The sequence below is a fragment of the Carcharodon carcharias genome, chromosome 12 (assembly GCF_017639515.1).
Source record: "Carcharodon carcharias isolate sCarCar2 chromosome 12, sCarCar2.pri, whole genome shotgun sequence".
NCBI lineage: Eukaryota > Metazoa > Chordata > Chondrichthyes > Lamniformes > Lamnidae > Carcharodon > Carcharodon carcharias.
The window spans coordinates 144543979-144832336 of NC_054478.1; the positions used below are offsets into that span (position 1 = coordinate 144543979).

Here is a 288358-nt window from a genome sequence, read left to right on the forward strand (position 1 = left end):
ATACAGTGACAGACCTGTCCCCACCAGTACTGTACCCCAGTGTTATACAGTGACAGACCTGTCCCCACCAGTACTGTACCCCAGTGTTATACAGTGACAGACCTGTCCTCACCAGTACTGTACCCCAGTGTTATACAGTGACAGACCTGTCCCCACCAGTACTGTACCCCAGTGTTATACAGTGACAGACCTGTCCCCACCAGTACTGTACCCCAGTGTTATACAGTGACAGACCTGTCCCCACCAGTACTGTACCCCAGTGTTATACAGTGACAGACCTGTCCCCACCAGTACTGTACCCCAGTGTTATACAGTGACAGACCTGTCCCCACCAGTACTGTACCCCAGTGTTATACAGTGACAGACCTGTCCCCACCAGTACTGTACCCCAGTGTTATACAGTGACAGACCTGTCCCCACCAGTACTGTACCCCAGTGTTATACAGTGACAGACCTGTCCCCACCAGTACTGTACCCCAGTGTTATACAGTGACAGACCTGTCCCCACCAGTACTGTACCCCAGTGTTATACAGTGACAGACCTGTCCCCACCAGTACTGTACCCCAGTGTTATACAGTGACAGACCCTTCCCCACCAGTACTGTACCCCAGTGTTATACAGTGACAGACCTGTCCCCACCAGTACTGTACCCCAGTGTTATACAGTGACAGACCTGTCCCCACCAGTACTGTACCCCAGTGTTATACAGTGACAGACCTGTCCCCACCAGTACTGTACCCCAGTGTTAGACAGTGACAGACCTGTCCCCACCAGTACTGTACCCCAGTGTTATACAGTGACAGACCTGTCCCCACCAGTACTGTACCCCAGTGTTATACAGTGACAGACCTGTCCCCACCAGTACTGTACCCCAGTGTTAGACAGTGAGAGACCTGTCCCCACCAGTACTGTACCCCAGTGTTATACAGTGACAGACCTGTCCCCACCAGTACTGTACACCAGTGTTATACAGTGACAGACCTGTCCCCACCAGTACTGTACCCCAGTGTTAGACAGTGAGAGATGGGTTTCCCTCCCCGGGGCCGCTTTCCCCGCCCCGGCCTCACCTCCGTGTCCCCCATGCCCGGTGCTCTCCTTCCCCCGATGTCCCGCTCCAGAAGCCGCCAGAATCTCCACCGGGCGCCGCCACGGCCTAAACTGCAGCCGAGAGAGGCCAGAAACCACCGGGCAGAGCGGCAATCGCGTTTCGAAATCAGCTGCCAGGCTCAGAGATAGAGGTAGGGAGAGAGAGACAGAGAAAGACTTTCCCATTGTCTTCCTGTGTTATATTGTGTTCCTGTGTTATATTGTGTTCCTGAGTTATATTGTGTTCCTGTGTTATATTGTGTTCCTGTGTTATATTGTGTTCCTGAGTTATATTGTGTTCCTGGAGTTATATTGTGTTCCTGGAGTTATATTGTGTTCCTGAGTTATATTGTGTTCCTGAGTTATATTGTGTTCCTGTGTTATATTGTGTTCCTGTGTTATATTGTGTTCCTGGGTTTTATTGTGTTCCTGAGTTATATTGTGTTCCTGGAGTTATATTGTGTTCCTGAGTTATATTGTGTTCCTGTGTTATATTGTGTTCCTGTGTTATATTGTGTTCCTGAGTTATATTGTGTTCCTGGAGTTATATTGTGTTCCTGAGTTATATTGTGTTCCTGTGTTATATTGTGTTCCTGTGTTATATTGTGTTCCTGGAGTTATATTGTGTTCCTGAGTTATATTGTGTTCCTGTGTTATATTGTGTTCCTGTGTTATATTGTGTTCCTGTGTTATATTGTGTTCCTGAGTTATACTGTGTTCCTGTGTTATATTGTGTTCCTGAGTTATACTGTGTTCCTGTGTTATATTGTGTTCCGGGGTTTTATTGTGTTCCTGTGTTATATTGTGTTCCTGGGTTTTATTGTGTTCCTGAGTTATACTGTGTTCCTGTGTTATATTGTGTTCCTGAGTTATACTGTGTTTCTGTGTTATATTGTGTTCCGGGGTTTTATTGTGTTCCTGTGTTATATTGTGTTCCTGGGTTTTATTGTGTTCCTGAGTTATACTGTGTTCCTGTGTTATATTGTGTTCCTGAGTTATACTGTGTTCCTGTGTTATATTGTGTTCCTGGGTTTTATTGTGTTCCTGAGTTATACTGTGTTCCTGTGTTATATTGTGTTCCTGAGTTATATTGTGTTCCTGTGTTATATTGTGTTCCTGAGTTATACTGCGTTCCTGTGTTATATTGTGTTCCGGGGTTTTATTGTGTTCCTGTGTTATATTGTGTTCCTGGGTTTTATTGTGTTCCTGTGTTATATTGTGTTCCTGGATTTTATTGTGTTCCTGGGTTACATTGTGTTCCTGGGTTTTATTGTGTTCCTGGGTTTTATTGTGTTCCTGGATTATATTCTGTTCCTGGATTATGATTTCTGGATTATATTGTGTTCCTGTATTATATTGTGTTCCTGAATTATGATTTCCTGGATTATATTGTGTTCCTGGATTATATTGTGTTCCTGGTGTAGATTGAGTTCCTGGATTATATTGTGTTCCTGGGTTATATTGTGTTCCTGGTTTACATTGTGTTCCTGGGTTACATTGTGTTCCTGTATTACATTGTGTTCCTGTATTATATTGAGTTCCTGATTATATTGTGTTCCTGGGATTACATGGCGTTCCTTGGTTGCATTGTGTTCTGGGTTCCATTGTGTTCCTGTGATAACATTGTTTTCCTGCATTACACTATGTTCCTCAATTTCATTGTGTCCCTGGATTACATTGAGTTCCTGGGTTACATTGTGTCCCTGGGTTATATTGTGTTCTTGGATTACGCTGAGTTCCTGATTACATTGAGTTCCTGATTACACTGAGTTCCTGTATTACATTGAGTTCCTGTATTTCATTGAGTTCCTGGATTACATTGTGTTACTAAATTTTACATTGTATTCCTCAATTACACTGTGTTCCTGTATTACATTGTGTTCCTGTATCACATTGAGTTCCTGATTATATTGTGTTCCTGGGATTACATTGTGTTCCTTGGTTGCATTGTGTTCCTGTATTACATTATATTCCTATGATTACATTATGTTCCTGGGTTACATTGTATTCCCGAATTACACTGTATTCCTCAATTTCATTGTGTTCCTGGATTACATTATGTTCCTGGCTTACTTTGTGTTTCTGGGATTACATTGTGTTCCTGTGATTCCATTGAGTTTCTGTATTACATTGAGTTCCTGGGATTACATTGTGTTTCTGGCATACATTGTGTTCCTGGATTACTTTGTGTTTCTGGGATTACGTTGTGTTCCTGTATTACATTGAGTTCCTGTGATTCCATTAAGTTCCTGCATTACATTGAGTTCCTGGGATTACATTGAGTTTCTGGGTGCATTGTGTTCCTTGGTTACAATGAGTTCCTGATTATATTTTGTTCCTGGGATTACATGGCGTTCCTTAGTTGCATTGTGTTCTGGGTTACATTGTGTTCCTGTGATAACATTGTTTTCCTGGATTACATTGTTTTCCTGGGTTATGTTGTGTTCCTGGGTTACATTGTGTTCCCGGATTACACTGTATTCCCCAATTTCATTGTGTTCCTGAATTACATTATGTTCCTGGATCACGTTGTGTTTCTGACGCACATTGTGTTCCTGGGTTACATTGAGTTCCTGGGTTACATTGTGTCCCTGAAATACATTGTGTTCCTGGGTTTACATTGAGTTCCTGGATTATGTTGTGTTCCTGGGTTACATTGAGTTCCTGGGTTACATTGTGTCCCTGAATTACATTGTGTTCCTGGGTTTACATTGAGTTCCTGGATTATGTTGTGTTCCTGGGTTGCATTGTGTTCCTGGATTACATTGTGTTCCAGGATTACATGTGTTCCTGTGATTACATTGAATTCCTGTATTACACTGAGTTCCTGGATTACATTGTGTTACTAAATATTACATTGTATTCCTCAATTTCATTGTGTTCCTGGATTACATTGAGTTCCTAGTGCATTGTGTTCCTGGTTTACATTGTGTTCCTGGATTATATTGAGTTCCTGATTATATTGTGTTCCTGGGATTACATTGTGTTCTTTGGTTGCATTGTGTTCCTGTGTTACATTATATTCCTGTGATTACATTATGTTCCTGGGTTACATTGTATTCCCGGATTACACTGTATTCCTCAATTTCATTGTGTTCCTGGATTACATTATGTTCCTAGCTTACTTTGTGTTTCTGGGATTACATTGTGTTCCTGTATTACATTGAGTTCCTGTGATTCCATTGAGTTTCTGTATTACATTGATTCCTGGGATTACATTGAGTTTCTGGGTGCATTGTATTCCTTGGTTACAATGAGTTCCTGATTATATTTTGTTCCTGGGATTACACGGCATTCCTTAGTTGCATTGTGTTCTGGGTTACATTGTGTTCCTGTGATAACATTGTTTTCCTGGATTACATTGTTTTCCTGGGTTACATTGTGTTTCTGACGTACATTGTGTTCCTGGGTTACGTTGAGTTCCTGGGTTACATTGTGTCCCTGAATTACATTGTGTTCCTGGGTTTACATTGAGTTCCTGGATTATCTGCTGTTCCTGGGTTGCATTGTGTTCCTGGATTACATTGTGTTCCAGGGTTACATGTGTTCCTGTGATTACATTGAATTCCTGTATTACATTGAGTTCCTGGATTACATTGTGTTACTAAATATTACATTGTATTCCTCAATTTCATTGTGTTCCTGGATTACATTGAGTTCCTGGTGCACTGTGTTCCTGGTTTACATTGTGTTCCTGGATTATATTGTGTTCCTGGATTACGTTGTATTACTAAATTTTACATTGTATTCCTCAATTACATTGTGTTCCTGGGTTACACTGAGTTCCTAGATTACGTAGTTTTCCTGGATTACGTTGAGTTCCTGGGTTACATTGTGTCCCTGGATTACATTGAGTTCCGGGGTTCACATTGAGTTCCTGGATTACTTTGTGTTCCCCAATTACATTGTGTTCCTTGGTTGTATTGTGTTCCTGGGTTACATTGTGTTACTAAATTTTACATTGTATTCCTCATTTACATTGTGTTCTTGGGTTACATTGTGTTCCTGAGTTTAGACTGTCTTCCTGTATTACATTGTGTTCCTGTATTACATTGAGTCCCTGATTATATTGTGTTCCTGGGTTACATCATGTTCCTGGATTACACTAAATTCCTCAATTTCATTGTGTTCCTGGATTACATTCTGTTCCTGGGTTTACATTGTGTTCCTGGATGATGTTGTGTTCCTGGGTTTACATTGTGTTCATGTATTACATTGAGTACCTGTGATTACATTGAGTTCCTGTATTACATTGTGTTCCTGGGATTACATTGTGTTCCTGGATTACTTTGAGTTCCTGGGTTACATTGTGTTTCTGGGTTACACTGTGTTCCTGGGTTACATTGGGTACCTCATTACATTGTATTCCTGGATTACATTGTGTTCCTGGGTTACATTGTGTTCCTGGGATTACATTGTGTTACTAAATTCTACATTGTATTCCTCAATTACATTGTGTTCCTGGGTTACATTGACTTCCTGGATTCACATTGTGTTCCTGGATTACTTTGTGTTCCTCAATTACATTGTGTTCCTTGGTTGTATTGTGTACCTGGATTACATTGATTTCCTGATTTCTTGAGTTCCTGATTACAATGAGTTCCTATATTACATTGAGTTCATGGATTATATTGTGTTGCTAATTTTTACATTGTATTCCTCAATTACATTGTGTTCCTGTATTACATAGTGTTCCTGATTATATTGTGTTGCAGGGATTACATTGTGCTCCTTGGTTGCATTGTGTTCCTGGGTTACATTGTGTTCCTGGGTTACATTGTGTTCCTGGATTACACTGTATTCCTCAATTTCATTGTGTACCTGGATTACATTGTGATCCGGGGTTTACATTGTGTTCCTGGATTACATTGAGTTCCTGGGTTACATGGTGTCTCTGGATTACATTGAGATTCTGGGTTACATTGTGTTCCTGTATTACTTGTGTGCCTGGATTACACTGTGTTCCTGGTGTACGTTGTGTCCCTAGAATACATTGAGTTCCAGTTACATTATGTTCTGGATTACATTATGTTCCTGGATTGCATTGTATTCCCCGATTATAGTGTTCCTGGATTATATTGAGTTCCTGTATTACATTGAGTTCCTGGATTGCATTGTGTTACTAAATTTTACATTATTTTCTGCAATTACATTGAGTTCCTGGATTATGTTGAGTTCCTGGATTACATTAAATTCCTGGTTACATTGAGTCCTTGGATTACATTCTGTTCCTGGTTACATTGTGTTCCTGGATTACATTGTGTTCGTGGGTTTATATTGTGTTACTGGATTACTTTGTGTTCTTCTATTACATTGTGTTCCTTGGTTGCATTGTGTTCCTGGGTTACATTGTGTTCCTGGATTACATCGAGTTCCTGGGTTACACTGAGTTCCTGGAATACACTGTGTTACTAAATTTAGTAACACAATTACAATTGTGTTCAATTCAATTACATTGTGTTCGTGGGTTACATTGTGTTCCTGTATTACATTGAGTTGCTGATTATATTGTGTTCCTCGGATTACATGGTGTTTCTGGATTACTTTGTGTTCCTGGGTTATATTGTGTTCCTGGTTTACATTGTGTTCCTGTGATAACATTGTTTTCCCGGATTACACTGTATTCCTCAATTTCATTGTGTCCCTGGATTACATTGTGTTCCTGGTTTAACATTGTGTGCCTTGGTTGCATTGTGTTCCTGGGTTACATAGTGTTCCTGGATTACATTGAGTTCCTGAGTACATTGCGCTCCTGATTACATTGAGTTCTTGTATGACATTGAATTCCTGGATTACATTGTGTTACTAAAGTTTACATTGCATTGCTCAATTACATTGTATTCCCAGATTACATTGTGTTCCTGGGTTACATTGTGTTGCTGGAATTACATTGAGTTCATGTGTTACATTGTGTTCCTGAGTTACATTGTGTTCCTGGATTGCATTGTGTTCCTGGGTTACATTGTGTTGCTGGGATTACATTGAGTTCATGTGTTACATTGTGTTCCTGAGTTACATTGTGTTCCTGGATTGCATTGTGTTCCTGGGTTACATTGTTTTCCTGGGTTACACCGTGTCCCTTGATTAACTTGAGTTCCTGGATATAAATTGAGTTCCTGGGTTACATTGTGTTCCTGGGTTACATTGTGTCCCTTGATTACATTGAGTTCCTGGATATAAATTGAGTTCCTGGGTTACATTGTGTTCCTGGGTTACATTGTGTCCCTTGATTACATTGAGTTCCTGGATTACATGGAGTTCCTTGGTTGCATTGTGTTCCTGGGTTACACTGTGTCCTTGGATACATTGTGTTCCTATATTACATTGTATTCCTGGATTATATTGTGGTCCTGATTAAATTTTGTTCCTGTATTATATTGTGTTCCTGGATTACATTATATTCCTGGATTACTTTGTGTTCCTGGATTACATTGTGTTCCTGGATTACACTGAGTTCCTGATTACATTGTGTTCCTGGGTTTACATTTCATTCCTGTATTACATTGTGTTCCTGGATAACACTGTATTCCTCAATTTCATTGTGTCCCTGGATTACATTGCGTTCTTTTGTTACATTGTGTTCCTTGGTTGCATTGCGTTCCTGGGTTACATTGTGTTCCTTGGTTACATTGTGTTCCTGGGATTACATTGTGTTCCTGGATTACACTGTATTCCTCAATTTCATTGTGTTCCTGGATTACACTGTGCTCCTGGATTACATCGAGTTCCTGGGTTACATTGTGTTTCTGGATTACATTGAGTTCCTGGATTACATTGAGTTCCTGTGATTACATTGGGTTCCTGCTTAAATTTTGTTCCTTTTTATATTGTGTTCATGGGTTACATTGTGTTCCTGGATTACATTGTGTTCCTGGATTACATTATGTTCCTGAATTACATTGTGTTCCTGGATTACAGTGAGTTCCTGATTACATTGTGTTCCTACGTTACATTTTGTTCCTGTAATACATTGTGTTCCTGGGTTACATTGTGTTCCTGGGTTACATTGTGTTCCTGTGTTACATTGAGTTTCTGATGTTACATTGTGTTCCTGCATTACATTGTGTTCCTGTATCACATAAGACCATAAGACCAGAAGACATAGGAGCAGAAATTAGGACATTCGGCCCATCGAGTCTGCTCCGCCATTCAATCATGGCTGATAAGTTTCTCAACCCCATTCTCCCGCCTTCTCCCCATAACCTTTGATCTCCTTACCAATCAAGAACCTATCTATCTCGGTTTTAAATACACTCAATGACCTGGCCTCCACAGCCTTCTGTGGCAAAGAATTCCATAGATTCACCACTCTCTGGCTAAAGAAGTTTCTCCTCATCTCTGTTCTAAAAGGTCTTCCCTTTACTCTGAGGCTGTGCCCTCGGGTCCTAGTCTCTCCTACTAATGGAAACATCTTCCCCACGTCCACTCCATCCAGGCCTTTCAGTATTCTGCAAGTTTCAATCAGATCTCCCCTCATCCTTCTAAACTCCATCGAGTATAGACCCAGAGTCCTCAAACGTTCCTCATATGTTAAGCCTTTCATTCCTGGGATCATTCTCGTGAACCTCCTCTCCAGGGCCAGAACATCCTTCCTGAGATACGGGGCCCAAAATTGCTCACAATATTCTAAATATGGTCTGACCAGAGCCTTATAAAGCCTCAGCAGCACATCCCTGCTTTTATACTGTTTGTACATTGTGTTCCTGGGTTACATTGTGTTCCTGGGTTACATTGGGTTCCTGGATTACATTGAGTTTCTGATGTTACATTATGTTACTAATGTTGCATTGTGTTCCTGTATTGCATTGTATTCCTGGGTTTACATTGTGGTCCTGGGATTACATTGTTTTCCTAATGTTACATTGTGTTACTAAGGTTACATTGTATTCCTGAGTTTACATTGTCATCAGGGGTTACATTCTCAACTGCGGGTACATGCATTCTGGAATTTCATTGTGTGCTGGGTTTAGCTGTTTATTTGGGATTACATTTTGTGTTGCAGTTACATTATCCTCCAGAGTTACATTGCGCTCCAGGTTACATCATTATCCAATGTTACATTGTTATCTGGCATTACAGTGTTTCTTGGGTTACATTGTTTGCTGGGGACACCTCCACTTTTCAGAGGTATAATAGAGCAACCACAGCTGAAACATTCACTGGCCCCTATGCCATAACTTGTTAATGACCTTCACCCTGCCATTTGGGATAGGGTCAGTGTCTTTGTATGTGAACTGACAGGAGATATGTTCCACTGCAGTTGTGCCACTGGACTAAGGCCTGAAGAAGATATTTTTTCCATGAGATTCATTCACAGGATGTGGATTTTGCTCACTGAGCCAGCATTTATTGCCTATCCCTAGTTGCCCTTGAGAAGGTGGTGGTGAGCTGCCTTCTTGAACCACTGCAGGTACACCCACAGTGCTGTTAGGAAGTGAGTTCCAGGATTTTGATCCAGCAGCATTGAAGGATCAGGGATATATTTCCAAGTCAGGATGGTGAGTGACTTGAAGGGGAACTTCCAGGTGGTGGTGTTCCCATTCATCGGCTGCCATTGTCATTCTAGATGGTAGTGGTCGTGGGTTTGGAAGGTGCTGTCTAAGGAGCCTTGGTGAGTTGCTGCAGTACATCTTGTAGATGGTACACACTGCTGCTGCTGTGTGTCAGTGGTGGAGGGAGTGAATATTTGTGGATGGGGTGCCAATCAAGCGGGCTGCTTTGTCCTGGACGGTGTTAAGCTTCTTCCATGTTCTTGGAGCTGCACTCATCCAGGCAAGTGGGGAGTATACCATCACACTTCTGACTTGTGCCTTGTAGATGGTGGACAGGCTTTGGGGAGTCAGGAGGTGAGTTACTCATTGCTTGATTCCTAGCCTCTGACCTGCCCTTGTAGCCACAATAGTTAAATGGCTAGTCCAGTTCAGCTTCTGGTCAAGATTAACCTCGAGGATGTTGATTGTGGGGGATTTAGTGATGGTCATGCCATTGAACATCAAGGGTCAATGGTTAGATTCTCTCTTGTTGGAGATGGTCATTGCCTGGCACTTGTGTGGCACAAATGTTACTTGCCACTTGTTAGCCCAAATCTGGATTTTATCCAGGTTTTGTTGCATTTGGATATGGACTGCTTCAGTATCTGAGGAGTCGCGAATGGTGCTGAACATTGCGCAATCATCAGCGAACATCCCCACTTCTGACCTTATGGTGGACGGAAGGTTATTGATGAAGCAGCTGAAGATGGTTGGGCCTAGGACATTACCCTGAGGAACTCCTGCAGTGATGTCCTGGAGATGATTGACCTCCAACACCCACAACCATCTTCCTTTGTGCTAGGTTACACTCCAACCAGTGAAGAGGTTTCCCCCTGATTCCCATTGACTCAAGTTTTGCTAGGGCTCCTTGATGACACACTCAGTCAAATGCAGCCTTAATGTCAAGGGCAGTCACTCTCACCTCACTTCGGGAGTTTCGCTCTTTTATCAATGTTTGAACCAAGGCTGTAATGAGGTCAGGAGTTGAGTGGAAACCAAACTGGGTGTCAGTGAGCAGGTTATTGCTAAGCAAGTGCTGCTTGATAGCACTGTTGATGACCCTTTCCATTACTTTACTGATGATCGAAAGCAGATTGATGGGGCGGTAATTGGCCAGATTGGTTTTGTCCTGCTTTTTGTGTACAGGACATACCCGGACAATTTTCCACATAGTCGGGTAGATGCCAGTGTTGTAGCTATACTGGAACAGCTTGGCTAGGGATGTGGCACGTTCCAGAGCACACGTCTTCAGTATTATTGCCGGAATATTGTCAGGGCCCATAACCTTTACACTATCCAGTGCCTTCAGCCATTTCTTGATATTACATGGAGTGAATTGAATTGGCTGAAGACTGGCATCTATGATGCTGGGGACCTCCTGAGGAGGCCAAGGTGGATCATCCACTCGGCACTTCTGGCTGAAGATTGTAGCAAATGCTTCAGCCTTATCTTTTGCACTGATGTGCTGGGATCCCCCATCATTGAGGATGGGGATATTTGTGGAGCCTCCTCCTCCAGTGAATTGTTTAATTGTCCACCACCATTCATGGCCGATGTGGCAGGACTGCAGAGCTTAGATCTGATCTGTTGGTTATGGGATCACTTAGCTCTATCACTTGCTGCTTATGCTGTTTGGCACGCAAGTAGTCCTGTGTTATAGCTTCACCAAGTTGACACCTCATTTTAAGGTATGCCTGGTGTTGCTTCTGGCATGCCCCCCTGCACTCTTCATTGAACCAGGGCTGATTCCCTGGCTTGATGGTAATGGTAGAATGGGGGAAATGCTGGGCCATGAGGTTACAGGTTGTGTTCGAGTACAATTCTGCTGCTGCTGATGGCCCACAGCACCTCATGGTTGCCCAGTCTTGAGTTGCTAGATCTGTTTGAAATCTATCCCATTTAGCACGGTGGTAATGCCACACATCACGATGGAGGGTACCCTCATTGTGAAAGCGAGATTTTGTCTCCACAGTGATTGTGTAGTGGTCACTCCTACCGATACTGTTATGGATGCATCTGCGGCAGGCAGATTGGTGAGGATGAGGTCAAGTATGTTTTTCCCTCTTGTTAGTTCCCTCACCACCTGCTGCAGACCCAGTCTAGCAGCTATGTCATTTAGGACTCGGCCAGCTTGGTCAGTAGTGGTGCTACCGAGCCACTCTTGGTGATGGACATTGAAGTACCCCACCTGGAGTGCTTCCTCCAAATGGTGTTCAACATGGAGGAGCACTGATTGATCAGCTGAGGGAGGGCGGTATGTGGTAATTAACAGGAGGTTTCCTTGCCCATGTTTGACCTCATGTCATGAGACTTCATGGGGTCTGGAGTCGATGCTGAAGACTCCCAGAGCTACTCCCTCCTGATTGTATACCACTGTGCCGCCACCTCTGCTGGGTATGTCCTGCCAGTGGGACAGGACATACCCAGGGATGGTGATAGTGGTGTCTGGGACATTATCTGTAAGATATGACTCCCTGAAGGTGACTATGTCAGGCTGTTGCTTGACTGGTCTGTGAGACAGCTCTCCCAATTTCAGCACTAGCCCCCAGATGTTAGTAAGGAGGACTTTGCAAGGTCGACAGGGCTGAGATTGTCGTTGTCGCTTCCAGTGCCTAGGTCGATGCCGGGTGGTCCGTCTGGTTTCATTCCTTTTTTGAGACTTTGTAGCAGTACAACTGAGTGGCCTGCTAGGCCATTTCAGAGGGCATATAAGACTCAACCGCGTTGCTGTGGGTCTGGCGTCACATCGGCCAGACCAGGTAAGGACAGCAGATTTCCTTCCCTTAAGGGCATCAGTGAACCAGACAGCGTGAACTATCGGCAATGGTTTCGTTGTCATCAATAGACTTTTTTTATTGAGTTCAAATTCCATCATCTGCCATAGCGGGATTGGAACCCTGGTCCCCAAAGCATTACCCTGGGTCTTTGGATTATCTCCAGCAACAATACCACTACGCTATCACCCACCCCCCCGCCACTCAGTTTAATAATGACAGATGCCCATTCTTCCCTTGGGGGCTAAGGATGGAATTTTGGATGGATCCTGGGCCTGCTGTGTTTTCACTCCATTTCCTCAGCGTCTAAATTCTGATTGTGGATTGGTCAGGTGTATTGGTACATTTCTCAGCTATAGCCCTCGTACATATCCTGGCAGGAGTTAGGGGGTCATGTGTCCTGACTGTCTTGGGTCAACTTGGAAATTTCACGGATTGCACTGGTTTTAGGTGCCTTGCATCCCGAGCATGTTAAAAGCCAAGGTAATAAATCCCAAAGCAGAATGATCACCTCTGAATGCAGATGCTGGCTTCCCTATAAGGATTAGTAAAGCTTCCTGTAACCTTTGTTACCTGTTAAAGTCCTCAGATTTTTTTTTGGAAAAATATACTTTATTTATAAAATATCTGGAAGAACATTACAAACCATTTCAAAATCACCATCACAAAAGTATAAACAGATTCAACTTTCACACGTGGATCACGAAGTGCTTCAATACAATCAATGAATATTACAATCATTTCAATATGGTCAATGCAGACAGTCAGACAGTGCAATGGTATTGGAGTTATCAAAATACATCATGTTGTACTCTGGGGTGCTTCAATACAATTATAATACAATTAGTAGTCAATACATACATTCATTGTGAGCTGTACGTACCCGAGGGGTCTACACAATTCCCAGCCCCTCGGTGCACTGTGGCAGAAAGATCTTGGACAGCGACCCTTCCCCATTGGGCCTTTGCGGCAGCTGCCCCAAGCTTTAGTGCGTCCCTCAGCACGTAGTCCTGGACCTTGGAATGTGCCAGTCTGCAGCACTCGGTCGGGGACAACTCTTTGCACTGGAAGACCAACAAGTTTCGGGCAGACCAAAGAATGTCTTTCACTGAATTGATGATCCTCCAGCTGCAGTTGATGTTTGTCTCGGTGTGTGTCCCTGGGAACAGCCCGTAGAGCACAGAGTCCTGTGTCACAGAGCTGCTCAGGATGAACCTCGACAGAAACCACTGCATCTCTCTCCAGACCTTCTTTGCAAAGGCACAATCCACAAGGAAGTCAACAACGGTCTCTTCCCCACCACAGCCACCTCGAGGGCAACGTGTAGAGGGGGTGAGACTCCTGGCATGTAGGAAGGATCTGATGGGGAGGGCCTTTCTCATCACCAGCCAAGCTACGTCTTGGTGCTTGTTGGAAAATTCTGGAGATGAGGCATTCTGCCAAATGACTTTGACAGTCTGCTCGGGGAACCATCCCACAGGATCCACCCTCTCCTTTTCCCTCAGGACCTCTAAGATGTTACGTGCCGACCACTGCCTGATGGACTTGTGGTCAAAGGTGTTTCTCTGCATAAATTTTTCCACGAGAGACAGGTGGTACAGCACGGTCCAAATACTTGGAGCGTTCCACGGCAGCGTGGCCAGACTCATCCTTCCCAACACCGGGGACAGGTAGAACCTCAGCACGTAGTGACACTTGGTGTTTGCGTGCCGAGGATCTAAGGTCCTCCGATAACCTGCAGCACTGTGGCTGCTTGAATGAAAGACTTGAATTTTTCTAGTGCTTTTCTTGACCACTGGACGTCTCCAAGCACTTTACAATCAGTGTAGCCACTGTTGTAACGTTGGGAATCTGGCAGCCAATTTCCATACAGCAAACTCCCTGAAACAGCACTGACCAGATCATCTGGTTTTGTGATGTTGAACGAGGGACAAATATTGGCCAAGACACCAGGGATAACCCCCCCCCCCCCCCCCCCCCCCCCCCCCCCCCACCACCCCCCCACACCCCACGCCCCCGCTCTTCTTTGAAATAGTGCTACCACAATATTACAAGCAACGACTTGGGGAAGACACTTGTGTTGTATTTCTATATATTATTGGGGTCATGGCGGGGTTGCAATGGCAGGCGTGAATTAGTGCATGACAGCAAATCCACCGCAGAGATTGTGGCTCTGAGTCACTTCCTTTTGTCTGTATCTGATTCGACCCCTGGTGCTGCTCGGAGGGCTGATTGACTTGGGTTGAGTATAGCAAACAATCGGAGCAGTTCACTATCTGGCTCTGCGAGAGAATGTTTTTTTTTCATTAAAAATCTCGTATTTATCATATGCTTGCTCCTGGACAATTTTCGTAGGCATTGCAGTTCATAAGAGTCACACTTTGGGATCTTCTACCTTAAATGAGGCACCCACAAAATAATCACGCATGGCTTAAATATCCACTCATCTGTTAAACTATCAACCGAATATCCAATTGTCTGAATGTAAATGAATTCACAAGTTGCAAAGGGGACCATGAAGGAATGAATAACCAGCAGAGAACTGAGCAATAAACGCCCCTCAACTTGTTCTCAAACAACCTTTCACTAACCAGCAAATTATTGGGGGGAGATCGTAATGTCACTGGACTAGTAACCCAGAGGCCCATCCTAGTGCTCTGGGGATACAGGATGAAATCCCACCAAGGTGGCTGGGGGAATCTAAATTCAATTAATAAAGAATCTGGGATTGAAAGCTATTCTTTGTGTTGGCAACTGCAAAACTATCATTACTCATCTTAAAGAAGAGTCATATGGACTCGAAGCATTAACTCTGTTTCTCTCCACTGGTGCTGCCTGACCTGCTGAATTTTTACACTATTTTGTTTTCATTTTATATATTATATATGAACCTATCATTGATTGTTATAAAAATCCTGTTTCCAAGTTTGTCTATAACTATCTTCAGCTGCTTGTATAGGAAGAAAGATTTGTATTTGTTTAGCACGTTTCACAGCGTCAGGACATCCAACAGTAAGGATACACAAGCTGCAGTGAGATAAAGGGTCAGGTAATCTGGTAGTGCGGTTGGTTGAAGGATATATTTTGGCCAGAAAACTCAGGTAAGAACCTGCTCTTATTCAAGTTGTGCCATGTGATCCTTTATGACCCCCTGAGAGGTCAGGTGGGGCCTTGGTTTAACATCTCAACCAAAAGATGGCACCTCTGACAGTGCTGCACTCTGAGCTAGTGTCAATGAGGATTTACCTCTGGGAGAACTCAGGGTACAAGTGTGATTTGGCAATGGAGAATGGAGGGTCTATTGAAGCCAGTCCTGGTTCCAGAACTAATGGACTCAGATCTCAGAGGTGTTACAGACAGGAGGGTGTTTAATTTTAACAGTCCTGATTTCTCTTCTCAACGTTCATCTGTAAACAGAAAGGTGTTTTTGATTTTTCATTCCTCCTTTTTATATGTGGTAGCATATTTCCCAATTCTCTATTAATAATCGCACAGCAAACTCGAGATAGGGTGAACTAAAAGAGTTAGTTTATTTTTACACACACTCAAAACATGGGAGTGGGGGTTGGGGGAGGGGAGTGGAAATGTTGTTATGTAGCCCCCAGTACATTCATACAATAAAAGAGGGGTAAGGATAAGAAAGAGCTACAGGGCAAAGACCACAGACAAAACTAAGAATTATTGTCCAGAGTCCGAATCATAAGTGAATTCCTTCACAGAGGTTAGCAGGCTGAAGCTGATACTAGGTGATCCACTTTCTCTTTAGAGATGACTTCCATGATGGGAGAGGCACGTCGAGATGAATCAGTCTTGCAGGTGCTGGTACAGATGTTCCAAAGTTCCATAGAAACAGTGTAGCAGGGGAGCCAGATATTTAAACCAGGGCAGAGCCCTTTATCTGCTGCTGCTACCCCGCAAGACAGAAAATGGCAGCCTGCCTTTTTCTTTCAGCTCCACAAGGCAATATCACAGGTTCTAGCAGCTTGCGGAGGGTGTCATGGTCACATGACTCCACCTTGGTCTGGGGCAAAGGATGTATATTGTTGTTCTGGATTCTTGAAGTGGCAAATGTTTCAACCATTAATAAGTTCAACAGAGGTTCCCAGGTCCTTTTGTCCTCGCAGGCAGAACATCTCCATTGGTTGGTGGCCTGGTCTTAGAAATGTAAATGATCTTTGTACAATTCCTTGGGATTTGACGTCTGCAGTCACAGAGGCATTAGCGCTCTTTTAGAGATAATGGGGTTGGTGCTGTTCTGAAGGCCAGGGCTTCCTTTGGTGTGACTCATAGCCAGTCATGGCTTCAGTCAGTTTAAAGCCTTTGTCCAGTTTAAATTTTTTTTATTATAAATTAGCTAGGATGATATATATATATATAAAATATATATATAAAATATATATATATTATAAAAATATAGCGTGATAGTCACCTGACACCCTTCACCACCTCGGGGGGAAGAAATGAATTGTATTTTTTTACAAATATGTGGTCTTGAGAAAGAATAGGAAGTAAAGAAGTATATATTAAGAATACTCAAGAAGCTTGACACTGTCCAGGACAAAACAGCCCGCTTGATCCACAAACATTCACTCCCTCCACCACCGATGCACAGTAGCAGAAGTGTGTACCATCTACAAGATGCATTGCAGGAATTCACCAAGGCTCCTTCAGCAGCACCTTCCAAACCCATGACCACTACCATCTAGAAGGACAAGGGCAGCAGATAGATGGGAACACCACCACCTAGAAGTTCCCCTCCAAGTCACACACCAACCTGACTTGGAAATATATCGGCCGTTCCTTCACTGTCGCTGGGTCAAAATCCTGGAACTCCCTCCCTAACAGCACTGTGGGTGTACCTACACCACATGGACTGCAGCGATTCAAGAAGGTAGCTCACCACCACCTTCTCAAGGGGCAATTAAGGATGGGCAATAATTGCTGGCCCAGCCAGCAAAGCCCACATCCCAAGAACAAATAATAAAAAAAAATCCATTCTCTCATTCGCACTGGCACATCAGACACACAGCTAGCTAGGGGCAATTGCAGTTCCCTGCTACATTTTGGGGGTTTTTTTTTGGTTGGTTTAGGTGACTTGGGAAGATTCGAAATTCATCTGTGTGTGGGGGAGCCTATTTGGGGCTTGAGGTCCAAGTTCCCTCTGTGGGGGATCAGGCATTCCAACCTCCTGACTAAGCGTCCTCAAAAAGGTCTGGGGGGTTTTTGCGGGTGGTTAGCACTCAGGGGACGCGTGATGGTCAAGTTGCTCTGTGTGATCCACAGGGAAATGCTGGGCCTCTCACTCTGTGAGCGCCACGGCCCAGGATCATAGGGTTGAGCTGCTCTTGTCCAGTTTTGTTCCTGCCTGTCCGCCTTGGTAACCTGGGAGTTTCAGCTGTTCAGACCAAAGGGCCTGTGGTTAGGCTGAAGGTCAGGAGAGTGGTGCATTTTAAAGGGACTTTGGCCTCTTTAGGGGATCCTGGTTCAGGGCCTGGCTCAGGCGCTAGCACAGCTACAGAGTTCCAGCTTCCGCTGCTAGGTGCTTTGGGTTGGCACGGGAATGGGCGGGTAGTTGGCTCCTGAACTTGGGCCTGCCTTTCTGGGCCCGGGTGACAGGAAGATGGCCTTCTGGGAAGGGCCTCTCCCACATCCATACCAGATAAGGCTCGTTGTTAATAGGGTGGTTAACTCTGCCCAGTCACCTTGTAATTCTGAATTGTGATGGGTGAGCATAGGGTCCAATCTGGTTGAGGTTCCTCTGCTGGTCAGTTGTGCAGTAGGTTATGTGTCTTTTGGGACACTTCTGTCCTCTAGTGGATGGTCAGCTCTTGCTGTATCTCCTGGCGGCTTTTCAACTAAGTGAAGCATTACCGTCAATCTTCCTGGGCCAATTTGGGAACTTTTTTGGTCCACATTCAAATTTGCCATAAAGCTACTGGTCAGTCCAGTTAATGGCTTCCTGGCTGGAGCCTTTGGTTTTGGATGGGACGCTCTCCTAACTTGTTCCATGTCCCCCTGGAACACTTCTACCCTCAAGTGGAGGTGCAGTTCTAGCTACACTCCTTTGTGGCTTTTCGGCTGGGGGAGGCATCTCATTCCCTATCTGCTCATTTGTTTGGGAACTCCGTTTGTCCCTATTTAGTGTCAGAAAGAACGTTTCTGCTCAATATACTTCAAGCAAGTCCTTTCCCTTTTCCATTCCAGGCTTAATAACCTGCCTTCCCTCAGGCTCTTCGACTATGTGGGTCACCTCCCTCACTATTTCTTTCCTTGTTCTAGGACTTCCCTGGTCCCAATTTAACTAATGGGGTAAATCTATTTTGGATTCTAGGGGCCTTTCCTGGACCTCTTTTAATTTTACTGGCCCGGTTTCAGCCTTGCTACCTTCGATCTCTTGCCCAAAGTCTAAGAGTGCTATTTCATCTTTCTGGGCCTCCCCAGCTTTCTACCCTTCTGCAGATTTCTGCTGATTGGCATGGCCTCTTTTCTACTGCTGGCTAATACCGTCAAATCGTTCCCAAGGAGGGAATCAATTCCTGCTACTGGTAGTTTAGGGATAATTCCTACTGCAACAGGGCCTGAAACAAGGTCAACAAGGCACCACCCCCCACCAAGCTCGAGGTGGATCCTATGGAGGGGGGGCAAACACAGATCTTCCTCCAACTCCACTGATCAGTGCTTTGGCCTTCAGGAGGAACTTGGGGGCGGGGGTGGTGCGTAGTGTGGTAGGTTTTAGGTTTCCCTCTAACATTAAGGACAGAGTGGCCCCTGTCCAGGAGCAGTACCATGGACTTGCTTACATTTTCGGATGAGTAGGGGGACACTGTTCCTGAAAGGGTAAAACACCGGAAGCTCTCTGGGACTTTGCCCGACTCTGACACACATAGTGCCGCGCCTTCCAAAAGGTAAGTTTCTGTAGCAAGAGCCTCTGCCTGCTCTGCTGCACTACCCATTGGAGCATCCTTCAGGGGACTACTCATGTGAAGCCCTATTATGCCAATGGGCTTGCCGCGCAATCTCCAGCACTCAGGTCTGGAATGGCCTTTTTTGTTGCGTGGAGAACACACTGGTCTCCGGGAGTTCTTCTTTCATAGAAACATAGACAACAGGAACAGGAGTAGGTCATTTGACCTTTGAGCCTGCTCCACCATTCAATATGATCATGGCTGATCATCTATCTCAACACCATACTCCCACTCTCCCCATACCTCTTGACATCTTTGGAGTCCAGAAATCTATCTAATTCTTTCTTAAATATGTTCAGTGACTTTACAGCCTTCTGTGGTAGAGAATTCCACAGGTTCACCACCCTCTGAGTGAAGAAATTTCTCCTCATCTCAGTCCTTAATGGCCTACCCCATACCCTGAGACTGTGACCCCTTGTTCTAGAGCCCCCCCCACCCCAGCCAGAGGAAACATCATCCCTACATCCAGTCTGTCCAGCCCTGTCAGAATTTTATACATTTCAATGAGATCCCCTCTCACTCTTCTAAACTCCAGTGAATACAGGCCTCGTGGCCCAATCTCTCCTCATACGACAATCCTGCCATCCCAGGAATCAGTCTGGTGAATCTTCGCTGCACTCCCTCTATGGCAATTATATCCTTTCTTAGGTAAGGATACCAAAACTGCACACACTACGCCAGGTGTGGTCTCACCAAGGCTCTGTACAGCTGCAGTAAGACATCCTTGCTCCTGTACTCAAATCCTCAATGAAGGCCAATATAGCGGTGGCATTCTTAACTCCTTGCTGCCCCTGCATGCTTGCTTTCAGTGATTGGTGTACAAGGACACCCAGGTCCCTTCGTAGACCAATATTTCTCAATCCATCACCATTTAAATAGTACTCTGCCATTCTGTTTTTCCTACTGAAGTGGATAACTTCACACTTACCCACGTTATACTGCATCCCATTTCAGGCTGCAGGAGGGTTTCTCGCACCCTGCTTTGTGTTTTCTTTTCTGGGTGCGGGGCATCTCCTATCTAGGTCGACCTTCTTATCTTTCCAATGCTCCTGGGAGTGGTTTGGAAGTTTCCAGGTCTATAGGTGAGAGCAGAGCTGTCTGCTGTAACTGCTGCATTCCTTGGTGTCAGGATTCTCTGCTCCTCTAGGTGCGTTCGCAGGTAAACAATTTTTGAATTTCTTCCACAATACTAGCTCACGCAACCCCTCATAGGTGTGTGGGATTCTTAAATATCTTGTCGATCAGTCAAAACACGATTTGCTTCAGCCATTCAATCTTGATGTAGGTTTGTGTGGGCTTCTTACAAGTGTTCCAGAATTGCTGGCGATTTGCCTTCAGGACTAACACATAGGCACTTAGAGTGACAGACTTGGTCCACTCATAATTCAGGGACACAGCAGAAGGCAGCATGGAGTAGGCCCCTTGGGCTCTCCCTGACAGCTACCCTCGAATTATGAATGTCCAGATATCTGACAGCCATTTTAGCTATCCTGATATTTTCTCTAAAGTGGCAAACGGTGTCTCCACATCACTCTCGTCGAATTTGGGAATGAATCTCGCCTACTTGAGGGCTCAGAGGGTGATTCCAGGTTAGAGGGATAGCGGGTGCTCCTGGGTAGAGAGAGATTTGCCCTTGCCGCTTCCAATTGTTCTCTCTTCCCTTGAGCTGCTAGCTCCATTTCCAATTTTAGGAACTGGAATTCTCTTTCCCTTTCTCTCTCTCTCGCTCTCTCTTTCCCTTTACTGAAATTTTAGCTGTAACCTGAGCTTTTCCACCTTGAAATTGGCTAGGGGAAAGGATTCAAACTCATGATTGATCTTTAACATCTAACTGCTCCACTGACAATGTGAGATCCAAATGGTCCCACCAACGACTGGATCAATTCACTCCTTTTCATTTTTCTGGGTAAGTATCTCTCTAGGTACAGCTTCCACTTGTTCTGTGCTAAGGGTCGCCCAAGTGTCACCATTTAAATTCCCTTGCTGAACAAATGTCTGGGCATCAAGCGTTGCCATTTTACTTAGTGTTAGGGAAAAGGAACTTGCTGTGATAAGTTACCTTGTTTTAGGCTTTGTTCCAGCCACCGAGTTTTCCTCAGCTTCCAATTGACTCTTTTATATCAGATTTGGCTCGTCTCTTAGTTTGGACTCTGGTCAAAATCAAATTGGGTTTTCCTGGACTTGAGCTCCCAATTTCTGTTACGGACAGGAGGGGGTTTAATTTAAACAGTCCTGATTTCTCCCCTCACCATCGGTGCGTAAACAGAAAGGTGTTTTTAGTTTTTGAGTTCCTCCTTAGTAAGTGGTAGCATATTTCTCAACCCCTCAGTTTTGGTGTGATCCAGTTTCTATTAATAACCCCACAGCAAACTCAAGAATGGGTGAACTAAAAGGGTTAGGTTATTTTACACGCATTCAAAACGGGGGAGGGGGTGGCGCTACGCCACTCATAGTACGTTCGTGCAATAAAGAACCGATAAGGGAAAGGAAGAGGTACAGGGCAAAGACCACAGAGAAAATAAAAATGATTGTTTCACCAGAGTCCAGAACCAATAGTCCAATGGTGGATTCCTTCACAGAGATTAGCCGGCTGGAGCTGATGCTGGGTAATCCATTTTTCCAGTAGCGATGACTTCCACAATGGGAGAGGCATGCAGAGGTGAATTAGTCTTGTAGGCGCTAGTACAGAAGTTCCAGTAGAAAGTGTTAGTGGAGACCCAGGTATTCAAAGCCTTTTTCCTCCTGCTGCCTGCTAAACGGAAAATGGCAGTCTAGCTTTTTCATCTCCACAAGGCAATATTACAGGTTATAGCAGCTTTGTGGGTTGAGGGTGGGAGGGAGGTGGAGAGATTTAATGTCACATGACTTCCACTTCTGCACCTTGGTTTGGACAAAGGATATATATTCCTGGTCTGAATCCCTGAAAGGGTTCAACCATTAATACGTTCAACAGAGGTTTCGAGGTCTTTTTGTCCTCGCAGATGGATTGGCTCCATTTGCCTGGGGCCTGGCCTTAGAAATGGAAAGGGCTTCTGTACATTTCCTTCGGATTTGATCTCTGCAGCCACAGAGGGCTTTGGCGCTTCTTTAGAGATAACCAGGTTGCTGCTGGTCTGAAGGCCAGGAATTCCTTTGGTGTGAGTCATAGCCAGTCATGGCTTCAGTCAATTTTAAGCCTTTTTCCAGTTTTTAAAAAATTATAGATTAGCCAGGATGAGATATATACATATATATATATATATGTATATAGATAAATATATATATATATATAAAAGAGAGAGAGAGAGAGACAGTGAGGTCTTAGCCCCCTGACAGAGTACGTACCATGAAAAGAGAAATTCTGAGTGAAAAACACACTCTGAGAGCCATTTTGGAGGACAGAGAGAGGGTAGGTGTCATATGGAGGTGTATTCCACCCTGAATGTCAATAGCTGAGGCAGGACACACTCTTTGCAGCTCTACCTAAAGTGATTGATGTGGCCAGAAAGATCAAACTCCCACCTAACAGAGAGGCTCCAGGCCAATCAGCACATCCCAAATGGGTATTTTGACCATGTCCTTCAGGCATTTAGAGTTAGGATAAAACACCGTAATGGCAGTTAGCCTCTTGAAAGATTCAGTGCACTCTCTCTCATGGTCTACAGGATCTAACTGACACTATCAGGTGTGCCCTCCCACTGAGTGATGGGCTCTGAGATGCAGGCCCCAGCAAGAGTGGCTTTACTAGAGTTGGCCTTCATGCTCCCACTTGAGTGGTCATTGAGAACAGCCCTGATATTCTGAAGCAGAAGTGTCAATGCCCAGATCATCCTGGAGCCAATTTGTAATACAATTTGGGGATTGAGCTTATTAGGATGTTATTGAGGACTGTTCTGTCTTGCGACAGAGTCATTGACAAGGGCATCCATCCTGAATAGTTACAAGTGGAGAGGGCAGAGGAAACCAGGATGATTTGGTAGGTGAGGAAAATGGGCTTTCAGAAACGCCACTGGACAATTAAGCTCTTACCGGGCTATGCATCTGTATTGTAGCCAAATTTGCAGATGATACAAAGATATGCAGGAAAGCAGGCTGTGAGGAGCATATAAGGGTCTGCAAAGGGCATGTAGAAAGGTTAAGTGAGTGGATAAAAAATTGGCAGATGGACCACAATGTGGGAAAAAGTGAGGTTGTCCACTTTGGCAGGGAAAATAGAAAAGCAAAATATCATTTAAGTGAAGAGAGATTGCAGTATGTTGTGGTGCAGAGGGATCTGGGTGTCTTTGTACATGAATTACAAAAGGTTAGCATGCAGGTGAAACCAATAATTAGGAAAGCAAATGGAACATGGCCTTTTATTGCAAGGGGGACGGAATATAAAAGTAGGGAAGTGCTGTAGGCTCCCCTTCGATAGCTCAGCTGGTAGAGCGGAACACTGTAGGTGACTGTAAAATTATCATCCTTAGGTTGCTGGTTCAATTCTGGCTGGAAGGAAAAAACTCTTCTTGTTAGGTCCCCAGTTGGGGGGAGCCCTCTATGGGGGTGTCCTCCCACTTTCCATCAGGGACCTGGGGTGGAGGGTATTGCACGCAGCAGTCCCATACAACTGTAGGTTGTGTTGGTTCATGGACTCCCAAGACACTTGCGTCTTTTGTGGCCTTGTGGAGTCCATGGACCATGCCTATGTTAATTGTTGTGGGCTGCAGCCCCATTTTAGTTTCTTGAAAAACCTTTTACTGTTGTGTTGTTTTGCACTTTAGTCCTATGTTTCTGATGTATGAGCTCCCAGTGCGGAGGAGGGGGAGGGGGGTGTGCGGGGAAGGAGGAGGACCTGCTCGTGAACCTGCTCCTGGGCCTGGCCAAGTTGGCTATTTGCAGGTCCAGGCAGCGGGCGATGGAGGGAGTCGTCCAACCCAACTGTCTGCTTCTCTTCTGCAGCTATGTTCGCAGCCGGGTGTTCCTGGAGATGGAGCACGCAGTGTCCACTGGCACTGTCGAGGCCTTCCATGCCCGCTGGGCACTGCGGGGGCCAGGGTGTTTTATCCACCCCCTTTAATCACATTTTGATTTGATGTTGGTAAGTTTCCATTTACATTATGTCTTTTATTTTTGCAGTTTCCCTTTAAGGAGCTGCGTTTACTTTGTCCCTGGTTTTGTTAACTTAGTTTAGTTGTTTTGACTCAAAAGAGTTACAACTGTAAAGGCATTAGTGAGACCACACCTAAAGTACTGTGCGCAGTTTTGGCCTCCTTACTTATGGAGGGATGTAATTACATTGGAAGCAGCTCAGAGAAGGTTTACTAGGCCGATTCCTTGGATGAAGGGATTGTCTTGTGAGGAAGGGTTGAGCAGGTTGAGCCTGTACTCTTTGGAGTTTATAAGTATGAGAGGTGATCTTATTGAAACATATAAAATTCTGCAGGGACTTGACAGGGTAGATACTAAGAGGATGTTTCCCATCATAGGGAAATCTAGAACTAGGAGGCAAAATTTAAAAATAAGGAATCTCCCATTTAAGACTAGAGATGAGGAGGAATGTATTCTTTCAGAGCCTATTATTGAACACATGAAATCCCGCAGCCCCAGAGTGGGTGGCAGCTCCAGAACTACCCGCTTTGCAACCTGTCAGAAGTGAGTAATTCTCTTCCCCAGAGAGCAATGGAGGCTGGGTCATTGATTATACTCAAGACTGAGTTAGACAAACTTTTGATTTCCAAAGGAGTCAACAGATATGGCGCACAGGAAAGTGAAATTCAAGCAACAATCAGATCAGTCATGATCTTATTGAATGGCAGAGTAGGTTTGATGGGCCAAATGGCCTACTCGTGCTCCCATTCCTTATGACCTGAAGAAATTTCATCCTGAAACCTTTCCCCTGAACATATCATTCTCCTGACCACTCCTGCATTACATTCTTTTCTTTTGACCTACCCGTTATAAAGACATCCCTGAGAAACGTACACTGAATCCATCCACAGTCCTTGTCACTATTATTCAACCTGCTACAAAACCCTCCAATTTTGGTTGCATTGAAGGGTTTTCCCACAAAGCATAATCGCCAACCAATGCAAAAGACATACGACTGTGACTGTCCAATTTAATTCATTCCACCACCTTCCTCCTCCCCTCCTTTCTAACAACAGTGGTCTTTTATGTAAAGCCAAGGAGTTTGGAGTTTCATTTAAGTGATTTGCACAAGGCAGGAATGGGTGGAAGGATGGCCGCTGGGTATCTCCAGGTTTGAGCCACCTCCGCTGTAAGAAGATGTCCATTCAAGAAATGACATCTCCTGTCCATTGAGGAAGTAACAGTGCAGCTGAAGGTCTGCATTGCAGCTGTCTGAGCACACTTGAGAGAACCTAACCCAAGAACATAAAAGATAGGAGCAAGAGTAGGCCATATGGTCCCTTGAGCCTGTTCCGCCATTCAATAAGATCATGGTTGAAATTCTGCAGCAACTCTATTTCCTCTCCAATCCCCATATCCCTTAGAGCCTAAAACTCTACAAATTTCTGTCTTGAATATACTCAGCAACTGGGCATCCACAGCTCTCTGGGGTAAACAGTTCCAAAGATTCACAACCCTCTAAGTGAAGAATTTTCTCCTCACCTCAGTCCAAACTGGCTGACCCCTTATCCTGAGACGCTGATGCATAGGTCTAGACTCTCCAGCCAGGGGAAATAGCTTCTCAGGTTGCACCCTGTCAGGGCTGGCAATCAGTCCTCACTTCTGACAGGTTGCAAAGCAGGTGGTTCTGGAGCTGCCACCCACTCTGGGGATATGGGATTTCATGTGTTCAATAACATAGCTCAGAAGAAGCCTGCTTAAAAAAAAAATTCTGGTGGGTGGTGTAAGAGGAAATGTAGCAGCATGGATGGAATGTTGATTGACAGACAGGAAACAAAGAGTCATGGCAAAGAATTGTCACTTGGACCGGGGAAGAATTGGAAGTGATGTAACCTAGGAGTCAGTGCTGGATTCACTTTTATTATTAATATTGTATGTTATGATATGGCAGGTGGTAATTAACCGGCTGACCAAAATCCCAAAGGAAACTTGGCCAAGCTATCACAACAATTTGCAGTTTGTATTTGTATTAAGAGAAAGTATATGCACTAAAGTCAGAAGTAAAGAGTCCACTACCACTTTTAGAGATTTTAAGCATTAAGTTAAAACATTTATTAACAAAAGAAAAGAAAACTTAGGCACACGAAATTACAGTTACACAGTTAAATTTAGTCTTACCACATTTCTCAAATGATTTCTACTTAGCTAGACTCCCAAATAAATACCCTTTTCCAGACAACAATCCAAATAGATTCTTAATCTATAAAACATCCAGTAATATTACTGTAAGGCACTCACTGTTACTATAAGGGAGGTATTTCACAGCTTCCCTCCCCTTCTCGCTCAACACTGGAAATCCAAGGTTTTTAACAAAACCTTGCTTTCTGGAACAAGCACACATTTCTCTGGGGTGGCTAGAAGTTGCTACTTCACAGTACACACTTCGAGATCTCATATGGCCACTCCACTCATACAGCTTTTGATCTTTCCTGAAATATGTTTTCTCCCTTTTTGATCTGTAAATACTATTGTTTCAATCTTTCTTTGCAAGTTACTTTTCCCAGAATATAAACTTCTTTCATGTTTCCATCTTTGCTTTGCTTTTGGCTCAATAAAACATGATATCCCCACAGCTTGTTTACCCATGAACTCCTGCAAGATGCAAACATTTTCCTTGGCACCTTCTAATTCCCCTTTGAAATTCAAACAGCCTCTCAACTTGTCTACAAGTGCAAATGTTAGCTCATCCATTTCCATTTCAAAATGCCTGCTTACACCTAATCCTTTTGATGATATAAACCTTGCAGTCTGAGTGTCTTCAGTTTGCTTAAATTAGTCTCACACACACACACACACCCCACAAGCCTGCTTTACAATATCCCACAGTAATATTAGGAAAAAATAATATTTACTTTACTTATATATAAATATATGTGTCTCTCCCGTGCCTATAACTTGTTCTCCCTGACTATAAGTGCCAAGAAAATCTTGGTCATAGAACAAGGTGTTGCATTTCTGCCCCTGATCACACTAAATTACATCCCACTGGTAGTAGTTAGCAAACTCTGCTACCTCAGGTCCATGGTGATAGACAATCTGTCCCTTGATGCAGAACTTGATACACACATGGGGAAACAGCTACCGTCTTTGGCCAACTCGCAAAACGTGCATGGGATAAAACCAAGCTGACTCTCAGAACCAAGCTGGTGGTTTATAAAGCCTGTGTTCTCAGAACCTTGCTGTATGACTGTGAAACATGGGTGGCTTACAGCTGTCAAGAAAAGAAGCTCAACAATTTCCATCTATGCTGTTGGCAGTGCATTCTGTGTATATCCTGACAGGACAAGATCATGAATGCGGCAGCCCTCCCAAAGGCAGAGCTCCCAAATGTGTTGGCACTAATCAAACAGGAGCAGCTTTGATGGAATGGGCACATTCGCAGGATCGAAGATGGTCACATACCCAAAGACCTCCTGTATGGTGAGGTAGTTGGAGCCAGATGACCAGTGGGAGGCCCAAGGCTCTGCTTCAAGGATGCTTGCAAGCGTGACGTAAAAGCCCTAAACGTCGACTATCACATTTGGGAGTCACTAGCAGGCAAAAGAGGGAAATGGCGACACCTCCTTGGAGCTGCCGTTCACCACCATGATGACCAGTGGCTACAGCAGCTTGGCAACAGGCGCCAACACTGAAAACAACAACCCAGAGCAGCACCTGGTAGCTTCATGTGTGGCACTTATGGCAGAACCTGCCTCTCAAGGATTGGCCTTCATGGCCATCAGCAAAGTTGCACCAAATGAAGACACCCACCTCAATGGATTCTTTGCTGCGTGCCCATCTTTCGTAGATGGCAGGGTGCCAACAACATATAGAAATATATATATATGCCTACGATAATAAAGTAGGATATCTGGGAAACAGTGAGGGGACTGCAAACTACCTCAAGATGAGACAGACAGGTTAGCAGGATGAGCAGGCTGGTGGCATCTGCAGTTTAATGTGTGAGGTATTACATTTCGATAGAGAGGAAAAGAGCAATCAATGGTAGAATACACTTAATGGAAAAGACACTGAAGGGTATGGATGAGCATACACATGTTCAAGGGGGGGTTCAAATACATCTTTTACCCAAAGGATGTTGCGTAAGAAATCAATAGAATTTTGGCCCAGAACTTCCGAAGAGTGGCAGTCACCATCGGACTGCCACTCTGCTCCTTTTTACTTACTAAAGCTGCACATTTCTCACACAGACTTCCGACCTGGGCCTGGTGAGAAATGTGCAGCATGGCAGCTCCTGAAGTCCTTCCAGTGCATTAGCTGCCGTAAAGCAGGTACGTTTGTAGGTCCCAGCCACCTGAGAAGATATGGAGAAAGTAAGTGTGCAAGATAAGTGGTTTGGAGGGGAGGGGGTTGATGGGGGTGGGTGTCCAGTGGTCAGGGGGAGGGGAGGTTGGGTGGTTAGGTGGTTTGGGAGGGTAGTCAGGGGGTGGGAGAGTAGCTGGGGGGAATGGGGTAGTCAGGGGGTGGGAGTATAGTCAGGGGAATGGGGTAGTCAGGGGGTTGGAGTATAGTCGGGGAATTGGGGAGTAGTCGGGTGTTCGGGGGGGGGTGGGAGGGTAGTTGGGGCTGGAGGGTAGTTGGGAGGTGTGAGGTAGTTGGGTGATCGGGAGGGTAGTTGGGGGATCGGGGGATAGTCGGGGGATCAGGAGGCTAGTCGGGAGGTCTGGGGTTTTCGGGGTATCAGGGAATAGTCAGGGGTTGGGAGGGTAGTCGGGGGATTGGAGAGTAGTCAGAGGGCGGGAGGGTAGTCACGGGTGTGGAATAGTCGGGGAATTGGGAGGGTTGACAGGGGATCGGAGGGGATAGTCGGCGGGACGGGAGGGTAGTCAGGGACTGGAGTGTAGTTGAAGGGTGTGTGGTAGTTGGAGGGTGGGAGGTTAGTTGTTGGATCAGTGGGGAGAAGTGGGAGGGTAGTCGGGGAGGTGTGGGGTAGTCAGGGAATTAGGAGGGTAGATGGAGGATTGGGGAGTATTCAGGGGCGGGAAGGTAGTCAGAGAATCGGGAACATAGTCAGGGGGTGGAAGGGTAGTTGGGGGGGTCGGGAGGGCAGTTGGGGGAGGGGGGAGCTATTCAGGGGGTGGGAGGGTAGTTGGGAATCATGTGGGTAGTCGGGGAATCGAAAGTGTAGTTGGGGGGTGGGGGATCAGGAGTGTAGTCAGTGGTTGGGGGTGATCGGGGGGTCCAATGGGAGGTTGGGTGGAGTGGAATCAGTACCATAGTTACTCAAGAGTTGGAAGTGGTTTTAATTCTTCTAACATTTCCTGGGTAGCTATTCTGCTAAGTGAGTAAGTAACATCTGAATTCTCCAATTTAAATCAGAGTATAGGATGGTTCCCAGTGCAGGGTAATTGACCATTGGAAGTTTAAACTTGCTTGTATGAGGACTTCAGTGGTGTCCCCCAGCGCATCTCTGGGGTACATCTGGGCTACAATTCCCCCCGTGGAATGGAGGTTCTGGGTCTTTGGGTTTGACATCTGGTTCACTAATGTCCTTCAGGGGAGGAAATCTGCCATCCTTACCTGGTCTGGCCTACATGTGACCCCAGACCCACAGTATTGTGGTTGACTCTTAACCGCCTTTTAAAATGGCCTAGCAAGCCACTCAGTTCAAGGGGTAATTAGGGATGGGTAACAAATGCTGGCCTTGCCAGTGATGCCCACATCCTATGAAATAACAAATAGATTGGCACATAGACCACATGAGTCATGATCATTTGATATAAAATGGTGGCTAGGCCGCAGTTAAAGTAGTGTGTGCAGTCTCGGGTACCCTGTTATACAAACAGCATGAAAGTCATGGAAAGTGTAACGTGTAGATCCATTTGAACAATATCGGGTTGGAAAACTGTAGTTATGAGGAGACTTGAGCTCCTATTTTTAAAATTCGTTCACAGGATATGAACATCAATGGCAAAGATCAATTCATTGCCAATCCAAAGTTGGAGAAGGTGGTGGCAAGCTGCCTTCCTGAACTGCTGCAGTCCCCATGATGAAGACGATCCCATAATGCTATAGGTCAGATGTTCCAGGAATTTGACCCAGCAATGATGGAGTGGTGATATATGTCCAAATTAAGATGGAATTTGACCCGGCGATGATGAAGGAATGGTGATATATGTCCAATTCGAGATGGTGCGTGACTTGAAGGTGATGGCGTTCCCATGCCCCTTCTAAACTTGTTCTCATAGGTGGTGGGTCTCCTGGATTTGCAAGCTGCTGCTGCGTAAGCCATGGCAAGTTTCTGCAGTACATTCTGTAGATGGAACACATGGAAATCAGTGTTGGAAGGAGTGGCTATTTAATTTGGTGAATGGGGTGCTGATCAGGCCATTGTTTTGTCTTGCATATTGTTGAGCTTCTTGAGTGTTGTTGGTGCTGCACTCATCCAGGCAAGTGGAGATTATTCCATCACACTCCTGACTTGTGCCTTGTAGATGATGGACAGGATTTGGGGAGTCAAGTTGTGAACCAATCACTATGGAATTCCCAATCTCTGACCTGCTCTAGTAGCCTTTGCATTAATGTATGTGACCCAGGTGGGTTTTTGGTCAATGGTGACGTGCAGAATGTTGATTATGGGGGATTCAATGATGTTACTCCCATTGAATGTCAAGGGGATATGGTTAAATTCTCTCTTGTTGGAGATGATCATTGTGTGGTGTGAATCTTACTTGCCACTTACCAGCCCAAGCCTTAATGTTATCCAGCTCTTGCTGCATGTGGACATGGACTGCTTCATTATCTGGGGAATTTTGAAGATATAGCATTTCTACTGGAACAGAGGCACAACAATATTTTTAAAAGTTATATAAGATTTTGAAACACTGATTAGGGAAAGACTATTTCCTCAGGTTAGGGAAATCAGTGAGGAGGCTTCACCAATTTAAAATTGCCTACAGGGGAGAGGTCAGGAAAAATGTTTCATGCAGAGTGCTGTTTAAAACATCAGCTTTGGCTCAATTAGAGCACTCTCTCCCCAAAGCCAGGAGGTTATGCATTCGAGTTTCATTTGTTTTCATACATAAACATCTTGACTGTGCAGTACTGAGGGACAGCTACACTGTCAGAGGTATTGTTTTTTGATGTGATGTTAATCTGAGGCCTCATTTATCTCCCAGGTCAATGTGAAAGATCCCACATTATTTTGAAGAAGATTTGGTGTTCTGGCCCAAATTTATCCCTTAATCAACATCACAGAAACAGATTATTTGGTCACTATCACATTCCTGTTTGTGAGAGTTTGCTGTGTGCAAATTGTCTGCTGTGATTCCTATAACACTTCATGTTTTGGCTTTAAAATGCCTTAGGATGCCTGGTGGGTCTGGAAAAGTGAAGATACAATAACTAGTCAGGAAGATACAATAATTTTCATGTTATTGCAATTTATTATAGAGTAATAGCGGGGTCTGTGTCTATGGGTCTATTTCTGTGTGTGTGTGTTTGTGACTTAATTGAATTAAAGGCAGCTGGTCTGAAGGCTTTGATGTAACAGAAGATGAGCTAGGTTTGAAATGTTGAGTAGGTAAACATTGGTGTAAAGGGAACATTTGCATTTTTAAATAAACCACACTAGATTGATTTCAAAGGAGGGATGAAATCCTCACCTAGCCAGGAGAAGTTAAGAAATAGTGTGTTTATTTTTCCCAAAGATTACTGGTAAAATTGGTACTATGATAGATTTTGTATTGTCAAAGAAGTAAAGTCCAAAGACATAAGGAAACAATGGGAATTTTGCATTCAAAGGGTAAAATATGGATAAAGGAGAGAAGGCTGTATAAAAGCGAAGGAATTCTAAGATCTAACAAGTGTGAAAAAAGTCTCCAGCGTCTCAGCCTCAAGCTGCTGTCTACAAAGAACTGAAGTTAAGGAAACTCACTTTGAACTGGATTGTTTAGGGTATAGTGCGTTTCTTTGCCTGGGTCTTTTAAAATCTGTGTGTCTTACTGTTGCCTTAACAAAAGTGTAACTGGGGGTTAGATTAACTAGGGGATTTAGAAATTATCATAGTAGTAAGTTATAGATTTATGTATGTACTTAATATCATTTCTTCTATTAATAAAGGTTTAATCTAGTTTTGTAAGGAACCTATAAGACTTGGTGGTCTTATTACTACTGAATTCTAGGCACACATCTCAAAATTTATACAAATTGCAAAACAGTTGAGGCTGTTTCAAGTTTCCCTTTAAGATTTGAGCAGTTCAGCATTTACCATTGGCTGTGCCATAATATATAAATGTGTTATGGCACAGCCGTTGGTAAATGCTGAGTTGTTCAAATCCCAGAGGGAGCAACTTGTTTTGCAATTTGTATAAATTTTGAGATGTGTGCCTTGAATTCAGTAGTATCAAGCTTTATAGGTTCCTTACAAAACTAAATTAAACCTTTATTAATAGAAGAACATATTTTAAGTACATGCATTCATCTATAAATTACTGCTATAATAACTTCTAAATCCCCTAATTAATCTGTCTCCCAGTTACACTTCTGTTAAGGTAACAGTAAGACACACAGATTTTAAAAGACCCAGGCAAGGTGACACACACAATACTCTGAACCAGTCGAATTCAAAGTGAGTTTTCTTAACTTTAGTTCTTTGAAAACAGCAGCTTGAGGTGTAGATGCTGAAGGCTTTTCACACTTGTTAGATCTTAAAAATGCCTACCCTTACACACAGCCTTCGCTCCTTTATACATATTTTCCACTTTGAATGCAAAGTCCAATTGTTTCACTATGTCTTTGGACTTTACTTTTCTGATAATAAAAATCTCTCATAGTACTAAGTTTTACCAGCAATCCTTGGGAAAAATAAAGACTGTCTGAACTTCACCTGGCTAGGTGTAACATTTCACTCCCTCTCTTTGAATCCAAACTAATCCGGTTTATTTAAAATGCAAATGTTCCCTTTACCTCTTACATTTTAAACTTCCCCTTTTACCTACTTAACATTTCAAACCTAGCTCATCTTTTGTTACATCAAAGCCTCCAACCTAGCTGCCTTTAATCCAATTATCTCACTCACACACAGGCTCATATAGACACAGATACCACCATTTTACAATAAATAGCGTTATGACAATTATTATATCTTCCTGACAAATGTAAGACTTTCTTTTTATGTTGAAGCACTCTGCCTCAGGGAGTGGTGGGAGGTAGAGACCATTGTGCATCTTTAAAGGGAGAGTTGAATAAATACTTGAAGCAGGGAAAGAGCAGACACAATCTAATATTCAGGTAAATGCTACGCTGAGGACCTGGCGCCAGGAAGTGTGTGGCACACATCTCAAGTGGAGGTTTGGAACTCTCTTCTGCAAACAGCAATTGGATCACATAGTCTTTAGAGTGCAGGAGGAGGCCAGATTGGCCCAGATTGATTGCCCATTTTAAACCCGAGATTGATAGGTGTCCTGAAGAAGTCATACTGGACTCGAAACGTTAACTCTTGTTCTCTCTGCACAGATGACGCCGGACCTGCTGAGATTTTACAGCGCTTTCTGTTTTTGCTTCGGATCTCCAGCATCTGCAGCATTTTGCTTTCATTGATAGGCTTTTGTTCACCAAAAGGAATGTGGGGGCAGGGGCTGGAGACTAGCCACCACCATCTCACTGAAGGGCTAGTAGGGTCGAGTGGCCTCCTCCTGTCCCCCCTTCTGGCCACCCAGGTGGAGGAGTGAAAGCAAAAATAAAAAGGCTACACAGCTGGACTCTCCAATGGGAGGAATTATCTGCAGTGATGAATAAGGAGAGCTTTACTCATGCCTTTAATCCCTTGGGGTGCTACTGTAGTGAACAGCAGTAGCACATGCACACACCCAGCTTTGCTGCAACGCATTGTTCAATCACACTCCGCCCCCTGCCTCTGACGCACGCGGGACGCCGTATTTTGTTTTCACGTTTTCTTACGTCAACAGTCAGGTTAAGCAGGGCGACGTCAGGCGCCGGCGGGCGGAACCAAGGGGCTGAACCAGAGAGGGTTGACGGCCAGTGCGGAATAAAATAAAAAAAAGTGACTTTTCACAGTAACCGAGGGAGGAAACCACCCGTTGAAAAAAAATAAAATCAAATCAGTAGCGCGGCTCAGCACGGACTTAAACCCCGGTTCCCAGTGATGCATCACCTGAGCTTCCACCCACCCCGCCCACACTCCCCCGCGCGTGAATGGTCTGTAACCCGCTTGGACTGTACTATCAGCATCTGTACTCCCCCACCTCCCCTCCCCTGTACAGTCAGTGGAATAGTCCAGGCCCCGGGCTGGGTGGAGGGGGCGGAGGGTAAAAACACTGTGCATGCGCAGTCAGCTCAGATTCTTACTGCCGGACACCATTTGAACGTTAGACCCAAGTCTCTTTGCGTGTCACTGACTTTCACAGCAGTATTTATCTCGGTGAGTTTATATATATTTCAAACATATAGACACCGAATCTATACATATATAAATAAATATATAGGAGGAAAAAAAAACCCGACTTTTCTGGCTACGGTTTCAGAGATGCACGCAACTCTTGCCGTCCGTCCGTCGCCGGGTGTGGGTTTGAGTGGGGGGGATGTGAGGCGAGGGCAGCGCGAGCCTCCTCCTCCCCTCCCTCTTCCTCAGCCTGGGCCCTCGCGCCGGGTGGCAGTTGGAAGCCGCTCGCGCTTCGGCACGGGCGGCGGTTTGTTCCTGTTGGAACCGGCACATGGGATGGGGGAGGGGTGGGGGGGTTGTGCGCGCGGTGAGCGACGTGGCCTGGGAGTGGGGTGGGGGGGAGGGAATCCGGGTTGGCTGGCTGGCCTGCGGCAAGGCCTCGACCACCGGGGCCATCCCCTCTCCGCCCCGCCCCCTTTCCGCTCGGCGCGTGCGTGTGAGGCCCCCTCCCCCGGAATCTCCCAGTGTCTTCACTCTGACTTTAACAAAATGGCTGACGGGCCATTTTTTTTCCCCTCAGTGGACTTGAGTTTTAACTTGACTGTATTATATATCTATAGGTGTTTGTGTGTGTGTATGTATTATATCTATGCGCATGTGCACATAGACATGTACCGTGTGTATAGGGGGAAAAGATATAATTATTTATTTATTTTCATGGCCACGTGCTTCCCTGACCAGCCTACTAGTCTGGGCCCTTCCTGTCCCTGTCTCTCCCCCACTCACTGAGAGGTACCCCCACCAGTGTGGGTGGATTGGTGAGGGCAGGGCAGGAGGTGTTTGTTTTTCTAGATCTTAACGATGTGAAGGATTAAAAACAGGGGCTGGGGTCTGGGGTTGGAACTCACTTGTGGGGGGTGTGGAAACTCAGCAGGCCTGGCAGCCTCTGTAGGGAGAAAGAAAAGCAGGAGTTAACGTTTTGAATCCGATGTGACTTCCTTCAGGACAAGGGATTTGGTGGGGGTGGGGGGTGGGCTGGGTAGTGCAGGCAAATGCATTTTGATGGAGAAGATCAGTCGTGATCCTATGGAATGGTGGAGCAGGCTTGCGCGGTGGGCTGAATGACCTACTCCTGTTTTCAATGTTCCTGTGGTTGGTCTTTTGGCGCTGATTCGTGAGGTTGGGTGGGTCAGGATTCTGTTTATTGCCCTTGTCAGCTTTCTCTTCTCTGCCCCCAAATTGTTGATTCAAGTCGCTGGCTTTTATTTGCCAAGCTGGGAGACTGGGTACTGAACAGAAAAGGGAAATTGTGTTTCTCTGTTGGTTTTGAAGTTTTAGTTTGGTGGGGGGTGGCATGGCTGTCCCTAGGGAGTTTGTGATCAACACTGCGTCTACAATAATCCCCTCGCTTGTCCCAGTTCATTTCCTGTTGATGGGTTGGTTAGGGGTGGAGCAGCAAGTGGGTAAGAAGGGAGGGTGAATAGAACTGTCGTTCAGTCATAGAGGTCTACAGCACAGAAAAAGGCCCTTCGGCCCATCGAGTCTGTGCCGATCAAACAAGTACCTAACTATTCTAATCCCATTTTCCAGCACAAGGCCCATAAACTTGTATGCCGTGGCATCACAAATGCACATCCGAATACTTCTTGAATGTTATGAGGGTTTCTGCCTCTACCACCCTTTCAGTCAGTGAGTTCTAGATTCCCATCACCCTGTGGGTGAAAAAATATTCTTACTCACATCCCCTCTAAACCTCCTGCCCTTACCTTAAATCTATGCCCCCTAGTTATTGATCCCCCCACCAAGGGGAAAAGTTCCTTCCTGTCTGCCCTATCTATGCCTCTCATAATTTTATACACCTCAGTCAGGTCCCCCCTCGATCTCCTCTGCTGCAGGGAAAATAACCACAGTCTATCCAATCTTTCCTCATAACAAACTCCCCAGCCCAGGCAACATCCTGGTAAATCTCCTGTGCACTCTAGTGCAATCACATCCTATAATGCGGATTCCAGAACTGCACGCAATACTCTAACTGTGGCCTAATGAACATTTTATACTGTTCCCAGCATAACCTCCCTGCTCTTATATTCTATTCCTCGGCAAGTATCCCATATGCCTTCTTAACCACCTTATCTACCTGTCCCGCTACCTTAAGGGACCGACTCCTCAAAAAAAAACTGAAAAGAGAAAAGCTTGCATTTATTTTTGTAATCACCCTTTTTTTAAAGTTACTCAGACAATAGAAGAATCACCACAAGTTAGGAGATGGCACAAAGCTGGACCTTAACGAAGGAAAGGGATGGAAGCTATTGGAGAGAATCCTGGAAGTTGGGGCTCTAGGTGGTTAACGTTAGTGCTGGAGTAAAAGTGAGTGGGAGTTGTGAATAGCCCACTCACTTGGAGCATCTAAATCTCTTTTGCATCGGATTCATGTCTCTAATTTCATACCATTTAGATAAAACATCCTGCAAACTTATTGACCTGACCATTGATTAAAAGCTGAACAACAGGACTGGTGCAGGGGGGGGGGTCACCATTAGTAATCTATTTCTAGCCTAATCTGTGTTTATCGACTACAGCTTTTTAGCTGTAGGATTGGAGCTAATTCCCATTGATACCACAAGATCCTATATTTGTGAAGTCACCTCGTGTCTGGTACTTTTATGAAAAAAATTTCCTGGAACCTGGGTAGACACTGTCTACTGGATTTCCCTTATTCACTAAAAAAGTAATTTAATACAAAAAAGTTAATGCATAAACTCCTTTTCTACAAGCCATGTTGAGTATGTCGAATGGCTCCTTCACTTGTAAAGTGATGACGGGTATCTGTTAAGATCCCTTCAAACATCCTCCATAAATGTGTCATTATTGACCCATGGTTCCCTGCCTCTGATTGGTCCCTTTTATTTCGAAGAAAATATCAGCCAGTAAATTGTACATAGTACCTTGATAAATATATTAAGCCAATAAGTTTGCAAAATGATGTATCTAAGCGTTAAGAAAATAGAGTGCAATCTGATGCAAAAGAGATTTAGAAGCTCCAGGTGAGTGGGCCATTTGCAATTCCCACTTACTTTTGCTCTAGCACTGACTTTAACTATCTAGAGTCCCAACTTCTTGGATTCTCTCCATAAACGTCCACCATTCTCCTTTAAGGTCCAGCTTTGGACCACCACCTCACATGGGCCAATTTTTTTTTGTGCCTGAGTAACTTTTTAAAAAGGCGGTTACAAAAAATGCAAGCATTTTTCTTTAAAGTTCCAGTCTGAGGAATTCCTAAACCTATTGAAGATACAGATGAAGGGTCCTTGAGCATCTGTCCCATTTCTTTAATCAACTTTGAGTGGATATCATCTGGACTTGGAGCACCATTTTGATATTTCCTCCTCTTTCCAAGAATTGTAATTATCAAGGTATTTTGTACAATTTACCATTAGTCACAGGAATATAGAATTGTGTAAAATGTCATTTAGCAGCTTTACCATTACCTGAGAGTTGGTTTGAATCTTTCCCAAGCTCTTTACTGTAAAGACTGCCTACTTCACCTTTGTAACAAAATGCATTGTCTCTGCTCCTCCTTCAGCCTGTCTGATGTAAAATGCTCATCCATTACTTTGTCACCTCTAGACTGAACTGTCACTATGCTGTTCTGGTCTACTTTCCATTCTATACCCTTTGTGAACTTCTCACACAAAGTGTTTATCCTGTCCTGTGCCAAGTTCTGCGCACCCAAAACCCCCCTCCTCGCTGAAAAATATTTGGCTCCTGGGTCCTCAATGCCTCAGTATAAAATGGATCACTCTTGTTTTCAAATCTGTCCATGGCCTTTCCTCATGTTTTTCTAAGCTCTTTTGCCCCACCCTAAATTCTCCTTACTCCTGACTAGCCACCTGAGTATTTCCCCCTTCATGTCCCACCATTTGTCGTTATACCTTCAGCCATCTAAACTGTACACTCTGGGATTTCTTCCCTAAATCCATCCACCTCTCCACCACACTCCCAGTTTTACCTTTAACCCCTCCTTAAAATTCCCCCTCTTTAACAGACTTTTTATTTTCTTCTTTGGACTTGTTTGGGGTCCGTTTATTATTTCTGGAGTGCCTTGGAGCAGTTTTTTATTTTAAAGCTGCAAAGTAACTGCATGTGGATATTGCTGGCAAAGCCAGTAGCTACTGGGAATCCCCAATTTCCCTTGAGATGGTGATGCTGAGTTTGCTTTTGAACTGCTACAGCTTATATGGAGTTACACCCACGTGCTGTTGAGGGAGTTCCACGATTTTGACCCAGTGACAGTGAAGGGAAGTGGATATTTTTCCAAGTCAGGATAGTGAGTGACTTGAAGGTGGCGGGATTTCCATGTACCTGTTGTTCTTCTTAAGTGGAGGACGTGCTGTTAAGAAGCCTTCGTGAGTTCCTGCAGTGCACCTTGCAGATGATGAGTACTTCAGCACGATGTGCCAATGATGAAGAGCATGAATGCTTAAAATAGTGGATAGGGTGCCAGTTAAATGGGTTACTTTGTCCTGGACAGTATTGAGCTTCTTGAGTGTTGATGGTCCCACTCATCCAGGCAAGTGGGGAGTGTTCCATCACACTCCTGACTTGTGACTTGTAGATGGTGGACAGGCTTTGGGGAGTTGGAAGGTGAGTTACTCTGTGGAACTTCAACCTTTGACCTGCTCACGTAGCCACAGTGTTTACGTTGCTGCTCGGATAATGTTTCTGGTCTTCGGTAACCTCCAGGGTGTTGACGGTGGATGTTGATGCCAATGAATATGTCAGTGGGAGGTCTCTTTCTTGTTGGAGACTGTCATTACCTGTAGTTGTGCATAAAGCATATAATAGTATATACTAACATCAGCTACCTGTCAGGTCTTCATACGTGGGGGAGGCAATTGAAGAAACTACTGTGAAGGTGTCTTGGGATGGCCCCCTTGTTGCCTCTGAAGTGGTATAGCAGCAAGGAGATCAGATGTTATGCACATTTGTGAGATCTGACTTAAGTCAGGAGTTGATCAGTTTTTAAATGATTTAAGTCTCCCCTTAACTTCAGCTTTGAGATGAATAAATGATTGACCCATACAAGGTTCGGAATTTTCAGGGTTATTGTGCATCTCCTGCAGCTTGAGGTTAGGCAGGAAAATAACTGGGGAAAAAAGGATATTTTTAAATAAAAGTAGGCTAGTAGATCCAACAATCAGGTTATTTTTTGGATCACCACCTCACATAGTGCATTATATTTTCTCCAGAAAGATGTCTGTCTAGTGCTATTTCAGAACATAATTGTGAAATGCTTTGACAACATTTTGATAGGTGCTATATACATGCTTAAGAGCATCCTCTTCAAGAGCAACCATCCTGTTTTCTGCAGTATCCTTGCCTGGTAATTTAGTCCCAGTACTGCCTTTCTATCTGAATTTTCTTCATTTATTCAAGCTAAAGACTACAAAATTATCCTACTGTTTGAAACCGCTGCCAAATGGCAATCAACCTTTCTGTTTTCTTCATATTGACCTTCAATTAAATACATTTATTTCCTGGAAACAATGAACCCAACTTCCTTAACCTTCCCTCATGTTTTGCTGTTCCCTCCCCTACATCCCTGTGTCTATATTTTGGATAATCAGGACTACATAAAACATGTCAGGATTTGGAGTGCTCTAATGTTTGTCCATAAAAGTCCCTGCAGTTCAGGTCCATTGTTTGAAGTATTTTGAGATGTGATCAAGTGCTATTTATAAGCTTCTGGTATATATCGATGTGGTTTGTTCATACTTTGTACAACAGAAATACAACAGCCCTGATTTTATATAATCCAGTACCTCATTTTATTTTTTTATCGAAAAAATGTAGATGGGAGAATTTCCAGCTGGCATTCGATAAAGTTTCCATGTAAGAGATGTAGTTAAATTTAAAAGCTCATGAAATTGATTCATTAGGTAGTAGATAACATAGAGCTAGGGTAATGGTTATGTACACATGTACTTAAGACAATGAACCTGAACTGCAGTGACTTTTGTAGACAAACAACGCATTCCAAATCCTGGCATGTTTTATGGAACCCAGACAGGTGAGGAGACATGAGGGAAGGTTAAGGGAATTCAGCTCATTCTTAGGAAATAAAAAAACTTAACTAATTGAAGGTCAAGATGAAGGAATGGAAAATTGATTACTATTTGGCAAATAAAATAGGGTTATTAATTATTATTACAGAATATTAATTGTTTAGCCATAACCAAAGGTGCCCTACAAGGATCTGTTCCGCAGCCTATATTTACTATTTTTAAAAAACGCTATGGATAACGAAGACTCATCCAACTTTGCTGACGCAGTGCTTGGTGGCATAATAATTAGTGTGACTGGTGACATAAAATTGCAAAGACACATTGATAGATTAAGTGGGCAAAACACACAGATCTCAACTCGGCTAAGTGTGAAGTTATCTATTTTGGAGCTGTAAACTGTAGACCTGAGCTTTTAAATGGTGAAAAGCTAAAACATTGGAGGTCCAATGAGATTTAGAGGTCAATGTACATAGATCACTAAATTACAGGGGTCAGAAATAAAAAAAAATCAAAGGCTAGTGGAATGTTAGCCTTTATAAGTAGAGTGTTGGAATACAATAGTTTTGCTACAGCTGTGCATAGCCCAGATTAGAGTACTGCGTACAGTTCTTTGCATCACATTTTGGAATATATGGTCCTTGCAAGAATTGCAGCATAGATTCACCAAAAGGTTGCTGGGGCTACAAGAGTAAATTATGAGCAGAATTTGCATAAACTAAACATTGAATTATAGAAAATTGGGTGATTTGATTGAGGTTTTTTGGATTTTGAAAGAAATTGATGGGTAGGTAGAGAATTTTTTTTCCTCCCCATTGGTGAGGGTATAGGACAAGGGATATAACTAGAAAAGAGCCAGAGTATTCAGGAGAGAAGTTAAATACTTCTTTGCACAAAGGGCACTTTCCCACAAAAAGAAATAGTGTTACCATCCCCGTAGAGGTCTATAACTTTTAAAGCGATTTGAACTTCCATTTGACAACTGAAAGAATAACAGAACAGCAAGATTTACATTTTAAACTTCTCGTTTAATAAATTACTGAAACGCTATTGACTAAACACTCTACCTTTTGTGGCAAGTTAAACTACAGAGAGAAACATTCTCCTTTTATATTTATTACATATTTTACCTTCCATGGAATTACAGCCCTTATATCAAACAGTCCACAGTTGTTCCCAGCTTCCGATGGGTTCCCGTATCCCTGCTCCGTCAAGTAACAACTTAAGGATGGCCATCTCCAGGTGCTTTCAGAGAGCTTCTTGAATCCACCATCAGCAGTAAAGCCTATTCCGATGATGATTCTTTCCTCCTGGCTGTGCCAGGACAAATTTCCTGGAATCCGTAGAAAAATGCGAGGTGCATCTCTTCAGCTAGAAACTGCCTGCCTCCCGCAGTGGTAACTCGCAAAATCAAACATCTTTTTCTCTCTGTTGACCACCCATAACCTCTGCTATCTGTGACATTCATTGATTTGTAGGGAAATTTGCAACCTGATCTAAAAAAAATTCTTTCTCTGCACTCTTTCCAATGACAACATATGTTGTCTTTGTATCTTGATAGAATTACTGATTAGCTATCTTTGATCCTAACTCTTTCATCTTAGAAGCAAATAGTTGACAGCGCAACTGTTTACAACCTGATTCCTGGAACATCTTCCTGGGACTTAGAGAGACTCAGTGCCCACTCATTGCAAACTCAGAGATGATGGCAGCAGTCTCTAAGTGTAAATACCTTGCACCTTCTCAGTAAAACAATCTAAACCTTCCTTTCATCTCCAACAATCAAACCACCCAGAAATACTGTCAGGCACACTGCAGAGCAGGTCACATGACCCCCTTCATTTACCCTAAGGTACAGTCCTAAAATATACTTTTATAAACCTTCTAATTGTAAGAATAGGCACCTGAAACAATTAGTTTTAAAACTGAGGTTGTAGACTTTAGTTAGCCAAAATTATTAAGGGCTAAGGAACCAATAGAAGAATAAAATTTATTTAAATGGAGAGAAACTTCAGAATGCTTCAGTGCAGAGGGATCTGGGTGTCCTCGTGCATGAATCGCTGAAAGCTGGTATGCAGGTACAGCAGGTAATAAGGAACGCAAATGGAATTTTGGAATTTATTGCTAAAGGAATAGAGCATAAAAATAGGCAAGTGTTGTTGCAACTGTACAAGGCATTGGTGAGACAGCACCTGGAGTACTGTGCACAGTTTTGGCCCCCTTATTTGAGGAAGGATATAGTTGCATTGGAGGCGGTTCAGCGGAGGCTCACTAGATTGATTCCAGAGATGTGGGGCTTGTCTTATGAGGAGAGATTGAACAGTTTAGGCCTATACTCGCTAGAGTTTAGAAGGATGAGAGGAGATCTAATTGAGGTATATAAGATGCTAAAGGGGTTAGACAAAGTAGACGTGGAGCGGATGTTTCCCCTTGTGGGGCATTCTAGAACGAGAGGCCATATCTTTAGGCTAAGGGGTGGTAGATTTAAATCAGATGATGAGGAGGAATTACTTTTCTCAAAGGGTTACGTATCTGTGGAATTCACTTGGAGTGCAATGGATGGCGGGACGCTGAATAAATTTGAGGAGATGGACCGATTTTTAATTAGTAATGGGTTGAAAGGTTATGGGGAGAGGGCGGGAAATTGGGGTTGAGGTTGAAATGAGATCGGCCGTGATTGTACTGAATGGTGGGGCAGACTCGAAGGGTGGAATTGCCTACTTCTGCTTCTAGTTGTTATGTTCTTAATAGTGGTGAATTGAGTTCAGATTGGGCATGATCTCCCTGAATGATGAACAGCCTTGAGGGTTGAATGGCCTGCTCCTGTTACCATTTTCTGTTTGATTTTAGCTTGGTTGGTTTTGTAGATTTATCCACCATTATTTATAGATCTTTGCTGATCAGTCAAATGTTTATATTCATCTAATGCAATCTCTCTAGATTTCAACCATATCAGAACCCCTGGAAGCAGCATCGTAAGGCCAATTTCTCCTTCAGGTACCATGTCCTAAGTGGGTGTGGTGGCCATGGACTTCCATTGGATTGGTCCATGATTATACTTGGCAAAGTATTTAAGGTGTCTGAAGTATCCGAAGAAGGGCCATATTCACTCGACACGTTAACTATGTTTTTCTCTCTCCACAGATATTGTCAGATCTGCTGAGTTTATCCAGCATTTTCTGTTTTTGTTTCGGATTTCCAGCATCCACAGTATTTTGCTTTTGTCAAAGTATTTAAGGGGTTTGCCGTTGCCTTCTGCAGTACGGCTGACCAGGCAACTCTCCCGCTCTTACCACCTGCCATCAAGCATATTGGAAGGATTTACAGGCTGATAATCAACTTGTTTGGCCATGTTATGAACATGCCTTCAGTGGCCATCAAGTCCTGAAGTGGGACTTGAACTGCCTGTATCAAATGTTCCAAAAATAGGTGCTGTAACTGGTGCATCTGATGCATATAAGAATAAGTTTATAACTCTTAGTAATGTAAGTATAATCAAAATTTTTAGAGAAAAATAATCAACTATAATTACAATCAAAAATTAGCTGAAACATTGCAGTCAAATATTTTTAAGAACGTTATTAGTAAATTAATTTTAAAATTGATTGCTTAAAGTAGAAAATTTTCAAACACATTCCCTTGCATCAGAAAACAAATTTGTGTTAAAATAAATGCTTTTTAAATTTGGTTTAATTGAGTAAACAGTTAAAATACTAATGAAGTCACTTGGTTGCAAAAATTAAATGGAAAAAGTCCTAACCTGTTACAAAGAAGCACTGACAAAGTGTTGTTTCAGGCTGTTGATAACTGTCGCTGAAATTCTCAAAGTGGAGCTATTGATGATTACAGCTGTTCTGGGATTGTATTATTTGTTAAAAATTTTACCTTTTCACCTGATCTGGTTAGTTTCAATTCTCCACAAGAAAGGGAAGCAGTTCTCTCTAGCATGTTTGCTAACAATAAATTCACAAGTTGGGAACATTGGTGGTGGAGGGGAGAACGAGAGTTGTGTGATTCTGCAGCCACAGAATTGTTGAAAGATAGGGTCCTTTTTATATGATGTTGAGCTGTATTTGCTACCAATGACCCAACAATTTGAAATGGCTATACATTCTAAATTGGGTTGTATTTTATTTCTGTCACCTGCCTCTACCTACAAATTCAGATTTTTTTGTACAGCAGAATGTGACAATTTTAAATAGCAACAGGTGTATAGCCAAGGTGTCCTGGAGGCTAGCTTAGACTCCCTTTACTATTCATGTGATCTGACTGTCACAAGCAAGGCTAACGTTTATTGCCCTCTCTATGTTACCATTGAAAAGGTGATGGTAAGCCACTAAATGTAAGTAGGAAATTCATGGATTTTGATCCAGTGATGACAAAATTGTTCTTTACAAGATCAATGGGAACATCTTGTTTCAGACAGTCACTTGGCCTATTTTAACCCTTTGGAAACTACTTGGTGTTAAACTGCTCCTCTGAGTTTTGCACTCAAAATAGATTTTCACTTATACTGGAATTGCTGTCCCATCAGTTTACTATTTTTTGATAGAATCGAGGAAATGTTTTAAAAGTGCTCGCTGACCTGCATCCAGGACAAATAATCCTTGTTTTTAAACTTGCATCCTTGTTTTGAAATTCCTTCCTGACTTGCTTTCTCTCCTGCACCCACTCCCCTAGATATGTACTTCACAAATTCTGGCCTGCAGAACATTCCTGATTTGAATCACTTCTTCGTAGGCAGTTGTGCATTCAGCCTCTCTCCCTAAACCTCTCTTCCTTGTCTTCCTCTTTAACAGCCTGTCTCCTTTGACCAAGCCTCCTTACATGGCTTGGTGCCTAATGTTATGCCAGAATGCTCCAGGGAAATGCATTATCAGAAAGTTTACAAAAGTTTAATCTGTAAGAGTTAAGAGTAGGATAAAGCAAGAAAAGGGGGTGTATGGCAAAGCTCAGCTTGATAATACAAGAGTAAATCAGAGGACAAGACAAGTGGAAAATGTGAAGGGCAAAGAACCACAGATATACTCCGGTATTAACTTTGAAGTAAATACAGAACTCTCCTATAGGCATATTAAAGGTAAAAATGTTGTCGGAGGACCGGTGACACCAGAATGTAGATCTGTAGGTGCAGGCAGAAGACATGGCTGAGGTCCCAAAAGAACACTTTGAATCTGTGTTCATCAAGGAAGCAGACAGCCAAAGTGTGATAAATGAGGAGGCTGTCAGGATACTGGGTGTGTTTAAAAATGGATAAAGAGGAAGTACTAGGAAAACTTGCAGTACTTAGTATAGCTAAGTCACCTGGTTCAGATGGGATGAATCTTAGGCTGCAGAGGAGTAAGGGTAGAAAATCGCAGAATCACAGAATTTTAACAGCACAGAAGGAGGCCATTCGTGTCTGCACCAGCTTTTTTTTCCTTTGCAAACCACTTCAAATCTGTGCCTTCTCGTTCTTGATCCTTTTGTGAGCAGGAACAGCTTCTCCCCATCTACTCTGTCCAGCCCCCTCATGATTTTCAACATCTCTATCAACTCTCCTTTTAGCCGCCTTCTCTCCAAGGAGAACAGTCCCAACCTCTCCAACCTATCTTCGTAACTGAAATTTCTCATCTGGAACCATTCTTGTAAACCACTTCTGCACTGGCCATAATCTTTCAGTCTATCCTAGACTCAGGTGGTGCTAGAGGACTGGAGAATTGTAAACATTACATCCTTGTTCAAAAAAGGTTGTGTGGATAAGCCAAACAATTACAGACTAGCCATTTTAACTTCAGTGGTAGGCAAGATTCTAGAAACAATTATTCGGGATAGAATTAGTCATCACATGGAACCATTCTTGTAAACATGTGTTCATGTCCTTCCTATAATGTGACGCCCAGAACTATATACACTGCTCCAGCTGAGGTCTAACCAGTGTCTTATATAAATTCAGCATAACCTCCCTGCTGTTGTACTCTATGCCCCTATTAATAAAGCCCAGGATACTATAAGCTTTATTAACTGCTCTCTCCAACTGTCCTGCCTTCAATTATCTATGCACATATACACCCAGGTCTTTCTGCTCCTGCACCTCCTTCAAAATTTCACTCCTTATTTTATCTTGTCTGTCCATGTTCTTCCTACCAAAATGCATCACCTCACTCTTCTCCGCATTGAACTTAATCTGCCACCTATTGCCCATTCCACAATTTGTCTATATCCTCTAGTGTTTCCACATCGTTCTCCTCACAGTTCACAACGCTCCCAAGCTTCGTATCATCCGCAAATTTTGAAATTGTCCCCTGCACGCCAAGATCTAGATCATTAATGTATATTAGAAAAAGCAAGGGTCCCAATACCGAGCCCTGGGGAACTCTGCTACAATCCTTCCTCCAGCCCGAAAATAGCTGTTGACCATTGCTCTCTGCTTATTTTTCAGCCAATTTTGTATCCACGTTGCTACTGTCATTTTTATTCCATGAGCAATAATTTTTCTCAAGTCATGTGGCACTTTACCAAATGCCTTTTGAAAGTCTATGTACACCACATCAACAGCATTACCCTCATCAATCTTTTCTGCTACCTCTTCAAAAAACTCAAGCAAGTTAGTTAAACACGATTCCCCCTTTAGAAATCCATGCTGGCTCTTCCTTATCAACCCATATTTTTCCATGTGACAACTGATTCTATCCCAAATAAATGTTTCTAGAATCACCACTGAAGTTAAACTGACTAGTCTGTAATTGCTTAGCTTAGCCGCACAATATTTTTTGAACAAGGGTGTAATGTTTGCAATTCTCCAGTCCTCTGGCACCACCCCTGAGTCTAGGGAAGACTGAAAAGATTATGACCAGTGCCCCTGCAATTTCTACACTTCCTTCAATATCCTTGGATGCATCTCATTCAGTCCTGGTGCCTGTCAACTTTAAGTACTGACAGTCTATTCAACACTCCCTCCTTATCAATTTTGAACTCTTCTAGTGATAGTTTTCTGCTCTGTCACCATGGCCTGGGAGGAGCTGACCACAATCTTCCATAGTTATAAAATTTTGCCAGAGGACTGGAGGATTACAAATGTTATACCCTTGTTAAATCTGATAAATCTTGACAATTACAAGCCAGTTGTTTAATGCCCATGGTGGGAAACAATCTGGGAGAAAATGAACAGTCACTTGGATAAGCATGAGCTAATGAAGGAGAGCCAGCATAAATTTAAGGGAAAATACGGTTTAATTAACTGGATTGGGTTTTTTGAAGAGGCAATAGGATGAAGGGGTGAGCTTAGTGCAGTCATGTGTATATGGACTTTTAAATGGTATTTGAAATATTAGGCTTGTTAGCAGAATTGAAGCCCATGGAGTAAGTGAGGCAGTAGCAGCATTGATACAAAGTTGGCTAAAGGATAGAAAAATATTGGGGTGACTAGCTGATTTTTCAGGCTCAGTGGAGTTCCTGAAGGTTCTGTACTAGGATCTCTGTTCTTTTTGATATTCATTAGTGGTTTGAGGGTACAGGTCACAATTTTGAAATTTCAGGTGACACGAAATTTGGCAGTGTAGTAAAACATTCAGGAGAATAGTAATAGACTGTAAGAAGACATAGACCTGCTGCTGGACAGGGCAGAAGGGGCAGATTCAATGCAAAGAAGTGTGAGGTGATGCATTTTTGTAGAGAGCGAGACAATACATGCTAAATGGCAGAATTTTAAAAGGTGTGCACAAAAGACAGACATGGCTCTTGGCAGACCAGGCTAAGAAAACAGTTAATATGCATGGGATCCTGGGGATTATAAATAATTGCATAGGATACAAAAGGCAGGAAACTATACCAAGCTTGAGTTTTTTGTCCAATTCTGGGCACCACATTTTAGGAAGGATATGAAGACTTTGAAGAGGGTACAGAAAAGATTTCCTAGAATGATGTGAGGGATTGCAGTCACACAGACTGGAAAAACTGGGTGCTCTCAGAGCAGAGAAAATCCGATACAGGTGTTTAAAATCGTGAAGGGTTGGATAGAATAAATAAAGGGAAACTGTTTTCAGAGGCTCAAAGATCATTGAGAGGGTGCAGATTTATGCTGATTGGCAAAAGAACCAGAGGACAACATGAGAAACCTTTTTACACAGAGTGGTCTCCTGTCCTCAACTATTCAATGCACTGTGTTTGTGTTCTTTTATTGCAGCACTGATCTAGAAAATTCTCTTGATAGGCTAGAAATTGTTGGGAAGTCAGGTCATTATAATAAAGATCCATTAATGATGCTTGCCGTTATAAATAAAACAATAGGCAATTGCAGAAAAGGAGATGTATGTGAATGATACACCATAAGTTGTTAAAGAAAACACTTGTATTTAATGTTAAGTGTAGCATGAAAAGTTGACTTGGACCTGTAGTTCGCAAAACTGCACCACTGGGGATTTTCCTCATGATTGGGTCTGTTGTAGACAAATTGATAGAAATTGATTGCTATGATTAGCCAACAAACCCATTATTATACCTTGCAACTGCAGGGTAGTAGACGACAAACTAGCTGGACATTTATCATCTAGCAGTCCTGCTTGTTTTTATATTTGTTCTCTTCCTTTCTGTATCGCCTAATCTGGTCTTTCTTTCCATCTCCTCTTTCTGTCTTTTTTTGCTTGACTCTAATTTGCCCTGTTTCATTTTTGTTTTCTCACTTTATTTTAAATCCTTTTTCATTTTTTGGTTCAGGAGAGAAATCATTGGACATGATGCTCACAAGATCTCACATGTAGCATTGACGTCGCTACACCATCAGATTGTATTCATAGTAATTTACGGCGTAAACCTGTCATTACAGAAGTTTCTGGCCCAGCAAGTTTTGGAATTACAAGTTAGCTGTTCAGTTTACGTTAAGTGAAAAAATGTCAATTATGATTGAAATTTTACACAAATATAAACTGAACAGAGTGGTACAGCACACGAAGAGGCTATTTGTCCTATCGAGTCTGCATCAGCTCTTTTGAAGAGTTAGTTCCACTCACCACCTCCTTTTTATGCCCACCCCCACCATCAATCCTTGCAATTTTTCCACCTTTTAAGTATTGATCCAATTCCCTTTTGAAGGCAGTACATTCCCAATTCTAACTACTAATTATGCTTAACCCTTTTCTTCACTTTGCCCCTGGTCTTTTGCCAATCACCTTAAATCTGTGCCTTCTGGTTAAGGGCTTCTATATTTTTAATTGTATTGCCATTTTTATTTCATTTTTCTCATGCCATGGAATACAGGATTTTAAAGTGACTCCTCTGGCTCAAGGGTGCATGAATTACTTGGTATGGCGGTGATCCATTTCAATCATGGAGGCTATGGTCACCACTAAGTCAACTGATCTAGGGCCCAGGCAACTGAAAGCATGGTCTGCAATGGTTGAGTGATGAAAATTAAAGATATGCAAGAGAATAGAATTAGAGAAGTGCTGAAATTTCAGTGGATTTTATGGCTAAAGTAGGCCACTGAAGTGTGGAGATGTGAGGCCATTGAGCAATTTGAGCACATTTAAACTTGAAGTGCTAGGCTGGGAGCCAGTGTAGGTGTGAGTTGGGATATGGGTGGTAGAGTTTTGGATCAGCTGAAGTTTTCAGAATATGAAAGGGTGATTAGCAGAGCTTAGAAACAATAAGAGTTTGGAGATAACAGCATGGTTGAGGGTTCAGCAGCAGATGGGTTGAGGTGGGCAGAGATTGGTGCTATTATGGAGGTGAACATATTTTAGGGAACCTTGGTGTGACAACTTGGAACAAAGCAGTGAACTCATTTGGTGAATTGTTTGAAGTATGTTATATTGATTTGAACTTTAAAATGATTTTGATATGATATTGACATTTTAGTTGAGCCATTTGATGCCTCAGTATTCACAAATTCTGAAGTATTTCTTGTATGTTGTTTTAGTTTGTTAAATTCTCATTGCATCTGACCAAATTTGACTTGGGTTATTTTAAATTGATACACGTTCTCTGCTGAACTGATTTAGGTTTGTATACAGAGATTTTAACCTTTTTATTCTTATTTCTTGGCAGGGTGTCTTTTATGAATAATCCAAAGCAGCAGAAGCCAACGCTAACTGGCCAGCGTTTTAAAACTAGGAAAAGAGGTATGTTACTGAGGTAAAATGTATCAAAATACTAATGTGAAAATTATAATTCTACAGCTTAACCATATGTAATTACAAAGCATGTAAAAGAATGTGGACGTGTTGTCTACGGTGTTTGGTGTTAATTGCTTGTTCATGTAAGTGAAGGCCATTGGACGTAATCCTACTTTAGATTGAAAGAAAATGGTTGGATGAGCCTGTTCTATTTTTTTTCCTGGGTTTGGAGGGATGGTGGTGTGCTGTCAAGTGGTATGGAGAAGAGGTAACATTTAGAATGTCAAACCATTTCTTATCCTTCAATTAATATGGTTGAGATCGGAAGCTCAGTGTGGGGTTTTGTTTTTCTATGGCATTGGTCTTTGTTATGCTACACATCAATTGTGTGTGAACATGGTGCTTTCACCAGTTGAGACACCAAAGGCAGTTTTTCACACCCCTGCCCCTCTCCTGCCACTGGGTTAAACAATTCCTAGGGCTCTGACATTCCACACCTGTGGATAAGGCCAAGTTTTTATTTCTGGGAAATAAGTAAAAAGCATACTTGTATGATTAATATGTTTGCCATGCTGACGATGAGTTTCTCCTTGCGTAGATGAAAAAGAGAAGTTTGAGCCTACTCAGTTCCAAGATTCTATTATCCAAGGTTTGAATGAAAATGGCAGTGATTTGGAAGCTGTAGCAAAGTTTCTTGATGCTTCTGGAGCAAAGCTCGACTATCGCCGCTATGCTGAAACTTTATTTGATATCCTGGTGGCCGGTGGGATGCTGGGTGAGAGCTCCATTTAAGTTTTGCAAACTTTTGAATCTGCATTGCTAACTTCGTTTTGGCTGTTGAAGGACAGCTTTCTAAATTGAAAGGAAATTGATACATGGTTTGGGTGGGAAAATTATAAACCGATTCAGAACTTGCCTGCAGGAGAAATAACTCTCCACATTTCCACTGAACCAGCGTTCAGCTGGCATTCTACTTTAATGTGTTTCCTGGCTAGAGTTTGCATGTGAAATCATGCAGGGGAGGGATATTGCAACTCAGTTAAGCAATCCAGATACATTTATGTAGAAAATAATGATTACACAGTGATTTTTCCCCCATCCCTTCAAACTTGCGCATTCCAATACAGCTCTTTTAAATGTCCCAGGCCTTGGAACTGGTATAGGCTAATCCTGTTTTTAAAAAAACCTAGTTTCTGAATAAACCAAATCAGGGACATTTGTCTTAAAAAAGAAAGGAATCAGAAGGGGCAGATTTGACCCACGAGCCACATGTTAAGCGTTCCATTCTAGTGGCATTCTTTTAACCTTTTTCCTCCAGATTGAGAAGTTTGCTGTTACATCTGTCTTTCTCCCTCTCTTTCACTGTCTCCTTTCCTTTTCCTTTCGGGATATCTTTGTTCGCACAAGCTTCTCTTGCCGGCATCTCCAGTGCAACCAAAGCAAATGCAACACACCTGCCCGTTTTACCTCTTCCCGCACCATTTGATGTCCGGGATGTCAAATGGCACTGTTATGAAGGCAGCGATTTGTATACAAGCTCCACTGAGTACATTAGTTTAATGCATTGAAGAGAATGAACTTTAGTTGATGTTGTGCCTTTCAAGCCCTGTTTTGGATTGTGGCTCCAAAGCCAGAATTCCCCAGTAACCAGTTTAGCTCTATTTATCTGCTGATTGCTTGATAAAGTACAAAAGGTCATTTACAAAACTAGCACTGAATATTGAAGAGGCACAGGTGGCATTCTAGCTGATATTTGGCAGTGGGATACCTTGGAAAGTGTCGATGTTCAGTTTGTAGTTTAACACTTCTTACAGCAGTTTTTCAGAGATTACTGAAATGCTGTGCACTGTACTTTTTAAGTACTGTTAATTTTTCTACTTTAAAACTTACATTTGGTTATAAGGACCTTCATATCTCCTCTTACACTGCCATCACCTGAACCCTTGTACTTTGGGTTGCAGTTTGAAATTTGTGCAAACCTAGGATGTATATTTTGCTGTCTCATTTGGACGCTCACTTTTTGAGGAGTCTTGCACAAGGCTGAATTTATTTCGTAGAATGGTTACATCACAGAAGGAGGCCATTTGGCCCATCGTGTCCGTGCCAGATCTCTGCCACACTGTTGGACAGTGCATTCCAGATCCTAGCCACTCATTGCTTAAAAATTTCCTCATGTGCATTTTGGTTCCTTTACCATTCACCTTAAATCTTAATTTCCTTTCTACTTTATAGCTCCAGGTGGTACCCTTGCTGATAACGTGACCCGTACAGATGTCTGTGTGTTTGCTGCTCAAGAAAATCTAGAGACCATACGTGCATATGCTCAGGCAAGTTTTATTGCCTTTACATTTCTTCTCCTATTGGAGAAATGCAAAGTTCACTTCATTTATTTATGGATCTGACTTACTGGGAGTGCCTACTAGTGGAAGCCGTCGTCTTTGTTCCTAGCTGCTGACCCCATCTCTCTCCCTGACAATTGACTGAGACTGAACCAGAATGTTCACAACCTTGGTGTCTTATTTGATTCTGGGGTGAACTTCCAGCCAGATATCTCCATCATCACTAAGACCACATATTTCCACCACCTTTGCAACATTGTCCAACTCTGTCCCTGTCTCAGCTTATCATTGCTGAAACCTCCATTCATGCCTTTGTTACCTTTAGACTTGATAACATGCTCCTGGCTGGCCTCCAAACTCCTTCTATCTGTAAACTTGAGGTCATTCAAAACTACTGACCATATCTTAACTGTAGCAAGCTTTGTTTGTCAATGCTCACTGAGCTACATTGGCTGCCAGTTAAGCAACGCCTTAATTTTAAAAACTTCATTAACATTTTCAAGTGGCAGCATGGCCCCACCCTTCCCTGCCCTTGTAATTTCCTTCAACTGTACAACCTCCTGAAATATCTGGTCGTCTTGAGCATCCTAATTTTAATTGCTCAATCATTGGCACATGTGCCTACAGCTGCCTAAGCTCTGGAATTCTCTCCATAAACCTCTGTGCCTCTGTTCCTCTCTTTCCTCTTTTAAGGTGCTCTTAAAACCAACTTCTTTGATGAGGCTTTTGGTTACCTGCCCCAGTACCACCTCTTGTGGCTCGGTGTCAAATTTTGTGTAATGCTATTGTGAAGTGTCTTGAAACATTTTACAGTGTTAAAGGCGCTATATTAAACACAAATTGTCGTGTGACACGTTTAAGTATTCTTTTAGTGCAGCTTTGAATTAAGCTTGCGTGCAAGCATTTTTTTCCGTCCCAATTTGCAATTTTTAATTTGTCAGAGCACAGTTGTAAATTGTTACTGAAAGCTTCATATTAATGATTTAGATTTGTGGTTCTTAGCTGGAAAAATTACCTGGAAAGGGAGTTAAATGCCTTGCTGTAATAGATCTTTAAAACTGGCAGAGAATGGAAGGTAGCTTACTTTGATTTGCACCAGTCAGTTACCTGGTGATCCTTTTAAATATTAAATTAAAATCTCTCTTCACCTCTACTAGTTCTGTTCCTTCTGCCTTATATTCTGACATACAAAATCATGCACCACTTGGTGTTCAGCATATCCAATAGATGATCAGTTATTTGTTAGCATTATGTTGAAGTGACACTTTTTATTAGAATTAAGTTGAAGTGTGAAAAAGTAGTGTTCCAAATAATCTCATTGTCAGCTTAGTAAGGAAGAAGAGAGAAAATGTTCAACCACTGTAATAATGTTGTAAATGATGCTTTATATATTTTGTGCATTTGAGCTTCACAAAATGAATCTTGTAATTCTACCTGAATTATAAAGCTGAATATAAAAATGCTGTTTGCTATAAATTGTCTTACCAGGCAGGGTAAGGTGCTTGCTTTTAATTGGCTAGATTTTGGTAAAAACCTAGTAACTGCTTTTGGGAGTTCAGCAAGGAACGGTCGTACTGTGCCCGAGGGATATTCAGATGCCATTATTAATGCTCCCAAATGCTAATTAATGTGATAGGGGGAGAATGATCATATGCAATGAAGCCATGATAATAGGTATTCTGCAGCTACTCTTACAATTTGAAATAGAGCACTAAAAACCACCAGCAAACACTGAAAGAATCTGTGTAACATGAGCTGATGAGCTGATTTACATGGAGATAAAGTGCCATACAAGAGAACATTAAATGTGTCAATTTTTGACAGACAGGCAGATCGTTTGTAGTTTTGAACCTCTGGACAAAAGCTGATTATTTGTCAAATAGAAAAGTCTTGCACTGCACTCTTCCAAATTGTATGAAACTTCGAAATTAAAGCACTCTTCTGAAGGGAGTGCTTTGTTCCTATGTTGTAAAATGTGGGACCAACCATAACATCAAAGTAAACTCAATGCACAACTTGTTCAAATGTTGGAGTTTTGTTCACTACTTTTAACTCCTGTGACAAATTAACCTTTAGCAATCCATTTTTGAATGGTGAGCAGCTGATTTTTTTTTCAAGTTAAGCAGGTGAGGTTGCAGAAAACTGATATAATGATTTGGGACTGTCTCATCACAGTAAACCTGGAATTGTTAATGTATATTTTGCGTGGATAATAGAAGCATGAATAGTCTGAGTTCTGAAACCAACAACATAACTTTTGAGTTAGAAATATCTTGCCTTCAGTAGCTGCACTCCTAAATAGTTAAACTTGTGCGAGACTGTTTATATTCCATTATGCCTGAATTTTCAGTGTAATTGTTTGATAAATGAAGACAAGGATGTTTATAATGAGGCCAGCTAAAGGATGAATTGCTGAACATTCCTCTTGCTCTATGCTGGTAATCACTTTTCAGCCACTTGCTGAAATCTCTATAATTTTGTATTACAGGTGTTTAATAAGCTGATCAGGCGTTACAAATACCTGGAGAGAGGATTCGAAGAGGAAATAAAAAAGGTCTGAGCTGATTCAAATAACTATCTTGGTTACTTGATGAAATACAAATAAGTTGTCAAATTTTGTCACCAGTAATAGAACTTGGAACATATGATTTTATTTAGTAAACCTATTCTTTACACTGGAATCTGGAATTAGTGAAATGGTATCCATTTTTTAATAGCTCTAAATTCATTATTCTATTAGTATTTTTGCACATAATTACTCTTTTGCAACCAGAACAACTAATCAAACTGATCCTGCATGAGCAGATGTCTTTTAGGAAACTATCAATTCATGAAAGTTTTTATGCTAATTATATTTGCAGTATTAAATATTTCTGCAAATGATGGATAAGGAATTAATATTAACCACTGGCTTGTTTCAGCTGCTGTTGTTCCTGAAGGGTTTTACAGAATCTGAACGAACCAAGCTAGCCATGTTGACTGGGATTTTGTTAGGCAATGGAACATTATCATCTTCTATTCTGAGCAGCCTCTTCAATGAGAACTTGGTCAAGGAAGGTAAATTCTAAATTCATTCGTGAGCTTTGTCATAAATCTTGATTGATCAAGGCAGCCATTAGATCTGGTTGTCTGTTGGGGTGTTCCCATTTGATCCCCGTGTCCAAATTATGCTAAGATGTCTTAATTCACCTTTCTATTAATTTACTATGCAATAATTCATTTTCACTAGTTATTCACCAATGTTGTTTTGGGGAAGGAAATCTACCATCCTTACCTGGTGTGCCCTATTTGTGACTCCAGATCCACATAATGTGGTTGACTGTTAACTGCGCTCTGAAATGGCCGAGCAAGCCACTGTTCAAAGGTAATTGGAGATGGGCAATGGATACTGGCTTAGCTAGCGACACCCACATCTCATGAAAGAATAAATGAAATAAAAACTTGTGGCTGCTTTTATTATAGATGGATGGTGTTTCAATTTGGTTAATTTTAACTAAAGAGAATGCTTTGTTTGGGTCACTGCAAATTGTGGTGCAGTTGAGGGGAACCAGAATGACATCTAGTCTATTAGCTCTTGGATCTACTTTACGTAAGAAGGATATAGGTTGAGAAGTAATAATGTGAGCTTTTTGAAATAACATTGGTTAGGTTAGTGGTAGATGGAGTATATCCCAATATGGGTCGATGATTTATGTGGTTACATCATGTCTCGATGCAGTGGATCAGTCTGAGCTTTTCTCTGCTTATATATTTAATATTTTGTTTTTGTTTCAGGTGTTTCAGCAGCATTTGCTGTAAAACTATTCAAATCTTGGATATCTGAGAAGGACATCAACGCTGTTGCTGGGAGCCTTCGAAAGGTCAATATGGACAATAGATTACTGGTGAGCATGAAAAAACTACTGAATCAGTTAAAATTGAGAAATGCTTAACTCTTTGAAATACTTTCTTTAGAAATATCCACAATTTCAAGTCGATAATTTACGTTTCGTAGCATGCCGTTGTAAATGGGTTTTTGTTTAGATCATCCAAATTAGGAATGACATCTAAGTGGTTTTCTCCTATTATACATCCTTAAGGGAATAAAATATGTATAGACCACTGAGATTGTTGAGAAGTTTTATATTTTTTTTCTAACTCTTTAGGTCATTAATTTTCATCTCCCTGGACAAAGAGTTTTGTAGAACTTGTGTTGCGAGTTGATGAAAGTCTGCATTGCTTCAGTCAGTGCCTATTGTGCTGTACTTACCTTTCCTGCTTTTAGTTAAAGCAAATGCGACTAGAGAAATTTCCATTCCCTACTTTGTAGTCATTGTTTGACTCTGTCCAGCAAGCCTCAAGACTGGTTACCTTGGTACAAAAATCAATGGGGTAGAATTTCCATATTCTCCTGCTGTTCCTGGGTCTCAAGTCAAGAATGGTACTTGCTCATTTTTTATGCGTTTTTGCAGAGTTATGACAGAAGATCAGGAGAATCTGGTGTTTTAGATTTGCATAATTGAGTTCAATGTTTAGGTCGTAGATTACATTACCCACAGTAGGTATGGTCTGGTGCCTAATGATGCAGCTTCCTTTTTAAGAGTCTCCTCCCAGATCTTTTTGCTTTCTGCCCACCCCTCATCCTTCCTGAGATTGGTTGCCCAGCACAAAGGTACATTTATATTTTTAACTAATCACAAATTTATCTAATTCCCAAGAATGGGATGAGGGGGGGCTTCAGTAATGTAGATAGATTGGAGAAGTTGGGACTGTCCTCCTTGGAGGAGAGAAGATTGAGAGGAGATTTGACAGAGGTATTCAAAATCATGAGGGGCCTGGACAGAGTAGATAGGGAGAAACTTTTCTCATTGATGGAAGCACTGAGAGCAAGAGGGTCAGATTTAAGGTAATTGGCAAAAGAAACAATGGAGACATTAAGCCACAGAATCTATTACTTGGAGCAAATGGAGAGCTGAAGTATGCATTTTTGGATGGCCTTTGCATGCTCCAGCATCCAGAAGAGCAACATAGTGTGGGACCCTGCCACCAGAGATGATTGAAGGGTAAATGCATGATGGAAAGATTGACCATTGGAGTCAAGGTGTTCTTTATGAATTTTTACAGGGCCCACCTCAGTTTGAAGCAGCAGATCATCAAGAAACCTTTAGGAGAGTTGACCTTGGTGTTTAGGATCTGGAGTGCAGTGCCTGAGAGTATGTTGGAGGCAGGTGTTAGGAAACCTTGTAAACACAGTTAAATAATTCCTTGTGATTCAGCCTTGTGTTTTGTCTGAATGCAAGTTTGTTGCTTAGGCACCAATAGTGTAATGATTATTAAGGTTAAACAACTGATTCACATGACCTGTCATCTTGCAGACCCAAGGTCGTCGAAATTGGCCCATGTCAGTGTTGTCTTTCCAACTGTTCCGTGAGTTCTGATCTTGAGGGCTGTTCTCTGATATTTGTGTACCCTTTCTTTGAGTTATTATCACGTGATAACCCAGAATGTATATTGAAGTGAGTTCCTTCTCATCCAACCTGCAGACTTGACATAATGGCTGTGTTCATGGTTTAACTGTTAAGCAGTTGATATTACAAACAGAACAGCATGACCTAGACAATCTCAGATAGTTAACTGATGCTTGGGTCTTCCAATTCTTCTGGCTAACAGCTAATACTTGCACCTGATGTGAGTTGTAGCCAACATGGCAACTATTGTTTTTATTCCCACTGCTCTGGCCAATAACTGATGTTAACACTCATTCAAATTCAAATCCAAATCAAGATGTGATTTACTATAAGGTGAGTTGCTCCTTTAGGGAGCCAGCACAGACACGATGACTGGCTTCCTGGGCTGTAATTGTTCTATGATTTTGTGATATAAACAGCCAAATTTTCTAACATCTGCCAACATATGTTGTGTAAGAAAGTATGTTATAAATTGATTAGTAAGTCTTCTAAATTTTTTGCAGGAATTGTTCCCAGCTAATAAACAGAGTTATGATCACTTTGTCAAGTACTTCACTGATGCAGGGTTGAAGGAACTTGCGGACTTTGTCCGTAACCAGCAATCTCTTGGTGCACGGAAGGAGCTGCAGAAGGAGCTCCAAGATCAAATGGCCCGTGGTGATCCCCTCAAAGAGGTAATGTGAGATTTAGTGACATTAACCTTAACTTCAAGTTAGTTGGAGAACAGAACATAGAAATGTATAACTGACTTAAATGATTTGATATTGCTGCTGTTGGTTTCTGATTGAGTTTATGGCTTAAGTTTACTGTTCTTAACATTTGGACTTGAAAGTTTGGTAACTTCACACAGATTGACTTGATCTGCGAAGAAACAAGATGTTCCATTGCCATAAAATTGCACCTGGCTGCTCTCTATGATATTCCCATGGTCCCTTGCAGTGGAAAGGTGCTTTAAGCCAGAAAAATGTCTGTAGTGCCTGGGGCAAGTGGATTCATGATTGTGATGTCTTGGGTTTTAAGTGGTCCAAGATAGTTGCCTGTGTCATATTCTTAACTTAGTTTCATGGCCTGCACCAGACTTTGAAAATTGCAAGCCATGAAGGATAATTGAGGCATATCGATATAATCCTGCTTTTGCTACCCAACTTCTAGCTGTTTGCTGATTTTAATATTTTGTCTCAGAAGAGATTGGTATTGCTGGCTATGGCCTTGGCTGTAGGATATGCCTTTGTACAGGCAACCAAGCAAATCTAAATATTTCTAATCCTTCTTACTCTTATGGAACTGTTACTTGTTTTTTGTGAGAATATATTAAAGGCATACAATGTTTATACATCTGGTGTTGTCTTGGAACACAATCTCTTCAAGAAGGTCCCTTTCCCACTCCTGGTAGCTCAGTAAGTTTAGCCTTTATGTAACAGAGTTAGAGATCAGGAAGTCTTAAGTTTTGATTAGCAACAACCACAAGAATTAGGAGCAGGCCATTTGGCCCATCGAGCCTGCTCTGCCATTCGATAAGATCATGACTGATCTGATTGTGGGGTCTGTCCCACATAACCGTCGAATCCCTTGTGTAACTCAGCCTTGAATATGTTAATTGACTCTACCTCCACTGCTCTTTGGGGAAGAGAGTTTCACAGGGTGACAGTCCTCTGAGGGGAGAAAGAAATCTGTGTTCCCCCACAAGGCAAAATATCCTCTCTGCATCTGCCCTGCCAAGTCCCCTTCATGATCTTATTGGAACATAGAAGATCCTTTTTATTGTTGTTAAGACCAATGGGTACCAATTGGTATCAAGGGCCATTCACACACAGACAAAATCAGTTGTGAGCTACACATGCTTAAAAACCAACTTAATTTATGTTTTTTGGGAGCATACAGAAAAGTTCATCTCACCCATTGCTTTAATATGATGGCTGATTTTGCTTTTCCTTAATGAGTACTACAGCTTCTGTGTCTCAATCACAGCACTCCTGAAATTCAGCTCAACTTTTTGCTTGCTTTCCTTTCCCATTTACTCTCTCTGTCTTGGCCCCAAACCAGCCCAGGGCAGTGACACAACAACCCAGGCTCTGGCTAACTCCCAGTTGAAGACTGCACCTGGGCCTCTTCCTCAGTCTGCAGGGGCTAAGCCCCTGTCCTGGGATACCAATTGAACTGGGAGGGGAGGGGGGTAGGTGAGCTGCCAGTGAAGCTGGGTGCCTTGCTCCCTTTCTCCCCTGCCCTGGGTTACCCACTATAAAGTTTATGGTACTCACTGGGGATAGTGAGCTGTTATATCAAGCCCCACTGTCCCCCAAGCCGTGACAAGTATGAAAAGTTCGATCAAACCACCAAATTGCCTCAATTCCACCTAACTGTTTAATTTAGGTTAACAGAATACTGGCACCAAGTTTGTAAACTTAATAAGTAAATAACTGTTTATTGAACAAACTGTGGTTAACCAGTGGTGAAAGAAATATGAACTGGTAATTTCTAACTCTAACCTAAACTCTAACCCTTCTTAAATCCCTATACACACAAATAAGACTCAAAAACATGGATTTTAAGGGTGGGATAAAACAGTTCAATAGCACCAATTCTGGAGTACATGATTCGATGGGTTGATTTTGATCTATGTCTTCCAAATTCCTTTTGTTCTTGTTGCTGAAAGACCACTTCGTGTCATCACTTTCAATATTTAGTTCACTGGCTGAGCACTTGTCTTTCAATGTCTCTAGTAGTGATTTTCCCCATTGCCTCATGACAGGGGTTGTCAGAGAGGGCAGGTTATAGAGATATGAGGAGAAAAGGGCCAGCTAGGTGGTATTGTAGAATTATTGGAATCTTCTACACACAGGAGAAAGAGGTTTTGGGTCTTGTTCCTTTCAGGCTATGGGCTACTCTGCTGCCATACTTCTCACACAAAACCTTATTCACCTGGTCAGGACCCAGTTAAAACGTTGTTGCCAGGCAGTTCCCTTGATCCAGGACTCCTTTCTGGCACCATCCTGTCTTTCATGGCACACTCTGTTCCAAGGCTGCAACATTGTATATATGTCTCTTACTGTCCATTGGACATGCCTTTCAAACTTCAGCCATTGTAATTTTGATCCACAATCCGGCCGAAAATAAAATTTATGTTCTTTACAACAGCCCAACAGAAATTTTAAAAAATGTTCCTAGCAGCTTCTAATTTCTGCGCTATCCCAACAAGTTCCTCTATCCTGGAAAGAATTGCATCTCTGTCAAATCCATCTGGAAAATGAAGTTTTCTGAGTTGAGATCTCAACATTTAGTACACTGACTGTCCTATTGAAAAATAGATAACATAATAGGAAGTTATTAAGAATACCAAAGTACTTGTTTGTCATCTTTCTGTTCCATGGTATAAAAGTAATTTTTCCTGTCCTCCTTTTTTCTCCCCTTCCCTACAGCGTACATCATTCTGACCAGCCTAGTCATGGTTGACCTAGAGATCTGGTCACAGATCTTTCCTATTAAGACTCTTAAGTTGGCAATCCATGGTGGCTGTCCAGGTTACTCTCACTTAACCATCCGATCGGCAGCTGGCATCTTCCTGTCCCTCGTCAAATAAACATTGAATTTCAGAATTCCAAAGCCATGTTTCTGTTTGCATTAAGTTTTAGCTGCATCAACATGAGCTCTTGTTTAAATAATTCACTTTTCCATTGAGCCCATTTTTCATAGCACTTGTAAATTCTTTATTTAACTTTGGTTTCAGAGCACAATTTGCACACAATCCCACAATTCACTGAATACTGAAAGTGTCTCCCAGTTTTCTAAGACTTTTACCAGAGACCTTCGTTCTGGTTTCCACAATGTCCAAAAAATGCACTTTTTAAATGTTGAACAGCATTTTTTTCAGCCACATCTTGTCTGCCTCAGTAACCTTTTCTGCTTTCAGCCACGCCCCTTTCAATGTTCAAGTCCTCATCGAGGCAGTTCTGTAAATAGTCAGTGATGTTGGCCAGTAGTAGAAACTAACTCCTTGGAGGTGCATGCAGCCTGTTCGATTTACTGAAATACATTTCACATCACTGGCTATGGGAGCTCAGCTTAGGAGGAACGTTGGGACCACAGTGAAGCATTGATACCCTGAGAGGAGGAAATCGCTGGAGAGAGTTTAAATTTGTATATCATGGACCATTTTTCAAATAGCAAGTTGTGAGCTTCTAGAACTAATTTATGAAAGGAGCCCATAAAATTTGTGTCATTTTTAAAACATTGAACAGTTGCCCTGTTTCATGACATGTCTCCTAGTCAAAAAGGTCAAACGTATATCATCTTGAGGGTGGAACAGCAGGATATGCTGCAGTGAGTTGTATAAAATCCAATTAGATGGACAAGTTTGGATCAAAGTTTAATACTATTTGGAGGAGGGGGGTGAGATGAGGATATTAATTCCATAAATTTATTTGACAGATCATCACATATGCCAAAGAAGAGATGAAGAAAAACAGCATCTCCGAGCAGACAATGATAAGCATTGTCTGGAGCTGTGTAATGGGTGCAGTGGAATGGAACAAGAAGGAGGAATTGCTAACAGAACAAGCCATTAAGCACTTAAAGGTAAACTTCTGTTACAGTGTCTTCTGTTGGGATTTCCTTGTGAAATGGCTTCTGCTCAACATCTTTCAGTAGTTGAGCTAGCAATGCTAGGCGACTGAAGGCCTTCCTAGATAATTCTGCAAAACATTGAGAAGCAGGTGCTGTTTTTGAGGTGGAGTGTCCAGTTTCCTAATGGTTCATTTTTAAAATCCTGCTATTGAGAATTTTATATGGCTGTACAGTATGCAACTAATAAATTCCATAAACATTTGGAGTCTACCATGTAGGAAAGGGAAATGGGAGGAAAGGTGACGAGCATTGAGCTATTGTCCATATGACCCCATTTTATCCACCATATCATTCTGCTAATTGATCTCAGAAAGAAAAAGTCTACAATTCACATGAAAAGGGAGCCAGAGGTCCTTCTGTAGACAGAGGAATCTTGACCCCTTTATTCTTGAGTGACCTTTTTGAGTAGCCCTTAAGGTTGGGCGTCTGGAACCTATATTTATGCAGTTGCTCCAAAGTCTCTGACTGGCCACCTCCAACTAGAGAGAATCTAACCATCGCTCCTTGATGTCCAATGGCACTATCATCACTGAATCCCCCACTATCAACATCCTGGGGGTTGCTATTAACCAGAAACTGAACTGGACTAATCATAAATACTGTGGCTACAAGAGCAGGTCAGTGGCTAGGAATCGTGCATCGAATAGCTCCCCTCCTGGCTCCCCAAAGCCTGTCCACCATCTACAAGGCACAAGTCGGGAGTGTGATGGAATACTCCCCATTTGCCTGGATGAGTGCAGCTCCCACAACACTCAAGAAATTGACACCATCCAGGACAAAGCAACCTGCTTGATTGGCACCCCATCCACAAGCATTCACTCCCTCCACCACCGATGCACAGTGGCAGCAGTGTGCACCATCTACATGATGCACTGCAGGTACTCACCAAGGCTCCTTAGACAGCATCTTCCAAACCCATGACCACGACCATCTAGAAGGACAAGGGCAGTAGATAGATGGCAACAGCACCATCTAGAAGTTCCCCTTCAAGCCACACACTATCCTGACTTGGAAATATATCGCCATTCTGTCACTGTCGCTGGGTCAAAATCCTGGAACTCTCTCCCTAACAACACTGGGTGTACCTACACCATATGGACTGCAGTGGCTCAAAAAGGCACCTCACCACCACCTTCTCAAGGGCAACTAGGAATGGGCAGTAGATACAAGCCCAGCCAGCGAAGCCCACATCCTGTCAGTGAATTAAAGAAAAAAATTATAAGCCCAAGTCCAACCAGATAAACAGAGGGCAAATATTTTGTTTGTGGTTGCACTGAGTCTCATTGCTTAGAAAACATACATCTGATGTCTTTTTTTTTGGGATTTTCAGCAATACAGCCCTCTCCTTGCTGCCTTCACCACCCAAGGTCAGTCTGAGCTGACTTTGCTGCTGAAGATTCAGGAATACTGTTACGACAATATTCAGTTCATGAAGGCCTTTCAGAAAATTGTGGTGCTTTTCTACAAAGGTAAATGTGTGCCATTGAACAATATTAATCAATATTGAGGGCATTGGACGATATTTAGCAGTATCTTGGAAATAAAGCTGTTGAAAGTAGTTATTTATAAATTTTTGAATGTCAAAAAAATGTCCATGGAATTTAATGTTCTGTATACAAAATAAATATCTTCTCATCCAAATATGGGGGTACAGGGGTTTTGGGGGCGGGGGAATGCCAAGAAACAAAGTTACATTTTTATCCCATTCCTGGTAATGAAATTTACATGATGTTCCTGAATTGTAGCTTTTTTCTCTTGGTATGCATTTGTGTGCGTGGTCAGTCTGGACAATTTTTATTTCACTAGGGTAGCATAAGTTTTTTTGCATATTTATACCTAGCAAGTTTTTTAAAATGTCATCTTAATCACAGTTGTTCACATGTTCATCTACTGAGGCTTAGACTTCTGAATCTTGTTTGATCTGTTGGTATTTGGTTTAAGATTTGTATTGGAAGCTGTGAATTATTTGTCGGTTCTACCAACTGTACTAGTTTATTGATTTGTGAAATGCTTCACTTCACCACAGAAACTGTCTAGTCTCTCTCCTGGAAGGCAGTTTTGACCGTTGGAGTGAAAACCAAGTTCTGTTTCTTATGAAAAGCTTCTCCCCATATGTAGATCCAATCTAATATCTTGCCTACAAGATTTTTTTTGGACTGTCCCTAACAAAACTCTTAGGCAAAGAAGACGCTAGCTCATGCCATCAGAACATTTCCTTAGTATGTGGTTTGGCTCATTTGGGTTGTCAAGATGCTACTGCTGACATCAGTTCTACCAGACATTGTTAGCTTAATTGGCTATTAATATTGAATGAATTAACAAGAATCTTGGGACCAGAAAGCAGATTTCAAAATGGGTGTTCCCTCAAGGAATAGAATATTGAAACTCTGTGTTCCTTCCAATCAGTTCCTAGTCTCACTCTTTTTCACTAATCAATATCGCCATTAATTTTCGTATCTTGAGGAATGCTGACTGCTTCCTGGGTCTGTCCTCCTAAATTAAGATTTTTATATCTTTTTTTATTCTTATACCCTGCATGGCCTGTCTCAAACAGGGAGAATTGGTCTGTTTCTCAGTCCAAGATCCTGTTCACAAGAAATTTGTTATCGTGATGGCACTGTCCCTAATTATCCTGCCCTGCAACTTGAATGTTTTTTTTTAAATGTTAGCCTTAGCTAAACTTACACATCAAATAATTATCAGGTACTAGAAAGCTTCAGGAAAAAAATCAGACATGTCTTTAAAGGAATTGGCCCCCAAAGATCATATCCAGTCAGAGTGTGCTTGGATGCACTACTGCAATTGAGAGGCAAAGCCGTCTGTGTACCTGATGGAGCTTTGCCATCCAGATTTAAAGTTTCATTCAAGGGGGTCATTGAAGGATTAGCAACTATCTTCAAAGTTAAAGTCACGCTTTGGTCTCACAATTGGGACCTCATATAGATCAGTGAGGAGGACTGTTCAGGAATGGATTTATAGGAGAAAGGCTTTTTTTTTCTTTCAAGTGTCCATATTGGGAATTGAGATTTCTGACTACGGGAATCTTTTAATACAAGAGGAAATTATTGCAAATTTCTTACATCGCAAGCACTTGTTGGCAGTGAGCCTATCTCAAATCTTTCTGCCTTTTATCATGGGTGTAATTTTGGGACAAATGATGCTCAGGAGGTCTTGAGTAGGCTAAGTAAAGTTGACTTTTCTCAAACTGGGAAATAAGTTGGACTTATTTATAGGGGCCTGCAGTAAAATCTTGGCCATGGTGTAATTACCAGTGTGAATGCACAAATTACTGGTAGACAACTATTTCTAATTTTTATTTTGAATAAAACTTTGCTAAGCAAAGTTTAGGACAGCAGGATATTTGGTTACCAGGAGAACCAGCTTTTATGAAACGTGTGAATTCCAAGCAAGAGTTTCAGCCAAGTACCAAGATTTTGTATTTAGTTGAACCATGACTCCTGCCTCTGGGACTGAAGAGTCATGAACTGTCATAAAAATGCTGGGTATGAAACACAATCTTATTAAGCTGCAAGAATAATACTGTTACATTTGCAGCAGTGAAATTACAATAGTATTCTATGAGGAGGCTACACTTGTTCCTAATTTCTAATTTGTCAATTGCCATTTCATTTCTGTTCTACTTGCTTTTGGAGTACAGTGCAACATGAAATTATTGGTCCACTAAATTGCTCAAAGAAAATAGGTCAGCAAAGTAGAAATGATTTTTGTTTTCTGTGCTGTCCTCTACTATCACCATCTAAAATGTTGATTCACATTTGCTGCATGAATGCAGAGCATTGCAAGATCGCTTGCAAGGTGTCCATTATATAGAATTTAGAACTGGGAGTGGAATTCTACTGCAACTCGTTTGAACGCCATCTTGAATAAATGAGGGCGATCAAAAATATTGCCTACAGCAGGTAACTTGAATTTTATGAACTTGGCACACCTTCAGTTATTGTGATGTTTTATCTAGGATATATTTTTTAAGTGTGGGACAGGAGCTGATTAGTCTCTTTTGCTCTTCGCAATCTTTTCTGTGAAGTTCCATAATTGGGGGGTAGCCTTAGGTTATCCAACTCTACATGGTACTTGATACCAAAGAGTTCAGGATTTGTTAGGCGACAGACTTGGTGCCTTGCAATGAATTTCTGATGTAAAACCATAAAAGATTTAGGTAAACTATGGATGCACAAATGATATTTCTTTTAGATTCTGATAAGCAGATTAAAATAATATTGTTTTATTCTTTGATTTTAATGTTGACTGATTTTGCTGCTTGCATTTGCTGTTTGTAGGATGGGAGGAGACTCACGGAGTATTAAGATCAGTATTGACCATTTGGGCTAAATGCCTGTTTCTGTGCTATAACATCTATGTAACAGCATTTCACATGTTTTGCCACATCCTTGCCCTCTAATTTCTTAACATTTATATTGTAAATCTCAAAAATATACATAGGGTTTAGCTTCAAAGCTATTGGAATGCAGCTCTGATAATGATATAGCTGAGATATAACCACATCTGGCTTAAACATTGCATTGACTTGGGTACTTTGATTCATATTTGTACAAATTTGAACCAAAGAATTTGGTTATTTCTTCTAAACTACCTTGGGATTGGCTAAAATTGCATTTTATGGCTTGAGATTAACATTGTAAACAAGATCTTAATTTCCTCTTTGGTCTTTTCCTTCATCCACATTATAGCTGATGTTCTGAGTGAAGAAGCCATCTTGAAATGGTACAGAGAGCCTAATATGGCGAAAGGGAGGAGCATCTTCCTGGAGCAGATGAAGAAATTTGTCGAGTGGCTCAAGAATGCTGAAGAAGGTAGAACCTTACGGATAAAAACATTAAAAGTAGGGTGCAGGAATGTATGGCCTGGAATTGATTAAGCTATCATTGAAACCAGCCTTCTGGCAGAATGTAGAAGTCAACCATTCAGGCCCCCTGCAACTTGATTGCCTGTGTTGGTGTAAATAATGCAGTGTTAGGTTGGAATTGAAAACCCATCTATAAATTTAAAAACCCCATCTAGTATACCATCCATTGTGTAATGCAACTAAGTATTGATACAGGAACATTGCACCATTGATCACCTTTGTAGATAAGCAGTGTTTTATGCAGTCTTGTGTTGCAAGCTGGCTGTGCTTTAAATGGAGGCAGGGTATTTCCAGCACAGATTCGCTGACTGTCAGCCATGATCTAATTGAAAGGCAGGACAAGCTCAAGGGGCTGAATAGTCTGTGCCTGTGCCTTTCTATTGTAAATGGTGCTTATTAATGTAGGTCATGTACTTGCAAGATTGTAACCCATGCTAATGGAGAGTTGACTTGCATTTTGGTTTTGTGCAGTGTCTCTGAGTGGAAGTGAACTCTTAGTTACCCTTGAGATTTTTTGTTTTCTATTTTGCTCAGTTGTGACACTCTAGTCTCAGAGCAATGAGGTTGTGTTTAAGCTCTGCTTCAGGACTTGTCACTCCAATGGAGAGCTGATTTGTTGGAGTGCTGTTTCAGATGAGATGCTAAATTTGAGGGCCCAATTTGCTGACTGGATGCACAAGATCCTGTGGCACCATTCCAACAGGAGCGAGGAACAGGAAATTGACCTGGTCTATAACCTTCCTTCAACCATTAGCCAAAGCTGATTAATTAGTCATTTATTTTTGATATGTTGCTAGTGCAGAATGACTGCGTAGCAATCACCTTCATTCAAAAAAATAATTCTTGTGTTCATCTGGATGCTTGTTTTTTTTGAAGACCAGTTCGAAATCACTTCAGAGCTTCTCAACTTTGAGATGTCAATAGACTGCATTCAAAAGATTAACAAAATTTAACACTGACAAATCCAGATATTGCACCATGGCTTTCATTTTTATATCTATGCAATAGATCGGACAGAATTAACACAGGAAAAGTTGAAAAGGAACTACTTGTAATAACCAATGTCTGCAACGAATAAGCTACATTGCTGGAATACTAGCGTGCATGTTTCGAGGCTATGCTAAGGCTTTAAGTTGCATCAGTCAGATTGGTACTATGCACCATAGCAAGTACACAGGAACTAGAATACAAGATCTTCTGTTATAGAGATCACAGAATCACACAGTGCAGAAGAGGCCCTTCGGCCCATTGAGTCTGCACCGACACGTGAGAAACACCTGGCCTATCTAATCCCATTTACCAGCACTTGGCCCATAGCCTTGAATGTTATGACGTGCCAAGTGCTCATCCAGATACTTTTTAAAGGATGTGAGGCAACCCAGCTCCACCACCCTCTCAGGCAGCGCATTCCAGACCGTCACCACCCTCTGGGTAAAAAAAGGTTTTCCCCTCATATCTCTCCCCCCACCCCCCCCCACCCCCGGCAAACCTCCTGCCTCTCACCTTGAACTTATGTCCCCTTGTGACTGACCCTTCAACTAAGGGGAACAGCTGCTCCCTATCCACCCTGTCCATGCCCCTCATAATTTTGTACACCTCGATCAGGTTGCCCTCAACCTTCTCTGCTCCAAAAAAAACCCAAGTCTATCCAACCTCTCTTCATAACTTAAATCTTTCATCCCAGACAACATCCTGGTGTATCTCCTCTGCACCCCCTCCAGTGCAATCACATCCTTCCTATAGTGTGGCGACCAGAACTGCGCGCACTACTCCAGCTGTGGCTTCACCAAGGTTCTATACAACTCCAACATGATCTACCTACTTTTGTAATCTATCCCTCGATTGATAAAGGCAAGAGTCCCATATGCCTTTTTCACCACCCCACTAACATGCCTCTCCACCTTCAGAGATCTATGAACACACACACGCCAAGGTCCCTTTGTTCCTCAGAACCTCCTAGTGTCATGCCGTTCATCGAATACTTCCTTCTCAAATTACTCCTTCCAAAGTGTATCGCCTCTCACTTTTCAGGGTTAAATTCCATCTGTCCATTTGATCACCCCATCTATATCTTCCTGTAGCCCAAGACACTCAACCTCACTGTTAACCACCCGGCCAATCCTTGTGCCATCCACAAACTTACTAATCCTACCCCCCATGTAGACATCTATGTTGTTTATATAAATGACGAATAATAGGGGACCCAGCACAGATCCCTGTGGTACGCCACTGGACACCGGCTTCCAGTCACTAAAGCGTCCTTCTGTCATCACCCTCTGTCCCCTACAATTAAGCCAATTTTGAATCCACCTTATCAAATTACCCAGTATCCCATGTGCATTTGCCTTCTTTATAAGCCTCCCATGTGGGACCTTGTCAAAGGCTTTGCTGAAATCCACATAAACTATGTCAGCTGTACTCCCCTTATCTACACACCTGGTCACCTCCTCCAAAAATTCAATCAGATTTGTTAGGCATGACCTCCCTCTGACAAAGCCATGCTGACTATCCCTGATCAAACCTTGCCGCTCCAAGTGGAGATAGATTCTCTCCTTCAGAATTTTCTCCAATAGTTTCCCTACCACTGATGTGAGACTCACTGGCCTGTAGCTCCCTAGCTTATCTCTACAACCCTTCTTAAATAGCGGAACCACATTAGCTGTTCTCCAGTCCTCTGGCACCTCCCCCGTGGCCAGAGAGGAATCAAAAATTTGGGTCTTGGCCCCTGCGATCTCCTCCCTTGCCTCCCTCAGCAGTCAGGGGGACACATCGCCCAGACCTGGAGATTTGTCCACTTTTAAGCCTGCCAACACCTCCAATACCTTGTCACTCCCTATATCAATCTGCTCAAGAACCTCGCAGTCTCTCTCCCCGAATTTGATACCTTCATCCTCATTCTCTTGGGTGAAGATGGATGATTAGTAATCGTTCAACACTCTAGCGATGTCCTCTGGCTCCACCCATATATTGCCCTCTTGGTCCCTTATGGGCCCTACTGTTTCCCTGGTTATCCTCTTCCCATTGATATACTTATAGAATATCTTGGGATATTCCCTATTTTTACTAGCCAGCTTTCTCATATCCCCTCTTTGCTCTCCTAATTGCTTTCTTAAGCTCCACCCTGCACTTTCTGTGCTCCACCAGTGCCTCTGCTGATTTGCTTCCCTTGTACCTGCTAAAAGCCTCTTTTTCTTTCTCATCTTATCCTGAATATCCCTGGTCATCCATGGTTCTCTGTGCTTGTTACTCCTGCCTACCACCTTAGAGGGAACATATTTAGGTTGTACCCTCCCCATTTCCATTTTGAACACCCCCCCCCCACTGCTTCCCTGTAGATTTCCCCACAAGTAGCTGTTCCCAGTCTACCTTGGCCAGATCCTGCCTTATTTTACTAAAATCTGCTCTCCCTCAATCCAAAACAGTTTTATGCAGCTTGTCTATTTCTTTGTCCATACAAGCTTAAATTGTACCATGTTGTGGTCCCTTCACTAAAATGCTCCCCCACCACCACCTCAGCCACCTGTCCGGCTTCATTCCCCAGAATTAGGTCCAGCAATGCGCCGTCCCTTGTTGGACCCTCTACAGATTGACCTAAAAAGTTCTCTTGTACACATTTCAAGAAATCCAAGCCCTTAACACTATGTCTATCCCAATTAATGTTGGGAAAGTTGAAATCACCTAATATAATTACCCCATTATTGTTTTTACACACCTGCAAATTGTGCACATTTGCTCCTCAATTTCTTGCTGGCTGTGAGGGTCTATAATATACACCTAACAATGTGGCTGCCCCTTTTTTATTCCTAAGCTCCACCCACAAAGCTTCATTCGATGCCCCCTCCAAGATATCATCTTACCTTCCTGCAGTAACTGACTCCTTAACTAATAATGCAACAGCTCCTCCTTTTTTACCCACTCCCCTGTCTTGCCTGAAGATTCTATATCCTGGAATGCTGAGCTGCCAATCCTGCCCCTCCCTCAACCATGTCTCAGTGATGGCTGCTATATCACAATTCCATGTGTCAATCCTCACCCTTAACTCATCCGTTTTGCCTGTAATACTCCTGGCATTAAAGTAGAGGCCATCCAGTCTTGCCTTAATCCCTTGACACTTAATGCAGCTGTACTCCCTCTGACTTGATTGTTTTACTGTATTATGTGTCCCTATTCTGCTAACGTTCTGTGTCCCCTCCCCCTGCCTAATTAGTTTAAACTCCTCCCAACAGCACTAGCAAACCTGCCCGCAAGGATGTTAGTCCCGCACTGGTTCAGATGTAGACTGTCCTGTTTGTATCGGTCCCACCTTCCCCAGAAACGGTCCCAGTGATCCAGGAATCTAAAACCCTCCCTCCTGCACCAACTCTTAAGTCACGTATTCATCTGTACTATTCTCCTTTTTCTGAGTTCGCTAGTTTGTGGCACTGGGAGTAATCCAGAGATTACAACCCGAGAGGTCTTGCTTTTTAGTCTACTGCCCAACTCCCTGAATTCTTGATGCTAGACTTCATCCCTCTTTCTACCTATGTCATTGGCACCAACATGTACCATGACCTCTGCCTTATCACCTTCCCCCCTCAGGATGCTCTGCAGCCGTTCAGTGATGGTTAACTTCTACAGTTAAGGTTTGGAAGGAACTTCAAAATATGCCTGGTTGCACCAAATGACCTATTTTGAACAGTAAACTTAACATTTTTCTTTACTTTAATGTTGATGAATATAGGATAACCTGCTTGGTAGTGATTGTCGGAGTTGTAGTTTAGAAATTGAGATTTTAGAGCATTTGGATGCTAGGCTGAGAGAGATGGGTTGTAGAACATTCAGCCGTGGACATTCTCATTCTTTGATCACTCAGTACTCTGCAGTTGAAACGTGAAGTAATTGAGACGGTCCTTGGACACCTGCACTCCGATTATAGTCATGGTTTTACCAGATGTGGGGAAGTATTCTCAGCAGTTTTGGCTTTGTTTAATTAAGTTACCTGCTGAGTAAGCACCTTTTTACATTTGTCTAATCTAGTGCTAAATTCTCTTAAGTCATCAATGTTTACTTCAAATCTTCCAAGAATATGAATGAGTTGATTTACAAAAGTATATTTTATGTTTAAATGCTGTGTTGCTTTTGCTGTGCTTAAAACTAAATGCCTGCCCTACTTGATAACTTTATTTTTCTCTCCACAGAATCTGAGTCTGAAAGTGAAGAGGACTGAAATTGGAAGAATGTCAATTGAAATCATGTTCTGTATTTTTAATAAACCACAGGGGTTGTAGAATTGAATTTCAGAGTTCAGAAATTGTCTTGATTTGGCATTCTACCTCCTGTATTTTCTACTGTAATATCTAGATGTAAATTAAGGGCTTTACAGTGATCGCACTGGTTTGTTTTAATTCAGTTTTCTATATAATAAAGTTATTGCAGACATCTTCTGACTTCAAATTACCGGCTATGAAAGTCAGTTGCAGTTACTTTTGACCGGTTTTTTTTTTTTGCTTGTTCATATTGATGAAGCTTTATATTTTTCTGGGGGAGGTTCTCATTTTCAGATTTAATGGTGAATCAATGTTTTCTTGATCAGTCTTGGTTGTATCAGAGGACACAAGTTGTACTCTAACCTTCAGATAAGCCTTGGAGAACTCAGTACTTAGAACCAAGTGGCAGCATCTTGTGGGCCTGATAGTTGAGATTTAAATTAAGGATGTTATGCCACCACTGGATTATTCTATACATGAAGTACAACTTGTTCAATCTGTTTGAAAGTTACCAAGAATTTACAGGAGGATGAAGTCCAGAAAATAAGACCATTTTATTATAACATCCCTTTCTTTGGCTACACATTGTATTCTGTCCAAATCTAAATTGAGTGCTCGTTCAGTCCCAACTAAAGCAGTAGTGTTGTGACTTAATGGTTTCTTGCATTGTGAATGGAGAATTTCAAGTGCATCTTATTTTGTGTAGTCATACAATCCCTTTGCCAGTATACAGAGTGGTTTTAATTCAAGTTGGTTCCTTTGTTGTTCAGTGTACTCTTGACAAATCTGTTAACCCAAGAAGCACAGTCCATCAATCTACAAATGTGCGCAATGACTGCAGGTTATTAGATAAATGGTTTTGAATCTTTTGCTTTCATGAGATACTCATGTGAATACACTTACTTTTTAACCCATTTTTGTAATGCACAGAACCCACCTGAAGTGCATTTCTTTCGGTGGTCATTACGTACAAATTAAATGAAGCCAGTCGGAGGGATACAAGATGTTTTCTCAAATCATGGTTGGAAAACCCTTCACATGGTTAATAAGTGTTAAATGGTGGAGAATCCTTCCCATTACAGTAAAAGAATTGTTAACTTTGGTTATATATGTACCAAAAATTAAACTACTTTTTATCAACCAATCTGCCTAGAACACTGGCTTTTTGCAGTTAAGTGCATTTCAGTTTGTAAATGTGGTACAGAAGGTTTCTGGGGTGTACTTCATAATGGAAATTAACTGAGCAGTTTTTTGTTTTGCCACTCTGAAGCAGTATCACAAATGTAATTTTTTTTAAGGCTGTTTTACCTAAATGCTGTTGTGTATATAAGTTTATAGATTTGAAGCTGCATGTGCAAAACTGCCAATTGAGTTTCCATAATTGCTCTGATTAAACATTTTTTACTTCTAATATCAAAAAGGGTAGAAACAAATTGAATAGCACCTTGAAACTATGTGGAGGAAATGAAATCAGGCCTGTGCGGTACCTATTGCCATTTTTCCTGAATCAATGTCTGTTTTTGTACATCAAGTCTTGAGTGTTAGTGAATTAAGTGTAGATTTTGTTTGATGTGGAATGCACTCTCCATTTATCAAATAGCAGCATGTGTTCTCTTGGCTACCTTGATTTCAATTTTTAAAATTTGGCTCCCCAAAAAGATTCCATTTATATTGAGTAGGCTGAACACCTAAAATTTAAGGATAAATCATCTGCCAGTTACAGATCAGTCAGTTTAACATTGGCTGGGGGGTGCTTTTAATTCTGGAGAAAATTAACAGCCACTTTGACAAGCATACACTGAAATGAGCTAGCATGGATTTAAGGGAAAATTGTTTGAACTTGGTTGAGGATTTTGGAGTTAGGAGGATGGGTGAAGCAGTGCAGTAGGTGTATATGCGTGTGTCTATATCATTTGATCAAGCTACATTAGGCTTGTAGCAAAAATGGGAATAAGCATTAGCCATGTGGATACAAAATTAAGTAATGAACCGTTTGGTGCATGGCTATTTTTCAACTGAGAGGAAGGAATACAGTCATCGGATCCCTGGCTTTGGGTATACAATGATGGTAGGGGTGATACCGTGCACAATTTTTGAAATTGGAAGTAAACTGAGGGTAATTGACTGTAAGCAAATGAAAATCAGTTTCAGCGGAGAGAAGGGTAAGATTTTGGTAGGTAGGAAGAGAGGATGCATGGAGAGACAGCAATGGCATTGTGTACAAAACTCCACAAATACAGGCTTTACATAAAGAAAATATAATTCAGCCCCAGCTGGAGTATTGTCCAATTCTGGATGCTACACTTCAAGGCTTTGGAGAGATCCAGATCCTGACAATGTGGTGGATAAATATTCAACAGTAGCTTTCAAAAGGGAATTGGATGAAAAATTGGAGGGCAAGAGCAGGGGAGTGGGATGAAGTAGATTGCTGAAGATTTAATGGGCCAAATGGCTGCCACCTGTGCTGCAGTTTTCCCATGTATATTACAACAATTGGGGGATTTCATTTTTGACACTTAGTAGAGGTTAGTCTGTTCAGTGTATTCAGCCTACTTTGTATAAGCAGAAACACCTAAAAGACTTAAGCTTAGGAGTTGGTCCTAGGACGAAGTGATTAAGGGACATACATTTATGCCGAATCACAATGTACTGGGGATTAACAGTAACTGCAGTTAATTCTCAGGCCCAGCTAACAATACGAATCTTTCAAGGTCCCGTTGCCAAATGACTATTAAATGCTGTTTATTCAGTTGTCCTTAAATGGCGCTCGAGGATATCCCAAGATCAGGTTCCTTGAACCTTCATATTATTGGCCAGAGTAAGCAACTTAAACTCAGCACTAATTGTAATTTTCAGTCAAAAACTTAACTTGCTCTCTAGAGAGCAATGTTTTAAAATGTGGTCTGTGGTGAAACTGGATTCTGAATTGTCTGGTTCAACTCCAGTTCATGCATTCAAAGGAGGGGGGAAAAGTTATCTTGGAAGGTGTAATGGTAGGGATTCTCATTCTTTGCTCCAGATCCTTATAATCTAACACTTCTCCATATAAAAATTAATCATACAATTAAACATCTTCAAGCACAAGTCAAGAGTGTGATAGAATACTCACTACTTGCCTGAGTGAGTGCAGCTCCAATACAAAGCAACCCACTTAATTGGCACCCCTTCCACATTCACTTGCTCTGCCATTAACAAACAGTGGCAGCAGTGTGTACCATTTTCAAGATGCATTGCAGAAACTCATCAAACCCCCAACCATCTAGAAGGACCAGGATAGTAGATACATGGGAACACCACCACCACTGTTCCTGGATCAAAAACCTGGAACTCCCTTAACAGCACCATTGGTGTGCCAGCACCACAGGGACTGCAGTGATTCAAGAAGGCAGCTCAAAACCACCTTCAAGGCCAATTAGGGATGGGCAATAAATGCTGGCCTAGCCAGTGATGCCCACATCCTGTAAATGAATAAAAATATATTTTGTTTCACTCGAGCATAAAGATGATACTGCACATGCCAGGTAAATAGAATTGTGCAACAGCCGAACCCTAACAAGGTATTTCTGCCTTACCCTTGTGATAGAAGTGTGTTCGGGGTAATTTCCAAACATCTACATGACTGCTTGCTCCCAGTATGTGTCACACAGGAAGACATATTTTGACCTGACGTCTGTCTACCTACACCACAGTCAGCCCCTTTTTTAAAATATAAAAAAAATTTATAAAACAGCATTCCTATTTTAATATGTCAAAAGCCAATCATAGGAGGGGGGATGGCGATGATTGCAGTTAGTAATGTCCTGCTGGCACAGTGACGGTGCAGGTAGACATCAGGCAGACAGGGAGGAAGGCCAGTCCCCACTGTTTGTCTCCTGCCAGTAATGCTGCAATCTGGATCTAGTGACTGGACTTTCTTTTCAAAAAAAAAAGCCCAAGTCTTCATTGCCATTCACATTAACTGCATGCAAAACCAAAAAGCATATTTTATTCAAAAACATTTGGGGTACTAAACATTACACATTAGTAAAATGGAAAAGTTCAGATTTACAGAATTAGTGAAATCTGACTGATGGTTGGTATTGCTGTGCAATTGAGCTGGTCCTAACCTAAAGAATGTGCAGGTGAAGTATAACAGGTACAAAGCTTTTTCTCAGCATATCCCTTATGATAGCAGCAAGGCATTTTAAAAGTTAATATTAATTTTCCAAAATAGATACTGGCTATTTTGAAAATCAGATTCTACTCATAGCAAGATAAGAACAAAGATAAAGGGCTATTCAAAGTGATTTTGAGTATATCTTGGATCAACATGTAAACATTAATAGTCTTCAAACTTCCAGGTACATTTTCATCAAACTAGGAAAAGTCTGATACTGAAGCTGTAACTCTTCATCCGAGGTGAGAATTGGATGTTCATTTACTTGTCAGTGGGCTGCACTTGGCTTCAATTTCAAATGGGATCATTTAGAAAGTCAAGCGTTTACCAACTTGGCTGCAACACTAGCTTTTAAATGAAACAATTTATTACCAACTGCAACGGTCTTCACAAATTCTACTTTAATTCATACCGAATGAGGGAGTGGGGGCAGAGAATTCAGAACTAAGCCAATAGAAAAAGAAAGCAATGTTAATCACTGCTGTGCTTGTTTAATAAATATAAACAAAAACATTGGTCAAATTGTCCAAAATTAAAATAATTGGTGATTTGACTAAATACTCCAACAGAAACAGTATTAGTTATACATTAATTGTGTACACAAGCGTGTGCGAGTATAGAGAACAGCTTTATGCTGACTACTTTAAGTTTGAAAGGAAAGAGCAAAGTCATGTCTCTTTGACAACACTGCCTGATGAGGTCAGAGATCTAGCCTTCAGCTTAGCAATCATATACGTAAAGCCACCAGGTTTTAACCAATCAAAAGAACTGGGAGGAGCTATCCTAGAATTTATTTTGCTTTGCGTTCCTTCCCATGTTTTTGCTTTTCCATTTGGAGAATGCAACTGATTCTCAGGACACGGTGAAGCAGAAGATGAAAAGGCAGGCTCTGTTTTTCCTGGATTAAAATTCAAAGATCTGGAATCATATGCAGGGTTGGTACAGGTGCTACTCTCACACTGCACCGATTTGCTGTCAGAGCTGTAAAACCCACTTTCACAGGTATTCGAATCGTCCGCAGAAAAGTCACAGCTGCCTTTTTTGGTCCTGTCCTCTCTGCTCAGGACAGCCGTTGTTAGTTTCCTTTTAACAGTACTGATTTCCATTTCGGAATCTTCATTATCTGAGATTACAATGGAAGATGCAGGAGTTTTGGGAAGCTTGAAAACAAATAGCTCTTTCTTCCTTGATCTTTTTTTCGTCTTTTTTTGAGGCTGTTTTTTTCTATGCTTGGCAAGAAATTCATCAACTTTTCTCCTGGAGGATCGTAGATTCCTGTGGTTAAAATAGCATAGCTTAATTTACACCTTTATCCAAAAATAAAGCTAACTGCAATATACAAAAACAAGGTTATCCAGCTGACGGGCAGGTGTTTTGGAATACTTATTCTGGAAGCTGTGCATTAAAACAGTCGCATGTGATTTTACAACTTTGCTGCTTTGGTTACCAGAATATAAAATCTTGAACTGCAACTCAATTATGAAAACATCTCTCCTTAATAGACGCCAGGGAGCAATCATAGTTGACATTTTCACAATTCGGGTTAATCTAAACTGAGGAAGAGTAATAAATATATCATAACTTTCTAACTCAATGTATATTTTATTCAACTCCAAGTGTGTGAAAGCCTCATTTTCTAATTAACTGCTCTCCTTCCCCCCCCCCCACTACCTTTTCTACCATTAAGCATTTCTATCAACAGCCACTGTGCTTCCCATCACCAATTGCACTTCAATATATGCAAAGCCAAAAACAAACTGTTTTACTAAAAGGAGCATGCAACTTAACTGGAATTTTGTTCTATTATGAAAATAATTTGAAGTAACTCATTTGAAAGAATTTCTGAAAAAAAGGGACATGTCAAAGCTTTTTGTCTTGCACCCTTCAGGATAATTCGCAAGAATACCAATTTAGGGCGAAGACAATTTATACTGTATGTAATGAGTGCGCTGATTGGTTGGCAAGTAGACTCTGATTGGAGAGGCGTTGCAATGGAGAATGCGCCAGTGATGGTGACCAATAGTTAACTGCCAAACATTGTTTGAAATTTAAACCAGAATGGTCAAGGGATTGCCCTGAGGAATGAAACAGCGAATGGCTGTCACTTATTTTGTTTAGCTGAAACAGGCACAATGTGTGTATATGTTCTTTCTGCCTGTAACGAACAGGGCCCTGTGTATTAATGTATGTAGTTTCCTTTACATGCAAATGCGCCACACTGCAAGCCCAACTGAATCTTAAATTAGTTGTCAGCGTAATTCTTAGCTTCATATTGAGGATTATTTAGCAAATGATGTCAAATTGCAGAATTACAACTAATATTGGACACCATGTTTTGAGTTTTGCAAGCACAGACTGGTTGTGTACAGTTTAAACCTTGCCTGTTGCAAACAGCAGCTGGGACATGCTGTTTGATACGATCCGTCTGTCTTTGGGATGTACGGCCTATATACCTAGCATCACACTGGCACTGAAATTCATATACCACATTACTCATTTGTGAGATAGGCCGAATATCTTTCTGGCCTGATGACAGCATCCCCAGTTAAGTGGCAAATACCACTCATGTTGCTACTATGTAGTAGCAGCATGACTCAGTTATTCCTGCATAGTGTCCTGAAGAGTGCAAGACTAAATGCTTTGAGCTGTGTCTTTTTCAGCAATACTCACATTCTGTACTACCAAATGACTATTTGGAAGAATTTCACTAAAGTAGCACTTTGGTATGATTAAATAATGGGTTGATTACTGTCCAGCATTAGTGGAGATAGTCTGGAGAGCACACGACTCAATTTTCCCCTTTTAGGATTAATTCTGTGCTTATCAAGGTGATATGCTATGGAACAAATATTTACTACTTTTCAAATCCAGTACCAGCATTAAGTAGCCTCAAATCTGAAGTCTGGCTGTTTTGGCACAATAATTTCAACTTATTCCCCAAAGTTGTTAACTCCAAAAACTATCCTGGAATGCAAAGACAACCCCAGCTACTTTTCTCCACTGCAAGTACTCCTTTAACCTCTTTCCTGTCTTTTCCACCCTCACCTCCCAACAATAAGTGTGAGGAGCATATGGACTTTTGTCACAAAGATCAAGAGCATACAATCAACTACCTCTGCCAAAACTCTCCCTTTCACTAACCCACCGGGCCAAGTTTCCCCATTGCTCTACCCTTAAAGTCTCGTTTCTCCCACATCTCCCCTCATGTTCTCTCCAAACTAATCTTGACCATGAGACCCACTTCCTGCTCCCTCAACCCTATTCCCATTAAACTGATTATCCAACCTCCCCTTCTGCTTCCTTGCTCCCCTTGTTTTTGGTAGCTGATATTTCTCTCTTCAGGGGTTGTCCCCCTCTCCTTTAAATCTGCCATCACCATCTCTTTAAAAATAAAACCATTGGTCCCTCCCATCCTGGAAAACTAATACTCCGTTTCCCTTTCCTCACCAATGTCCTTGCCTCCCAAGTCCTTGCCTGTCTCTTCCAGAAAACCATTTCCCTCCCATCAGGTTTCTGCCCTTCCAAAGCACCAAAGATCTCTTATCAAAGTTCTACGTGACAAAGATATCCCTTCACGTCCCTCCCAAACCATCTGCAGCATTAGACATGGTTGACCAGGCCAGCCTCTAATTAAATGTTAGGAAGGCTGAAGCCACTGTCCCAGTCCCCTCATACTGTGCCCTAGCAACATCTGAGACTAAACCAGACTGTTCACAATGTTGGTGTTAAATCTGACTGCGATGAACTTTCGATGCATATCCATTCCATCATTAAGACCATCTCCATAACATCACCGGACTTCACCCTGCGTCAGCTCATCTGCCGCTGAAACACTCTTTCATGCCTTTGTTACCTCAAAACTTGACTATTTCAACACGTTCCTGACTGGTGTCTCAGATTCTACCCTCCATAATCTTGAGATCATTCAATTCTGCTACCTATGTTTTAACTTGCAGCATTCACCCATTGCCCTATGCTTGCTAACCTACATTGGTTCCCAGTCAAGCAATGCCTTGATATCAAAATTCTCATCCTTGATTTCAAATACCTCCATAGCCTCACCCCTCCCCATCTCTCTAATCTCCTCCAGGACCACAACCCAAGATCTCTGCACATCTAATTTTGGCCTTTTGTGCACCCTGATTTTAATCACTCCAAGAGTATTGGGACCCTTGCTTTTCTTGATATATATTAATGATCTAGATCTTGGTGTGCAGGGGACAATTTCAAAGTTTGTGGATGAAATGAAGTTTGGGAGTGTTGTGAACTGTGAGGAGGACAGTGTAGAACTTCAAAAGGCTGTAGACAAGTTGGTGGAGTGGGCAGATAGGTGGCAGATGAAGTTCAATACAGAGAAGTGTGAGGTGATGCATTTTGGTAAGAAGAACATGGACAGATAAGATAAAATAAGGAGTGAAATTTTGAAGGGGGTTCTGGAGCAGAAAGACTTGGGTGTATATGTGCATAGATCATTGAAAGTGGCAGGACAGGAAGAGAGAGCAGTTAATAAAGCTTATAGTGTCCTGGGCTTTATTAACAGGGGCATACAATACTAGAGCAGGAAGGTTATGCTGAATTCATGTATGACACTGGTTAGACCTCAGCTGGAATATTGTGTACGGTTCTGGGCACCATATTATAGGAAGTATGTGAACACATTGGAGAGAGTGCAGAAGAGGTTTACAAGAATGGTTCCAGGGATGAGAAACTTCAGCTATGAGGATAGATTGGAGAGGTTGGGACTGTTCTTGGAGAAGGCAGCTGAGAGGAGATTTGATAGAGATGTTCAAAATCATGAGGGGGCTGGGCAGAGTAGATAGGGAGAAGCTGTTCCTGCTCGTAAAAGGATCAAGAACGAGAGGACACAGATTTAAAATGATTTACAAAAGAAGCAAATGTGATGTGAGGAAAAAAAACTTTCACACAATGAGTGGTTCGGGTCTGGAATGCACTGCCTGGATGTGTGGTGGACGCGGATTCATTTGAGGCATTCAAGAGAACATTAGATGACTATTTGAATAGAAACACAATGTGCAAGGGCACAGGGAAAAGGCAGGGCACTGGCACTGGGTCATAATGCTCACTTGCAGAGCCAGTACAGACATAATGGGCCAAATGGCCTCCTTCTGTGCCGTTAAGATTCTGTGTTTCATTCATGGCTGTGCCTTCAGTTCCTTCCCTACACCTCTCCACCTTTCCTCCTTTAAGACACTCCTTAAAATCTCTGAACAAGCTTTTGGTCATTTGATCTAATATCTCTTTATGTGGCTTGGCGTCATATTTCGGCTCATAATGCTGCTGTGAAGCACCTTGAGATGTTTTATTACATTAAAGCAGCTATATAATTCAAGTTGTTGTAGTGATGGGATGGGCAAAGAAACAACAGATGTGTCCAGAGTTGGTTCAACTTGTTACAGCAGAATAATGGGGTGGAAAGCCTGGAAAATCTGTCAAAGAGGAGGGGGTTGCTGTGGTCCAGGAATGTGGAGGAGAAGGGTGGATAGACCCCAGGGCTATGGACCACCCCTGGCTGGGTATCCTTAGGAAGTGCCCTACCCAAGCACCAGCCCACACATCCTCCATTCCCAGTGGCTTTGGTGCAGCCACCTTCCATTACCTACTGTACGAGAAAATGACCAAGATCTAACCCCATGTTAAGCTTGTAAAGTGCCTATTAGGAAGATGACATGGTAATCCGTGAGTTTGCATCGTTTTGAGAACAGTACTCCCCCTCCCTTACAGCACTGTAGCTGTATGAACATTAGAAGAATTGCAGTGATTTAAGGAGACAGCTCACCACCAAAATCTCAAGAGCAATTAGGGGTGAGCAACAAACGTTGGCCTTGCCAGTGACATCCACATCCTGTGAAAGAACTTAAAAAAGTATGAGGTAGAGGATAGAGGGGGTCCGAGCATGATGGAGAATCAAAACGACAAGCAGCTGGAAGCTCGAAGTCACGCTTATGGACTGAACATAGGTGTTCAGCAAAGTGATTAACCAATCTGCATTTGAGCTCCTCAATGGAGGTGAGTAGCGAATGTATTAGACCAAGTTAGAACTAGTGCAAGTCACTCACTGTTCACCTGAAACATGTTTTTAAGGGCATGGGTTGTGCGAAAATAAAAGGTGAGAGGGCAGGTGTTGCATCCACTGCTCTTGGATAGGAAGGTGCCAGGGGAAGGATAGCAGGCAATCGAAGAGTGGACCAGGGTGTCAAAGAGGGAATGGTCTCTTGGAACATTGAAAGCAGAGAGAAGGAAAAGATGTGTTTGGTGGTAGCATTATAACGGAGATGACAGAAAACAATCTGTTGGAGGCTGGTGGGGTGGAAGGTGAAGACCAAGGGGGCCCTCTCATGGTTCTGAGGGGGAGGGATGGGGTGAGGGCCCGATCAACCACAGAGGAAGGAAATCCTTGGGTAAGGAAACAGGAAGACATTTCAGAAGCATTAGTGTGGAAGGTCGCACAGATGCAAGAGAGTTGGAGAAACTGCTGAATGGAATGAAGTCTTTGCAGAAGACAGGGTGGGAGGGAATCAACAGTTAGCTGAGGAAGGGGAAATTTACTCTACAAAAGAAACAGTGGCAGGAGTAAGTATGTGCATTTAAACTTTACATTTTTTACAGTTTAACATCATCGAAAACAGCTCACTATAGAAATGAGTTGGACAAAATGCAAGTGGGGAGAACAATGACAAACATTTAAAATGCAAGATAGTGCAAATAGGAAAGCAAAATAAGCAACACACACATTCCACAAATTTGGTTAAATAGATGAGAATGAAGCTGACAGGGACCCAGGAGTCTTAATAGATTGGAAGCTCAAGATGGTCCTATTTCCACCCCTGCTGAAACCTCCTTCCACGCCCTTTTTAACCTCTAGACTCGACTATTCCGATGCGCTCCTGGCCAGCCTCTCACCTCCTACCTTCCATAAACTCAAGGTCATCCAAAACTCTGCTGCCCAGATTCCAACTCCTACCAAGTCTTGTTTGCCCATCGCTCTGTGCTCACTGGTCTACAGGGGCTCCCAATTTAGCCTGGGTTCTAAAATTCTTACCCTTGTTTTCAATTCCTTCCACCGCCTTGTCCCCTCCCCATCTCAAATCTCCTCTAGCCCTTCAACCCTCCAAGTTATCTTCGTTCTTTCAGTTCTGGCCACTTGACTACCCCAATTTTAATCGCTCCGGCACTGGTGGCTATGTCTTCAGCTATCAGGGTCCTTAAGCTCCCTTAAACCTCTCTGCCTCGCTTCTCTCTTTAACATGCTCCAGAAAACCTATCACTTTAACCGAGCTTTTGGTCATCTATCCTGCTATCTCATGTGGCTCAGTGTCAAATTTTAATAGATAACACTCCTGTGGACCTGGTCTTGGGACTTTTACAACATTAAAGAGGCTATATAAATATAAGTTGTTGTTGTTCAGTCAATGCAGAGTAGCAATCAACAAAGCGAATAGAAATTTGAGCAGTTTCACCAGAATACAGGAATAAAGGTCAACAATTGAATACACGGCAGAGGGAGTAGTTAGCAGATTAAAGTACTTTGGTCAGACTGCACCTTGAACAGCACATCTACTTCTGGTCTCAGACGCAAAAGAGACATAAGTACTGGAGCTGGTGCAGAGAAGAGTCACGAGACTGACTGCCGGTGTCAACAGTCAGAGTTTGAGAGAAGACTGGGGAAACTTGGGCCTATCATCCTGGAGATGAATGTCTAAGCGGTGATCTTATCAAGATATACAAAGTAATTCTAATAAATCTGGAATACTACTTTTAAGTTGTGGGAGTAGGAGAAGAGGATATGGACCAAAACCGGAGAAATCTATATTTAGGGTAGGTATCTGGAAGGTCCTCACACTGAGTGATCAACGTATGGAATAGACCTTACGGAAGAATACTGGAGGCAAAAACTCAAAAGCACATGAATAATCCTTGGGTACTGCAACAGGGCAACCATAGCATTTTGATAGATAGATACATTTAGATGGGCTGAATGGTCTACTTCATCTATAATTATTTGCGATCTACATTCAGGAGGCACAGTGGGTAATAAGTTCGATCCAGAGTGGCATTAACTTGATGCAGTATTCAAACCAAGTTTTATTGGGTTATGCATGTTTCGGGTCAAATTAAAAACGATTAAAATTGTGGGTTAACGGAAATAGAGTCTCCAGTCTGGTTCCATATGATGCAGCGAAACACGAACATTTGTTGGGTAGAAAGGAAAAGGACGACTCTGACTAAATTTGTGGGTAAAAATCATTTTGCACAGAAGGCAGAACTCCTCTTTGGGAGGAACACAGTTATTACCTCTGCAGAAACACATGAGGCCGGGAACACCGTGGGATCCACTTCCTAGTGACTTCACTCTGAGCAGAAGCACCAATCGGTTTCTTCAGGCACCAAATCGCTCTGCAATTAGAACCATAAGTCACGAGAAGATTTACCACATACAAACTAGATTTGAATAAAAACAACTGCACTACAAATTGAGAAACAGCAACAAAAAACAGACCAATATGTGAAAAAAAAAGATTCAAGGTGCAAATACAAATGCTGACTTTTTGTGCAGTTCCAACAAAAAAAATAATTTCAATGCCATAGATGTTTCCCCTTATAAAATTCATAAAGAGAATATGGTGAAAGGCAAAGATTATAAAACCCCAAATATATTCATTTTGAAGTTGTTATTCTGCTTCTTTGCATCTGCATCAGAATGCAAAGTAGCACTGGAATAATTGAGTTTACGTAGCTCATCATAGTTGTAAAGTTGTCTGGGGCAGTACAGAAAATTGCTCATGCAATTGTGGGGAGACAGGAAGAACACTAAAAAAAGAACCAAAGTTTTTTGGTGCTTTTTCACCCATAGTAGGGGGCTAACCTGAAACTATAACATTAACTAACACATTCTTTGCAACTAGTTAAATAAACTATTTTTACCCCACATATCTGACTTAGGATCATACTTCACATAGCCCAAAACGTTCAAATTCAAACAGAGTTGACACCTCGCACTCCAGAATACGCTGCATAAAAGGACTTCAGTGTTGTTTTTCTAGAGGATGCCACATAAATATCTGTAACTAAGCAAACAATGCCCACGTCTTGGAACCTCCTCCCCTCCATAAAGTTTGAAATCATCACTGGTGAACTATTTTAGTTTAAAAAAAAAATTAAAACTTGCTTCTAAAATGGAAGGTGGCACTAAACTTCCCTTAGCTGGTTATGTTTGTTAATTAGTTACTAGTAATTCTGCTGTGATGTTGCACAGAAGGATCCAAGACAAAAATGTGATCCCTCTGGATGAAGCAGGGTTAAGGGAAGAATAATTGCACTAGTTTGTGCGCAAAGGTCAGTCCCATTTTGCGGTCTTTTTAAGGCACTTGGGATTTTATATTACAGCGGAACAACAAATCTCAGCGGAATTTAAGCAGGAAATTGAAGTTTCCCTGCAGTACAGGTGGAGAGTTGGAACTGGCAAGGCTGAGGTGCTACAGGATAGTCACTGGAAGGATACAATTGCAGCATGTTGGTTACTATTATAAAGGTAGAACACTGCAGATGCTAGAAATCTGAAATTACGAGAAAACGCAGGAAACCTGGGCTGAGAGAAGTTCAGTGCACTGATCCAATCTTTCTTCTTGGGGGCGATTCTGCCAATGCAGCAACATTTTCCTCGTCATTAAAGGTACCATTAAAAGGAAGGAGCCTCTTTCCTTTATATAGAATTCTATGCTGGAGTTTGATAGGGTAAATTGAGAAAGATGTGTTTCCAGTGACCGAAGGTTCGGTAACAGAGGGACACACCCAAAGAATCAGAGGCAATATGAGAAAGCCATTTTAATAACACTAGCAAGTGTTGTGATGTGGAATGTACTGCCTGAAAGGGTTGGAAGCAGATTCAACAGTAAATTTCAAAAGATAATTAGGCAAACATTCGAAGGGGAAGCATTTTGCAGGACTTTGGAACTAATTGGATTGCTCAACTAAAGATCCAGCACAGGTACTATGAAACAAATGGCCTCCTTATGGGCTGCATCATTCTCAGAACCTGTTAGAGACTTAACAGTTCCTTGAGGAAGTTCTGCTCTTCTTCCAATGGGGTTTCTCTTTATTTTTTTTTTTTAAAAGCCTTGTTCATCTTCATGGTTTAGTAATTTATAAACACTGAGCTGATAGTTTCCAGCATTTTCTACTTTAGTCTCTATCATAGATTTGAACAAAAGGAATTTAGAATGGAAAAAAAGCTGACAAAACGTGATGCTAAGATAAAAGGAAAATATTGTGGATGTTGGAATTCTGGAAAAAAAAGTGTGCCGGAAAAACTCAACAGACCTGGTAGCATCTGTGGAGAAAGAAACAGAGTTAACGTTTTGAGTCAATTATGACTCAAATCACGTTAACTGTTTTCTCTCTCCACAGATGCTGCCAGACAGGCTGAGTTCTTCCAGCACTTACTTTTCGTGACAAGACGCAACAGCTGGAATTAAAATTTTATAGACAGTAAGTGTACAGACATTTCTTTTTTAAAATACAGACATTAGCAGACCTTTTGACTCCACTATCGAGCCTGATGCACGTTTCTCATGATGCACGGTACATTTAAATGCAACTAAATTTAAAAGCAAGGGCACCAGACAAATATTTCTGATAATTCAAAAATTACCTTGAAGAATGTTTACCGTAGATGTCAGCATACAAGTCGACGTTGAAGCCTCGAAAAATCCCTCCAAAAACAGCGGTCAACTTACACGCCAGGTATAAGAGTGAACTGCTAGTGAGGGGTGGTCACCAATTTGAAATGTCATTAGCATCCGATGCAAAGAGTGGGAGTGTGTTAAACTCCCACAGATCGTTGAAACATAACCCACATCGCTTGCTTAATCTCTGGTGCCCAGTTATAAGGTATTGGGATTAAGTAAAACATGCATTTGTAGGGTAAAGAATTGAGGCTTACTACTAGCGCAAGTACTGCAAGCATGTGTGGCTGAAAAATCGGGTGCGGGGGAGGCGGGGTTCAACTTATATACCGAGTATATGCAAAAACATGATTTTTGGGGGCGGACTTATACGGCACGATTTACAGTACCTTCTATGTTTCTGTAGATGATTTCTAGGCAACAAAGGTTTTTTCAAGACCCATTGGTCACAGGATAAAGAGGTGGGATCTGAAAAAGAAACCTATATAAAAATGGGGTTTATAGCAGTTTCAGTCTAGCTTACATTCCATTTAAATACAAACACTTGCTATCCAACATTGCTTGGCACATTCACCAGGAACAGTTTTTGAATTGCTAATATATGGAAAAGCTAAATGTCGATACCCATTGAAGGTGTTAAATAATTTTTAAAATAGGCTGTCGAAAGTGGGGAGGGGAAAGAACAAAAGGGAAGGTCTGGGATAGAGTGCAAAGCAGGAGATATAAGATGACAAAAATGTCATACAACAAAAGGCAAAAGAAGTGGTAATGATTGTAGAAAAGAGACAAAGCATTTGTCTAGCGTGAGCATAAACACCAGCATAACTGTTTCTCTCTCCACAGATGCCATCAGACCTGCTGAATATTTCCAGCACTTTGTTTTTATTTCAGTTTTCCAGCATCGGAAGTACTTTTGTTTTATTTTGCTGCTTTGTGTTACTTGTGTCCAAGGAAAATATTATAAATGCATATTTAAGAAATGCAATATGAAAAGTCTCAATTTTCTAAACTTGGTGATTCTTGTTGGAATTAATCATATATAATACAAACTATGTAGAAAGCCCAACTTGGGAGGGGACAGTTCTGGACCTAATATTTGGAAATGAGCCTGGGCAGGTGGAAGGCGTATCAATTGGGGAGCATTTTGGTGATAGTGACCATAACTCAGTTAGATTTAGGATAGTTGTGGAGATGGATAAGGTTGGGCCGGGAACAAAAGTTCTAAACTGGGAAAAGGCTAATTTAACTAAGATGAGATACGATTTGGCCCAAATGGACTGGAAGTAGCTACTTGCAGATAAAACTGTGTCAGAGCAGTGGGAGGCATTCAAAGAGGAAATAGCAAGAGTACAGGGCAAATATGTTCCCATAAAGACAAAGGGGAGGACAAAGTCCAGAGAACCCTAGATGTAAAGGGACATAAAGATTAGGATTAAGGAAAAAAGAGAAGCTTATGCCAGATACTGAGGGCTGAATACGGCAGAGTCCTTAGAGGAGTATAAAATGTGCAGAGGGCAGCCTAAAAAGGAAATTAGGAAAGCTAAGAGAGTGCATAAGAAAGCATTGGTGGGTAGGATAAAGGAAACCCAAAAGAGTTTTTTAAATATATAAAGAATGAGAAAATAACTCAGGAAAGAGTAGGGCTAATTAGGGACCATAGAGATAATGTGTGTGTGGACTTGGACTTGGAAGACGTAGGTACAGTCCTCAATGAATACTTTGCGTCGATCTTCGCAATGGAAAAGGACGACGCAGGTGTGGACATCAGGTTGGAGGGCTGTGAAATATTAGAGGAAATTAACAGGGAGAGAGGAGGTTCGAGTGGGTTTAAAGGCTTTAAAAGTGGATAAATCCGCAGGCCCGGATGAGATATATCCCAGGCTGTTGAAGGAGGCAAAGGAAGAGATGTCAGGGGCCCTGGCAGTAATTTTCAAATCCTCTCTGGCCACAGGTGAGGTGCCAGAGGACTGCTAACATTGTCTATTATTAAAAAAGGGAGGGAGGGATAAACCAGGAAATTATAGGCCAGTCAGTCTAACCTCAGTGGTGGAGAAGTTATTAGAAAGAATTCTGAAGACAGAACATACCTGCACTTGGAGAGACATGGATTAATCAGGGATAGTCAGCATGGATTTGTTAAGGGAAGGTCGTGTTTGACAAATTTGATCAAATTTTTTGAGGAGGTAACTAGGAGTGTTGATGAGGGTAATGCATTTGATGTGGTCCACACATACTTTGGCAAGGCTTTTGATAAGGTCCCTCATGGCAGACTGGTCCAGAAAGCAAGAGCCCATGGAATCCAAGGCAAAACAGCACATTGGATCCAAAATTGGCTGAGAGGCAGGACGCAGAGGGTGATGGTAGAGGGATGTTTCTGTGACTGGAAGTTTGTTTCCAGTGGGGTTCCGCAGGGCTCGGTGCTGGGGCCCTTGCTGTTTGTGGTGTACATAAATGATTTGGACCTAAACGTAAGGGGTATGATCAAGAAGTTCACAGATGACATGAAAATTGGTAGGCTGGTAAATAGTGAGGAGGATAGCTGTAGATTGCAGGGGGATACCAATGGACTAGTCAGGTGGGCAGAGCAGTGGCAAATGGAATTCAACCTGGAAAAGTGTGAGGTAATGCACTTGGGGGGGGCGCTAACAAGGCAAGGGATTACATTATGAATGGTAAGACCGTGGAAAATACTGAAGATCAGAGGGGACCTTGGTGTGCATGTCCACAGATCCCTGAAGGTAGCAGGGCAGGTAGGTAAGGTGGTTAAGAAGGCATATGGGATACTAGCCTTTATTAGCTCAGGCACAGAATTTAAGAGCAGGAAGGTTATGCTGGAACTGTATAAAATGTTGGTTGAGCCCAGCTGGAGTACTGTGTGCAGTTCTGGTCACCACATTATGGGAAGGATGTGATTGCATTGGAGAGGGTGCACAGGAGATTTACTAGGATGCTGCCTGGGCTGGAGGGTCTGAGCTATGAGGAAAGATTGGATAGGCTGGGATTGTTTTCCTTGGAGCAACGAAGGTTGAGAGGGGACCTGATAGAGGTGTATAAGACTATGAGGGGCATAGATTAGGTGGATAGGAAGGTACTTTTTCCTTTAGTAGAGGTGTCAATAACCAGGGGGCATAGATTTAAGGTAAGAGTTAGAAGGCTAAGAGGGGAGTTAAGGAGAAAGTTATTTCACCCAGAGGGTGGTGGGAGTCTGGAACTCACTGCTTCAAAGGTTGGTTGAGTCAGGAACTCTTGTAATATTTAAGAAATATTTAGATATTCACATGTGTTGCCACAGTCTCAAGGGCTATGGGCCAAGCCCTGGAAAATGCGATTAGTGTAGTCAGGTCTTTGTTGAATGGCATGGACACAATGGGCCGAACGGCCTCCTTCTGTGCTGTAAACGTCTATGGGCACCGTAATTATTCTTCAATACGCTCATGCAAATATGACAGCAAAATACTGTGGATGCTGTAAAACCACAATAAAAACGAAATAATGCTGCCAATACTCAGCAGGTCCGACAGCAACCTGCGGAGAGAGAAACAGGAGCTAATGTTTCGGAGCTGTTCTGACGATGGCTCAGCAACCTGAAACGTCGACTGTGTTTCTCTCTCCACAAGTTGCTGTCGGACCTGCAGACCATTATTTTGGATTTACAGCATCCGCAGTATTTTTCTCCACAGTTGCTGCCAGGTCTGAGTATTGCCAGCATTTTCTGCTTTTATATCTTGCAAACAGGATGCCACTTTCAAGGGCAGCTAGTGCAACTCACGCTGAAAGTGCATCAATGGCATCTGTCCAAATACATTCTTCATCCTCAAAAAGTCCAACATTCTACCAAGTCAGATGATGCAATCGCTCTGATATTTTCATGGCAACATACCAAGCAATAATTAAGTTCTAGGATTTTCAATTTACTAGTCAGTTGGGATTTTGAATTTAGTTAACTTGCAATAAAGTAGTTTTCGCGTAATTAAAAAATCATTTGATAATCCGATAACTGGTTCTCTCTGAGGGACTAGAGAATGTTTCATACGTATCAAATGGGTATTTTACATAAACATTGAATATTCAAGATACTGTACCCTTAACGAGTAAGCCTGTCTCACCGGAGCAATGCTAGAATTTGTCCTGCCAAGTTATTTGCAGTGTCTGATTGGCTTAGTCAACACCACTCCTACTTCTGAAGCACATGATTATGGTTACAAGATCTACCTTGGGACATGTGCACATGAACTATAGTGCAATTTCAATGCAATGCTGAGAGAATGCTGCATTGCTAAAGGTGCCATTCTATGAAGGAGGTGTTAAATCGATGCTGGTGATTCAGGCAGAGGTTAAAGATCTTGTGGCACTACACAAAGAGCAAGAAGCTTTCCCTATTCCCTGATCAACATCTTTCCTTTAACCACCAGCAGGTTATTCATCTCACTGCTTTATGTACAATGGCAGACACACTGGCATACATAATAGTTACTGCCTGTTTAGGTATTCATTACATGAGGTGCTTTAAGATGTTAAGAAACAGGATAAGAGGCAAGTCTTCTCGCAACAACTTCTGCTGGAGCACCTTTCAAAGCGCATGAGTTAACCAATATTTAACAAGCATTTTGACAGATGTTCAGTGTTCCAGTAAAACAAGCAAACTAACTGCCTGCAAACAAAGCCTTTTTTTTTCAGAAATCCTTTCAGCCCTCAAACTTGTGCAAGGACAATTCTTGACTCAAAAACTGGCAGGGTTACAGCATAGGAGGCCATTCTTCCCATTGTGTCTGTGCTGACCCTCTGAAGGAGCAATTCACCTCATACTACTCCCTGACCTCTGCCCCAAAGCTGTGCAATTTTTTCCACTGATTCTATAAGACACGATTATAAAATCTTTCTACTGACTGAACGGTCAGCTTGTATTTCAATGTAAACCAAGTTGTGTGCCATCTCCTAAATGTTGGACATGAGATTTGCCTGGGGATAGACTCCAAGCAAGTTCTCTACAACTGTATCATGACATAGGCTGGATTAGTAATTATGTAAAGAGCAAAGAATTGCTAAAATATGTACAAGAGAGCTTTTTAAAATCAGTGTTTCCAGTCCAAACTGACATCAGGTTCTCACTAATGAAACAATGGATAAAATTCAATGTTATCCATCATTGAATTTCACCCATGGTACATATGTTGCCTTTACCAGGACACATACATACTCCATACATTGTATACAATCAGCATTAAGGAACGATTGTGAAAATGCACCATCCTACCATAAGGTTGTTTCTTCCCTGATGCACACCCCTTTTTCTTCGTTGCCTTTTTATTTACTACTTTCCAAAACATCTCCGAGCAGGCCTCACAGGTGACCGTTTCTCTGTAATCCTCCCCAGAGTTTGTCGAGATGGCATCATCATTAGAGGAGAATTCAAAAATTCCTTCTTCATTCTTATCACTGTTTTTGGGGCTTAGACCCGCTTCTTGGAGAACTGGTTGCTTCACAGCAAAGAATGAAGTCTCAGTGTTTGACTTCAAGTTCGCTTTTGCCTTTCCTGGAAAAGTGTTACATTTCAGATTGGGTCTTTTGGCAGAAAGCCTTGCAGCTTCAGCACTGCAGGTGCTAGTGATGGCTCTGCCACTGTCGCTATTCCTCAGCCTTAATTGCTCAGATGGAATGGAATCCTCTGTTATAAGGACATCTCGAGAGGCATTTTTTAGGTTATTTTGGGGGACATTCTCCAATGCTAGGAGGTTGTACAAATCTTTCTGTGTCGTGGTGTGAGCACAATGGTTGTCCTTTGGTGCTGATTTTTCAACTTTTTCTTTATTGCCAAGCAAAGAATTATACCTATAACAAAAATAAAATAGTAAATGAAGCACAAATTTCTCAGGATAGTAAACTAAATCAAAAAGTTTATAACTCAATTATTGTCCCGTTTCCATTTATAATTAAATCTTTCTTGCTTGCACTCAAATTACTAACTGATGCCACAAAGATAGTTCCAATGATGCTTAAGTTCAAAGTAAAGACTGGAGAGCAGAATAAAACCAAGAATTACACTGGATCTCCATGGTACATAAAACAGAGACACCAATACCAGGGCTTTGTAGTTCAGGAATACAGCTGGCCAAGTTGCTTCTGTAGAGAAATTTCTTCAAAAGCAAGTCTATAAACATGCCATAATCTTGTCAAGTTTCAAAATCAAACTGACTTCGAGAATTGGACCCAAATACCCGAGATATGATTATAGTGGGTGTGAGACAGTGAATAAATAAATGGTAATGAGTATCAGAATCCAATTATTTTTCTTGTACTCAACAAGGACACTCCCCAAGCAACTCCCCTTTCCCTAAAGGAGAAAGTGTGGCCTTGGGTGCATAACATCTAACAGTCTAGTATGGTCCAGGGATTGAACAGAATGTTGTTGTTTAATTTGCTTACTGGAACTGACAAGCCTCATGCTTTCCTAAACTTCAAACAGGAGAATAAACACTTAGGCTACAAATATAATTGGATTAAATATAGAAAACAAATAAAAAGAAAATCAATACAGCTGGCCAAGTTGCTTCTGTAGAGAAATTTCTTCAAAAGCAAGTCTATAAACATGCCATAATCTTGTCAAGTTTCCGAATCAAACTGACTTCGAGAATTGTACCCTGTCTTTACTTTGAACTTAAGGATCCTTGTGGCAGCAGTTAGTAATCTGAACACAAGCAAGAAAGATTTAATTATAAATGGAAACAGCACAATACAGAAATTTTAAACTTATTATTTTCATCTGAAAAAAAATGTAAGATGCAACATTTTGCTAACTTTCCCAATAAGAACAAATCTTTGAGTTAATAGAACAGAGCAGATAGCATGTGAATTTGGCTGTTTCGGCACCGTGAGAATTGTGAAAGCCAGACTGGGAGGATTTAAAGAGGTAGTTCCAGGAGAGTTGGAACGCAATGAGATGTTCAAAACCCTTGGATAGGAAAGAGGGGTGAGAAATGGGGCTGAGGTTGAAGCCGATGGAGCAGTAGTTGAGAGAGAATGGATTTGAGGGAAGAGTGACAGGAGTTTTGAAGGAGAGGGGAACTGCAAAGAATAGGGAAGCACTTACAATCTCAATTAGAATCGAGACAAAGGAAAGAATTGGTGGAGCTGGTAGATCTTAAGGATGAAATGTGCTCGAGGAAGATAGGGAAGGTGAAGAAAAGCTACAAAAGGTCACTGAAGGTTAGGAGTGAGGGCAGGGAGGAGGCTGGTGGAAAAGGAGAAAAAGCAGAATAAAAAAAGCTACATGAAGGGCTCTATTTCAAAGTAAGAAACCCATGAGTTCCCCATGTTTGCTGTTTGTGACAAGGCTGAAAGGGGCAAGGAAAAGGGTTAAAGCAGAGAGCTTGACATGAAAAGAGAGCTTGGGGTTAATTTGCCCTCAAGGAAATACTGAAGAGGCAGGCAATTTTCATTAGAGAGAGCAAACAACCGTAATGCTTGAATTGGTCAAACAAGGTCTGCCAATAAGTAGTTAGGCCAAAACAAAAACAAAAACAGAATTAGCTGGACAAACTCAGCAGGTCTGGCAGCATCGGCAGAGAAGAAAAGAGTTGACGTTTCGAGTCTTCATGACCCTTCAACAGACTGTGAAGGGTCATGAGGACTCGAAACGTCAACTCTTTTCTTCTCCGCCGATGCTGCCAGACCTGCTGAGTTTGTCCAGGTAATTCTGTTTTTGTTTTGGATTTCCAGCATCCGCAGTTTTTTGTTTTTATCTTAAGTAGTTAGGCCAGTTGCTTGCCAAGTAAGTTTGGGTTTACACCCATTTTACTCGTGGAAGAGCAGCTGGAGACTGTGTACTGGGGTGGGAAATGATGATTACTTTGCTAGGTACAAGGGCAAGAAAAAAGGTTAGTGAGCAGTTGACCCCGGAGCAGAGATGTTGAGACAAATAAAGAACTTAAGGCAAGGGAGTTGGGAATTTATGCACAAGGTTGTAAGAATCCCAGGAGGGAAGGGGATGGGAAATTGTTTCCTCAATGGGCAGATGACAGGCATAGTGTTTCACAGTAATGGAGATGGAGAAGTAGTCAGGTATCAGGATCTCACACGCAGCGAGACCACGATTTTCATGGAAGTGACCAAGACACGGTATGGGGAATTCACGAGGGTGAAAAATCGAGGGTGTCTGGGACTGAAGTCAGAGGGCTTAGGGGACTGCAGGTATAGAGGCTGAAAATCAGCAAAGCTGTCGGGTCATTTCACACAGGGAACCAAAGGAAGGGAAAAAAACACCTGAGGTGGTCAGGCTGCAAGTGGCAAAATGTCAGTTTCACCTGGGAGGGAGGTTCTGAAGTGGTGTCACACAGCCGTGTCACTGCAAAGCATTTCACAGGAGATAAAGAGAGAGAGTGTCCCTGTTTGAGTAGCACAATTACCAAGGTGCTTTAAAAATAAAACAATGCATGCTCGCTCTGTGGAGATGCACAGAACACGTCTACAGTGTGGAACAGAGCCTGGCACACTGAGATATACCATGTGCAAGTCCTCCAAACGGGTTTCTGCTGGAGGGCAGAAGCTGAGGTTGGTGTGTGTGTGTGTGTGTGTGTTGTGGGGGGAGGGGAGGAGGGGAATCAGGGGCAAGATATTAAAGCGCTTTGGTGCCAACATTTACTGTGAGATGAAGCAGCGGAAACAAAAAAAAAACCGGGCAGGCCCCCCAACACCCTTAACTCGGGGCTTCATCCGGCTTTAAGCAGTCGCCCAAGCTCGGTAACCGCCCTAAAATAAACCTGGCTCTGGGTGGCTCTGTGAGGGGGTTGGGCGCTGGGCCCCGGGCCCCGGGCCCCGGCCTCGGCTGGGAACGATTGTCAATCAGTCAAGGCCGCGCGGCGGGCTCCGCGAAACAGAACCGGGGGGAGGGGGGGGGGTGAAATCTCACAGCTGCTGGAAGGCGGTCTCCACTTCCACTTGGTTGAGGGTGTTGTTCGGCCGCGAGGTACAAGCCTTGTCTTCGGGGCCGCCATTTTGTTGTTGTTGTTGTTGCTGCTGCTCTTGCCGCCGCCGCCTCCTTCGCATCCTCCTCCTCCTCCCTGCACTCGGCGCGCGCGCGCCAGGCCCGTTCGAACCGCGCGCTCCTCCTCCCACCCCCGCTGTTTCCGATTGGACCGCTTCACTGTCGATCTATCGCACCCATCCAATAGGAGCTAAGACTAGACTTTGGGCCAACCAAAGGGTGGGAGGGGCGGGCTCGTCCCAGAATGCGCGCGCCACTCCGGCTCTCCTGATTGGGATAGTCCCCTGTTCGTCATACGTACTCGTCCAATAGGAGCGAGGTTAGGCGTTGCTTTTGGGCACCGCCCCCCCACCCCCCCAATTCCTCCCCGGCCAGGCGGCTCGCTCCAACCCTCGTGCGGCGCACCGCCCACCGTCCTCTCTACGACGCGTCGGACTGGACCATTCGGCTGCCAATGTCTAATAGGACAATGCATTTGTCTAACAGGAACAAGCCCCGACGTTCTTTACCCCACCCACCAGGGGGCTCGCTCCAATCCTCCTGCGCAGCGTTCTCTTCGATGCGTCTGATTAGATCATTCCACTGTCACTCACCCACCAAACGGCTCGTTCCAAACCCGCCTCCCGGCACCTTCCGGCTCCCTTCCTCGTCTGATTGGGCCGATATGTTGTCAATCATAGAGACGCTTGTCCAATAAGGGCCAGGAAAAGCGTAAGTTACCCACCCACTCACATGGCACATTCGATCCCATAATCTCGCATGGGCCCCAGCTATGCCTGTCTCTTTATGGGGTATGTGGAACATTCCTTGTTCCAGTCCTACTCCGGCCCCCTTCCACAACTCTTTCTCTGGTACATCGATGATTACTTCGGTGCTGCTTCATGCTCTCGTCGGGACTTGGAAAAATTTATTAATTTTGCTTCCAATCTCCACCCCTCCATCATTTTCACGTGGTCCATCTCTGACACTTCCCTTCCCTTCCTTGACCTCTCTGTCTCAATCTCTGGTGATAGACTGTCCACCAATATCCATTACAAACCCACCGACTCCCACAGCTATCTCGACTACAGCTCCTCACACCCCACTTCCTGTAAGGACTCCATCCCATTCTCTCAGTTCCTTCGCCTCCGTCACATCTGTTCCGATGATGCCACTTTCAAAAACAGTTCCTCTGACATGTCCTCCTTCTTCCTTAACCGAGGTTTTCCACCTACGGTCGTTGACAGGGCCCTCAACCGTGTCCGGCCCATGTCCCGCGCATCCGCCCTCACGCCTTCTCCTCCCTCCCAGAAACATGATAGGGTCCCCCTTGTCCTCACTTATCACCCCACCAGCCTCCGCATTCAAAGGATCATCCTCCGCCATTTCCGCCAACTCCAGCATGATGCCACCACCAAACACATCTTCCCTTCACCCCCCTTATCGGCATTCCGTAGGGATCGCTCCCTCCGGGACACGCTGGTCCACTCCTCCATCACCCCCTACTCCTCAACCCCCTCCTATGGCACCACCCCTTGCCCGCGCAAAAGATGCAACACCTGCCCCTTCACTTCCTCTCTCCTCACCGTCCAAGGACCCAAACACTCCTTTCAAGTGAAGCAGCATTTCACTTGCATTCCCCCAACTTAGTCTACTGCATTCGTTGCTCCCAATGTGGTCTCCTCTACATTGGAGAGACCAAACGTAAACTGGGCGACCGCTTTGCAGAACACCTGCGGTCTGTCCGCAAGAATGACCCAAACCTCTCTGTCGCTTGCCATTTTAACACTCCACCCTGCTCTCTTACCCACATGTCTGTCCTTGGCTTGCTGCATTGTTCCAGTGAAGCCCAACGCAAACTGGAGGAACAACACCTCATCTTCCGACTAGGGACTTTACAGCCTTCCGGACTGAATATTGAATTCAACAACTTTAGGTCGTGAGCTCCCTCCCCCATCCCCACCCCCTTTCTGTTTCCCCCTTCCTTTTTTTTTCCAATAAATTATAAAGATTTTCCTTTTCCCACCTATTTCCATTACATAAAAAAAACCCCACTAGCGCTATACCGTGAGTGCCCTACCATCCATTCTTAATTAGCACATTCGTTTAGATAATATCACCAACTTTAACTTTAACACCTATGTGTTCTATTGTACTATTGTCGTTGACATCTTTTGATGATCTGCTTCTATCACTGCTTGTTTGTCCCTACAACCACACCCCCCCTCCACCTCTCTGTCTCTCTATCTCTCCGCCCCCCACACACACACCTTAAACCAGCTTATATTTCAACTCTTTCTTGGACTCGAACTCAAGTTCTGTCGAAGGGTCATGAGGACTCGAAACGTCAACTCTTTTCTTCTCCGCCGATGCTGCCAGACCTGCGGAGTTTTTCCAGGTAATTCTGTTTTTGTTTTGCCCATAATCTCCTCCCACCTCTGCTGATCCTATTGGACTATCCCGCTGTCATTCAGGTGCATTTGCCCAATAGGAGCAAAGGAGTGGGCGGGCGCTGCTTGTCTTTCCAGCTTGGATGGTAGGTGAAATACTCTTTGAGCCTTATTTGTGGCCAATTTGATGCAAACATAGTGTGGGAAAAGGAGCAGATATGCACACCAGGAAGAGCTGAGATGCCAATTATTTTTTGAATATTGAACTCAGTGAGGATATAGCCTCCTGAACGCTACCCAGAGTGGGAGTCAACAAGGAAAAAAAACACCAAAAAATGATCTACTTCCTTTCAGATATGGAAAACCCTGGGATTGCTGCTGTTGTGAATATGGAGCCACTTGATTCATGGGTCCAATGGTTTTGGTTGCTGCAAATGAAGCTCCTCACCTGCAGATGCACTTACTGGGATCACCTGTGCACATTTCCTACACATTTGGCTCTTCTGGCTTTGACTTCTTGCTGTTGGATGTTAAGAAATCTTTTAAATGCAGCTAGATAATTCCTCTTGATTCAGGCTCGAGTGTGTTGTCCAATTGCAAGTTCATTACTCAGGCACCAGTAGCATATCTGTTACAGTTACGTAATAGGCATACGACCTGGTTTCTTGCAGACCCAAGATGATCAAACATATTGTTTTTCAAAACTATAATTTATTCATAAGATGATAGGAAGGAGTAACAAGCCCAGAGAACCATGGATGACCAGAGATATTGAGGTTACGATGAGAAGGAAAAGAGGCTTTTAGCATGTACAAGGGAAGCGAATCAGCAGAGGCATTAGTGGAGTACAGAAAGTGCAGGGTGGAGCTTAAGAAAACAATTAGGAGAGCAAAGAGGGGATATGAGAACGCTCTGTAAGAATAGGAAAAATCCCAAGATATTCTATAAGTATATCAATGGGAAGAGGATAACCAAGGAAAGAGTAGGGCCCATAAGGGACCAAGGGGGCAATCTATGGGTGGAGCTAGAGGACATCGCTAGAGTGTTGAATGAATACTTCACATCCGTCTTCACCCAAGAGAATGAGGATGAAGGTATCAAACTCGTGGAGAGAGACTGTGAGGTTCTTAAGTAAATTGATATAGGGAGTGACAGGGTATTGGAGGTGTTGGCAGGCTTAAAAGTGGACAAATCTCCAGGTCCGGATGATTTGTGTCCCAGACTGCTGAGGGAGGCAAGGGAGGAGATCGCAGGGGCTCTGACCCAAATTTTTAATTCGTCTCTGGCCACGGGGGAGGTGCCAGAGGACTGGAGAACAGCTAATGTGGTTCCGCTATTTAAGAAGGGTTGTAGAGATAAGCTAGGGAACTACAGGCCAGTGAGTCTCATGTCACTGGTAGGGAAACAATCGGAGAAATTTCTGAAGGAGAGTATCTATCTCCACTTGGAGAGGTAAGGTTTGATCAGGGATAGTCAGCTTAGCTTTGTCAGAGGGAGGTCATGCCTAACAAATTTGATTGGTGTGTAGATGAGGGGAGTGCAATTGATGTAGTTTATATGGATTTCAGTAAAGCCTTTGACAAGGTCCCACATGGGAGACTTATAAAGAAGGCAAATGCACATGGGATACAGGGTAAATTGATAAGCTGGATTCAAAATTGGCTTAGTTGTAGGGGACAGAGGGTAATGACGGAAGGATGCTTTAGTGACTGGAAGCCTTTGTCCGGTGGCGTACCACAGGGATCTGTGCTGGGTCCCCTATTATTTGTCATTTATATAAATGACATAGATGACTATGTGGGGGGTAGAATTAGTAAGTTTGCAGATGACACAAAGATTGGCTGGGTGGTTAACAGTGAGGTTGAGTGTCTTGTGCTACAGGAAGATATAGACAGGATGGTCAAATGGACAGATAAGTGGCAGATGGAATTTAACCCTGAAAAGTGTGAGGTTATACACTTTGAATGGAGTAATTTGACAAGGAAGTATTCAATGAACGGCATGACACTAGGAAGTTCTAAGGAACAAAGGGACCTTGGCGTGTGTGTCCATAGATCTCTGAAGGTGGAGGGGCATGTTAGTGGGGTGGTGAAAAAGGCAAATGGGACACTTGCCTTTATCAATCGAGGCATAGATTACAAAAGTAGGGAGGTCATGTTATGTAGGGAGGTCATGTTGGAGTTGTATAGAACCTTGGTGAGGCCACAGCTGGAGTATTGTGTGCAGTTCTGGTTGCCACATTATAGGAAGGATGTGATTGTACTAGAGGAGGTGCAGAGGAGATTCACCAGGATGTTGCCTGGGATGAAACAGTTAAGTTATGAAGAGAGGTTGGATAGACTTGGGTTATTTTCATTGGAGCAGAGAAGACTGAGGGGCGACCTGATTGAGGTGTACAAGATTATGAGGGGCATGGACAGGGTGGATAGGGAGCAGCTGTTCCCCTTAGTTGAAGGGTCAGTCATGAGGGGACATAAGATCAAGGTAAGGGGCAGGAGGTTTAAGGGGGATGTGAGGAAAAAATTTTTTACCCAGAGGGTGGTGACAGTCTGGAATGCGCTGCCTGGGAGGGTGGTGGAGGCGGGTTGCCTCACATCCTTTAAAAAGTACCTGGATGAGCACTTGGCATCGTCATAGCATTCAAGACTATGGGCCAAGTGCTGGTCAATGGGATTAGGTAGGTAGGTCAGGTGTTTCTCACGTGTCAATGCAGACTTGATGGGCTGAAGGGCCTCTTCTGCACTGTGATTCTGTGATTCTAATTTGTAAAAGCTTATTACAAAACATTTTAAATTGAATATTACAGCAAGTGCAGTAAATTCACCTTCCAAATCCATGACCACTATCATCTAGAAGGGCAAGGGTGGCAGACACATGGGAACACCCCTCCAAACCACTCACCATCCTGACTTGGAAATATTTCGTCATTCCTTCAATGTCACTGGGCCAAAATCCTGGAACTTCCTCTCTAACAGCATGGTGGGTGTACCTAACACCACATGGACTGCAGCGGTTCAAGAAGGCAGCTCACCACCACCTTCTCAAGGTCAATTAGGGATGGGCAGTAAATGCTGGCCCAGGCAGCGACACCCACATCACATGAAAGAATATTTTAAAAATTCAACTAATGCAGCATGTTCTATTCTGAGGTGCCACAATAATCTTGATATTTGCAATAATAAAAACAGAAACAGCTGGAGAAACTCAACAGGTCTGGGGCAGCATCTGTGGAGAGGGAAACAGTTAACCTTTCAACCCCAATGTGACTTCTCCAAAAGGTACACCTCATGGTGTTATTTCAGATCTCTAGCATCCGTCGTTTTGCTTTCATATAAATGAAAACAACCTCTTTGTGATTTGTATTTACACATCACTTAATTTTTAAATAACAACCTGAAAGGATTCTGCTTCCACAACGGATAAAAGTTTCATTCAGGAAAAAATACATCAAAATATTTGGACAAAAATACCAAGTTCCCAAATACTTATCTTGATTCAACTGCTGTAAAAAAAAACCTTAAATAGTATTGATAATACACTCTTTGAATCTTTACAGTGCCCCTCTATAGCATGCTTTACTTTGTACACAAAGTTCAGCTTTAGTCGTTTGGTAGTACAGAACTTGACTATTGCTGAAAAAAGAGACATGTCTAAGCTTTTCATCTTGCACTCATCAGGATACTTCGCAAGAATACCAATCTAAGGTGAAAACAATTTATACTTTATTTGAAGAGAGTGCTGATTGGTTGGCAAGTGGCATTGCCATGGAGAATGCACCCATGATGGTGACTGACAGTTAAATCCCAAGCGTTGTTTGAAATTTAAACCAGGCATTGATTGGTCAAGGCATTGCCCTGAGGAATGAGTCAGCGAACGGCTGTCCCTTATTTTGTTTAACTGAAACAGGCGCAATGTGTGTAATGTTCTATGCAGACAGAAAGAAGGATGCTTGCATCAGCTCATCTAGAAACTACATTGGAACTTTTTCAATTCCACATAGTTGCTGCAGTCAAAGTGACTTCACAGGCAAGGTGACAACAAATGCTTTCACTCCTTGTGATACTGATCAATTGATTCACAGAATAAGTAGGTCTCAATGGTGTTTCCTGCCACCTTACATCATTGATCAGTCCACCGAGCACATTCCCATCTTTGCAGCTATTTCCAATCTAGTGGTCAAAATGAAATGAAAGATTGTAAATGCTGGAAACATGAAATGACTGCAGTTAATGTTAGAAAGACATAGTTAATCCGTCAACATCTGGAAGAAAAATCACAGATTATAGTTTTTCATTGCCAGAATTGCTGCAAGCTTCTGGATTAAAAACTGCAAATATTAAGCTTCCTATTGCCCTCTAGCGTTACAGGAGCAGAACTCTCTAACAGATTTACATTCAGACCTCAATAATATAAAAATAAAATACTGTGGATGCTGGTAATCTGAAACAAAAACAGATAACGCTAGAAATAGTCAGCAGGTCTGGCAGCACCTTTGGAGAGAGAAACAAGAGTTAATGTTTTGAGTTGAATATGACTCTTCTTTGGAACTACATTCACATCTCCTCTGGGCAATCTTTTATTTCCTTTTACTTGTCCCATTACCACTCCCTTTGCCTCTACCCCACCAACTCTTTCCAGTTCTAATGAAAGGTCACAACACCTCTGTTTCTCTCTCCACAAATCTCTCTCCATCCTGCTGAGTTTTTCCAGCACTTTCTGTTTTTACATTTTGTGACCTGTGCCATATTTATTGTTATTGGGGGAGGGGGGGTGGGGGGGGGGGGGGGGGGGGTGGTGGGGTGGAGGAAATCAAATATGTGGTACTAAACTAAATAATAATAAATTTGTATAGATTTATACTTATAAGTGTATACAAATGTATAGTGTTATGAATACCTAGTTCATAACTCAAATGTCTTAGACTATAACTTTTAGTTTCAGGAATTAAAGTTTAACTGTAAATAAATGGAAACATCTGAGTGAAAAACTGATAAGCGACCCTGAAGTAATGTAATTCAAATGAGCTCGGAGTTAATTAGTTAAAAGCTAGCCTATGTTTATCTTAAAAGATCAAATGTAGAGGTGTAAAATTTATAAACAATGAATATAAACATCTCTGGGCTTGTAATAAAGCCAGAATGTATATTTGTTCTTGAGTTCTCCGCCCAAAGGCAGGTCCAACCCACAGCACCATGACATCCACATATGGGTAGGACAAGGAGGCAGGTCCCAAATCCACTCCAGCTGGAATGGGGATCACACCCCATGTTGTTGGCACCAAACTGATCCACACCAACCAACTGTTACCCCTTTCCCCAAGGAGACAGAGTTGCTGTTGCAATTGTAAATAACCTGTTTTTTTTTATTTTTCTTGGACTGTAGCTTTAAAATTGGACTGTGGCTTTTAAAAAAAAACTACCATGGCTACAGTTGAAAGATATATTTACTGGAGCAGGATGAGGAATATCTACAATGTTGCTATCCTGGAACCTAGGGTGCCATAAGAGAACAGGATGGTGCCGGAAAGGGGTTCTGGACTAAGGGGAATTGCCTGACGACAGCATTTTAATTGGCTCCTGACCAGGTAACCAGGGTTTTGTGTGGTAACAGTGCTGACAGAACAGCTCCTAGCCTGCAAAGAGGGAAGACCTAAAACCTCTCACTCCTGTGTTTATAAGATTCCAGCAATTCTGCCTTAAAAGCTAGCTGGCTATCCCACACATCTCTGTAACCTGCTTTCTCTGAAAACCCCTGTCAAAAGGGAAAGGGGAAAAACCACCAGAAGAGACATTGGAAAGCAAGTTTTTCAACCAGCGAACCACAGACTGAAAGTGCTGGGAGGCCACCTCGTGTCATCAACAACAAACTGCAAGGAATTTGGAAAGTGTCAATCAAAATCAACCCATCTAATCCTGTACTCCAGATTGGTGTTATTGAACTGTTCTATCTCACCCTTAAATCCATGTTTTGTGTGTCCTATGTGTGTGTTTGTGTATAGGGGTTTAAGAAGGGGTAGAGTTTAAGTTATTAAGTTAGAATTTAGCAGTTCATATTTCTTTCTTTTGGCACTAGTTAAAGACAATTTGTTCAAGAAATGGTTATTTGCTTATCAAGTTTACAAACCTGGTGCCAGTATTCTGTTAACCTAAATTAAACAGTTAGATAGAATTGGGGCAATCTGGTGATTCGGTCAAACTTTTCACATTTGTCACAGTTCATGGAACATTGTGGGGTTTGATATTACAGCACACTATCCCCAGTCAGTTGTGACACAATATACATTTTTATATGCATGTTGTAGCCAGGTGCTGACAGTGATGGTGGGGGCTCCAATTTGTTTTCATCACAAGGCTGACCAGCAATCTCTCCTGCTGTTACCGCCTGCCATTGGTGTGTGTTGGAAGGATTTACAAGTTGATCCTCAACTTGTTTGGCTGTGTTATGATCGCACTTTCCTTGGCCATCAAGTCCTAGAGTGGGACTTGAATCTGGAATTCCTGGCTCAGAGGCAGGGATGCTACCCACTGCCCCGCAAGACGTCCTGGGTGAAGGTCTACACCTACTTCAATAAAATATTTAAATTATTTATGTAGTTCCCAGATCAAAAGAAAGTAAAACCAAATTGCAAACAAAGGATTTCCTTAACAGGGCCAGCAATTCTGGGAGAGGGATAGCAAACTCCACTAGCAATGTAAATTATTCTTATGGTTTACAGAATCAAAGAGTTGTATTGAAGGTAAAATAATTTGTTTGTATTTCTGTTTGAACCATCCCAAAGCATGCCATGTTGCCATAGAGATAGTGATTCAAGGTGGAGCCTTGGTTAGAAGGTTCTTTTGTTTAATTTATGTGTGGGTGTTTGCTGATAGAAGCAAGCACTTCATTTTGGGAACAAACAGAGTAAGTTGCAGATTTGGTCTTGTGTAGGCTGCTACTCACTGAGTGGGGAGACCCAAAGGAAATGAATGTTAGTCAGGCCTGCATTTAAGCAAAGAAAATACTTACATTATCATTCACTGCATGGGGCTCAAAATCAGTTTGGATTCTGTGAGGAAAAAGCAGCTGGAAGATATGCTCTAGCTTGCAGCCGGTGAAGAAATGAACAGTGGCCCTCACAGAGCGTTGTGACAGAATGCAGTCAGCAGAATTAGCTTGGAAAGCAGTGGGGAGGTAGCTGTGTATCTGCCAACAACCTGAGCAAGGAGCTGAGGCATCCACAGCCTTGAGGTCTGTAAAGAAAAGGTGGAGGCTCGTGTAACCAAAAAGCAATGGAAGGATCCCCGTAGAATTTTTCTTCGGAGAATAGCTGGAACACTGAAGAGAAATCAAAGTGACTTTTGGAGGGCTGTGGCATACCTTTGGGTTGTCCCTATAGAAGTGAATGAACCTTCAAGATTTCTTGAGATAAGGGAACTCTTGGGTGCAGGGTGGGGGTGAGGCGTCTAACAAGTAGAACTGAGTTTATAGCATAAGTTTTTATAAATGATGGTGTTAAGATAGTGGCACTTGCTTTGTTTAAACAGTAAAGTTTGTTTTTGTTTAAATATGTGAAAACTTGCGGCGTAGTTCTGTCTGTTAATTACTGGGTGTTCCGATTTCTTCTTTATACGTTAACTGTCCCTAACAGGATCCTAACAATTGCCATACATTAAAACATGATTTTTTTGTGCTCTGCAATCTTTGAAGGTTTGCTGATCAAATGTAAAGTCAACCTAATTTCAGTGGATGTGAAACTGCAGTGTCAATGTCATCGCTTAAAAATCACCAGCAGAGTTATGATAGTGCTGGCTTAAAGAACTGGGGAAAATGTGCACGTGTATGATTTGAGAAGATGTTTGTTAGGCTCTCCTGAGACAATATTTTTGATTGCATCTTGTAAAATAGGTGATTAGTATTTTTCTTATTCACTGCAGGTAGATAAAACGGAAGTTCTCCTTATATATTACAGCAATGTAAATAAATCTCTACATGTAATATGGAGAACACCTCTTTATCTTTATTGCCCATCTGGCTGTGATGTGAAATATCATAACAAGGGCCAAGAAATATGTACAATTTAAGATTAAACTAATTTGCATATTATTTTAGAATAACCGTGTTTAATGTTACTGAAAAAAAAACCTAAATAAAGATATTTAAATTCAGGACTTTTATACAGAATCTTACTTGAAACTTAAATACTGTTCTTCCAGTATCCCTGTTTTTAATATGAATTTTTGCTGAGTGAAACATAAATTAAACAAGGCAGCTGCTATCACTACCTAGGAAGCACTGCAAATGTAAAATTAAATGATGAATTCTGCATTTTCTAAACAAATGCAGCCATTTAATTACACACATTTCATTTAATTGTATATTTTGCAGTGGGTTCTAATTGGTGATACCAGCTGCATTTTTCAATTTATAACAAAATAATGCTGTATTTACTGCAGCATTAAAAAAAGTGAAGATTTTATGTTTTACCTTGTTGTGATGTTTGGTAAAATAATATCTTGTTAATTTTAATTAACCTGAAAAAGAATGTTTCCCGGCAGGTTTTCGTCATTGACCATTGGTACACAGGTATGGTTAGGTGACCAACTTACAAACAGCAGGTCATGGAACTGTCTATGGATGTCCAGTCTTGCTGCCAGTCATAAAAAAGATTGGGAGGAGTAGGTATTAATTTGTTTTGAACCATTTTTCTTCTGATGCTCTTGGCACATTGGTGACCCCTCACCCCCTAAGTCCTCATGAGGGTTCCCACTTTCCTTGTTTGGTAGAATATTGTAGTGCACCTGGGATTAAATACAAGCATACAAAAATGGAGAACAGGATAAAAGCAACTAGTCCATCTAACCCGCCGCGTACAGTTGTGATGCTTTCTGCATCACGATTCAGACACTTCTTACTGACCTGAAGGCATGTTGTCTCTTGAGAGAGGCAAAAAATCAGAGAAGAGCCCACACATGGCTTATGTTTCAAGCTCTTGTAGGACATGATCTCTGGCCTAGCCAGAAGCAGGTCCAGCTCTCTCTTGGAGGTAGTGAATCAGAGTTTATTGCACAAGCCAGAGGTTCCAGAGGTCTGTTATTCTCTTGGAAAAGAAGAACCATCTGAGATCACAAGGTACATTTTAAGGAATATGCTACCTATACCTGTCTTTACATAACACACCAGTCTGAATCCTGGTCCTTCCTAACCTATCCAGTTACACCAATTTGTCTGCATAAATAGAACCTAGTCAAGTTGTTTTAAACTGGGATTCAATACTATAGCCTTCTTCTATGATGGAATCAAAACTGGACACAGAACAGAGAACTAATCTTTTCACTTACTTCACCTAATGTTTCTATATTGTGACTCCAAAGGATCTTCAGAAGTGTAACCCTCACACTTGACCTTATATTAGGCTTTAATTACCAAAAATGTTTATTAAACAGTAAATGAATAATGATGACTTGTATTTATATAGAAACTTTAACAGGAAAATATCTAAATACACTTTACAAGAGCATAAAAATTGACACTAATTCAATGAATATTAGCAAAGATGACCAAGAAGAGTTGCTAGGTCCTTCACTGTCACTGGGTCAAAATCCTGGAACTCCCTCCCTAACAGCACTGTGGGTGTACCTACACCACAGGGACTGCAGCGGTTCAAGAAGGCAGCTCACCACCACTTTCTCAAGGGCAATTAGGGATGGGCAATTAATGCTGGCCCAGCCAGCAACACCCACATTCCATGAAATAATAAATTTTAAAAAAAGGAATGTTTTAAGGAAACTTTTAGAAGAGATACAAAGAGAGAAGTGGGGGCAGAAGATTTAGGGAGGGAATTGGAGAGCTTAGAACTTAGGTGGCTGAAGGCATGGCCACCAATTGCAGGGTAAATGGATTGAGTGATGCGCAAGAGGCAAAGTTAGAGGAATGCAGGTATCTTGGTTGTAGTATTGGAGGAGGTTACAGAGATATCGGTTGGCATGGCCATGGAGCAACTTGAACACAAGGACGAGAATTTTAGAATTAAGGCATTGCTGAACCAGGAGCCAAAGCAGGTCTGCGGGCACAAGGGAACTGGGTGTGGGGTAGGGTTTCGGTAACAAAGTTTTAGATGAGCTCGGGCTTATAGAGGGTGACCGAAGCTAGGCTGGCCAGGAGAGCATTAGAATGGTCAAGTCTGGAGGTCACAAAAGTATGGGTGAACGTCTTGGCAGCAAATAAGCTAGGGCAATGATATAAACAGGTAATGTCACGGAAGTGGGAGTAAACACTTCATGACTGAGTGAGTATGGAGTTAGAAGCTCGGCTCATGGACAGCAAGGTTGTGGACAGTTTTGTTGAACCTGAGACAGTGGCCGGGGAGGGGGATAGAATTGGTGACTAGGAATGGAGTTTGTGTTGAGAGATATTTAATTGGGGAAAATTGTGCTTCATTCAAAACTGGATGCAGGACAATCTGCCTTACAACAGAGTCAGTGGAAGGGTTCGAGAAGATGGTGATGAGGTAGTGCTGGGTGTTGTCAGTGTACATGTTAAATCTTTGAATAATGTTGCTGAATATAGATAGGAACATATTTTAAAGGATAGAGCATTCAGCCCCTCAAGCCGGTTCTGTCGTTTGATTAATTTATGGCTGATCTGTGTCCTCCACTTCCATTCACCCGCCTTGGCTCCATATCTCTTATGTTGTTTTGTTCAATTATTCAAAGCCTTAGCAAGTTTAAACAACATCCTTCGCCTCTGATTATTATTTGCTCCACTCTTAACGCTTTAACCCTTGAACTTCTATCTCTGCATTACCAAAGCTGCCTCAATTGGTTCCTCAATGTGAACTAAGTGTTTTCTTCCTACCAATAATTCTCAATCTGTAAAATTCCAACGCTTTCCCAGGTTGCAAGACTGAGCCTGGGAAACACTGCTTTCCCACTCTTCAACCGGCGCGAGGGAAAGCTTATTTTCCAGGATACCATCCCTCGATTCCCCTCATAGTTTTGGCATCACAAAGCTTTTAAGACCAAAGTTGGCCAGCGCCTAAGCTCGGCTGATGAAAGCCCTGACGAAGAGCCATACGGACGCGGAACGTTAACCCTGCCCTTCTCTCCACAGATGAAGCGGTAGCACAACAGACCAGTGAGACTGTGGAACTTGGTGGGGGAGGAGGAAGGGGAAGGGGAAGAGGGGAAGGGGAAGGGGTAATGAGTGAAATTGGGAAGAGGCAGCAGGTGGGGCTGGCCAAACGGGTCAGGGGAACTGCGCCGTTTTGTACTTGTCCCTCAATGGGCCGCGGGCATCGCTGACGCAGCTAGGGTCTGTTGCCCGTTCCTAACTGCCCTTGAGCTGAGTGGCTTGACGAGGCGATTTCGGTGGGGCTGGAGTCACGCGCGTAGGCCGGACCGGGCAAGCTTGGCAGATCGGCGAAGCAGGGCAGAAAACGCTGGCAGAAACAGGAGCTCTGTGCGCGCGTGCGCGTTTTGAGGAAGGGCCGTACGGACTCCGAACGCCTACCCGGTTTTTCTCTCTCCGCAGACTGCTGCGGAGGGACCGGCTGAGGTTTCTTTCGGGGCAGCATTTTCTGTTTTTGTTTCAGATTTCCAGCAGTTGCTTTTGCTTTTATCTATAGATTGGTGGACTGGGGGGGGGGGGGGGGTTGTTTTTTTTTTAAATTTCAATAACAAGGGGAGCTTTCAATTCCAGATTTGATTTGATTTGAAAATCCACCGGCTGCCCCGATGGGGATTCGAACCCGTGGACCCAGAGGATCAGCGGCCTGGGCTGGCAGCCCCCAGTGACGTTATCGCTGGGGCCACGGTCTCTCCCAACTGCCGCGGCGGTTGCCAGGCGGGCGGGCGGGCGCGTGGCGCCGTTGCCAGGCAGGAGCGCGGCGCGGTTGCCAGGTCGGAGCGTGGTTGCCGGGCGGGCGCGTGGGGCGTGGCGCGGTTGCTAGGGGAGCGCGTCACGCCGCGGCCGGCTCGCGCGGTGACGCAGGCGCGCGGCGGCGGTTGGCGCAGAGCAGCAGCAGCAGCAGCAGCAGCAGCGGAGAGGGGGGGGGGGGGCGGGGAGGCACCACGAAGCGATCGGCTTATCCGCCGCTCGCCGAACTTGCATTGCCGGATGAGGTAGATCAGGGAGACAAGCAGGCAGAGGCAGGGGCAGAGCCATGAGTGGCCCGTTCGTCAAGCGGACCCAGGAGACGCTGGGGAGGGTGATCAAGAAGCCGCCGCTGACCGAGAAGCTGCTGAGCAAACCGCCTTTCCGCTACCTGCACGACATCTTCACCGAGGTGAGGCTGGGGGAGGGGAGAGCGGGGACCAGTGACCGACGCAAGGCCCGGCTGGTTGCTAGGGGCTCACTCCCGCCCCCTCCCGGTATATTATTCACTACACAGGCATCAGGAGGGGGAGGGGGAGGGGCAAGGAGGATGGGGAGGGTCAAGGGGCGAGGGGGAGTGGGCAAGGGGCGAGGGGAGGGGCGAGGGGTGGGGCTAGGCAGGGTGGGAGAGAGGGGCGAGGGGAGGGGCGAGGGGGTGGGGCTAGGCAGGGTGGGAGAGAGGGGCAAGGGGGAGGGGCAGGGGGAGGGGTGGGGGCTGGGGGAGGGTGTGGGGTGAGGTGGGGAGGGGTGGGGCAAAGCATGGAGTGGGTGGGGCAAGGGGGGAGGGAGTGGGGCAAGGGGGGTGGGTGGAGGGGGTGGGGCAAGGGGTGGGGCAAGGGGGAGGGAGGGGGTGAGGGTGGGGCAAGGGGGAGGGAGGGGGTGAGGGTGGGGCAAGGGGGAGGGAGGGGGTGAGGGTGGGGCAAGGGGGGTAGGGGTGAGGGTGGGGCAAGGGGGGAGGGGGTGAGGGTGGGGCAAGGGGGGAGGGGGTGAGGGTGGGGCAAGGGGGGAGGGGGTGAGGGTGGGGCAAGGGGGGAGGGGGCGGGGGGGCAAGGGGGGGGTGGGGGTGGGGCAAGGGGTGGAGCAAGGGGGAGGGGGTGGAGCAAGGGGGGGAGGGAGTGGGGCGGGAGGGGGTGGGGGTGGGGGTGGGGGGAGGGGGTTACCATTGACCAGAAACTGAACTGGACCAACCATATAAATATCGTCAGAGATGAGAGGCTTGGAATCATGCGAACCCCTGACTCCCCAAAGCCTGCCTGCGATCTACAAGGCACAAGTCAGGAGTTTGATGGAATACTCTCCACTTGCTTAGATGAGTACGGCTCCCACAACACTCAAGAAGCTCAACACCATCCAGGATAAAGCAGCCCACTTGCTTGGCACCACGTCCACAAACACTCCCTTCACAATGACGCATAGTAGCAGCAGTGTGTACCATCTACAAGATGCACTGTGGGAATTCAGCAAGGCCTCTTTGACAGCACCATCCAAACCCACGACCACTACCATCTAGAAGGACAAGGGCATAAGATAGATGGGAACACCACCACCTAGAAGTTCCCCTCCAAGTCACTTACCAACCTGACTTGGAAATATATCGCCGTTCCATCACTGTTGATGGGTCAAAATCCTGGAACCCCCTTCCTAACAGCATTGTGGTTGTACCTACACCACAGGGACTGCAGCAGTTCAAGAAGGCGGCTCACCACCACCTTCTCAAGGGCAACTAGAGATGGATAATAAATGCTGGCCCAGCCAGCGAAACCCACATCCCGTGAATTAATTGAAAAAACCCTCTGAGATCTCCGTGCTCCTCTAATTCTGGCCTCTTGAGCATTCCTGATCTTAATTGCTCTATCATTGGTGGCTGTGCCTTCAGCTTACAAGGCCCTAAACTCTGGAATTCCCTCTCTACGTATTCACCTTTTTACCCCACTTTCTTCCTTAAAATCTATCTCTTTGACCATGTTTTTGGTCATCTAGCTTGATATCTCCTTTGTCAAGTTTTGCTTTAAAGCACCTTGGGACATTTTATTATTTTAAATGTTCCATATAAGTTGTTGGAGCTTAACAGTTTCATATTTGATGGAAGTTGACTAGAGGTTGAATTATTCCCATATAGTACTCTGCACACCAAGTGCTCATGTATTATAACTCTTAATAACTATATTATGTGGTTAACCACTCTCAGTTTGACGTTTAACACAGAGCTTCATTCATTGGTCTGTAACAAATATTTTCAATGTCCTATTAAACAGGTTCCCATCCAAATCTGAAAGCAGCAATATACAAAGGCACCTCTCAACTTATGATCTTATTGCAACATGTAAGATTCTGAGGGGGATTGACAGTGTAGATGTTGAGAGAATGTTTCCCCTCGTGGGGAATCTAGAACTAGGGGGCACTGATTTAAAAATAAGGGGTCTCCCATTTAAGATGGCGATGAGGACGACTTTCTTCTCTGAGGGTTGTTAGTCCTTGGAGTTCTCTTCCCAGCGAGCAGTGGAGGCTGGGTCATTAAATATATTCAAAGCTGAGTTAGACAGATTATTGATCGACAAGGGATTGAGGGACAGACAGGAAAGTGGATTTGAGGCAACAATCAGATCAGCCATGATCTTATTGACTGGTGGAGCAGGCTTGAAAGGCCGAATGGCCTACTGCTGCTCCTATCTCTTATGTTCTTATGGACATCAGACAGACTGTCATGTCTTCCATGTAGCCAACTGCAATTTTAACTTTAACTCTGTGTGCTGTGACAAGAGATGAACCATTAAATAAGCTTTCAAAGAAACAAAGCACGCTCCACTCTTCCCTGCTAGGTTTCATTGATTCCTGGATAATAAATCAAGGTTAACACTAGGGCCACTAAATCAGAAAAAATACCGTCCCTACTGGTATTTTGAGGGCCTCGTCCCATAATTCAAACTATTTAGCTGTGACAATAGTAACATCGATCATGATTCAACAGAATTGCAATGATTCTCAGTTGTTAGTATCAACTGTATCTACTGACTAAAACTACCCACTGTGATATCTACAACTAACACAGAGGGAAAGGAACCATACCACCACAAGACTTCCATACATTTGGCCTGTACTACTCCATGTGACAGCTTGCCTCTGGTAACATTCTTGCTTCTGACTTAAAATCCAGTGAGATGGAAAACTGCCTACCCATGCATGATTGCCCCTTTTTAACCCGTTGATAAAAGTTAAAGTTACCTCCAAGGACGGGAGCACATAATCCAGGTGGACATTTCAATGCAGCAATGAAGGAGTTCTTCACTATTGGGAAAACTGCTCTTTGGATGAAACATTAAACTGAGATCATGCGGATGAAAAGTATCCCATGGTAGTTCTCCTAGAAGAGCAGGAAGTTCTTCTGGTGCCTTGGCCAACGTTTACCCCTCAATCAACATGATCAAAACAGATAATTTTAAAGCTGGTTTTCTATTATATTGCTGTTATGGGAGCTTGGTGTGTGAAAATTGACAGTTGCCTACAGTACAACAGTGAGACCCAACTCATCCATGATTACCCCTGAATGTTTTGTGATCCTGTTTGGATTCAAAGATTCCACAGCCTCTTCCTAAGCGAAGTCTGAAAGTCAAAGCTAGATATATTACTTATGCACTAGAATCAGATATTGCACAAATTAATATATCTTTTAGATTCTCCTGGTACTTGATCTAAAATAGCAATCTGTAATGGTTGATGTGATCCAGGTACTGATCATAGTAAATGTTAGCAGTTATGGCATTGTGAAGTGATGGACATATCCAGGTTTTTTGTTCAGGTTAAGAAATTGGAATCTCTTGCTTTTAATACACTCCTCATCACAATTGGAATCAGAGAAACATTTTCATTTCATAGCACTCTGATTTATTATACAGGCTGTGACTAATTCTTTGTCAATTTTGGCTTTTTTTAAACATACTGTGTAACAATTGGGCTTGCCCAACACATAAGCTCTAATAGGCAAGCCTGTACCTCCTATGATCTGAAATGTGATCTTATTCCTTAGGTAGACTGACATAGCGTACTCTGGGTGAACAGTTGATGTCTGGAATGATCCGTAGGAATTCCCTTGTATACTGAAATCAAAGAAAGATTTATAGCACCCACCACAACCTCAGGACATCGCAAAATACTTTATGGGCAATTAAGTACTTTTTGAAGTATGGTCACGGTAGTCACTTCTAAAGGCAGCTTGGTAAAAGAACTCTTGCTTGGTTCTCCACTCTTAGCTGTCCAATCCTAGCTGGAACATCTTCACCAAAGGCTTTTCTGCCCACCCCTGTATCTGTGGAGTCTGCGCGGATCTATTCTTGACCACCTCTTCCTCAACTACATGCTGCCCCTTGGTGACATCATCTGAGAACATATTCTTGAGTGTAAACTGAGGACATTTGACCCCTCCACCATTTGCCTCATGCAATCCATTGGCAGCTATGGCGTTGGATTGCTTGTCCAACCTAAGCTGCAATTTCCTTCACTTAAACATTAGGAAGACCAAAACCATTGACAGTGATCCCTGCCACATGCCCTGTAACCATACCTCTGATTCTCCCCTGCCTCTTTCTGTTTGAACCTGTTCACTGGCCTTTTTGATGCTTAGCTGAACTTCCAATCCCTTACTGTGTCCATTACAAGATTGCCTATTTTCTCTTCTGTAACATTGCCCTCCTCCTCTCCTGCCACAACCTATCTGTTGCCTGAAAGTCTTTTGCATGCCTTCTTACCTCCAGACTCAACTATTTGAATGCTCCTCTGGCTTTCCATCCCCAACATTTTGAAAGTTTCAGCTGATCTAAAGCTGCTAGTATCCTGCCCTGCAGCAAGCTTTGTTCACCCATCACCCCTGTCCTTGCAACCTACATTGGGTTGTGATCTTTCTATGCTGACAATTTAAAATTCAAATCCTCATTTTTAAAATTTCTTTTTGCCCCTCCCTATATATGCAACCCATCTACCCCTACCTTGCCCAACTATTGACAGCTTTGCCTTTAGCTGTGTAAGCTCTACACACTGGCATTCCCTACCTAAGTCTTAAGACCTCTTAATTTACAATCTTGCTTAAAACTCACTTCTTTGACTAATCATTTGTTGAGCTCTGCTAATATCTCACCTTCTGGCTTGATGTCTGCTTATGTCTGATTACGCCACAGATGTTTTTCTATGTTAAAGATATGATAAAAATATAAAATGTTTTTTCTGTTTTATGTCCATCCATTTAAACAGCCACCTCTCCTCTCTGCTTGTTATTTGCAGGATAGCGCTTGCCTGGTATGATTTAATGCTTTGAAGTTATGTGGGAGAGGGCTATGAGTAATGTCTGACAAACTATACTCCATAGTACAAGCCTTAAAGAGTGAGAATTTGATTAGAAGTGGGGTTCTTTGGGACTGAGAAAATCTGTAAGGTGTAATGCTATCCTGGTGAGTTAACTAATTTTTTTAGATACCTACCTTTTTAAAAAAAAAGACACATTGAAAACTTTCCTCTAAGGTGAATGAAAGCAGGCTGGACTTCTATCGTGACCATTCTTCATCACATGGTCTAGTCAACTTATTTAAAAGTAGCATTCACTGAAGGCACTTTTAAGAAAAGTCCATTCATAGGGACAGGAGTAGGCCATTCGGCCCTTCGAGTCCTGCTCCATCATTCAGTAAGATCATGGCTGATCTGGTTGTGGTCTCAATTCCACTTTCCTGTGTATTGTTTATATGATTATATTATTTTATATTAATTGAATATGACTGTTTAGGGTTCTGTAGAGGAGTCATATACTACTCGAAGTGTTAACTCTGTTTCTCCACAGATGCTGCCTGACCTGCTGAGTCTTTCCAGCATTTTCTGTGTTTATTTCAGACCTCCAGCATCCACAGGATTTTGCTTTTATTTTAGTTATCAGGGATGATTGGTAGCCAAATTAATGAATTGTAAAACAGACAAATATATATTTTTGTAAACAATGGAATTGCAAGACGAGTTGAGCTGTGCTTCTGCATTGAAATCATATTTGCTTGATAATATTTTGGTATTTTTATTCGGGGTAAAATCAAACTGAAGGACATTTTCTTTTTTCCTAAGCTCCAGAAGGTGGAGCTCCTCATATTTTTGAGGCATTGACTGCAGTGAGCTCATGATGATCTGCCCCAGCTATGTACAGGATAAGTTGAACTCATTAAGAATGCACAGCATTGTTGATGCTCACTGTAGAACAGAAAATCAAAGTCATTTTAATGTAGTTGCCTAGCTAACTTATTACCAGGTTGTAAATATTTGTTAATGCACTTGAAGTGCAACAATTCAGGTAGTGATTTGAAGTAATGAACAATTGAAGTTATAAATTGCTTGTGTTGTGTGGATGTTGTATTTGTTTCTGCTGTTACTATGGTACATGGAAATGAACTAGGGGCTGTCTTAAAAGTCTGTTGTCACAAAGGCTTTTAATATAAGGCTTTTTTTCCTTCCGCCCGTCAGTATCCAAGGAGTTTAAATTATTACCAGAAATTGCAAGAGAATCATATGTCTTCTATGATGCAAAAGGTTGCTCTGTGTGTTCCCAGGTAGTGATTCAAAGTTGCCCGTGCATTTTATTTAGTAATCTACTTTAAGAAAATAGCTTCTATGCACTACTTAAAATATGAAAATGCCAAGCAGCACATACTTTCACGAGAAGAATCGGATCATGATCAACCAATATACAAATAAAGCACTGAGTGCCAAATCATTTAGTTTGCTAACAGAAAGGCGGCGTGGGTGAATTTTGGCCCTTCATCACAACCTGAAACGTTAACTCTGTTTCTCTCCACAGATGTTGCCTGACCTGCTGAGTATTTCCATCATTTTCCATTTTTATTTCACATTTCCAGCATCTACAGAATTTTGTTTTTGTAACACTGACCTCTGCAGGATACAGTGATTTTTTTAATATAAGCAACAAACTTTAACACACATCCCCGAATAACTGTATTGTACTTGCAATTGCACTATTTTAAAGTATTACATTAAATAGCAAGCAATTAATACTAAAGCAAAATACTGCGAATGCTGGAAATCTGAAACAAAAACAAAAATAGCTGGAAATACTCTGCAGATCAGGCAGCACCTATGGAGAGAGAAATGGAGTTAACGTTTCAGGATGCCATGACCTTTCATCAGGTCCTTTCGTCGAGCAATTAATACTACCTGTTGCCTCCAGAAGGTCCAAAATACTCAAATTTGCACCTTTATGGGCTACCGTTAAAGCAAAAGAACTCCTGACTCCTGCGAGAACTCTGGCTTCACTAATTCGCACGCTTGAGCTGCACGCACTCATAACAGCGTTGTTTTATTATCTCACCAAGTTGATGCTATGCTGAACGAAAATAAAAATACCTGGAAAAACTCAGCAGGTTTGGCAGCATCTGCGGAGAGGAGCACAATTAACGTTTCGAGTCCACATGACTCTTCAACAGAACTAAGGAAAAATAGAAAAGGGGTGAAATATAAGCTGGTTTAAGGGGGGAGGGTGGGACAAGAAGAGCTGGATAGAGGGCCAGTGATAGGTGGAGATAACCAAAAGATGTCACAGACAAAAGGACAAAGAGGTGGTGATATTATCTAAAGGAATGTGCTAATTAAGGGTAGAAAGCAGGGCGAGCAAGGTACAGATAGCCCTAGTGGGGGTGGGGTGGGGGTGAAGGAATCAAAAAAGGCTAAAAGGTAGAGATAAAACAATGGATGGAAATACATTTAAAAATAATGGAAATAGGTGGGAAAAAATCTATATAAATTATTAGAAAAAACAAAAAGGAGGGGTTGGGGACAGAGGAGAGAGTTCATGATCTAAAATTGTAGAACTCAATATTCAGTCCGGAAGGCTGTAAAGTGCCTATTCGGAAGATGAGGTGCTGTTCCTCCAGTTTGCATTGAGCTTCACTGGAACAATGCAGCAAGCCAAGGACGGACATGTGGGCATGAGAGCAGGGTGGAGTGTTGAAATGGCAAGCGACAGGAAGGTCTGGGTCATGCTTGCGGACAGACTGGAGGTGTTCTGCAAAGTGGTCACCCAGTCTGCGTTTGGTCTCTCCAATGTAGAGGAAACCGCATTGCGAGCAACGTATGCAGTAGACTAAGTTGAGGGAAGTGCAAGTGAAATGCTGCTTCACTTGAAAGGAGTGTTTGGGCCTTTGGACGGTGAGGAGAGGGGAAGTAAAGGGGCAGGCGTTGCATCTTCTGCGGTTGCATGAGAAGATGCCGTGGGAGGGGGTTGAGGTGTAGGGGGTGATGGAGGAGTGGACCAGGGTGTCACGGAGGGAACGATCCCTACGGAATGCTGCTGGGTAGGGGGTGGTGGGGGGGGTGGGGGGGGGTGAAGGGAAGATGTGTTTGGTGGTGGCATCATGCTGGAGTTGGAGGAAATGGCGGAGGATGATCCTTTGAATGCGAAGGCGGGTGGGGTGATAAGTGAGGACAAGGGAGACCCTATCATGTTTCTGGGAGGGAGGAGAAGGTGTGAGGGCGGATGCGCGGTAGATGGGCCGGACATGGTTGATGGTCCTGTCAACCACCGTGGGTGGAAAACCTCGGTTAAGGACGAAGGAGGACATGTCACAGGAACTGATTTTGAAAGTGGCATCATCAGAACAGATGAGACGGAGGCGAAGGAACTGAGAGAATGGGATGGAGTCCTTACAGGAGGTGGGGTGTGAGGAGCTGTAGTTGAGGTAGCTGTGGGAGTCAGTAGGCTTGTAATGGATATTGGTGGACAGTCTATCACCAGAAATTGAGACAGAGAGGTCAAGGAAGGAAAGGGAAGTGTCAGAGATGAACCATGTGAAAATGATGGAAGGGTGGAAATTGGAAGCAAAATTAATAAATTTCTCCAGGTCCAGACGAGAGCATGAATCAGCACCCAAGTAATCATCGATGTACCGGAGAAAGAGTTGTGTGAGGGGGCCAGTGTAGGATTGGAACAAGGAATGTTCCATGTACCCCATAAAGAGACAGGCATAGCTGGGGCCCAAGCAGGTACCCATAGCCACACCTTTTATTTGGAGGAAGTGAGAGGAGTTTTTTTTTTAAATGTATTTCCATCCATTGTTTTATCTCTACCTTTTAGCCTTCTTTGATTCCTTCACCCCACCCCACCCCCACTAGGGCTATCTGTTCTCACACTGAACAATTTCACCTTCAACTCCTCTCACTTCCTCCAAATAAAAGGTGTGGCTATGGGTACCCGCAATGGCCGCAGCTATGCCTGTCTCTTTATGGGGTATGTGGAACATTCCTTGTTCCAGTCCTACTCCGGCCCCCTTCCACAACTGTTTCTCCGGTACATCGATGATTACTTCGGAGCTGCTTCATGCTCTCGTCGCGACTTGGAAAAATTTATTAACTTTGCTTCCAATCGCCACCCCTCCATCATTTTCATGTGGTTCATCTCTGACACTTCCCTTCCCTTCCTTGACCTCTCTGTCTCAATCTCTGGTGATAGACTGTCCACCAATATCCATTACAAGCCTACCGACTCCCACAGCTACCTCGACTACAGCTACTCACACCCTGCTTCCTCTAAGGACTCCATCCCATTCTATCAGTTCCTTCGCCTCCGTCGCATCTGTTCCGATGATGCTACCTTCAAAAATAGTTCCTCTGACATGTCCTCCTTCCTTAACTGAGGTTTTCCACCCACGGTCGTTGACAGGGCCCTCAACCGTGTCCGGCCCATCTCCCGCGCATCCGCCCTCACGCCTTCTTCTCTCTCCCAGAAACATGATAGGGTCCCCCTTGTCCTCACTTATCACCCCACCAGCCTCCGCATTCAAAGGATCATCCTCCGCCATTTCCGCCAACTCCAGCATGATGCCACCACCAAACACATCTTTCCTTCACCCACCCCTGTTGGCATTCCGTAGGGATTGTTCCCTCCGGGATACCGTGGTCCACTCCTCCATCACCCCCTACTCCTCAACCCCCACCTATGGCACCTCCCCATGCCCACGCAGAAGATGTAACACCTGCCCCTTCACTTCTTCTCTCCTCACCGTCCAAGGGCCCAAACACTCCTTTCAAGTGAAGCAGCATTTCGCTTGCATTTCCCCCAACTTAGTCTGCTGTATTCGTTGCTCCCAATGCGGTCTCCTCTACATTGGAGATAAACATAAACTGGGCGACCGGTTTGCAGAACACCTGCGGTCTGTCCGCAAGAATGACCCAGACCTCCCTGTCGCTTGCCATTTTAACAGTCCACCCTGCTCTCTTGCCCACATGTCTGTCCTTGGCTTGCTGCATTGTTCCAGTGAAGCCCAACGCAAACTGGAGGAACAGCACCTCATCTTCCGACTAGGCACTTTACAGTCTTCCGGACTGAATATTGAATTCAACAAATTTAGGTCTTGAACTCCCTCCTCCATCCCCACCCCCTTTCTGTTTCTTCCCCCTTCCTTTTGTTTTTTCCAATAATTTATATAGATTTTTCTTTTCCCATCTATTTCCATTATTTTTAAATCTTTTTAAGCTCCCCCCACCCCCACTAGAGCTATACCTTGAGTGCCCTACCATCCATTCTTAATTAGCACATTCGTTTAGATAATATCACCAACTTCAACACCTTTGTGTTCTTTTGTTCTTTTGTCTGTGACATCTTTTGATGATCTGCTCCTATCACTGCTTGCTTGTCCCTACAACCACACCACCCCCCTCCACTTCTCTCCTCCCACCCAACCCCACCCCGCCCCCCCCAACCTTAAACCAGCTTATATTTCACCCCTCTCCTTGGATTCATCTAGTTCTGTTGAAGGGTCATGAGGACTCGAAACGTCAACTCTTTTCTTCTCCGCCGATGCTGCCAGACCTGCTGAGTTTTTCCAGGTAATTCTGTTTTTGTTTTGGATTTCCAGCATCCACAGTTTCTTTGTTTTTATCTATCTGTACCTTGCTCGTCCTGCTTTCTACTCTTAATTAGCACATTCATTTAGATAATATCACCACCTTCAACACCTCTTTGTCCTTTTGTCTGTGACATCTTTTGGTTATCTCCACCTATCAATGGTCTTCTATCCAGCTCTTCTTGTCCCACCACCCCCCCCCCAAACCAGCTTATATTTCACCCCTTTTCTATTTTTCCATAGTTCTGTTGAAGAGTCATGCAGACTCGAAATGTTAATTGTGCTCCTCTCTGCAGATGCTGCCAGACCTGCTGAGTTTTTCCAGGTATTTTTGTTTTTGTTTTGGATTTCCAGCATCCGCAGTTTTTTGCTTTTATCTTGATGCTATGCTGAGCTGTTTTCACAGCCTCCTAATCTCCTCCGTCCTGTAGGCTTGTTACTGTCCTCCGAAACATGTAGGTTTTACCTGTAAATGTCTTGTTCTCTACGGTTTGTAACAAAAAAAAGCCGGCTGTTTGTAAGCCCAGCTCATACGTTTCAACTGGCCGCGCACAGGACAGGCCTGATGGGGAGATGGTCGACTAGTAATGGTCAGTGTTTTAACATCTCCTTTTGAACCTGAGTGAACCACTCTGGCTCAATTTTCACTTTACTCATTAATTTTCCTTTGAACATTTGGTTTTATTATGTTTACATAAACACACATAACATATGCGTTGCCTCAGCGGTTTCTTTGGCATCACCTTATTTGTTGATAATCACGTGTGAGTTCCTCTGTACTCCACACAAGATGTTTTTGTTATCGCCTTTAATATGTAACAGTCCTTTCAAAATTAGTGACTGGAATATTCAGTTAGATTCGATTCAAAACCAAAAATATGACTCATAATATATTAAAAATAATACGCAGGTTTATACATACCTAGAGAAGGCAATTAACAAAACCAAAACAGCACACGTCTATAGAAAAGGCATTGATTAAAATAATTAATGTACTTCCAGCATCAAAGACAAAACCACAGAGGGAAGATCAGCAAACACCCACACAGGTAATGTTGAAGAATGCTGTATCAATGCCTGCCACATCTTTTTCTAATACTCATCCAGCTTCATCGCCATTTGGGGAGCTTGAAGAAATTGTGGTTCTGGATTCTGGTCCACCTGCTCCCTGGCTTGACCATGCTTATGCTTGTTAACAGCCTCTGCTAGTTGTCTAAGGTTTACCCCTTCCCATGAAGAATTACTGCTCTTGCTGTTTTGTGGATAAATGAAGTTAGTTGTATACATTTCTTTTGCTTCAACTCACCTCTAGCTCCTCCATGTTTTTTTTGACATCATCAATGCTCGCTGTGTCTCCATCACTATGTTGTTTCCCCTGTTGTTGTTTGAGGACACCACTTAAGACACTGGTTAACTCCTCTACCTTTTGTTGCAATTTTATTTAAACTCATCTTTTTGCTCTGCATTGCATGCTGCTCTTTTCTGTATTTCTTTGCACCTTTGGCTTGAAGATAATCTACTGACGTGACCAAGGTCAGGCTTTGTTTTGGCTTTTTGATCGATTGGAATGTTTTAAAGTTTTGATGCAATTGCTATCTATTTGGTTATTTTGCTATAATGGAATTTTCCAGGTTCTGGCGGTGATTGCTGTCTGTTTTTGATTGTGTCTTTATATTTATTATTTGCTGTCCTAGCCAGACCATAACCACAATTTTTCTTTTTGAGATGGTTCTCTTTGGTTAGTGTTTTAACCAAATCCCCTCGCTGTTCTATGTTTTCTGTTTGCTCAGTCATGGGGATGTACAACCCTAACCATTTTTCCACATCTGTGTGCGGTGCACATGTCATTCGTACTTCTTTAGCTTTTAGGGTTGGTTACTGTCTATAAATCGATCACAACCAAATATCTCCTTCTGATTTATGTTTACTTAAGGGTTAGCTATTGTTTATAACTCGGTCAAACCAAATATTTCTTGAAATTCTCAAGTCAGAATCAAATACCTGTTATTTTTAAAACTCAGGCCCACCCAGGGATGCCAATTTTAGTGGATTTCCCGTGGTTACGATTCCAACAAAGAATTGTCAGTTCTGCAGGAATAACCTCCACATTCTTCAGCCCTGAGTGGTTTTCAACAGCAAGCTTTAATTATACATTGACTAATAGTTTAGGAAGGGAATTCTAGAGTTTAGAGAACAGTCATACAAACATACGAATTAGGAGCAGGAGTAGGCCACTCGGCCCCTCAGAGGTGAGAGCAGGAAGAGAATACATTGCAAGTGATTTTCTGGCTATAACTGGGTAGATAAGAATAGAACTGCTACAGATGGTCCAGTTTTCAAGCTAGTGGAACAAGAATCAATCCTTTCTGTCCGATTCTGATGTTACATTATTTTATTAATATGCTTCTAATGCAATAACAACTTGCACTTACATAGCATCTTTAATGTAGGAAAACATTCCAAGGTGCTTAACAGAAGCATAATCAGACAAAATTGAGACCGGGCAAAAATAAACTGACGCTAAGAGCGATCTCTAAAAACTTGGTAGAAGAGGTAGGTTTTAACAAGGCTATTAAAGGATGAAAAAAGGTAGAGAGGTTAAGTGATGGAATTGTTGAGCCTGGGGCCTAGATAGCTGAAGGCATGGTCACCAATGGTGAAACAAAGGAAGTGAAGATAGATTAATTGTAATTAAAATATTACATAATATATATTGTATTTTGCATTGAGCAATTTCAAGATGGTAATGGGTGAGGAAAGCCATTTAACCTACTTTAGTTCATTCTCTTTTACATTGTAGCAATGAGATGTTTCTTCAATGATTTCAAGGTTTTTTTCCCTGCTATTTTATCTGAAAGTTGATGCCCTGTTTTGATCGCTCTATAGAGAATTTCCTGATATATCAGTCCTAAATTTATTTTTTACTAGTTTGAATCCTTATCTTAATTTAAAGTAGAATTCCGGATCTAGCTTTTCTACACCCTTATCTATTTTGTATACCTTTAAGATCCCTTTCAGATGTCTCTTCCAAGCTGAGAGCCTTAATTTCTTGTCTGTTCTCTCTTAGCTTGAATCTTTTATGCTAGCAATCAGTCTTGGGTTGTTCTCTGTACTGCCTTCAGTGCTTGGATCTTTTCATTGTTCTTCTGCAACCAGTACTGAGCACAGAACTTAAGGTGCAGCCTGACTAGAGCATTGTACAATTTGATCACTACCTCCTCTGACATATTTCAGCATTCTTTTAACTTTTATTACTGCTTGTATTAGTTCAGCATGTTGAGTTTGGGTTTATGAAGGTTCAACTTGGCAATTTCAACATAAATCATAGATAATTTGTGTCATTTTTCTTTTTATGTGCACTACCTTACACTTCTCTTTTTACCCTTTGTATTTTGTACAACTTCTGTAATTTTTGAGTTGCATCGTTCAATCCCACTACCCCCCCCCCCCCCCAACCCCCGGCCGTTTACCCCCCCTCCCCTGTTTAGTATCATCTTCAAGTTTGACTGATTTGATTGAGTTTCTGAGTGCACATCAATAATGTAAGTTAGAAAGAGTAGTGGTCCCAACACTAAGCCTGCAGGCATCCCACTCAGTACCATCTCCTCCCACCCCCAATGTAACTCCGCTAACTTGGCCTCTTCAGCCAATTTTGTGTTGTCCGTCCTCAAGATTTACTGTGGACACTCTTAGCTTTGAGCTTTGTTAATTGTCCTTCATAAGGAATTCTGTCAAATACCCTTTGGAAGAACCCATCCTATAGAGTTCTCCACACTCCATTTGGGTTGTCGGTTCCTCAAAGTCATTGAGGGGGTCAACAAGGCAGGATTTTCCCCTCTGCAAAAACATGGATAATCAAATTTACTTATAATTGACTCCATTATATTACACAAAAGTTATAGTAATGAACCTGTTGTTATCCAGAACAAAAACAGAATTACCTGGAAAAACTCAGCAGGTCTGGCAGCATTGGTGGAGAAGAAAAGAGTTGACGTTTCGAGTCCTCATGACCCTTCGACAGAACTTGAGTTTGAGTCCAAGAAAGAGTTGAAATATAAGCTGGTTTAAGGTGTGTGGGGGGTGGGGGGGGGGGGGGGGGGGGTGGGGAGCGGAGAGAGAGAGAGAGAGAGAAGTTGAGGGGGTTGGTGTGGTTGTAGGGACAAACAAGCAGTGATAGAAGCAGATCATCAAAAGATGTCACCAACAATAGAACAAAAGAACACATAGGTGTTAAAGTTGGTGATATTATCGTCTGGCTGCCATTTCTTTTCAATATGGATACAACATAAATTTTTGCAAGTTACTCCCCAGTGTCTATTGAATCCCTCATACTAATTGTCAGTTTATGTTTTTCAAGCTCATCTGAATATCTTTGACATGTAAACAGTTTTTTCGATTCACTGCCACCATTTAGATTATTATTGTTGCATAGTCCTTCAATTTATGCACGGTTGAACATGAATTAAGCAAATCTTGTCCATTTTGTTCAAATGATTCATCTATTCTTTCCTCAGGGGCACATCTGTTCTTTCATCTCTTCCCCATACAGCTTGAGAGCGTACTGTAAGGAATGATTAGCTCCACAACTGAAGAGCTAGAGATGTGTATGCTTTTAACTGTGCTCGTAGCAACACGAGGAAGTTGCACATCCAAATTAAATAAAGTATGAAAAATAGGTCCCATTTTCCTTTGCACCAGTAAATATTTTGAATGGAAAACACCATTTAGCTGCAAAATGGTTTGTAATGGTGCAGTTCCCATTGTGCTGTTTGATAGACAATTAATGGACGCTTTCTGTGAAATCTCTATTCCACTTTGCCCATTATTTGTTTGTGGATTTAGCAGTTTTGGTTCCGTTTGCTGCTGCTGGGCAGCTGCACCAATTCAGAAGCTCGCATCTAGAATCGTGAACCAGTGTTTAATGCTGTGATAGAATGAATGGCACAACACAGCACTTGAGGGACATTGGCTACCCTGGTACTCTTCTTTGGAAAAGAAGTGAGTAATGTAATAGAAGCATTTAAAATTGAGGGATCTGGAGAATGTGGATTTAGATATGTTTTCTACCTGGCAAAAATTTGAGAGCAATGGGTTATAGTTTCAAATTGAGGAAAACAAAGGAAAATGTTGAATTTCAGGCAAATTTATTTGCAGTATAAAGACCTGTGCAACAGACTTGCAATGAAGGTGGTGAAGCAAGAGAGCAACACATGGTTCTAAAAGAGGCTACACACCTTCCTGTCAGCACGTAGAATTAAGGGCCTTTAAATTTAAAGGTATATGCAGGTAATTTTGTGCAATGTTGATTGATAGATAGACCAATGGTTTATTTCTTCCTGAAAATTGTAATAGTCCAAATTTTTCATCCTTGAAGCAGTAAGTTGATATCAACTGGGACAACAGTTTGCTCTCCCTCTGGGTTAGGGAAGGAAGAATTGTTATTTCTGATTATTGTCTAGCAATTGTACACCCGCGAATGTCCAACAAGGGTTGGATTTGATTATAATGCACCCAAGGCCAATAGCTTGCTGTCACTCTGCTCCCAGGCTCACTATTGAATAATCAGAACATAAATAGGGGTAGATACAGACCATTTGATTCTTCACGCCTCCAGGTATGGTCTCACCTAGGCCTCTACAATTGCAGTGAGACTTTTTCACTTCTAGCCTTTATTACTAAGGCATTGGAATATAACATATTCTTTACTGCTTGAGCAAGGTAACAGCGTCGAGCAGCAATAGAACCAATTAGTCAATGGCAAAAGTATGGTGCTCACCATTTTGCCCACAGATCTCTCTCTGCCATATAGTTTTCATGGACTTTAGAGCGGAGACTTGCTCTAATCCATGGCTATGCGCTTCCTGTGCGGACAGGGAGCGGATTCCCCAAAAGCGAGAGTGCGCTCTTTCGCGCATGCGCACATCTCCCTGAGGCTAAAAGAGAAAACCAGGTTTTTGTACCAGATATTATTCTTTCTTACCACTCAAATGAGCTAGAGTCTTTAAGACATGGGGTGAAGTATGTAGGAGCAAGGAAGGTCAGGAGAAGCATTGCCACAGCAGTTTAGAGAAGAGACCACAAAAGTGTTACATGAGTCTGAAGAGTTTGAAAGCCAAAGATGAGAAATGTTGCATATCAGAGTTTTGGTTTCATACTATACCTTGTCAAGAAGTGTAAGGGAAGCATTAGAACAATCTTATAGGTACTGGAGCAGTATTCAAGACTTGGGCTTACTTGTAACACTACTTTTGATGATAAAACCCCTAAGGCGGTCATGTATTCACAAGTTAAACTTGGCCACCACCTGTGAGGTAGGCCAAAATTAAGGTTCAAGGACTCCTTGAAGGCAATCCTCAGGAAATGTTGCATGTTCACCATGGGCTGGGAAAAATGCACAAGATAGAACTACCTGGGGAGTGATCTCAACTAGTGGTGTTGCTTTCTTCAAACAGCAAAGGATACAGGTAACTAAGGATAAAAGGCAAGCTAGAAAGACAGGGCAGTCTCAAGAAAATCAGACAATTCTTCCCTTCCCGCACTGTGGAAAGCTGTGCAGATCTGCAGTCAAGCTCCACAGCCACGTTAGAAAGCACAACAGATGGCTCTATACACGCAATGAACAGCCATCTTGATAACAAAAGGAAACTAGCAATGATGACGAGGTGTTTCAGTCTATCTGCTGTGTTCCGTGTGCCCTTTCCCAGAAATACTTTTTAATCATTATTTTTACATTATTATTTGCACACTTGTGTGTATATTATTTTCTTGGTGGTTCTATGAACAGTTTTCATTACCGCTTTTAAAAACCCTTATCAAAACCATTGAGAAATCTGTCAACATTTCTCCTTTAGCTTACAATACTTTTTTATTTCCTTAAATTTCTTTGTAGTTGATGGCATTTTACTAATAACTATTTTTGCCATTTTTAAATTATTACAAGTGGATATGTTGCTTTTAACTGAAGTGTCTACAGTTGTTATATAAGTGTTACAGTCTGAACAAAGTTATTGCCCAACTTACACAGAACAATAACTTGTATTAAAATATCTACATAAGTATCAAACAATCCCAAGATATTACAGGGCTAGGTGTATGCACAATAAGTGTGGAACCAGAGGGATAACCAAAAGATTGGCCCTAGAGAATGGGTTTTGAGAAGAGTTTTAGAAAGTAAATGGTGAAAAAGCTGGATGGAATGTAACTTATAATGGGTCAGAGATGATGGTTGTGGTTTGAGTGTTGAACTAGATGCTGAATCTTGTGTAAGACTGAATGGTGGACAAGCAGCCTGCCAGTTTTGAGGCTGTTGCTGAGTCGAGAATCGGTGGAGAAGTACAGCTGGATTACAATAATCATTGGTATGCAGCAGCTGTGATCCTATGTCAGTTGATGATAGGGAAGCATATACATGAGGAAAAAAGAAGGAATGCGGGTAGATCTTTGGGTGATACTTGAGATATTAGAGTGGTAAATAAAGCCGCTAATGAAAATGCTCTGTCTATCTTTGGATAAGTAGGAGTGGAATGTTGATTTAATTAAGGGCAGTCCCACCAAGCTGTACACTGGAGGAGGAGTGTTGGAGAAGAATCTCATGATCGCAATGTTTGGAGGTCAAGAAAGGATAAAGATTGTCCACTTAGCATGTCATTCATGACTTTGGTTCAGTCTGTTCTTTTGGGAGGGATGTGGACATGGATTTTTGGGACAGAGGAGCATGATACTGCGAGGTGACAACACATTCAGTGACCTTGGGGATTTTTGATGGGGGATGTTTGGTGGGAATGGTAGGGTTGAAGGTGGGTTTGTTGAAGAGGGAGTGACGACAGCAGTTTTGAAGAGCAAAGGAACTGACTGGTTTTTGAGGGGCTTGAACTATTGTTACTGGTAATAGTTGAATAACTATGTGTTTGAGTTACTGTTCTTTTCTATTTATAGGTTATAAGGACCACTGGGTTTCTGAAAGGACTGTATACAGAGTTTGAGATGAAATCTGATAATGTCAAGGTAAGTGAAAAATAATTGCACACGTTGCATTGTTTATATAGTAGGCTGTTTTGGTTAAATCATTAAAAAATGATGAGCTCTAGCACAGTGTTATCGATGTAAGGGTTGATTCACCATTCTCACATTCCCAGTGGGAATCCTCCCACTGATTATGGTTATACACAAATTAGAAAAATGAGAGCATGCACAATTGGAGATAGCACTTTAACTTGGTTTGGAAATTGGCTGGGAGGCGGGAGACAGAGTGTGTGTATTAGGGGCATGTACTCAGATTGGTAGGATATGACAAGGAGTATTCCCTAGGGATCTGTACTTCGGGCCTCAACTTTTTACCATAGTTATTAATGACTTGGCTGATGCAATAGAGAGTTGTATACCCAAGTTTGCAAATGACACTAAATTAGGAGGAGGTATAAGTATTTCAGACGGGAGCAAGAAGTTGCAAAGGCCCATATGTTAAGTGAATGGCAAAACTAAGATAAGTATGAGGTCATCTACTTTAGAAATAAGAAAGGTAAATGAGAATATTTTCTAAATGATGAGAAGCTAGGAATTGTAAAGGAGAAAAAGGAAATAGGAATCCACGCACACATATCAATTAAAGCTAGTCAACATTTTTTTAAATTTATTCATTGACCAGATGTGGGCTTCGCTGGCTAGGCCAGCATTTATTGCCCCTCCAGTTGTCCTTGAGAAGGGGGTGGTGAGCTTCTTGAACTGCTGCAGTCCATGTGGTGCAGGTACACCCACAGTGCTGTTAGGAAGGGAGTTCCATGATTTTTGACCCAGTGACAATGAAGGACTGGTGATATATTTCCAAGTCAGGATGATGAGTGACCTGAATGGGGGATCTTCCAGCTGGTGGTATTCCCATCTATCTGCTGCCCTTGTCCTTCTAGTGGTTGTGGGTTTGGAAGGTGCTGTCGTCTTGGTGAATTCCTGCAGTACACCTTGTAGATGGTACGTGCTGCTTCTACTGTGTGTTGGTGGTGGAGGGAGTGAATGTTTGTGGATGTGGTGCCAATCAAGTGTGCTGCTTTGTCCTGGACGGTGTCAAGCTTCTTGAGTGTTGTTGGAGCTGCATTCATCCAGGCAAGTGGGGAGAATTGCATCACATTCCTGACTTGTGCCTTGTAGATGGTGTACAGGCTTTGAGGAGTCAGGAGGTGAGTTACTTGTCGCATGATTCCTAGCATCTAACCTGCTGTTGTAGTTGCAGTATTCATATGGCTAGTCCAGTTCAGTTTCTGGTCAATGGTAACCCCCAGGATGTTGATATGGGGGGATTCAGTGATGGTAATGTCATTGAACATCAAGGGGCAATGATTGGATTCTCTCTTGTTGGAGGTGGTATTGCCTGACACTTGTGTGGTTTGAATGTTACTTGCCACTTGTGAGCCCAAGCCTGGATATTGTCCAGGTCTTGCTGCATTTGGACATGGACTACTTCAGTATCTGAGGAATCGGGAATGGTACTGAACGTGCAATCATCAGCGAACATCCCCACTTCTGACCTCATGATGGAAGGAAGGTCATTGATGAAGCAGCTGAAGATGGTCGGGCCGAGGACACTACCCTGAGGAACTCCTGCAATGATGTCCTGGAGCTGAGATGACTGACCTTCAACAACCACAACCATCTTCCTTTGTGCTAAGTATGACTCCAACCAGTTTTCCCCCTGATTCCCATTGGCTCCAATTTTGCTAGGGCTCCTTGATGTTACACTTAGTCAAAAGCTGCCTTGATGTCAAGGGCAGTCACTCTCATCTCATCTCGGGAGTTCAGCTCTTGCGCCCATATTTGAACCAAGGCTATCATGAGGTCAGAAGCTGAGTGACCCTGGTGGACCCAAACTGGGCATTAGTGAGCAGTTATTGCTAAGCAAATGCCACTTGATAGCACTGCTGGTGACCCCTTTCATCACTTTACTAATGATCAAGAGTAGACGGATGGAGCGGTAATTGGACGGGTTGGATTTGTCCTGCTTTTTGTGTACAGGACATACCTGGGCAATTTTCCACATAGCCGAGTAGATGCCAATGTTGTAGCTATACTGGAACAGCTTGGCTAGGGGCTCAGCAAGTTCTGGCGCACAAGTCTTCAGTACTATTGCCAGAATGTTGTCAGGGCCCATAGCTTTTGCAGTATCCAGTGCCTTCAGCCATTCCTTGATATTAGGTGGAGTGAATCAAATTGGCTGAAGACTGGCATCTGTGATGTTGGGGACTTCTGGAGGAGGCTGAGATGGATCATCCGCTCGGCATTTCTGGCTGAAGATTGTTGTGAATGCTTCAGCCTTATCTTTTGCACTGATGTGCTTCATTAAGGATGGCGATATTTATGGAGCCTCCTCCTCCATTGAGTTGTTTAATTGTCCAGCACATTCACAACTGGATGTGGCAGGATTGCAGAGCTTAGATCTGATCCATTGGTTGTGGGATTGCCTAGTTCTGTCTATCACTTGCTGCTTATGCTGCTTGGCATGAAAGTAGTCCTGTGTTATAGCTTCACCAGGTTGACACCTCCATTTTTAGGTATGCCTGGTGCTGCTCCTGGCATGCCCTCCTGCACTCTTCATTAAACCAGGGTTGATCCCCTGGCTTGACGGTAATGGTAGAGTGGGGGATATGCCGGGCCATGAGGTTATAGATTGTGTTTGAGTACAATTCTGCTGCTGCTGATGGCCCACAGTACCTCATGGATGCCCAGTCTTGAGTTGTTAGATCTGTTTGAAATCTATCCCGTTTAGCACGATGGTAGTACCACAAAACATGATGGGGGGTATCCTCAATGTGAAGGCGGGACTTCATCTCCACAAGGACTGTGCGGTGGTCACTCCTACTGATACTGTCATGGACAGATGTATCTGTGGCAGTCAGGTTGGTGAGGAAGAGGTCAAGTATGTTTTTCCCTCTTGTTGGCTCCCTCACCATCTGCTGCAGACTAAGTCTAGCAGCTATGTCATTTAAGACTTGGCCAGGTCAGTCAGTAGTGGTGCTGCCGAGCCACCCTTGGTGATGGACATTGAAGTCCCCCACCCAGAGCACATTCTGTGCCCTTGCCACCGTCAGTGCTTCCTTTAACTGGTATTCAAAATGGAGGAGCTCCTTCATCAGTTGAGGGAGGGTGGTAATCAGCAGGAGGTTTCCTTGCCCAGGGATGGTGATGGTGGTGTCTGGGACATTATCTGTAAGGTATGATTACGTGAGGATGACTGTGTCAGGCTGCTGTTTGACTAGTATATGAGACAGCTTCCCAATTTTGGCACCAGCCCCCAGATGTTAGTAAGGGAGGACTTTGCAGTGTTGACAGGGCTAAGATTGCCGTTGTTGTTTCCGGTGCCTAGGTCGATGCCATGTGGTCCATCTGGTTTCATTCCTTTTTTGTGACTTTGTAGCAGTTTGTTATAACCGAGTGGCTTGCTAGGCTATTTCAGAGGGCAGCTAAGAGTCAACCACATTGCCTTGTGCTTGGAGTCACATGTAGGCCAGACCAGGTAAGGGCGACAGATATCATTCCCTAAAGGACATTAGTACATAAAACAATCAAAAAGGCTAATGGAATTTTGGCGTTTATCTCGTTCAGCTTTAGTTTTAGTACAGAGCCCTTGATCAGATCTCATCCGGGGTGCTGTGTTCAGTTTGGGCATCTTACTCCTTGGAAGGAGTACAGTGCAAATTCAAAATAATGATACTGGGGCTTAGAGGATTAAATTATGAGGAGCAGCAGCGTTAACTTGGTTTGTTTTTTTTGAGATGAGAAATAGTTGATGGAAAACCTAAATAAGCTCTTCAAAATGATAAAAAGATTCAGGGCTGAATGGCCACTCCTGTCCATAGGTTATCTGGTGTCTGGCAAAGGATGCACACCTACAAATAATATGGAGTTAGGGAAATGTGAATCCAAATGCATGCTTGCTCATGTAACAGTAAATGGGTTTTTTGTAAAGGACAATTTACTTGGTCCTGATATTCTGAATATAATAGTAACAGGTCCATGATGAACCAGAGTGTAAACAAACAATACAACTGCATTGAAGTGGCCTTTAATTGGCCAAAGGATGGACGGGCTATCTGCCATCTACCCCTCAGTTGGTAAAATGCAGCGGGAAGGTGATGGGCATGGCACCCCTTATCATCCTACCTGATTTTATGCCCTCCTCTGCCTCCCAGCATGCTTCCTGGGGCCCTGTAAAATTCTAGACCTATTGTTCACTCTACTGAGTAGTCACAGTGGGTGCCCTCAGCAGGAACAAGGTCCAGACTCAAAATGTCTTCTACTTTGTGAGAATGCCCAGGATTATTTCTATCTGAGTTGTGTAGAAATAGATCTTCCAGACTGAAAGATTTGAGATTCTGCTGTAAGAGCTAGGCCAGCTGTTTGGTTGTTAACACCAGTCAACCTAATGAATTGAAAAACTTCTGGACACCTTTGGTTACATAGTTAGGATTATCATCAGGATTAATTTGGGACAAGCTGATCATTTTTAGGGACTTTACTGGTCCTTGGATCATATCTTGGGGACTTCCTTCACCCATATCAGTTCCCATGTAGACAGGACTCCTTGTACATCACCCATGAAAGGCTTAATGCTAACTTCAACAATCTGAAGAGACCTTCAGTGCTACCAATATCAATGACTACCTGTAGTGTAACCAAAGCACAGAACTGCCCTTGAATTTAGCTAAATTCTATTATCCCTCTCTAATACTGTTCTACAGTTGATACTTTTGCCCAATATTTGCATCTTGCTTTGCATTTTCAGCTTTAAAGATGGTCAGGAATAAAAATACATATAAAGGCAACTCATTTAAAGTTTTCACAGAATAATGGATTAATCCCCAAAACAATTGAAAAAAAAATCCCCAAATACTATTTCATAAAATGGAATTTCATTTTTTCTATCTGTGAAAATTGTTGATCCCAATCTTATCCCCTATTTGGCATAAACACACTGCTACAAATATCTGACTTATCCTAGTTCTTCTGTCTGGTTAGCGCCACTCCTGTAAGCATCCTTCATGATTAGGAGTTTATCTTCACTACCCAATATTTGGATGCCTCTGGATAATATGACCCAAGAGGTTTAACAATAGGGCTTTTCGCCATATAGATATGGATATGACCATGGGAAAGTTGCGTTTCAGTAGTATAAAATTTGGGAACGGGGAGGTGCAATTTGAATTTGGGGTAATGAAGGTGATTATGGCAGTGCTGAGGGATGGAATACTTTCCCACAGTGGGTATCTATTGTCAGCCTTAGTTGTTTCCAAGCCCAGGATAGCACAGAATAAAGTTCTGTCTGTCTCCTCCAGGGTAAAGAGCACCCATGCTTCTCTTCCCACAAAAGCTCTATTTATAGTAATTTAATGAAGCTATCAATTTGCATTGAACTGGAGGTAATTTTCCAAATGGCCTAGATCTTCTGTTCAGCGATAATGCTGGGCACGTTGCCTCTGCCTGCGACCTTTTTACCGACCCAATGCTGCTGTCCATTTCTTATGGATCTTCCAATCCTGGTTGAAACTAGATTAAGATTTTGAAATGCTCAAAATCATTTAACTTAGAACTCTTAAAACTGGTAGATGTATACCTTGTATTTGTCTGACTTGGATTTGAAACTAGGTTCCAAAGGAGAATGTGCTCTCTTTACCAGTCCCCATAAAAGCTACTTCCTGTTCCAATAGGTAGTTAGTCCTTTTTACCCTTTACAGGTTGCCTGTGGCTGACTTGAGCCACCCCACCCCACTTCTTCCCTTTGCTCACAACTGTTTCTTTCTGTATACTTAAGCATTTCAGTATGTTTTTGATGAATACAAGGTTAAGAGGAGAATTCTAGGCTGTTACCCAGAAACCGTGCAATGATTTCAAACCTAGGACAGAACTGAATAGACAAATTGGTTATATCACCCTTTAACATTTGATTGCTTGAAGGATCAACTGTCCTATGCTTGAGTTCTTTCTTTAGCGGTAAGTTAGCCATTATTTCAAAATTATGGTAGATGAACAGGTGGGTCTGACCATGCTGGAAAAGCTCATTGCTTAAATTTTGATTCTTGCAACAATTTTGATTTACATTTGACTCAAAAAATGTAAAATTAATTTCTATTGCTGTTTTTGTCGGTTTCTCAAAGCGGCTCACATTCCCTCTCTGCCTGTGGGAACTGAACGAGCTAGAACCTTCTCCAAAAGTGAGTGTCTCTCATTTCTGCTTTGTCATAACAGTGGCCAATACCATATCCAAGCTGTCTTGCACTTTGTGAATGATGCTCCTCTGATCTTGCCTCCTTTGTTCCTTCAGAGTTCCAGATATAACAGCCTATGTATTTTTCCATTCTTCAGCATTATCGGTCTTGAAATCAAAGACATTGCAATATTTTCCTATCTTCTATTTTTTCCCTTTAAATTGTGTAATTTTGATTTCCTTCGCCTTTTCTTTCTGTTTAAATCTGGGCTTTGGCCCTTCAGTTAAGTTTTCAATTTAAAAAATATATGTGTTCAAGAATATGAAGGTAAGCATGGCTTGGTGATAGTGATATAATGCGTCAATCAGAAGGTAGTGCATTTAAGCCTTATTCCATTTGAGCATGTAATTTAGCCTGACCTTTCAGTGCAGTACTGAAGGAGTGCTACTCAGTTGGAGGGAACCACCTTTTGCACAGGATGTTGAATTGAGGCCCCATTTGCTTGTTCGAGAGGGCGGGAAACAAAATCCAATGCACTATTTGAAGAGGAGGAGGAGGAGATTTTTTTCTTGTGTCCAGGCTAACATTTATCCCTCAACTAACACAATCAAAAAAAGACTGGTAATTTAACTTAGTTGCTCTGAGAAAATTCTTACCACATTTGTTAATGAGAGATTCACTACAGAGGCTGTAAAAGGTTCTATATAAATAAAAATGTGTTCTTTGCTAGGTGTAGATATTATAAATTGAAAGTTGTGATTTTAGCTTGCCTAGTTAATTTATCTTCCTTTGTTTTCTTGTCAGGATAAAGATGCTAAAATTGCATTCCTGCAGAAGGCTATTGATGTAGTGATGATGGTGTCTGGTGATTCTTTGTCTGTGAAACCTGCGCGTGTAGTGGCTGGTCACGAACCAGAGAAAACTAATGAGCTCTTGCAAATAATTGCAAAATGTTGTCTTAACAAGGTAAATTCTTTCTGGGGGAGATAACCCTGGGTATGTGAAAGAACCAAAATGGGCATCTAGCACCCATTTTAAGTACTCTGTAAGAGGTATTATCTTGTAGTCTTCCTGCACCACTGTGTTACTGTATCTCTCTAGCGATTCTTATGTTTTCTCCACTGCTGACAATTAATGTTTAATTAAGACATGATTTGAAGGAGCACTTCAACAGCAAAATGTATATAAAATGTCCAATTATATAAACTACACTCAGGGATACAATTATGCACATTAAGTCTTTTAGACACTTACACAATCCAAGACTGTTTTCTGCTAATTTTTCATGATTCTTGTCATTCAATAATACAACACTAAAGTAAAGATAGTTAATACTGAGCTGTGAGTAATGGGGAAAACAGTAGAGTAATAGAAAGACATTGGGGTTCTACAGTTTGGATTTTGCAGTCAAAATAATGATGAGGGAAGCGGTGCTTTGTGTTATTTATGCACAAATGGTACAGCAACCTCAAGCAAGGGGCATGGTTTAATTCAAATACCTGGAAGTTGCTATCCAATTTGCGCCATTCCACTATTAGCTTCAAGAAAATGACATCTCACTGACTGCCACCCCCAAAAAATATTGTTAACCCCTTTTAGAATAGCATTTTTCCCAAATAAGTGATAGATAAGAGTTGTATCACAGTTTAAAGTGCTAGTGATAAATGAACAAAAATAAATGAATAAAAACATTTTAAGAATTGGGGTGTATGTTGGGGTTGGGGGAAGCTTCAGAAATATTGGAATTGTTAGAATAACTACGTTGACCTTTTTATTTTAAAATGAGACTAAAACCAAGAACCTTTACATTATGCCCTTCAGAACTATTTTTTTTGAAGGAGTTAAATATTATAATCTCCAGTTAAGATTTTCTCCTGAAGATGGAAGTCGGTAGTATTTCAATAAGAATTAAAATAGTCAGGGATGCAGTTGATGGTGGTGTGTGTTGAGAAAATGACATTGGCTGAATGAATTCAGCCTGTTGTGGGAGTAGGAAAAAGAAATTCCGCTTTGAGAGGGAAAGGGGAGAAACAGATGCTTTGGGGGTGATGGCAGTATGTGTGCTGGAGAAGGAAAGAAATGAAAACTAGTGGCGGGAGGGGAGTGGTTGGTGGAGGAGGGAGATCCTGATCCAATTGTAGTCACCTCACTACTGTATGCTTGGTTCTAATAAATCCTTTTGGATAATTGACATATTTCATGACTTGCCAAACAATTGTGTTTGCCATTAGAGGCAATGTTTGTTCAAGAGCTTTTTATTTAGATGAGAATGTTTCCTTACCTTCCGTTCAACTTGGATGTTTCACAAATAGTTCCAGCCTTCAGAGTTCATGTGTGGTGATATTCCTTTCATCAGGTCACCAGCTTGAAACATAAATGTTTCTCTTTCCACGGATGCTGCCAGACCTGTTGAGTATTTCTGGCATTTTGAATATCATGGCAGCAGCCATTGTGGTAGTAACATGATACTTTGAGGTTACTACAGTCTCTTACTGGTTTCTTAAAGAATTACTAGTGTCACGTTTGATGTATCTGCTCCAAGTTGTTTTTTTGAATTTTTGGTGAAATAACACAATTACAGGATGCCAGTTATATTGGACTCAAGCCTGTGTGACCTTGCATGTGGCATTTCCTTCACAGGGAGGGAGATCAGATTTGCAAAACTAGTTGAACCCAAAATACTTCAAATGAAACATAAACACCAAGAATTGTGTTTCTTTCCAACCATTGTAAATTTTTAGAATATTATCCATAGTAAAATCAATGACCACTTCAGCTTTGTATAGAGTTAAGAGTAGTATTAATCCATTTTGTTTCCTGCCCTCCAGCTTTCCAGTGATGAATCTGTGAGGAGGGTCCTTTCTGGTGAAAAGATAGATCTTAAAGCAAAAGCACTGTCCAGTTCCAAATCACAGGGCAAAGAAAACAGAGAAAAAAAAGATGATGAGCGCAAGAGGCAGAAGGACAAAGAACAGGAGGTAACCCCAGACTTTAATTTGTCACTCAGGAAATGCAAAAGGTACCAAACTTTAACATATTTTTGAAGTGGTCAGGATAAACCAATATGCCCAAAGCGATTAATAAAAGGAAGCAGCCCTGTCACTCCATTATGTCTACGGTATTGATTTTTTAAAAGACGAATATTAAAATGAGTTAAGGGTGTTGTGCAACTAGCATAATTTATATTAATATTATTGTACATTGTAAATCATCAAGGGGATTTTCTACTATTTACACAAATAAAAACATGTTTATGACTTCACTTTTCATGTTTGTCTCTTCTTGTGCCTACCTAAGTAACTAGAATTGGTAAAGAAGCTTGTTGGGTGTGGAGTGCTTCAAGATGTCCTGCAGACATCGTACAGATTTGTATGTTTTTTACGTAGTTGGGAATTAATAATTTATCCAATTTCTGAAATGTTGCTACTATTTGCATATCCAATCTATTTGAGTGAAAATTGAAATTGATACTTTGAATTCAATAGTCTACAACAGTGAAACAGTCCATATTTTCTTGTATCTAGGTATTTTTGTGCATATTTGTGTATGCATTCTGCATTGTGCACGTTTGTGCGAGTATTCTGTATCACTCAAAATGTTACTTTTTTTTTGTTTTTGCATCTTGATGCTTAAATTTACCTTTATTTCCTATGTTTGCTTTAGCTCACCTTCTGTGTCGTTGTTGTTCTCTGCAAATAATGTTGTTTATTTATTTAATCTCACTCTCGATTTCCAGTCTACCTTATTGCTATGCTTATTCTTTTGCTAAACTCACTGATTCCTATGTGCTGCATCAACATATATGTCCTCAATACTGCTTAACAGATTAAGGATTTTGATATGACATTTTTTTGAAGATATTGACCATGATTTCCAAAGACTAGCATAAGTAACTGAAAGGAGTGCTTCCCGTGCCCATTTTTCTATCAGGAATCATGTAAAACAAGGGATTCCCCACATTGAGAGTGCATGTAAACTGGAATTCAAAAAGCCATAATAAAAATGACAGCAGAGAGGCCATTTGGGCCAGATTCTGACCTTAGCTCATCCACTAAAGCAATCTCTAATGTCACCCTGTTTTCTATGCCCATTCCCTGTACTTATTATATTCTTTTTCAAATACCTATCTAGTTTCCTTTCCACTTTAAATGGCCCCCTCAAAGCCGTAACCCTCTGAGGTAAAATAAAATCTTGTAATTTTCTCTTTCATTCTTAAGATCTTCATCCTGCGTCCTTTGTTGTCAATTCTCCAATCAGTGGAAGGATCCCTCTCACTATGCCCTCCAAATTTTTTGTCATTTAAAAAACACTTACTAGATTCCTGTTTCAGTGAATAATATCTAAATTTTTCAAGCCTTCCTTCATAATTATAATATTCTGTTCCTAGTTTCATTCAAGTGAGTCTCTGCTGCATGCTTTTCATGGCTTTAATATCATTCCTATTATCAGGTGTCAAGGGCTAACCAAGTCTTGATAAGAATTTTTTAATCAATTCCTTGTATATTAAACACAGCCTTAATTAGCCTTTTTATGCCTTTCACTACTTGCATCTCGACCATCAAATATTAAATATTTCCATTTCAGTCTTTTTCTACCTCCTTTTCTTTCTCTTTTGGCTTTTCTCATATTGCATGGGGTTGCCACAATGTTGGTGGATCACTCCTTCATATCAGTCATCATTTTTGGACTCGGTGGGTAGTTTTACAGCTGGATGCCTTTCCTGCCACTAACTCTCCCCATTTATCTAGGCTGGGGACTGGCACTGGCACTGATGCTTGCTGGCTTGCCTGCACCAGTGGCTGAGTCAGATCTCTCTCCACCTCCATTCTGATAAATATTACGCTATTTAGGGCCCAGTTCCTTTCATTGTGCTTTTCCAAAATGTACAACCCCACATTTCTCTGTATGAAATTACATCTGCCACCTATCTGCTTACTCTGCCAACCTAATAATGCCCTTCTACAGTCTTGTTTATCCTGTCCCACAGTTTGCAATGACCCTAGTTGCATAATTTTCTCTGGTAAGAAATTAACTATGTGAACAGATACCCCAAAATATCCATGTGCATAAAACTTTTCTTTTGTGGTCTCTGGTTGTGTGGTGCAACATTCATGGTATTCACTTCTGTGTCATCTCCTGTTTTGCCTTCTTTGAGGTGGCAGCAATTTTTCTTTCCCACGACTGGGAAAGAGAACCAACTTTTGGCTGTCACAACACCCAGCAGGACCTCCAAGGCAAGTCGTTAAATCTGGGTGTATCCTTTGCTCTCCTGCCTTCAATAACTGTTAATGTAGCCCTTCAAATCCAATGGAGCAAACTTCAAATCTCTTCTTCCATTCCAGCTCGCAACTGGATTTTTAAAAAGTTGAGGTGTAATTGTATCATGGGAGTTCACGTTATATTTGCTCACAAACAGCAAGAGGGACCCAGAAGTAAAATGATAATGAGGCATACCTGGAGAAATCTGGCATTTCCATATGTTCCACATGATGTTGCATGTTTGTCACCCTCTATCATGCTCTTCCACCACCTCGCTCCATTCTGTACCCATGAAGAAGTTTAAGGCAGGAGTTCAAGAGCTTGGGGTGCAGACAGCTAAAGGCATGGTCATCAATGGTGAGGTGAAGGAATTTGGGGATACACAGCAGGTCTGAAAGCGAGGAACACAGAACTCCCCAAGGGTCACAGAGCTGGAGAAGGTTACAGAGAAAGGGAGAGGCAAGACCATGGAGAGATTTGAACACAAAGATGCGAAGTTTACGTTTGAGGCATTGCTGAAAGAGAGGGCCAATGTAGGTCATCGAGCTAAGGGGTGTTCCTGAAAATCATGTGCTGCTCCATGACCTGTGTTTTTCTTGGTCTGTTTTTTTCTTCCTACTTCTTCACATGCCTATTATCCAGAATATTTACTGGCATTTCGAAGGGAAGATGGGCTGGAGACTGAATCACACCTTTGTGTGGTTGATAAATTTACCTTACTATGTCTTCTGGCTGAGCGTTTATTTTTCTTTAACACTGCTGTGTTTTTTCTAACTTTGAGAGTCAATATTTAAATCATTGATGTTTGGTGTTGCTCAGCCAACTTATGTAAGGTGTCGCTCAGCCAACTTACATAAGGTGTCCTGCTGTATGAGATTTGTTCTGGAACTTTTTGCCCTGCAGTAGAATGCTGCATTCTGGTTGAAAATTAAAAGATTTCATTGAAGCAACTTTACGTGTTGATTCCAATAGTTGCAAGCTGAGTAGAAAAGAGTCCGTCTGCTAGTGCAGGTGCCAAACAATCTCCATCTTCTAATCTCTTTGGGTTTCTATGTATTATATTTCAATCATCTTTGTGTTATGAAGCATACTTTTCCAATTTTTCTTTTAAGGAAAGGAATGAGAATGGAATTAAGCACACCAGCGGAGACCGGAAAGAAAAGGAACAGTCAAAGGAACAAGGGAAAGCAATGGACAGAGAAAGAGACCGACACAAAGATGGTGATAGACGAGAAAAGGGAAAGGAACATGAGAAGGACCGAGCAAGAACAAAAGAAAGAGATCAGGAAAACCACAAGAATCGAGGGGATGGAGAAAAAGTGGAAAAGGACAAGAATCGAGAAGGAGAAAAAGTGGAAAAGGGCAGGATTAGGGGAGATGGAGAAAAGGACAAAGAGCGAAGCAAAGAAAGGGAAAGAAACAAAGACAAAGTGAGAGAAAAAAGGCAAAGAGACAAGGAGCGTGAGCATTCGAAAGACCAAGGCAGAGATCAAGAAGCGGAAAGGGAAAAAGCCAAAGAACAGGACAAGGCAGATAGAAGGGTAATTATAAATTACATGATTTTGTTTTAGTGAAATATGGTAGCATGTTTACAGTACAAAATATGGCAATTAAATTTAGCAAATATTTTGCAGATGTTAAGAGAATGTGTGCGGCAAAGTACAAAACAAACCCATGTGATATTTCACATTCTGCAAACCAATTAAATCCCAGTTATGCCAATTCATTAAGGATGGGCAATAAATGCTGCCCTTTCCAGCAACACCCACATGCCATGAATGAAAATATAAAAAAAAGTTCTGCTGAAGCCCATTTCTGATGCGTGTTGGTTTTGTATATAATCTTGCAATTCATACTTTTATTCCCAGAGTTAAATGCCACGTTTAAAATGTTCTGTTTAACCTAGAAACTGTAGGCAGTAAAGTTGCCAAACAGATGTAACCATTTTATTGTAAATATAATATTATGTTTTTTCTTTAAATTACCGCTCTATATTACGGTGAAAATGGTGGTGTAGTGGTAATGTCACTGGATCAGTAATCCAAAGGCTCAGGCTAATGCTGTGGGGCATTATGGCAGCTGGTGAGATTTAAATTTAATTAACTAACAAATCTGGAATTGAAAGCGAGTCGCAGTTTCATGGTTACTATTACTAACATTGATTGTTGTAAAAACCCATTTGGCTCACTAATGTCCTTTAGGGAAGGAAATCTGCCACCTTTACCCAATCTGGCGTACATGTGACTCCAGTCCCACAGTAATGTGGTTAATTCTTAGCTGCTCTCTGAAATGGCCTAGCAAGTAACTCTGTTCAGGGCAATTAGGGATGGGTAACAAATGCTGACCTTATTAGTGATGCCCACATGCCATGAAAGAATTAAAAAAATGTATAAATTTGCAAATGAGATTAACAGCCAACTATCAAGTGACTGCCAATGTGGGTTTATAAGGATTGGATCTTGCCTCCCCAATTGGTATGCATTTTGGAGGAAATGACATCCCAAATCAATGACTAAGTCATGTGATATAGTTCACCTCGACTTCAAATGGCCTTTGATAAACTGTTTGACATAGTTTTTCTCCTTTTGAAGTAGAGTGCTGCACTCTAGAAGCTATGGCCAATGAGTATCAAGGAAAATGGATGGATATGGATTAGTAGCTAGGTAAAGGGAAGAAAGTGAAATGTTGGTGCCAGATAAGAAAAGTTACCTTGGGGAAAAAAACTTTATGTAGGATATCCTAGATTCCCTTCAAATGAAATATAGTTAATTTCTTGGTTGATACCAAGTTGGAGTGGACTGTGTAGTCAGAGGCTGCTGCCGGGATTTTGCAAAGAGAGAGATGATTCGCTGGACTGATCAGTGGCAATTGAAGTTCAATATGGGCCAATTAATTTCATTATTGACAAATGTGAGGTACGGTATTTGTGAAAATAGATATATGCACCCTTTGGGTGGGATAAAACTTAACCAAGGACTTTGCTCATGAGAAGCTAGTTTGTGACTGAACACTGTGCACAATTTGAGATTTAATCATTTATGTAATACAATTGATAGTTGTTTTTATTAGAAATGTTTTATTCTTTTTTAAAATTCATTCTTGGAGTGTGAGCATTGCTTGCAAGGCCAGCACTTATTATCCTTGCAAAAGTTGTGCCTTCTTGAATCACTGCAGTCTATGTGGTAGCTTTCTGTCTGTTTTAATGCTGCTTTTTATTTCTACAGCTTAAAGTTGCACCTGAGGAAAAACCACACAAACTGCCTCCAGAGGTGATGAAGAAAGACAGCAAAATTGATATAGACCAAGAAGTATGTATACAATGTGTGACTAACTCAGGAGAAGATTTGTTGTGCACCTGCAAACTATTTACTGTAGAGAAATATACACTTTATAAGCTAATTGTAACACTCAGACTGAACACTACCTATAAGCAAATATTATGGTGTCTCCAAGTTAGGGAGTTAAAGCAGTCAAAAAATGATTAACCAATATTTGAAAAATGAAAACATGTCCATACATGTGCGTTATGTTTAGCAATAAAAAGGTAGATTTTTGTTGCCATTTTTATGTGGACTTGTTCTTCAAATACCCTGTTTAGATGGTTGTTTTGGAATGGAAATGGCACCAATGTATTCCAAATTCCAAGAGCAAAAGTGCAGCAAAACTACATGTGTTTTGCTACAACACCAAAGCAAATATAACTGGCATTTGGGGGGTCCTGTCCAATTTATTCAGCATCTGACTTAATTATATCCGCAAAAAGTCTCAGTTGAGAATTACAGGCTGGAGAATGCAATTCTTGAGGACATATTTGGTTACAGGAGGTAAGTTACTCATCAGCTTATGATTTTGATGTGTCTGGGGGCAATTATGGTCGCCTGGACCTTGCTTCATTTCCCATTGGGAGTCAGAGCAATTTCCTAGAGTTTCCCCTGAATTTACTGCAGGTTTTTTCCTTCTAGTATTTTGCATCAGTCAGGCAGTAGTTAGTAATGGGTGGGTGAATAGCACGTAAAGTCGCACCCTTACTGGGATGGATTGGGCCGTATGATTTTTTTAAAAAAATTTCATTTTGTATACGAATACAAATGTTGTGTCATGTACTCTTGGGAAATCATTGTGTGCTTTGGAACGTTATTGGAAACTGTCGAAGCTCCGTTATAATGGGTTTAAAGTACAAATGTCAATTGAGCAGAAAGCAGAACGTAACTTTTTTTTTTGCTTTTAGCCACCAAGGTGTGTAAGACCTTTATAAATCTTCAGGGAAAAGAGCAGCATCTCGGGAAGAGGGTATAAATAGAAGCTCTGAAGGGTGAAAAGCCACAATTGGAAAGACAGCCCAACAGCATGTGTTAGGAAGATCAGACAGTTTGTTCTGATAGCTCTTACAATCAGCTGATCAGCATGGCCCTTGATTGGTGCTGAATTGTTGATCTCACCCATTTGGAATAAGGGCCCTTAGCAGGCCTTGGTTAGCCATGATTAGGCAGGGGTTCAGATCCCTATCCAGAAATCCTTTTTGGAAGTGTACTTTCTTGGGCATTAGATGAGCACAGAATTACACTTGGCTTACCCTAGACACTTGATGTCAATGAAATTAGTGGAAATTTTTGGAGCAAAAAAGACTCCAGACAGCTTATATGTCATGAATTTTGTCATCATGAATACATTTATGAAAAAATTGGGACCATTTTAAGCTTCCTTTGAAAATCTGAGCAGAATGGCTCAATCTTTGCGGAATAAACTTGACGTTTGTTATAGTTATCTCCTCCCCCTTAGGCAGTCCCTAAGGATCGAGGATGACTTGTTTCAATTCTGGTTCGATGTGTTCTGAAATGGCTGATAAGTCCAATGTGCGATCTGTATGTACACCCTGCCACTTGTGGGGCAGGTGTGCCTGAAAGGTCAGGTAGATGGGTTGTTTGGAGGTTTGTGTGCTCTCTCCAACGCCTCAACTTCACACCTGCGTGTTGCTGACGAAGTTGCTTAATGTGTTCGGTGCCTTCCCCAATTAAGCCTCTCCATTTTGTTCGGTCACGGACTCTAATGATGGAATAGCTCAGCAGGGATATTTGACCTATTCAGGGATGTTTTGCGGACATCCCCAAACTATTTATGCTGTCCTCCTGGGAGCCTCCTACCATGACTGAGTTTGGAGTGGAGCAGTTGCTTTGGAACCCTGATGTTAGCTATACGAGCAATCTGCCCTACCCAGTGGAGCTGGTTTTGGGTGATTAGAGCTTTGGTTCTGGGCATGTTGGCTTGGGAGAAAACATTGCTGTTGGACCATTTTTCTTGCCTCTGGACTGAAAGAATCTTGCGAAAGCAGTGCTGTTAGTACTTCCCCAGGGCTTTGAGGTGCCTGTTGTAGGTTGTCCAAGTCTCCAAAGCATCTCAGAGTGCAGGAATCACTACTGCCCAGTAAACCATAATTTAGTGTTGGGCTTGAGAACTTAGTCCTTAAGTACTCTTTTCCTAAGCTGGCTGAAGGCTGAGCTGGCATATTGGAGGCAATCTATTCTACTAAAGGCCAGTTTTGTTGAAGTGTGGATGGAGTGTCAAATTTCACTGTTGGGATGAGAGAAGGGAAGATGTGGTTCTCTGCACAAGTACTGAAGTGAACGCACCCACAGAGTATGTCCAGGATACTTGGAAAATCCTACTTCAAATAGTGTCATGGAACCTTTTATTCCCACCTGAGAGGGCAGGTGAGGTCTCGGTTTAAAGTCTCACCTGAAAGATGATGCCTGTAGCAGGGCGCCATCCATCAGTACTGCCTTGGTGTGTCAGCTGAGATTATGTCCCCGCCCACAACCTTCTCAAACAGAGGTGTTAGAACTGTCCATTTAATCATTGCTGATAACTGAAAGGAAGCAAGTAACTTTTAGAAATGCCATAACAAAAATAAAAATACCTGGAAAAACTCAGCAGGTCTGGCAGCATCTGCGGAGAGGAACACAGTTAATGTTTTGAGTCCGTATGACTCTTCAACAGAACTAAGTAAAAATAAAAAAGAGGTGAGATATAAGCTGGTTTAAGTGGAGGGGGGGAAACACGGGTAGAGTTGGATAGAGGATCAGTGATTGGTGGAGATAGCCAAAAGATGTCATAGACAAAAGACAAAGAGGTGTTGAAGGTGGTGATATTATCTAAGGAATGTGCTAATTAAGGGTAGAAAGCAGGACAAGCAAGGTACAGATAGCCCTAGTGGGGGTGGGGTGAAGGGAAGGGATCGAAATAGGCTAAAAGGTAGAGATAAAACAATGGATGGAAAAAATGGAAATAGGTGGGAAAAGAAAAATCTATATAAATTATTGGAGAAAAAAGGGGGATCGGAAAGGGGATGGGGATGAAGGAGAGAGTTCATGATCTAAAATTGTTGAACTCAACATTCATTCCGGAAGGCTGTAAAGTGCCCAGTCGGAAGATGAGGTGCTGTTCCTCCAGTTTGCGTTGAGCTTCACTGGAACAATGCAGCAGGCCAAGGACGGACATGTGAGCATGAGAGCAGGGTGGAGTGTTGAAATGGCAAGTGACGGGGAGGTCTGGGTAATGCTTGTGGACAAACCGAAGCTGTTCTGCAAAGCGGTCACCCAGTCTGCGTTTGGTCTCTCCAATGTAGAGGAAACCGCATTGGGAGTAACGAATGAATAGACTAAATTGAGGGAAGTGAAAGTGAAAAGCTGCTTCACTTGAAAGGAGTGTTTGGGCCCTTGGACAGTGAGGAGAGGGGAAGTAAAGGGGCAGATGTTGCACCTTCTGCAGTTGCATGGGAAGGTGCCATGGGAGGGGGTTGAGGTGTAGGGGGTGATGGAGGAGTCGACCAGGGTGTCCCAGAGGGAATGATCCTTACAGAATGCCACCGGGTGGGGGTGAAGGGAAGATGTGTTTGGTGGTGGCATCATGCTGGAGTTGGCGGAAATGGTGGAGGATGATCCTTTGAATGCAGAGGCTGGTGGGGTGATAAGTGAGGACAAGGGGGACCCTATCATGGTTCTGGGAGGGAGAGGAAGGTGTGAGGGCGGATGCGCTGGAGATGGGCCGGACACGTTTGAGGGCTCTGTTAACCACCATGGGTTGAAAACCTCGGTTAAGGAAGAAGAAGGACATGTCAGAGGAACTGTTTTGGAAAGTGGCATCATCAGACCAGATGCGATGGAGGCGAAGGAACTGGGAATAGGATGGAGTCCTTACAGGAAGCGGGGTGTGAGGAGCTGTAGTCGAGGTAGCTGTGGGAGTCAGTAGGCTTGTGATGAATATTGGTGGACAGTCTATCACCAGAAATTGAGACAGAGAGGTCAAGGAAGGGAAGGGAAGTGTCAGAGATGGACCATGTGAAAATGATGGAGGGGTGGAAATTGGGAGCAAAATTAATAAACTTTTCCAGGTCCAGACGAGAGCATGAAGCAGCACCGAAGCAAATATCGATGTACTGGAGAAATTGTTGTGGGAGGGGGCCAGAGTAGGACTGGAACAAGGAATGTTCCACATACCTCATAAAGAGACAGGCATAACTGGGGCCCATGCAGGTACCCATAGCCACACCTTTTATTTGGAGGAAGAGAGAGGAGTTTGAGGAGGAATTGTTCAGTGTGACAACAAGTTCAGCCAGACGGAGGAGAGTAGTGGTGGATGGGGATTGTTTGGGCCTCTGTTCGATGAAGAAGCAGAGAGATGCCTTGTTGTTGCAGCTATATTGAGTCATAAAAATAGTAATTTAGAGAAGCCATTTGGCCCATCACACCCAAGCAGTGCTTTGATGCATGAGGAAACTGGTGGATTTGACTTCTAAAGCACAACAAAGGATGTGTATTGTATACCATTCAGAATAGAGCTGAATATGTTCATGCAAGCAAAATACACCTTGAGTTATAAAATATGACAATATTGACAACAACAGTGGTACCAACTATTGTAGACTCCTGCAGCTTGCTTGTTTGCCTGTGACAGTCATGGAGGAAAATCCCAGAGTTACTTTTTCTGAGATTGGCATTTTTTTTTTCTTTTTGGCTACCTGTTCCAGGTGATTGTTTGGCTGCAGAAAGGGACACAGGGTGGGAAGGGCTGAATGATTTGTCCATGTTTCATCATGTGGGATGGGACGGGCTTGATAGATAAGCTGGTCTGTACACCTCCTTTGTCAAGTTAGTTGCTAAAAGCATATGGCATGGGAGTATTCGCACCCACAATGTGCAATGAAGAACATTTTTAAGTATTTTCCTTAAGATTAGGCGATGGGGGTTGTTGCTTTTTTCGGGATTTTTAACTTGGGGAGTTATTTTGATGGATTGCTCTCCAATAAAAATTTGTTGGGTTATTATTTCTAAAGTTAAACTAATGTGATTTTGACTTCTGGGTTTCAATTATCTCCCAGCTTTTAGTGATGATGTAGTGCTGCGTTTTACTTCCCAAAAATTTTCCTTCTGTATGTACTTTATATTTAAAAAAATTCCTTACGAATCATATAAAGACTTAATATTGGTGTTTGTAGTATTACAGTTTGTAAAATAAATAGTTTTGCATTTTTTTACTGTTTACGCACAATTTAATGACCCCTTTTTCTTTTGACTCCAATTATTGCAAGCAGGATAAAGTAGTTGAGATTCCTGGAGCAAAGGTATTGCACTGTTTACACATTTCCTATAGATGCTAATTTTACAAGTATGACAACCCTTTTTTAAAAATAGAGTTTCAACTAATCCCAGAAAACTTATTTCTGACTGCTTGCTGCAGCCAGTGCTTGCCACACTGTTCATTGGCTGCATGCATCACAAGGGGAGCCGATATCCCGAGTGGCCAGTTCTACTTAAATGCAGACTGTACCTCTTAAAGGGGAGCTGTATTGTGGCTGCAAGTAGTGATGAGAATCATTTGAAAACTCAATCTGTGCTCTGATAGTTTGAACACTGGCTGAGCTTGGGAGAGAGTGAGCACCAAGGTTTCCTGACAATGCACTGGAGATCCTGTTGCAAGATTTGGAAATGAAATACATCCTGCATCCACAGTGGGAGCAGGACACCCTCCAGGCTACTCAGGAGGTGACAGAGGTCAGGGCTAGGAGTGTGAGTTCAGCATCAGGAAAAAGTTTTAACAATCTTTTGTCAAGGCTGAAGGCACTGGGCACTGCAAAGGCTATGGGTCTTGACAATATTCCAGCAACTGTACTGAAGCCTTGTGCCCCAGAATTTGTTGCGTCCTTAGCCAAGTTGTTCCAGTACAGCTAGAACAGGCATCTACCTGGCTATGTGGAAAATTGCCCAAGTATGTCCCATCTCAAAAAGCAGGACAAATCCTACCCGGCCAATTACTGTCCCAACAGTCTCCTTTTGATCATGATGGAAAAGTGATGGAACGGGTCATCTACAGTGCTGTCAAGTGGCACTTGCTTAGAAATAGGCTGCTTACTGATGTTCAATTTGGGTTCTAGCAGGATCACTTATCTATTGACCTCATTACAGCCTTGGTTCAAACATGGACAAAAGAGCTGGACTCCAGAGGTAAGGTGAGAGTGACTGCCCTTAACATTAAGGCAGCATTTGACTGAGTGTGGCATCAAGGAGCCCTAACAAAACTGGAATCAATGGGAATCAGGGGGAAAACTCTCCACTGGTTGGTTTCATACCTAGCACAAAGGAAGATGGTTGTGGTTGTTGGAGGTCCATCATCTCAGTTCCAGGGCATCACTGCAGGAATTCCTCAGGGTAGTGTCCTCGGACCAACCATCTTCAGCTGCCTCATCAACGATTCTCTTATCAAATGGTTAGAAGTGGAGATGTAATGATTGTGCAGTGTTCAGCACCATTCTCAACTCCTCAGGTACTGAAAATGTCCATGTCCAAATGCAGCAAGACTTGGACAATTTCCAGGTTTGGGCTGACAAGTGGCAATTAACATTCATGCCACACAAGTGCCAGGCAATTACTATCTCCAACAAGAGAAAATCTAACTTTCGCCCTTGACATTCAATGGCATTACCATTGCTGAATCCCCAACACCCTGGGGGTTACCATTGACCAGAAACTGAACTGGACTAGCCATATAAATACTGTGGCTACAAGGTCAGAGGCTGGGAATCCTGTGGTGAGTAACTCACCTCCTGACTCTCCATAGCCTGTCCACCATCTACAAGGCACAAGTCAGGAGTGTGATGGAATACTCTCCACTTGCCTGGACGAGTGCAGCTCCAACAACACTCAAGAAGCTGGATACCAGGACAAAACAGCCTGCTTGATTGGCACCCCATCCACAAGCATTCACTGCCTCCACCACCCAGGCACAGTAGCAGCAGCAGTGTCTATCATCTACAAGATGCACTGCCGCAACTCACCAAGGCTCCTTAGACAGCACCGTCCAAACCCATGATCGTTACCATCTAGAAGGACAAGGGCAGCAGATACATGGGAACACTACCACCTGGAAGTTCCCCTCCAAGCCCCTCACCGTCCTGACTTGGAAATATATCGCCGTTCCCTGTCGCTGGGTTAAAATCCTGGAACTTCCTCCCGAACAGCACTGTGGGTGTACCTACACTACATGGACTGCAGCGGCTCAAGAAGGCAGCTGATCACATCCTCAAGGGCAGTTAGGGATTTGCCATAAAAATGCTGGCCTAGCCAGCGACCCCCACATCTCATGAAAGTGCGCTCACCTTCAAAAGGCATATCCTACCAACTATACCACTAGCCTTATCTACTGCTCAATTCACCCATCTAACACCTATCTCTGGCAATCAGTACTCAACCTTTGGATCATGTTTTACCTTGCTCTCACTCACTAAGCACTCTTGCAAACCTTGCACCTACAAACCTCAGCTCACACAAACTGGATTTATTCAGCCATGATAGCCACATAACTCAAACATATTGCAGGAAACTCACTGATTTACTTCTTTTTACCAGAGAAAGTGGTGCATAACAAGTCAGCAGGAAAGAACTAGAGGAGGACAAGTGTACCTTCATGCTATAACCCCTATGGAGCAGATGGTGCTGGCTAGCATGGGAAAGGGCATTGCTGAGACAGTGACCACTGGAGATGTTGGAGCTTTCCCCTCACCCCTCCCCCCACTCCTGCTTTGCACTTGCGTCCCCCGCCCCCCCCTTTGCCCTCATGTGGCTGTTTTTTCTGACTTTTAAGATGCATTGGTGTAAGCATGCACTTCTTATTTTCTCCTCGTGAGTGGAGAAAAGTCTTATCACCCAGTAGACAAACATTGTTTGTGATGCATAACATTGGCGTTGATTGGCCCTCGATTTGAGGATGAAGTTTACTCAGGGTTGTGAGTTTCTGCCATGGGTCTTCACGTGACTGAACAAGCTGATTCTCCACCCACAGATCTTTGGGCGCATGGGCCAAGGATGTCCCATGAGGTAGTTGAATCCGGAGGGCAGGATTTGCTTCCTTTTCTTTCCTTCTCTGCTGCCACTCTGTCTCATCATTGAGACGTTGTGACTCAAAGCAAGATGCAGCTTGATGGACAAACTGTTGCCGCTTTGAACGATTAATAGCAAGCTTTTCCCAGTCATTAATGCCAATGCTGCTGCACTTGAAGGAGAGCTTCAGTGTCTTGGTAGCATTTTCTTTGTCTTCCCCTGGAACATTGGCCATTTGAGAAAACGAGACCTGGTGGAGGAGTCGCTTCTCGGCCATCGGGCCAGTGTTCAGTCCTTCAAAGTTGATTTTGTAGGAGTTTTGCCTGAATGCTAGTGGTGCTGGCTTTAAAAAGGACACTAGTATTTGTTCAATGGTCCTCCCCATTTGAATCTGAAGGATGTGGCAGAGTCATTGCTGATGAAATTTCTCTAGCTCTCTTATGTGTCGCTGATGCACAGCCTAGGTTCCATTGTAGTACAGTATCATGCTGAAGGCAACTGCTCTATGTGTGAGGACCTCTGTTGACTTGCAGTGATCTTATTGTCACACACTTGTTGCTGTACTTTATAGAAGGCTGAGCTGGCACAGCTGATCCAGTGTTGGATCTCTTCATCAATGGTGGCCTTTAGAGAGAGAGATATCTGCCAAGGTGTGGGAAGTGCTCAATATATTCCAGAGTCTCTCCTTCAACATATTTGGGAGGTGGAATATTTGGCTGACCTGGTGTGGGTGATATGAGTTTTCTTTTGGCAACAATTAAGTACAGGCCAAGGTACTTGTATGCAGAATTGAAGAGATTGTGAGTGGCTTGTAACTCTGGTGCAGAGTGGGCAACAACACTGCAGTCATCTGCAAACTGTAGATCATGTATCTCTATGGTGGTCTCATAATTTGTGTTGTAACTGGGAGAATATCCCAAGGATGCACTAGGGAAGACCCCTCTCCCCTCCCCTGCAAGTCCCCAGGTAAGGATTGCATGGCAATTGCCCTGCCTGGGAAGTTCAGACTTCCGTTGGGCAATTGCCCTGCAATAGGAACTATATGAAAGTACGGTATAAATTGCAAACTTCGGATGGTTCCGATTGATTTACAGCAATAGTTACCTGGAAAAAGTTAGAAGAATTAAAACCACTTACTTATAACTTCTGGATAACTATAGGACTAGTGCTGTTAAAAAACGGGGCATGGCTTCCTTATCTCCGACACAAGGCCTCAGAAGCCCACTGCACTACACTGCTCTCACCCAGCCTGAGTTGGAAGGTTGGGTGAGAAAAGAGCGGCTTTATTTCAAGGTAAGTAAGTAGGAGCAGAGTGGCAATCCGACTCTGCCACTCCAAGCAAGTTATGGACCCATGTATATCTATGGTGGTCAGTTTAGTTTTGGAATGGAGGCGACTGAGGTGAAAGAGCTTCCATCTCGGCGGTATTTAATACTGCCATCCGAGGGCACTTGATCTTTGACATGGTGAATAGCCACTGTCAGGAGGATTGTAAATAGTATGGGGGCTATCACACAACCTTGCTTCATCCCAGTCTGGATCTTGAGGGCGTCTGTTTCAGAACTCCCACTCAAGACAGTTGCAGTCATATCATCATAAAACAATTACAGGATTGTGATGAAGTTTCTTAGACATTCAGACCTTTGGAGCACAATCCACAGAGCCTCGCAATTTACTGAGTCAAATGCTTTAGTCAAGTTGATGAATGCACTGAAGAGTTCCTAGTGTTTCCTTGGATTTTACTTGGTCTTTGTTGCCAGACAAATCCCTGTTAGAGGTTCATCTGCATGGTCTAAAGCTACCAGTGTATTGGTGGGTCATCCCTTCGGTGGCACAGTGGACTGCCACAGAGGTGCCTTCATTCTGTTCAGTTGTGCAAGGTTAGCTCAGGGACTTTCTGGAGTGTGACTTTTGAAAATTGCAACACTGGAGTCAATTCAGCATTCCACACCGCATCTTAATCTGCCTGCTGTGTATGCTGCTAGCAGTTGTTAGCTCCCCGGCTTCCCTTCCTGCCTATCATCTTAGCCGACATTGTTAACAGTTCTCGCTCTTCAGGTTTTTCCTCTTTTCCTTCAAATCTGCCATTATCACCACTTTCCTCAAAACAAAAACTTGACCTCTCCATCCTCGCAAACTTCTGCTCCATCTCTGACTTCTCTTCTCCAAAATTCTTGAATATGTTGTCACCTCCCATTTTTCCAGGAACTCCATGTTTGAATCCCTCCAGCAAGTTTTCCACCCCTGTCACAGTACCAAAATGGCTCTTATCAAAGTTATAAGTGACATTCAATGTGACTGTGGTAAAAGTATTCCTCCTCATCCTTCTCAAACTTTCTGCAGCCTTTTACACACTTGATCTTCCAAAGCCTCTTTTCCATTGTCCAGCTGGGTGGGACTGCACTTACCTGGTTCCATTCTTATTTGTCTAATCGTAGCCAGAGAATCACTTGCAATGGCTTCTCTTCCTGCTCCCGCAGTTACCTCTGGTGTCCCCCAAGAATCTATCTTTGTCCCCTCCTATTTCTCACCTATATGATGTCCCTTGGCAACTTCATCTGAAACATAGCATCAGTATCCATATGTACATTGACAATATCCGGCCCAACCTCACCACCAACTCTTCAACTCCTCCAATGTCTCTAAATTGTTAGAATGCTTATCTGACAACCGGTACTCGATGGGCAGAAATTTTCTCCCAGTTAAATATTGGGAATGCCGAAACTCACTACAATCTCCGCTCCCTGGACACCAACTCCATCCCTCCCCCCGTTAATTGCCTGAGGTTGAACCAGACTGTTCACAGCCTTGGTGCAATATTTGACCTGGGATAAACTTCCAACAACACAATTGTATCATCACTAAGACCACCTATTTTTACTTCCATAACATCACCCATCTTTGTTCCTTTCTCTGATCATTTAGTGCTGAAACCCTCATCTGATGCCTCTGTTACTTCTCGGCTTGACTTTTCTAATGCACTTCTGGCTGGCCTCCCAAGTTCTACCCTCTATAAACTTGAGGTCTTCCAAAACTGCTTCCTAGCTTACGCCAATTTCTGTTTCCCCCGTCACCCCTGTGCTCAGTGACCTACGTTGGCTCCAGTTCAGCAAGTCCTCAATTCTAAAATTCTCACCTTGTTTTCAAATGCCCCATGGCCTCACTCCTCCCTGTTTCTGAAATCTCGTACAGCCCTCTGAGGTATTTGCATTTCCCTAATCCATTCCTAGCTTCTTGAGCAGCCCCAATTTTTATTGCTCCACCATTGGTAGTCAGGCCTTGAGCTACCTAAGACCCTAATCTCTGGGATTCCCTCCCTAAACTTCTCCACCTCTCCACCCCCTTCCTCTTTTAAGATGCTGCTTAAAGCCTACCTTTTTTGATCAAGCTTTGGTCACCTTCCCTAATATCTCCTTATGTAACTTTGTGTTATATTTTGTTTTATAATGTCTCTGTGATGTGCACCTTGTGATGTTTTACTAGGAAAGGTGCAATACAAATGTAAGTTGTTGTTGTTAGGTGCACGGGCCTTTACGAATGCATCCTGCGCACTTCCTGTCAGAAGTGTGCACTCACACCTCAGAATCCATTTTTGAATGTTAGGTTGCCATGTAGCATCTAAAAAAAAAGAGGTTGTAGACTTTGATTTAGCTCCTATTATATCTTAATCATTGTGGAATGATTAATATCTCCACTCACAAGGCTGACTTAGAAGCTAACCTTAGAAGTTATTCTGTTGATTCAAATGTGTCACTATGAATCATTTTTCACTGGCAATGATATATTGCAAGTGTCTAGAATTAGTAACGCTTTAAATAATTGATGGTGACCTAATGTAATTATGACTCGGTCTTTCAGCAGTGCTTGTGAATTTATAGATACCTTTTATTTTGAAGGCTGAGAGCCCTATAAGGATACCCAGACCCTCATCAGCAAAAGGCCAAAGACGAAAACCAAAATCGGGAGTTGAAGGTATTATGTTTTACTGTAAACAGTCCTAACCTTAACAAAAAAAGTCCTTTAATGCATTCTAATATCTATAGTTCATGCAAGATGTTTCATGCTTGTTTTCATAATGTGTGTAATCAATAACCTCCTCACCTTTTGTGAAGGGTAGAGAAATCAAAATATCTGGAATCTTTCAGAGCTGGTTAAAACTGCAGGTGTTTACGGATAGGGAGGTGGGTTGAATGGCCTTCCTCTTTTACTTATTTTTCTGAAATCAAGCAGCCAATGATGTGTGTTTTTTTAAAACAAGTATTTATTTTGAAAGGCACAGATAGTAAAAATAATTTCGAGAGAGAAGAAATTTATGTCTTTATAAACCTGGACTATTTAAATTGCAGTGGCCAGCTTATTCTTAACACTGCTTTATGAAATGTCTTTTCGAATACACCAGTTGCAGATTATTATAGAAGCTTGAAAAAGTTTGAAAATCTTTGTCAAGTCAACTATCGGGAAGTGTGGTGCATTGTTTGTTTGTGACCTGAAACTGTCAAAAAATTGAGAATTTTCATGAATATTGCTGGAATAGACATTTATATTTTCGCAGTTAGGAGTGAATCGATTTCACTTTGCTCAGTGGTCTCCCAGCCCTTCAACACCTTACTCAAGGTAGTATGCTTCACGTGTGAGCATAAATAGTGAGTGAAAGGGGCTATTGAGGAGCAACTTGGTTGAGCCCAATCCTGCTCTCAACTAATGTCCACAGAAGCTTAATTCTAGCAGGGTTCTCTGGCTGGTTTTCTCCTTCGCCCCAACTTGGGCAGCACTGAAAATTGTTTCATCATCGGTGCCAACTAACCTCATATCCACCGACTCAACCTTTGTGGCCTATGTCATATCTCAATTCTTCACTGGGCTTATGCTGGATTTTGATCCACGTTATTGTTAAGCCAGTTTTAATTTGCAGGTTTTTTTTGTTCTGGACTCCAAGGAAGTGTTATTTGGGCTGCTTCAACTATGACAAATGGAACCTTCCATTTGTAACCCTTTGACAAGTGCACACAGCATCCTTGAGAATTCAACATCTTTCACAACTGTGACATGCTCTGGAATAACCAGAATTATACCGTCGGTTTGCAAAATGGAGCATAAAAGCAAAAAACTGCGGATGCTGGAAATCCAAAACAAAAATAAAAATACCTGGAAAAACTCAGCAGGTCTGGCAGCATCTGCGGAGATGGTTCTGTTGAAGGGTCATTCGGACTCGAAACGTTAACTGTGTCCCTCTCCGCAGATGCTGCCACACCTGCTGAGGTTTTCCAGGTGTTTTTGTTTTGCCAAATGGAACATACTGCTATACAAAACCTACAATTTGCATAATAAGTAGTCACACTCAATTCACATATTTTTGAGTTTATATATTGACCATACTGCATCCCATGACATACACTCCTCCCTGACCAAGATGTCAGTCAAGCTACCTGCTTTCTTGGGCTCAAGCTCAAGGTGTTGAATACATTTTTACTAGCTTGCCTTGTTTGAAATCTTTCCCTTTCCCTGGGCAGCCTGGTTAGCATTGATAACTTGCTGTGTAAGAAGTGTGTGCTAAGTAATTACAAACCCCAGCAAAAAAACGGACAGGTATTTTAAATCAGTGCAAGCATTAAGCCATTTACTTGGGGGGCATACTAATGTGTTCTGCTTTTGCCCAACCCTTACCGAACAAAATAAACTGAATAATGTATTCACAGCTAGACAATAGATTATTTTTTAATGTTGAAATCATTTTTGATGAAATATCTTTAAGAGTGACTTGTAACACTGATTTATTCTTTCTGCCACTGTCTGTCAGAAGAAGAGAGAGAATCTAATACATCAGTTAGTCAGCAAGAGATGTTAGAGCAAAGACCTGAGAAAGAGACCATTATAAACAAGCTCGGTAAGATTGCAGTGGCAGATTGACCTCTGAATAGACTTTACGAGTAGCAATAGACAGCATGAATTCTGAACAATTTAGTTCTATTTTTGGTTTTGGGTTTGAAATTGAAAATGGCACTAGTGATTCAAGCATCTCACTACAGCATATCCTATTTTTCCTTTCCAGATGAGTCAGATATCGAAGGAGGTAAGTACTTATGTTTCAGCATTGGCTGTTACTCTCTGTTTAGAACTGGAAATAAAAGACATTGTAAGGTCACTGATTCAAATGTCTGGTATCTTGTTTTTTTGAACAGATGAAGAGAAACACAATTTTAGTTCATGACACCTGAGTTTCGCTTTCCTCCTGATATAATGTATGCATTACACTGTGCATCTAAAAATGTGCTCTCACTCAACCTCTTCAGAAAATTCTTGTACTCATTATTACATGTTATCTTCATTCATTTGGTAAAATTCTCACTAGTCAGGAGGTGAGATTCAATCCCCAATTCTATCTAGGCTTGCACTTTAGTACTGCACCACACTCAATACTACACTTTGGAAAGCCCTGTCCTCAAATGAGAAGTTGGAACTTGTCCACCCGGTGTTTTAGGCAAATGTTAAAAATTCCCATGATGTTGAGCATCGGAATAGAAGTAGATTATGTCTCTTAAACATATCCACCATTGAATTAGTTCATAGTCAATCAGTATTGTAACATCATTTATCTGTCTCTGCACCATATGCCTGGATACTTACCTAATAAAAATCTGTTGATCTTAGTATTGAAAATTTTAATTGCCTCAACATTCACAGCCTTTGGAGTGTATTCTGGATCTCCACTACTTTTTGTGCACAAAGACGTCTCCTAATTTCACTTCCAAGTGGTCTTCAACCAGAGTAAGTTGTGAGGAGGTTGTAAGGAGTCTGCAAAGGGATATAGATAGGTTAGGTGAGTGGGGAAAAAAATGACAGATGGAGCATGATGTTGGAAAATGTGAATTTCTCCACTTTGGCAAGAAGCATAGAAAAGCAGTGTATTATTTGAATGGAGAGAGATTGCAGAACCCTGCAGTACGGAAGGATCTGGGTGTCTTAATACATGAATCACAAAAAGTTAGTATGCAGGTGCAGCAAGTGATTAGGAAGACAAATGGAATGTGGTCATTTATTTAAAGAGGAATGGAATATGAAAGTAAGGAACTTTTGCCACAGTTGTACAGGGCATGGATGAAATCACATCTGGAATACTGTGTAAAGTTTTGGTCTCCTTACTCAAGAAAGGACATAATTGCATTGGAAGCATAAGACCATAAGATGTAGGAGCAGAAGTAGGCCATTTGCCCATTGAGTCTGCTCTGCCATTCAATAAGATCATGGCTGATCTGATAATCCTCAATTCCACTTTCCTGCCTTTTCCCCATAACCCTTGATTCCCTTACTGATTAAAAATCTGTCTATCTCAGCCTTGAATACACTTAACGACCCAGCCTCTATTGCCCTCTGTGGTAAAGAATTCCACAGATTCACTGCCGTCTGAGAGAAGAAATTCCTCCTCATCTCTGTCTTAAATGGGCGATCCCTTACTCTGAGATTATGCTCTCTGGTCCTAGACTCTCCCCACAAGGGGAAACAACCTCTCAACATCTCCCTGTCAAGCCCCTGAAGAATTTTATATGTTTCAATAAGGTCGCCTCTCATTCTTCTAAACTCCAATAAGTACAGGCTCCAATAAGTACAAGTACTCAACCTCTCCTCATAAGAAAATCCCTCCATACCCGGAATCAACCTAGTGAACCGAGTGAGCTTACCTTTTCCAAGGTGCTTTGAATCACCTTTTGATCAAGTGTCAATATCGTTTTTATGTAGTTAAATACAGCAACCAGTTTTCATACAACATCCCACAAATATCAAATGAGAGGCATGATGAGTTATTTTTTTATTGGTAGTGGTTGGGGGAGAAATGCTGGCTCGGGCTCAGGAAATACTGCATGTTGCTCTTCAAACATTAATGGGAACTTTTGCATCCACCTGAACAGGTCAAGAATTTTTAATTCAGCATCTTATTCAAAAGACTGCACTCTAACAATGCAGCATTCCCTCAGTGCTGTATTGAAGTGCCTGCTGAGTGCCTGAGCTATAACAGACAGAAGTTTTTTATGTGCAAGTTTAAGTTGAGCACACATTGAATTTCTGTGACCTTTTAGTACTGGTTTAAGAAACATTGAGTTGCAAACCAGCCCCACCCACAAATCTGGTCACAATCCAAAATTGAAATAATGAGCATGGCAAGTTTCCACCAATTGTGCCCATTTGTGACCATTCAAGAAGACTCTTCAAATTAAACTGTTTAGGCACAGATGTACTAGGGAGCACATGTCAAAAAAAAAACTTAAATATTAATGATTTAACTGACTAATGTACACCAATGGATTTGTTAAATGGTTCAGCTTAATTTTTTAAAGTAGGTTTTTTAATTATTAAAAATCAGGTTACTCACAGGTGGGGGAAAAAACACCTATTAAAAAGCTTATTTGTTATGACAAACCCATTTTCAGCTGTATTAATAAAACCATAACTGTTTAGCAATGTATTTAAGGAGTATTTTTTAATTTAAGGGGGAAAAGAAATAAGCAATTACATTCTACTGTGCTGGTTCATGGGAGATTTTACATTTGTGATTGTGCAAATAAGTTTGAACAGAAGCTTGAACTGTAACTTCACTTCAGAAAACCAGTTCAATTTCAAGCACCTAGTCTACTAATTATGCCCAAAGTGGCAATGGCAGCCATTGCTACCTAGGAGCTCGCAACCCCAAAATCTTGTCCCCAGTTTGGGAAGCCCTGCCCTAGTGATTGATGTATCAATATTTGCAGATCTTGAAGCTGCCCACAATTCCATTGAGAAGAAGCATACAGCTGAGGTGAATGGAGAGATTCCTGATGAGCTTTCTCCCCAAGTTGCACAGAGGTTTGATGTCTTTATATTTAATGATTAATACTCAGAGCTGATAAACCTTACTTTCATATGACTGATGTACTTGTATAGTTTCAGCTATAATTTTGCATTCATGTGGATAAAATCGATAATTGCTTTAGGAGTAGTGGAGTGTATTGCTATGATGCCTCCTTCACGTTTGTGAATCAGCATTGAGTCATGATGTGTTCCATGCTTTGTTCTGGAAGACCATAGTTACCGACTGGAAGGTTCTTAGTTTTCCATTTGTGCATCAAGTATTCACATTTGCCATGGTTTGTGCAGATATAGTCTAGAGATGCACACGGAAGATTGAATCCAGGTATTTTCTGCGCGGTTCTTTAATGAGGTATTTGCTCGTGATTTCTTGTGAATTTCATTCAATTTTTTAAGCTTCATCAAGTTTGAAGTTGCATTGTCGAAGGTTAAGCAAGTGAGTCCAAAACACCTTGCGCAACTAGAAGCTGTGTTGAGGGACATTGTTAAGGTCCTGGTGGATGGGACGACATTTGTTTTCCTAGAACTTTTGGACTTCTTGGAGGGCTGCAACATTGTGGCGAATGGATGGGGTAGAGACAGCGTGGGCAGTCAGGTTGGGGTTGACTTAAGGGGCTCCAGTGATACACCACTTTGCTGTGTTCAGCTGGACATCAACAAGTAATATGTGGCTACTTCTAGGCCATACTGGTGCACAGTACTCACTACGGACTGCACTATGGTCATTACTGATGTCTGAAGCACTGCTTCCTAGCTTCTGCTTGACCTTACCTAGTCTAAGTTGGCTCTCAACTCCATCTCAATGGCTGCCTTCTTCAGATGGTTATGGAGGGCTTGTGTGTGGCCTGACTTTTTATTCTTTCAAGGAATTTGGGCGTCGCTGACGAAGCCAGCATTTTTATTGCCCATCCCTAATTCCCCTTGCGAAGGTGGTGGTGAGCCGCCTTCTTGAACCGCTGCAGTCCATGTGCTTTAGGTACACCCACAGTGCTGTTTGGGAGGGTGTTCCAGGTTTGTGACCCAGTAACAGTGAGAATGGTGTGTGGCCTGGAGGGGAACTTCCAGGTGGTGGTGTTCTCATGTGTCTGCTGCCCTTGTCCTTCTAGATGGTAGAGTTTGAAAGGTGCTGTCCAAGGAGAGGTCCGAGAGGCGCCATATTGCATGGTGTTCCTGCAAAAGGCCACCTTCAGGCTGCACTTAGTGTTCCAGTTTTCACGATGGTTACCGTTTTCTGGGTTTTGGCTTGAGCTTCCACTTCCAGTAATATTCCTACATCATGCTTAGCTGATAAATGACTTTTTGAGATTTTATTGTTTCTGAGGCAGCTTATTTAATTCCCGAGTAATTCCAAACACAATCATATAGGATGGTTTTAGCACAGAAGGAGGCCATTCAGCCTGACATGTCCTTGCCAGCTCTCTGCAAGAACAGCTTACCTAGTCCCATCCCCTACCTTTTCCCTGTAGCCCTGTTATTTTTTTCTGTTCAGATAATTATCCAATTCTCTTTTGAAAGCTTGGATTGAATCTGCCACCACCACATTCTTCAGCAGTGCATTACAGATCCTAACCACTCACTGTGTAAAAATGTTTTTCCTTATATCTATGTTGCTCCTTTTTTATTTAGTTATTATTTTTTTCCGTATTTGTGTGACTCAAATAACAGCAGACGAATACCTCGACCAGGAAGTGCAAGACCAGCACCTCCCAGAATAAAGAAGCAGGAGAGCTCAGATTCACCGTCAGAGAGGTAGATTTTTCCCCTGTTATTGTTGTAATATGGAGGGTGTCCGAGAAATTCATTGCAAATAAAACAAAAAAAAATCCTGCAAATCCTTGGGTTTTACATCACAAATTGAATATGTTTTCTTCCAGTACATTATATGGTGTCAGTGCATTGCAAGGTGATAATTGAATAGTAAGATTCAGGTGACAAATGTAAATTACTCCACCTTTGCCTTTACTGGATTATATTATCTGAACACCTTCTTTGAATAGCCAGCTCTCCTATCAGTGAGATTAGTCGATTAACATTATGAAAACAAAAACACCCTTGACACAATGCTTCATTTGTTTATGGTTAAATGGTAATTGATTTCTCTTTGGCACAGCTCAAAGCAAAGCTTAAATAAGCTACATTTTTCTCTGACATTTGGGTGCAAATAGCTTCATGAGTGAGATGTGGCGCAAAAGCATTTCAAAATTGTTGGAATTAAATTTAATTGTCATTTTTATTGAAATAATGAAATGAGACAACCCAAGTATTGTGTACCATGATGATTGTGATAATACAGTTTATATACCCTTTCGATCCCAAATGTGATGGGGGGGGGAAAGCAATGAGGAAAGATTAGAAAAGCTGCAGTCTAAAGAAAAAATAGTTTAACGAGGAAAGATCATCAAAGGATATCAAACTATTGAATGGTATAGAAGGCAAACCCAGAATATTATCTCAGTGGAAATAAGAATTCACAAATTTAAATTGGTGAATAATTAAGCTTATACCCATTATGAAGAGTAGAGAAATTCTTTCAAAAAAGTAATACTTTTTTCCCCCCATAATTTGTTTCGCAAGTTAATATACATTAGCGAGCATTCATGCTGTAATTGAATTATAGGCAGGGAAAGTTAGTGTTATAAAGGGGGGAGCTTCGGTAGGTCATTTGCAAAGAAACCCTGCATTGCTGCACATTAAAGAAAGAATATTGGTTACTTCTGATTGTCTTGACAGTTGCCATAATATTACAGAAATTTATAGCACATAAGTCATTTAGCATTTTGTGTGCTTCACATAAATTTAATATGTTTTTGAAAAGTGTTATTTTTAACTGGTTTTATTGCTCCATTCCAGAACTGGTAGTGCAAAGCCTGCATCTAATGTAATTGTGGATAAAGGAAAGAATGTTGAAGAGGAAGAGGATGATGATGCACAGTTTGTGGTGGACGAAGCAGTATCACAGCTGCCAGATATGCCTGAGATGGAACCTGTAAGTCAAGCCAGTATGTTGAAATGTGATGTGGGAATAAGAGTGAAAGACTCCTTTAGTATTACACTATTAACCAACTGGGTAGTGCTCACATAATCTCTTTATGTTTTGACATAGGGCCCAGGTGAACCAGCTCATTGACAATGGTGAACGACTTAATTTAGTCAATTTTAAAAAAGCAGTTGAGAGGCATAGTTTATTAGTGCACTGCCTTTTTCTACATCTAGGCATTGGATTCAGGACCAGCTCTGATGAAAGGATTACAAATCTTTTCCCTTTGCCTTGCCTACAGGCGTGAAGTGAAATTACTTGTTTCAGGTTAACACTGTTGCTTTTGGACATATCTGTTCAAAAAGGTGCAATAATGATAAGTGAAAGAAGTGAGCAAGTCCACTCTAGTGCAAGAGGTATGCTTTTTAGACCTGGGATATGGCATGTTGTTAGGATAAAATAAAATGAAGCTGTACTGTATATATACCAAGTAGGGATGCTGAAGCACAGTAATGCTTTTGTAGATGAGGACGTTAAACAATCAAAGCCATGTGGACCCTTACCCTGTCCCTGTCATAAAGCTACCTGGTGTACAATCCCAAGATCAACTCCAAATTTCATGATGTTCAGACAAGTTCCAAGCACTAATGGAGGCTTACTATTCCTATATTGGTCTTACTAGCTTACTTACTCCAACTGTCTCTGTGAGCTTACTTTCCATTTGAAAGGGACAAGACATCAAACAACATCATGTCTGTCCACAAGAAGATAATGAAAGTTAGAGCCTAATAATTACATTCTAGTATTTCCACTGCCAGTCACATCAGAGGTTATGGAAATCACAGCTTGAACACCTTAGCCACAACCACTCGCTGTTTATGTTGTTGGGTTGACTTCAGGGCAAATTGAACAGTGTTTACTGCTAAGCTCAGCTCACTCTAAAGCTGTGCAAACTGTGGACAATGAGGCGATTTTTTTTTCACAATCCAGTGTCAAAATGATTTTCTGAGCTGTAAGTCCTTTATAGTATTATGACTGGAGTACCATCACAAGATTTGTTAGTACTTTAACAGGACCTCCACATTTACATCAGTGTAGATGCTGCTGTCTATCGGCTTTCAGTTTGTACACCAATGCACCTGCCAAAATGTCAATGCCAAAGTTTCATGCAGCACATCTTTTCCATATGGAACTACATTCCCAGGCAGTATTCTCAACTGGAATTCTTTCCCCATGTATGTAAAAATTTAAATGCGACATTCATTTGTTACTCGCTGAGCGAGGCATTTGGAACATGTAATAAGCAGGCCTACCCAATGATGCCCTACCTGTCTAAATTTTTCTGTGATTTCAGTAATCACCAATATTATTGTTGTGCCGCATCCTTTTATGTTACAGTAATCTTCAGCATCACCCTGTCATGTCACTTTAAGATAAAGGTTGCAGATTTAAAAGCTCAAACTTGTTTTATTAGATTTGTAAACAAACTTCCTAAGTGACTTGTTTTTCATAGGTTCATTTCAAAAATGAATTTGTTTACAAAGTGAACCTGGATCTCAAATACCAGGCTAAAGACTCATCAGAACTTTAGGTTTTTTACTGAAGTGTCTGGCTGTTTTCTGACAGCTGTTGCAACTCATGAAGCATTTACAAGTGATAGTCATATGATACATGTTAATGTCCTGACTGGCAAAGGAATCTGATACAGCTTGCAAACCCAATTACTATTTTCCTTTGTCATTGTCCATTTTGAAATATTCGGGTATATTACAGTATTAGTTATATGCTTCCTGTTCCAGAATTATATATCTATGACAACAACTTGCATTTATATTGTGTCTCTAAGATGCCCTAAGTCATTTCGTTGGAGGGTAAGCAAACAAAATTGGCTCAGTTGGTAGTACGCTCTGAATCACAAGGTTCTTGTTTCAAGTCCAGCTCCAGAGCTTGAGCAAAAAAATCAAGGCTGACTCTCCACTGCAGTACTGAGATCATTGCACTGTCGGAGGTGCTGTCTTTCAGCTGAGACATTAAATGAAGGGCAACCTGTCTGCTTGGGTGGATGTAAACGATCCCACGTCACTATTTCAAAGACGAGCAGGGGAATTATCCCCCGTGGCCTGGCCAGTATTTATTCCTCAATCAACATCACAAAAAAAACCAGATTATCTGGTCATGATCACATTGCTGTTTGTAAGAGTTTGCTGAGCACAAATTAGCCGTAATTTTTTTTATGCATTCATAGGTTGTGGGCGTCGCTGGCTAGGCCAGCAATTATTGCCCCTCCCTAATTACCCTTGTTCAGAGGGCATTTATGAGCCAACCACATTACTCTAGGTCTGGAGTCACATGTAGGCCTGACCAGGTAAGGTTGGCAGATTTCCTTCCCTAAAGGACATTAATGAACCATATAGGTTTTTACAACAATTGACAATGCTTTCATGGTCCAGATTTTTATTGCATGCAAATTCCACTATCTGTCGTGGCTGGCTTCAAACCCGGGTCCCCAGAACATTACCCTGGTCCCTGGATTACTGGTCCAGCAAGGTTACCACTGCACAATTGCCTCCCCCTAATCCTACATTACAGCCGTGACTACACTTCAAAAAGCACTTCATTGGCTGGCAAGTGCTTTCAGAGGTCTGGTGGTCATGAAAAGTGCGATATAGTGCAAGTCTTTCTACTTTCTAAAATTTGATATTGAGCCAAATAAGGAGATGTGAGGGCAGATTTCCAAAAGTGCTGTCAAAGAGGTAGGTTTAAGTAGTGTCTTAAAGGCACAAAGAGAGGGAGCAAGGCTGAGAGGTTTAGGAAATAAATTCCAGAGCTTAGGACCTTGGTAGCTGAAGGCAATGATGGAGCAATTAAAATTCGGGATATGAAAGAGGTCAGAATTGGAGAAATGTAGATACTTTCCCAGAAAGTATTCTCAACTGGAGTTGTAGGGCTGGAAAGGATCAGAGAGAGCAGCGAGGCCATGGATGTCTTTGGAAACTAGATTCAAACTCATTAATTTGAGGCTTGCTTAACTGAAACCAGTGTAGGTTAGCAAGCACAAGTGATGGGTGAACAAGACTTGGTGTGGGATAAAATACGGGCAGCAGAGTTTTGATAAGCTTAAGTTTATGGAGAGTGGAAGTTGGGAACTTAAATATGTTAAAATAGTCAAGTGTTGAGGTAACAGAGGTATGGATGAGGGTTTTGGCAGCAGCTGAATTGAAGGAGGGGCAGAATCAGGCGATGTTATAGTGGTGCAAATAGGCTGTCTTGGTGATGGTACAGCTATGTGTTTGCAATGTGGTTGACTCTTAACTGCCCTCTGAAATGGCCTAGGAAGCTACTCAGTTCTATCAAACTGCTAAAAAGCCTGAAAAGAATGAAACAGGATGGACCACCTGGCATCAACCTGGGGACCATAAATGACAATGGCAAACTCAGCCCTGTCGACTCTGAAACGTCCTCCTTACTAACATCTGGGGGTTCATGCCAAAATTGAGAGAGCTGTCCCACAGACTAGTTAAGCAACAGCCTGACATAGTCATACTCATGGTATCAGATAATGTCCCAGACACCACCACCGCCGCCATACTGCCATCCCTGGGTATGTCCTGTCCCACCAGTAGGACAGACCCAGCAGAGGCGGCAGCACAGTGGTATACAGTTGGGTGGGAGTTGGGCTGGGAGTCTTCAAAATGACTCTGGACCCCATGAAGTCTCAAACATGGGCAAGGAAACCTCCTGCTGATTACCATATAGTACCCCCCCCCCCCCCTCAGCTGATGAATCAGTGCTCCTCCATGTTGAACACCATTTGGAGGAAGCATTGAGGGTTGCAAGGGCGCAGAATGTACTCTGGGTGGGGGACTCCAATGTCCACCACCAAGAGTGGCTTGGAAGCACCACTACAGATTGAGGTGGCCGAGTCCTAAAGATCATAGCTGCTAGACTGGGCCTGTGGGGGTGGTGAGGAAACCAGTAAGAGGGAAAAACATATTTGACCTCATCCTCACCAACCTGCCTGCCGCAGATGCATTTGTCCATGATAGTATCGGTAGGAGTGACCACCAGACAGTCCTCGTGGAGATGAAGTCCCATCTTTACATTGAGGACAGCCCCTAAATGGGATAGATTTCAAACAAAACTAACAACTCAAGGTTGGGCAACCATGAGGTTCTGTTGGTCATCAGCAGCAGCAGAATTGTACTCAATCACAATCTGTAACTTCATGCCCAGCATGTTCCCCCACTCAACCATTACTACCAAGCCAGGGGATCAACCCTGTTCAATGAAGAGTGCAGGAGGGCATGCCAGGAGTAGCACCAGTCAAACCCTAAAATGAGGTGTCAACCTGGTGAAGCTACAACACAGGACCAGCTGTGTGCCAAACAGCATAAGCAGTAAGTGATAGACAGAGCTAAGAGATTCCATAACCGATGGAACAGATCTAAGCTCTGCAGTCCTGCCACATCCAGTCATGAATATAGTGGACAGTTAAACAACCCATTGGAGGAGGACGCTCCACAAATATCCCCATCCTCAATGATGGAGGAGCCCAGCACATCAGTGCAAAAGATAAGGCTGAAGTTTTTGCAACAAGATTATGAGGGACATGGACGAGGTGGATAGGGAGCAGCTGTTCCCCTTAGTTGAAGGGTCAGTCACAAGGGGACATAAATTCAAGCTGAAGGGTAGGAGGTTTAGGGGGGCTGAGAGGAATAAGGGTGGTGACGGTCTGGAATGCGCTGCCAGGGAGGGTGGAGGAGCCGGGTTGCCTCACATCCTTTACAAAGTACCTGGATGAGCACTTGGCATGTCATAACACTCGAGGCTATGGACCAAGTGCTGGTAAATGGGATTAGGTAGGTAGGTCAGGTGTTTCTCACGTGTCGGTGCAGACTCGATGGGCCGAAGGGGATCTTCTGCACTGTGAGATTCTGTGAATCATCAGCCAAAAGTGCCGAGTGGATAATCCGCCTCTGCCTCCTCCGGCAGTGTCCAGCATCATAGATGCCAGTCTTCAGCCAATTTGATTCACTTCACGTGATATCAAGAAATGGCTAAGGCACTGGGTACTGCAAAGGCTATGGGCCCTGACAATATTCTGGCAATAGTACTGAAGACTTGTGCTCCAGAATATTCTGCGCACCTAACCAAGTTGTTCCAGTACAGCTACAACACTGGCACCTACCCAGCAATGTAGAAAATTGCCCAGGTATGTCCTGTGCACAAAAAGCAGGACAAACCCAACCCGGCCAATTACTGCCCCATCAGTCTGCTCTCGAGCTACATCAGTAAAGTGGTGGAAGGGTCATCAAGAGTGCTATCATGCAGCATTTGCTTAGCAATAACCTGCTCACTGATGCTTAGCTTGGGTTGTGCCGGGGCCACTCAGCTCCTGACCTCATTACAGCCTTGATTCAAACATGGACAAAAGAGCTGAACTCCCGAGGTGAAGCGGGAGTGACTGCCCTTGACATCAAAGCATCAATTGACCGAGTGTAGCATCAAGGAGCCCTAGCAAAACTGGAGTCAATGGAAATCAGGGGGAAAACTCTCCACTGGTTGGAGTCATACCTAGCACAAAGGAAGTTGGTTGTGGTTGTTGGAGGTCAGTCATCTCATTTCCAGGACATCACTGCAGAAGTTCCTCAGGGTAGTGTCCTCAGCCTAACCATCTTTAGCTGCTTTATCAATGATCTTCCTTCCATCATGAGGTTAGAAGTGGGGATGTTCGCTGATGATTGTGCAATGTTCAATACAATTCGCGTTCTTCATAAACTGAAGTAGTCCATGTCCAAATACAGCAAGACCTGGACAATATTCAGATTTGGGTTGACAAGTGGCAAGTAACATTCATGCCACACATGTGCCAAGCAATAATCATCTCCCAACAAGAGAGAATCTAGCCTTCATCCTTTGACAGTTAATGACATTACCATCGTTGAATCCCCCACTATCACCATCCTGGGGATTACCATTCTCCGGAAACTGAATTGGACTAGCCATATAAATACTGTGGCTACAAGAGCAGATCAGAGGCAAGGAATCCTGCAGCGAGTAACCCACCTCCTGATCCCCCAAAACCTGCCCACCATCTACAAGTCACAAGTCAGGAGTGTGATGGAATACTCTCCACTTGCCTGGATGAGTGCAGCTCCAACAACATTCAAGAACTTGACACCATCCAGACAAAGCAGCCTACTTGATTGGCACCCCATCCATGAACATTTACTCCCTCCACCACTGATGCACAGTGGCAGCAGTGCATACCATCTACAAGATGCAGTGCAGAAACTCACCGAGGCTCCTTAGGCAGCACCTTCCAAACACATGACTGCTACCATCTAGAAGGGTAAGGATAGCAGATAGGTGGAAACACCATCACCTGGAAGTTCCCCTCTAAGCCACACACCATCCTGACTTGGAAATATATCGCCATTCCTTCACTGTCACTGGGTCAAAATCCTGGAACTCTCTCCCTAACAGCACTGTGGATGTATCTACACCACAGGGACTGCAGTGTTTCAAGAACCAGCTCACCACCACCTTCTCAAGTGCAATTAGGGATGGGCAATAAATGCTGGCCTAGCCAGCCACACCCATATTCCATGAACGAATAAAAAAAAAATCACTTCAGGGTCAAATATGACTCCAAGGGGTGAGGTGGAATAGATTACCACGGTCACAATCACATAGGATGTCATTGTGACTGATAACAGTTTTGATAGTGTGGAAGCGTTCTTGCAGCAATTTGAACATGGAGTTGTGGAAAAGATGGACCCAGATCTGGGAGGTGATGGCGCATTCAAGGAAAGAAAGGTTAGAAATGGGGCAGTCATTTGCAAGGCCTGGGATCAGGATTCCCTCTTTTGAAGATGGAATGGTAACAGTAGATTTGAAGAGGGGATAGTACCTGAGGAGACAATGTTAACCATATCAGCTAACCCTGGGACACAGGAAGGGAAATTGGGTGGTCAGCAGTTTAGTGGAAATAGGATCAAGGGAGCAGGAGGTGGGTATCATGGACAAGATGAGTTTAGAGATGGTGTGAGGGGAAATGGGAGAGAAACTGGAAGAGGGTGCGAGCTTAGGGCTGGGGCAGGGAGGACTTTAAATGAAATTTGACCCAATGGCTGGGCAAAAGGGAGGGAATGTGCAGAGGCAGCTGAATAGATGGTCTCAATCTTAGTGTGAAAAAAGTCCACGAGCTCCTCATACTTGGTGAGCATGTGGGGGGAGAGGCGTTTAAGAAGATGAAAAAAATGCCAGGTAAAGGTGAGGATGTGGCTGAACAGATGCTCCATAAATGTCATGGTGAATGGGGGAGCTCAAGGCTAGGCAGTGTGATTTGGGAAATGCAGATGTGGGTGAATTGAGACCTTCTTCCCCCCAAGGGGCAGACACAAAACGAAGTAGAGTTGGATTGCAGAAAGGGGTTTGGTGTGGACAGGGATCAGAGATGGGTTTATCTGTGACACAAGATGGCAAGATAATTACTTCAATATTCAGGAATAGAATGCATCTGGAAATCTACCATCTGATTCAGAATGAGAAAGCATTTTTTTTAAACAATAAAATTCATATTTTTCCTACATCTGATGAATCCACACCTGAAGATTTGTAGATTTGACTTTTTTTGCACCACTTCTGAAAATTAGCAAAAGCCATAGATTAAAAAAAACAGCTGTTACACATTTCTGACCTTTTTTTTGTGGTCAGTGGGGGGAGATTGGTGGATATAATCTATACACTGCAGATTTTTTTTCCTTATATGGAGTATGCCCCTTTTAAACTTGTACTGAAATGAAAATGTTATCAACACTCAAGTTGGATCCAAAAGCATTTCCTGTACAGATTCCATCAACACTGTGAAAAAGACCTGGTTGTGTAAAACTTCTTTTGATGTTAACTCTTGCACTGAAAGCAAACAAGAATTCCTCATTGCTCATGTAAGAATATGGGTGGCAGTGTTTTGACTGAACAGTTCCAGTGGTATTTCTAAACCACCAGCTGGAATTACCGTAAATCGCATAATTCTACCTGGCGTAAAAATCATGTTTTTGCATATGCTCGGCATATAAGTGTGTATATTCACCCTTTTCAGCCATGATGTGCTATACTTGCATTCGTAATCAGCCTCAATTTTTCACCCACAAATGCATTTTTAACTTACTAGTACCTTGTAGCTGGGCACAAGGGATCAAACAGGCGATATGGGCAGTATCGCATAGATGCATGGCATCTTTAAGACACGCCTGCTCTTTGCATCTGCTGCTGATAACATTTCAGACTGGTGGCCACCCACATCCATGCCAGTAGTTCATTTTTATACTCGACATATAAGTCAAACCCATTTTTGGAGGGATTTTTCGAGGCTTCAAAGATTGACTGATATGCTGACACCTATGGTATTTGTGAGACAGAAAAATTCCAATTTGACTCGCAACTATCTCTTTGTAATAATAAAACATTTTCAATTTAGAAATTTATGGGCAATGTAGTAAATAATGAGGAGGACAGTAGCAGACTTCAGGAGGGCATAGGCTAATGAAATGGATAGACACATGGCAGATGTCCTTTAATGTGATGCTCTTGGGGAGAAACACTATGGAGAGGCAGCATAATTCAACTGGTACTATTCTGGGGGATGGCGTGAAAGAACAGAGGGGCCTGGGGTTGTACGTTCACTAACTGAAGGTGGCAGGCCAAGTTGAGAAGCTGTTAAGAAAGTGTCTGGGATACTTGGCTTTGTAAGTAGGGTCATTGACAAGGAAGTTATGTTAAACCTTTACAAATCATTGGTTTTTGCCTCAGCTGGAGTAACGTGTAAAATCCTGGCCACAGCACTTTAGGAAGAATGTCAAGGCCCTGGACAAGGTATGTAAGAGGTTGCCAGGATGATATCAGGTGAGGAAGTTCAGCTATGTGGACTAATTGGAGAAGCTGAGATTTTTTTAGCTTGGAATTGGGAAGGTTAAAGGGAGACCTAATTAGAAGTATTTAAAATTATGCGGTGTTTTGATAGAGCACATAGGAAGGAACGTTTTCCCCTGTCAAGTGGGCTGGTAACAAGAGGTCATAGATTTAAAATAGTTGGCAAAAGAGGGGAAATTAAGGTAAATTTCTTCACATAGAGGATTGTTAAGATCTAGAATGCATGACCTAACTGGGTTATAGAATCAGATTCAGTTGGCACTTTTAAAATGTGATTGGATGCTTTCTTGAAGGGGACTAATTTTACATGAAGGGTCATTGAAACTATAACTTTGTTTCTCTCTGCAGATGCTGCCTAACCTGATGAGTTATTTCCAGATTTTTCTGTTTTTATTTCTAATTTCACATGATAATATGGGGAAAAAGCTGGTGTGGGACTAAATTAGAAAGCTCTTTCAAAGCAATTAACTTCACTAGCATGATGGGCTGAATGCTGTCCTTTGCTATAAGAGCCTATGGAATGAAATTAGCTGAAGAAAATACAAGCTGACTGAAATAGCTGCTTCTGCTTCAGTTGTGTTAGCATCACAGACTAATATCAGTATTCTGTCAACATTTATATGGGTAGGGCTAGTTAAGCCAGGCATGCAAAATGTACACTTACTGGCGCTGTAAGAAATTACCATTTAAAATGAGCATGAATGGGAAAGAGTTAAAGATGAGGGACTGATGAAGGCAGCACTCAAAAAAAAAATCTGACAGTCATCTGTTGATGAGTTGGGAGGGAAAACAGTAACAGAGAAAATATATCATTGAGAAAGTAAGGAGAATGAATGAAATAAATATAGAATCTGGCCAGGAGCAAAGGAAAATCCTGCTGTTGAAGCCAGATTAAATGGAAAAGAAAATCTGGACACTATCCAAAAGACTATAAATGAACATTAATGAAAATAGCTGGAAAAATTCAGCAGGTCTGACGGCATCTGTGGAGGGGAAGACAGAGTTAACGTTTCGAGTCCATGTGACTCTTCTTCAGAACTGAAGAGAAATAGAAATGAGGTGAAATATAAGCTGTTTAAGGGGGGTGGGACAGGTAGAGATGGATAGAGGGCTAGTGACAGGTGGAGGCAAAGAGAGATTGCCAAAGATATCAAAGACAAAAGGTCAAAGGCGTGTTGCCGTGGTGATATTAGCTAAAGGATGTGCTAATGGTGACATGAAGGGTAGAAAGCAGGATGAGCAAGTGACAGGTAGCCCTCGCAGGGCTGGGGTGGGAGGAAGGGATCGAAATAGGCTAAAACAATGTGGAGATAAAACAATGGATGGAAATAAATTTAAAAATAGAAATAGATAGGTGGGAAAAAAAATATATTTATATAATTATTAGAGAAAAGTGGGTGGGGATGGAGGAGAGAGTTCATGATCTGAACTTGTTGAACTCAATGTTAATTTTGGAAGGCTGCAAAGTGCCTAATCGGAAGGTGAGGTGCTGTTCCTCCAGTTTGTGTTGAGCTTCACTGGAACTTTACAGCAGGCCAAGGATGAACATGTGGGCATGAGAGCAGGGTGGTGTGTTGAAATGGCAAGCGACAGGGAGGTCTGGGTCATGCTTGTGGACAGACCGAAGGTGTTCCGCAAAGCGGTCACCCAGTCTGCGTTTGGTCTCTCCAATGTAGAGGAGACTGCATTGGGAGCAACGAGTGCAGTAGACTAACTTGAGGGAAGTGCAAGTGAAATGCTGCTTCACTTGGGCCCTTGGATGGTGAGGAGAGGGGAAGTAAAAGGGCAGGTGTTGCGCCTTCTGTGGTTGCATGGGAAGGTGCCGTAGGAGGAGGTTGAGGTGTAGGGGGTGATGGAGGAGTGGACCAGGATGTCCTGGAGGGAATGGTCCCTACGGAATGCCGCCAGCTGTGGTGAAGGGAAGATGTGTTTAGTGGCATCATGCTGGAGTTGGTGGAAATGGCGGAGGATGACCCTTTGAATGCGGAGGCTGGTGGGGTGATAAGTGAGGACAAGGGGGACCCTATCATGGTTCTGGGAGGGAGAGGAAGGTGTGAGGGCAGATGCGCGGGAGATGGGCAGGACACGGTTGAGGCTCTGTCAACCACGGTGTGTGGAAAACCTTGGTTAAGGAAGGAGGAAGACATGTCAGAAGAACTGTTTTGGAGAGTGGCATCATCGGAACAGATGCGACGGAGGCAAATGAACTGAGAGAATGGGATGGAGTCCTTACAGGAAGCAGGGTGTGAGGAGCTATAGTTGAGGTAGCAGTGGGAGTTGCTGGGATTGTAATGAATATTGGTGGATAATCAATCATCAGAAATTGAGACAGCGAGGTCAAGGAAGGGAAGGCAAGTGTCAGAGATGGACCATGTGAAAATGATGGAGGGGTGGAAATTGGAAGCAAAATGAATACATTTTTCCAGGTCTAGACAAGAGCATGAAGCAGCACCCAAGTAATTATCGATGTACCGGAGAAAGAGTTTTGGGAGGGGGCTTGAGTAGGACTGGAACAAGGAATGTTCCACATACCCCATAAAGAGACAGGCATAATTGGGGCCCATGCGGGTACCCATAGCCACACCTTTTATTTGGAAGAAGTGAGATAATTTTAAGGAGAAATTGTTCAGTGAGAGAACAAGTTCAGCCATACGGAGGAGAGTAGTGGTGGATGGGGATTGTTCGGACCTCTGTTCGAGGAAGAAGCGGAGAGCCATCAGACCATCCTGTTGAGGGTTGGTGGTGTAGAGGGATTGGACGTCCATGGTGAAGAGGAGGCGGTTGGGGCCAGGGAACTGGAAATTGTTGATATGATGTAGGGGGTCAGAGGAATCGCGGACGTAGGTGGGAAGAGACTGGACAAGGGGAGAGAGAAAGGAGTCAAGATAGCAAGAAATGAGTTCCGTGGGGCAGGAACAGGCTGACACAATCGGTCTGCCGGGACAGTCCTGTTTGTGGATTTTGGGTAGGAGGTAGAAGCGGGCTGCCCAAGGTTGGGAGACTATGAGTTTGGAAGCTGTGGAGAGAAGATCTCCAGAGGAGATGAGGTCAGTGACAGCCCTAGAAATAATGGCTTGATGTTCAGTGGTGGGGTCATGGTCCAGGGGGAGGTAGGAGGAAGTGTCTGTAAACTGGCGCTCAGCCTCTGCGAGGTAGAGGTCAGTGCGCCAGACAACAACAGCACCACCCTTGTCAGCAGCTTTGATGACAATGTCAGGGTTGGACCTGAGAGAACGGAATGCGGCAAGTTCAGAAAGAAAGTTAGAGTGGGTGAAAAGAGCAGAGAAATTGAGGCGACTGATGTATTGCTGCCAGTTCTCAATGAAAAGATCAAGAACAGGTATGAATCCAGAAGGAGGGGTCCAGGTGGAGGGAGAATATTGGAAGTGGGTAAAAGGATTAGTTGAACTGGGGGAGGACTCCTGCCCAAAGAAGTGAGAATGGAGATAAAGGCAGCAGAAGAAGAGTTCAGCATTGTGCTGAGCCTGGAATTCATTGAGATGAGGGCGTAAGGGTATGAAACTGAGTCCTTTGCTGAGTACTGAACGTTCAGCGTCGGAGTGGGGAAGGTCACGGGGTATGGTGAATACATGGCTGGGGCTGGGATTAGAAGACGGGATGGGGTCAGAGGGATGGGCAGTGGTGGAGGGTTCTGGACGGGTGTTGGTGTCGATGAGTTGTTGGAGCTTGCGTTCCTTTGCCCCTGAAAGAAAGAGACAAAGTTTCTTGTCAGCGTCAGATGAGATGAAGAATAAAATGAAACTGGGGACAAGGACAGCTTTGAGATAGGGTGAGTCGGTATTGCTGGAGGGAGAGGTCGAGTGTGTTCATATGAACATAAATGAACATTAATTGTTTTATTTGCAATTTTCCTCCAGCTCTTTGACTTTAAGTATGCTCAAGGATAATCAAAAGAAATAATTTATATATACTCCTGGTTAGACCCAATGATCCACGTAATACATTTTGATGAGAATTGGAATTTGTAGTGTTGTTCTTTTCTGCACATCAACAATCTAATGTTTTTTTTCTTGTATCTTCATCCCTCGAATGCACACGCACACACGCGCACACACACACACACACAACTCTCTCTCTGTCTGTTATGATCCCAGCTGATGTTAATACTGGACATGTCAGAACCCAGAATGAAACTTGGCTTGTTTGATCCTAACTTTGTTTATTTTTGAAACAGTGGAGGAAAGTTACTGAACAAATTCACAGGAGTCTGTTGATGAACTTTTAACACAAAGAATAAAACATTTACTAAACAAGAAAAATGAACTATATTACACCAGACAAAAAGGTTGGAAAGATCTCAATACAAACACAGGGAAATTATTCAAATATTCGCTTTTCCATCACCCCAGCTACACCTTAACAGCCACAAAAATTCGGAAAGATAAAACGATTTACCGTATCTATTTTATACTCTAATATTCAGGGTAAATATGAACCAACTGGTGTGGTCAGACACACCACACTCCAATGTAAATGACAGGTGTGACCAAAGCAGATTCTCTGGATTTCTCAACAACCCACCCAGACATTTGTCACACCACTAGTCAACCGACTTCACTGAAATTCTGTCTATCTTATAAGGGTTTCCAGTCTTCACATTTGAAGATCTCGCCTTGGAATTCTATTCAAACGTCGCTCCCCCTTGGATGGTTTCAACAAAGATCCACCTCCAGAATTTCACTCTCGCCTTCTGAGATTCCTTTCTGCTGGATCGATGAGTACACTCTAGCTTCACCTTCCAAATACGCTTTCAGATCTTCGGCCGCACTGAACAGAACACCACTGCTCCAATAGCCCGCAGTAAGGAGTCACCAACCTTTGACTGCTTCCTCGGATCTTCTCTCAAGCCCTATTCACTTCAAATCAGCTCATTGCAGCTCTCTCTTTAACTAGGAGCCTATTTCTCTGGTCCTTTCTCTCAGCTTTACAAAACAGGATCTGTTTCTGATCTCTGCCCTTGTCCCTTACAAGGGACTTTCTTCTAGGACCTCTTCCTGATCCCTGTCTTTGGTTTGAGACTCTTCCCCCCCCCCCCCCCCCCCCCCCCCCCCCCCACCCCACCCGGGCCTGCCCCCTGCTCCCTAGGATACCTTCCTCTGGAGCTGAGCTCTGGCTCAGGTCACCTAACCTGCGGTTTCATGCTGTTTCACTCCCTTCCCTTTATTTTGCGCAGGTGCGCAAGGCTGGTTCCTGGCCCGAAGACATGAAAAGACACTAACTGGGCATGCGTGGCCCTTTCCCAGCTGGTGCATGTGCAACAAACTCCTACCTCTGACTGCTGATTTAAAAGTAGCATAAGTATTAATGTTTCATCACAACACACCACCTTAGTTCAAGTTGCTAATTGCCAGAGTGATTGATTTAAAAAGGGACCAGCCTCAGTAATTTAAGAGCAAAAAGTTCCAGGACACACAAACCATTCATCCATATATTCATTTTATTTGAATTTCAGTACAGCTGCTAATGCTTCTATTAATAAACACCAAAGTAGTGGGATTATCATTTTTATTATTATTACAAGATTAGTTAGAATGCGCTTTATTTAAAAAAAACACTTTATTATGAAGTTGTAGACTGTTCTAACAATGGCTATTATTAAGGCCATTGATTTGTAGTGTTCATGAAAGAATTAATAGAAATGCCAAAATAGAATAGTGATGATGAACCTGAACTGTAGTAAACTGAAATTTGGCTTATTTATTATTGTGCCGCAATTATTGCCAGTTTGCAATCACTCTTGTTTCCCCCTACATACTTCATACCTTACAAGCCGTTTTTAAGCATGGCCATCCAAAGGAAACCTGGTAGGCAATTAAAATGGCCACAGTGATTTTCCCCACCAATCACAACTGATTCCTAAAATGAGGGGACTGTCCATTAAGGAGAGACTGAGTAGGCTAGGCCTTTGTTCCCTAGAGTTTTAAAAAAAGAGAGGTGATCTCATTGAAACGTTTAAACTCATAAGGGGCTTGACGAGGTTAAATTCAGGGCCACAGGTTCAGAATTAGGGGTTAAGCATTTAGGACTGAGATGAGATTTTTTTTCATGCATGGGATTGTGAATTTTTGGAATTCTCTACCTCAGATTGGTTTTGCAAGTTCAAAAGTGAATGTATTTAAGAGATCCATAGGCTTTTAGATGCCAAAGGACTGAAAGAATATGGGGATAGGTGGAGTTGAGGGCGAAGATGAGCCATGATCTTATTAAATGCAGCAGCTTGAAGAGCCATATGGCCTATCCCTGCACCCAATTGTATGTTCTTACATCCAAATGATCATGATGCCTTCCATTGCGTTCGAATTTTAACCTGCTCCTTTGAGCAGGCTAGAAAGTAGTAGTGTCCTCCTTTAAATGTGCATGTCGGATTCCAGTTACGATATTGGTACCTGATTACAATTTTAACTCGAGGCCAGCACGGGGCTTCCCCATCAGGTCAACCTCACGGCAGGAGAAGCTGGAGCCAGAGGAAACGAGTTAAATTTTGTTTTGTTTCTTTTGGGATAGGAGTACGAGTGCTCCTCTGGACCCACAAGGAAACCTTGGGCTTTCCTTGCTCTTGACCACAATGTTCTTTCTAGTGGATAGTGGCTTCTTGATTCACTTAATTGAAAGAATGCCTGTAAGTCTTTAATTTTTTTTTGGAGGGAGATTTTAAAATATTGTCTTGGCGTTACTGCCACAGCAACCCAGTTTGATGCTGCTATTTTAGCAATATGTTTTTTAAACTTTGAAATTGGAAAATCATGTATTTTAAAGTGACAGACAGATATGACACCACAGAAGAGATTGGAGGGTATTGTTAAAATTTTTAACCATAAATAATCTCCAAAGCTATTGGTAAGAAGAAACATTACTGTTTGGCCAAAGTGATTAAATGGATGTTTTTACTTGTGTTTTTCCCTAGGCTACAGCGGTGGAACTGCATGGCAGTGAAGACCATGGTATGTGTAGCTAAAACTTATTCCTTAATGTGATAATTTGACTTATTTTCCCCTTTGTGTTGTTAGTGGTGTGCCCCAGGGATATGTGATGGGGCCTCTGTTTTTGAGTATATTTATAATTGACTTGGAGGAAGGATTAGAGAGCTACGTATCTCAGTTTGTGATGATACTAAGTTAGATAGCACAGTAAATAGTGTAAATGGGAGCAGAAAGTTGCAAAGGGACATTGCTGGATTAAGTGAATGGGCAACACTGGCCCCTGGAGTTTGGTATGGGCAAGTGTGAGCACTTTGGAGTATTTTCTAAATGGCAAGAAACAAGGAACTGTGGTTGAGCAGAGAGACTTGGGCCCAAGTACAGAAATTAATAAAAGCTATTATTGGGCATGTACAAAAAAAGAAAAGGGCTAATGAAACTTTGGCCTGTATTTCAAGAGGACTGCAGCATAAAGAGGTATAAGTTATGCTACAGTTGAATAAAGCTCTGGTTAGACCCCATGTGCAGTAACTAGATTTTAGTTCTGGGGCCTGCACTTCAGGAAAGGTACTTTGTCCTTGGGAGGTGCTGCAACACAGATGCACCAGAATGATATCAGAGCTAAAAGGGCTAAATTAAGAAGATGGTTGCATAGACTAGGCTTGTATTCTATTGAGTATAGAAGTTTAAGGGATGATTTTTGTGGTATTTAAGATGATAAAGGGAATTGGTATATAGAGAGAAATAATTCCCTTTGGTGGGGGAGTTCAAAACAATGGGGCATAATCTTAAAATTAGAGCTTGACCATTTGGGCTGACATCAGAACGCATTTCTTCACACACAAACCAGTGAAAATCTGGAACACTCCCGTAAAAGGCTCTGGATGGTGGATCAGTTAAAAACTTCAAGATTGAGATTTTTGTTGCAGCCAGGGTTATGGAAACAAAGCAATTAGATGGAATTACACTACAGATCAGCCATGCTGGAGTTTTTTGAAAAGGTAACAGAGATGGTTGATGAGGGCATGTGGACGTGGTGTATATGGACTTCAAAAAGGCGTTCGATACAGTGCCACACAACACACTTGTGAGGAAAGTTATAGGTCATGGAATAAAAGGGACAGTAGCAACACGGTACAAAATTGGCTATGGGATAGGAAACAGAGTAATGGTTAATGGGTATTTTTCAGCTTGGAAGAAAGTTTGTAGTGGAGTTCCCCAGGTGTTGGTATTGGGACCCTTGCTTTTCCTGATATATATAAATGATCTTTAGCTTAGTGTGCAGGGGACAATTTCAAAGTTTGTGGATGACACACGACTTGGGAGAATTGTAAACTGTGAGGAGGACAGTGTAGAACTTCAAAAAGACATTGACACATTGGTGGAGTGGACAGATAGGTGGCAGATGAAGTTCAGTGCGAAATGTGAGGTGATACACTTTGGTACAAAGAACATGGAGAAACAGTATAAAATAAAGGAAATTATTCTAAAGGGTGTGCAGGAGCAGAGAGACCTGGGTGTATATGTACATAAGTCATTAAAGGTGGCAGGACAGGTAGAGAGAGCTGTTTCCAAAGCATACAGTATTCTAGGCTTCTTTAGTAGGGACATAGATACAAGAGCAAGGAGGTTTTTATGAACTTATATAAGACACTGGTTAGACCTCAGCAGGAGTGTTGTGTACAGTTCTGGGCGCCACACTATAGGAAAGGTGTGAACGCATTGGAGAGAGTGCAGAAGAGGTTTACAAGAATGGTTCCAGGGATGAGACACTTCAGAATGAGGAAAGATTGGAGAAGTTGGGACTGTTTTCCTTGGAGAGGAGAAGGCTAAGAGGAGACTTGATAGAAGTTTTCAAAACCATGAGGGGTCTGGACAGAGTAGATAGGGAGAAACTGTTCCTGCTCATAAACTGATCAAGAGCCAGGGTACACAGTTTTAAAGTGTTTTGCAAAAGAAGCAAATGCGAGGTGAAAAAAAACTTCTTCACATGGCGAGTAGTTAGGGTTTGGAATACACTGCCTGGAAGTGTGGTGCAGGCACACACTTGTCAACTGAGGCATTCAAGTAGGCATTGGATGATTGTTTAAATAGGAACAACCTGCAGGTTTATGGGGAAAAGGTAGGAGACTGGCACTAAGTTAAAATGCTCAGAGAGCAGGTGCAGACACAATGAGCCAAATGGCCTCCTTCTGCACCATAACAATTCTGTGATTCTATGATCTAATTGATTGGCCTATTCCTGTTCCTGTGTTACTCAAACCTTCAGCTGGATATTGCTCAGTGCTATTGTATGGTGCACATAATCGCTAATTTAAGTGATATTGGTAAAGAACAGATTGTTAACGTTAGCACTTAAACTGTTGAATGTATTGTTACGGAAAATCCCAACAGATATTGTTGCATTAATTGTGGATTGTAACTTGAGCATCCATTTTAGCCAGCCCTGCAGCTTAAATGTTTTTGAGTTGAAATTCCATGTACTGAAGGCCATTATTTATTTTATGGTTGTGACTAGTTTCCACTACCAGAGCAACTTATTAACTCACACGGATGAAAGCCAGAAAACAATAGTGCAGTTGAATTGTCAAACATCTGTTACTTAGTAGTGTTTGCCAGTCTTTATTTGAATGGTCACAAATGAGTTGGGTTTGAGATGTGTGAAAATATATTTCACATCTAAGCTTCAGGATTTAGTTAGTAGGCCATTGGGGATTTTCTACAATAAAAAGGAAAACTGCTAATACCTTTTTGCAAAGGTTTTCATATAAAAATGGCAATTATTCCATGTTAAAAGCATGCATCGTTCCTAGTAAGGAAGATGCCATCAGGATGCATGTGTGCATGCATGTATGTAAGTTTACATACAGCTGTTTACCACGGCTTCCATGACTAGACCATGTTGATCCGTTGACTGTATTGTGGGGAAGTCACAAAATTGTTATTGGATTTTGCCCTGGATTCAAAAAGAAAAGATTTCTTTATATGCCCTCTATGATATGTTTATCGTTGTATATGTTTTTTTTCATAATTGTAAATTGAGTAAAACACAGCTAAATGTACAGACAGATTGAATTTGCTGCTTAAAAGGAAAATGTTACTTTTTTGAATTGTAACTTGTTCTCGTAAGATCAGAAGATCTAGGAGCAGGGAGTAGACTATTTGGTCTATTGAGTCTGCTCCTCCATTCAATAAGATCATGGCTGATCTGATTGTGGCATTAACTCCACTTTCCTGTCTGCCCCCCGTAACCCTTGATTCCCTCATAGATTCAAAATCTACCTAATTCAGCCTTGAATATATTCAATGACTCAGCCTCCATTGCTCTCTGGGGAAGAGAATTCCAAAGATTAGTGACCCTCTGAGAGAAGAAATTCCTCCTCATCTCCACTTCAAAGAAAGCGATTGTTCCACTGTTGCGTTCTAATACTCCTCCTGACTCAACTGTGTTAATGTTTTGAAGCTGCTAGTCGGAGCTACCTGGCATTGTGTGTTTTGTTTAGGGTATTCATGAAATTCTGCTTTTTGGGGTGTGAGGAAAAGAAGGAATGCTTCAGAGAGGATCTCGCCCCAAACTTCCTGTGACCAGTTTTAAAGGAATTTGTTTTTGATCAAGTTGTATCTTTCGTCTCTAGCTCCTGGCTTTGAGTAGTATCAAAACTGGCAGTCGCCAGTAGGCAGTAGCTATCTATGTCCTCAGCGAAATGATTTTATGCAATTTCATCCTAGTTTCCAGTGAGTATGAATCTACAATAGAAAATAACCCATAATTTAAGAGACTGACAAGAGTGCCTGCCACAGAACTTGGAAATATTACAGTAGGGAGTGATTTACTAAGCCAGAAGAAGCTTTGCATTACGCTCATTGCTGCATCTGGGTCATATTTTTTTGTTTAATGTCGCTCCTGTAAAGCGCCTTGGGATGTGGGGGTATAGGGGGTAGACAGGAAAGCAGAGGCACAATCCGATCAGCCATGATCTTATCAAATGGCGGAGCAGGCTTCATATGTTGTTTGTATGTTTTATTAAGTTAAAGGCGCTAAACAACTATAAGTAGTAGTATTTGAATTGTGATGCTGATACTGGCTGCAGAAAATCAATTTCCCTCTTGTCTATCTCTTGTATTTCCATCAACTTAAACTAGAAAAGAATCTTGAAAACCGTTGGAAGAATTTTACATAATGCAAATTTCATTCTGTCAGCACACATAGAGAGAAATCTATTTTTGTCACAGGTGTGCTTGTCAGGAAGATTTTAGAAACAAAGAAGGATTATGAATCTTCAAAGTCTGCAACAAAACCCAAAGACCAGGTAAGGAGAAGTTACAGGAACCATAATTTGTACATGTTACTTATGCCAACCATGGATACATGAATTTCAACCATTTTATTATCAAGTACTACAAGTTTTTTGTGATAGTTTAGATGGAAAATAGTCTCCAGTGTGTTCATCTTCTCATCTTGAGATTTAGGTTTAAAAGTTAACTATGTGGTTCGGTTCACTCCATATGGATAGTTTTATTCGATATTTTTTTAAAATAATGCATTGATTATTATTTCTCAACCTCTAGGACCACCCTACAGTTTGTTTTCCACTCAAAGTGGGAAGGGATATACTTTGTTTAAAGTACAAGAACAGGAATTCATACAAGGAGTTATTCTTCCTGGATAGTGCTAACTTTTGAGGGAACTACAATACAGACTAATGTTTTCAAACATTTGACGAAAGCAATCTTAAATCCAGTGTACATGCCTCTATGTATTATATAGTTGCCTAGTAAAATTCTATGTATCAGTATAGAAACTCTTGTCTCTTAATTGAAGTAAGAAACTGAATATTGTGGATTTAGCCCTCCTTCCCCATAGCAGATTGGTCACATAGTCATAGGTAATTGGTAAATAAAAATCTAAGATTTTGGTTTTACTAGCTGAATTGTACTGTTTATAAAGTCACTCAACTATCTAAGATCCAGAAGTAGATGTGATCATGTGACTCATACTTTGAGTTATGCTTTAATAAAAAAGCTGCAGTTTTATAACCTCTGAAATTAAAGTTAATCCATCCCCATTATCACTAATCATCGCTAACATTCTTATGGAAGAGTTCAAACAAGCAGCACTTCAATCAATAAGTCTTCAACCTAAACTCTGGCTTCGATATGTCGACGACACTTTCGTCATTTGGCAACATGATAAGAGAGAACTGTATAGTTTCCCACAACACCTTAATAATCAACTTTTGAGTATTAATTTTATCAGGGAGACAGAACAACAACTTTCCATAACATTTCTTGAAGTTCTCATCACTATGTCTCAGCAGTACACCAATTCGTCAAGTCTACTGTAAGCCCACTCATACTGACGGATATCTGGACTACTGATCTTTCCATCATCCCTGCACCCTCCAATGGCTTCCAACATCCTCATTAGAAGAGCCTAGTCCATTAGTGACAAGAAAGAACTTTACAGTAAGAACTTTGTGATATTAAGCCTACACTTCAACTCGATGGCTTCCCTTCACACAGGATTAACACACACTCACCTGTACTCGCTCCCTAACAATTACTTCCTGTAAGGCAAGAGCTACCCTCCTGTACATTGGTTCCACCTCACATAGACTATAGTACATACTCAAGTCAGTGGACATAGAAGTCTGACACAAGTCATCTATGAAGCTCCACTCCATCCTCCATATCCACAAAGACAAGAATTCATCTTGCAATAAACCAGGAATTTACTGCATGCCATGCAATTGTGGACCTGTCTACATTGGGAAAACAGGCCGCAGCCTACACACTAGACCCAAGGAATAACAAACCTGGTTTAAACATAGTGAATGTGACAGTTCAGCTATTGTCAAAGATGATCAGGTTAATAACCACCACATCCAATGGTCCAGTCTGTCAGTTGAGATCTCCAGCTAGTCAACAGACACTGGACTTACAGGAGAATATTAGCTGTGGACAGAGAAAACGGAGTACTCTGCCTCTCTCATGTGCCTCTAGAGGTGAGAGCTTCTAAGTCTAAGTCAATGGATCAACTCTAGATGTATCTCATCCGTCATAACCAACTTACAAGATGTGTCAGAGAAACCATGAAGATCTATCAATACCACTTCTTATCAGTGACATTTGGCTACCTTTACTCAGCAAATACATTACCATCCACTCTGCAAGATTGATCAATCAGCAAGAATGTTGACATATACCACCCTATTACAAAAACAATAGCCTGACCAATCAGCAGTAAGATCCTGTGCATATTCCCATCTTTTACCACATATAACTACTGATTTCACCTGTTCCAGTCAGTCCTCTAGATGACGGGCAGAGTATGCTGCCTGAAACATTGAGGCCCACCAGGTGTACTAAGGAACACTTCTAAGGTGACAACTGCTCTTTTCAGAGCAAATTTTACATGGTGTAACTGTAAAATTGTCTCACTCAAGGTTACCGCTCTCACCATAAAAACCTTCAAACAACTTTTAGTCCATTTTTGTAACAAACTTATTGGCTTTTGCATGCACACATTTTTTGTTATTAATGTTCTGTTATGTGCTCTTTGTAGTATTCTAGCTTATCTTAATGGAGAAATTCATCTTATGGGCAGCAGGTCTGAATTCTTTTGAGCCAAAAGAAAAGAGATATAGATCTATCTAGAACAAGTGACTTTTGTGCTTAAGTCTGTGGTAATATGTTCTGTACCACAAATCTGATCCAAATCTCTCTGCATTCTGAGATAACCAGAATTGTGTTTGTGTAGGGAAAGTAAGCCATGCAGGAAGCGATGGTCCTGTGAGATTATACTGTCAAGTTTTCTCTCATGTGTTCCTAACCTCTTAGGGCCGAACACTCAGATGCTTAGAAGTTTCCTTCTTAGACGCACTTTTTTTATCCTTTTGGTGACCAAATGAAGGGGGAGTTAATGCAACGTGTATTTGCTTTACTAATTGTCAACATTTAAAGCAGGTGTTCATAGCAGTCTATTTGTTTTGATTAAATATATTTAAAATACTGTAAAGGAGCCTTCTTGATATAACTGGTACTATATAAGTGATGGTGTTACAGCTACAATGATAATTTTTGACCCTGTCTGTGTAGATGAGGATGCTGTTTTTGGAAGAGGCTGAAGTTACTGCTGTATATTGTAAATGTTCCTAGCTTGTCACATTTACCCAGTGGAACTTTGTAATGCATAGATTATCCTCTAGATGATGCTCTTGTTAATGAAGGGAGTGAAATTCAAAACTACAACAAATATGTTTAAGGCATTAAAGGAACCAAAAAAGCCCAGGATAATTTAGGTGTGCTAAGACCATTTGAAACTAAGAAAAGTGATTTTTTTTTATATTATACATATTTTTTAAAGTAAAATTGCCTGTTTAAGGGTTACAGTTGGAAAGTTGGATACAGGTTTCTGTAATTCTTCTTCCAACATAACCACATGTTGTGGTGTTGTGAAAGACAACCAGAAAACAAATCTGAGGCACCTCCTCCCAGAACTAATCCACATCTGAAACAAAACTAAGGAAAATAACGCTAAGTTTTCAGATTTTTTAAATTGTATTTGCGCTTAACCCTAAAGTGCTCTCTGAAATTTAAGATTAAATCTTGCATTATCTTGCAACCTAAAGATTTAGGCTGTGATACTTAACTCAAAGCTGAATTTCAGTGGACAAAAGAAAGATCTGAAAACTTAGGTACAATAGTATCAGTTGGTGGCAGCCTTCCGTCTCTTCAGACAGTGGTTTGTGCTGTAGTAGTCAACTATAAGTTAAGAATCACCTGGCGTGGCTCAGGAACCCTATTCTAGCATGGCAGTCTCTGCCACATTTGCTGTAGAGGAAGACAGTGGCTGAGAAGGTGTATGATTCGCTGGCCTCTGTTTTCTCTGGGCCCTCTTCTTGGCCAGCTGAGCATTTTGTTTCTGCTTGCTTCCTCCAATGCTCTTCCTAATAGACAGCCTCCAGAGGTTACAGCTGTCAGCGATTGTCTCCCAGTTGTCAGTGTCGATGCCTGCCATCTTCATATCTTTCTTGAGGTGTCCTTGTAGCCAACAAGGAGTATGTTCCACTTTGCTTCTGCAGTGTGTGTGGGAATGCCACAGAGCACCTGTTCAGTTGAGTTGACAAACTGTTGGTTTTCATCTTGGTGGGCAGCATGACTGACGTATGAGGACAGCATTTCTGCTTTGAATGAAAAATCTTCAAGGGTCACATTCTAGTGTGGTGCACACTAGGGATTGATCTGTATCAGTGTTGTGGTAGCTGCGAGTGTTGAGCATGCTGTTCAGAGAGTTACGTCTAGTGATGATCAGATCCAGCTGGTGCCAAAGCCTTGGTCTTGAATGTCTCCAGGATACCTTGTGGCTTGGTTTGTTCTGAAAGAAGGTGTTAGTCACACGCAGCTCGTGGTAGCAGCAAAGCTCAAGTACCCTCTGTCCATTCTCATTTATCTTTCCCAAGCCTTGATGTCCAAGGCAGGAGGGCCATGTTTCATGGTCTGTGTCCACTCTTGCATTGAAATCCCGTAAGTAACGATGTTCTGACTTAGGGATCCTGCAAATAGCAGTGTCAAGCTCCTCATAGAACTGGTCTTTTGGCACTGTAATGGAGCATAGATACTCATGAGGTTAACTGGCCCTGTTTGAGTTGAGATAGGATAGAGAGAACACATTCCGAACCATTTGTGGGAGGTTCCATCATTGAGAGTAGCAAGCTCTTTGCAGCAAAATCTACACCTTGCTCATGCATTTCCGCTGAATTCTTCCTGTACCAGATGAACATGTAATCTTTATCTTTCAGTGATCCACTTTTGGTGAGCCTTGCCTCTTGGTAGAGAAGCTATGCCAATATTCAGCCTATCAAATCACAACTGTCTGCTAGTTGTCTGTCTCTCCTGTGCACGTGTTCCTCGCTTTCCACTCTGCCAATTTAAGAGTTGTTATCTTCTTTTTGTTTGTTTTCCTGGTGCAATGGATTTTGTCCACTTGTTGAGCAAGGGTGCCAAGCACCCATTGAAGCAGTTGGACTGTGGCAGGTCAGCACTTTATTAGTTGGGGGCTGCTCAACTTGAGGTGGGCAGTGGCTGACCATTGGGACACAACGGTCCCTCCTACTGTCAGAGACTGCCTGTAGTACCCGTTCTCTATGCCAGCTGAGTTGAGCTTATCACTCCTAACCGCTGTCTCCTGTGTTCTGTTAATGCTCTGCAGCGAAATTGGAGTGTCCACTCCAGGGTACAAGCCTGGGCAAAATTTATGGAGATGCCCAAATGTCAGGGCCCCACTTTTGAACTCCCTGAGTGAGTCCAAAGGAATGCATAGCACTAAGTTAGGCACTGGCTTGGTTGCAGGAGTTGCTAGAAAGATGACATGTTTAGACATCAGTCTGCCTTTGGATTCCACTCCAGATTGTTTGTCAGGGTTTAGTCCCTTTCACTCTCCTAAGATGTCCACAAGACAATGGAGCTATTTGCTAATAGCTGGGAGTTTGGCTCATGAGTGCCAGGGCATGTCCACATGCAAGTGGACCTGCACACTGCATGTCTGGGGTCAAATCTCCTCTGAGTTCCCCTGAAGCTATAGCCTGGGGCCGCGAGGAGGCACAGCTGAGACCTGCTGATGGAGGTGCTGTGTGCCGACTGGGAGAGACTCGCACATTTGGCTCTCTTTCTTGCATTGCTGCTAGCTAGCAGTGTAGGTTAAAAATGAATAGCAAACTAGTACACAAAAACAGAAAACATGCTAACTCTCTTCACGTACGCACTAGATGCATCACATTGACCTGTTGGTCACACATCAACAATGTATTTATTTAGAACCTTTTAACTTAAATACCCTATGATACTTCACAAGGGTGTAAACAGACACTGAATAAGACTCGGGAGATGGGGAAACCGACAGAGAAGGAGTTGGAAGAATAATTGGGACTAAGATAGAACTCATAACAGGAGTTGGAGAAATGAACACTGAGCAGGATTTGGGTGGAAAGATGCTATGTTAGGAGGCAGAAGGCTACTAAGGAATGTGTAGAGTAATTGAGAAATTCTGCATAGTCCCAAGATATGGCTCAAGTTTTCATTAGCCTTCACTACTGAGGATGATACTTAACTACCAATATTGCAGCATAGTGTTCATGCTGATATTAAATTTGTAAATGCTGATCTTAATTTGTAAATGTGGAAATGATCTTTGCCAGAATTAGCACTAAGAAGCAGATCAGGCAGTTTGGCCTGATGGCGTTCGCCCTGGGGTGCTTAAATAAATCGGTCTTTGTGATGTGGCCCACTGTCTCGTACATTTAATTACTCCCTGAGATTTGGAATTGTTCCCAGGAAATATAGATTGGCCTATTTGGTGCTTGTGTTTAAATTGGGAAATAACTCAACGAGGAAATTACAACTTTGTTAGTTTAACAAAGGCAAGTTGCTTGAAGGGATTAGTAGAGATGTGTTATATTAACATCTTAAGTCAGTAATTAGCCATAGTCCAGAAAGGACCATAAGCTCCTCTAATGGAGAAAGAGAAATAATTGGCAATATATAGCTTGAGGGTCAGCACTCCACAAGCGTCGGGCAGGGTGAGGAAGTAGGCCTTCATGAACCACCACAGCCAGTGGATAGGGATTATTAGGGAATCTCAGGACAGCTCTGGAGGAAGAAATACTGTTTCAACAACTTGATTGAACATTTCAAAGAGGTTGCAAAAAGGGTGGAGAAATTGGTTCACATTGTGATTCAGAGCTTTCAAAAGTTTTCTATTAAAATACTAAACAAAAAATTGTTAAGGAAGGTTACACCTAATGGGGTTGGTGGGCAGATGCTAGTTAATTAATTAAAGAATTGGCTATATATGCAGAACATCAGTAGAGAGCAATGAAGTCATTGGAGAAGCAATCCACAAGCTTTCAGATGATACAAAGATATGTGCAGGTGTGAGGACTTTGGATGAAGTAAATGAGTGGCAGATGGAGTGGCCACTGAATACTCCTATGTTTGGTAGATATCTTTTAACATTGAGTAAGTAGCCAGAAGCATTTGTGGGGGGCAGCTGCAAACATAAACAAGGGCTTGGTCTGGCCATATCTGGAATAGTCGCCATTTGTCGTGCCCTCATGAATGGGGAGGCAGTGGCATAGTGGTATTGTCACTGGACTGGTAATCTAGAGACCCAAGGTAATGCTCTGGGGACCCAGGTGGAATTTGAATTAAGTAAAAATCTGGAATTAAACCATTGTTGTGAAAACCAATCTGATTCACTAATGAAGGAAATCTGCTGTCCTTACCTGGCCTGCATGTGACTCCAGATCCGCAGTAATGTGGTTGACTCTTAAATGCCCCCTGAAATGGCCTAGCAAGTCACTCAGTTGTATCAAACCACTAAAATGTCAATAAAAAGGGAATGAAACCAGACAGATAACCCGGCATCGACTGAGGCACTGGGTCTGCGGCAGGTGGTGAGGGAACCAACAAGAGAGCAAAACATACTTGATCTCATCCTCACCAACTTGCCTGCAGCAGATGCATCTGTCCATGACAGTATCGGTAGGAGTGACCACTGCACAGTGCTTGTGGAGACAAAGTCCCATCTTCACATTGAGGATACCCTACGTTGTGTTGTGTGGCACTACCACCATGCTAAATGGGATAGATTTCGAACATATTTAGCGAACTCAAGTGTCGTGAAAAGATTAATATGTATAATGCTATTGGAAATTATTTTTTAAAATGGAATTCTAGTGGGGGTCTGTGTCCAGGTGGTGCCTCTGTGTGTGTCTTAGATTAAAGCCAGCTAGTCTAGGTGCTTTGATGTATAGTAGTTTTGAGATGTTAATTGGGTGAACAGTAAGGAGAACAGTTAGGTAAAGTGTTCATTTGCATTTGTTGAATAAACCATTCAAGACTGCAGGTAAAATCTAGCTAGAAAAAGCCAAACAATGTGTTTATTTTTTCAACTTACTAATAAAGTTGCTGCTATGAAAGGGGTTTTATTGTTAGAAGAGCTACGTTCAAATGACCTTGTGATACAATGGAAAATTTACATTCAAAGGGAAAGCTAGGTATATAAAGGAAGGAATTTGTGTGGTTAAGGTAGAGGCATTTAAGAACTAAACAGCCTATGCGCCTCTAACCAACTTGCAAAGGGACCTCATTTGGAATTTGTAAGGTCAAATGTGCTTTGCCTGGTGTCAGTTTAAAGTGTATGGGTTACTGTTGCCTTAGTGGAGATTTACCTGGGGGTGATTAATCTGGGGATTTGGGAAAAAATTATTTGTAGCCATAAGTATGTGTTTAATTTGTTGTTAAATTAATAAATGTTTAATTTAGTTTTATATAAAAAGTACGAGACTTGGTAGTTTTATTCCTACTGAATTCAAAGTCTGCATCTCGAAATTACAAATGGGTTATGTCAGTTGTTTCAAGTTTCCCTCTGGGATTTGAGAACTCAGCCTTCACCATTGGCTGTGTCATAATACAAGACTGGGCATCCATGAGGCGCTGTGGGCCATCAGCAGCAGCAGGATTGTACTCGACCACAATCTGTAACTTCATGGCCTGGCATATCCCCCACTCTACCACTACCATCAAGCCAGAGGATCAACCCTAATTCAATGAAGAGTGCAGGAGGGCATGCCAGGAGCAGCACCAGGCATACCTAAAAATGAGGTGTCAACCTGGTGAAGCTACAACACAGGACGACTTGCATACCAAACAGCATATGCAGCAAGTGATAGACAGAGCTAAGTGATCCCACAACCAATGGATCAGATCTAAGCTCTGCAGTCCTGCCATATCCAGTTGTGAATGGTGGTGGACAATTAAACAACACACTGGAGGAGGAGGAGGCTCCACAACTATCCCCATCCTCAATCGTGGCGGACCCCAGCACATCAGTGCAAAAGATGAGGCTGAAGAATTTGTAACACTCTTCAGCCAGAAGTGCCGAGTGGATGATCTAGCTTGGTCTCCTCCCATGACCCCCATAATCACAGATGCCAGTCTTCAGCCAATTCAGTTCACTCCATGTGATCGTAAGAAACAGCTGAAGGCACTGGATACTGCAAAGGCTATGAGCCCTGACAATATTTCAGGAATAGTACTAAAGATTTGTGCTCGAGAACTTGCCGTCCCCCTAGCCAAGCTGTTCCAGTACAGTTACAACACTGCCATCTACCCGGCTATGTGGAAAATTGCCCAGGTATGTCCTGTACACAAAAAGCAGGACAAATCCAATCTGGCCAATTACCACCCCATCAGCCTATTCTCAATCATCAGTAAAGTGATGGAAGGGGTCATCAATAGTGCTACCAAACAGCACTTGCTTAGCAATAACCTGCTCACTGATGCTCAGTTTGTGTTCCGCCAGGGTCACTCAGGTTCTGACCTCATTACAGCCTTGATTCAAACATGGACTTCCAGAGGTGAGATGAGAGTGACTGCCCTTGCCATCAAGGCAGCATTTGATCAAGTGTGGCATCAAGGGTCCCTAGCAAAACTGAATTAAATGGGAATCGGGGAAAACTCTCCATTGGTTGGAGTTGTACCTAGCACAAAGGAAGATGGTTGTGGTTGTTGGAGGTCAATCAACTCAGCTCCAGGACATCACTGCAGGAGTTCCTCAGGGTAGTGTCCTAGGTCCAACCACCTTCAGCTGCTACCATCAATGGCCATCCTCCCATCGTAAGGTCAGAACTGGGGATGTTCGCTGATGATTGCACAATATTCAGCACCATTCACAACTCCTCAGACACTGAAGTAGCCCATGTCTGAATGCAGCAAGACCCAGACAATGATCTCCAGGCTTGGGCTGACAAGTGGCAAGTAAGCTTCAAGCCACACAAGTGCCAGGCAATGACCATCTCCAACAAGAGAGAATCTAACCATCGTCCCTTGACATTCAACGGCATTACCATCGCTGAATTCCCCACTATCAACATCCTGGGGGTTACCATTGACCAGAAACTGAACTGGACTAACCATATAAATACTGTGGCTGCAAGAGCAGGTCAGAGGCTGGGAATCCTGCATCGAGCAACTCACCTCCTGACTCCCCTAAGCCTGTCCACAACCAACAAGGCACAAGTCAGGAGTGTGATGGAATACTCTCCGCTTGCCTGGACGAGTGCAGCTCCAACACCACTCAAGAAGCTTGACACCATCCAGGACAAAGCAGCCTGCTTGATTGGCACCCCATCTACAAACATTCACTCCCTCCATCATCGAAGAAGGTGGTAGCAGTGTGTACCATCTAAAGGATGTACTGCAGAAACTCACCAAGGCTCCTCAGGCAGTACCTTCCAAACCCATGACTGCTACCATCTAGAAGGATAAGGATAGCAGGCACATGGGAACACCGCCACCTGGATGTTCCCCTCCAAGCCACTCACCATCTTGACTTGGAAATATATTGCCGTTCCTTCACTGTTGCTGGGTAAAGACCCTGGACCTCCCTCCCTAATCACACTGTGGGTGTACCTACACCGTATGAACTGCAGCGGTTCAAGAAGGCAGCTCACCACCGTCTTCTCAAGGGCAATTACAGATGGGCAATAAATGTTGGCCTAGCCAGCCATGCCTTTATCCTGTCAATGAACAAAAAAATATAATGGGCTATTGAGTCCATGGAATAGATTGAGGCAAACTGCTCTATTGATACTTAGTTTAAGGGCTCATAATTATCAGGACAGGCTTCGAGAGCTGGAATTCTTTATCTTGAAAAGCTTGGACTTCAAGGTGAAATGACTGAGGTCCTTAAGTTATGAAGGAATTAGATTCTATCGCTGTGAATGGGTTACCTGAGCTAGGTACTTAGCTAGACCTCGGTCATCGGTACATGTTAACAAAAGCATGGAGCTAGGTTAGATATCGGGGTATTGGGGGGTGGGGGGGAGGTGGTAACGGGGGAAGAGGGAAAATGGGGTGAGATGGCCTATCTTTCTCTTATTCAAAAAGGGAGGGAGATAAAAAAAACAGGTAACTATAGGCCAGTTAGCTTAACAGCTGTCATTGGGAAAATGTTGAGGTCTATTATAAAGCATGTAGAAATGCATAATATAATCAAGCAGAGTCAGCATGGCTTCATGAAGGGGAAATCATGCCCGACAAGTTTATTGGAATTCTTTGAGGAGGTAACAAGCAGGATTGATAAAGGGGAACCAGTAGATGTAATATATTTGGATTTCCAAAAGGTGTTTGATAAGATACTGCACATAATGCTACTTAATAAGATAAGAGCCCATGATGTTGGGGGTACTATATTAGCATGGATAGAGGACTGGCTAACTAATAGATGACAGAGAGTTGGGATACGGGTTGCATTTTCAGGATGGAACCTGTAACTAGTAGAGTGCCACAGGGATCAGTGCTGGGGCCACAATTATTTACAATATACATTCATGACTTGGATGAGAGAAATGAATGTATTATCGCCAAGTTTGCAAATGACACAAAAATAGATGGGAAGGACGTGGTGAGGATGAGGCAAAGCGTCTACAGAGGGAAATAGACAGGTTAAGTGAGTGGGCAAAATGTGACAGATGGAATACAATGTGAGAAAGTGTGAGGTTATGCACTTTGGCAGGAAGAATAGAGGAGCTGAATATTATTTAAATGGAGAAAGACTGAAGAAAACTGCAGCACAGAGGGATTTGGGGGTCATCGTGCATGAATCACAGAAAGCTAGCATATAAGTTTAGCAGCTAATAGAGAAGGCAAATGGAATGTTGGCCTTTTTTTCAAAATAGGGAAGCCTTGCTAAAACTATACAAGGCACTAGTTAGACCACACCTAGAATACTGTGAACAGTTTTGGTCCCCTTATTTAAGGAAAGATATACTGGCGTTGGAGGCAGTCCAGAGAAGGTTCATTTGGTTGATCCTGGGGATGGAGGGATTTTCTTATGAGGGGAGGTTGAGTAGGTTGGGCTTGTACTCATTGGAGTTTAGAAGAAAGAAGCAACCTTATTGAAACATATAAGATTGTTAGAGGGCTTGACAGGGTAGATGCTGAGAGGTTTCCCCTTGTGGGAGAGTCAAGGATCAGAGGGCATAATCTCAGAGTAAGGGGGTGCGCATTTAAAACAGATGAGGAGGAACTTCTTTCCTCAGAGGGTAGTGAATCTGTGGAATTCTTTACCGCAGAGGGCTATAGAGGCTGGGTTGTTAAGGATATTCAAGGCTGAGATAGACAAATTTTTAATCAGTAAGGGAATCAAGGGTTATGGGGAAAACGCAGAAAAGTGGAGTTGAGGATTATCAGATCAGCTATGATCTCATTGAATGGCGGAGCAGACTTGATGGGCCAAATGGCCTACTTCTGCTCCTATGTCTTATGGTCTTATGGATTTTTACTTTTATGCACCCTTTTTTAAGATTAGAGTTGTCAAATTAGTTATACTTTTCTCTCAAAAACTGGCTGTAAAGTTTGCCTCATTGGCATTTACTGAATTCAAAGCAGGGCAAGGATGCTGAATTAACGATTGGTGTAAAAGGTTCTGAGAATCACCAAGTTAATGGATGTGATTATTGATGCTTTGGTTCCCTTCTTCCCACTTTCATTTTCAGTTGCTTCTCTTTAGTCCTGCCTCCCACCCCAAATATGTTATCAGTGCTCATCATTTTATAGCTTTATTTTTAATTTTTTTGTAATGGTGAGGAATCAATCAGTGTCAGTGTGCAATAAAGTTTTTCCTTTTCAATTTTATTTAATGTAAACAATGTTTGCTAGAATTGAGATGACTCTGTTCATCTGTGCTCTGGGTTAATTGTCCAGCATTGACAGCTGTGAGCCAAGCAAACACAAGAACTTAAACAAGGAAACATTTACAAGTGCATTGGTCAGGGGTGAGACTGCTCTGCTTTAAATAAGTGTAAAAAGAAGTTTAGCAGATCAGTGGCTGGAAACAACTGGTCCTCATTAAGATCATTACACACTCTGAGAATTTAGTGTATTTTTTGGATTTTTTTTGTGTAGTCAGCTGAAGGCAGTTATAATTGTTTCCTTCCTGATTTGAAAGGGTTAGAAGTAAAATGCAATTGAATAAAATTAGTCTGCTACAATATACTGGCACCATGGGCCTTTTTCTAAACAAAACAAACCCAAGTCTGCTCGAAATATTTCTTCTTTCAATTCAGTTTCTCATTTGGTTGCAAATGGGGAGAAACATGTGTAGACATTTTTGACAATATTTTGTTAAATTAATCTGGGTTCGTACCTATAGTCCTGGAGTTTCCTAGCAGTATACTATATGTTGACAGCAGTAATGTTGAAGTATGGATAACCTGTGCTTGATTTTCTCTTCTTCAAAAAAAGGAGAAATGCTTGCTTTTCTTAATTTATTACCTGCTAATGAAAACTGGTGAGTGGAGTTTTAAAATGCAGTTTTGTTAACAGTAGTGGTAAAATAGCAATTCACAATGCACCTATAAAACAACTCTAGCAACTAACGAGCCCCTTAACTAGTCTAAATGTCAAAGCTCATTCATCAAGTTGGGGAGTACGCAATTTTAAAGGAAAATGGCTTAACCGCAGAGACTAAGCCATTTACTGATCAAGCCTTGTACATCCTGATGAGCTGTGTTTTGGAAGAATGTAAGTAGATTTTTGATGAAGGAAATTGGCCTCTAAATACGTAATGTCACTGAAAGGGTCGTTATAATATTAACTACTTGGAAGACCGAGTCGGAGGTCAGAAGAATTTGCAGCTTAAAGGAGAGAGAGGTTAGCCAGACGTGGGATGGAAGGGAAAGGTAATATACTCATTGGAGATTCCGTAGGGAAAGAATTCAACTTAAAAGAACTATATCAGGGATATTGCATGTAAACTTATTGCAGTATATCAACATATTAAAATAACATTTTGCACCAGGACAAGGATATCATTGGAGTTTCCATATTCAGCCTGGAAAGGCTGCAGTGTTAAAACTCCAAATATGCAAAATCATAATCATGATTGGGTAATTTATTTTGCAAATGTTATATGTGCAATAGCTTAGAATTCTATACCATAGAAACAATATAAATTTACAGTGTTCTTTGGAATACATTTTATTTGAAAACAGGTACAAGAGTGATCGTGCAGATTGTCACAGTCAAGTGCATAGTATATCGGTGTGCGTGCAACAGCATGGTTGAACTCTCTGGGACTGATGATATCTGGGTGGCTGGGTAACCAGGCACTAAGGTCTGCATGGCATGTGATAACATCCTAGTGCACGCTATTTGGTGAGGGCTGCCTCTTTGAAAATGCTGCAGGCACAGCATTTGGGCCACATTATTGGCTCAAATGCTGACTTTTGGTGCTCTATATCTTCTGAAACAGAATGTCACAATGCATACGCTCAGTGGTGGTCTTGATTTTTAAGACTCCATTGTGTATAATAAGTATAATTCAGATGAGTACACATTAAACTCTGATAGGAAGAGATTGTTGTTGTATTGTGTGTCAGGATGCAGTGCATTGTTAGACAGGTGTAAATATATTGTTGCTGTACTGCTAGTAAATCTCATTTGGTGAGGGTCGATGGTGGCGGGGTGAAGACAGAAGAGCATTTTATTTCACCAATCTGTCCTTATGTAGGCAGACATGACAGTCAGTTTTACACAGCAAGACCCCACAAAGACCAATGAGATAAGTAGCCAGTTAATCTGTTTTCAGTGGTGTTGGATGGGGATAAGTGTTGTCTGGGACACCTGGAAAACTCTCCTGCCCTCCTTGAATAGGACCATGGGACCTTATATTTCTACCTGAACAGCCAGATGGGACCTTGGCTCAAACATCTGATGGCTGGCACCTCTCGCAGCATAGCACTTTCTTGCTCCTGTAATGAAATGAGATTAGGCAACATCTGTGTTTCCATTATATAATAAAATACATTAAAATTAGAGTATGACAAGGATATCCTCTATGTATGTAGTATCCCTCCTTCACAAATGGCCTCAAAATTAAGATTACATTGATCTAAATGATTTGCTAGATGATGATCAAACATTTTGCACCAACTTGTGTTTCATGATGCTGTTAAGCCATATGCAAAACCCACACATTTAACCTTTTGTTTGAAGCACATTCTTTCATGAGAAGGTAAGGAATTGTAAATAGCTATAAATTTATATTTAATTTATAGACTTCTCCCCTAAAATTAACAAATACTTATAACCACTTTGGTATGTGCATGTGTTGTTGCTCCTCAAATAATGAGACATTGCTAATTATCCTGGCTTAGAGATTGAGGATTTCACTGGTGTTTTTAAATTGCATTCCTTGTTTTGTGCAGAATTATTTCTAAGATGCACTGACTATTTGACAGAGACAAAAGCGAATGGAAACAAATGCTGTAATTAATTTGAGTCCACGTGCCTTTCTAAACCATAAGCTGCTTATTTAAAAAAATAACAGAGGAACTGCTGTCCTCTTGTTAAGTACAAGGAACTATAATCCAACAAGGCTCCATACTCACCAGCCTTTAAATGTGATCTTTCCTCCTGATCTCTTCCCATACTCTTAGCCACCACATGTGACCGACAGGAACATGCCACTTGCCAGTCTGTGACTCTTTGCTGAATCTCTCTTCTCACTTCATCCCCACCATCCCCACCTGCTATCACCACCATGTTTACTACTCATACCTTTCACCAGCTAGTGTCTGCATCTTCACCCCTCCCCCAACTCACCACAAAGGAAGATAAGTAATTATGGCTGAAGATTTAAATGGACATTGTGGTTGTCATTCTATTACTTGGAAAATCTAATGAATTTAGTAGCCTCATGTGTACGTTCTACTGGATTTATAATCAAGAGAAAATATTTTCTAAGGGCAGCCTTGGGACCAGGCTAGTAATCAATGCAAATGTTTAAACCCAACTCACCTAATGATTTGAATACTTTCGTGTTCCAGTATGGGGGCAGATGCGGTATCATTTTACAGTTCCTGGTATTGCTGACCTACAATATCTGTAAAATGTATTGTGGATCGCGGCATATATATCAACCTTTGAAGCTTCAAAAAATCCCTTCAAAAACAGGGATATTTAAACTCTCAAGCATCCTCTTGGCAACATGGCTTGCATCACCTGCTTGATCCCATGTGCCGACTTATAAGGCAAGTATAACCCTAAACGTATTTCTGAGCTGAAAAATTGAGGCTGACTCTGAATGCGAGTAAAGCCCCATACATGCATTTATTAGCTGAAAAATGGGGATCGACTTATATGCCAAGTATAGGCCTAAACATGCATTTTGGTGTCTTGTATATCGGGTCAACTTATTTGCCGCATTCTACGGTACTTCCAACAAAAGATCTTAACAAAACTGCAAACGTAAAAAAATGGTGATGCAGTTGGCTCAGAACCCTTTGTCATGCAATGTAATATTAAACCTTGCTTAACCTGTAAAACTGTATGTTCTTTCCCCTTTTAATGCATACATGTGGAAAGGCATTCACCAGCAGAGCTGACAGACAAAGATCAATGCATTCTGTTTCCAGAGCTCAGGTTCTGAAATACAATATACTGTGTTGAGACTGAACTTGTAGGTTGACCATCATCCAGTTTTCCACCCTTGGATATATATTTTTTTAAATGGGATTACTGTTAACTTTGAAAACAGCAAACTGGTTGAAAGCAATATCTAGTCTGCTAGTGTGCAAAAGCCATAGAGTAAAATGAGGTTAAATATAAATGGCATTGTGCAATCAGGCAATGGTGTGCATGGTGGGGAACTACTTGTGACCCTCATCTCATGATTTAACTATTTAGAACCAGTTGCAAACAGTCATAATCTCACAGGTGAGGCAAAGATACAACATGATTTCCATGTGATTGTAAGATGTCAAGAAAAAACTGAGGTTGGGGTGGAGATAAATTACCCACCAAAATATATGTACACTGCAGATGGAAGTACAAGAGGTGATTTTTGATGATTACAACTGATTTTTTCTAACTACATTTCATGTGTAGCAAGCAATTTAACAACTTTGAAATATTCAGATCACTTCTAACTCAATTTGTGTGCTTATACATGCTTTCTCATCTGTTTTCAGATAGCTAATAGAAACCACCCAGTTAATTTCCAGAGTTCTCTTAATATATACAACTCTGAATGTGATAAATGACTTTATGAAAGTTGTAACCAAATGTGTGTTTAGTGTTTTATGTAATTAACTTAGAAATTGTAAATTTGAAGCAACTTATTTTCTGTTGTAATCAAAGTTTGCACACAATTGTAGAGTGACCTTTTTTAGTGTGACTCAAACACTTGTATATTATCATAAGCTACATTTTCAGTGCAGCTTTCACATTGTAGACTAAAGCATTTTCAGCAGCAATGTCTTAGTATGGCAATTTTATGTGTAAAATTGCACTTGATAAAGGTTTCTTGAAGACCAAATAAACACCATTATAATTTGTAGCTGGTGAGTGAATATGCCACAGTCTAGAGACCCTCCTTAACCCTTTATGTGCTCTACTTCTCAACCAAAACAATAAATGCTACTTTGTGTGTATTTCCACACTAGTTGCAACAAGCAAAATGGTAACTGGGCTGAAAGTAACAAGATGCTAGAGTGTGGCATCGATTACCATTAACCTCGCTAGAATATTAAGCAGCTAAGCTGAAGCAAGGAAGGATGTTTTAAGCTTTTGGAGCTCAAAGGATCTGAGTTTTAAATAAGAATGGAAGAAATAGGAGCAACAGTGGAGCATTTGGTCCCTCAAGCCTGCTCTGCCATTTAATATGATTATGGCTGATCTGATCATGGCCTCAACTCCACTTTCCTGCCTGTCTCTCCATAACCCTTGACATCCTTATGGATCAAAAATCTGTCTAATTCAGCCTTGAATACTTTCAATGACCCATGCTCCACTGCTCACTGGGTAGAATTTCAAAGATTAACATCCCTCTAAGGAAAGAAATTCTTCATCTCCATCTTACATGGGAGACCCCTTATTCTGAAACTGTGACCCTGGTTCTAGATTCCCTCAAGGGGAAACATTTTCTCAGCATCTACCCTGTAAAGCCCCCTCAGAATCTTCTATTTTTCAATAATATCATCTCTCATTCCTCTGAACTCCAATGAGTATAGGCCCAACCTGCTCAACCTTCCTTCATTCCAAAAATCAGCCTAGTGAACCTTCTCTGAACTGCTTCCAATGCAAGCGTATCCCTCCTTAAATAAGGAAACTAAAACTGTGTACAGTACTCTAGGTGCGGTCTGGCCAATGACCTGCACAGTTGTAACAAAACTTCCCTACTTTTATACTCCATCCTTCTTGCAGTAAAGACCAGCACTCCATCGCCTTCTTAATTACTTGCTGTACCGGCATGCTAACTTTTTGTGATTTATGTATCAGGACACCCAAGTTCCTCTGTATGCAGTCTCTCTCCATTTAAATTATATTCTGCTTTTCTATTCTTCCTGCTAAAGCGGTTAATCTCACGTATTCCCACATTATACTCTATTTGCCAAATTTTTGCCCACTAACTTAACCTAACTATATCCCTTTGTAGCCTCTTTGTGTGCTCATAATTTGCTTTTCCACCTGGTATCGTCAGCAAATTTTGGCTACAATAAACTCGGTTCTTTCATCCAAGACATTAATATAGATTGTAAATATTTGAGATCCCAGCACTGATCCCAATTCCTCAAGGGACCAATGTTTACTTTAGCTTCTCAATTCCTTTTTATATACTTGTATAAGTCTTTCTGTCCATTCTAATTTCTCCCTCTTTATTCTTTTTGATCGTCCTTTGCTGGTTGACAGTTATGAAATATCTGCTTAAAAGTCCACACTGCTTATCCACTGTTTTAACTTTTAACCTATTTTCCCAGTCTGTTTTAGCCAGTTCTGCCTTCATACCTTTATAATTGCCTTTATTTAGGTTTAAGACAGTAGCTTTCAGGTCCAAGTTTCTCATCCTCAAACTGACTGTGAAATTCAGCATGTTATGATCTCTCTTGCCGAGAAGATCCTTTACTATGAGATCATTAATTAATTCTGTCTCATTACACATTACCCAGTGTAAAATAGTCTGTTCTCTGGTATGTTCCATAACACATTCTTTCTCAGAAACAGTCCCAAAAACACTCTATGGCCTCATCATCAAGGCTACCATTGCCAATTTGATTTCTCAAATCTACTTGAAGACTGAAATCTCCCATGGTTATTGCAGAACATTTCTTACAAGCACCCAATTTTTCTTGGTTTATACTCTCTCCTATGTTATAGGTACTATTATGGAGTCTATAAACTACTCCCACCAGTGAATTCTTTCCCTGGCTATTTCTTATCTCCAGACAAGCTGATTCTACATATTGATCTTTTGAGCCAAGATCATTTGTCATTACTATACTGATCTCCTCCTTTTATTGCCAGAGCTACCTGACCTTTTTCTTTCTTCCTAGCCATCTAAAATATCAAATCCCCTTGAATATTCAGTTCCCAGCCTTGGTCACCTTGCAGTCACGTCGCTGTAGTGCCTATCATATCATACCCATTTGTTTCTACTTGTACCATCAATTTATCCATCTTGTTATGGATGCTTTGTGCGTTCAGATAAAGAACCTTTAATTGTGTTTTTTTTTACCATTTTCACTACTTTGACCATATTTGTTGGTGCATTCTTATGTTTGTATGCCCTGTCCCTTCTTGATGTGATGGAGTGCATGATAGTGGAATGGGGAAACGCTGTGCATGGTGCTTGTGCCCTGGGGCTAGCTTCGGTGCTGCTGTGTGGATCCAGGCTCTATGGGTCTGTTACCGTGAAGGCTAATGTGCAGAGGCAGAGTGAGAGCATTGTGTTTGTTGTCAGCGCTGGCGGAGTTGCCTGCTGGGCATGGAGTGGCTCTGGCTGCAGAGCTGGGGATTCTGCTGCTTTGAAATGTTGGCGGAGTTGAGAGTGGCCATCACTAGCATGTTGTCCAGCCTCTGAAAGGGTGTGAAATGGGCCCCACGTGACCAAGGATTATTTTTCTTGGAGGGAGAGGTTGTGGCGCAGATTTTTTAAAAAAAATGTGAACACGATAGCTGGAACCAGGAATGGGGATAGGGAAAAATAAGGTTATTACTGCTATCTCAAGATATTCTTAAAGGAACTTATTAACCAGAATCGGTCAGACAAGTGCACAGCGCTTGTTACTGAGGCTTTGGATAAAGGTGTTTCTGGTGGATCCACACCTTCAAGACTGTCGTGAGTAGAGCTGAGGAGGTTCTGCAGAAGTGTGCCATTTTGGTGAAGACTGTGCCCATGGAACCTGGGTTGGTTGGGAGTTGCTGCCAGATGAGGATCAGTGATGATATCTTAGATGAAAAGGAGCTGGAATTACTGCCTGAGGAGCTTCAGAGCTTTCAAGGGCTTTGTGGCTGAAATTAGTGCCATATATGCTGGGTGCACTGCCTGTAACTCTGAGAGATCTATCTTTGTTGTTTCAACTATTTAACGTGTAATTTATAGTTTATGTTAACCACATTTGGCCTGTTAATTCATGTTTCATTTATTTGGATTCTGGTTTGATTGTTAAAGTAAAAGTTATACAAGTGAAATCTTGTCCATTGATTTGCTCATTGCGGCCATTCGGTAAATTTGGTTCTTTTGGTTTGTTGGTCTCCATGGGGATAATAACACTGCCACACTCTGACTATCATTACCCTTATTGCTGCACTGCACCATTGCCTTGTCCTTTCACTTTAACCTTCCAAATTACTCTTCACCTGAGCCCTCCCCCATAATAAACTTTTTAGTTTAAAGCCCTCTCTACAGCCCTAGTTATTCAATTCACCAGAGCACTGGTCCCAACGTGGTTCAAGTGAAGCCTGTCCCAGTGGAACAGCTTCTGCTTTCTGTGGTACTGATGCCTGTGCCCCATGAATTGAAACCCATTTTTCCCACATCAATCTTTGAGCCATGCCTTCAACTCTCTGATCTTATTTACCTATGCCAATTGACTCATGGCTTAGGTAGTAATCCAGAGATTTGTGGTTCTGCTTTTTAATTGGCCCCTAGTTGCTCATACTCCCTCAACAGAACCTCTTTCTTAAGCCTACGTATGTTGTTACTCATGTGGACCACAACAACTGGGTCCATCCCCTCGCACTCTAAGTTCCTCTCCAGCTCTGAGGAGACATCTTCAACCCTGGCACTGGACAGGCAGCACAACCTTCAGGATTCTCACTCTGGGCTGCAGAGAATAGTATATATCCCCCTAACTATACTGCCCGCTACTACAACTGTATTCCTTTGTACTCTCTCAACTTGATTGGCCTCCTGTACCATTGTGCTGTCAGTCTGCTCATCCTCCCTGCAGTCTTTGCCCTCATCCACACAAGCTGCAAGAACCTCAAACTTGTTGGACAGGTGCAAGGGCTAAGGATATTCCAGTGCTACCTTCTGGATCCCCATACCTGCCTCCCTCATAGTCACACCTTCCTGTCTCTAACCATGGACCAAACCTGAAAGACAGAGGAAACATCCTTTCTGCATCTACCCTGTCTAACCCCTTAAGAATTTTGTAATTTTCAATGAGATCACCTCTCATTCTTCTAAACCCTAGAGAATACTGGTCTAGTCTCCTCAACCTCTTCTCATAGGCAGTCCCACTGCTTTTAAATAGTTTAACAAGCTAAGCTACAAATTTAATGCAGTACTTATACAGTGCTTCTATCTCCCTGGTCCTTATTTAACCTGCTCACTTACTTAATATCTATAGACCTCAGCTCTCTGGTCTCACTGTCTCTTGCTCCCACTCTCTCAGACAGCTCTTTGTCTTGTAAAAGGCCAGAACAGCACATATTCCCTCACTCACCAACTTCCTGAGTTAAGTACCCTATAGAAGCTGTACTTTGTCAAGTTTGTCTCCATGCTACTTACTCTAGCTAGTTTTTACTTTAGTACATAGAAACCTAGGGGGTTCAGCACCTACCCTTTTCTGCATAACCTGATATTCCAAGTTGCCAGCTTGCATTCGATGGCCATGAGTTTGCATCAGTTTGTAATGGTACATAATGTAGTTGCCAGGTACCTCATTTACGAGGGCGCTTTATTTCTTCCTTTTCAACAGACATCAAGCAATTGATGCAAGGAAATCCATTTTAAAAATTAGTCTTATAAAGGTACATAACGAGGATCCGAAAACATTTCCACCCTCAGCACCAGGAGTAGCCATCATGTCATTCTGGTGCAGGTATAACACAGGCTGGGTACAGACAAAGGCCCCTTTTTTCTGGCTTATGTCCAGCCTTAAAAGAGCTCCTCCTTTGCAACAATGTGATATTACTAGTTCCAAAACAAATCATACTTCTTAGCTTGTCTGGAATTCCCAGTTTATGCTAAATTATAGGTCCCTGGTGAAAAGTGAAATGAGAGTATCTGAACTGATTTCTTGTAGAACCCATGTTGCTGGCAAAAAGAACAGATATTCAACCTATCAATCACTTCTGAAAAGCAAACATCATACTCAGTGAATAACAACTAATATTCATAACAATGTGCAGCACTATATATATTTTTGCTGTAAGTTATATATTTGTTACATTGCCATTCTTTGGATTTGGCACCTTCACAGCATTCATCTAAAATGCAAAGGATTTTCAGGACCATACAATTTTTAAGGCTACAATTTTTCTCTGTGTGATGTGTCTCAGTAGTTTGCATCACCAAGTGATAGAATTGGGGCTTGTGCTTTCAATGGTAGTTAATCAGGATACCTGACCTCAAGGATATTTTGAGAGTGAGTTTGAAAGTAGGACAAATCTAGGACTTGCAATTAGACTGCAAAGCTCCTTATCTGAAATAACTTTAGTCGAGAAGTCTTGAAAAATTGTCAAAGACAAATTTGTTAAAAGCTATTCAGTGATCTAAAGATGGTTCACAGCAAGTGTGTCTGAACTTCAGCTCCTCAAAGGGCTTTAAAATATTAATGACCAATTTGTTTCATTTTTAATAATCCAATGTTTTGGATATCTTAATACTAAGCAAATTGGGGCACTTTCAAGCTTTTCTAAAAAAAAAGGTTGTCTGTTAGCCACCTGCCACCTATGGGAACAGTGTTTTTCTCATTGAATGAGGTAATGGGGAAATCAGACTGTTTCTGCTGCATTGAACATAAATATTTTTCTTGGTGCCTCGTGAAAGATAATAAAAATATTGGAACCCAGAGCTTGTAGGCCATGGTGAGAACCTATAAATGGTTGAGTTATTGCTGTCCAGACAGGACAGTGGTGGTTTAAGGAGGCAGTATAGACTGGGAATAAATGGTCTGAATTATTCTTATTCCCTTGTTGTAAGAAGGAGATGTACCGTGATTTATTTTTATGGGTGTCTGTCATTGGAATTCAGTTCAGAAAGCCACCCACACACTTCCCATACATGTTAACTGCTGCACGGCTATTTCACATATTTGTATAAAAATGAGGATAGAAATACCATGCTGTTGAGCTGAATTGCTTATAAAATTGACAGCAAGTGAATAAACTTCAGTCTGGATACTGTCTGCACTGCTGTTTGTTTCATTTCATGATACAAATGTGTGTGCCTTAGTGTGGTAATGGGCAGCAGGCAGCTATAGCACCGGGTGCACTTGGCAGGTCTCCCCAGGGCCTACAAACACAGCTGTACAAACAGTGCAGGGCTTGTGAAGGAAACAGGGCCAAGGGGAGGGAGGGGGGTGCGGGAGGAATGACAGAATGACATGACTTGGCACAGGCAACTCCTGAGAGGCAGGCTAAACCTCTAAATATCAGCTGTCTGTTTATAAAGATTTTATTGATGGTACTGATTGGTGTAACAAAAAAATGTCACGTAATAGCCTCCCTGGATTTGGGTTTAACATCAGAATGATTAAACAAAATATACTCATGACTATGAAAGGAGTTTGAAAAATGAATGGACCATCCTCAAAGGTTTGCAGTTTTTTATAACGAGTTAAAATGTGCATCTGAGGTTTGTCAGAAATATGATTGAGCTATTAGAAAGAGCACACTGAAGTTCTTTTGTCCTTTTGCTTTACATTGGGGTGATTATAACCTAATTGTTGCTGAAGAAGTAAGTCATTTGATGCCATTTGTTTAAAAAGTGATATTGCATTTTAATGCCATAATTTCTGGGCATATGAAGTGTGGTGCATCTCAGTATAGAAATGCACTAAAAAAAATTAGCTTTCTGAGGGGGTAAATTTCTCTTTATGAAGGGAGGGGAATAATTCTACCCTCTCAAAATATTTGTATAATGACATATCAAGTTATAGGCAAAGTATTTAGTTTAACTAGCTGAAGTTAAATCCAAGAATTAAAGGAAAAAAAGCAATTTTTAATAGATTTTCTGGAATATGTAAAAATATTTTTAACAGCTTTAAATATTTTTTCCTTCTCGCTAAATCCTGATTGCATAAGGCGCGCATTTTTATTTTTGTTTGTACTAATGTTTTGACTAGAGTGATGCACACAATTTTGCAATTTAACTGCTTATGCAAGAAATGTTGGTACATTCCCTTGCTTTGGTATCATGTGGTCCCTAATTATTATAAGTTGAGGGACTTGGATATTCTCTTGGCACAGTGCTGCATCTATACTGTTTCCCTTGCTGCCCTTCCCCATGCCCACCTAGCCCTGAGCATCTATCTCGTCCATGAGACATGGTCAACCACAACATCCTCCTCCAATGACCCTATTTTGTCAACCAGCTCCATAGGACTGCCTTTGATTGGTTCCACCCCATTATTTGATCAGAACTAGGGCAGCTTTACCAATGGCTTTTGTTCCCATCTTTGCACCATCATGCCGGGAGTCCCCAAGGATCTATCCTTGGTTTCCTCTTCCTCATTTACACGGTGCCATTTGGCAACATTATCTGCAGAAATAGGGTTCTACTTCTACCTACATGTATGCTGATGACACCTGCCCTACCTCTTCATCACTTCCCTAAATCTTCGCCACAGCTGTTAGAGTCCTTGTCTGAAATCCTGTTTTGATGAGCTGTAACTTGATCCAGGCTAAATGTTGGCAAGACCGAAGTCATGGTCTTCAGCTCTTGCCACAAACTCTATTTCTCGTCACCAGTGCTATGCTCCTGCATGGCCACATTCTCATGATGAATAACATAGGGCAGGGTCTTCTTGTTGGTGAGCGGGTGCAGGGCCCGCTCGCCGATGCATAAAATGACATGGATGACGTTGGGTGAAACTTCCGACGTCACCCCGCGTCATTTCCATTTTCAGGTCAGCGGGGGCGCAGCCAAGTCAGCTGTGCGCCCGCTGACCTCTCAATGGCCTATTGAGGCCATTGAAAAACTAATCAAGGTAATTAATGGACCTAACCGACCAACCTTGAGGTTGGCGGACAGGCTGGGATCCCTGGCGGGCTTCGGACAAAGCTTGAAACCTCATCCACGGGCGGGATGAGGTTTCGTGAAGGTATTTAAATTTTTATCAAATCTTTCAATAAAAGTTGTGGACACGTCCCAACTCATGTGACAGGCAGCACTTGGCTTCAGGGAGATCTGTGCGCTTTTTCGCGCACATGCGTGAAAGAGCGCACTCCCGGCTGAGGGAACCCTGCCCCGCTCGCACAGGGAGTGCACAGCACTTTCTGGCAGGCGTCACCCTGGGCGGGCCTTTATGGGCCCCCCACGTAAAATGGCGGCATGCCCCCAATCAGGGGTGCCAATCAGAGGCATGCCTGCCTGTGCCCACTCCTGCACCCGCTCCCTGACGGGGGAAGGTTTTTCCCATAAATGCAAAAGGCAATAAAACTGTAAATGTAATACTAGATAACTTAGCAGATCAGCTAGCATCTGCGAAGTTGACGGAGGAGATAGGTTTGGGTGTGTGGAGCCCACAATGGCATTTGACAATTCAGCCATCCTTTAAAAATCAAATCCACTGTTCTGCACCAATGCTATTTGAAAATGTCAGGAGCGCTCACTCTAACCTCAGCTTTTGTGTTCATTGTGTTGTCTTTTGGATGAGAAGTTAAACCAAGGCACCATTTACCTATCCCGTCCAGTGGATGTGAAAGGTCCCATGTCACTTTTTCAAAGAAGAGGAGAGGAGTTATCCCCAGTTAATATTTATCTCCCTGTCAACATCTCAAACAGATTATCTCATTATTACATTGTGGGAGCTTGCTGTGAGCCAAGTGGCTACTCCATTTTTTACATTACAACAGTGACTAAACTTCAGAAGTACTTTGTCTATAAAGTGCTTTGGGATGCTGAGGTCATGAAAAGTGCTATAGAAATGCAAGTCGTCTTTCTTTTCAAATAAATTGCTTATTGTCTACAGCCTGCTGGTGGGGGTGGTTAGAGAGAGATGGAGGCTTGATGAGCATGTTATCTGCCTGTCGATCAAGTTAGTTTTAATTTGTGATTATACTTTAAAGATTTATTTGAAAAATTATACTTTTTCTCATCCTTTTTTCAAGTAAATATTAATTCTTGGGATTTGGGTGACACTTTAGGAGTACCAATTATTTCCCATCCTAGTATCCCATGAGGAAGTGATGCTGAACCTTATTCTTGACCACTGCAGTCCATGTGGTAAAGGTGCTCCTACAATGCTCTTGCATGGGGAGGGGCGGGGGGGGGGGGGGGTTTGAGAATTTTGACTCAGCAACAATGAAGGATCAGCAATATATGTCTAACTCTGAATGGTATGTAATTTGGATGGGGACATTTAAGTTAATAATGCATCCTTCCGCCTACTGCCCTTGTCCTTCTAAGTGGTGGAGGTTGTGGGTTTGGGAGGTGCTGTTGAAGAAGCATTGCAACTTGCTGTGGTGCATCCAGTAGATAGTGTACACACGTCAGCTACAGTGGAGGAGGGAATGAATATTTAAAGTGGCGGGTGGGGTGCCAATCAAGCAAACTGCTTTGTCCTGTATGGTGGTGAGCTTTTTGGGTTATGCAGTTTCTCCTATCTTGACAAACAAAGAGTATTGCATCATATTCCTGATGTGCCTTGTAGATGGGGGAGTTGGGAGAGAAATAGTTGCCACAGAACTCACAGCACCTCATCTACTATGCTTCTAGCTATGGCACTTATGTGGTTGGTCCAGTTAAGTTTTTGGTCAGTGGTTGGATGTTAGAGAATTCAGCAATAGCAACGCCAAAAAATGCCAAGGGCTGGTATTTAGAGTCTCTTTTGTTGGAGATGATCATTACCTGGCACTTGTGTGGTTACTTGTCACTTTACAGAGCAACCCTGGAAGTTGTCCAGGATTTGCAGTATTTAGGCATGAACCTATTGATTATCTATTGAGTTGATAATGGAGCTGAATAAGTCATCAATGAGCAGCACTGCTACTGACCTTATAATGGAAAGAAGGTCATTGATGAAGCAGCTGAAGATGTCTGGACCTAGGACACTACCTTGAGAAACTCCTTCACTGATGTCCTGGAACTGAAGTGATTGTCCTCCAACAACCACAAACATCCTCCCTTGTGTCAGGTATGATTCCAATCAGCGGGGAGTTCCCCCAAATCTCCATTGACTTCAGTTTTACCAGGGTTCCTTGGTGTCACACTTGATCAAATGCTGCATCAATGTCAAGAGTGTTCACTCTAACCTCAGCTTTTGTGTTCATATTTAGACCAAGGTTGAGTGGTCCAGGTGGACCCAGATTAAGCATCAGTGAGCAGGTTTTCAGTGAGTAAGTGCTACTGAAAGCACCATCAACAGCAGCTTCCAGCCTGATAATGTAGTAATTGGCCAGGATTAAATTTGTCCTGTTTTTATGGACAGGATCCATGTTGCCGGGTAAGTGCCAATGTTGTAGCTGTACTGGAACAGCTTGGCTAAAGGGCAAGTTAGTCCTGGAGTTTGCAGGTCTACAGCACTGCAGCCAGAATGTTGTCAGGGCCTGTAGCCTTTGATGTGTCCACTGCATTCAGCCATTTAGGATTATAGAATGATCAACAGGTGGCCCATCTTAGCTGTGCCAGCTCTTTGAAAGAGCTATCTAATTATTTCCACTCCCCTGCTCATTAGCTATAGCCCAGTAATTTTTTTCTATTTCAAGCATTTGTACAATTCCCTTTTCTACCACTCTTTCAGGCAGTGCATTCCAGATGACAGTTCAGTGCGTAACGTTTTTATTTTATCATGTTGCTTCTGGTTCTTTTCCCGATTACTTTAAATCTGGGACCTCTGGCTGCTGACCCCTTTTGGAAACACGTTTTTTTCCTTATTTACTCTGTCAAAACCCTTCATGATTCTGAACACCTTCATTAACATCCCTTTAAACTTCTTTGCCGTAAGGAGAAAAACTCCAGTTGCTCGAGTCTCTTGCCATAACTGAAGTCTTTCATCTCTTGTTCCATTCTAACAAATCTCCTCTGCGCCATCTCTAAAGCCTTGAATTCCTTCCTACTGTGTGGAACCCAGAATTGGACACACTACCCTAGCTGACTCGTGATTTATAAAGGTTTAGCATAACTTCTGTGTTTTTGTACTCTATGCCTCTATTAATAAGGCTAAGGACTGACGTGTTTTTTTTTTAATAGCATTCTCCACTTAATCTGTCACCTTCAAAGTTTTGTGTATGTACGCCCACCATATCTCTCAGTTCCTGCACTTTCTTTAAAATTGTACCATTTAATTTACATCATCTCTCAATTTTCTTCCACTATTCGGTGTCAGCAAGAGTTGAGTTGGTAGCACTCTTACCCCTGAATCCAAGGCTCGGGGTTTGAAAAGGTGTGGGCTTGCCCAGTACCCAAAACACCTTGAGAGTTGGGTGTCTTGTTCAAGTGAGCCAACTTTATTGTGAGCGTGCAAGGAGAAGCCCCACTCTCACGAGTAGGCGTTCTACAGTACAATGTTTGAGCTGTCAATCTATACAGTTACAAAAAGTTCACTTGACCAGCTGCTTTGTCTTTAATTAGATCTTTCCACCCTATCCCCTTGGTCTCATCTTTCCTTAATCACATTGTCATATGTCGTTGACAGGGCCCTCAACCGTGTCCAGCCCATCTCCCGCGCAACCGCCCTCATGCCTTCTCCTCCCTCCCAGAAACATGATAGGGTCCCCCTTGTCCTCACTTATCATCCCACCAGCCTCCGCATTCAAAGGATCATCCTCTGCTATTTCCGCCAACTCCAGCATGATGCCACCACCAAACACATCTTCCCTTCACCCCCCTTGGAGGCATTCCGTACGGATCGTTGCCTCCGGGACACTTTGGTCCACTCCTCCATCGCCCCCTACTCCTCAACCCCCACCTATGGCACCTCCTCATGCCCACGCAAAAGATGTAACACCTGCCCCTTCACTTCCTCTCTCCTCACTGTCCAAGGGCCCAAACACTCCTTTCAAGTGAAGCAGCATTTCACTTGCATTTCTCCCAACTTAGTCTACTGTATTCGTTGCTCCCAATGCGGTCTCCTCTACATTGGATAGACCAAACATAAACTGGGCGACCGCTTTGCAGAACACCTGCGATCTGACCACAAGAATGACCCAAACCTCCCTGTCGCTTGCCATTTTAACACTCCACCCTGCTGTCTTGCCCACATGTCTGTCCTTGGCTTGCTTGTTCCAGTGGAGCCCAACGCAAACTGGAGGAACAGCACCTCATCTTCCGACTAGGCACTTTACAGCCTTCCGGACAGAATATTGAATTCAACAACTTCAGGTCTTGAACTCCCTCCTCCATCCCCACCTCCTTTCTGTTTCTTCCCCCTTCCTTTTTTTTCTAATAATTTATATAGATTTTTCTTTTCCTGCCTATTTCCATTATTTTTAAATCTTTTATGCCCCCCCACCCCCACTAGAGCTATACCTTGAGTGCCCTACCATCCATTCTTAATTAGCACATTCGTTTAGATAATATCACCAACTTCAACACCTCTCTGTTCTTTTGTCTGTGACATCTTTTGATGGTCTGCTCCTATCACTGCTTGCTTGTCCCTACAACCACACCAACCCCCTCCACTTCTCTCCCCCCACCCCCCCACCCCCACCTTAAATCAGCTTATATTTCACCCCTCTCCTTGGATTCACCTAGTTCTGTTGAAGGGTCATGAGGACTCGAAACGTCAACTCTTCTTCTCCGCCGATGCTGCCAGACCTGCTGAGTTCTTCCAGGTAATTCTGTTTTTGTTTTGTCATATGTCTCTCTGTCTTACCCTCACCCCCTGTCTGATCTTGTCTCCTCTTGATTAGATCCTTCATCTGACTCTCTATCTCACAGATAAGCTTCTCTCAAGTTTTAGCAGCTTAGCTTTTATGCTAACTATCTCATGATTCCCATTCATCAGTCTCCCCTTACAGTCCCCATTTTGGCCCTTGGCGAACGCCTGGTCCATGATAGCTATACCCTAGAATCCTCCTCCTATGGTTGTCCCAGGGGCCCTCTGAGTTTCATAAGCTTCAGGTTCTACTAAAGCCTTATGCCTGTGATGACTGCATTGCCTCTATTAGCCTCCACGAAGTCTAGACAAATGTTAGGAAATAAAGCAATATAAACCAAGCTATCCCTGTATTATTTTGGGGTCTCATAGTGGATGCTCGCAATTGGCTCCCTCATTTCTCAGTGGCACTGCTTCAGCCTTCCTTGCAGTTTTAGCCAAGTTCTCCTTCTTCTTCCCAATTTTGTGTGTGAGGCAAATCATGTACATCATCACTATGGACTGCACAACCACCAGGGCCATGGGAGATAATTCTGATCCAAGGGTATATTTGTACATAAAGCCTCCAGTTCCAGACATCATCCCACCAAGCTGTGACTTGGATTTCACATGACCTGATCCTTAATGCACTCTGTCTCTTGACGGAGAGCGTTATAGGCCTTATGGGCCTTATCTAGCTCTGCCTTGATGTCATCCAAATGTTCCGGTAGTGGGGGTATGGAATAGGTGAACTGGTTCATGTGCTACTCAAGCTCATCTCAAATGTCTTCCTTGGTGTTAAGATTGACTGTTTCCTGTTGCTGTATGTCCACCAGCTCAACCCTCCCTACCCGTGATGGCAACTGTGGTCCAAAGCACACGGTTTGATTTTCCAACTGGCATCAGGTATGCCTGTGCCAGGACGATGACTGGGACATAGTGACAGAGTACTGGCCTTTACCCAAGTAAGCTATCCGGGTTGGTTCCATGTTGGCTGGCATTGCCTCCATGGTGCAGTTGGCTACGGTATTAAGTCTGCATTTCGCCTTTTCTGTCTCATAGATTGGATGATGGCACACTATTGTGGAGCCACCAATGCCAAACCCTTCCAGTTTGGTCCCTAACATATCTTTACCGCATATGGGAGTGTACTGTGGTGCCTAACACTATACTCTTCCCTAATGACCCCTATGCGCTCTATCCTATAGACTTCTTTAGGTGGGGTGGTATCAGTGAGCGCTGGTGTAGCTAATACCGTTCCCAATAACATTCCTTCTTTTACAATACTGTCAGTATTAGTTGAATACACACACTCTAATCCTCTGAGTTGGCAACTGGTTGTGTTGGACCCCACATTCCTTGTAAGATTGGTAAGTTGTTCATTTAAGTCCAAGCTCTGCTTCCACTGCCTTTTCTCAAGTTTACTGGGAGTCCCTTGGCCTCCGAATTTGGTACCCTAAACCCATAAAATTGTTGTCGTTTGTTTCATTAATATGCCTAAAAGGGCACCAGGAAAAGCTGTGGTCTTTTCCGAGTACCAGAGTGGTAATGCTACATCTGTAATGTTCAACACTACAGGTACCAACTCATGATGTTGGTCTTGTCTTCCTTTATCAGCACAAGCCCATTCTCAGGTCCCTCTGTCTGGACAGGGCAGGGAGTCTCTCCCGGAGTAGTAGTGGTCGGCGGACTTGTTGGAGAGTCCAATTGTGGTAGGGTAAGTAGAAGCCCTCTGTTGTCATTGCCCCACTCATGCTGGCATTGGAAACTGATGGCTTCAGAGGCTGCCCTACTCTTAGCACCCTCTGTCCAGCCTTTTGGTTGGGCACACATTTACATTCTCACACTTATGATGCCTGATCCTGTCCAGTGCCATGTACGCCACACAGTCATGCCACCTTCACAGCCAGGAATTGGTACCTGTAGAGGTATTCAATGCATGTGTAATTATTCTCGGTCTCTGCAATCATTTGTGGTACAGCCGCTCCATCTCTGGTTCTGATCTGCTTGAAAGAGATTTCCTTGTAGATGCCTATAACATAAAACTTGCCATGCATCGCAATTGTAAAATACGCCAAGTACTTTCCTTCAGTGAAGGCCAAATGGTGCAACAGCATCAGCAAAGCTCATTTGGTCCATCTGCAATATAATCTGGAAAACAGAAAATACTTGGGTATCCGCTCGTCTCCGGGTTCCCCATCATTTAGTTGTACTCTTACCCTTTATACAGTTGCAACTGGAATCAATGTTTCCGTCGGCCCCTTTTCCCATTTACCTTTCTTTCGCCTCTTCCCCCATGCCCTCTGGACTGTTTCTTATGTTTATCCATAACAAATTTAGTGATGGACCCCTCCGGGCCCCAATCCAATTCTTCCTAATTGTCCAGCCATGTTTACTGCAATGTTTGTTGAGTACCATATTATACTGTACTTAGTACATCAAGCACCTTTAATTAATTTTTTTTTTCCATCCAGTGTGTCAGACCCAACTGCACTTGGTACAGCAAGCGCCCTTTAATCGCTTTTAACTTTAAGTATGTTAGACACTTCTAACTCTCTCTGTGCACCTCTGTCCTGAGTTCTCCAGTCAGACTCTTAGATGCCCGCACATACTTAACTGTCCGGTTAGTCTGCCCATGCATTTCCCTGCTGAACAGGGATAATGATCTCCTGGTGAACTTTAGCTTTAACTACTGCAACTTCCTTTGATGGTCCTGCTGCCTCTACGAGGTTCCTAATTATCCTTTCGTGATATATATGACCTTCCCCCTAAGGAAATATACATCCTTGCCTACTTTAGGCGATCATGTAATCGTGCAGTACTCCAAATGCATACCTACAATCTGTGTATATGTTGATTTGCTTTTCTTTCCCTTTAGGCGTTTGGCAAGTGCTACAAATTCTGCGACCTGCCTTAAACTAGCATTTAAAATCATTCTCTGGGACCAAACAATGTGCAGGGTAATCAGTTTGTTTAAAGTGCATATTGTTTGGCCACACACAGCTATGATTTCATATCAGCAGTGTGTGGGTTCAGGGCTCCCTGGGCTACTGTGCTCCCTAGGAGTTGACCACATTTGAATTGCTTCTTCTTTAACTTTGGGATGAAAGTTTAGAACTTAAAAATGACTAGAGCTTCATCCACAGTTGTGCCAATGTGTTTTAGCTTTAGAGTCACACTGATTGTCACTCTTATCCAGTAACTTGAATCTTCAAGTCTAGTTAATTTCCCTCAGCCCGGTAGCTGGCAGGATTTTAGATTAATTGTCAAGTCTCTACACACTTCTTAGTTTCTTCTTTCTTTTGTATTTAGATCACCTAAAATGTTTGTTTCTAATTTCCAAGTAGCAACATCTGAAATTAAAATAAGTTCCCCCTAGTCTTTTCAGGAACCAAAATCCTCAAATCCTTAAACTTTGCAGTAAGTTTTTAACCCAAGATCAATCCAATCCAACTCAGAATTAATTATTATTAGTCCAGACATTTCAAATAAAGCATGCTTCCCCTTTAATCCAAATCATAAAGTCACAAATTCAAACACACAAACATCATGCATACCAAAAAAACACACACACACACACGAGTAACATGTGCATTTAAAGGAAGGGAAACAGAAATAAATAATTACGTTAACCACCCCAATTCTTTCTTTAACTGTCACTCAACAACTGTAATTAGAAACTACAGAGAAAAGCTAAATTCTCACAAAACAGACATAATGCAAGAGGTTATGCAGCAGCCTTTCACAGTCATTCTAATCATTCAAATTGTCATTTTTATCTTGGCTTCTCTAGTTTCTTCTTTATATTACACCCATTTGATATAACGTCACTCAGAGATGCTTCACGCACTTTCACATTTACCATTCAACAACTTCCGAACACACAGAGAGACCTAACATAGACTTGCGCACCCGCACACACACCCACACCCACACACACAGACACAGCCACACACAGCCCCACACACACCCACACCCACACAACCACACACCCACACCCACACACACACACACACACACACACACACACACACACGTTTTCCTTCTTTTGCTCTTTCAGCAGCATCCTAGACTACTGTGGTCGATTTCCTTCTTTTGTCAATCAAGAATTTAGCTATCCACCCTTCGGGTCCCCAACTAAAGGTATCACCTACTGACATATCTGTATGGACAGCGTTTTTCATATGGTGGGTGGTCGTGGAGCCGATCGCTGCTCCTGGTCGGCTCTGTGCTGCCATTTTATGCGGGCGGGCCAATTGAGGCCCGCCCAGCGCAATATGCGGCCGGTAGCGGCGCTGCCTGTGTGGACAGGGGGAGGAGGGAGAGTCGTCGGGGCCAGTGCTCTTTCGTGCATGCAAAAGAGCGCTTCAATCTCCCTGAGGCACGGAGCTAAAATGATTAAATAAAAGGTGTAAAAATTTATTTAAACGTCCCCTCGTGACTGTCATGTGAGTTGGGACATGTTTCTAAATTTATGAAAATTTTAAAATTTATTTAATAAACGCTTTAGGAAACCTCATCCTGCTCGTGGATGAGGTTTCCTAAAAAATCTAGCAGGCCGCTTGGCCTTTTTGTGTGCCCGCCATAAGGTTGGACGAGTAGTGTTAACAATGACCTTAATCAATTCCTTAATGACCTTAATAGGCCGTTTACATATCGCCAGATGCACAGCTGACTCTGGCATGTGCTTGCTGAACAAACCATCCTACTGAGCGCGATTACACAGGGACACACACCCGACTTCTTCACACATCGGTATGTCGGGCCCACCCCTGCACACCGACTGGAAGATTTTGCCCTATGTTTCTCCTAATCAGTACCTCTTTAGTTTCTTACTACTATACTTATGGTCATTCCTCATTTTGGGCCTCCTGTCCTATGGTGATTCTGACCTCTGTCGTGCATCAGCTCGAATCACCCTCGCGCTCCCCTCCCCAACAACAGATGAATCTGGCTCACCTGTCATGCGACGGTTCTGATCTACCCTGCCAGCTCTTGGTTCTGCGTGCTACTCCCTTGTTTTGTTTTATCCTGCCGTGATTCTGACCTGCCTGTTGTGGAAGGTCACTCGCTCTCAACTCTCTACCCCAGCGCACACTTTGATCGCTCGGCACTCGAGTCTTGAGGTGTTGGTTCTTTGATACCCACTTAAATTACCAGTCCCACAACTACGGTTGGTGAAATTAAAAGTACTCACCCCTTGATCAGTCTCCTCACTGCCACAGCCCCGATGTGATGTATCCCATCCTCGTCACCATGTGAAAGGGTGAAGGCTTGCCCCAGCACCCAAAAAGCTTCCTGAGAGTCAGATGTCTTGTTCAAGTGAGTGATCTTTATTGTGAGCATGCAAGGAGAAGCCCCACTCTCGCCAGTAGGGGTTCTACAGTACAGTGTTTGAGCTGTCAATTTATACATATACAAAACAGTTCACTTGACCAGCTGCTTTGTCTTTAATTAGATCTTTCCACCTTATTCCCCCAATCTTATCTTTCTTTAATCACATTGTCATTTGTCTCTCTGTCTCTTACCACCCCTTCCCCGCCGGATCTCGTCTCCTCTTGATTAGGTCTTTCATATGGCTCTCTGTCTCACGACAAGCTTCTCTCAAGTTTTAGCAGCTTGGGTATTACACCAAGTATCCCGTGATCCCCATTCATCAGTCTCTGCTTATAGGGTTCAATTCCCTCTCCCGGACTTGATCAAAAAAAATTCAAAGCTGACACTCCAATGCAGTACTGAGGGAGTGCTGCACTGCTGAAGGTGCTGTCTTTTGGATGACAGAAAGGAGACCTGCATTTATATAGTGCTTTTCATGACCACTGCATGTCTCAAAGCACTTTACAGCTAATTAAGTAGTTTTTGAAGTTGCAATGCAAGGAACATTAAACTGAGGGCCCTGTCCACCTGCGTGGCTGGTTGCAAAAGATCCCATGACACTATTTCGCAGAAGAACAGTGGAGTTAACCCCAGTATCCTGGCCAATATTTATCCCTCAGTCAACACCACAAAAAAAGATTACCTGGTGAGTAACATGTTGCTGTTTGTAGGAGTTTGCTGTGCACAAATTGGCTGCTGTGATTCCTACATTACAACAGTGACTACACTTCTAAAGTACTTCATTGGCCGTAATACATTTTGCGATGATACGGTGGTCGTGAAAAAAACGTAATTAAATGAAAGCCTATCTTGCTTCTTTCTAATAAAAATAAATCAGTTCACGCTTATCTGCATTACCTTCCCCCTGCCATGTGCCTGCTCATTTTACCATTTTGTCCATAGCGTTGTGAAGTCTGTATTGGCCTCCTCGCTTTTTACTACATTTCCGAGTTCTGTGTAGCCTGAAAAATTTTAAATGATATCCACTATACCCCAAATCCTGGTCATTAATACATATCTAAAACAGGAATGATCCCAAAACCGACCCCTGGAGAACACCACTGCACACTTCCCTCTAGTCTGAAAAAACAACTGATCATTTCTGCCCTTTAGCCAATTTCATAACCAATGTTTTAAAGAGGTTTAGCATAATGTCTGTGCTTTTATACTCTGTGTCTCTATTAATAAGGCTCAGGATCTCACGTGCTTTTTTAATAGCTTTCTCTAATTAACCTGTCACCTTCCCCATATCTCTCTGCTCCTGCACGCTCTTTAAAATTGTACCATTTAATTTATTTCGTCTCTTGATATTCTTCCACAATTGGGTGTCAACCATGACCAGGTCCCTTTTAAACTGACTGAAATTTGCTCTCCAATTGACCATTTTTACCTTTGATTTTTTTTTAATACAGTTTTGTTCTTTTCCATAACAATCCTAAACCTGCTGATATGCTTCCCAACTGAAACATACTCTACTTGACCCACTTCTTTCCCAGAACTAGATCCAGCACTGCTTCCTTCCATTCTGGGCTGGGAATATACTGAGCAAGAAAGTTCTCATTTGCACATTTCAAAATTCCACTGCCTCATTATTTTCCTAGTCTATATTAGCACAATTGAAGTACCCCACTATCCGCTTCCAAAACTTTTGCATACTTTTGCAATTTGTCTGCAAATTTGGTCCTCTATCACCTTCCCACAGTATGGTGGCCTCTATTGTACACCCAATGTAACAGCTGCACCATTGTCCTTAAATTCTAAACAAATAAATTCTGCTTTGGATCCCTCAAGTACATTCAAGTCACTGAGCCTCCTTCGACAGCATTTTCCAATTAAAAGTTACCCCTTTCTAGTCCTGTAACAATGCTTTTGGTCAACACTGCCACTGCTTTTTATTTTTCCCTATCTTTCCTGAATACTTTATAACCAGGCAATAGCACAGGGTAGCAATCTGGGTAATGATAACCAGAGTGTGACAGGAAGGGACAGAGCCTACAGACGTAAGAATGCACCGGCAAATAAGGTCAGAGTAGGGGAAAATGATAAAAAAGACAGAATTAAAATCCTCTTTATCTGAATGCATGAAGCATTTGTAACAAGATGGTTGAATTGATAGCGCAAATAGAAATAAATTAGCACGATACGATAGCCATTACAGAGACATAGTTGCAAAGTGACCTTGGCTGGGACCTGAATATTCAAGGGTATTTGACATTTCAGAAGGACCGGAAGAAAGGAAAATGAGGTGGGGTGGTTCTGTTAATAAAGGATGAGATCAGTACAATAGTGAGAAATGATCTTGGATTGGAGGATCAAAATGTAAAATCAGTTTTGTTGGACATAAGAAATAGCAAAGGAAGGAAGTCGCTAGTGGGAGTGATTTTATAGGTCCCCTGACATTAACTATACTGTAGGACAGAGTATAAATCAACAATTAATGGGGACTTGTAAGAAAGGTACTGCAATAATAGTGGGAGATTTTAACTTTCATATAGATTAGACATATCAAATTAGCGAAAGTGACCTGGAGGATGAGTTCACACAATGTATTTGGGTTAGTTTGTTAGAACAATAAGTTCTGGAACCAACCAGGGAACAGGCTATTTTAGACCTGGTAATGTGTAATAAACAGAATTAATGAATGGCCTTATAGTAAAGGATCCTTTAGATAAGAGTGATCATAACAAGATAGAATTTCATATTCAGCTTGAGGTTGAGAAGTTTGGGTCTGAAATTAGTGTCTTAATCTTAAGTAAAGGCAATTACAAGAGTATGAAGACGGAGTTAGCTACATTGGAATGGGAAAATAGGTTAAAAGTTAAGATGATAGAGAAGCAGTGGTAGGCTTTTGAGATATTTCGTAACTCTCAATAAAGATATATTCCATTGAGAAAGAAACATGCTATGAGAAGGATGCACCGTCCTTGGCTAACCAAGGTTAAGGGTGGTATCAAATTGAAAGAAGAGATGTACAATACGGCAAAGATTAGTGGTAGGCCAGAGGATTGGGAACATTTTGGAAACCAGGAAAAATGACTAAAAAAAATAGAGAATGAAATTGGAGAATGAGAGAAAATGAGCAAAAAATAAAAACAGATGGTAAAATCTTCTACAAGTATATGAAAAGGAAGAGCGTAGCTAAAGGAAACATTGGTCCCTTAGAGGGTAAGACTGGGGAATTAATAATGCGGACCAAGGAAATGGCAGAGACTTTGAACAATATTGTTTATCTGCCTTCATGGTAGAAGACCCAGCATTATCATAATACAAAAGCAGGGGGATAAAGGGAGAGAGGAACTTAAAACAATTATGATCACTAGAGAAAAAGTACTAGGGAAACTAATGGGACTAGGGCTGATGAGTCCCCTGGACCTGATGGCCTGCATCCTAGGGTCTTAAAGGAAGTGGCTGCAGAGATAGTGGATGCATTGGTTGTAATCTTGCAAAATTCCCTAGATTCTTGAAAGATTCCAGCGTATTGGAGTGCTGCAAATGTAACATCACTATCCAAGAAAGGAGGGAGACAGAAAATGCTAAAATCTATTATTAAGGAGGTAGTAGCAGGACTCTTCGAAAATCGTAATACAATCAGGCAGAGTCAGCATGGTTTTGAGAAAGGGAAATCATGTTTGACAAATTTATTTGACCCCTTTAAGAATGTAACAAGCAGGATGGATAAAGGGGAACCAGTGTATTTGGATTTCCATAAGGCATTTAATATGGGGCTGCTTAAAAGGTTACAGCATAAGATAAGAACCCATGGTGTTTGGGGTGATATATTAACATAGATTGACCAATTAACAGTAAAGAGTAATTTTTAGCGTGGCAACTGTAACTAGTGAAGTGCCACAGGGATCAGTGCTGGGGCCTCAACTATTTATCATCTATAAATTATTGACTTGGATGAAGGGACATAGTATATTGCAGCCAAATTTGCTGATTTTACAAAGATAGTCAGGAAAGCAGTTGTGAGGAAGATACAAAGAATCTGCAAAGCAATACAGATAGGTTAAGTGAGTGAGCAAAAAAATTTAGCAGATAGAATGTAATGTGGAAAAAATGAGCTTGTTGATTTTGGCAGGAAGATCGAAAAGTAGAATATTATTTAAATAGAGAGAGACTGCAGATTGCTGAAGGACAGAGGAATCTGGGTATCCTTATACATAAATCACAAAAAGTTAGCATGCATGTACAGCAAATAATTGAAAAGGCAAATAGAATGTTGGGGCAGAATTTTGCCGTCGGCGAGCAGAGGGCGAGGCCCAATGTCATCCCAGCCCATTTACATTTTCAGGAAGACGAGCCAGCAGCAAAATCAGCTGCGGGACCGCCGACCTGTCAATGGCCAATTGAGGCCATTGACAGGATCAATTATGCAATTAAAGGACCTACCCGTCCAACCTTAAGGTTGGCCGATAAGATTGGTGGGCAGGCCAGGAGCCCCGGCGGGCAATAGAAAAAACATGAAAACTCATCCACCGGCGGGATGAGGTTTCATGTAGGGATTAAAAAAGTTTAATAAACTTTTAATGTAAATTATAAACATGTCCCATCTCATGTGACATTGACACATGAGGGGGACATGTTAAGGAATTTTTTTTCTTCCATTTTTAATATTTCTTAAAAGTGTCAGTGATCTCCCTGAGGCAGCACTTAGCCTCAGAGAGATGTGTGCCTTTTCGTGTGCATGCATGAAAGAGCGCACTCTCGCTTTTGGGGAATCACCTCCCTGCCCGCACAGGGAGCGCATAGCGCTTCCCACCGGACGTCACGCTGGGTGGGCCTTGATTGGCCCGCCCATGTAAAATGGCGGCGCGGCCCACTTCTCCGGCAGGGATCGGCTCCCCGCCCGCCAGAGATTGGGTCGGGCCCACCCACCCGACAGGCAGGAAATTCTGCCCTTGGCCTTTATTGCAAGAGGGATGGAGTATAAGAGTAGTGCTACAATTGTACAGGGCATTGGTGAGACCGCATCTGGAGTACTGTGTACAGTTTTGGTCACATTGGAAGCAGTTCAGAGAAGGTTCACTAAACTGATTCCATATAAGTACTATGGCTACAAGAGCAGGACCAGAGACTGGGAATTCTGCTGCAAATAACTCACTTCCTGACTGCGCAAAGCCTGTCTACCATCTACAAGTCAGAAGGGTGGTAGAATACTCTCCCCTTGCCTAGACGAGTGCAGCCTGAACAACACTTGAAGCTTGACACAATCCAGGACAAAGCACCCATTTGATTGCCACCTCATTCATCACCTTAAACATTCACTCCCTTCTCCAGCAGTGTACAGTGGCAGCAGTCTGTATCATCTACAAGATGCAGCAACTTGTGAAACCTCCTTCAATAATAGCTTCCAAACCCATGACCTCTTGCACCAAGGAGGACAAAGGCAGCAGGTGCATGGGAACACCACCTTCAAGTTTCCTTCTTACCCACGCACCATCCTGACTTGGAACTATGTCACCGTTGCTTCATTGTTGCTTGAACTTCTTTCCTAACAGCACTGGGGGTGCTTCTGAACCACATGGACTGCAGGAGTTCAAGGAGGTGGATCACCACCACTTTCTCAAGGGCAGTTAGAAAGGGCAATAAATGCTGCCCTTGCCAGCAATGCTCAGATCCCAGGAAGGAATAAAAATAAATCGCTCCTTTGAATTTAAGAGGACACACTATAAATGTCTAATGCACGATGTGCTGCAGTAGTTTATGGGAAAATGAAACCTCAATGACATTGGGATTAGTAATTGTTAAACTTCCATTGGATTTGTCTTACAAGTTGTTTTAGCCCATTTTGTAATGTTCATGTTGTACATACACTGATGTATGGTTTTTCTGTTAATGATATATCTTGAAATGTAAGGACTTATATTGAGCGAACTGTTGACTGTGACCTTTGTCTTTTTGAAACATACGGTACCAGTATTATTGTTTCTCTGCACATCATAATTAGCTTTAGGAGCTTGTCTGACATTCTTAGTGTAGCAAGTTCAAAGTGCATAATACCCTGCTGTATTTATTATGGTTAAATTATATGAATTATAGCACTAATTTAATGAAATTGATAAATAATACATCTCCTAAAGTGTAAGATGCTGTATTTTATGTATTTAATTGCTGAACTACAAAAAAAGCCCCTGTTCATCACAACAATTCTGATATAAGATCTGGAGCTGAAGCATTAGCCTGTGTCTTTACAGATGCCTGGACACCTGTTGTGTACTTCCACCATTTGCTGTTTTTATTTTGTCTGTAGTTGAGGTGTAATTGATAAACAACTTTTCTCAGCATCCACACAATAAAGTGACTGCATTATTTAAATTTTAAATGAAACAGAAAATTATAATATGTTACTGTTTCACACAGTTGGGAATGATGTCGAAAGTGGGTCTTATAATGTTGCTGCAAAATTGTTTTTCAGGAAAAAACCATCATCTCCGAAACAGCAAAAAAGAAAGAGAGGGAACTTGTGGCCAAGGAAATAGAAAAACTACGCACGTCCATCCAGACTCTGTGCCGTAGTGCTTTGCCTCTTGGAAAAATAATGGATTACATACAGGAAGACATGGATTCCATGCAGAATGAATTGTCAATGTGGCGTAGGGAAAACAAGAAGCATGCGGAATCTCTTCTAAGAGAACAGAGGTTAGGAGCTCTATAATATCTGTGAAAATGTGTGCAGAAACTCAGATGGTTGGTTTTTAATAATGTGAAGTGGTGGGTAAGTGTTGCTGTCCAGCCTTCTAAATTTTCTGGAATAGAATTATTTAACCCCAATCAGTCCTTTTATTAAAATGCAGCAAATCTCAAGTATATGGAAGGGAATGCAATGCATAGCGCAACTGCAGAGCAAGGGTCTGTTCTTTTGTTAAACAAAACCTCAGAACCAATGAAAGGCTGTTATTGTTTTAGTTTATACCCTAACCGAGAAATCTAACTTAATACATTTATAAAGGTATATGAGATAACCAAATGAACCAAAAGCCTTGTCTGATCAGAACTTGTAATGTTGAAAATCTGAAGACCTGTAATAAATCTTAAATCTTAATTTGATTTGGGATTTGAATATGTATTAGTGTTATGTGAAATATCTTCAAGATGGCTAAATTTAGGATCATATTTATTAGGTTTCTCGTCAAGGTTGGAAAGTTGCACTCACTAGCTAGCTAAGTGTGAGTTTCTAGCTTCTGGTAAGGCTTAAAAAGTTGCAACTCGCCAGATTGCACAACACTAGCAAGCCTTTCTACCCTAATTTTACCTCTGCTGTTTCTCTGTTTTCCTGCTACACTTTTTTCCTGCTACATTTTATCCTAAGTGCCTTTCAATAGTTTTTCCCTACTCTAACCACTTCTGTTGTTGAACAGCAAATAGCACAGGGTAATAGCATTTATTAAACTGACAAATGGAAAGGAGGCAGAACCCAAGTAAATAACAATATTTCTCGTTTTTATTTTTGCCAGGGTTGACTATGCTGTCAATATTCTAAGTCTCTATTTTCTTTAAGTTCTCTGGCCATGCTATGCACATTTTCATTCTGCCTTTCGTGGGTATCCTTTCATTCTCAGCATTTGGAATTATTTTTTGCAAGTGAATGCCAGTCATTTATTAGGAAAATAGACCTTGAATTGTAACTCAGCTCAATGACGTGCTGCCATGTGATCTGTTGATTGTCAAAATTTCCATTATCAGTTTTGTTTTTGTTGGCTGTTCCCAGAAGTTACTTGGCTGGTGTGAGTGTATCTTTAGTAATCTGGTTTCATCACATGTCTGAATCTTTGACTCAATCCGTTCTAAATAATACAGATTCGACAATAATGTCCATATAGTGCCTTGTAACATTATAAGGTGACAAGCCTATGTCTTCCATTGTATGTTATTTTTCCGTCAGTCTGTCTGGTGATATAGCACCAAAATTAGGGCATATGTATGAACTTGAGACTGGGAACCCCACAGAGCTAATTCTCAATGTCAGTCCACCAGAACCCATCTACTTTCGCTTGAATGAATAAAATCTGAGAGATTAATTAATGGAGTATTCTTGTACACCTCTTAGCAGATGATATGTGGTCTAGGGAAGGGTTACAAGTGGTTACAAAGTAACTTTTTAAAGAAAGCCCATTTTTGCTCAGTTCACACATTTGAAAGTTGCCCTTCTTAAAGACCTGGGTATTCCAGCAGTACCATCAATCTTCAACACACAGTGATTGAACAAGCACATTACATGCCCATAGCAGGTAGCTCACCGACCAATGTAGACACCGTTGTAATGTGGGGACATCCAGCAGCCTAAAGATCAACAAACAGCAATGAGATAAATGGTCAATTAAACTGTTTGTGGTAAAAGCAAAATACTGCAGATGCTGGAAATCTGAAACAGAAACAAAAACAAAAATTGCTGTGAAAACTCAGCAGGTCTGACAGCATCGGTGGAGAGAAAGACAGAGTTAATGTTTCGAGTCCAGATGACTCTTCTTCAGAACTAAAGACAAGTAGAAATGTGGCGAAATATATACTGTATGCGGGGAGTGGGACAGATGAAACTAGATAGAAGGCCAGTGATAGGTGGAAGCAAAGGAGAGATTGCAAAAGATGTCATAAACAAAAGGCCGAAGGGGTGTTGATGGTGGTGATACTGGCTAAAGGATGTGCTAATGGTGACATTAAGGGTAGAAAGCAGGATGAGCAAGTGACAGGCCCTAGTGGGGGTGTGGTGGGGGCAGGGGACTGTGTGAAAGCAAGGATCAAAATAGGCTAAAAGGTGGAGATAAAACAGTGAATGGAAATAAATTTTAAAAATAATAATAGAAATGGCTGGGGAATAAAATGTATATATAAAAATTCAAAAATAAATATTTGAAAAAAGGGGATCAAAAAGAGGTTAGGATGGAGGAGAGAGTTCATGGTCTATGTTGTTGAACTCAATGTTAAGTCCTGAAGGCTGTCAAGTGTCTAATCGGAAGATGAAGTGCTATTCCTCCAGTTTGCATTGAGCTTCACTGGAACATTGCAGCAGGCCAAGGATGGACATGTGGGCATGAGAGCAGGGTGGAGTGTTGAAATGGCAAGCGACAGGAAGGTCTGGGTCATGCTTGCGGACAGACCAGAGGTGTTCCGCAAAGTGGTCACCCAGTCTGCGTTTGGTCTCTCCAATGTAGAGGAGATCGCATTGGGAGCAGCGAATGCAGTAGACTAAATTGAGGGAAGTGCAAGTGAAATGCTGCTTCACTTGAAAGGAGTGTTTGGGCTCTTGGATGGTGAGGAGGGGGGAAGTAAAGGGGCAGGTATTGCACTTTCTACGATTGCATGGGAAGGTGCCGTGGAAGGGGGTTGAGATGTAGGGGGTGATGGAGGAGTAGACCAGGGTGTCCCAGAGGGAACGGTCCCTATGGAATGCCGACAGTGGGGGGTGAAGGGAAGATGTGTTTGATGGTGGCATCATGCTGGAGTTGGCGGAAATGGTGGAGGATGATCCTTTGAATGCAGAGGCTGGTGGGGTGAAAAGTGAGGACAAGTGGAACTCTATCATGGTTCTGGGGATGGAGAGGAAGGTATGAGGACAGAGGCGTGGGAGATGGGTCGGACACAGTTAAGGGCCCGTCAGCCACCGTGGGTGGGAAACCTTGGTTAAGGAACAAGGAAGACATGTAAGAAGCACAGTTTTGGAAAGTTACATCATTGGATCGGATGTGACGGAGGTGAAGGAACTGAGAGAATGGGATGGAGTCCTTACAGGAAGCAGGGTGTGAGGAGTTGTAGTCAAGGTAGCTGTGGGAGTTGGTGGGCTTGTAATGAATATTGGTGGACAGTCTGTCACCAGAAATAGAGACAGAGAGATCAAGGAAGGGAAGTATCAGTGATGGACCATATGAAAGTGATGGAGGGTGGAAATTGGAAGCAAAATTGATAAAATTTTTCCAAGTCCAGACAAAAGCATGAAGTGGCACTGAAACAGTCATCGATGTACCGGAGAAAGAGCTGTGGGAGTTCTGTACAGCTTTATCGTACTTTCATTAATATAAAGAATGCTGGTTACTCAGCTTGGGTAGATTCTTTCTTGTTATTGGGAGAGCATTAATTCTCTACCCCAAGGAGGGGGCCGGAGTAGGACTGAAACAAGGAATGTTCCACATACCCCATAAAGAGACAGGCATAACTGGGGCCCATGCGGGTACCCATTCCCACACGTTTATTTGGAGGAAGTGAGACGAGTTTAGGGAGAAATTGTTCAATGAGAGAGCAAGTTCAGCCAGACGGAGGAGAGTAGTAATGGATGGGGATTGTTCGGGCCTCTGTTCGAGGAAGAAGCGGAGAGCCCTCAGACTGTCCCGGTGGGAGATGGAGGTGTAGAGGGATTGGACGTCCATGGTGAAGAGGAGGTGGTTGGGACCAGGGAACTGGAAATTGTTGGTATGATGTCGGGCATCAGAGGAATCGCGGATGTAGGTGGGAAGAGACTGGACAAGGGGAGAGAGAACAGAGTCACAATAAGAAGAAATGAGTTCAGTAGGGCAGGAACAGGCTGACACGGTCTGCTTGTGGTGCTGGTTGAGGGATAAATGTTGACCAGGGAATCAGAAGTTGTGAACTTGACCATTTTAATAACACAGAAAGAAGTTCGTCAAGAACAAGTTTCACTTGTTGATTTTTCTTCCAATTTGTGAAATTGTTCTGTTATGTGACTGATTTAAAAGCCCTCCTTGTTTTTAAAGGAAGGTACTTGCAGGTCAAATATTAGCTCTACCAGGTACAAAGTAAACCTCCCTTTTTTGGCCCAACAGTATGCCTTAATCACAACACCAGATGAAGATCTCCTTCGATATTGGTTTGAAGCTTGATAATGAAACTCTGATTTCCTGACCAGATAGACCCAATTGGGAAATTGAGCAAAGTTCTGTTACACAGAATTTTTGTCTGCCTTTTTGCCTGCGCTGCCATGGGAAATGCTGCCTGTTTTTGGGCTGTTCTTTGTAAATAAGGCAAGCGACTTGTGATATGCCTTATCTCAGATCATTTCTAACCTCATTTATACTGATTCCCCATCTTGCCTGTTACTTAGTATTAGGGAGAAGATGGAAGAGAATTTAATGATCTAGACTCTTTGTTGGCATCAATTTAAAGTTAATTTCTGACTCATTTTGTGGGGGTGTGATTTTTCTTTTGCCGTTGTGAGCTACTTTGATATCTGACTTTGGGCCCTTTACAGTTGTCTGGAGGAGTCTACGTTCTTTCCTCATCATAATGGCGATCCTGACTTGGCAACTCTGGATAACACATGATTTGACACTACTATAATGCAAGCTGGATTCAAGAATATCAGTCCTCCACCATCAGTTCTGTACAGCTTTATTGTACTTTCATTAATATAAAGAATGCTGGTTACTCAGCTTGAGTAGATTCTTTCTTGTTCTTGGGAGAGCATTAATTCTCTACCCCAAGGCCTCCTATCTTCATTCAAAGGGTCGTGGATCTTTGCAATTCTCTACACCAGAGGGCTGTGGATATCCATTTATTGATTATATGCACGGCGAACATCGATAGATTTTTTGATACTAAGGGGATTAATGGAAATTTGGGATGGCGCAGGAAGGTGGAGTTGAGGTAGATGAACAGCCATGATCGTATTGAATGGAGAAGCAGGTTCAAAGGGCCGAATGGCCTACTCTTATTTCTTATGTTCCCAGCCTACCTATCCCTTTTTCTCTACTGACTATGCATGCTTACACTGTGACTTTTAAGAAAAACATTTGCTACTGTACTCTGCTGTTTTAGTGCTCTCTCCATTGCCTTAGCTCTTAATGCAACCTTCTCCAGAAAGCAAATCAATGCCGTGTTGGGGGGGAGATCACTATTGCACAGGGCATAAGTTTCCATTAAAGAGCAGATCACTGGTAATTTTCCTCCATGTGAGTACAGAAATTCCCACAGTATGTGGAGGTTGAGCTTCTTTTGAAGGGAATATTCTACATTTAGGTGCATAATGTTTTCTCCATTTTAGAACAAACGGATTTGCTAGAATTTCAACATTGAACTGATTATTATCAGAGTGCATGGTTGGTACGCAACTAGAAAGTAGACAAAAGGGCTCCAGATGGCGCTCTGTGTCTAGTTTCTGAACAAATCCTTTTGACTGATCTACAGAGGCTATTCTAAAACCAATCCACAATGTTTATTGTACTAATTCAGTCTCTATGCAGTTTTGTCATATTTTAATTTGAGTGGGAGCTGCACAGAATGGTTTGTTTTCTATTTCAATCAAATTTCAATTATCAGTGAATGTGATTGGCATCCAGAAACTGGCTGGGAGTAGTAGCTGAGCTCATCTAGCACATGCTCAGCTGGGAATAAAAGAAAAATACCTCAGTCCCATTGTTGTTACTACAACAATGCCTGTGCTCCTTATATCAGTGTACTGTATGTGCTTCTTTAGATGAGCAATCACAGGAGCCTTCTCCTCTCTTCCTCTTCATCATCAGCCACCCCTCCCCATTTGCCCACCATCTGCCTACACCTCATCAAGTTCTATAATTGTGATTATTGAGGATGTGGGGCTAGGTGGTGGTGGTGGTGGGGGGTGGGGGGGGTGGAACACACAAGCTCTGACTTAGGTTGGAGGTAAATGTAGTCATTTGCTTATTTACACTTTAAAAATGTAACTTTTAACAAAACTTTAGTAGATTGCTAACAACACTATCATAGTGGTCCTGTGCTAACGTACATTTTCTTTTTAGTTAGACTGGTAATGGAATCTCACCTAACTTTTATACTCCTAAATTACACTTATCAGAATAGATTTGGGGCAATCCTCTCTCGTGGATCACAAAGTATATTTGGATGAGGAAGAGTATTTGCCCAATCTTGACTCATTCATCTAGAAAACTCTACAGTCCTCCCATCATGGTATCCACCTATTTCTTCAATCTTTCAAGTTGTATGCCTCCATTACTCTTCCTGAAAGCCCATTCATGCTACGTGTTGATTATTCCTTGTATGAAGAACTACTTCATACAGTTGCAAATTTGCCTGTTATTGTTTGAAGTTGTACTCCCTTGTCCTGAGTTTGAAGTCCTGTTCCAGATCTGCCTTTTATGAACAGTTTTCTCTGTCTTATAAACTTTTATACAGTCATCCTCCAGTTGTTTTCTGCCTCAACACTCTTTCTGCACTCTTTTATCATAACTCAGTCTTCTGGTACAAGGGATTAGTCAAACGACTCTTCTCTAAACTATTTCCAGAGCCTAAATATCTCCCTTCGGGTCTTGGTGACCGGAACTGGATGTGGTGATAAGAAGTGGTACCTTAGATGTAGCCCGACTAGAGTTTTACAATTTAAACATTGCTGTCTCTGACTTGTACACCTGTGGCCCTTGGCTGACTTGCTGCTCGTACATATCTGTGGTCCATATGGGAACAGCTGTTAAACATTTATTTTTATATGCATGGTGGCTTTTCATCTTTTTAATCCTAATTCCTTTCCATTTCTGCATAGCTGTTAATGCCATTGCTTCCTAAGTCAAGATCTCAATTGATTTTGCATTTGTAACTCTGTAATTCAACATTTTCACAACCATTGATAGGTGTCTTCTGATCAAAAATGCAATACTGTCCCTTCTCTTGTTTTAACTTTCCAGCCAGGGAACATCAGGCAGAGGATATCTCAGTATCCTTAACATAAGTGAAAGGATCACTCAACAGCTCTCCACTGTGGCATGTGACATTATGGGGAGATGGTGGCATAGTGGGAATGTCACTGGACTAGAAATCCAGAGGCCCAGGCTAATACTCTGGGAATATGGGTTTAAATTCAATTAATAAATCTGGAATATAAAACTAGTCTCAGTAATGGTGACCATGAAACTATCATCAACTATCCTTAAAAACCCATCTGGTTCACTAATGTCCTTTAGGGAAGGAAATCTGCCGTCCTTACCTGGTCTGGCCTACATATGACTCCAGATCTACCACCATGTGGGTTGACTCTTAACTGCCCCTCTGAAATGACTGAGCAGTTGCTCAGTTCAAGGACAGTTGGAGATGGGCAAAATGTTGGCCTTGCCAGTGACACCCACATCCCATGAAAGAAAGAAGGAAAAAGAAAATGACAGACAGCATTCCCAAACTCTTACTTTTTTCACCAGCGTAATTGAGGAAACCTGTATAGCTTTGCAGTTTTCATGGCAATCATGACCAAGTTACAAACTTGAATGCTAATTTATTTTTTGTCCTTGCAGCATCACAGACACAGCTGTGGAGCCATTAAAGACTGAACTCGCTGAACTGGAGCAACTGATCAAGGATCAGCAGGATAAGAATTGTGCTGTCAAGGCAAACATACTGAAAAATGAAGATAAGATCCAGAAGATGATTTCAAGTATTAACTTCTCTTCGAGAACGTGAGGGAGGAGAGGCTGTTGCGCAGTCGGCACAGAAACCTGTAATGCAGTTCAGCAAATAAGGTGAAGAAATGATGCGGAGGAGGGACCTTGTAAGACAGCAGACTGACAAATAATGTGTACTTGGGTAAAAAAAGCATTTCTTTGCATTCCTATCTCTCAAATCAGTTGCATTCCACTAGAGAGCTTATTATCTTACATAGTTTTGAAGAAAACAAATACGTACATCAAATAAAAGCAATGTTTATAAATAGCTCGCAGCACTGAAAGCAGGATTTGTCGTTTTCTTCTTCGCTTACCTTCTTTGGGCTGAAGTTCTTGCTGGTGACTTTAGCAAAATAGTCAATGTGAATACAAAGCGGGATGGTAAAATTATTGATCAGAGGAAATTTTATCCCCTTTATGTTTGCCTGATTGTTACTCTTCCCACAAATTTCTAAATGTTTTCAGCAAAGCTGCAGTGTTCTCTGCAGCAATAGATCTTGCAGCACCAAGGCAAAAGAGCAGTCCAACCCCCTGGCCATTGCCCATGGTACTAGACACTACACCTGTGCTTGAGGCCAGGGTGGAAGCAAAATGGGTTCATCCATACCACTTAAAGCTGATGGACTAGGCCACCTGGAAGTAGGTTATTTTATTTTTTCATTCACGGATATGAAAGTCTTTGAATAGAAAGTAATTGGGTATTGGTGACCCTTTGCTGCATCATAATGTCATACAAGGGAGTGAATTTTCCCGTAATGTACAGGTTAGGTTTTGGTAATACAGCAATGCCTCACAGATTCAATGTACCCTCTAGTTCTAACATTATACACATAATGAAAATGCAGCACAGTCTATACAACAATAGGTGATGAACTGAAGCTGGTAATTTGATCTAGGCGATCAGATTCAGGTTCTTATAGCCTTTGGCATTATGACTTAGTGTTGCATCACCACTTCAATAAGATCACCAGGAAGTTATCTGTTATCTTTTATTAAGATGCTAAATGTGATTGGTTTTGGGACCATTTTGGATTACTTGAATAGTGTCTACTATTGCCTATGAAATATCATGAGCCCAGGCAAACACTGTGTGCTCATAGCTGTGGACTGATGAGAACATAGAATTCATGTTTCTGTGAAGCAGATGGGACAAGGCACCAAGTCAGTGAGGCAACCTGGTAAATGAAAATAGTTCCACTGTACTGACATTGATATATGTATATAGCTTCATTAAATAGTGAAACAGATTGATGCCCACTTGTATCACAAAGCATAGGCCTGGTTGAATGCTCACTGGGTGGAAACATTGTCATTCATTAACTATACCCAAGTACACAATGAAGTACTGAGCACTGCTTGGGAGCCATAATTGGTGAAATATGACCTCTTGGTTTACAGAGCCTTGAGTGTACATTGATGTCAGGAGACATGATGTATTCTGAGCCACTACTTTAGCTATAAAAGCAATAACTGATCACTGGAGCTGCAGACAGTTTGCGTAATAGGTATGGGGTGGTTGAGGAGCTAGGATTATGATGAAGCTGAAGGCTAAATTGGGAATTGATGTGATATACTTCTAAAATTCTTAAGTTTATTTTTACTTCTGAAAGTGAACATGTCTAAAAATACTGTTTCGAATCCTTCACATTCCAAACCATCAACTGCTGTACGTCAAGAATATATGCACAGTAGTTACACTTTTCCTTTTCCCTGCTACGGTAGGGATATTTTGGATGGGGTGTGACTATTAAGACATCAAGTGGGTGCAGTACCTGGGACTTGACTTTTTGAAATTTAATGTTGAAAAACTTGTTTGCCAATTTGGAAAATAAATTGTTATCTTTAGCACTTGGACATGTAATCAGACCCTACTATTTGTTTTCAAATGCTTTCCAATGGCCAACCTGTCGGATACCCTTGCCTCAGTTTTACCATTGAAGATTATAAGAACCCCCTCAAACGGAATAGCATTTGCTGAAAGAAAAGAGACGTGTCTAAACTTTCGTCTTGCTCTCATCAGCACACTCACAAGTACACCGTGCACGAGTGCCAGATAAAAAGCTTAGAGATGCCTCTTTTTTCAGAAAAGCATTGTTACAAGCTGATTTTATCCAGGACAATTCTTGCACGTCAGGGGTAAAAAAAAAAAGCTCATTTCTATATTAGGCTGACAGATCCTATAACAGCTGAACTGAATAGAAATACCACAGAAGGGTTTTTTTTAACCCTCCCAAATTCCAAGCCAACAGCAAGAATAGGACTTTGAAAATCAACACATTTATTTAAAAAAAGTAATGCTGTGACCTGACTGTTCAATTTTAACATGGACAAAGCTAGACAGATGTTTCCTGTCTCACACTGGAAAATGAGTGCTTTCAAATAGGGATGTCTTACTTTGAGGTTTGTGTATGCATTCCTTGTGACAGTGGCACACTTTTTAAATTCACTTTTAGGTTAATTGACCAAACTTCTATGCGTATATCTGCCATGAAACAACATTTGTGCCATCTGAGAATTAGTGAAAACATCTTTCCAGCAATTCTGACCCCATCTGAACAAGCAAACCTCTCAGGCTGATTGCAGAGCATGCATTTCTATCATCTGGTGGCTTGCAATCCAGTAGTATTACAACTTCTATTTATCTTTGAATCTTTAAAGTCTCCTTTACTTCATAGAAGCTGGAGGAGGCAATTTGGCCCCCTGAGCCTTCCCTGCCATTCAGCAAGATCACAGCTGATCACCCATCAATCCCAACTTCCTGCACAGTCCCCATATTCCTTATTTCCTTTGGTACCGGAAAATCTATCAACCTCTTGAATATACCCAACAACTGAGCATCCACAGCTCTCTGCGGTAGAGAATTGCTAAGGTTCACAACCCTTTGAAGACATTTCTCCTCATCTCGGTCCTAAATGGCCGACCCTTTATTCTGGTGCTGTGTCCCCGTGTTCTAGATTCCCTGGCTACAGGAAACACTTGGTCAGCGTCTACCCTGCAAAGCCCCTTAAGAATTTTATATGTTTCCATGAGATCACCTCTCCTCCTTCTAAACTCTAAAAGAGAATATTGGCCTAGTCAGCTCAATCTCTCCTCAGAGGAAAACCCCCTCATCCTATGAATCAAGGTAGTGAACCTTCATTGCATTCTCTCTAGGGCGTAGATATTCTTCCCCGGGAAGGGAGACCAAAGTACTCCGGTTGTGGTCTTACCAGTGCCCGATATAGTTGTAGCAAGACTTCTTAGCAGATTTTTAAAAATATATTGACAACATGAAGATACTTTAAAGCCCTATTCGGACACAGTTTTTAAAAAAAAAATGCTAAATATAATTCTGATATTATGCCACTTGTTCTGAGCATCCAAAGCCTGTAGCATACCCATTTTTGTGTAAGCATACTTGAAAAAAGATATTTGTGTTGCACTCTATGTTTTCTTTCTTGGTGTAAAGTTGCAGCTTAGAACTAGCTGCGCAATATTTTAACTACAGTTATTACCCACAAGACTTTTCTTCAAATATTTATTGCTATTATCCTGCCGAATGCCTCAATGTGATCTGATGAATTTTCATTCCGCTTCCCCTTGTGCCTTTAAGATTACAGCGTGCAAAATTGCAGCAACTGCTCAGTTTGAACTTGAAATAGTTTCTTTAAAAGGGTCCTTTTGAATGATCAAAGATCTCCTGATAACGGGTCGTTGTGGCTATTAAGCTGCAGAAAAGGGTCCTGAGAGAGCTTCAGGTTTGAGCACGAAGTTGGCCACGGTACCACAGGCTAGGGACAAAGAAAATAAGCCAGGATTCCCAATATTGATTGCTATCCAGTGACAACTTCTGCTGGAAGGTGAGTATGTAGGCATAGGCTAAGTAAAGGATTATTCTGACACTCCTTGTTTAGACGCATACGAAAGAAATGATAACTTGGGTGAAGTGTTTGCATCTTCGGGAGGGAGAGAAACCAAATTAAGCTTCAAAAATAATTGGGCTTTTTAAAAAAAAAAATCTCTTAATAGTTATCTCTTTAAAACTAGTAAGTCTTGAAAAGTTCTTTAGGGTCAATGATGAAAAAGATTGGAGAAAGCGTTAAAGCCATCAGCATTTCTATAGCTTTAATCCGGAGTTCTTAGTGTTTTGTGCAAGTAGCACTTCTTAACATGGTTTTTGTTTAATCTCCCACATCAGCAGTTTTCAGGTTAAAATAACAATTTTAGGTTTTGACATTGAGGCCTGCATCCTCCCCACCCCCCGCCAAAAAATAAGCTATGTCCCCATAAGTGATTCCTATAACACAAGTGTGAAAAGTGGGATACTCTTCTTTACAACTGAACAAATGTGCTGCATTTATTTCTGAACTGGTACAGCAACACAAATTAGCAACAATCTGACATTTCACCAAATTGCCCCACACAGATGATAAACTACAACCAGCATGTCTCTAAAGGTGAATTAATGATAGCAGCAATTTTTGTTTTTAACCTCGCGACCTGTATTGAGATGATCGTTGGTTTCTAATACTTTCAAGATGAGTGGAAGATAAACAGAACTTTAACCAAGACTTGGTCATTAAACAGTGCACCAGTGAAGGGTAGCACAGCTTTAAATGAGCAGAAATCGTCACTGGCTTTGTGGCCAACATTCTCCACTGGACTGCTGGTGCTTGGTAGTTTGCAGTAACATGAGCTTGGATCATTCATTGGCATGATAACTTATATGAAATGAAATGCTTTACAGAGCTTCAGGTGTTCAATGCATTGTTAACTCACTATGTACATTTTTGTAAATTTTGGTCACTGTAACATAGTTAAAAATTAATTTTGTAGCAGAGTGAAATAAAGTGTGTGGCTTTACTGAACACCCTGTTTGTACTGGCTGTGAAGCTAATTGCTGCTAATCTGAAGGTTTATCAAAGGGATATGGATTAATGATGGAAAACATGCCAGCAGAATTCTCCTTGTTCTCCCTCTGATCCCTGAATGGTGAAAGTGTTATTGCTGCATCTTATTCACTCAGTAATTTGACCAGGTATAACATGAAACTGGAATATTGGAATTGTAGAATGGTTATAGCATAGAAGAAGACCATTCGACCCGTCCAGTCCCCACCAGCTTTCCGAAAGAGCAAATCATTAAAGCCCACTCCCTGTTTATCTTCAGGTGCTTATCAAATTAACTTTTGAAAGCCACAATTGAATCTGCCTCCAGCACCCTCTCAGATTGTGTTCCAGATCCCAATCATTTGCTGTGTAAAAAAAAAAATTCTCATGTCACCTTAGGCTCTTTTGCCAACCTTAGAACTGTATCCTACGGTTCTCGACTCCTCCACCACTGGAAACATTTTCTCTCTATCTACTCTGTCTTGATCCCCATGATTTTGAACGCTTCTTTCAAATTTCCTCTGTCTTCTCTCCTCCAAGGGGATACCATCGTCCTACCCCACCCACAACATGTGGTGTATGAGCGATGCAACATGCCGATCAAATCAATGCCTATTAACTTAACAGACTTTTCATTCCAAATCCACAAGCATTTTTCTTTTAACTATGTCTTCACACACCACCCATATAATCTCCAGTTGTTTTTCTCCTGCTGTTCATGTTCACTGTAGCAGAGAAGTAGTTCCCTGTAGGAGGCCCATCATCACTACTGGACTGTGTCTGCTGCTAAATCATAATTTTGGCTGCCTGACTTCTGCCAGCGCTATCTACAAAGGACAAAATAATATGCTCCTGGGAGTCCAACTCAGACCAACTTGGCAAGTTCTATATTGATTAGGTGAGGGAGATAAATGACAGGATATACAGAGTGCTTCAACTGAATATCAAAGCCTGCTTCTATTTTCAAAATGCAACCCTGACCCCTCTGTAAAAATTGTAATGACAAGTGTTGCCAACCCGAATCTTTCTGGTGATTCACACTTTAAAATAATAGTACAAAATCTACATGTAGTTAACAAAAACTTATAAATGTTGGCAATTATGTGACATCCATTACTGGGAGAGAAGAATTTGTAGACCACTTATTTTCTGCTCGAGAAGAAAAAGCTAGCAGGTCAGTGACATTCCTGGTGAGGTATGTGCCTACTAGAAAAGATGGACGGTTTGGGATCTTGCATCTTGATCCGTTGACTAAAGTCTGTCAGTCAGAATGGTCCCTCTGCTCTAGTGTCAATGATTGACAATCTCTCTCCAGCAGACCTATGACCTCAAGGAGAGAAAATCTATTCAGTTGGCATCTGCCCCAGTGAGCCAAAGGAAAGGCCCATCTGCATGATGATTAGGAGAGCTGGTGGAGTGTACTTAATGTACTTAAGCCTTAATGAACTAGTTCAGTGGGAGGAAATGCACTCTGCACTCCATCATCTAGTTATCGGCAGGACATCAGTTGTTCATGGTTTTCGTGCCAAAACCTTAAAAACTGCTGGGGAGTGATAAAATGGAGTGAGAGAGTAAATGATTCCAGTAACAACCAATGTCTCCAGTAGCTGGAGATTGGGATTCTGTTGAAGGTGCATGTATTCTGGATGTTCGGTTTCTCCCCTGCCCACATTTCTTGTTGAAGATCAAAGAGAGCATGCTCCATTTATATCATGATATTCTTTCCAATGGGTTATTGTCCAACCCCCTGATGCTGAACACACTCCATTTACACTGAAAGGTAGATTGAGCAACAACAGCTTCCTATAAAGCAGAAAAACATCCTAAATGCTTAATAATGGACCAATTCCATGCACAAGTCACTTAAGTGTCATGAACATGACTATTATTCAACAGCAGCCTCTCTCTTGTTGGGGAAGAAACTCCATGGACAGAATTTTACTATACTGCTGATGTCGATGGACTTTTGAACGGCTTGCAGCATTTTACGGCCTTGCCCCCACCGCAATAGGGATCATAAAATTCCTCCCATGTTGACCAACTATCTACAGGCCAGCCTTGAGTCACACCAGATAATGAGTCTTTACCCCATCCCATTCAAACCAGGCCAGTGATAGAAGCACATTTTTGGGAGCAGTTAAAAATTCCTGATGTTTCACAAAATCTAAGGGTGTGTGAAAACTGGTAATCTTGCTGTATCAGGCAACCACAAAACAAAAATAAATGAGCTATTAGAAAATGACATTCATAAATTAATAGGTACGTGGGTGTGTTTGTTTTTCAGGCAGGTTCATTTACTGGAATAACCTTCTGTGGAAACTCTGGTCCATAGTCATCATTTTGGCCACCCACTAGGAGAGATTGTGTTGCAGTTGAAACCTGTCATGGGGTTTTCTGCCTTTGGTTAATTTTAGGAATACAGTAAAGCAGCTATTTTATTTTAAAGTTCCAAAAGAAAAGCTTTTTATAAGTAGCATGTAGGAATGCACAATAATGAGGATTGTCAGAAATTATACAAATTGTCATGTTTTGTTGAATCACGGCAAAGGGAAACACTTGTAGAAATCCAAAAGCGTCTCGTCAATTTACTTGGTGCTATGCAATTAAGGACAAATTGTGTCATCCAAGTGTATTCAGAACTTATTTTAATTGGGTATTTGAAAAAATACTGAGAAATGAAGCTTTCAAAAGAGAAAAAGCAAGGAAGTAGATAGAACAGTCAGCATTGGGTCTTTGATAGCAGCAGACTGACCATGCAGATTCTATTTACAAAGTTTCATACACTTTGGCCATCTTCATGTTGCTTCAAGTTTCTGGGTTTTTTTTGACCAGGTTCAAAGGAAACGCCCTCAGGATGTAGAGAAACTTATTGTTCCCTGTTGCACCGCCTTCAAGCAGCCTGCAGAAGGTGCTGTGACCTTTCTGCTTATGCTTTTCATCCTCACCCTCCACAGGCAGGGACAAATACTGTGCTCCAATCCAGATTTCATTTATAGTTACATTGCTGATTGCTTTTATTTCACTTGTGTCAACGTATACATGCATTCAAACTTTTTGACAAGTAACTGCTCCTCCGGACTAGTTGCAGCAAGACATCACCTTCCGGAACTTCGCAGTGGCTTTTCTCCTGCCTTATATTGTCGAATTTTGGTGAGGTTTCCACTTATTTAAGAAAGAATCTGTCTAATGTTTGTGGCCATTTGGTACCTTAGCCTTTAGTTGCACCGAACAATGAGTCCTTTAACCCACCCCAATGAGACCAGACCAATGAAAGAAGTACATCCTTGGGAACAATTTCTGATGTTTCCCAAAATATAAGGTTCCGTGAAATAAATGCCACCACATGCTCAGTTTCATACTCCGTGAAGTGTTTATTGAGATCAGACTCTGAAGATATCAGGAAAAAAACAACAAAAAACAGGTGAACTAGCTTTGGGCTTTGGTTCACTATGTGCCCTGTGGACTAATACCATCTACATGTGAAAAGAAAATAAATGGTTTCAGTCCCACAATAGGCTTACACAGTGAGAAACTCAATTGTACATAGTGAGAAGGTCTCAGGTCCAATCATTGGTCTGCAATAGATTAGCTGACCCTTCACTGGGTCAAAATCCTGGAACTCCCTCCCTAACAGCACAGTGGGTGTACCTACACCACATGGACTGCAGTGGTTCAAGAAGGCAGCTCACCACAGCCTTCTCAAGGGTAATTAGGGATGGGCAATAAATGCTGGCCCAGCCAGCGATGCCCACATCTCATGAGTGAATTTTTAAAATCTTGCACTCTGTAATACAAGTCTAATATTACTGCTACTATACATGCTTTAAGTATAAAAACATATTTGAGTATTGCTGAAAAAAGAGACATGTCTAAGCTACGTAGGCCGTATATCCCAAAGACTGGTGGCTGATCGTATCAAACAGCATGTCTCAGCCACTGTTCACAACAGGCAGGGTACAGGCCGTAGCCAACCAGCCTGTGCTTGCAAAACTCAAAACACAGTGTCCAACATTAGATGTGATTCCGCGATTGACAACACTTGCTAAATAATCCTCAGTGTGCTAAGAATTACACTGACAAGCAATTTAAGATTGTCAGTTGGGCTCGCAGTGTGGTACATTTTCATATACTGGAAGCTACATATATCAATACACAGGGCCCTGTTCTCTGCAGGCAGAAAGAACATGTACACACATTGCGCCTGTTTCAGTTAAACAAAATAAGAGACAGACATTCGTTGACTCATTCCTCAGGGGAATGTTTTTGACCAATCAGGGTCAAGCTGCCTGGTTTAAATTTCATACAATGCTTGGCAGTTAACTGTCAGTCACCATCAATGGTGCATTCTCCAAGGCAATGCCACTTGCCAACCAATCAGCACTCTATTCACATAGAGTATAAATTGTTGTTTTCCCCTTAAATTGGTATTCTTGCAAAGTGTCCTGATCAGTGCAAGACAAAAAGCTTAGACATGTCTCTTTTTTCAGTAATACTCAGGTTCTGTATTCTGACTATTTAAAAATATATTTGATTAAAATTGCCTGCACAGTTAGGCCCTGAGGTGATACTTCTACATTTAAATTGGTAATAGACATAGAGCGGATCCTGCATGAATTCCAGTGTTCAATTTTTAAAAATTCATTCATGGGATGTGGGCTTCGCTGGCTGGGCCAGCATTTATTGCCCATCCCTAGTTGTCCTTGAGAAGGTGGTGGTGAGCTGCCTTCTTGAACCGCTGCAGTCCATGTGCTGTAGATACACCCACAGTGCTGTTAGGGAGGGAGTTCCAGAATTTTGACCCATTGATAGTGAAGGAATGGCGATGTATTTCCAAGTCAGGATGGTGAGTGACTTGGAGGGGGAACGTCCAGGTAATGGTGTTCCCATCTATCTGCTGCCCTTGTCTTTCTAGATGGTAATGGCCGTGGGTTTGAAAGGTGCTGTCAAAGGAGCCTTGGTGAATTCCTGCAGTGTATCTTGTAAATGGTACACACTGCTGCTACTGTATGTCGGTGGTGGAGGGAGTGAATATTTGTGGATGTGCCAATCAAGCGGGCTGCTTTTCTCTGGACCGCATCAACCTTCTTGAAAGGTGTGGGAGCTGCACTCATCCAGGCTAGTGGGGAGTATTCCATCACCACCATCGCCTTGTAGATGGTTGTCAGATTTTAGGGAGTCAGGAGGTAAGTTACTCACCACACGATTCCTAGCCTCTGACCTGCTTTTGTAGCCACAGTATGTATATGGCTGGTCCAGTTCAGTTTCTGATCAATGGTAACCCCCAGGATGTGGATAATGGGGGATTCAGTGATGGGAATGCCATTGAATGTCAAGGGGGCGTTGGTTGGATTCTCTCTTGTTGGAGATGGTCATTGCCTGACACTTGTGTGGTTCGAATGTTACTTGCCACTTGTCAGCCCAAGCCTGGTCTTGTTGCATTTGGACATGGACTGCTTCAGTATCTGAGGAGTCGTGAATGGTGAACATTATGCAAATCAGCGAACATCCCCACTTCTGACCTTATGATGGACGGAAGGTTATTGATGAAGCAGCTGAAGATGGTTGGGCCTAGGACACTACCCTGAAGAACTCCTGCAGCACTGGCATCTACCTGGTTATGTAGAAAATTGCCCAGGTATGTTCTGTGCACAAAAAGCAGGACAAATCCAACCCAGCCAATTACCGCCCCATCAGTCTACTCGCAATCATCAGTAAAGTAATGGAAAAGGTCTTCAACAGTGTCATCAAGCGGTACTTGCTTAGCAATAACCTGCTCAGTTGGTCAGTACCAACGTCCAGTTTGAGTTTCACCAGGGCCACGCAGTTCATTACAGCCTTGGTTCAAACATGAACAAAAGAGCTGAACTCCAGAAGTGAGATGAGAGTGACTACCCTTGACATCAAGGCAGTACTTGACTGAGTGTGGCATCAAGGAGCCCTAGCAAAACTGGAGTCAATGGGATTAAGGGAGAAAAATCTCTGCTGGTTGGAGTCATGCCACCATTCATGACTGGATGTGGCAGGACTGCAGAGCTTGGTGTTGGACATTGACGTCCCCCACCCATGGTACATTCTGCTCCCTTGCCACCCTCAGTGCTTCCCCCAAGTGGCGTTCAACATGGAGGAGCACTGATTCATTAGCTGAGGGATGGTGATACGTGGTAATCAGCAGGAGGTTTCCTTGCCCATGTTTGACCTGATGCCATGAAACTTCTTGGGATCCAGAGCCAATGTTGAGGACTCCCTCTAGTGCAGCTCCCTCTTGACTGTATACCACTGTGCTGCCACCTCTGCTGGGTCTGCCCTGTCAGTGGGACAGGACATAGCCAAGGATGTTGATGTCTAGGACATTATCTGTCAGGTATGATTCTGTGAAGGTGACTATGTCAGGCTGTTGCTTGACTAGTCTGTGAGACAGCTCTCCCAATTTCAGCACTAGCCCTCAGATGTTAGTAAGGAGGACTTTGCAGGGTCGACAGGGCTGTGGTCATTTCCAGTGTCTAGGTCAATACTAGGTGGTCGGTCCAGTTTCATACCTTTTTTTGGGGTCGGTCCAGTTTCATTCCTTTTGTTGTGACTTTGTAGCAGTTTGTTACAACTGAGTGGCTTGCTCGGCCATTTACAGAGGAGCATTTAAGAGTCAACCACATTGCTGTGGGTCTGGAGACACATGTAGGCCAGACCAGGTGAGGACAGCAAAGGACATTAGTGAACCAGATGGGTTTTTCACAACAATCAACAATGATTTCATGGTCATCATTAGACTTTTAATTCCAGATTTTTATTGAATTCAAATTCCACCATCTGTTGTGGTAGGTTTCGAACCCAGGTCCCCAGAGCATTACCCTGGGTCCTGGGTCTCAGGATTACCAGGCCAGCGGCAATGTCATCACCTCCTCTTTTGCTGAATCACAGCATGACTCCATACAACAGAACCTAAAAAGTATACTTCTGGGTCATGGGGGGTGGAACTTAGAGAAATTTGGTGCAACAATTGACATGTAAATCATGTCTGAAGTATTGAAATTCTCTCGAGGCTCAGAGTTTCTTTAGACAGAATAACTAATTAACTAAATATAGGAGAAGAAAACTTAGGCATCGAGAAAATGAGAAACGTAATGGGAATGATAAATAATATGTAAAGCAGTAGGGAATATATATGAATTATATACACACAGGGGACAAATGCAGTTTGGATTATATATTCTAGAACCCAACTTCCTAAGAACATAAGAATTAGGAGCAGGAGTAGGCCATGCAGCCCCTCAAGCCTGCTGCGCCCTTCAATAAGATCTTGGCTGATCTGATTGTGGCCTCGATCCACTTCTCTACCTGCTTCCCATAACCCATGAGTCCCTTGTCAATCAAAAATCTGTCTAACTCAGCCTTAAATGTATTCAGTGACCCAGCCTCCACTGCTCAATGGGAAGAGAATTCCAAAGACCAACAACTCTCTGAGAGAAGAAATTCCTCCTGATTTCTGCCTTAAATTGGAGGTGAAATTTGAGAAAATTGAGCATAATTTAGGCTGATGTGCTCTGTGCTGCACTGTCTGAGACGTTAAAACTGAGGCCTTGACTGCCCTCTCAGGTGAATGTTAAAGATCCCATAATATACTATTGCAAAAAAGAGCAGGGGGTTCTCCGCAATGCCCTGGCCAATATTTACTTGGCAATCAACATCACTAAAACAGATTATCTGGCCATTATCACCTCTCTGTTTTTTGGAACGTTGCATTGAACAAAGAACAAAGAAAAGTACAGTACAGGAACAGGCCCTTTGGCCCTCCAAGCCTGCGCCGATCATATTGCCCATCAACTAAAACCTTCTGCACTTCCGGGGTCCGTATCCCTCTATTCCTATCCTATTCATGTATTTGTCAAGCTGCCTCTTAAACATCACTATCGTACCTGCTTCCACCACCTCCTCTGGCAGCGAATTCCAGACACTCACTACCCTCTGCGTAAAAAACTTGCCCCGCACATCTCCTCTATAGTTTTCTCCTCACCTTAAATTTATGTCCCCTAGTAATTGACTCTTCCACCCTGGGAAAAAGCTTCTATCTACTCTGTCCATGCCACTCATAATTTTGTAAACTTCTATCAAGTCGCCCCTCAATCTCCGTCGCTCTAGTGAGAATAATCCGAGTTTCTCCAACCTCTCCTCATAGCTAATAACCTCCAGACCAGGCAGCATCCTGGTAAACCTCTTCTGCACCCTCTCCAACGCCTCCATATCCTTCTAGTAATGTGGCGACCAGAATTGCACGCAATATTCCAAGTGTGGCCTAACCAAGGTTCTATACAGCTGCAGCATGACTTCCCAGCTTTTATTTTCAATACCCCTGCCAGTGAAGGCAAGCATGCCATATGCCTTCCTGACTGCCTTATCCACCTGTGTTGCCACTTTCAGTGACCTGTGGACCTGTACACCCAGATCCCTCTGCCCGTCAATGCATTTAAGGGTTCTGCCATTTACTGTATAATTCCTGCCTGTATTAGACCTTCCAAAATGCATTACCTTGCATTTGTCCGGATTAAACTCCATCTGCCATTTCTCCGCCCAAGTCTCCAATCGATCTATATCCCGTTGTATCCTTTGACAATCCTCTTCACTATCTGCAACTCCTCCAACCTTAGCATCATCTGCAAACTTACTAACTGGCCCAGTTACATTTTCCTCCAAATCATTTATGTATACTACAAACAGCAAAGGTCCCAGCACTGATCCCTGTGGAACTCCGCTAGTCACAGCTCTCCATTCAGAAAAGTACCCTTCCACTGCTACCCTCTGTCTTCTATGACCAAGCCAATTCTGTATCCATCTTGCCAGCTCACCTCTGATTCCATGCGACTTTACCTTCTGCACCAGTCTGCCATGAGGGACCTTGTCGAAGGCCTTACTGAAATCCATGTATATAACATTCACTGCCCTTCCATCATCGATCATCTTTGTCACTTCCTCGAAAAACTCAATCAAGTTAGTGAGACACGACCTCCCCTTCACAAAACCATGCTGCCTTTCACTAATACACCCATTTGCTTCCAAATGGTAGTAAATCCTGTTACAAAGAATTTTCTCCAATAATTTCCCTACCACTGATGTAAGGCTCACCAGCCTGTAATTTCCTGTATTATCCCTGCTACCCTTCTTAAACAATGGAACAACATTGGCCATTCTCCAGTCCTCTGGGACCTCACCCGTAGCCAGTGAGGATACAAAGATTTCTGTCAAGGCCCCAGCAATCTCCTCCCTTGCCTCCCTCAGTACTCTAGGGTAGATCCCATGTGGCCCTGGGGACTTATCCACCTTAATATTCTTCAAGACGCCTAACACCTCTTTTTTGATCTCAACATGATCCAGACTATCTACACACTCTTCCCTAGACAAATCAACAGCTAAGTCCTTCTCTTTGGTGAATACTGATGAGAAGTATTCATTTAGTATCTCTCCCATTTCTTCTGGCTCCACACACACATTCCCACCTCTGTCCCTGAGTGGGCCTACCTTGCGCAAGTTGTATTTCCTAGCGCACATTTCAAAAATACGTCATTGTCTGTGAAGGGCAAGCCTTTATTTCCTATTTAATGTCAAACTTGAATGAAGTGCAACTTTGGCTTCTTGGAGATGAATATTCATCTCCAAGAAGCCAAAGTTGCACTTCATTCAAGTTTGACCAACAGATTGGTTTAAGATAAAGCTGTCATGACTGCTACTGGAAAAGGGCCCAATTACCTACACTGCTATACAAATCATAGAGGATGAACATTGAATGGACGTTACTGTAATAGCTCCACTATTGTATGCATGAACATGTAGTGTTTCTATGACAGAGCCCTCTGCTCTTTCTATTGCCTATTTGCAAAGGTATGAAGCTGTAATGTAACAATTACTCCCTTTATAGATATGTGGACTGCAGATTGACTGAGATTCCCAGTAGTTCTGTGCTTGCCCTGGAGTTTAGGCTGCATGTCAGCTTGTAGCACTTGCCATAAGGTTGTCACTGCCTCGTTGGTGAATCGTAGCCTTGAATGCCAATCTGGGTACGTGCACCCTTGTTTGTATATTGGCTCGATAGAGTAATGGGGGGACGCATAGTCCTTCTGTGTTGAATTGCATCTGACGCCTCTGCATCCCTTCTCTTTCACTCAAGACGAATAAAAGGGAATTCTTGTCTCAAAAGGGGCACATTGCTTTCAAAGGTTGGTAGACTGAAAGCCTTGTTGCTTGGTGACAAAAAATTTCAGCTAAAGTGAAAAGTGAAAAAACATTTTAAATCATACCTGAAAGTTGCTAACTGCCCCTTTAAATATTGAACACACAGCCCAACAAGCATTTAAATCACTACTGTTAATAGGATTAATATTGAACACACAGCCCAACATGCATTTATATCGCTGCTGTTAAAAAGAAGTTTTGTTCGCTGGTGTCATCTTCTCAGAAGGTTGACTGCGTTGGATCTCCACCTCTGCCCTGTGCCGCCATTACACACTCCACATAAGTCAGCTCCATCCATTCCATTATATCCGTCATCCATTTACTCCTCTAATTCCCCCTTCTACGTTTTCTGTCAATCTTTTCTTCCAATGGACTGTCCCTGTCTACCAATTGCTCTAATGATGTGACTGAGGATTGTATCTTTCTCTCTTTGATGTTAAACGCTAATTACCTCTTTTCGCCAGCCGCATCCAGCACTTCCTCATTAGTCCTTCTGCCTGTTAAGGGTATGTAGAACATCCTCCTATATGTCCGCACCTCGAATGCATTCAGCTTGTCAGTGGTGTCTTTGTTGTCCATGTCCTTGAGGCAATTAACATAGACGTAGCACCTCGGCATTCTTTTCTAAGATTCAGCTTCAGTTTCTTAGACGTTAGCGTGCCCTTCACTCTGACAGAAGAGGTTTGCTACTGGTGGAAAGGGTGAGAAATCTTGTGTCTTCCGATGCATTAAATTATTGTAACGAAGCTACTGCTTATTTCAAGTGGAAGTCGCCAGTGCCAACAATATTGCAACTGTACAAGCTCATGTTGCATTAAATGCAGAAAATGACGAGCACTGCCTGTAACTTCCCAGCTATTGAACTTGGAAGGTAACATTGAGAGCAGGTATGATGCAGTTTCCTGATATGTGCCACCATCCACTCCCGTCACTGACCAATAATTGAGGAAACACCCTCACACATTCCCCATTTTTAATGACAAAATATTCTTATTGAGTGAACTCGCTTTTTAATTTAAAAACCCTGGAGGCTGGGAGACTTTGCAGACACAATTCTAAATGAATGACAGACCAAAAGAATCCCAACTACATTAGTGCTGGATTTGGTTTGACAAAGGCCGGTTTGGTGCCTGGGTTGCTGGAGTGGCTAGATTAGAGTTACGAGCAAGACACTGGGCTTCTCAAGGGCAATCAGGGATGGGCAATAAATGCTGGCCGAGCCAATGATGCCCACATCCCATGAATGAATAAGGAAAAACTTGGGCTTCAAGCAATTCCAAATTAGTTACATGCCATGTTAGCGGAAGTTCAGAACTTCAGAGAAAAATTGGAAGGGCAATGAATTTTGGATACTCTCCTGTCTGAATTTTTTTTAAAAAGGCCTACAAGTTCACCGTGGTCTGTGGGCAAGCTGCTTTTTTATCCCCAGATCACCTAACTTCAGCTAGCTGGTCAGCAGGACACCTGGTGAGGGAAGAGTTATTTTGTTTACTCAAGTTTAAAGAAAATACTGCTGTTGCCAGGCCTTGAATTCCTGTTGATAGGCTGAAAACACCTGGCCTGGGAGATGTTCTTGCTGAATATTTGATTTTGAACACAGTCAGTCAGCCAGTGTTGTGACTTGGAAGCAGACTGAAAAGGAATCCTACTTCTCTCTCTCTTTCTCTCTCTCCCCCTGTATTGCCTGGAGTCCAGAGCGGGTTAATCTTCAGCCATAATAACTCACCTGTATTTTTGAAAGCTTGCAAAGTTGTGACAAGCAAGAGTTATCAAAGACAGTGGGCCATAATCTCTGAGCTCCCCAGCATCAGATTTGGGGAGTACCCCAAAGATGTGCTGGGGAATCCCTCTCAGAAGTTCCCAGGTAAGGGTTTGTACAGCAATTGCCCAGAAGTGCAAACTTCCTCTGGACAATTGCACTGCACTGGGAACCATATGAAAATACAGCTTCAGTCGCAAACTCCGGATGGTTCCGCCAGGGTTAAACTAATAGTTACTCAGAAAAATTTAGAACAATTAAAACCTCTTCTAACTTCTGGGTAGCTATGATAAAGACCCAGGCCGACCCCACAGGGCTCCCCTCACCCTCCAGCCCCCCCATGGGGCTCCCCCCACAACCCCTGACCATCCCCCCATGAGACTGATCCCCACGGGACTCCCCCCACCAACACTTACAACCCCACCCCCATGGGACTTCTCCCACACCCCAGATCCCATCTGTGGGTCTCCCCCCGCACCCTGAACATCCCCACAGGGGTCCCCCCACACACCCAACCTCCCCCAAGACTTCATCCATACCCCCAACCACTGATCCCCCATGCCCCACCCCCTGGACCTCCTACCCCCTCATTTCCCCTGGACCTGTGAACTCCCCACCCCCACTGACCCCGACACCTCCACCACATCCCCCATCTCCACCCCACTGACCTCTGACCCAAACTGACCTCTTGCCCCTCCACCCCCAACCTCCAACTCTACAACCGCTGGACCTCCGACCCTCCACACCCTTGACTTCCGAACCTCTGAATCCCCACCTCCACCCCACTGATCTCTGACCCTCCACCCAACCTCTGACCCCTCCACACCGACCTCCAACCCTACCACCCCCTCAGACGTCTGACCCCCCACCACCCTCAACCCATCCCCATGGACCTCTAAGCCCCCCACAACCCCTGGACTCCCAACACCATCACCTCTGGAGCCCCGAACCCCCCATCACCCCGGACCCCCCAACGCCCCCACCCACCAAATCCTATCCACTTACATTAGACACTTACCTTCTCCTGGCCTGTCAATTTCCCTGGCCCTTTAAACTCACCTGCTTTATGGCACCAAGTGTCACAAAATAAGGGGCATGGCCTCCTTGAATCCGCCAGAGCTGCACTTCGCTGGGGCTTGTGAGGAGTTTTTTGATGTAGGCCCCAAGCAGCTCCAGTGAATGGAAGGGTCGGTGTAGTTTTCAAAGTCAGGTAAGTATGTATTTATTTCTTCTAATTCCTGTGGGCTATCTCTTTCCAATGCTAGTTGGAAGTTATAGCCCAGTGTTGTACCAAAGGTCCATCTGAGAGGACTTCCAGATCTACTGTGACCAGAACTCTGCTAGATAAACAGCGTTAAGACCTTTTTGAACTTTATCCTTTATATGGTGTTTCTTTACACCAATCTCTGCAGAGATCTTATTTGTCTTGTCCTTTGTTTTGTGCTTGTGTGTGTATGTTGGGATTTTTAAAAAGAGGTCAATTGTTACACTTCCAGGTTACAAATTGTATGTTGACCAGTCTTGAGATTTGTTTTAAAATAAAAAGTTTGTTTTACAATCAATCGAATTATTTTGAGTTTATCGAAAGAAACCTGGTTAAAGTCTTTTTTATGCTGGATATAGCAGTAGCAGAGGTAAACACTTGGCCATTTTGGGAAGTGAATTAAACATTTACGCTTGTGTTGTGACCTGTGAAGCAGTGGGGCTACAGTTAGCTGCGCACTCCTCCCATTCTGGTCGAAACAACAGCCTCAATAACGTGCCTATTTTCGGGATGGAGACCAATCTATCTTGCACATGTGTGTTCCAATTTTTACATGAATGAACTTACTGATTAAATTGATTTGTTTATGTAGTGCATGAGGCAGGGAGACAAAATATATATTTTAGTATAAACACACTCCTGCCTGTTGTTTGTTGGATTGAAACACAACAGGCAGCGGACAGGATTTAGGATTTTCGTTCGGGACCCTACTTAAACCACATTCGGCACTGATACCAGGTGAGATTCTTTTGGGTTTGTTTGTTCAATTAGAATTGTGGCCCCGAGGGTCCTGACCCCAAACGATGTGATGAACAGTCGCCCGACAGTGATTTTCCCCGAACTGGCCAATTATTGGCCAGAGGGCGCGTGCTTGCCGTCCAATTAAGGACGGCAGGTGGGCTCTTGAAATTGGAGGGCCAATCGGATACCCTCCGGCACTGAAGAAAGCTGCGGCCTAGTTATTGCAGGTTAAGGGAGAGCGAGAAAGGGTGCCCCCATCTTTAGGTGCGCCCCCAACCACCCCCACCCCCCCCCCCCCCCCCCCCACCCCCCCCACCCGTCAGCAACTTTTCAATTAAAAGATGGCCACCGCTGTATGGCCGCCATATTGGAGGGGCAGCCATGCCACTGGGCAGCCAGCAGCTGTGGCGAGGGTAGCGGGCAAGGTCTCAAAGCCAGCCTGGAGCCCTGGCTTCCCAGGAATGCCGCTGGAAGGCTGCCTCCAAGCAGCTGGAAAATTTCAGCTGGCCTCTGACAATTGGCCTGAGTTGGTCACAAATCAACCTTAACTAGCTAGCCACTGCTTGTGGACAGGTAACCCTTGAAAATGGCCCAGGGCCAGGATGATGCTGGTGAACTAACATGCCGGCTGGATTTACGCACCCACTCGCCTGCCCCCATTCTTGCCCCATATAGGGAGGGGGGAGGGGTGCAAATATTCTGCCACCTGGGGCAGTGCGTCTTTGGCCTGTTCTAAAAATATATTCAATGTCTTAAAATTACAGTGTTCCTTACCGAATATGTGATTGAACAATTACACTCGCATTTCTCCCTGAATATGTTCGTATTTCTAAAGGTGGGTATCATGTTTTTAAAACCTAATTCAAAGTCACCAAAAAATATTTGTGAACTTTGTCCTGAAGACAATCAAATTTGAATCCCTGGGCTTCTCAAAATATTTTTATGTTTTACCCCAACCAACATGTTTTGAAAGAGTCATTCAAAGTGGCTGGAGAAAATGGGGTTTATTTTACCTTATTTCTTGACAGGTATAATGGGTGATAGTGAATCAGCAAACTATTGCACATGTGGAGCACCAAGCCTGAATGCTGGGATTCCTGTGAAGTGACCTTTCAAACGCAGCTTGACCTCAATCAGCTTAAACGTGTCTTCAACATCCAGGCAGGAGGCAAACCCAATGTTTAAAATTTATAAAATGTAATTATTGCTCTAAAATTTGCCTCTTTTTTTTCCCCAGAACTGCACTTTCTTATAACTCCTTACTGTCCGTCTCGTTAATAGGTCGTTTTTGATTTGAACTGGTAACATATTGTTGCTTTAAGACCACCCAGCGACATTATCGAGGTGGCAGTAATTTTTTTGTGACTGTTAATAAATCTCTCAGTCAAGTGCTGTTTATGGAACCTAAATAACCATGGGCGATGTCTGTCAGCTGCAGTTAAATATTACTAGCAGACAAACCCTTGTTATGGTTGAGCCATTGCCAGTGACAGTACTTCCTTAAGATGTTCACTGGTTATTGAAAGAGGGAGAGCTACACAATATTTCATTTTGTCACATTTCTACTTCTCTTAGACCTAAAGGAAAGCATACGGACTCGAAACATTAACCCTGTTTCTCTCTCCACAGATGCTGTCAGACCTGCTGAGTTTTTCCAGCAGTTTCTGTTTTTAGTTCATGGGTAGGGTTGTTTCTGGTGATATTAAGATTAACTTCAAGTTAACTAATGGCATTAATAACAAATGGAAAGCAGGAAGGGTTAATTCTTCTACAAGTGAATTTATTACCCCTTAGAAGTTTTCAGCACCAGATTGGCATTGAGGTGAGTGATGTTGGAGAGTGGAAGTCGGCGATGGAGAGCGTATGGGATTGTTAACTCGTATCCAATAGGCTTTGATCCAAGTGTGGGGAGACAACGGTTCAGCAGAGAATTATTTGTAGTTCAGCACAACCCCCACCGGAGACAGTCACTAACCAGCTCAAACTTTGGGTTTGGTCCCCGACAGTCACACCTTCCAAACCCGCAACAACTACCATCTAGGAGGATAAGGGCAGCAGACACACCACCTGGAAGTTCCCCTCCAAGTCACTCACCATCCTGACTTGGAGATATATCGGCCGTTCCTTCACTGTCGCTGGGTCAAAATCCTGGAACTCCCTCCCTAACAGCACTGTGGGTGTACCTACACCACATGGGACTGCAGCGGTTCAAGAAGGCAGCTCACCACCACCTTCTCAAGGGGCAATTAGGGATGGGCAATAAATGCTGGCCCAGCCAGCGACACCCACATCCCGTGAACGAATAATAAAAAAACACAAACAATTAAATTGCTTCCATTAACACAGTCTTCCATTCACACAAACACGAAAGCACCTGCCCCAAATTCACTCCTAGCCGAAGCTGACTCCAGGCTGAGTTTCAGCAAACTGTCTTCAGTTCTGCTTTCCATCATTTTCTGCCTTTTTTGTTTCTCCAGAGTCTCAAAGTATACACATTCTTTACTTGGACTTTAAAAATCTGGCAAAGTTTATACTTCTCAGTATTGTGTAAATGTGTCAACCGGTCTTGGAGCTGTCTCTTGGACCCAATTCAAGTCATAAGCTGGAAGCTTGTGCTCTCCTCTGTGGGGGGGGGGGGTTGCTGTGTGTGTGTGTGTGTGCATTTAATCAGGCAGGTGGGGACCCTGCCACTTTCTTGCCTCCGTCCCGATTAAGGCCTGTGGCCAGCCTTGCCCACCACCAATTGAAGTCTTTAATTGGGCAATTAATGCCCACTTGGGGGCCTCGTCCCACCACCACTAGTATCAACCCAGCAGCAAGTGGGGGAGCTCAATATGTGGGGGTGGGGGGACACAACAAGCAAACCCATGCTTCAGGGGAGGGGGAGGGGGTGCGTTGTTCAAAGGCATTCCATGCCTGATTGAGGGACCTGGCATTGGGAGGGGGTTGGGCGCATAGGGACCTCTGAAAGCCACCCCCTGCTCTCGCTGCTAGCTGCACCCCCCCCCCCCCACCCCCCCCCACCCATCTCGCTCCTCTTGCAACCCCCACCTCACAAACCCTGTCCCGCCATCACACAGCTGTGGCCTGGAATTCGGCAATGATACTAGCCCTCGCTTGGGTGTCGTACCAGCATCAGCCACCCTCTGCCTAGTGGCGCTGCCATTCAGTACAGCTGCCTGTCTGTGACTGGCCAGCAGCTGTGGGCAGGTGGGACTTCCATCCCCCACCCCGGGATCGAGGACCCTGGGAGCGGAAGGCCCGCTTCTGGCCGGTCAAGCGCCTGAGTTGAACAAGACGTGAGGGGTCAGCCCTGAAAAGAGGCGACATGTGAATCTCACTGGCTCTTCAGCCAGTGGCCGAGACCTTAGTTACCTCCACAAGATTCCACCCGTAGAATCATTACAGCACAAAAGGAGGCCTTTTGGCCCATCAAGTCCACACCAGCTCTTTTTAGAGCAATCTAGTCAGTTCCATTTCCCCGCCCTATCCCTGTAGCTGTGGAAATATATTCCCTTCAGGTGCCTATCCAGTTTCCTTTAGAAACCATTGGTCACCTCTGCTTCTATCACCCTTGCAGGCACCGAGTTCAAGGTCATTACTGCTCGCTCATGTGCAATGCTAATTACTCTCTCAGTATGTCCTGTCACTTTCAAAGAACCAAGTACATGAAGCCCCAGATCTTTCTAACCCTGTACTGGACCTGTGCATTAAGTCTGTATGTCCTCTCCCTCTCTCTATTGCCAAAATGCATCACCTTGTACTTCACTGTATTAAATTCCAACTGCTACTCATCTGCCTATCCTGTTAGCCTCTCCATGTCCTAATTCAGTCAATCAGTCTCATCCCATTGCTAGAATCTAAAAGTTGCTATCCTTTTAACCAATCTGCCTACTTTTGGATTGATAGTGGACATCACCATTACATTAGGAACAGACATACTAGGAACAGAAGTAGGCCCTTCGGCCCCTCAAGCCTGCTCCGCCATTCAATAAGATCATGGCTGATCTGTTTGTGTTTCAATTTCCACATTCCCATCTACCCCCGATAACCTTTGATTCCCTTACCTAACAAGAATCTATCTACCTCCATCTTAAAGATATTCAATGACCCCGCCTCTAACGCGTCCTGAGGCAGAGAGTTCCAAAGTTGCACAACCCTCTGAGAAAAAAAACATTTTCCTTGTCTCAGTCCTAAAAGGGTGACCCCTGATTTTAAAAACAGTGCCCCCTAGTTCTGGACTCACTCACAACAGGAAACATCCTTTCCATGTCATTTTGTCAATATTGTTCAGGATCTTATATACTTCAATCAAATCACCCCTCACTCTTCTAAACTCCAGTGGAAACAAACCCAGTCTGTCCAACCTTTCCTCATAAGACAACCCACTTGTTCCAGGTGTCAATCTAGCAAACCTCCTCTGAACCACCGCTAACACATCTACATCCTTCCTTAAATAAGGAGACCAAAACTGCACAGAGTATTCAAGATGTGGTCTCACCAATGCCCTGTATAACTGAAGCATAACATCCTTACTTTTATGTTCAATTCCTCTCGTAATAAAGGATAGCATCCCATTAGCCTTATTAATTACTTGTACCTGTACGCTAACTTTTTGTGACTCATGCACCTTGGAATTCTGCAGTTGTTTTGTGTTTAAGTAATTCTCTGCTTTTTTACTCTTCCTGCCAAAGTGAACAGCTTCACACTTTCCCTCATTATACTCCATCGGCCAGATTCACTGCCCTAAAATTATATCCACCCCTTTTTATGGATTATTCTTCAGTGGTCAAGCCCTTCAGGACATTGTGCCACTGAGTTGGGACAGTTGATCAAATTACAGGAACAGGGGTAGACCATTTGGCCCCTTGAGCCTTCTCTGCTATTTCACTAGATCATGGCTGATCTTCAACTCAATGTCATCTTCCCCCACCATCCCCACATCTCTTGATATTTTTAATACTTGACCATCTATTGATCTCAGTCTTGAACATACTCAGTGACAGAGCCTTTATAGCCCTCTGGGGGCGATGAATTCCAAAGATTCACCACCCTCTGAGTGAAGAGGTTCCTCCTCATCTCAGTCCTAAATGGCCCGACCTCTTACTCTGAGACCACGTCCCCTGGTTCTCGACCACCAACCACCCCCAGCCAGGGGAAACGTCCTTCCTGCATCTACCCTGTCGAGCCCTGTAAGAATTCTGTACACTTGAATGAGGTCATCCCATTCTTCGAAACCCTAGAGAATACAGGCCCAGTCTCCTCATAGGACAGTCCTGCCAACCCAGAAATCAGTCTGGTGAATCTCCGCTGCACTGCCTCCCTGGCAAGTACATCCTTCCTTAGGTAAGGAGACCAAGACTGCACACAATACTCCATCTCTGTTATACAGTACCTTCTCTGATGCTCTCTGCAAGTGTAGCATCCCATCCACAGCTTAATGAGCACAAGTATCTCTTTTCCTCTTTGTCTCTCTGGAATGAAACTTATTAAGTATAGAATTTTAAGAGGAATGAATTATTCATTAAATAAATTAAAGATCATTGAATTTTAAGTTGCGCTGTTTGAAAAGAGTGTTATAATTGGCTTCATACTCGTGTGCCACTTATGTGAAGCCCAGCCCAGAAGTTAAGACAAAAGGAACGACTGATTGAAATGTAAAACAGCTATTTGCAGTAAACACTGCTTCTGTTAATGCCACATTGTTCAGATTAAACCCCCTTCCCACCCAAATAGGGTTAACAAACAAAGTTTAATTTGTTTTAAACAGATTGCGCTCAGAGTTTTGGAAAGGAGTTAGTTTACTCTGAAGTGTCTGCAGCTGCAGGAACTAAACCGGCAATCTATTAAAGTCTCACACTAACAGTTGGTTGAAACATTTGTCTAAAAGCCAATGGGTAAAATTGTGGCTCTCCCGACAGTTTGTCGACTGGCCTGTGAAAACGTTTTCCATACGCATCTACCATGGATCAAATGCTGAGTGAAAGAAGTGGTTTGTGTGAAAGAACACACTTGAGATTGTGAATTATAAGTTATTTTTACCTTATGGGCTGATTGAACTGTTCTGTAATTATGGGTACAAAGAGCGTGGTAGAAGTGGTTGCTGTGAAAAATGGAGAACTTCACATAGGGCTCAGTGCATGTTGATCTGGTGGGGTGGGGTGGGGTGGGGTGGGGTAACATATCCAACACCAGGGTCAGGTAGTCGGATAAAAGCGAGACGCTGCCGATGCTGGAAATCTGAAACAAGAACAGGAAACGCTGGAAATGCTCAGCAGTTCCAACAGCATCTGTGGAGAGAGAAAACAGAGTTAACGTTTACAGCCAGAGTCAACAGACTCGAAACGTTAACTCTGTTTCTCTCTCCACAGATGCTGTTAGACCTGCTGAGCTTTGCCAGCGTTTCCTGTTTTTGTTTCGGGTAATTGGAGCTTTGTATCAGGCCGGAACTGTAGCCAAGGCGATAGCGTTAATTTAACCCACCCCTTGGGAAACTGATGAGCTCGGGTGCAACACTGGTTTTACACTCCTCTTGATTTTACTGTATTGAAATCACTAGAGTAATAACGCTGAGGGTTGTTGCTAGCTTCACATATCTCGGCTGCACAATCACCAGCAATCTGTCACTCGGTGCTGAAACCAGCACACACACACACACACACACACACACACACACACACACACACACACACATTGCAAAAGTTGTTCTGTCAAGGCTGAGTAAGAGAGTGTGGAACATCAGCAATCTGACTGCAAACACCAAACTGTGAGTCTACCAAGACTGCACCACACTCCTCGACAGTGCTGAGACTGGACATCATAAACCCAGCATAAGAAAAGGTTGAACAGTTTCCACCTTCGCTGCCTCAGATGTATCTTTGGCATCTCATGGCAGGACAAGGCCACCAACTCAGAGGTCCTGAGCGCACTAATGCCATTAGCATACACTCATTGCTAAGCCAATGATGCCTTCACTGGCTTGGCCTCGTTCATCAGATGGATGATGACCGTTTCCTAAGACCCTCTGTACGGTGAACTGGCCACTGGGTCACAATCACCTGGACGGTCGTACTTCAGCTACAAGGACACCTGCAAGCGAGATATGAAGATGGTGGGCATTGGCACAGTCACTGATGGCCGTGACGCTCTGGGAGGCTGACTGTTTGTGAGGGCGTTGGAAGAGATGAGCAGAAATGAAAAGCTCCCCGCCCCCACCCTCCGCCGGGATTGTCCACTCCTGCTGGAAGTCAATGGACTTTTGGCTGGGCTGCGGAATTACCCCTGGCCAGTCCCCATCACAATGGGGCCGGAGATTTCCAGCCCAGCAGCTTGGGTTAAAATGAACCTCCTCTCCCTGCATTCCCAAGTGGAAAAATGTGCTACTTCCCACACTGACATCCCCCAAATTCATGCACACAGGAGTTTAAACAAATGTGAATGCATGAGTTCTCTTCAGGGATAGTTTTGTCCCGTTGTATTGTCCTCATTCTGGCCCTTCCCACCTCATTAACAACGCATTCACAGAAAACACGCCGGATCACTAGTGGGCTTGGATTTTCCCACCACATCATGACCTCAGTGCTTCCTTGCTCCGGGCACCAGATTTAAAGCGCACCCGAGTGCGGCCTACTTCATGTCTGCAGACTGGGACTGCTTCCAGCGACAGGAGGCCCCGAAAGCAAAGGTGACAGCAGCCCCGAAATTTAGTGACACCTCTCTAGGGCAACTACTGGACGGAGTGGAAGCAGGCCGTGATGTTCTCTATCCCTGTTCTGGCCGCAGGAGGTCCACCAGCGTCACCAATCTGGCCTGGGAGGCGGTCAGTGCCACCGGAGCACAGAGGAGGTCAGCCATCCAGTGCAGGAAGAAGATGAATCATCTCAACCGTTCCACCAGGGTAAGTCACCCACCTCATTACTCACAAACCCATCACACACCCACAGGGATCTCACTCCTCAAGGGGCAACACCACTAACTCTCACACGCACCCTCACATCTCCATCAGCCTCATACCCTCTGGAGCTCGTGTCCTCATCCTGTCCATGTCTCCGCTCACCACACAAACATTCCACACAGTGTCATGTGTCCCACTCACACTCTCTCCATCTGTTTCCATGCAAGAGAAGCTGGCTCACATCAGCAGGGAGAGGTCCCAGACCAGGGGCTGGAGTGACCCACATTAGGCCCCTCACTCACTTTGAGGAGTGAGTCCTCGCACTGATTGGTGAGGGTGTGGACCCTGCCTGCGGTGACAGTGAGGTCGGTGGTGAAAACCCTCGTGAGGATCCTACACCACATCATCCCTCTCTCAACACAACTGTGAGTGTCTCTCTCTCCTGCTTTTGACTCTGCTGCCATGCACTCATTATCTCTACTTTGGTTCACAGGTAGCTCTGCCAAGTGACCGACACCCTCAGTCAGACAGTCCCTCAGCTCCATCCACATCCTCACCTCCAGCCAAGAGGTCACCTCCTCCATTGAAGAGCTGGAAATAAGCAGCCTGGAAGACCCATCACAGCGCTTACCCACACCCTCCACCAGCTCAGAGACACACACCTTGGTGGGACCTAGATCTAGAGCAGACTCGGGTTCACAATCTGGTGGTCACCACACGGACACGTGTCCACAGCAGGAGGAGGCAGGGTCAGCCCAGCTCCCTGACACTCGGAGGGCTGCTGGGGAAGAGGCATCTGTGAGGCCCAGCAGAACATGGAGATGTGTGCAGACCCGGACTCCATCGCGGGAGCCATGGGTGAGTTCCTGTAGTGACCACGCGAGAGAGAAACGGGGCACCTCGATGTCCCTCCAGGTGCTCCCTCCCCTCAAGGAGTCAGGCCAGGGCCCTCGGGCACTCGAAGGGAGGAGGAGCAGCAGCTGGACACCCCTGGGTCATCCACTCAGGAATCTCAGAGGCTGGCCTCTCCCTCCGAGTCCTTTTTGCCTGTGACCCCCTCAACCTCACCCTCTGTCACCACAGAGGGAGCAGCTGGTCCACAGGAGGACAGCCAAAGCAAACCGGGGCCCTCAAGGCCTCGGCTCTCCAGAGGACCCACACTGAAGGCATCAGAACCAACAGGGCCGACCATTACACAGGCTGTCTCCACCCCTGCTGCGGATGTCAGGGCAGCACCTAGAAATGTTAGGCCTAGAAAAGTTAAGAAATTCTGATCACAGATGGTTGCTCAGGTGAACACAATCTGGAAATATATTCACTTTCACTGAATAACCTGTAATGGTGTCTTTCAGCTTCATTGACAGGCCTTTCGGAGCCTCGTGTAAGCCTCTCCCACACACACGGATCCTTCACGTTTCACACTCACCTCACTGCCCTGAGCATTTTCAATTATGCCGGCTGGGGGTCACTTTCAGTGTCCGTCTGAGCTGTATCTCCGCCCACCCACTGACCACACTCCCTGGCAGCACCTGATCCCGTCCAACACAAGGATTGCTCACTTATGATTTCTGTGAAATGGCAGTTGTCAAGTTTATCCTCTACCCTCCTCCCCCAGTTACCCACATCCTTTCCCCCATCACTGCGGACCCCCTGGCATCACCTCCCACCTCCCCATCCTCACCTACCAACCCGAACCCTTGTCATTCCAGGATGTTCAGGTGAACGTGTACAATCCTTCCCTTCCTGAAAATCCCACCCCCTCCACATTGACCCCCTTCTACATTGACCCCCACCCACACTGACCTCCATCCACATTGACCCTCATCCACATTGACCCCTTCCACATTAACCCCCTTCCACATTGACCCTCATCCACATTGACCTCCACCCACATTGACCCCCATCCACATTGACCCTCATCCACATTGACCTCCACCCACACTGAACCTCACCCACATTGACCTCCACCCACATTGACCCCCATCCACATTGACTCTCATCCACATTGACCTCCACCCTCATTGACCCCCATCAACATTGACCCTCATCCACATTGACCTCCACCCACATTGACCCTCATCCACATTGACCCCCATCCACATTGACCCTCATCCATATTGACCCTCATCCACATTGACCCCCATCACATTGATCCCACCCACATTGACCCTCATCTACATTGACCCCCATCCACATTGACCTCCATCCACATTGACCCTCATCCACATTGATCCCACCCACATTGACCCTCATCCACATTGACCCCCATCCACATTGATCCCACCCACATTGACCCCCACCCACATTGACCTCCATCCACATTGACCCTCATCCACATTGACCCCCATCCACATTGACCCTCATTCACATTGACCCCCATCCACATTGACCCCCATGCACATTGACCCCCATCCACATTGACCTCCATCCACATTGACCCCCAACCACATTGACTCTCATCCACATTGACCTCCACCCTCATTGACCCCCATCAACATTGACCCTCATCCACATTGACCTCCACCCACATTGACCCTCATCCACATTGACCCCCATCCACATTGACCCTCATCCACATTGATCCTCATCCACATTGACCCCCATCACATTGATCCCACCCACATTGACCCTCATCTACATTGACCCCCATCCACATTGACCTCCATCCACATTGACCCTCATCCACATTGATCCCACCCACATTGACCCTCATCCACATTGACCCCCATCCACATTGATCCCACCCACATTGACCCCCACCCACATTGACCTCCATCCACATTGACCCTCATCCACATTGACCCCCATCCACATTGACCCTCATTCACATTGACCCCCATCCACATTGACCCCCATGCACATTGACCCCCATCCACATTGACCTCCATCCACATTGACCCCCAACCACATTGACCCTCATCCACATTGACCCCCATCCACATTGACCTCCATCCACATTGACCCCCACCCACATTGACCCCCATCCACATTGACCCTCATCCACATTGACCCCCATCCACATTGACCCCCGTGCACATTGACCCCCATCCACATTGACCTCCATCCACATTGACCCCCATGCACATTGACCCCCATCCACATTGACCTCCATCCATATTGACCTCCATCCACATTGACCCTCATCCACATTGACCCCCATCCACATTGACCTCCATCCACATTGACCCCCACCCACATTGACCCCCATCCACATTGACCCCCATCCACATTGACCATCCACAATGATCCCCATCCACATGGACCTGCCCGACCTCCTTCCCACCCCCAGGGTCCATGTCTGCCTCTGGGTCCCCACCATCCACCCTCACCGTCCCTTCTCCTGGTACCGATGCACCCTCACCCTCACCCTACCAGCTCGCTCTGCCCTCTCTCATTCCCACCATTTCCTCCTATCACGCCAACCCTCAGTTTGCTCCCCAGGAGGCAGTCATTCACTCCACAGACCCCTCCTTGCACGTTCACCTGGACATTTCCCCTGCTTATTCCTGCCTACACCCTTACTCCCTCCTCCCCCGGACACCTTCCCCCCTTTGCATCTCCCTCCCTTATACCCACCTCCCCACTTGCAGTATTCTCCCCCATTAGACCCTCCTCCCCCCCATACTCCCCCCTGCCCCCTGCCACCTTTGACCCCTTCCCCCCCACCAACCTCATCCCTCCGACACCTTCATCCCCACATCACAACCTCACCCTCCCCAACACTTTCGGCTCCCTCCCCCCAAACCCCCCCTCCCCTGCCAGCACACCTTCCTCTCTCAGCCACAGCGAGACCTTCCTCTCTCTGCTCTTGCTAATTATCTGTACAGCCCATGGCCAAGACTGTGATGTCCCGAAGCAGACCCGAAGCATCACTGGAGACCCTCTCACCTCCCATGAGCTGCTTCACCACGGAGCCGTGTCCATGAGGACCCACCCGGCGTGCAATGCATGTGTCCCTCCAGGGCCCGGTAGCTGTCGGGCTCCAGCATCGTCTGCTCCTCGGGTGGTCCGCGATCTGAGCCAGGCGCTAATGGTAAATCCCGACTTCTGCACGTCACACTTGTGGAGACGTGCTCTGGCCCCCGGCGCGTTTTCCGGCAGGCGTGACGGTAAATCAGGCGTGGGCCTGGGCCTGGACCTTACTTGGCATCCCATCACCGGGGTGCAATCCGTGTTCACCCCAGCCTCCGCCGGGATTCACATTCCACCATGGCGGACACCATCGGATGATCCCGCTCTGGCTTCACCCTGGCGCAAAGCCGATTTCTGCCCCTGATGCCGAATTCTCCCTACCCCCTGCCCGCCATGATCCCCAACACCAATGGGACCAGATGTGAGCGCCGACATGACAAACCGAACTTGCACTCTTGTCTCACTGAGAAAGAATGGTATTGGGTCATTGGCAGCACATATTCTCTCAATAACTCCTGTCTTGCTATCACTGAGGTGAAGCTCATAGTCAGCAGGTACTAATCCATTTTAAAAACAAAAAAACTGCGGATGCTGGAAATCCAAAACAAAAACAGAATTACCTGGAAAAACTCAGCAGGTCCGGCAGCATCGGCGGAGAAGAAAAGAGTTGACGTTTCGAGTCCTCATGACCCTTCGACAGAACTTGAGTGAATCCAAGAAAAGGGGTGAAATTATTCCTGCTTACACCCTTACTCCCTCCTCCCCGCAGACATCTTCCCCTCTCTGAACTCCCTCCTCCCCCCGGACACCTTCCCCTCTCTGAACTCCCTCCTCCCCCCGGACACCTTCCCCTCTCTGAACTCTCTCCTCCCCGCAGACACCTTCCCCTCTCTGAACTCCCTCCTCCCCGCAGACACCTTCCCCTCTCTGAACTCCCTCCTCCCCGCAGACACCTTCCCCTCTCTGAACTCCCTCCTCCCCGCAGACACCTTCCCCTCTCTGAACTCCCTCCTCCCCGCAGACACCTTCCCCTCTCTGAACTCCCTCCTCCCCGCAGACACCTTCCCCTCTCTGAACTCCCTCCTCCCCCCGGACACCTTCCCCTCTCTGAACTCCCTCCTCCCCCCGGACACCTTCCCCTCTCTGAACTCCCTCCTCCCCCCGGACACCTTCCCCTTTCTGAACTCCCTCCTCCCCGCAGACACCTTCCCCTCTCTGAACTCCCTCCTTCCCCCGGACACCATCCCCTCTCTGAACTCCCTCCTCCCCCCGGACACCTTCCCCTCTCTGAACTCCCTCCTCCCCCCGGACACCTTCCCCTCCTTGCATCTCCCTCCCTTACACCTACCGCCCCGCTTGCAGTATTCTCCCCCATTAGACCCCCCTCCCCCTCTGTACACCCCCTTGCCCCCGTCACTTTTGACCTCTTCCCCCCCCACCAACCTCATCCCTCATATTTCACCCCTGTCTTGGATTCACTCAAGTTCTGTCAAAGGGTCATGAGGACTCGAAACGTTAACTCTTTTCTTCTCCGCCGATGCTGCCAGACCTGCTGAACTAATCCATTTTAGTCCATTTAGGCGACCACCTTACAACAATTGGCTGAAAATTGACTTAAATCAATGTGTGATGGTCAAGCTGAGGTGAACATTTGTATAAATATCGTGGAGGGGGGAATACGTTTGGTCGGATTAAGTAACTTCAGTAATAAAGTCTCAAGCAAAAGTAAAGAAATAGTTAATGAATAATAATTTTAATCTGTACGTTTTTGTCATATACGGTTGGAGATAACGGACTTGGTAAGCTGCTTCCAAATGAGGCTTTGAGTTGTGGGTGATACTGACCATTGCCACAATGATTGGGTGGTGCTAATCCTAGCAGAAATGGTCAAACAGGCCCTCGGTGTAACACCACAACAAAGCATCCGACTGTCAGCACCCCCTCCGTACTGACGGGTCACCTTCCATTAATGTGCTCTGCAGTGGGGCTTGAACCCACAATCTTCTGACTCGGGTGGTGGGAGAGGCTGTGGTGGGGGTTGGGGGACTTGTGTTGTAGCAGGGAGCAGTGCTACCACTGGACATTGGGTCAATCTCACGGATATATGGTGGAATATCAAACCATCCCCGAACCACACCAGCCTTTGGCTGCCCACTTTGGAAGAGTTCCAGGTGTTCTCAGTTACTGCTCAAAAGCGTTCTTGTGTGCAGCTGGAGATTGCCTTTAATGAGGAGCCTGTAGCTGGTCTATTTTTGAGGTGGTTCGGAGATGGATTAAATACAGCGGCTGTGTCACTAACAATAAACTGGAGGATATTCATCTGGAGGAATGGTAAAGAAAACACACCTGGATCATCGCCCACTTCCTCACCACTGGGCTCAACATGAAGCTAGAGAAGGTCAAATGGAATGATGAGATAAAAGGGAAAAAGATGGAAAGAACAGAACACGTCAGAGAGTAAAGCATTTTCATTTATATTTCTCTTGGAGAAAGTTTAAACATGTTCAGTGGCATTACCATCACTGAGTCTCCCACTATAAACATCCTGGGGGTTACCATTTACCAGAAACTGAACTGGACTAGCCATATAAATACTGTGGCTACAAGAGCAGGTCAGGGGTTAGGAATCCTGCGGTGAGTAACTCACCTCCTGACTCCCCAAAGCCTGTCCACCATCTACAAGGCACAAGTCAGGAATGTGATGGAATACTCCCCACTTGCCTGAATGAGTGCAGCTCCCACAATACTCAAGAAGCTCGACATCATCCAGGACAAAGCAGCTCACTTAATTGGCACCACATCCACAAACATTCACTCCCCCCACCACCGACGCACAGTAGCAGCAGTGTGTGCCATCTACAAGATGCACTGCAGGAATTCACCAAGGCTCCTTATGCCGCACCTTCCAAACCCAAAACCTCTACCATCAAGGGCAGCAGACACATGGGAACAGTACCACCTGGAAGTTCCCCTCCAAGTCACTCACTATCCTGACTTGGAAATATATCGACATTCCTTCACTGTCGCTGGGTCGAAACCCTGGAACTCTCTCCCGAACAGCACAGTGGGTGTACCTACACCACAGGGACTGCAGCGGCTCAAGAAGGCACCTGACCACCACCTTCACAAGGGGCAATTAGGGACGGGCAATAAATGTTGGCCCAGCCAGAGAAGCCCACATCCAGTAAAATGAATTTGAAAAAAGTATGCATATATATGTGTATATATAAATATAAAGTGTATATAATATATATATATAGGGGGGATTTTTCCCTCATTGGGGCTGGACCAGGATTTCAGGCTAGAGGGACAATTAAGGCCCGCCCAGCGCATGGTGGTGCTCAGCGCTGCCTCTGTGTGTTGGGGTGGAGGCGAGGGGGCACATGGGTGTGCACTGGGAAAGCTCCCTGAGATCCAGAGCTGCCTCAGGGAGATGCAGAGTTTTAAAAATTATAGACGAAGATTTCTGAAATGTTATAAAACATGTCCCCCTCATGTCACATGACCCCGTCACATGAGCAGGGACATGTTACAAATGCGATTTTAAAACATTTTTATTTTAATTTTGATTTGCTGTCGGAAACCTCATCCCGCCCGTGGATGAGGTTTCCTAAAAATAACGCAAAGGCCGCTTTGTCCTTTTCACCCACCCCGCCAGTCGTAAGGATGGATGGGCAGCAAAAGATTTGTCTCATTGACCTTGCTAAGGGCCTGAATTGGCCTTTTAATCATTGGCGGGTGCGCTGCTGACTTCGGCATGTGGCCCGCCGACTGAAACATCGCCCGAGTGAGCGATGATGTCAGGACGCTCGCCCAGGGTCATCGCCCGTCACTTTACGCCCGGTCGGGTCGGGCACGCTCTCGCCCGCTGAGCTATAAAATCCTCCCCTATGTGCGCGAAGTGGGCATACCTGCCCATCTGGGGAGGCAATGGGCTGTGCCCATGGTGTATGTCACACATCTGTATTGAACATCTGTTGTGGCTTTAGAGGGCCAAGTTGCCAGTGCCAGTCCCTTCTGCAGCTGGCACAGATGAATAGCGTTGGCCTGGCTGATGTTATTTCCTTCTGATGGGCTCTTTTCCGCTATCTAGTCATTTCTTTTGTCCTCTGCATTTTTTTTCCCCCATGCCCTCCCTGACTGCTTGTCTCCAGGCGTCCGGTCAACAGCGAGGACTTCCCATGCATCAGCTCTGATCCTGGTCAACTTGAAGTCTCGCTTGCAGGCATCCTTGTATCGCAGACTTGGGGTGACCTGTTGGTCATGTGCCGATAGCAAACTCACTATGGAGCACGTCTTTGGGGGCGTGACTGTCACCCATTCGGCTCACGTGACCCAGCCAGAGTCACCTCTGAATCAAGGGGGCAATCATGCTGGGGGTCCCTGAACTGGTGTACAATCATATTCAGCACAAGCCTGGCATATGCGGAACTTTACATTTGCAGGATGTTTGCTGTCGGTCCATATATAGCCTCCAATAAACAGAGCATGTGGAAAAAGGTAAGTCTAAAGAGACAAGGGTAAAAGTTCCACCCAAGGGAAACAGTTTAACTGGCAATAACTCCAATAATCTATTGGCAGTAATTTCCACTCATAAGTGGAGGATAAAGACTTGCAGAATTCCCACCTGTAAAACAGGACCCACTGAGTCAGTGATCCTAGCTCCTCAAAGCTGCACTCTAACAGTTTCCAGGTCCCAGCCGGTAATAATCCTCCCCATTCCAAATTGTTTAGATTTGATCAGCACGGACAAAGATGATTTATTCTTTCATGGGATGTGGGCGTCAATAACAAGGCCAGCATTTGTTCCCATTTCCCTAATTGTCCTGAACTTGCTCGGCCATTTCCAGATGGGCACTTAAGAGTCGACCACATCGCTGTGGGTCTGGAGTTACGTGTAGTCCAGACCGGGTAAGGATGGCAGATTTCCCTCCCCAAAGGGCATTAGTGAACCAGATGGGTTTTTACAACAACCGATGATAGTTTCACGGTCACCATTACTGAGGCTAGCTTTATATTCCAGGTTTATTAATTGAATTTAAATTCCACCAGCTGCCCTGTGGTGGGATTTGAACACGTGTCCCCAGGGCATTAGACTGGGCCTCTGGATTATTAATCCAGTGCACCCATCTCCCCCCTGTGACCAGAAATGGCACCAGTGATGAAATCTTCACGCTCGTTGTTAAAGGGGAGGTCGCAGCTACAGGTCCAAGCAGAGCCATGTCGAAATGACAGAAGAAAACTCCCTCTGCGGGCTATGGCATCAGCAGTCACGGAGTTATACCATCTGCTGTGAGGCGACTTGCAGCCAACCTCCACCAGAGGGATGGCACTGCCAGTGGCAGATCACAACCAACGTCAGCGTTTGTATCTGTGGCTGAATGAGGTGGTCACCTGCAGTGGAAACCAATTTGCAGTAACGGGGTGACTGACAGATTACTCTGCAGGATAAACGCTTTTCTCACTGACAGTGAATTCAGATAGTCCACAGCGATGGATCCCCTAAATCATAGGATGGCAGTGTGGGCTGGATGTTGTCATGACCGACTGGGGATATCACGCTGTAAGATCAAGCCCCACTGTTCCCTGATCTGTGACAAATGGGAAATGTTTGACCAAACCTGATTGCCCCAATTCTACCTAACGGTTTAATTTAGGTTAACAGAATACAAGCACCAGGTTTGTAAACTAAACAAGTAAATAACTGCTTATTGAACAAATTGTCTTTCACTAGTGGAAAAAGAAAGAAATATGAACTGCTACCTGCTAACACTATAACTTAAACTCTACCCCTTCCTAAAACACGACACACACGCACACACAACATGGATTTTAATGGCGGGATAAAACAGTTCAATAGCACCAATCTGGAGTTGATGTGTTGATTTTGACTGATAAAAACAAAAAAACTGCGGATGCTGGAAATCCAAAACAAAAACAGAATTACCTGGAAAAACTCAGCAGGTCTGGCAGCATCGGCGCTCCGCCGATGCTGCCAGACCTGCTGAGTTTTTCCAGGTAATTCTGATTTTGACTGATGTCTTCCAAATTCCTTTCTGCTCTTGTTGATGACACGAGATGCTCTTCCAGCACTTTCAGTATCTAGTTCATTGGTTGAGAACTTGCTTTTCAATGCCTCTAACAGTGATTTTCCCCTTTTCCTTTTTACAGGGGTTTCCTCATAGAGAGAGAGCAGGTTATAAAGATATGAGGAAAAGAGGTTTCTCTTTGCAGGCCAGGAGCTTTCTGCACTGCTACCACACAAAACCCTGGTCACCTGGTCAGGAGCCAATTAAAATGCTGTTGTCAGGCAGCTCCCTTGGTCCAGGACTTCTTTCCGGCACCATCCTGTCTTTCAAGGCACACCCTGTTCCAGGACTGCAACATTGTATATATCTCTCATCCTGTTCCAGTGGACATGTCTTTCAACCTGCAGCCATTGTAACTCAAATCCACAGTCCAACAGAAAATAAAAAGCTATGTTTCTTGCAATGTAGTATTGCCTTGAGAAACATTCAATTTTGTTCCTGCTGCCAGTAACTCCATATGTCCCTGGTCTGCATATGTGAGCAGATTTCTGGCCTGCAGTGAGACCATTGCACCACTCCCTCCCACTGCCCCCACAATCCCCTCAGAGTTCTCTCACTCTGATCCCCCAACGTATGAAGAGAGCATGTTGTAAATTTGAGTGTAAAGCCTCGCCAGCAGTGGTATGAGCATTCATCCGAGATAATCTGCTTGGGTTTAGGAAGTTTAGCATTTAATGGAGGGGCCTGCACTCTAGTTGCCCTTGGAGTTGCCACACAATCCACCAAGATGATCAAAGGAGTTGATAAGGCAGAAAGAGAGTAAATATTTCCTCTGGTTGGGAGGAGTCTCGGACAGAGGGACAGAACCTTAAAATGAGAACAAGGCTGTTCGAGGGTTCATGTCAGGAATCAATTCTTCATACAGAGGCTAGTGGAAATCTGGAACTCTCTCCCCCAAAAAGTTGTTGAGACTGGAGTCAGTGGAAAAATTTTAAAATGGAGATAGTTTTGTTAGGCCAGGGTATTAAGGGCAATGGAACCGAGGCGAGTAGATCAGAGTTAAGACAGATCAGCCATGATTTAGTTGCATGATGGGGCAGGCTGAAGGGACTGAAACGCTTCCCCCTGTTCCTGTGTTTCTGTGGGATGAAAATCCATATTGATTTTGATGGGATAGTAGTGACATTTTTGGGTGAGAGCCATTTTGCTGATGTTAGCTATTTTTCTTGTTGCTAAAATTTCTGGACAGGAGGGCCCATTGCCTGTATGTACTCATGTAAGTGACATGCATGGCGACAGAATTCCTGTCAGTCATACTCACTCACATTCAACATAATTTCTATTGCTGTAACTTATGTACCAGATAAATGTCTTCTCATTTGTTGACACATTCATGGTCCATTTTGAAGATATTTACTGCCTGGTAAACATTTGCCCATTTCCAGGGGTGACAATGGCATAGTTGGATTGTCAATGGACTAATATTCCAGAGACCTAGGGTAATGCTGTGGGGACCTGGGTTTGAATCATGGTAGATGGTGGAATTTGAATTCAGTAACGTCTGGAATTAAAAGTCTAATGATGACCTGGAAACTATTGTTGTAAAAACCCATCTGGTTTGCTAATGTCCTTTAGGGAAGGAAATCTGCCATCCTTACCCGGTCTGGCCTACATGTGACTCAGACCCACAGCGATGGGCAATAAATGCTGGTCCAGCCAGTGACACCCACATCCCATGAATGAATAAAAAAAAATGTCCAGGGTTTGCCTGGAGGGGTGTTTTTGATTGTTGGGGGGCATGGAGCTGGTGATAAAGTGTCTGGTCACCAGCAACTTTTTACCCCTCCTGCTAAGGGATAACTACAACATCATATGTCTCCCTATGGAGATTCTTGAAAAGGAGGAGGACAAGCAAAGGAGAGTGAGCCAGCATTAAAGAACGATTAGGTTAAACCTTTATTAACTCCTCCAATGAGTATATATAAACCCTGATGACCTTATGAGGGACTGAAAGGAATTCCTGTTCCTGATTGCTACACATGACAGGAACACAAGTAGGCTGTAGCCTACTCCAACATTGAATGAGATCATGGCAGATCTGTGGCCCAACTCCAGATTACCCTGTGCCCCTTAATATTTTTGGCTAACAGAAAAACTAACAATCTCAGTGTTAAAATTAAAAATGATCTCGCATCAATTGCCATTTGTGGAAGAGAGTTCCAAACTTCTCCCACCCTTTGTGTGTTGAAGTGTTTCCTAATTTCACTCCTGAAGGGTTTGCTTCCAATTTTTAGCATCTGCACCCTAGTCTTAGACTCACCAACCAGCAAAAATAGTATCTCCTGATCTAACCTGTCTGTTCCCCTTAATATCTTGAAAGGTTTGATCAAATCAGCTCTTCATCTTCTAAATTATGGGGACTACAACCCTAGTTTGTGTTAATCCCTCATTATATTTTAACCCTCGGAGTCCAGGCATCATGTTGGTGAACTTGGTTGCTCCAGCCAATATATTCTTCTTAAGTTGTGGTGCCAGAACTGCTTGCGCTATTCCAGGTGCAGTTTGTGCTGAAAAGTACACGGGTGAACTTTGGATGAGGTAAGATTAGACGGATGTGTGGCTGTAATCTCCCCCCTGGCACGCAGCTCGCTGTCAGGGCCAACACATGACTCCTTGGGTAAGCTAACGTAGCCCATCTGATTCCCATGGAGCTGTACTCCAGCAGGATTTGGTGCCCACAGGAGAGAAGGGGAAATCAACCATTAAAGCACAGACAGTGATGGGCTTGTTTCCACTGGAGTTTAGAAGAGTGAGGGGTGGTTTGATTGAAGTGTATAAGATCCTGAACGACCTTGATAAGGTGGACGTGGAAAGCATGTTTCCTCTTGTGGGTGAGTCCAGAACTAGGGGGCACTGTTTTAAAATTAGGGGTCACCCTTTTAGGACAGGGATGAGGAGAGACTTTTTCTCTCAGAAGGTTGTGTGACTTTGGAACTCTCTGCCTCAGAAGGCGGTGGGAGCGGGGTCAATGAATATTTTTAAGGCAGAGGTAGACAGATTCTTGTTAGGCAAGGGAATCAAAGGTTATCGGGATGGGAATGTGGAATTCGAAACACAAGAGGATCAGCCATGACCTTATTGAATGGCGGAGCAGGCTCGAGGGGCTGAATGGCCTACTCCTGTTCCTTTTTCTTAAGTTCTTATGCACCAAGATCTCAGCCTCCAGTGTGGTGCTGTGCACAGCAGAAAGCTCCTAGGTTTGTTCGTGTTGTTACCTAGCCTTGGTCAGGAAGAGGATACAAAACTTGGAACTATTGTGAGTTGTGAGGAGGATAGAGATGAACCTCAGGAGGACATAGATAGGCTGCTGGAATGGGCAGAGCCCCTGGCAGATGAAGTTTAACGCAGGGAGGTGCGAAGTGACACATTTGGTAGGAGACTGGAGTCAATCCCGAAAGCAACACTCCTGGTTGAGCAGGAGCGGCGCAGCGTATTAATAAACTCCTCGGGGGAGCGCTCTATTGAAGAAATAACAAAATAGTGTAGATTTGTGTAAAAACAAAATTGTGTCACAATAGCGCAAAGTATAGAGGTGACAGGTTCAGTGGCTGAAACCTGCTCCGGAGTACATTCAGAAAGGGAATAAGCACCACATGTTAAGAGGGCACCCATTAAGAGGGCAGCATCTACAGTTTGGAAGACGAATGTGAATTGAGTTTGAAGTACATTAATAACCCATTTGCTACAGTTACATCTTGTCGAACCTCAGGAGGTTTATGTTCTCAAACGGCCATCAGGTATTACCAGGAGCCTCCCCTATACATATGTACATTTTTAAAAGCAATAGCAGTCTCTTCTCTTTTGGAGAATAGACTTAAACAAAAAAAAAATTATACCAAGATCTCCGAGGCTTTCAATCACTTTGTCATTAACTTTTAAATCAATAGCAATGGGTTGCCCTTAATTAGCCGACCACAACAGCTGCAGGTTAACTGCCTGAAGGAAAGAAAGTTAAATATAGGGATCGGCAAAATGTGCAGACAGCGGGGAAGAAAAGGCAGAAAAAGACAGCGTTGACATTAATGGCAGAAGTTACTTACTAAGGACAGCCATTGGCCAGATGGCTGCATCGCTCGGGTCCCAGTAACCACTTATTTTGCAGTGTTGACATGTTGACATGAGCACTCCAGGCTTTTAGTTCTGTTCCCTCTGAAGTATCTTTCTCTCCCTGGTCTGGTTTGAGACGAGGAAAATTAAATGCGACTTCGCAAAAGCCAAACTCTGAATTGAGTCATCTGCGCTCCCTGAAGGGTTGATTCTTCCCTAGCTGCATTGTTTCCCAGGCAGGCTCTAGCCTTTCCTCGCTGACTCAAAGCATTTTTACCCTTTATTCTTTCATGCAATGTGGGCGATGCTGGCAAGGCCAGTGCTTGTTGCCCGGATTCCCCCTTGCTTAGCCATTTCAGAGTTAACCACATCGCTGTGGGTCTGGAGTCACATGTAGGCCAGACCAGGTAAGGACAGCAGATTTCCTTTGCTAAGGAACATTAGTGAACCAGGTGGGTTTTTATGACAAATCACCCATATCATCATTACTGGGACTAGCTTTGTAATTCCAGATTTATTAATTGAATTTAAATCCGACCAGCTCCCATGGATGGGATTTGAACCCATATCCCCAGGACATTAGGCCAGGCCTCCTGGATGACTAATTCAGCAACATTACAGCTGTGCCACCATCTCCCCCAATTACATTCAGCATCTATAATCCCAAAGAAAGAACAGTATAACCAGGCGTCTGTACAGATGTGCTCAAAGTCCCTTTAAACTCTTCTAAAGCACAGAATACTGGGTGTAGTTCACATTCGAGGTACAATTGTCCTCCCTGGTGTGATTTATTCATCCAGACCTGGTAGACCCTAGGATAAAAGCAAAATAATGTGGATGCTGGAAATCTGAAACTAAAACAAAAATTGCTGGAAAAACTCCACCTTTTAGCCTTTCTCGATCCCTTCCTCCCAACCCAACCTCACAAGGGCCATCTGTCACTTGCTCATCCTGCTTTCTACCCTTAATGTCACCATTAGCACATCCTCTAGCTAATATCACCACCATCAACACCCCTTTGACCTTTTGTTTATGACATCTTTGGCAATCTCTCCTTTGCCTCCACCTATCACTGGCCATCTATCCAGCTCCACCTGTCCCACCACCCCCCTCAACCAGCTTATATTTCACCTCATTTCTATTTCTCTTTAGTTCTGATGAAGAGTCATACGGACTCGAAAAGTTAACTCTGTCTTCCCCTCCGCAGATGCTGTCAGACCTGCTGAGTTTTTCCAGCAATTTTTATTTTTGTTGCTAGTAGATCCTAGGTTTGCTTCCTGATCTTCACCCCAGCTTAGCTCTACTCACCTGGGATGATGGAACAGGTATCTGCTCATCTTAACATCCTGTCTGAGCTTACCGAGGAGAATCTGAGAGGGGAATCATAACAGATACTAGGATCTTGGAAGAAATTGGCGAATTGGTGATAGTCTTCAAAATTCCATGAAACCTGCAACTACAGAGCCAGAAGTTAGCAAATAAAATCCATCCCTCCTCTTACAAATTTATATCTATATGGACTCGAAACGTTAACTCTGTTTCTCTCTTCACAGATGCTGCCAGACCGGCTGAGTTTTTCCAGCATTTTCTGTTTTTATTTCAGATCTCCCAGCATCTGCAGTATTTTGCTTTTATCTTATATATCTATAATGCCAACTTCAATCTAGCATCTTCCGTGTCTTCATCCTCTTCCAATCCAAAACATGAGAGGAGGGAGATTCCAACTTGGGTAATCCGTGTCCCCAGATGTAAAGCAGAGCCCACTTAAAACAAACAGCAGAAGTCCTGATTAAACATCCAAAGCACTCTCTCTCTCTATCTCTTCAGGCACCATTCCCTAAGAGTCATACTGAAGAGTCATACAGACTCGAAACGTTAACCGTGTTCCTCTCCGCAGATGCTGTCAGACCTGCTGAGCTTTTCCAGGTATTTTTATTTTTGTTTTGGATTTCCAGCATCCGCAGTTTTTTGCTTTTATTCCCTAAGAGGGGGTCGGTGACCATGGACTTCCATGTGTTGGTCCATGATTATGCTTGGTAAGGTACTGCAGTGGTTCACCATTGCTCTCTGCTGGTTCTGGCTGACCATGAAACTCCCCCCCCGCCCCCTCTTACCGTCTGCCCATCAAGGGTATTGGAAAGATTGACCTGCTGCTACTCAACCTGTTTGGTCACATTATGAACGCACCTTTTGTGGACATCAAGTCCTTATGTGGGACCTGAACCTGGAGCTTCTGCCTCAGAACCAGGGACACCACCCACTGCACCATAAAAACTCCCCGATCCACAGTACTGAGGAGATCAATATAGAGGAATTAACATCTTCAGTAGCAGCACACAAAATATGCATTGCTGATTCAGGAAAGCTCCTATGGCCCCTACCAATGCTTACATTGTGACAGTAATGACCAGGGATAGGTTAGGGTTGGAAGATGAGGGAAATTGGGTGTAGGCTTTAGCCGTTTCCCTTCAACGCCATTGAGACTGAGCAGGACAGGTCAGAATTCTCTAGTGTTTAGAAGAACGAGATGTGGTCTCATTAAAATATATAAAATCCTTTCGCAAACTTGACAGGGTAGAGGCTGTTCCCCGCCTAGCTGGAGAGTCCAGTGTGAGGTGGGGGGGTGGGGGGTGGGGGCACACTGAGGACATCCATTTTAGACTGAGATGAGGAGAAATTTCTTCACTCAGAGTGCTGTGAGTCTTTGGAATTCTCTACCCCAGAGAGCTTTGGCTGCTCAGTTGATGAGTATATTGAGATTGATAGATTTTTGGCCGCTTAGGGAATTGAGGGATGGGGGAGAGGGCAGGAAAGTGGGAGTGGATGTCAAAGTTCAGCCGAGATCTCGTTGAAGATTAGAGCAGGCTCAAAGGGCCAAAATGGCCTAGCCCCAATCCTGTTTCTCATTTGGTGGATCAGGGTCTCATTCGGGCCTTACAGGGGAATGGTAGTATTTTCGGAAAAGAGCTTCTGGTTTCTTGATTTCTGAGTTGTGATTGAATTGTAGAGGTAGCATCACCCCCAGGATGGCTGGTATGTTAGGGTTGGTATGTCTCTTACTTATATTTGTGTTCATGCAGCGACAGAGGGGAGAGAGAGAACTCCAAGCATTACAGCATGAATTGGCGATTTCAACGGAGTGGGACTATGTCAGTGTTTGCAACTCAAAGCTCAGCCTGTATAACTTAATTATGCGTCATTCTGCTCCGAGTCTCTCTCCCTTCGAACTGCCTCTGATCAGCAGAAATTAGAAGTTCAGAATCGACCAAGCGAAGGATGAGAAGCTTGTTTTTAAAGCTGCTTTTTTGCAAAAGTTATTCTTGCACAGAACTGAACCAAAATAGATTAGAAGCATGAAAAATCAAACAGGATACCATTCAAATTCTTGACCTATCAGTTAGATTGTCCAAAAACCCCATTGTTGTAGGGTGGCCGAGCTGTGCTATTAATGATGTAGATGATCTGCAGACACTTCTTGGGTGGAAACATTAAGTTTATTTATAATATACTCAGCAGCAACTACACGTGTGCTTTCAACTCCAGCTCTATCTCTGCACTGACTGTTGAGGTAGCCCGCGCTACTCTCCTATTGGTTACTACGGATCATGTGATCTTCCTTAACAAGTATTATTCTTAAAAGTACATTACACACTAAATAAAACCATAGTTACTACACCCGTCTTGTGCTTATTTGCAGTTATATTTGTACAGAGGGTTTTTGGATTTTGCTGAACATTGCTGATTTGAAATCTTAAGTGCCTATTTGAACTGGTGTCTGGTACATATGAGAAACCAAGACTGTATATACCATCATCATCAACCTGAAATGTTAATTCTGTTTCCCTCTCTTCACAGATGCTGCCGATTTCCAGAATTTTCTGTTTTTATTTCAGGTTTCCAGCAACTGCAGTATTTTGATTTTGAATGGAAATATGGGGTGTTTCTGAGCACAAGTGTGCTTCAAAGGGTTTATCTTGGCCTTTCTGGGTTACGAACCTGAAGTTAAACATGAAGTAATTAACATCGGATTGTCTCTTTGGCGGATACAGCTTGTATTGAGTAACCTAGAAACTACTGTCAGTACCTAATTTTATTACCTGTTACAATTAAGACTAAACGAAACCTCGCTCCAGTGTGTTAACATTGGGCTGGATTTTACAGCAGCCCCCTCTCACACCACACTGGGCATGTTTACAGTCGGGGGTGCGGGGGAGGGGACATGTAAAACATGACAGGTGGGTAGCCCACTGCCTTCCCTCCCCTCCCCCACCCAGTCCGCATAATATGGTGAGTGCGTGGGCATTGAAATCAGCAGCTGCCCGCCATGTTAAGGAAGTAATTAACAGGCGATTGAGCTTGTTGACAAGCTAATTGGTTGGCGTGGAGCAGGTGGGGAAGATTCAGAAGGCTGTTTTTTTGAGTAACCTTGTTGAAAAGGCGGGAAGGAAGGAGTGGGCACATCATTCGGGTTGGCGGTGGGGGGGGGCTTGGTATCCTGTGTGCATTGGGTGCACCACCCCCAAGATGATACCACCCCTTTTTGCATCCCATGCCTGACCCCAAAACCCAACCCTGCCCCTCTCCCTCGGCTCTTCAATCGCTTCCCACCCTAAAAGCCCGGGGGAACGTGCCTCACTCCGGACGCCATTGACAATCACGGTGGGCCTCCTTGCAGTCCCCGCAGCACCCCCTACTGAGTTCCGCTGGGACTGCTAGAGATGCCGGCCAATCAGATTGGCCAGCGGCTCTCAAGGGGCGGGGCTTTCTCCCACTGAGGTGCAAGTGTGCCATTCCATGAAATCCAGACCAGGATTCTTCACTGAGGCTCCAACACTGTGAGGCAGAGCACAGCTACCAAACATCAGCCGTAGTAACAGATGCAAATTTTAAACACGAGCATACGAACAAGGAGCAGGAATAGGCCATTCGGCCCCTCGAGGCTGCTCCGCCATTTGATAAGGTCATGGCTGATCTGATAACGCCATGTAGTAAGTGTACATTCGCTACACTGGAGGCGAAGGAGGCGAAACACATCTGTAAATGAGTTATTTACCTTTCACACTGCTGAATTCGCACTACTAACCAATGCACAGCCAGTTTAAGCTCCCTTCTGTGAATCGCTGCAATAATGAAAATGTGCTTTGCAAATCAAGATTTTGCGAAATCGGGAGCTGGCTGATTCAGCATCCCCGACAAGTTTTAATGAATGAAATCCATCCTGAATCACAGGGATAGGATTAGTGTGTCATTGTAATCAGGCCCCAAAAACCTGACTGCTGAATTCATTATATGGGTCTGATTCAGATATCACTCCCAGAAACTCAGCCCAAAGGAATGTCTTTGAGAAGAAAGGTCAGGATTTCATGAGTCAGGCAGTGGGAATTTCTCATGGAGTTGGAATCTTCGTTCATTGTGTTTCATGAGCTATACACTGGAAGTGGAGCAGTAAATCTTTTACAGCGGGCACAAACATGCTGCACCTGACTAAAACTGAAGGAGGAGGATGAATAGAAATTAAGTGCAGGGTTTCAGAGGGGGAAAACGCAGGAGAATGGCACCAAGTCATAATGCTCATTTGGAGAGCCGGTGCAGACACTCTGGGTGGGGGACCTCAATGTCCGTCACCAGGAGCAGCTCGGTAGCACCACTACTGACCGAGCTGGCCGAGTCCTAAAGGACATAGCTGCTAGACTTGGTCTGTGGCAGGTGGTGAGGGAACCAAGAGAGAAAAACATACTTGACCTCATCCTCACCAACCTGCCTGCTGCAGATGTATCTGTCCATGACAGTATCGGTAGGAGAGACCACCGCACAGTCATAGTGGAGATGAAGTCCCACCTTCACATTGAGGATACCCACCATCGTGTTGTGTGGCACTACCACTGTGCTAAATGAGATTGATTTTGAACAGATGTAGCAACTCAAGACTGGGCATCCATGAGGCACTGTGGGCCATCAGCAGCAGCAGAATTGTACTCGAACACAATCTGTAACCTCATGGCCCAGCATATCCCCCACTCTACCATTACCATCAAGCCAGGTGATCAACCCTGGTTCAATGAAGAGTGCAGGAGGACATGCCAGGAGCAGCACCAGGCATACCTAAAAATGAGGTGCCAATCTGTTGAAGCTACAACACAGGACTACTTGCGTGCCAAACAGCATAAGCAGCAAGTGATAGACAGAGCTAGGCAATCCCACAACCAATGGATCAGATATAAGCTCTGCAGTCCTGCCACATCCAGTCATGAATGGTGGTGGATAATTAAACAACTCACTGGAGGAGAAGGCTCCACAAATATCCCCATCCTCAATGATGGGGGAGCCCAGCACATCAGTGCAAAAGATAAGGCTGAAGCATTCACAACAATCTTCAGCCAGAAGTGTCGAGTGGATGATCCATCTCAGCCTCCTCCGGAGGTCCTCAGCATCACAGATGCCAGTCTTCAGCTAATTCGATTCACTCCATGTGATCTCGAGAAATGGCTGAGGGCACTGGATAGTGCAAAGGCTATGGGCCCTGACAATACTCCGGCAATGGTACTGAAGACTTGTGCTCCAGAACTTGCCGCACCCCTAGCCAAGCTGTTCCAGTACAGCTACAACACTGGCATCTACCTGGCTATGTGGAAAATTGCCCAGGTATGTCCTGTACACAAAAAGCAGGACAAATCCAACCTGGCCAATTACAGCCCCAGAGTCTACTCTCGATCATCTGTAAAGTGATGGAAAGGGTCATCAACAGTGCTGTCAAGTGGCACGAGCTTAGCAACAACCTGCTCACTGACATTTAGTTTGGGCTCTGCCAGGGTCACTCAGCTCCTGACCTCATTACAGCCTGGGTTCAAACATGGACAAAAGAGCAGAACTCCAGAGATGAGGTGAAATTGACTGCCTTTGACATCAAGGCAGCATTTGACAGAGTGTAGCATCAAGCAGCCCTAGCAAAACTGGAGTCAATGGGAATCAGGGGGAACTCTCTCCGCTGGTTGGAGTCATACCTAGCACAAAGGAAGATGGTTGTGGTTGTTGGACGTCAGTCACCTCAGCTCCAGGACATCACTGCAGGAGTTCCTCAGGTTAATGTCCTCAGCCCAACCATCTTCTGCTGCTTCATCAATGACCTTTACTCCATCATAAGTTCAGAAGTGGGGATGTTCGCTGATGATTGCACAATGTTCAGCTCCTCAGATAATGAAACAGTCCATGTCCAAATGCAGCAGGACCTGGACAATATCCAGGCTTGGGCTGACACATACCAGTAATATTCGTGCCACACAAGTGCCAGGCAATGACTACCTCTAACAAGAAAGAATCTAACCATCACCCTTTGACATTTAATGCCATTGCCATTGCTGAATCCCCCACTTTCAACACCCTGGGGGTTACCATTGACCAGAATCTGAATCGGACTAGCCATATAAATACTATGACCACAAGAGCAGATCACAGGCTGGGAATTCTGTGGTGAGTAACTCACTTCCTGACTCCCCAAATCCTGTCCACCATCTACAAGGCACAAGTCAGGAGTATGATGGAATACTCTCCGCTTGCCTGGATCAGTGCAGCTCCCACAACACTCAAGAAGCTTGACACTATCCAGGACAAAGCAGTCTGCTTGATTTGCACCCCATCCGCAAACATTCACTCCCTCCACCACCGATGCACAGTAGCAGCAGTGTGCACCATCTACAAGATGCACTGCAGAAACTCACAAAGGCTCCTTAGACAGCACCTTAAAAACCCACAACCACTACCATTTAGAAGGACAAGGGCAGCAGACACATGGGAACATCACCACCTGGATGATCCCCTTCAAACCACTCACCATCCTGACTTGGAAATATATCGCCGTTCCTTCACTGTCGCTGGGTCAAAATCCTGGAACACCCTCCCTAACAGCACTGTGGGTGTACCTATAACACATGGACTGCAGCGGTTCAAGAAGGCAGCTCACCATCACCTTCTCAAGAGCAATTAGGGATGGGCAATGAACGCTGGCCCAGCCAGCGACACCCACATCCCATGAATGAATAAAAGAAAGTTCAGCAGTGGTAATGCCATTGAATACCAAGAGGGTGATGGTTAGATTCTCTTTTGTTGGAGATGGTCATTTCCTTGCACTTGTGTGGTGTGAATGTTACTTGCCACTTGTCAGCCCAAGCCTGGATATTGTCCAGGTCTTGCTTCATTTGGACATGGACTGCTTCAGCATCTGAGGAGTCGTGAATAGCGATGAACATTGTGCAATCATCAGCGAACATCCCCACTTCTGACATTATGATAGAAGGAAAGCCATTGATGAAGCAGCTGAAGATGGTTGGGCCGAGGACACTACCCTGAGGAACTCCTGCAGTGATGTCCTGGAGCTGAGATGATTGACCTTGAACAACCACAACCATCTTCCTTTGTGCTGGGTATGAATCCAACCAGTGGAGAGTTTTCCCCTGATTCCCATTGACTCCAGTTTTGCTAGGGCTCCTTGATGTCACACTCAGTCAAATGCTGCCTTGATATCAAAGGCAGACACTCTCACCTCACCTCTGGAGTTCAGCTCTTTTGCTCATGTTTGATCCAAGGCTGTAATGAGGTCAGGAGCTGAGTGACCCTGGCGGAACCCAAACTGAGCATCAGTGAGCAGGTTATTGCTAAGCAAGTGCTGGTTGATAGCACTGTTGATGACCCTTTCCATTACTTTACTGATGATCGAAAGCAGACTGATAATTAGCCGGGTTGGATTTGTCCCGCTTTTTGTGTACAGAACATAGCTGGGCAATTTTCCATTGTCAGGTAGATGCCAGTGTTGTAGCTGTATTGGAACAGCTTGCTAGGGGTGCGGCAAGTTCTGGAGCACAAGCCTTCAGCATTACTGCCGGAATATTGTCAGGCCCCATAGGTTTTGCTGTATTCAGTGTCTTCAGCTGTTTATTGATATCACGTGTAGTGAATTGAATTGGCTGGAGACTGGCATTTGTGATGCTGGAGACCTCTGGAGGAGGCCGAGACAGATCCTTCACTTGGCACTTCTGGCTGAAGATTGTAGCAAATGCTTCAGCCCTATCTTATGCACTGATGTGCTGGGCTCCCCCATCAATGATGATGGGGATATTTATGATGTGATGTGGAAGGACTTCAGAGCTTAGATCTGATCCATTGGTTGTGGAATTGCTTAGCTCTGTCTATCATTTCTTTGTTATGCTGGTTAGCACAGAAGTAGACCTGTGTTGTATCTTCACCAGGTTGACACCTCATTTTTAGGTATGCCTGGTGTTGCTCCTGGCATGTCCTCCTGCACTCTTCATTAAACCAGGATTGACCACCTGGCTTGATGGTAATGGTAGAGTGGGGGATATACCAGGCCATGAGGTTACAGATTGTGTTCGAGTACAATTCTGCTGCTGCTGATGGCCCACAGTGCCTCATGGATGCCCAGTCTTGAGTTGCTAGATCTGTTTGAAATCTATCCCATTTAACATGGTGGTAGTGCCACACAACACGATGGAAGGTATCCTCAATGTGAAGGTGGATGCTCACAGAAACCTTGGATTCCAGGGAACCTTGCTGAAAACAGCTGGCTTAATCGAATGAAAGCTTTTATTGGTCACGTCCACCCATCTTTAAAATGTCATCAGGCGCAAGTCAATAAATTGGAGCAAGGAACAAGTTAATTGGTGGTGAAATTGCTGGCAGTGACATATGGGCTTCTGGTGAATCACCGTCCGATTTTTCACTATTCTAGTTTTTAGTTCCCATCTACTCAGAAAATGCTGCCAAGATTTTTAATTTCAAGGTAAGTAAAAGTGACAGTTAGACTAGGAAATGAGTCTCCAGGAAGATTTTGAACTATTGTCCTGTGAACTTCAGTGGAAAGAAGATCAGACATGGTGAAAAATTGGCTGCTGATTTGCTGGGAGTCTGCTTCATACTGCTGGCAAAGACTGGTTTCACTCCCATTATCTCTGAAAGCTGAAACCTCAAGGACATGTTTCAACTGAAGCTAATTAATATCTCATAGTTAGTATTTGTGACACAAAAGTCTTCTTTGGCTTATACCTCACTGTTCATCCTAAACTGAATTGAATTATCATTGGTGTGCTTAGCTAGGATTTGCACCATTTGCATGCATCATTGAGATCCTGTGGCACAGTGGATATTGTCCCTGCCTCTGAGCTAGAAGCTCTGGGTTCAAGTCCCACTTGAGGACTTATTGGCAAAGGGAGTTGTGTTTATAACATGAATCTGCTTAGGTATCAATCTGTAATTCATTCCAACACATGCCAGTGGTAAGAGTGGGAGAGATTCCTGGTCAGCTGTGTGATGGGAAGAATGTTGGAGCCTCTACCATCACTAAACATAGCTTTAAAAACTACAACACATGTGTAAAAGGTATGTTCTTGCAACAACTTGGACTCACTGTATGAACCATAACATGGTACCAAGCACATCCTTGTATTCCATATGTTTGACACCATTATGTTCAAAGATCTTGCCAAGTAACAAACTCAGTAAGAAGTACTGTAATTTTTGACAGGTGGTTTGTGATCTCTTTTGGTTTGATCCTCCCAGTAAGGGTTTAAGTATCGTACTACTGAACGTCAGCCATGGCTCAGTGGTAACACTCATACCTCTGGGTCACAAGGGAACTGTCTGCTCGGCTGCATGTAAAAGATCCCATGGCGTTATTTTGAACAAGAGCAGGGGAGTTATTCCCGGTGCCCTGGCCAATACTTATCCCTCAGTCATCATTTCACACAAAAAAAATTATCTGGTCGTTATTGCATTTGCTGCTTGTCAGAGTTTGCTGTGTGTGATCTGGCTGCCTTGTTTCCTCTTTCTTATTCATTCACGGGGTGTGGGCCTCGCTGGCTGGGCCCAGCATTTATTGCCCAACCCTAATTGCCCTTGAGAAGGTGGTGGTGAGCTGCCTTCTTGAGCCGCTGCAGTCCCTGTGGTGTAGGTGCACCCACAGTGCTGTTAGGGAGGGAGTTCCAGGATTTTGACCCAGCGACAGTGAAGGAACGGCCAATATATTTCCAAGTCAGGGTGGTGAGTAGCTTGGAGGGGAACTTCCAGGTGGTGGTGTTTCCATCTATCTGCTGCCCTTGTCTTTCTAGATGGTAGTGGTCGTGGATTTGGAAGGTGCTGTCTAAGGAGCCTTTGTGAGTTCCTGCACTGCATCTTGTAGGTGGTATACACACTGCTGCTACCGTGCGTCGGTGGTGGAGGGAGTGAATGTTTGTGGATGGGGTGCCAATCAAGTGGGCTGCTTTGTCCTGGACGGTGTCGAGCTTCTTGAGTGTTGTGGGAGCTGCACTACCTCATGCTGCAACTAAACTTCAAAAGTCCTTCACTGGTCGCAAAGAGCTGTGAGACATCCTGAGGTTACGAGAAGCACTATATGTGAATGCATGAAAATGCTGGGAAAACTCAGCAGGACAGGCTGTATCTGTAAGGAGTTGCGCAGATGCTACCAGACCTGCTGAGATTGTCCAGCACTTTTTTGGTTTTACTTTCAGATTTCCAGCATTTTGCTCTTTTACAAATGCAAGCCTTCTCTTTATTAGTTTCTCTCTTGCTGCTTCTGTGCACTATCTTACTTGGAAGTAAATGTGACCATTAGTTTTAGCCACAATGGGCTGGAGTTTTATGCACCAACCCGGGAGCGGTCTAGCAGGTGGGTGGTGGTGTAAAATCAGGTGGCATGGCAGGGTCTGTCTGGTCTGCTGGTATTTTACCAGAGTCAGGGGAGGTCTCTGCAGTCCTCCCTGTCCCACCTTTGAGCCAGTTGAGGCCTTAAAGTGGCCAACTAATGGCTAACTAAGGGATTCTTCCCACCACCGCTGGTATTTTACCGGTGGTGGGAGGGAGGGGGTGCCCATGCCAGTTGGCCAAGTGAACCTTGGCAGCTTTGTTGGGGGCTCAGACGGCGGGTGGGGGCTTTCCTGTTCGTGCACCCTGTGCTCAATAGAAGCCCTCCGAATGGTGATTGCCACCCCTGCCTTTTCCCCCCACTTCCACGCCCTCATGACCTTGGCACCCCCAACACCAAACCCTCTTGCCGGGGCCTGCCAGTTTGGTCCTGGTGGTGGTGTACCACCTGCCATTGGCCCAGCCAGTGAAGCCCACATCCCACACGAAAGAATAATAATAATAAAAAAACTCTCTCCCCCGCCCGGCTCACATCCTAATCCCGCCCCGGCAACAATTGTCACTGAGGAACTGCCTGTAGCCCCAGTAGCGGCCACTGCTCCTGGTGGCGCTGCTGAGACTGGAGATCTGCCAGCCATCTGATTGGCTGGTAGCTCTCGGAGGCGGGCCCCCCTCCCAGATGAGCCACTTAATGGCCCAAGGACCATAAAATTAGGTGGCGGCTTCCCGGACAATCGGAGGCAGGCTAGCCCCTCACATTGTCCAGCCAGCGGGGGGGCATCATCTCCAGCCAGCGATTCGACTTTTGTGATAGTTCCTGTGTCAAGATGGAGATAACTCCGACGTCATTTGCAGGAGGCAGAAAAGCAGAGGTTTCGGTTCGTACGAGGCACCGTTTGCTCATGGAAAGTGTCTTTTTTTTTGTTGCTGTAAACTCAAGATAAATGCATTGGGCAAAAGCCAAGCAGTGAAGTGCCAGCTGGCTCCTACTGCTATGGAAAATGGCACAATATGAACGACTTACACAACTGTTCCACCTCCAGTGGGGTAAATATTTACATGGCCCACAGGGTTGCTTTGGATGGTGAAGGTACGCCGGCCTACTGGAACTCTTCCTTCTACAAACTAGTCCTACCAACTTCCC

At 43.1% G+C, this 288358-nt stretch overlaps 4 protein-coding genes across 12 annotated transcripts in view; 2 read left to right on the forward strand and 2 right to left on the reverse strand.

Annotated features, from left to right (window-relative positions):
• als2b (alsin Rho guanine nucleotide exchange factor ALS2 b) overlaps positions 1 to 1154 on the reverse strand; it is a 183185-nt gene extending 182031 nt beyond the window's left edge. For all 5 annotated transcript variants that reach the window (XM_041201137.1, XM_041201134.1, XM_041201135.1 and 2 more), the window contains exon 1: positions 1069 to 1154. The gene's annotated coding sequence lies outside the window, so the exon portion shown is untranslated. The remainder of the gene's footprint in view (positions 1 to 1068) is intronic.
• A 33567-nt stretch (positions 1155 to 34721) lies between these two features.
• LOC121284969 (basic leucine zipper and W2 domain-containing protein 1) lies at positions 34722 to 74639 on the forward strand. 2 transcript variants are annotated; one of them, XM_041200972.1, is made up of 12 exons: positions 34722 to 34844; positions 50891 to 50964; positions 51557 to 51733; positions 53191 to 53285; positions 55786 to 55851; positions 56219 to 56354; positions 57072 to 57181; positions 59248 to 59418; positions 63170 to 63316; positions 64695 to 64833; positions 68074 to 68196; positions 73427 to 74639. In XM_041200972.1, the coding sequence occupies exons 2-12, from the start codon at positions 50901 to 50903 to the stop codon at positions 73453 to 73455; spliced, it is 1257 nt and encodes a 418-aa protein (XP_041056906.1). In that variant the 5' UTR covers positions 34722 to 34844; positions 50891 to 50900; the 3' UTR covers positions 73456 to 74639. The 2 variants fall into 2 exon arrangements, with proteins under 2 accessions (XP_041056906.1, XP_041056907.1); XM_041200973.1 differs by lacking the exon at positions 51557 to 51733 and having other exon boundaries at positions 34736 to 34844.
• A 2798-nt stretch (positions 74640 to 77437) lies between these two features.
• Positions 77438 to 97433, reverse strand: si:ch211-227n13.3. The gene is made up of 5 exons (XM_041201458.1): positions 97260 to 97433; positions 93609 to 94183; positions 88744 to 88822; positions 85965 to 86066; positions 77438 to 78926 (listed from the first exon to the last, which is right to left on the reverse strand). The coding sequence occupies exons 1-5, from the start codon at positions 97394 to 97396 to the stop codon at positions 78320 to 78322; spliced, it is 1500 nt and encodes a 499-aa protein (XP_041057392.1). The 5' UTR covers positions 97397 to 97433; the 3' UTR covers positions 77438 to 78319.
• Positions 97434 to 111694: 14261 nt separating this feature from the next.
• Positions 111695 to 236964, forward strand: traf3ip1 (TNF receptor-associated factor 3 interacting protein 1). 4 transcript variants are annotated; one of them, XM_041201053.1, is made up of 16 exons: positions 111869 to 111965; positions 127273 to 127428; positions 130366 to 130434; positions 137424 to 137585; positions 139448 to 139597; positions 142991 to 143419; positions 145103 to 145186; positions 157144 to 157219; positions 159297 to 159317; positions 161989 to 162082; positions 163751 to 163834; positions 164936 to 165071; positions 180922 to 180958; positions 185168 to 185244; positions 226820 to 227043; positions 234627 to 236964. In XM_041201053.1, the coding sequence occupies exons 3-16, from the start codon at positions 130414 to 130416 to the stop codon at positions 234790 to 234792; spliced, it is 1761 nt and encodes a 586-aa protein (XP_041056987.1). In that variant the 5' UTR covers positions 111869 to 111965; positions 127273 to 127428; positions 130366 to 130413; the 3' UTR covers positions 234793 to 236964. The 4 variants fall into 4 exon arrangements, with proteins under 4 accessions (XP_041056984.1, XP_041056985.1, XP_041056986.1 ...); XM_041201050.1 differs by lacking the exon at positions 127273 to 127428 and having other exon boundaries at positions 111695 to 111965; XM_041201051.1 differs by lacking the exon at positions 127273 to 127428 and having other exon boundaries at positions 111695 to 111965; positions 163754 to 163834.
• The last annotated feature ends 51394 nt before the right edge of the window (positions 236965 to 288358 follow it).

Excerpts from the sequence above, each read along its gene's own strand:
- LOC121284969 (XM_041200972.1), top strand. The coding sequence starts at position 50,901 with ATGAATAATCCAAAGCAGCAGAAGCCAACGCTAACTGGCCAGCGTTTT. Across the intron at positions 50,965-51,556 it reads TTTTAAAACTAGGAAAAGAG|ATGAAAAAGAGAAGTTTGAG; the intron begins GTATGTTACTGA and ends CTCCTTGCGTAG. Across the intron at positions 63,317-64,694 it reads AAGCCATTAAGCACTTAAAG|CAATACAGCCCTCTCCTTGC; the intron begins GTAAACTTCTGT and ends TGGGATTTTCAG.
- si:ch211-227n13.3 (XM_041201458.1), bottom strand. The coding sequence starts at position 97,396 with ATGCGAAGGAGGCGGCGGCGGCAAGAGCAGCAGCAACAACAACAACAA. Across the intron at positions 94,184-97,259 it reads GAGACCGCCTTCCAGCAGCT|GTATAATTCTTTGCTTGGCA; the intron begins GTGAGATTTCAC and ends TTTTTGTTATAG. Across the intron at positions 88,823-93,608 it reads AGGGAAGAAACAACCTTATG|ATCCCACCTCTTTATCCTGT; the intron begins GTAGGATGGTGC and ends TTTCTTTTTCAG.
- traf3ip1 (XM_041201050.1), top strand. The coding sequence starts at position 111,843 with ATGAGTGGCCCGTTCGTCAAGCGGACCCAGGAGACGCTGGGGAGGGTG. Across the intron at positions 139,598-142,990 it reads AGAAGGACAAAGAACAGGAG|GAAAGGAATGAGAATGGAAT; the intron begins GTAACCCCAGAC and ends TTTTCTTTTAAG. Across the intron at positions 185,245-226,819 it reads CAACAAAACCCAAAGACCAG|GAAAAAACCATCATCTCCGA; the intron begins GTAAGGAGAAGT and ends ATTGTTTTTCAG.